Source organism: Coregonus clupeaformis, chromosome 20, assembly GCF_020615455.1.
Source record: "Coregonus clupeaformis isolate EN_2021a chromosome 20, ASM2061545v1, whole genome shotgun sequence".
Classification (NCBI taxonomy): domain Eukaryota; kingdom Metazoa; phylum Chordata; class Actinopteri; order Salmoniformes; family Salmonidae; genus Coregonus; species Coregonus clupeaformis.
This window is the reverse complement of record NC_059211.1, coordinates 5,419,840-5,676,980: the sequence shown is the minus strand read 5'-3', so window position 1 is coordinate 5,676,980 and position 257,141 is coordinate 5,419,840. Positions and strand designations below refer to the sequence as shown.

Sequence of the window (257,141 nt, the reverse complement as noted above, 5' to 3'; positions counted from 1 at the left end):
CTCACTCACTCACTCACTCACTCACTCACTCACTCACTCACTCACTCACTCACTCACTCACTCACTCACTGTGAAGTGCCTTTCAGTACATTTGTTATATATTGCATAGGCCACTGAGGGGGTAGCCTGGTAGCCAAATCGTTATATTCCTAAGCCAACTTTCAATATCATCATGCCATCATCATGTTTGGTTTTGGAGGAGTTGGCTAAAGCACATACCGATCTACGACCAGGCTACTATAAAGGGACTCGTTAGACTTTATTGTAATGTTCTGCGAAATACTTATAAATGGTGTTATAAATACTATAATGTTAATACATGTTGACAAATAATGAACAAATCATTTGTTAATAGCGTAAACACTTAAAAAAATAAAATAAATTAATGCTTGTTTATGAATGTTATTATAAAATGTTAACGTGAAGTGCCGGAGTCTGGTGTAGCGGACCACACATGCCCACATGGCAACAGGGGTTTGCCCTTAGTTCGACCGTCTGTCTGTGCCCCTAAACCCTTTCTGTCCCTCACTCTGTCTATCTCTCAAACTGAACCTTTATCTGTGCTATCACAAAAACAATAAGAACACTTCAAGCTTACATCCGAGAATGGTAAAACAGCGCCACTGGTCGCCCCAGGCGTATTTGTTATTGTTTTGTTTTTTAAATGGAGGAGATGAGTATCCAGCATCATGGTAAAAAACATTGTAATACATACTGTGCTGTTCTATCGCAGATGCAATGATGTACAATGGGGGGAAACAGTGTTCGTTGTTTGAAGTAACGTCTTTGTTGTTGTAATATCGCAAACAGACGTGTCAGTTTCACCGCTAAGGATTCCAGCTTTAAGAATAGTATTTAAGAAAATTTATTTTTAAACCAGGGACATGATTAGACTCAATAATGTGACTGTATTAATTTCCCGCCACCTTAGACCATGGTTACCCCATTGACCCAGCAGTGCTTTAACTTAGTGGAGATGGAGAACAGTGTCTTGTACTGCATCTGTGGCGTGGAGGTGATCACAGGCTTCCAGTTTGTCCGCTGGCTGAGCCGCCGCACAGCTGTGAGGGTGGTGCTGGCCATGGGCCTCATTCTCTGCAAGATCTCCTGCGTGCGGTGCCTCATCTTCCTGGCCAACCCACAGGGTGAGTGAGGATGCATGGTACGTGAAACGTTCTCTCCGCAGGTAGCCATATTGTATATGTTGGTTTGTGTTTTTAGCTAGGCCAAACAATGTAGCATACACTATCAGAAAGAAAGAGTGCTATGTAGCACCATTTGTCCCTGTAGGAGAACCCCCTGAAAATAGGCTCCAGATAGAACCCTTTTCAGGTCAAATAGAACCCTTTTGGTTTCCAAATAGAACCTGGGTTCCAAATAAAAGGTGCTATTTGGAACCAGAAAGAGTATCTGATCTAAAAAGGTTATATCTGGAAACTAGTACCATTTTTTCTGAGAGTGTACTCATACAAGGGTGTCATTTTCTAAGCTACTACCACACACTCACACACACACACACACACACACACACACACACACACACTCACACACAGGTACTCCCCCTGGCAGTTAGCAGAGTTCATCATTGGGGTGTTCCTGCAGGTTTTGGGACCCCTTCATCACTGTGGCCCAGGTGTCTCTCTTCTCCAAAGTCACTACGGAAAAGACTCAAGGTGAGCAATGGTACCCTCTAGAGGATGCCTTGGAGTATAGCTGTCTGTAGTTTAACTGTAGTGCTCTAAACCACTGTTGTGTTCATTAGGCACCAAACTAAAGAAATCAAAGTGAAACAGGTAGGGATCACCTAGACTTGTCCACTAAGAAACATGTATTTGAATTTTCCGTTGCTTAACATTTTCCATTTTGTTCCCTAATGAACGTAACCCTTGTACACTAAATTTCCATCCTGTCTTGTTTCATCCGTAATTTACCTTTTTAGAGTAGATTTCCTGACCCTCAGCAGTTTATCAAAACAGTGGCTGGGTGGGGCTTTGTTATTGTTTGAACTGCATATTGCCCTGTTCATAACGTACTTATTTAGAGTAGATTTTCTGACCATTGATCAGTGTGATGTAAGGGGGTAGAGAACAAACCTGCTGGGACTGTGCTGCCTCTGAGCAGATCATTGACAACACCTTTTACTGAGAGGCTTTGAGAACCATAGGCTTCAGGGTTGTGTTCATTATGCACGAAATGGAAGAAACAGAATGGGACTAACTGGATGCTAATTTTCTTTTCTGGTTCAAAGCATTTTAAAATATTTTGCTATGGTATCTCTGTCCCTGTGGTATTTGTGTCAGTAAATGTCTGCCTGTCCCTCCCTCTCTCTCCAGGGTTCAGTCAGGGGGTGCGTCGCTCTGTGGTGGGTCTGGCCACAATCTTGGGCCCCCTGTGGGCGCGGGGTCTGACAGGGAACCTGTATGTCATGCTCGGGGTAATGATGGCTCTTCTGGCCCTGCTCACTGTGAGTTGACCGTGTGTGTGTGTGTGTGTGTGTGCGTGAGCGTGTGCCTGCGCGTTAGAGAGAGAGACTCTGTGTGTGGAAGACTAGTTTTATTAGTTGTATGTACGGGATACACATGGAAAACACCGTCCAGCAAAATGCTTACTTGCAGGTTCCTTCTCGACAATGCAAAAACAATAAGAAATAATAAAATATATGAATACGAACATAAAGTAAATGGCTCATGTAGAATATAATAAACATTTTAGCATAAGTATAATACAGGAAGGCACAATTTATAGTCAATATTTAGAAGTACCAGGCCGTGATGTAACCGGTGCAGCGGTAGTATTTGGAGAGGACCCGGGGTGGCATACTGAATTTCTTCAGCCGCCTTAGGAAGTAGAGACGCTGTTGCGCCCTCTTGACGAGTGGTGGGGGTGTTGGTCCATGTCAAGTCCTCGATGATGTGGACGCCGAGGAACTTAAAACTGCTGACTCTCTTTACTGCAGTCCCGTTGATGTGGATTGGGGCATGTTCCCTCCTCTGCTTCCTGAAGTAAACAATCAACGTTTATTTTGCTGACGTTGAGGGAGAGGTTGTTCAAGTACCTCCTCCCTATAGGCTGACTCGTCATTGTTGGTTATCAGTTCTACAACCGTGGTCTCATCAGCAAACTTGAGGAGGGAGTTGGTGTCGTGTAAAGCCATGCGGTCGTGGCTGTACAGAGGGCTGAGGACACACCCCTGGGGGGGGCCCTGGTGTTGCCAATCCTCACAGGTTTGTTACTGTTGGTCCAACATCATCAACACATTTCCTAATGAAGCCTGTGACTGACATCCTCAATGTGGATGGATAAGTCCTGGGTGGATGAATCTTTGAACATATTCCAATCAGTATACTCAAAACAGTCCTGCAGTTTGAGTCTGCCTCCCCTGTCCAGCGTCTCACTATTCTCTGTGTTGGTGGCTCTCTCTTGAGTTGCTGCTTGTAGGCAGGGAGTAGGAACAGAGGGACGTGATCTGATTTGCCGAAGTGGGGGCGAGGGATGGCTTTGTACACGTCACGGATGTGTGTATATACATGGTCCAGCACGTTGGTGTTTGCTTGTGACGGTATGTACACAGCTTTGATAATAACACACGTGAATTCCCTTCGGTATATAGTGGGGTCGGCATTTTAGCATCAAATTCCAGGTCTGGTGAACAGGAGCTCAAGATGTTTTCATCTTTGGTACACCAGGAAATGTTGATGAGGAAACATGCCGATCCATACGGAAAATGGAAAAGCCGCCTGGTTGAATAGTAGAGACGAGTATATCGTCTGTAAGCCATGTCTCTGTAAAAAGAAAGACGCAGCATTCCCTGATGTCCCACTGCGATTGAAACCACAAAGTTTATTTTCCTGCGATTGGGCATTAGCCATCAGGATACTTGGAAGAGGAGGCCATGTAGCCCATTTTTTCAGCCTAGCTTGGAGTCCCCCTTTCCTTCTCTTCTTTGTCGCTGCAAAGTAATAATTAATGCAAAAATAGCCATAAAAAAGCAAAGTCAAACATGTTATCAAACATGTTTGGTTGGCTTACCTGGAAACAAAAAATTGTTATTTTGGTCTCAGAACTGAATAATCAGTTTAAGGTTGCTTGAATATTTGTCTAACGTTTGGCCCCGCTCTATCAGATCATGATGTTCTTCTCCTATGACCGCCTGGTGGAGCCCAGTGTGGTGGAACATGCAGAGAGCTCAGAGGATTGTGGGGAAAGATAAATAGGTGTCTGCAGAAATGAGGGATGTGTGTAACAAATCCAATGGCATACCTTGTCCATACACTGCTTACAGGGTAGGGAAACCAATATGTAATTTTGTAATTTGGGTGAATTATCCCTTTAAATGCAGTGAAGGGGGACCACACCAGAAAAGGACCAGTTTAAAAGTTATTTTATGCATATTTATTCATTCATTCATGAGGCAATAAGAGTATAATAAACATTTCAGCTGTTAGGCCATTGTCAATGTGTCAGATATTGTGTCAATTTACATGTTTAGTTCCCCTACACTTATCAAACACATGTCAATCCAAACACCTGATTTACTGTAAAATGTACTATCAAGAAGGAAAAAAAGTTTCCAAATGTTGTGTTCCCGCTTTCTCTCTAAGTTTGAAGTGAGTGGCTCATGCTACCCTGCACCGTCTCCCTCTCTGCCAACAGCGGAACCAGTGGGATCAAGACAAGGGCGAAGACACACACACACACCACAGCCTCTTGTGTGCTTACTCCAACTTTGAAGACACGGACTGTATAAGATGAATGTACCTCTGGTATATTTCCTGTGGAAATATAGTATCAAAATGAAAACTAAAGACTTTGGAAATATGGTGTGCTAGATTCTATCAGATCCGGCGCGTTAGCCGACATCCACATAGTGGTTGTTTTGGCGGTGTCTGAGGTGGAACTGCGTTAGAGCTGTTAAATCCTCAAGCGGCTCCTTGCGTTATCTTATCGCGGATGTAACAAAACCACACCCAACTTTATATCCGACAAATCCCATGCAGCCGCGTTAGAAGTTCATGCAGCCACGTTACAAGTAATGACGAAAAGGCTGAATTGTGATCCGCTACATATTCTTTGAGCAATGGAGATTATTTATTGTTTTATTTGTAATTTTTTGAGCACCTAACCTGTTCAATAACCTCTTTGTAAATTAATTGTATTCCCTTCTTAGAGGAAAGCCTTTATATCTGGCGTCATTGTCTCATTTTGTAAAGGATATGTTAAATGTTATAACCTCCATGATCTTTTTATTTTGTGACATTTCCCCCTGCTCTAGGAACAGTTTTAGTTGTACAGTGGGGAAAAAAAGTATTTAGTCAGCCACCAATTGTGCATGTTCTCCCACTTAAAAAGATGAGAGAGGCCTGTAATTTTCATCATAGGTACACGTCAACTATGACAGACAAATTGAGAAAATAAAATCCAGAAAATCACATTGTAGGATTTTTTATGAATTTATTTGCAAATCATGGTGGAAAATAAGTATTTGGTCACCTACAAACAAGCAAGATTTCTGGCTCTCACAGACCTGTAACTTCTTCTTTAAGAGGCTCCTCTCGTTACCTGTATTAATGGCACCTGTTTGAACTTGTTATCAGTATAAAAGACACCTGTCCACAACCTCAAACAGTCACACTCCAAACTCCACTATGGCCAAGACCAAAGAGCTGTCAAAGGACACCAGAAACAAAATTGTAGACCTGCACCAGGCTGGGAAGACTGAATCTGCAATAGGTAAGCAGCTTGATTTGAAGAAATCAACTGTGGGAGCAACTATTAGGAAATGGAAGACATACAAGACCACTGATAATCTCCCTCGATCTGGTGCTCCACGCAAGATCTCACCCCGTGGGGTCAAAATGATCACAAGAACGGTGAGCAAAAATCCCAGAACCACACGGGGGGACCTAGTGAATGACCTGCAGAAAGCTGGGACCAAAGTAACAAAGCCTACCATCAGTAACACACTACGCCGCCAGGGACTCAAATCCTGCAGTGCCAGACGTGTCCCCCTGCTTAAGCCAGTACATGTCCAGGCCCGTCTGAAGTTTGCTAGAGTGCATTTGGATGATCCAGAAGAGGATTGGGAGAATGTCATATGGTCAGATGAAACCAAAATATAACTTTTTGGTAAAAACTAAACTCGTCGTGTTTGGAGGACAAAGAATGCTGAGTTGCATCCAAAGAACACCATACCTACTGTGAAGCATGGGGGTGGAAACATCATGCTTTGGGGCTGTTTTTCTGCAATGGGACCAGGACGACTGATCCGTGTAAAGGAAAGAATGAATGGGGCCATGTATCGTGAGATTTTGAGTGAAAACCTCCTTCCATCAGCAAGGGCATTGAAGATGAAACGTGGCTGGGTCTTTCAGCATGACAATGATCCCAAACACACCACCCGGGCAACGAAGGAGTGGCTTCGTAAGAAGCATTTCAAGGTCCTGGAGTGGCCTAGCCAGTCTCCAGATCTCAACCCCATAGAAAATCTTTGGAGGGAGTTGAAAGTCCGTGCTGCCCAGCGACAGCCCCAAAACATCACTGCTCTAGAGGAGATCTGCATGGAGGAATGGGCCAAAATACCAGCAACAGTGTGTGAAAACCCTGTGAAGACTTACAGAAAACGTTTGACCTGTGTCATTGCCAACAAAGGGTATATAACAAAGTATTAAGAAACTGTTGTTATTGACCAAATACTTATTTTCCACCATAATTTGCAAATAAATTCATTAAAAATACTACAATGTGATTTTCTGGATTTTTTTTCTCATTTTGTCTGTCATAGTTGATGTGTACCTATGATGAAAATTACAGGCCTCTCTCATCTTTTTAAGTGGGAGAACTTGCACAATTGGTGGCTGACTAAATACGTATTTTCCCCACTGTATATGCTTGTATACTCATGGATACATAGTAGTCATAGTCCCTCATGTTTTCACTACTCTTTTTGTGCAGTTATTAACAGCAATAACAGATATATTTAGAACTTAGATGGAATATTTGTTAGAAAGCTATTTTTATTTTTATTTGTTTAATTAATCAAATCAAATCAAATGTTATTGGCCACATGCGCCGAATACAACAAGTGCAGACATTACAGTGAAATGCTTACTTACAGCCCTTAACCAACAGTGCATTTTTTTTTTATATAAAAAAGTAAAATAAAACAACAACAAAAAAGTGTTGAGAAAAAAAGAGCAGAAGTAAAATAAAATAACAGTAGGGAGACTATATATACAGGGGGTTACCGGTGCAGAGTCAATGTGCGGGGGCACCGGCTAGTTGAGGTAGTTTAAGTAATATGTACATGTGGGTAGAGTTAAAGTGACTATGCATAAATAATTAACAGAGTAGCAGCAGCGTAAAAGGATGGGGGGCCAGTGCAAATAGTCTGGGTAGCCATGATTAGCTGTTCAGGAGTCTTATGTGCTTCGGTGTGTCTGACGTGTGTGAGAGTTCACCCTGGTCTTTGTCTCAGGTAACACACTGCAACACCCACATCCAAATATACCCTCATACACACATCCATTTAATTACCTAGTTGTTCCTTTGGACAAGAATATCCATAATATGCAGCAACCAACTCCAATGGTTTCACATCGTTTTGTTGGGAGCCTTTAAACTCTTTGATACTGTAGAACTCGGCGGAGCCCAGGCGAAGCACGAGGCTAGCTTACCCACTACCTGGACCAACAAAGCTAGCTAGCTAGTGGGTAGCTACCGGTAACTTTTAGCAACTGTGGTTAGCTGTTTCCAATGTTATTTCACGCTTAAGAGTACCTGTAATTGAGCCAGCTAGCTGCCACCTTCAGCTGTTTTTTTTCCAACCTCATTATCATTAACGTTAGGTGGTCGGTAGCTGCTGTACCTAATTTCGGCTACTGATTGCAGTCTGCCAGTTTGGCTTTATACATAGCTTGGGCTTTGTCGAGTAAGGCTTAAACTATGTATTTAGATTGTAGTTAGGTACTATAGGTAGGCATCGTGGGCTGTATATTATTAAGCAGTATAGGTAGGCATCGTGGGCTGTTGCGGGTAGCTGTTGTGTAGTTATTGTAGGTTACTTTTGTATTCGGCGGTGCCGGATGTAGCACCAAGCTAGCTAGCTAACTCACCTCCTGGATTAGCTGGCGAGTAGCTATTAGCAACGATAGCAACTAAAAACAATATCCTTTTAGCCAGCTACATTCGCTCACAGCGACGCCGTTTTTCAAACAAAGTCAACACAGTAGCCATTGCTAGCTAGCCAACACTACCAGCAGGCTGTGGTAGCTAAATACAATATCTTTGTGCTAGCTACCCAACGTTTAATCATTGCTGCGTTATGAAAGGTAAGCTTGGCTTCTTATATGGTGTTGAGTTAAGCTTAAACCATGTATTTAGATTGTAGGTAGGTATTGTAGTTTGGTATTATAGGTAGCTTACTCCGGTAGTTATTGTAGGTTATTATTGTAGGTAATTATTGTAGGTAAGGATTTTATTCGGCGGAGCCCAGGCGAAGCACGAGGCTAGCTTACCCACTAACTGGACCAACAAAGCTAGCTAGCTAGAGGGTAGCTACCGGTAACTTTTAGCAACTGTGGTTAGCTGTTTCCAATGTTATTTCATGCTTGAGAGTACCTGTGATTGAGCCAGCTAGCTGCTACCATTCAGCTGTTTTTCTAACCTCATCCGAGGTGCTCTCTACTGATAACAGTCTGCTGTAGCTTACAACAATTCTAATTTCTAAAGTGGAAGTTGGGAGAGTTTTATTCGGGTGGTTCAGTGAAACAATTATAGTTTCTGAGGTGGAAGTTGGGAGAGTTATATATTTATTTATTTTTTGGTGAGGGAGGCCTGCTCTCTCCTTTCCCTGATGTTCATTTCATCCCGATCTCCTCTGCATTATTGTAGCCATCTGTTGCAGCCTGTCAACTATGCCTCTGCCTATCCCTGTTCTCTCCTCTCCGCACAGGCTACACAAACGCCCCACACCGCGTGGCTGCTGCCTCTCTAACCTGGTGGTCCCTGCACGCACCCCACACCTGGAGTTCCAGGTCTCAGGCAGCCTCTGGAACTGCCGTTCTGCTGCCAACAAAGCTGACTTCATCCCAGCCTATGCTAATCTCCAGTCCCTCGACTTCCTGGCGCTGACGGAAACATGGATTACCACTGAAAACACTGCTACTCCTACTGCTCTCTCCTCATCTGACCATGTGTTCTCGCATACCCCGAGAGCATCTGGTCAGAGGGGTGGTGGCACAGGAATCCTCATCTCTCCCAAGTGGACATTCTCAATTTTTCCCCTAACCCATCTGTCTATCTCCTCATTTGAATTCCATGCTGTCACAGTCACTAGCCCATTTAAGCTTAATATCCTTGTCATCTATCGCCCTCCAGGTTCCCTTGGAGAGTTCATCAATGAGCTTGACGCCTTGATAAGTTCCTTTCCTGAGGATGGCTCACCCCTCACAGTTTTGGGGGATTTCAACCTCCCTATGTCCACATTTGACTCATTTCTCTCTGCCTCCTTCTTTCCACTTCTCTCCTCTTTTGACCTCACCCTCTCACCGTCCCCCCTACTCACAAGGCAGGCAATACGCTTGACCTCATCTTTACTAGATGCTGCTCTTCTACTAATCTCACTGCAACTCCCCTCCATGTCTCCGACCACTACTTTGTTTCCTTTTCTCTCTCGCTCTCCTCCCACACTACTCACTCTGCCCCTACACAGATGGTAATGCGCCGCCGCAACCTTCGCTCTCTCTCCCACTACTCTCTCCTCTTCCATCCTATCATCTCTTCCCTCTGCTCAATCCTTCTCCCTCCAATCTCCTGATTCTGCCTCCTCAACCCTCCTCTCCTCCCTTTCTGCATCCTTTGACTCTCTGTGTCCCCTATCCTCCCGGCCGGCTCGGTCCTCCCCTCCAGCTCCGTGGCTTGATGACTCATTGCGAGCTCACAGAACAGAGCTCCGGGCAGCGGAGCGGAAATGGAAGAAAACTAAACTCCCTGCCGACCTGGCATCTTTTCCTCCCTCCTCTCTACATTTTCTTCATCTGTTTCTGCTGCTAAGGCCACTTTCTACCACTCTAAATTCCAAGCATCTGCCTCTAACCCTAGGAAGCTCTTTGCCACATTTTCCTCCCTCCTGAATCCTCCCCCCCCGCCCCCCTCCTCTCTCTCTGTGGATGACTTCGTCAACCACTTTGAAAAGAAGGTTGACGACATTCGATCCTCGTTTGTTAAGTCTAATGACACTGCTGGTCCTACTCACACTGCCCTACCCTATGCTTTGACTTCTTTCTCCCCTCTCTCTCCAGATAAAATCCTGCGACTTGTGACTGCAGGCCGCCCAACTACCTGCCCGCTTGACCCCATCCCCTCCTCTCTTCTCCAGACCATCTCCGGTGACCTTCTCCCCCTACCTCACCTCGCTGATCAACTCATCCTTGACCGCTGGCCATGTCCCTTCCGTCTTCAAGAGAGCGAGAGTTGCTCCCCTTCTCAAGAAACCAACACTGATCCCACTGATGTCAACAACTACAGACCAGTATCCCTTCTTTCTTTTCTTTCCAAAACTATTGAGCGTGCCGTCTTTAGCCAACTCTCTTGCTATCTCTCTCAGAATGACCTTCTTGATCCAAACCAGTCAGGTTTCAGGACTGGTCATTCAACTGAGACTGCTCTTCTCTGTGTCACGGAGGCTCTCCGCACTGCTAAAGCTAACTCTCTCTCCTCTGCTCTTGTCCTTCTAGACCTGTCTGCTGCCTTTGATACTGTGAACCATCAGATCCTCCTCTCCACCCTCTCCGAGCTGGGCATCTCCGGCGCGGCTCACTCCTGGATTGCGTCCTACCTGACCGGTCGCTCCTACCAAGTGGCGTGGCGAGAAGCTGTCTCCGCACCACATGCTCTCACCACTGGTGTCCCCCAGGGCTCAGTTCTAGGCCCTCTCCTTTTCTCCCTATACACCAAGTCACTTGGCTCTGTCATATCCTCACATGGCCTCTCCTATCATTGCTACGCTGACGATACACAACTAATCTTCTCCTTTCCCCCCTTCTGATAACCAGGTGGCGAATCGCATCTCTGCATGTCTGGCAGACATATCAGTATGGATGACGGATCACCACCTCAAGCTGAACCCTGGCAAGACGGAGCTGCTCTTCCTCCCGGGAAGGACTGCCCGTTCCATGATCTCGCCATCACGGTTGACAACTCCGGTGTGTCCTCCTCCCAGAGTGCGAAGAGCCTAGGCGTGACCCTGGACAACACCCTGTCGTTCTCCGCCAACATCAAGGCGGTGACCCGCTCCTGCAGGTTCATGCTCTACAACATTCGGAGAGTACGACCCTGCCTTACACAGGAAGCGGCACAGGTCCTAATCCAGGCACTTGTCATTTCCCGTCTGGACTACTGCAACTCGCTGTTGGCTGGCCTCCCTGCCTGTGCCATTAAACCCCTACAACTCATCCAGAATGCTGCAGCCCGTCTGGTGTTCAACCTTCCCAAGTTCTCTCACGTCACCCCCCTCCTCCGCTCACTCCACTGGCTTCCAGTTGAAGCTCGCATCCGCTACAAGACCATGGTGCTTGCCTATGGATCAGTGAGGGGAACGGCACCTCTGTACCTTCGGGCTCTGATCAGTCCCTACACCCAAACGAGGGCATTGCGTTCATCCACCTCTGGCCTGCTGGCTCCCTTCCTCTGCGGAAGCATAGTTCCCGCTCAGCCCAGTCAAAACTGTTCGCTGCTCTGGCAACCCAATGGTGGAACAAGCTCCCCTCACGACGCCAGGACAGCGGAGTCACTCACCACCTTCCGGGAGGCATTTGAAACCCCACCTCTTTAAGGAATACCTGGGATAGGATAAAGTAATCCTTCTACCCCCCAAAATTGTAAAGTGGTTATCCCACTGGCTATAGGGTGAACGCACCAATTGGTGAGTCGCTCTGGATAAGAGCGTCTGCTAAATGACGTAAATGTGCCCTTGAGCAAGGCACTTAACCCTAATTGCTCCTGTAAGTCGCTCTGGATAAGAGCGTCTGCTAAATGACTAAAATGTAAATGTAAATGTCTTATGGCTTGGGGGTAGAAGCTGTTGAGAAGGCTTTTGGACCTAGACTCTGCGGTAGCAGAGAGAACAGTCTATGACTAGGGTGGCTGGAGTCTTTGACAATTTTGAGGGCCTTCCTCTGACACCTCCTGGTATAGAGGTCCTGGATGGCAGGAAGCTTGGCCCCAGTGATGTACTGGGCCGTACGCACTACCCTCTGTAGTGCCTTGCGGTCGGAGGCCGAGCATTTGCCATAGGCGGTGATGCAACCAGTCAGGATGCTCTCGATGGTGCAGCTGTATAATTTTTTGAGGATCTGAGGACCACTACAGCCCTGTCGATGAGAATGGGGGCGTGCTCAGTCATCTTTTTTTTTTCATGTAGTCCACAATCATCTCCTTTTGTCTTGGTCACGTTGAGGGAGAGGTTGTTATCCTGGCACCACACGGCCAGGTCTCTGATCTCCTCCCTATAGGCTGTCTCATCGTTGTCGGTGATCAGGCCTACCAATTGTGTCGTCGGCAAACTTAATGATGGTGTTGGAGTCGTGCCTGGCCATGCAGTCATGGGTGAACAGGGAGTACAGGAGGGGACTGAGCACGCACCCCTGAGGGGCCCCCGTGTTGAGGATCAGTGTGGCAGATGTGTTGTTACCTACCCTTACCACCTAGGGGCGGCCCGTCAGGAAGTCCAGGATCCAGTTGCAGAGGGAGGTGTTTAGTCCCATGATCCTTAGCTTAGTGATGAGCTTTGAGGGCACTATGGCGTTGAATGCTGAGCTGTAGTCAATGAATAGCATTCTCACGTAGGTGTTCCTCTTGTCCAGCTGGGAAAGGGCAGTGTGGAGTGCAATAGAGATTGAATCATCTGTGGATCTGTTGGGCCGGTATGCAAATTGGAGTGGGTCTAGGGTTTCTGGGATAATGGTGTTGATTTGAGCCATGACCAGCCTTTCAAAGCACTTCATGGCTACAGACGTCAGTGCTACGGGTCAGTAGTCATTTAGGCAGGTTATCTTAGTGTCCTTGGGCATGGGGACTATGGTGGTCTGCTTGAAACATGTTGGTATTACAGACTCAGTCAGGGACATGTTGAAAATGTCAGTGAAGACACTTGCCAGTTGGTCAACACATGCTCGGAGTACACGTCCTGGTAATCCGTCTGCGGCCTTGTGAATGTTGACCTGCTTAAAAGTCTTACTCACATTGGCTACGGAGAGCATGATCACATAGTCATCCGGAACAGCTGGTGCTCTCATGCAGGCTTCAGTGTTGCTTGCCTCGAAGCGAGCATAGAAGTGGTTTAGCTCGTCTGGAAGTCTTGTGTCACTGGGCAGCTCGCGGCTGTGCTTCCCTTTGTAGTCTGTAATAGTTTTCAAGCCCTGCCACATCCGACGAGTGTCAGAGCCGGTGTAGTACGATTCAATCTTAGTCCTGTATTGACTCTTTGCCTGTTTGATGGTTCGTCGCAGGGCATAGCGGGATTTCTTATAAGCGTCCGGGTTAGAGTCCCGCTCCTTGAAAGCGTCAGCTCTACCCTTTAGCTCAGTGCGGATGTTGCCTGTAATCCATGGCTTCTGGTTGGGGTATGTACGTACGGTCACTGTGGGGACGACATCATCGATGCACTTATTGATGAAGCCAGTGACTGATGTGGTGTACTCCTCAATGCTATCTGAAGAATCCCAGAACATGTTCCAGTCTGTGCTAGCAAAACAGTCCTTTAGCTTAGCATCTGTGTCATCTGACCACTTTTTTATTTACCGAGTCACTGGTGCTTCCTGCTTTAGTTTTTGCTTATAAGCAGGAATCAGGAGGATAGAGTTATGGTCAGATTTGCCAAATGGAGGGCGAGGGAGAGCTTTGTATGCGTCTCTGTGTGTGGAGTAAAGGTGGTCTAGAGTTTTTTCCCCTCTGGTTGCACATTTAACATGCTGGTAGAAATTAGGTAGAACGGATTTAAGTTTCCCTGCATTAAAGTCCCCGGCTACTAGGAGCGCTGCATCTGGATGAGCGTTTTCCTGTTCACTTATGGCCTTATACAACTCATTCAGTGCAATCTTAATGCCAGCATTGGTTTGTGGTGGTAAATAGACAGCTATGAAAAATATAGATGAAAACTCTCTTGGTAAATAGTGTGGTCTACAGCTTATCATAAGATACTCTACCTCAGGCGAGCAAAACCTCGAGACTTCCTTAGTATTTGATTTTGTGCACCAGCTGTTGTTTACAAATATACACAGACCGCCGCCCCTTGTCTTACCAGAGTCAGCCGTTCTGTCCTGCCGATGTAGCGTATAGCCTGCTAGCTGAATGTTGTCATTGTTGTCGTTCAGCCACGACTCCGTGAAACATAAGATATTACAGTTTTAAATGTCCCGTTGGTAGGATAACCGTAATCTTAAATCGTCAATTTTATTCTCAAAAGATTGAACGTTGGCTAATAGGATTGATGGGAGAGGCAGTTTACTCGCTCGCCGTCGGATCCTTACAAGGCACCCGGATCTGCGTCCACGATATCTCCGTCTCTTCCTCACGCGAATGACGGGGATCTGGGCCTTGTTGGGTGTCTGTAGAATATCCTTCGCGAACGCCTCGTTGAAGAAAAAGTCTTCGTCCAATGCGAGGTGAGTAATCGCTGTCCTGATATCCAGAAGCTCTCTTTGGTTATAAGAGACGATGGCAGAAACATTATGTACAAAATAAATTACAAATAACGCGGAAAAACACACATAATAGTACAATTGGTTAGAGGGCTGTAAAACGGCAGCCATCTTCTTCCGGCGCTGTTCCAGCTGGGACCAGAGTCAGCAAGAAAACAATTGGTAACACACTACGCCGTGAAGGACTGAAATCCTGCAGCGCCCGCAAGGTCCCCCTGCTCAAGAAAGCACATATACAGGGCCGTCTGAAGTTTGCCAATGAACATCTGAATGATTCAGAGGAGAACTGGGTGAAAGTGTTATGGTCAGATGAGACTAAAATCGAGCTCTTTGGCATCAATTCAACTCGCTGTGTTTGGAGGAGGAGGAATGCTGCCTATGACCCCAAGAACACCATCCCCACCGTCAAACATGGAGGTGGAAACATTATGCTTTGGGTGTGTTTTTCTGCTAAGAGGACAGGACAACTTTACCGCATCAAAGGGCATTGAAAATGGGTCGTGGATGGGTATTCCAGCATGACAATGACCCAAAACACACGGCCAAGGCAACAAAGGAGTGGCTCAAGAAGAAGCACATTAAGGTCCTGGAGTGGCCTAGCCAGTCACCACACCTTAATCCCATAGAAAATCTGTGGAGGGAGCTGAAGTTTTGAGTTGCCAAACGTCAGCCTCGAAACCTTAATGACTTGGAGAAGATCTGCAAAGAGGAGTGGGACAAAATCCCTCCTGAGATGTGTGCAAACTTGGTGGCCAACTACAAGAAACGTCTGACCTCTGTGATTGCCAACAAGGGTTTTGCCACCAAGCACTAAGTCATGTTTTGCAGAGGGGTGAAATACTTATTTCCCTCATTAAAATGCAAATAATTTTTTTACATTTTTGACATGCGTTTTTCTGGATTTTTTTGTTGTTATTCTGTCTCTCACTGTTCAAACAAACCTACCATTAAAATTATAGACTGATCATGTCTTTGTCAGTGGGCAAACGTACAAAATCAGCAGGGGATCAAATACTTTTTTCCCTCACTGAGCTAAGATAAGGTGGGGATTTGCCTAGCAGTGATTTATAGATGACCTGGAGCCAGTGGGTTTGGCGACGAATATGTAGTGAGGGCCAGCCAACAAGAGCGTACAGGTCACAATGGTGAGTAGTATATGGGGCTTTGGGACTAAACGGATGGCACTGTGATAGACTACATTCCATTTTCTGAGTAGAGTGTTGGAGGCTATTTTGTAAATGACATCGCCGAAGTCAAGGATCGGTAGGATAGTCAGTTTTACGAGGGCATGTTTGGCAGCATGAGTGAAGGAGGCTTTGTTGCGAAATAGGAAGCCGATTCTAGATCTAACTTTTGATTGGAGATGCTTAATGTTAGTCTGGAAGGAGAGTTTACAGTCTAACCAGACACCTAGGTATTTGTAGTTGTCCACATACTCTAGGTCAGACCCGCCGTGAATAGTGATTCTAGTCGGGTGAGCGGGTGCAAGCAGTGTTCGGTTGAAGAGCATGCATTTAGTTTTACTAGTGTTTAAGAGCAGTTGGAGGCTACGGAAGGAGTGTTGTATGGCGTTGAAGCTCGTTTGGAGGTTTGTTAACACAGTGTCCAATGAAGGGCCAGATGTATACAAAATAATGTCGTCTGCATAGAGGTGGATCAGAGCGTCACCAGCAGCAAGAGCGACATCATTGATATACACAGAGAATAGAGTCGGCCCGAGAATCGAACCGTGTGGCACCCCCACAGGCCCTCCGATTTGACACATTGAACTCTATCTGAGAAGTAGTTGGTGAACCAGGCAAGGCAGTCATTTGAGAAACCAAGGCTATTTAGTCTGCCAATAAGAATGCGGTGGTTGACAGAGTCGAAAGCCTTGGCCAGGTCGATGAAGACGGCTGTGCAGTACTGTCTTTTATCGATCGTGGTTATAGTATCGTTTAGGACCTTGAGCGTGGCTGAGGTAAAAACCAGCTTGGAAACCGGATTGCATAGCGGAGAAGGTACGGTGGTATTCGAAATGGTCGGTAATCTGTTTGTTAACTTGGCTTTCAAATACTTTCGAAAGGCAGGGCAGGATGGATATAGGTCTGTAACAGTTTGGATCTAGAGTGTCACCCCCTTTGAAGAGGGGGATGACCGCGGCAGCTTTCCAATCTCTGGGGATCTCAGACGTTACGAAAGAGAGGTTGAACAGGGTAGTAATAGAGGTTGCGACAATTTTGGCGGCTAATTGTAGAAAGAAAGGGTCCAGATTGTCTAGCCCAGCTGATTTATAGGGGTCCAGATTTTTCAGCTCTTTCAGAACATCAGCTGTCTGAATTTCTTTGAAGGAGAAGCGAGGGGGGCATGGGCTAGTTGCAGCGGAGGGTGCAGAGCTGGTGGCTGGGGTAGTGGTAGCCAGGTGGAAAGCATGGCCAGCCGTAGCAAAATGCTTGTTGAAATTCTCAATTATTATAGATTTATCGGTGGTGACAGTGTTTCCTAGCCTCAGTGCAGTGGGCAGTTGGGAGGAGGTGCTCTTATTCTCCATGGACTTTACAGTGTCCCAAATCTTTTTGGAGTTAGTACTACAGGATGCACATTTCTGTTTGAAAAAGCTAGCCTTTGCTTTCCTAATTGATTGTGTATATTGGTTCCTGACTTCCCTGAAAAGGTGCATATTGCGGGGGCTGTTCGATGCTAATGCAGTACGCCACAGGATGTTTTTTGTGCTGGTCAAGGGCAGTCAAGTCTGAGGAGAACCAGGGGCTATATCTGTTCTTAGTTCAGAATTTCTTGAATGGGGCATGCTTATTTAAGATTGAGAGGAAAGCACTTTTAAAGAACAACCAGGCATCCTCTACTGACGGAATGAGGTCATATCCATCCAGGATACCCGGGCCAGGTCAATTAGAAAGGCCTGCTCGCGAAAGTGTTTTAGGGAGCATTTGACAGTGATGAGGGGGTGGTCGTTTGACCGCGGACCCATTACGGACGCAGGCAATAAGGCAGTGATCACTGTGTACAGCAGAGGTGTATTTAGAGGGTAAATTTGTCAGGATGATATCTAAGAGGGTGCCCATGTTTACAGATTTAGGGATGTACCTGGTAGGTTCGTTGATCATTTGTGTGAGATTGAGGGCATCTAGTTTAGATTGTAGGTTGGCCAGGGTGTTAAGCATATCCCAGTTTAGGTCACCAAGCAGTACCAACTCTGAGGATAGATGGGGGGCAATCAGTTCACATATGGTGTCCAGGGCACAGCTCGGGGCTGAGGGGGGTCTGTAGCAAGCAGCAACAGTGAGAGACTTATTTCTGGAAAGGTGGATTTTTTTAAGTAGAATCTCAAACAGTTTGGGCACAGACCTGGATAGTATGATAGAGCTCTGCAGGTTATCTCTACAGTAGATTGCAACCCCACCCTCTTTGGCAGTTCTATCTAGATGGAAAATGTTGTAGTTGGGGATGGACATTTCTGAATTTTTGGTGGCCTTCCTAAGCCAGGATTCAGACACTGCTAAAACATCAGGGTTGGTGGAGTGTTCTAACGCAGTGAATAACTAAAACTTAGAGAGGAGGCTTCTGATGTTAACGTACAAGAAACCAAGGTTTTTACGGTTACATAAGTCAACAAATGATAACGCCTGGGGAGTAGGAGTGATACTGGGGGATACAGGGCCTGGGTTAACATCTACATCACCAGCAGAACAGAGGAGGAGTAGAATAAGGATACGGCTAAAGGCTTTAAAAACTGGTCTTCTAGTGCGTTGGGTACAGAGAATAAAAGTGGCAGATTTCCGGGCGTTGTAGAATAGATTCAAGGCATTATGTACAGACAAGGATATGGAAGGATATACAGTGGAGGTAAACCTAAGCGTTGGGTAACGATGAAAGAGATAGCATCACTGGAGGCACCGATTGAGTTAGTCTCTGTGTGTATGAGGGGTGGGACAACGGAGCTATCTAAGGCAGGTTGAGCTGGACTGGGGGCTCTACAGTGAAATAGTACAATAAGAAATAACCGAAACAGCAATAAGCGAGGCATATTGAAATGGGAGAGAGGCATAAAGCAATCACAGGTGTTATTCGAGAGAGCTAAGACAACAGCTGGTAATGGCGACAAAGTTTGGGCTGAGGCTGAACATAAACAGGATGCGGTACCGTGTAAAGGAACAGTCCAGCAGGCATCAGCTGTATAGCTGAGTTATCATAAGGTCCAGTGAACAGCAATAGGAGAGTTCGGAGGTAGTTTGGGTGCTGCTACAGCACTAGTGAGCAAGAGGCACGGCTTGCATGTGCTAGCGGGCCGGGGCTAGCAGATGGATCTTCGTGGTCGATGTCGTAACGGGAAGCCTGTTGAAACCACATCAGACGAATTCGTCGACAGACCAGTCATGTTGGATCGGCGGGGCTCCGTGTCAACAATAGGAGGTCCTGTCCAGTTGACAGAGAGGTAGATAGCCGGGAGATGGGCTCGAGGCTAGCTCAAGGCTAACTGATGCTTGCTAAGGGGCAATGGTAATTAGCCAACAACAAAAGACATTCGGTTGCCGCTAGCTAGTTGCGATGATCCGGCATTAAGGTCCAGTAATTCCGGCAGAAAATCCGATATGCTCTGGGTCAATCGCACGCTGTGCAGACTGGCCGACAAATTGTCCAGGCTAGAGCTAGAGCTGGCTGGTGGGTAGTGCAGGCCACGGACAATGGTTTAGACCACTAACGGTGGCTAATAGCAAGTAGCTAGCTAGCTGGCTACAACAGCCATTCGGTTGCAGCTAGCTAGTTGCGATGATCCGGTGTTGGAGGTCCAGTGATTCCGGCAGAAAATCCGATATGCTCTGGGTCGATAGCACGCTGTGCAGACTGGCCGACAAATTGACCAGGCTAGAGCTAGAGCTGGCTGGTGGGTAGTGCAGGCCACGGACAATGGTGAAGATGCTAACGGTGGCTAATAGCAAGTAGCTAGCTAGCTGGCTACCACAGCCATTCGGTTGCAGCTAGACTAGTTTCAGCTTAAGGTTCTTGATAAAAGTTATAAAGAAATAATAGAATCATTTCCACGTTGGGTGAGGCGGGTTGCAGGAAAGTATATTTAGTTAAAGAATGAAAAGTAAAAAAGTAAAATTGAGAAATATATACAAAATAGACAAAAAAATAAAACTGGCTATTTACTCGAGGACACGACAGAAAACATAATATTGTATAAAGGAACCTGAGTGAACAAATAACACAACAATTACATAATTATTTAATTTATTTCATAAACAAAGTTACGGAACACCCAATGCCCCTGTGTGAAAAAGTAATTGCCCCCTTACACTCAATAACTGGTTGTGCCACCTTTAGGTGCAATAACTCCAACCAAACGCTTCCTGTAGTTATTGATCAGTCTCTCACGTCGTTGTGGAGGAATTTTGGCCCACTCTTCCATGCAAAACTGCTTTAACTCAACGACATTTGTGCATTTTTAAGCATGAACTGCTCGTTTCAAGTCCTGCCACAACATCTCAATTGGGATTAGGTCTGGACTTTGACTAGGTCATTCCAAAACTTCAGATTTGTTGCTTTTTATCCATTTTCATGCAGACTTGATTGTGTGTTTTGGATCATTGTCTTGCTGCTTGACCCAGCTGTGCTTCAGCTTCAGCTCACAGACAGAAGGTCTGACATTTTCCTGTAGAATTCTCTGATACAGAGCAGAATTCATGGGTCCTTCTATTAAGGCAAGTCATCCAGGTCTTGAGGCAGCAAAGCATCCCCATACCATTACAGTACCACCAACATCTTGAATGTTGGTATACGCTTCTTACCGCCAGGCATAATGGGACCCATGTCGTCCAAAAAGTTATACTTTTGACTCATCTGTCCATAGAACATTCTTCCAAGAATCTTGATGATCATCCAGGTGCTTCCAGGTGCTTTTTGGCAAACTTGAATCAACTTTTTGGATGAGATGGGTCCCACTTCACCACTCAACTTGAATGGTCTGGAGAACCGTTTGTATTAAAGGTGCATGAGCTGAGGCCACATGGAGTGCTTTCAAGTAGTTATATGAATATTTAAATATGAACTATGCAGAAATCGCTCCGCCATTTCCTGGTTGCTAAAATTCTAATAGTTTGCTTAATTTCAGTTTATGTGACAACACAAGCAAGTATAGTGCAGTGAATCATTGTACCATCTAAACCACTGTAAAATATATTTTCTATAACCAAAAACATTGTATTTTCAACTGTTTTGAAGCTGGTGTACAAAACCTTATGTAAAAGACCGAAAAACAAAACTTAAGCAAGGGAAGCATAGAAATAGCACACATACAGTAGGGAGAACAAGTATTTGAAACACTGCCGATTTTGCAGGTTTTCCTACTTACAAAGCATGTAGAGGTCTGTCATTTTTATCATAGGTACACTTCAACTATGAGAGACGGAAAAATCCAGAAAATCACATTGTATGATTTTTAAGTAATTAATTTGCATTTTATTGCATGACATAAGTATTTGATACATCAGAAAAGCAGAACTTCATATTTGGTACAGAGATCATAAGTTTCCTGTAGGTCTTGACCAGGTTTGCACACACTACAGCAGGGATTTTGGCCCACTCCTCCATACAGACCTTCTCCAGATCCTTCAGGTTTCGGGGCTGTCACTGGGCAATACGGACTTTCAGCTCCCTCCAAATATGTTCTATTGGGTTCAGATCTGGAGACTGGCTAGGCCACTCCAGGACCTTGAGATGCTTCTTACGGAGCCACTCCTTAGTTGCCCTGGCTGTGTGTTTCGGGTCGTTGTCAGGCTGGAAGAGCCAGCCACGACCCATCTTCAATGCTCTTACTGAGGCAAGGAGGTTGATGGCCAAGATCTCGCGATACATGGCCCCATCCATCCTCCCCTCAATACGGTGCAGTCGTCCTGTCCCCTTTGCAGAAAAGAATGATGTTTCCACCTCCATGCTTCACGGTTGGGATGGTGTTCTTGGGGTTGCACTCATCCTTCTTCTTCCTCCAAACACGGCGAGTGGAGTTTAGACCAAAAAGCTCTATTTCTGTCTCATCAGACCACATGACCTTCTCCCATTCCTCCTCTGGATCATCCAGATGGTCATTGGCAAACTTCAGACGGGCCTGGACATGCGCTGGCTTGAGCAGGGGGACCTTGCATGCGCTGCAGGATTTTAATCCATGACGGCGTAGTGTTATACTAATGGTTTTCTTTGAGACTGTGGTCCCAGCTCTCTTCAGGTCATTGACCAGGTCCTGCCGTGTAGTTCTGGGCTGATCCCTCACCTTCCTCATGATCATTGATGCCCCACGAGGTGAGATCTTGCATGGAGCCCCAGACCGAGGGTGATTGACCGTCATCTTGAACTTCTTCCATTTTCTAATAATTGCGCCAACAGTTGTTGCCTTCTCACCAAGCTGCTTGCCTATTGTCCTGAAGCCCATCCCAGCCTTGTGCAGGTCTACAATTTTATCCCTGATGTTATTACACAGCTCTCTGGTCTTGGCCATTGTGGAGAGGTTGGAGTCTGTTTGATTGAGTTTGTGGACAGGTGTCTTTTATACAGGTAATGAGTTCAAACAGGTTCAGTTAATACAGGTAATGAGTGGAGAACAGGAGGGCTTCTTAAAGAAAAACTAACAGGTCTGTGAGAGCTGGAATTCTTACTGGTTGGTAGGTGATCAAATACTTATGACATGCAATAAAATGCAAATAATTACTTAAAAATCATACAATGTGTTTTTTCTGGATTTTTCTGGCCTCAGGATCACGTCACGGTATCTCTGTGCATTTAAATTGCCATCGATAAAATACAATTGTGTTCGTTGTCCGTAGCTCATGTCTACTGATACCATAACCCCACAGCCACCATGGGGCACTCTGTTCACAACGTTGACATAAGCAAACCGCTCACCCACACGACGCCATACACGCTGTCTGCCATCTGACTGGTACAGTTGAAACCAGGATACATCAGTGAAGAGCACACTTCTCCAGCGTGCCAGTGGTCATCGAAGGTGAGCATTTTCCCACTGAAGTCGGTTACGACGCCGAACTGCAGTCAGTTCAAGACCCTGGTGAGGACGACGAGCACGCAGATGAGCTTCCCTGAGACGGTTTCTGAGCAAACCGCTTAACCCGGAAACCGCTTAACCCGGAAGCCAGCCGCACCAATGTGTCTAATGTTATTTAATGTTATTAGTTACCCCGGTACTTTAAAAAAACACCCCTTTTCTAAAAACAACATTACATGAAATAACATAAAAAGTGTAAACTGTAGCCATTTATTTCACTTTATAGTTTATTTGCCTAAGCATGACCTTCATCCACATACCAATTTTCTTCCAAACGTTGCTTTTTTGTGTCAGAAATTAGACATTGTTCTTAGGGGGGAGGGGGGGGAGGGGGCTAGTTACCCCATAGTACCCTACAGTCTATACATATATTATCAGTCTGGGTGTAGTTATAGTAGCTACAATCAGTTTGGCCTTTGGGTCGTCAGTCAGCCAGTCAGTCATTCAGTCAACCAGTCAGTCAGCCAGGACGTAAGATACTGTGCAGCGTGTCTGCATGAGAAAGACGGGAGAAATGAATTGCAGAAAGGACTTGTGACCGTGAAACTTGAGACTTCAATGCTAAATCACGTAAATACGGCTAACCTTAGATTCTGTTATGGTGTAATTTGCCTTACCTTAGCACACTGTGGCACTGTTTTCCTGAAATACATTTTTTGATGTGGTTTGTAGGATTGATATTAAGTAATTTCAAATTAAGTCAACACTGTCTGTTATATAGAACTGAACTGAGTAATATAATTACAGTAGTGAATGATAATGACCATATTTGCAATACCCAATCTCAGACAATATCTTTACATTGCCCATACTTGACATGCCATGACCTGAATATGAGACAACTGTGAGCAAGTTCTTGTAGTAATGTTACCGTCATAACATTGACCAGGCCTATGGAGGCCATAATATATCTTGAGGCCTATCTCTTGCCCCCTGACTGTGTGTGTGGAAAGTTATGTTAATTGAATCCTACAGCGAGATACTCAAGTCTTCCCACCATGAGACCAGTGGCCTCGTACTACGACAGTCTGTCTCGATCATTCTCGGAGTAAGACGAGAGGAGAGTGTTATAAGTGAGTTTAGATGTATTTCTACAGAGCCTACTGAGTAGTCACGCACTATCAGTTAGGGTCAGACAAGGGCGAGCCAAGAGAGGAAGCCTCGGATTTCAGAGTATTTATTACAGACCACTCTCTCTACTCAGTTGTGATACTAAAACAGAGACCAAACTTAGCTATTATAGTCTTCCTGACCTATAGAGTAGCAATCTTTAAGGCAGCAATCTCTCTCGGTTGAACAGGAAGTGGATTTTACAGCACCCATGTTTCCTTCAGAAGACTTTAGCACAAACACAGCGGACCTCAACTGACACGCTCACAGGCTGAACTTTTAACCCTGAGTTTTCCCTGTCGGCTGTCGGAGGTAGGGCTACGAGGAACTCGGCTCAGCTCAATGGCTGCCGCTAGTGAAATCTTTGAATCACTGAATGAGAGATTAGAAAGGTGAGGTGCTAAGGTTAAAGCTCTGACTCAAATGAGTAAGCCGAGAGGTTGTAGCTAGCTAATGTACTCTACCCTACGGAAAGCCCCGTGCCCCAGTTGTATCATTGTGTACTCTTGTCTCTGTGTCCCCTCTGGGAGAATGTCATAGAATGTATCCCCTGGGGATTCATAGTCACCATGTAGCCTGGGCCTCAGTGCCTCTCTCTCTCTCTCTCTCTCTCTCATCTCTCCCCTTCCCCTCAGATCAAATGACACATGGCATTTCATAGACAAACACCGTTGAGTACTTACATATACTGTATGTATGTTCAGTAGCTGGACTGGTTCACGGATTTGCTTACTTGAGGTCAAATAAACACACTAAACATTTTCAACATTAGCTTTGACTATTCAGAGCGGTTTCTGTGTTATTTCAACCTTGAATACATCTCCCAATGGTTTTTGGGTGTCACTAAAGATGTAATTCACAGTAAAGCCAAAGGCAAAATTATATTTGTACAAACACTTTTAATGTAAGACATGCACACACGCACACGCACAGACACACATGCACACACACTCACACTTAAATAAATTTACATGTATTAACAGCCAAAGACCTACAATAGTTTTTCACATTTGTTGTTCACTGTCAGGTGCTGATCTGTACTCAATGTAGTTTGAAGCTCTGTCATGCTGGGAGACTGACTGGGTGGAAATTAGGCATCCTACGGAGACCTATTTAAAAGCAATCCTATCTGTAGATCTGCTATGGGGTAAACAAGGGATTCGACCTCATTAAGGGTAACATAGACAGTCCCAAAAGTATGACCTGTTATAGTGTGCAGATGCCATGATGGGGACTGGGAAGCTATGGCCCACATTTTTTAATTGCCGCATGCCTTTTCTTGTGCATCATATGCCTCGCGCAATAGAGCATGCTCAGATTCTCCCTAGCTCTGCCATACTCGAATACTCGGCCCTCCTCCTCGCATCCACACTGCTGCAGGTCATATGTGTATGTCTTGTGGGAAAATAAAGATAAACACTGGCAAATAGGCAAATAGGCTCACCTATTTTCCAGTTCTACAGAGCATGAATAGTCCCGGGAAACTGTGTGGGAAGGATGAGTGTGTGAGAGAAGGATAGGTGTAAAGAGAGCCGCAATGGCGTATTCCATCAAGTCAAATACAATCCATCAATTGGGGGGAAAGCATACTGTAATAATGATTGCTCATATTTGCAGTGGTTAATATGAATGAAAGTAAAGCATTATTTAGGCATTTTGTTTTTATAAAGCTTTGGATGTTAGTTTTGGGTTACACGATAAGCACAATCACATTACAGGTTGTGGTGTTGAGAATTCAGGTAGGTCTAAAGTACAAATGTAAGGGAGGGAAGTTCATTCTAGTGTTCTCAACATGTTCTTGAAGATTAATTAATACTATACCAGGCAGGTTTTGAATTATTATTATTATTTAAAAATATTGTATGCAATCGCCAATACGCATCAGACAGTAGCGAGCCTTCAATAAAATTAACATATTCAGTAAAAGGAAATTGTACTTATTTGAAATTCGGACCACCCCTGACAATCCTGGTCAAAAAACTGTTATAGGCTACGTGTTATACTGTATGTTTGTTAACATTTGTGGTTATGTTTGTTCTTTGAAAATATGAGTGTCTCCCTGTATTTTATAAGAAGTTATTACACCTCCTTTTTGGAAAGATAAAGCATTCATATTTGGCGCTATGTAAACGATTGTTATGTGCTGATGCATAATTTATACTTACACATTTGTAAGTATAAATGTTCATCTAAACCACCGAATTGTGTAGAAAAATAAATGTTGTAGAAAATAAATGTAAAAGGTGAGAGCTCTTTTTAAAAGATAACCTTTGATGTGAAGGTATTTTTGGCCCATGTGTGAATGACAGTTCATTGGTGACTATATAAATAATTAAAATATCGATGTGAATGACAGTCTGACAGTCAGATTTTGCATGTCGCCCATCTTGTAAATAAATAATATATGTGATTGAGAATAAACAATTAATAATTTGAAAATATAAGATATCATAATGACAACATATTATAATTAACATATATTTTGTAAATATATAAATCCAGGCTTATTTTAGTGTGACATTTTGTGTACAAAATGACAAAAACTAATTTGTATAAAAACATAGATAAGCAACTAAGATAAAGCTGAGGACATTTTCATATTACAATGTTATTCACGTGATTTAAAATATAGATGAAACATAGGTATTCCGATCAGGTTTTGTGATTGAAAATGATTTGTTTATCAGACAATGCTCAAACATTAAAACAGGTTAATCAGTAGAGTTACATATGGTACAGAATAAGGATGAGGGTAAAGTTGAAGTTAGAGTAAAATGTATTTTACTTACAATTTTAAAAGATAATGCACTTAAACTAGCAAATAGCCCTATAATTTATCTGTTACATCTCATTGTAAAAAGATACAATATGTAACCAATTTAGCATCAAAATATGGCATTTCTATTGTTATTTTTTAAATGAATATGTTAACAGCACATGATGTGTACATTTGACAATGATTATTATCTGTATTGTGTCGTGATTAAGCAACTTTTGACCAATTATGATTATTGAAACAATAACTTTGATACATTTAGGAAGAAAAAAATACAAAATATAAAACTATCTGACTGTAATCAGTCATTTTTTTCAGATGTTATATGCTAAATTCACATACCACATACCATAAATCCAACAACTCTGCATGATACTTTGAAAAATGAATTGCCAGCGTTGTCTAGTAAATCTGCACCAGCTAGCTTCTTTCATCTGATGCCAAAGGTTACTAGGTCCACGTTGTCTGGACTGGGGGCTTGAGAAACCTAAGTGGCTTTTTTACGTTAATGATTTCTCCCTCAGTTTGTTACTTTACACATTGAACTAAGCTGTGACCGAATGGCTGTCTGATGGCCCTGTTTCCAGGGGTTTCTGAGGAAGAAGGTCCTCCATTTTGTTTGAATGGATTAAAAGCCCAAAACAATAGGGTAAAAGTTCAGTGGGTTATCTCCTCCTCATAGTGTTTTTGTGATATGAAAAATATATGTTGTTCTTGTTTAGACAACATACAGTACTTACAGGAAAGCTGTGTATTTTTTTTCAACATACTGTATGTCTAGACTCATATTGTAGGTAGTGGGTACCAGCGTGCTAGACTTACAGGGAATAAAACATATTCATATTCTCATTATTTATTGTTTTACCAGTCACGTACTCTGGGTAACTTTTCAGCTCAACCACTTACTCAGTTTTACGTCCAGGGCAGCATCATCCCTCAGTGTCACACTAACCTCTGCAAATCACTGCCGGGAGTTGAAAAAGCACTGTCTGGCCTCAGTGGACAGAGAGTTGTTTGTGTGTGTGTGTGTGTTTGTGTGTGCGAGCATGTGCATGTGTTATGTGTGTGCGTATGCAGTGTACTGTATGTGTGTATGTGTGTGTTAGCCGTGCAGACACACTGGTCACTGGACCAAGGCAGCGGTCAAGCTGATCAATATTCCCTGTCTGGTGTAGTGACCTTTTGGGTCCGGCAGCATTTGAGCTTGTCCTCATGCTCTGCTGACCATCTTACCTCTGGAAAGGGCATCCGCTGACATCATCAGCAGTGGACGAACTACCGCAGACTTGTCTTGTCTCCTTCTCCTTTTTCACTATTCAGACACAGTGAATGTAGCAACAGCAGGCAAGCATGACCTGTGGAGATCCGATGTAACAACAGGGCCTTGTAAAAGGATTATCACACTACTGAGCTGAACCAAACCAAGCCAAGCTGTATTGAGCTGGCCTTGGTTACAGATCCACCATATTTGCCGCAACCATGCTAAAAAGGACAGTGTGAAAAGAAAATATAAACATAGTTTCGATTGGCACCATTTTTTAAAAACTAGGCAAGTCAGTTAAGAACAAATTCTAATTTTCAATGATGGCCTATACCGGCCAAACCCAGATGACGCTGGGCCAATTGTGCACCGCCCTATGGGACTCCCAATCACAACCGTTTGTGATACAGCCTGGAATCAAACCAGGGGCTCTGTAGTGACACCTCAAGCACTGAGATGCAGTGCCTTAGACCACTGCGCCACTCGGGAGCCCCAGGTGTATCACAACCTGGAAAGGTTTTAGTGTGTAAAGGGTATAATAGTGAACGCAGTTAACAGTAAAATAACTGTGATGTGGTGTTTTTATCCTGCTTTGCCCCTACACTGCCCTCGGCTAACCCTGCTCTTAAATTATTTGTTATTTTTCTATTTTCTTCTTTTTTAAATTGTAATTGTAATTTATTTATTGTTTACTTCAGTTTATTTAGTAAATACTTTCTTAACACTTATTTTTTCTAAAAACTGCATTATTGGTTAAGGGCTTGTAAGTAAGCATTTCACTGTAAGGTCTACACCTATTGTATTCGGCGCATGTGACAAATAACATTTGATTTTATTTGATTTTGCTAGCATTCAAACGCAGGCCTTTACACTTCCTATTACCATTATCGTCATAGCCACGTCCAGACAGACAGTCTAATCAGGTCCGCAAATCACACTTGGAACACATTCACAAGACCCTAGATATATCGACTTACACGTGCTACCCGATAAACTGGGTCTGTGGCCAAAGTCCTTCCTCATTTCCCCAAATGTGTTGTTATTAGCAATGCATTAGGACAACAAAGATCTTAATGAACCACTCATAGTCAAAACATATCATGAGTGCATCTTTAAACTATATCACCACAGACAAAGACGCTTAACGACCAACACCCTGAAGGGTGGGACTTGGGACACCCTCAAGCTTAAGTAACATTCTGCCCATTATGAGACCCAAAAGAGTTTGGAATATGAAGTGGGACATGTGGGAGGTTAGAGTGGGTGGATTTAACTACAGTTACGGTTGTATTCCACTAGGGGCCAGTGTGTCACCTGTTTTCAGAGGCAAGGTGGGTGTCTGTTTTGAGCTGCTGTTGGAGAATGAGCTGTAGAGAGAGAGAGAGAGAGAAAGAGAGAGAGAGAGAGAGAGAGAGAGAGAGAGAGAGAGAGAGAGAGAGAGAGAGAGAGAGAGAGAGAGAGAGAGAGATGACCCTTTGATGAACCTGACGATTGAAAAACAACTGGCATATTAGTTGGGAGGAGTGTCTCTGTGTGTGTGTATATGAGCACAGCGCACCTGTGTGAAAGATTAAAAAGGTAATCCTTTTTAGAAAAAGCTATACAAATAAATGTCACCAAATAATTGAGTATAACACACTGTTTTGCAATGAAGGTCTACAGTAGCCTCAACAGCACTCTCTAGGGTAGCACCATAGTATAGCCGGAGGACAGCTAGTTTCCGTCCTCCTCTGGGTACATTGACTTTAATACAAAACCTATGAGCCTCGTGGTTCTCACCCCCTTCCGTAGACTTACACAGTAATTATAACAACTTCTGGAGAACGTCCTCCAACCTATCAGAGCTCTTGCAGCATGAGCTGACATGTTGCCCACCCAATCAAAGGATCAGATAATGAGTCCAGTACCGAAAGCATAAGTTACAGTTAGCTAGCACTGCAGTGCATAAAATGTGGTGAGTAGTTGACTCAAAGAGAGAGAAGGACAATAGTTAATTTCTTCAAAAATGAAGGAGAAGCAAGAGAGAGAGAGAGCTAGCTATATTTCGTTGCATTCTTTTTCACTTTCACTTTTACTTACTTAGCTAGTGAATGCAGCTAGCTAGTTTAGCCTACTCAAACACATTTATATTTAAGTCATTTAGCAGATGCTCTTATCCAGAGCGACTTACAAATTGGTGCATTCAACTTAGGATAGCCAGTGGGACAACCACATCTTGATCACAGTACACCTGGCTCAAAGAGAGGCATGCTATGTTAGGTAGTTGGCTATGGCTACGCAACACTGGAACTCTTCCAAGTCAAGGTAAGGTTTTGGTTTTATTAATTTATTGCAACCGGGGCCCGCTGATGTAACTACTAAACTGATTGCTAACTGTACACTGTACTGCATGATTGTATCGGGTTTACTAACGTGTTAGTTCTAGTAGCTATGTTGACTATGACGTTAGCTAATATGGTGAAAACAATGTAGGCTGTGTGTAGCGATTAGCGGTTATGATATGAAGGTTTGGCCTGGCCACAGACAGCTGTTGTGTTGTGCACTAAAGTCCACAAGCAAAGGGAAAAGGTGAGAGGAGGAGAGCGTGTAGATGCGAGAAATAATTATACAATGATCAAAGGGATCATGCTGTTTGTATGTGGCTGCTATAAAAGTGAACTGTGCTTGCATGTGATCTGGGGTGCATTCATTCTGCTGATTCTATTGAAAATTGTTTCTTAAACAGAAGCAAATGGAATGAAAGGGGATAAACATAGCTTAATTTGTCCAATAGAAACTCTCGTTTGCAACTGTTGGACTAATGATTACACCCTAGATCAGCAAGATGCATGGCGGTATTGAATGTGTCAATGTCTGTCACCTTGATTACTCAAAGTTCTCTCAACCTATGTTGTAAACTTTCATTCATAGGAACATTTGAGTATCGTGTAGTAGCCTAAACCTATCGATGCTACATTGAGCTGGGTGAATGGAATATGAACAACAGTCATCAAATATGCTGAAATAGAAATAAGGCCATGCTCATTAAAAAAATAATCATCCTCCCTCATCTTAAACGGCACCGACCGCCACTGATATTCACCCACTTAAAAATAGTTAGTTCAATTTCCAATGTGTTTTCACTATGCTTTTAACCATCTAAAAGCACAACCAAATTCCAATAGAAAAACAATGTCTGATTTTTGGTTTAGTTGTCACCCAAATATCTATCACTGCACTTTCAACCATTTAAAAGCACAGCAAAGTTCAAATGGAAATACAATATCAGATATTTTGTTTATTTATACAACATATTCATGTCATATCACTGTGCTTCATTTAATAGTAGAACCAAATGACCTGTATTGCAGTGTAAATTACATTAAAAGTACATGGTGCAAATGATCAATGGCGTTCGAGATTCTGCACAGATTATTACAGGAATTGTGAAGATCTCCACAGACCTGCGTTGACCTATGCATGCTATATTGAACATGCTTTATATAATTACAGAATACGAAATGTATAGTTACAGTAACCTTCAAATGTGGCCATGGATGTTAATCATTTTAAGGTTGAATGTTACATTCATTTGTAAAATAGCCTTAACTTTAGGCTATTTATTGTATTTCAAAAGTGATATTGAATTGTGTTTGGTTGTCAACGCAAACAAATATCAACATTTGAAGAAGATTTATCTTCTGCTTGGATCGTTAAATCTGTGCCACTGACTGAATTCCAGTTTGCCTTAATTCCAGTTTGTCTACATATTAATAATTGAGATGTGGGATTCACTTCTCCATCTCAACCAAAAATCAAAGTTATAGAATAGGAATATATCAAATTAAACTTTAAATACACTTTAAATAAAGTTTGATTTGATTTAGTCCGATTCCTTAATATATATTTTTGGTTGAGATGGAGAAGTTAATCCAACATATCAATTATTAATTTGTAGACAAACTGGAATTAAGACAAACTGGAATTCAGTCAGTGGCACAGATTGAACTATCCAAGCAGAAGATAAATCTCCTTCAAATGTTGATATTTGTTTGCATTGGCAACCAAACACAATTCAATATCACTATTTCTGATATATATATTCTGATCAACTGGCTTGTTCTTGTGTCAGGAAACTAAATACCACATTAGTCAGATAATATACCTGGCTATTACAACAGATCAAAGATTTTTGACAACATTTGTAGTTGCATTTTGCCATTGTAGGGCAGTATACAAAGATAAATAGCTTATATTCTTCTAAACTAATGTGTTCAAATCCTAAACACTTGGTTTTACAGTGTATATCCCATCCTATTCTGTCAGGGCCCTTAAACCCAGAACCCTCTATGTGTAACCCTGCTCCTGCTCAGACCTGTCAAGATTGTCACGGTTTCGGCCGAGGCTGCCTCTCTCCCTTGTTCGGGCAGGCTTCGGCGTTCGTCGTCTCCGGAATTCTAGCTGCCACCGATTGATGTTTCATGTTCGTTTGCTTTTGTCTGTTTGTTTCTACACCTGTTTCTGTTTTGTAGTAATTAGTGTCCTATAAGTTTCTCGTTGTGTTTGTCTTGTGTTGTGTGTGATTGTTACCGTCAGTCTGTGTATTGCTCGGTTGAGCGTTATTTTCTCCACTGTTTGCTGGAGCGTTCGTTGCACTTGTGTGTGCACTTATTTCATCCTGACGCACCTGTTTGTGCGCATTGTCTTTTCGCCTTCGTGCGTATTTTGCTGTCAGGCTTATTTTGTCCTGTTGCCTGTGTTTAGGCAGGAATACAGCTTTTTGGAATTCAGTCTGCTTCCTGCGTTTGATTCCTACACCACACCTACAACACGACCTGACAGAATCACACACCATACAGTATGGAATCAGCAGGAGCCGAAGCAGCACGTTCAAGACTGGAAACCCAGGTTCGGGGAACAGCAAGAGCAGCTCCTGCAGATGGGGGGCCGCCCTGCAGGAGGTGATGACCACCCCTCCGAGGCTGGGGTCTGCCTTCACCGCCAGCCGCCCTGCCAGCACCATCGGCCAGCCCACCCAGTCCAGCGCCGGAACCTCGCGGAGTCCGACTATCTCTCCCCGAGGTCCTACGACGGGACCGCAGCTGGGTGTCAGGGATTCCTGCTCCAGGTAGAGCTGTACCTGGCCACAGTACATCCGGCACCTTCAGGGCATGAGAGCGTGTCCGCCCTGATCTCCTGCCTGGCCGGTAAAGCGTTGGAGTGGGCCAACGCGGAGTGGAGAAGATCGACGCCACGACTATTACATACACCGAGTTCTCCCGCCGCTTTAGGGCGGTGTTCGACCATCCCCGGAGAAGCGAGCGGGGGAGCGTCTGGTCTTCCTCAGGCAGGGGAGGAGGAGTGCCCAGAATTCGCACTCGAATTCCGTACTCTAGCGGCAGATGCAGGGTGGAATGAGCGGGCCCTCATCGATCTATACCGATGTAGCCTCAGAGAGGACGTCCGTCGGGAGCTGGACCTGTAGGGACACCAGTCTCACTTTCACCAGCTGGTCGACATGTCAATCAGGTTAGATAACCTATGGCTACCCGCGGACGTCCTGAGGGGGTCCGTCCATTCCATCCTCCAGCGCATCCGAGCCGTGTCCTATGGAGCTCGGGGCGCTGGCGCTAGAGATAGGAGGAGTCGGCAGACTAGGGGGTCCATCCACTGCACCAACTGTGGTCGGGGAGGACACACCGCGGCTAGGTGCTGGGGATGGCCTCCTAGGGGAGATGACGACAGGTCCCGCACTGGGGATTCCTTCCAGGTGAGTAGGCGCCCCACTCACCCAGAGCTCTCTGTTGCCCATTTCTGTATGCCTGTATGTTTTCCACAGGTAGCACCTCATGCCCAGCATAAGGCGCTGGTAGATTCAGGCGCAGCTGGGAATTTTATTGATAAAAAGTTTTGTTTAGCGTTAGGGATTCCCCTCATTCCTGTTGATGTTCCTTTTCCCGTTCACGCCCTAGATAGTCGTCCGTTGGGTACGGGCTTGATCAGGGAGGTCACGGCGCCACTTAGGATGTGTGCGCAGGGGGATCATCAGGAGATGATTCAGCTGTTCCTGATTGACTCTCCTGCGTATCCGGTGGTGCTGGGCATGCCCTGGTTGAGTACCCATAACCCAGTGATTTCGTGGCAGGAGAGGGCTCTGATGGAGTGGTCTGCTCAGTGTGTGGGTAGATGTTTGGGCGTTTCCGTAGGGGCTACCTCGGTGGAGAGTCCAAACCAGGTGCCCGCATTGCACATTCCACCTGAGTATGGGGATTTGGCTATCGCGTTTAGTAAGGCGAGGGCGACGCGGTTGAACGAGGTATGTTATAGATTACAGTTACCAGTTGAGTATAAGTGTATTAACCCCTCGTTCCATGTGTCCCTTCTCAGGCCGGTGGTAGCAGGCCCACTCCAAGAACATGAGATCTTGGAGACCCCCCCGCCCCCGTTGGACATCGAGGGGGTACCGGCGTACACCGTGAGATCCATCTTGGATTCTAGACGTCGGAGAGGGGGTCTTCAGTATCTAGTGGAGTGGGAGGGTACGGTCCGGAGGAGCGGTGCTGGGTGCCGAGGAGAGACATCTTGGACCCGTCGCTCCTGGACGGAATTCCATCGGGGTATCCGACGCGCCCTGCGCCCGCGGCCTCCGGGTCGTCCCCAAGGCCGGAGTCGGCGCGCGTCTGGAGCCGCGCGTCAAGGGGGGTACTGTCACGGTTTCGCCGAGGCTGCCTCTCCCTTGTTCGGGCAGGCTTCGGCGTTCGTCGTCTCCGAATTCTAGCTGCCACCGATTGATGTTTCATGTTCGTTTGCTTTTGTCTGTTTGTTTCTACACCTGTTTCTGTTTTGTAGTAATTAGTGTCCTATAAGTTTCTCGTTGTGTTTGTCTTGTGTTGTGTGTGATTGTTACCGTCAGTCTGTGTATTGCTCGGTTGAGCGTTATTTTCTCCACTGTTTGCTGGAGCGTTCGTTGCACTTGTGTGTGCACTTATTTCATCCTGACGCACCTGTTTGTGCGCATTGTCTTTTCGCCTTCGTGCGTATTTTGCTGTCAGGCTTATTTTGTCCTGTTGCCTGTGTTTAGGCAGGAATACAGCTTTTTGGAATTCAGTCTGCTTCCTGCGTTTGATTCCTACACCACACCTACAACACGACCTGACAAAGATGGTGGTCCGTGGCGAACGAGAAAGAGATTCGGCGAGAGCAACGTTTTCCTTGCAGATCCAATTAAAGTATTTAAACCTCCACTTCTTTTCTCCAAACAATCCCCTGGCCAGCTATCCTGCTCCACTTTCTCTCCCTTTTCCCTTCTTTCCACTCCCTCAGTTGTTCACTTCCTAACACAAGCCAGGACTGAGAGGGATATGATTAGGCGCTCGCTAATTGGGTTCAGATTTGCAGGTTTGGACCCAGAACCATGGTGGAGCCCGATCAAGCATGCACACATACACACACACACACACACACACACACACACACACACACACACACTCGGCAGCACCTCCTACTGGATAATTGATCTATTTACAGCTACCTTCTGTCTCTTATCCAGGGTTTTAACCAAGCCCAGCCCTACTTAGCTATGATATTTATCACTGACTATTACCAATGTGCTATCATGAGAATGACTGTTGAGAGATCTCCACTTAAAATCTAAAAGTATTCACTGTTGCTATCGAAGTCATTCCAAAGGGTAAGTTTAACAGAGCAAATGAAATGTGACCATACTTTATCACTCATATATCATCAATGATGCTATTTAGGCCTACATAGCATTTGCAAAGTCATCAACAGCTATTGTTTCAAATTTGAATTGTGTTTGGTTGTCAACGTAACCATATATCAACACATTTGAAGGACAGGCATCTTCTGCTTGGATAGTTTCATATGTGCCACTGACTAAGTCTGGCTTTAACTCCAGTTAGTCTACAAATGAATAATTTATATGTTGGATTCAAGTCTCCATCTCAACCAAAAATCAAAGTAAAAAAATAGGACTAAATCAGATCAAATCTACATTTAAATGCACTTTAAATTAAGTTTGATTTGATTTACTCCTATTCTTGGTGAATCCAAGCAGAAGATGCATCTCCTTCAAATGTTGATATTTGGTTGTGTTGATAACCAAACACAATTAAATATCACTTTTGAAATACAATAAATAGCCTATTAACAAGTTAACAAATTATAGGTAAAGAAGGGGATTAAGCAAGTGGCTCAGATTAAACTATCAAAGCTCCTTGTCAACAAAGCACAATTCAATTTTACTTTTGTAATACAGTAAATAGCCTAAAGTTAAGGCAATCGCACAAACTAATGTAACATTCAACCTTAAAATTAGTAACACATCCATGGCCATATTTTGAGGTTGCTGTAATTTCTTATTTTCTTCTTTTTATGTAATCATATAAAGCGTGCATGTTCAAGATAGCATGCATAGGTCGTCACAGGTCTGTCAAGATTTTTACAATTGCTGTAATAATCTGTGCAGAACCTCAAACGGCATTGATCACTTACTTTTAATGTAATCTCAACTGCAATCCAGGTCATTTGGTTCTGCTATTAGATGAACCACAGTGACAACACATTAATCTGTTGTATAAATAAACAAAATATCTGACATTGTAATTTGGTGACAACTAAACCAAATATCAGACATTGTTTTTCCATTGAAATTTGGTTGCGCTTTTAGATGGTTGAAAGCATAGTGATAACACATTGGAAATTCAACTAACCTTTGACTGTGTTTTTGAGTGGGTGAATAAAGTTATAATCTCATTGATCAACGTCTCAACCAAATATACCCAATTATCCACGCTAACGAGGTGTGCCCAATGGGACACAACTATTACCAGATCTGCAAGTCACAGAACTCAGGCCTTCAGTTTTCCTCCTTACAAAAACGCTGGGCCTTCCTTGACACGCTTTCTGCCCGTCGGGCCCAGGCAAACTCCACCCGGCTGGCTTCATGGTCCTGCCAAATTGTGATCAGGACTGACACCTTTCATGGTGTGTTAGCACTTGACAGCGAGAGACGACGGCTGGGTCACCGGATTTGTTTTGACATGGCACGCCTGGGCATTTTGTACTTATCAAAGCGACGCGATCTGTCAGATGTGGAGACGACAACGTCGTGCGAACATCACGGTGGTGCTAGGGAAGTTCGATTCGGACGATAAGCACCAACCTTCATACTCTTCAATTAAATGGCCCTGATGATTATAGTGCCTTTAAAAACATTCTATACAAATACAATCCAGTGACAGTTTCCTAGCTATACCCCTTGGTCCCTTACCCGTCTCCCCTGTCTCTCCGTACCAAGCTCCCCCTGCCCCCTCCTCACCCACTCGCTCCCATACATCCAGTCCTGGCCAAACACAACAACTGGGCCTGTCAAGTCCAGACAAAACAAAATACAAAATATCCTCTCTCTTTTCTCCTCTGCTGGCATATCGAATCAAATAAAAATGGAGCGAGTGCATGAGGGGGGCTAGTCGTAGCCTTGCAGGGCTCTGTCCTTAGGGTGAAAGGGGACAACCATGGTGGTGGTCGCTGGGGAGGCTAGGAGGAGATGGGTTGATAGCTCAGTCTAGCTTAGAAACACTATCGATACCCCCACATCCCATGTCCTCCATCCCCCATCCCTTTAATCCTGCCTAGAAATGAAAGAGAGGAAGAAAGGGACCGTCCACCACCCAGAGAAGCTATAATAACAAGGAATCCCCCAGCCTCGCACACTACCCTCGCACATATCATAATGTTGGGCTCGAAAAACCGCCCTCAGGCCATTTATTCTATGGGTTAATTGGCTAATGGATAAGATAATGGCTGTCTTGTGATATTACAAGCTACCATACATTCCTGTACACTCATTGTATAGGAAAGGTGAGCATACTGTACATTCAGACTGGTGTACATACCCCAGGCGTTTGCGATTGCAAATGCATTTCCATTGCCATTTTTCCTCAACTGACTGGTCTAGGTCGTTCTTAAAGCTGCGGTTCTTGACAGAGACCCAAGATGTTTGTTAGCTTCCCTTTAATAACACCCTACTATTGTTTATGTGTTTGTATGTGTGGCGTTCACAATTTGCGAACACACCCCAATTGCATTTACTCCTCAGCTGTCTGGCCTAGGCCCTTCTTAAAGCAGTTTGTGCGTGTGTACCTATGTGTGTCCATGCATGTATGTGCATGTACAGTTGAAGTCAGAAGTTTACATACACCTTAGCCAAATACATTTAGACTCAGTTTTTCACAATTTCTGACATTTAATCCTAGTCAGAATGATCAGAAGTTTACATACACTCAATTAGTATTTGGTAGCATTGCCTTTAAATTGTTTAACTTGGGTCAAATGTTTTGGGTAGCCTTCCACAAGCTTCCCACAGTAAGGATTAAGGTAAGGGCTTTGTGATGGCTACTCCAATAACTTGACTTTGTTGTCCTTAAGCCATTTTGCCACAACTTTGGAAGTATGCTTGGGGTCATTGTCCATTTGGAAGACCCATTTGCGACAAAGCTTTAACTTCCTGACTGATGTCTTGAGATGTTGCTTCAATATATCCACATACTATATATCCCCCGTGGCCCGTGTAGCTCAGTTGGTAGAGCATTGCACTTGCAACGCCAGAGTTGTGGGTTCGTTTCCCACGGGGGGCCAGTATGAAAAAATTTATGCACTCACCAACTGTAAGTCGCTCTGGATAAGAGCGTCTGCTAAATGACTATAAATGTAAATGTATTTTCCTTCCTCATGATGCCATCTATTTTGTGAAGTGCACCAGTCCCTCCTGCAGCAAAGCACCCCCACAGCATGATGCTGCCACCCCCGTGCTTCACGGTTGGGATGGTGTTCTTCGGCTTGCAAGCGTCCCCCTTTTTCCTCCAAACATAACGATGGTCATTATGGCCAAACAGTTCTATTTTTGTTTCATCAGACCAGAGGACTTTTCTCCAAAAAGTACAATCTTTACCCCATGTGCAGTTGCAAACCGTAGTCTGGCCTTTTTATGGCAGTTTTGGAGCAGTGGCTTCTTCCTTGCTGAGCGGCCTTTCAGGTTATGTCGATATAGGACTCGTTTCACTGTGGATATAGATACTTTTGTACCTGTTTCCTCCAGCATCTTCATAAGGTCCTTTGCTGTTGTTCTGGGGTTGATTTGCACTTTTTGCACCAAAGTACGTTCATCTCTAGGAGACAGAACGCTTCTCCTTCCTGAGCGGTATGACGGCTGCGTGGTCCCATGGTGTTTATACTTGCATACTATTGTTTGTACAGATGAGTGTGGTACCTTCAGGCGTTTGGAAATTGCTCCCAATGATGAATCAGACTTGTGGAAGTCTACCATTTTTTTTCTGAGGTCTTGACTGATTTCTTTTGATTTTCCCATGATGTCAAGCAAAGAGGCACTGCGTTTGAAGGTAGGCCTTGAAATACATCCACAGGTACACCTCCAATTGACTCAAATGATGTCAATTAGCCTATCAGAAGCTTCTAAAGCCATGACATCATTTTCTGGAATTTTCCAAGCTTTTTAAAGGCACAGTCAACTTAGTGTATGTAAACTTATGACCCACTGGAATTGTGATAGAGTGAATTATAAGTGAAATAATCTGTATGTAAACAATTGTTGGAAAAATTACTTGTGTCATGCACAAAGTAGATGTCCTAACCGACTTGCCAAAACTATAGTTTGTTAACAAGAAATTTGTGGAGTAGTTGAAAAACTAGTTTTAATGGCGCCAACCTAAGTGTATGTAAACTTCCGACTTCAACTGTATGTGTGCGTGGCAGTGGTTTAGTAACTTACACATTGTCTCAATGCCCCAATTCAGTGGGGGGCGACTACCATGAGACAAGTGGAATGTTTTGACATGGAAAAGCCCCACTGAAAGACACAGGCCATGATTAGATTTCCCAGTTCTTAGTAGGGTTGGGGACTGTGGAGTTTTTTCCCCTATTGGCTAGTGTAAGGCTGACATAGATCAGTGAGAGGTGACATCCAGAGGCTGATGGGAAAATAAGGCCCACATCTCTGAGCGGTCACACCCCAGTGATGTCAGAGTGTGGCCTGACACTGAGATCACCTGGCTGGAGACAGAGTGGATTATGGGAGATTAGGGGCTGTGTGTGACTGTGTGACTTGGCAGTGGTGGGCTTCGAGTGGCACTGGGGGTCCTGTTGTTTTCAGGGTAGTGGTCTGATCTGGTGCCAACACACACACATACTGTATTGACACACACACAGACATACTGAATGGACAAACACATAAAAACCACAGATAAAAAAACACATATGCATGCATGCACTCGTGCACGCACACATCTCTCACACACACAATCCCCCACACACCCAAACCCAGTAGCAACTGTAACAATGGTATGGCTTAACATATAGAAACAAGAGCCTCTGGATTGACATTGGAGACAGCAGCTCACACACTGTTGGCATTCACAGGCTCAGGCCAGGACGTGACACATGTGTGATAATGTCTTTAGCGTTTAGTTAACGATCAACCACAGCTGTGTTAGCATGTGCACGTTTTAATGAAGAGTATGGCCTTTACCTCAAATGGCAATCCTTTATTTAGGCTGCTAATAATGTTCGGTCTGCTATTAGCAAGACCTAATGCTAATGTTTTGTCTAATCTAGCTAATGTAAACTGACAAATGCTATAGGAAGCTATGGGATTATGCATGTCTGTATTGGTCACTGTCTGGAAGTTCTCTTTGGGCTCAGTGCATTACACTACAATACATTGCAATGTGTTTGCTTAAGGCCGGGTTTCAATCCCAGACACACCATAGAGCAGCGCTTTGATTTGACTTAATAAGGTCATTCAGATTGTGCCGTGTTTACTGTGAATGTGATGTCTGCGAATGTTGGGAAGAATGCCTTTAAAAGGCGCATTGTTGGCTGTCTAGCGAGCTGCGCTATAATACGCTTTAGATTGAATCCCGGCCTTACACTCTTAAAGGTTCTGAGAAGCTCTTTGCTTCGAAATGTGTAAGCATCTCAATACTGAGTTACATTCATCTAGACCAGGGCTCTCCAACCCTGTTCCTGGAGAGCTGCCATCCAGTAGGCATGCACACACACACACATGCGCACACACACATACTCTCTCACACACCCTGCCAGCTGTCACTCACCATCTTAGTGCACAAGGCCTGGGGGACTACATTAAATCCTGCTGGAGACAGAATGACGAGCACACACACATGCGCGCGTGCACACACTCACTCACACTCACTCACTCTCTCTCTCTCTCTCACTCTCTGTCTCTCTCTCTCTCTGAAACTGAATGACAGCGCTTCTTGCTGCTAACTAGCTCTACAGGAAAAATGAATCAGTTAAGGTATCTGTGAGATTTGATGCTAGAATTACAGTTGCCAATGAACCAAAGCCCGTTTATTTTTTTGGGAGGCATTTATTTCATGGTGTTGGTTATATTTCACTTAGTGGCAGTAGAATAGACTGTCCCAAATGGCACCCTATTCCCTATGTAGTGCATACTCTGGTCAAAAGTAGTGTACTGTATAGGGAATAGGGTGCCATTTGGGACGCTGAGATCCAACTCTGAGATCCACCTTACCGTTTTACAAGTTCCAATAACGGAATAATCCATCCCACTGGGCACTCCATGTAATTTCAACGTGGACATTTGGGTAATATTTGGTTTAGACGTTGATCAATGAGATTTCAACCTTTATTCATCCACTCAAAAAGACAGCCATAAGTTTGTTGAATTCTCAATGTGTTATCACTATGCTTTCAACAATCTAAAAGCACAACCAAATTCCAATTGAAAAACAATGTCTGACTTTTGGTTTACTTGTCTTCTAATGTGTTATCACTGCATTTTCAACCATTTAAAAGCACAAAAAAGTTCAAATGGGAATACAATTTCAGATTTAAGTGATAATGCCCGAGAAGCCAGTGTTTGGAGGATATATTGAAACGGGTGTTGTTAGGCAAACCATGCCAATATATCCTCCAAACACCGGCTTCGAGGGCATTATCACTTTTATATAACAGGTTACCAACATATTCAAATAATGATTGACATATTTTCATAATTTTTTAAATTTTGATTAATTTATTAATACTATTTCATCCTTCCACAAGATATGGTCCTAACACAAATCTAGGGTTGCAAGAGACGCGACCCTGTCGTTCAGTCTTTTTGTTCTGTATCTATGGACGTGACCCAGTCGTTCGCTCTAAATGTTCCATTGCCATGCTGGCTGGCAACGTTCTAATCCCTTGCTTGCAAGCTAGCCAACTACTGCTAATTTACAGTCACGTCAAAATAACAGCAAAGTAGCTGCATTTGCATTTGTTTAAGCTGTTTTCTAGTGACATTTATTTGGATACATCCATAACAATGAGCTAATGAGGCGCGATTTCACCTGGCATAGAAATTGCGCTTACTCGTCAGGACACTGTTGTTGAGAGGAGCTAGCCAACAACACAGCTACAGTAACACAATCACTTCAAACTGAATCTGGAAAGACTGCAAATTAGCTGCGTTTTTTTTAACCTTTTTTCAATTGACATTTTTTTGTATATATCCATAAAAATGATGCCAGCTGATTCATGATTTCGACTGGCTGAGAAACGCTGCCTGTCTGTCTCGTCCCGTCTCCCGACACGTTCATTACTATGGGACAGCAGGAGATCGAATTTGAATATTGAAACAATGTTGCAAATGTCGGAGAGACAGACAGCAAGGTTTATACAAATATCCGCTGTTGAAAACTAAATGTTAATCTAAAAGAAATGTGAGATAATGTCTAGATACTTTTTATAGTGGTGATCAAGTTTATAAATTGCCTGGATTGGCTGATGAGACAGTGGATTGCGCAGTCAGATGGAACAGAGTAAATAGGCATTTTAACGATTTAGGCGGTGGCAACTTGTGGAATAGACACCGGCTGGAATGCGGTTTTAACCAATCAGCAATCAGAATTAGACCCACCCATTGTATAAATGTTGTATATACAACAACTTAATGCGATTTCACTATGAGGCCAATGGTGACTTTAAAACAGTTACAGTGTTTAATGGCTTTGATAGGAGAAAACGGAGGATGGATCAACAACATTGTATTTACTCCACACAATACTAACCTAAATGACCGAGTGAAAAGAAGGAAGCCCATACAGAATATAAATATTCCAAAACATGCATCCTGTTTGCAATAAGGCACTAAAGTAAAACTGCAAAAAATTTTGCAAAGAATATGTCCTGAATACAAAGTGTTAGTTTGGGGAAAATCTAACACAACACATCACTGAGTATGACTCTTCATATTTTCAAGCATGGTGGTGGCTGCATCATGTTATGGGTATGCTTGTAATCGGCAGGGACTAGGGAGTTTTTTAGTATAACAAGAAATGGAATAGAGCTAAGCACAGGCAAAATTCTAGAGGAAAACCTGGTTCAGTCTGCTTTCCACTGGGAGACAAATTCACCTTTCAGCAGGACAATAACCTAAGATGACATTGAATGTTCCTGAGTGGCCTAGTTCATTTTTTGACTTAAATCGGCTTGAAAATCTATGGCAACACTTGAAAATGGCAGTCTAGCAATGATCAACCACCAACTTGACAGAACTTTAATACATTTTTTAAGTATAATCTGAAAATATTGTACAATCCAGGTGTGCAAAGCTCTTAGACTTGCCCAGAAAGACTCACAGCTGTAATTGCTGGCAAAGGTGATTCTAGCATGTGTTGACTCCAGGGTGTGAATACTTATGTAAATTAGATATTTCATTTTCTGTATTATATTTTCAAAAAAATGGTAACTCATTCAAAAAACATGTTATCACTCATTGGCTATTGTGTGTAGATGGGTGAGAAAAATATATATTTAATCCATTTTGAATTCAGGCAGTAACAAACCAAAATGTGGCATAAATCAAGGGGTATGAATACTTTCTGAAGGCATTGTATTGTCTATTTATTGTTGAACCCTGGTTGAATTGAAACAATAGCAGTTGATGACTTCGCAAATGCTATATAGGCCTAAATGGTTACATTTAATTTGCTCAGTTAAAACTACCCTTTGGAACAACTTTGATAGCTACAGTGAATATATTTAGTTATTAAAATATCTTTCACCAAACATTCTCATGAAAGCACGTTGGTAATTGTCAATGACAAATATACTGTATAATAGCTGAGCAGGGCTGGGCTTGGTTAAAACCCTGGATGGGAGACCAAAGGGACAGCTGTAGATACTTTATATGAACTCTCCAGTAGGAGATGCTGCCTAGCCTATAGTTTTTTTTATCTGATAGTGGATATAACATTGAAGATCTGACAAAGGTACAAATTCAACATATTTTATACAAGGTTTGACTGTGTTTAATATTGGTTAAAATAATGACATAATCCTGTGGTTGAAATTTCAACCTTGAAACAACAGTTGAGGACTTTTTGCAAATCCAATGTCTTTTTCATGTAGATTCCACATCACTATATGTTGACAAACGTTGATTCAACCACTTTGTGCCCAGTGGGATCTTGCAGGGATTATTGAACAAATATATTTGAGGAAAATGTGTCCTAAGTGTTATTCAAACTGGGCAGGAAATTACAAATCAAATCAAATCAAATGTTATTTGTCACATGCGCCGAATACAACAGTGAAATGCTTACTTACAAGCCCTTAACCAACAATGCAGTTTTAAGAAAAATAAGTGTTCAATAAAAAATACATAAGTAAAAAAATTTATAATAATAATTAAAAAAAATATAACAAATAACTAAAGAGCAGCAGTAAAATAACTGTAGCGAGGCTGTATAGGGGGGTGCAAATAGTCCAGGTAGCCATTTGATTAGCTGTTCAGGAGTCTTATGGCTTGGGGGTAGAAGCTATTAAGAAGCCTTTTGGACCTAGACTTGGTTCTCCGGTACCGCTTGCTGTGAGGTAGCAGAGAGAAAAGTCTATGACTAGGGTGGCTGGAGTCTTTGACAATTTTTAGGGCCTTCCTCTGACACCGCCTGGTAAAGAGGTTCTGGATGGCAGGAAGCTTGGCCCCAGTGATGTACTAGGCCATACGCACTACCATCTGTAGTGCCTTGTGGTCGGAGGCCGAGCAATTGCATACCAGGCGGTGATGCAACCAGTGATGCTCTCGATGGTGCAGCTGTAGACATTTTTGAGGAACTGAGGACCCATGCCTATTCTTTTCAGTCTCCAGAGGGGGAATAGGCATTGTCGTGCCCTCTTCACGACTATCTTGGTGTGTTTGGACAATGATAGTTTGTTGGTGATGTGGACACCAAGGAACTTGAAGCGCTCAACCTGCTCTACTACAGCCCCATGCTCAGTCCTCCTTTTCCTGTAGTCCACAATCATCTCCTTTGTCTTGATCACGTTGAGGGAGAGGTTGTTATCCTTGCACCACACGGCCAGGCCTCTGACCTCCTCCCTATAGGCTGTCTCATTGTTGTCGGTGATCAGGCCTACGACTGTTGTGTTGTCGGCAAACTTAATGATGGTGTTGGAGTCGTGCTTGGCAATGCAGTCATGGGTGAACAGTAGGGGACTTAGCACGCACCCCTGAGGGGCCCCCGTGTTGAGGATCAGCATGGCAGATGTGTTGTTACCTACCCTTACCACCTGGGGGCGGCCAGTCTGGAGATCCAGTTGCAGAGGGATGTGTTTAGTCCCAGGGTCCTTAGCTTAGTGATGAGCTTTGAGTGCACTATGGTGTTGAACGCTGAGCTGTAGTCAATGAATAGCATTCTCACGTAGGTGTTCCTTTTGTCCAGTCTTGAAAGGGCAGTGTGGAGTGCAATAGAGATTGCATCATCTTTGGATCTGTTGGGGCGGTATGTAAATTGGAGTTGGTCTAGGGTTTCTGGGATAATGGTGTTGATGTGAGCCATGACCAGCCTATCAAAGCACTTCATGGCTACAGACGTGAGTGCAACGGTTTGGTAGTCATTTAGGCAGGTTACCTTAGTGGGCACAGGGACTATGGTGGCCTGCTTGAAACATGTTGGTATTACAGACTCAGTCAGGGACAGGTTGAAAATGTCAGTGAAGACACTTGCCAGTTGGTCAGTGCATGCTTGGAGTACTCGTCCTGGTAATCCGTCTGGCCCTGCGGCCTTGTGAATGTTGACCTGTTTAAAGGTCTTACTCACATTGGCTATGGAGAGCGTGATCACACAGTCATCCGGAACCGCTGATGCTCTCATGCATGCTTCAGTGTTGCTTGCCTCGATGAGAGCATAGAAGTAATTTAGCTTGTCTGGTAGGCTCCTGTCACTGGGCAGCTTGCGGATGTGCTTCCCTTTGAAGTCCGTAATAGTTTGCAAGCCCTCCACATCTGACGAGTGTCGGAGCCGGAGTAGTACGATTCAATCTTAGTCCTGTACTGACGCTTTGCCTGTTTAATGGTTCGTCGGAGGGCATAGCGGGATTTCTTATAAGCGTCCCGGTTAGAGTCCTGCTCCTTGAAAGCTGCAGCTCTACCCTTTAGCTCGGGGCAGATGTTGCCTGTAATCCATGGCTTCTAGTTGGGGCATGTACGTACTGTCACTGTGGGGACGACATCATCAATGCACTCATTGATTAAGCCAGTGACTTATGTGGTGTACTCCTCGGAAGAATCCCGGAACATATTCCAGTCTGTGCTAGCAAAACAGTCCTGTAGCTTAGCATCTGCGTCATCTGACCACTTCTGTATTGAGCGAGTCACTGGTACTTCCTGCTTCAGTTTTTGCTTGTAAGCAGGAATCAGGAGGATAGAATAATGGTCAGATTTGCCAAATGGAGGGTGAGGGAGAGCTTTGTACGCGTCTCTGTGTGTGGAGTAAAGGTGGTCTAGAGTTTTTTTTAGTCTGGTTGCACATATAACATGCTGGTAGTAATGAGGTAAAACTGATTTAAGTTTCCCTGCATTAAAGTCCCCGGCCACTAGGAGCGCCGCCTCTGGATGAGCATTTTCTTCTTTGCTTATGGCCTTATATAGCTCGTTGAGTGCGGTCTTAGTGCCAGCATCGGTTTGTGGTGGTAAATAAACATCTACAAAAAATATAGATGAAAACTCTCTTGGTAAATAGTGTGGTCTACAGCTTATCACGAGATACTCTACCTCAGGCGAGCAATACCTCGAGACTTCCTTAATATTGGATTTCGTGCACCAGCTGTTATTTACAAATATACACAGACCGCCACCCCTTGTCTTATCGTAGGCAGCTGTTTTATCTTGCCAATGCACCGAAAACCCCGCCAGCTGTATGTTATCCATGTCGTCGTTCAGCCATGACTCTGTAAAACATAAGATATTACAGATTTTAATGTCCCGTTGGTAGTATATTCTTGATCGCAGATCATCCATTTTATTATCCAATGATTGTATGTTGGCTAATAGGACTGATGGTAGAGGCAGATTACCCACTCGCCGTAGGATACTTACAAGGCACCCCGACCTACGTCGCCGATATCTCTGTCTCTTTTTCATGCGAATGACGGGGATTTGGGCTTTGTCGGTAAATCCTTCACGTCCGACTTGTTAAAGAAAGAAATCTTTGTCCATTACGAGGTAAGTAATCGCTGTCCTGATATCCAGAAGCTATTTTCGGTCATAAGAGATGGTGGCAGAAACATTATGTACAAAATAAGTTACAAATAATGCGAAAAAAATACACACAATAGCACAATTGGTTAGGAGCCTGTAAAACGGCAGCCATCTCCTCCGGCGCCATCCCAATAAATGCGTGGTTTCGATTGCCTGCAAATAATGGAAAACAAGAATGCGCACTTATAAACTTTTCATTGCCACTGCCTCCGGGCTTAGCAATATAACATTTGAGGATAAAAAATGGACGATTAATTATTTATCAGTGTAATATAATCAACCCCAAATTAGTGGTGTATTTGTGTGCCACTTTGTCGTACAGACAATGTTTTCCCGCTTAATGATATCATGATCTATCTATTTTGGCTGTTTTATTTTTTATGTTTCCATCTCCAATTTCATTACCTGCATGTGGTGAGTGTAATCTGAAAAACTTGGGTCTTTTGCTGAATGAATTAAGTGGCCCTGGTGTCCCAAGATTCCCCCGATCATCCCAAGGCATTGTGTTGTGATAAATAGAGCTTCTCTCATTGGCTGCTGACAAGGTGTTGGCAACTGTTAACAACGGCCTGTGAGTTATGGGAAATTCTGTTGAGGAATCTTCGTCCTTATTGGTTGGTGCGCCATGAAACCGGGAGTGTGGGGTGGGCGGGAGGTGTGTAAGTGTGTTTGTGCGTGTGTCTTTTTATCTGCATGTGTGTATGTGTGAGAGAGAATGAGTGTGTGTATGTCTGTGTGAGCGTGTGTGTGAGCGTGTGTGTGTGTGTGTGTGTGTGTGTGTAACTGGACAACTTCTGACACTGGCCAGAGCCTAAGTCCCAGTGTCTTCAGACTAGAATGGAAGGTATGTTGAGTCACAACAGATGGAGGCGAGATGAGTTTTGGCAAACTGCACTGTCGCAGATTTTGATGTTCTTTTTTGTTGTTCTGAAACGTCTACACTAACCGGCTGACAGTCTGTTGTGAGCTGCTGTGACAGCTGTTCAATTCTTGTGGCGGTGTTACGTGGCATCTAAGATCACGCTCCTCGAGTGAAATGAGGCGAGCTGGCGGAGGTTCAAGAGGAGACAGACAAAAATACTAAAACACCTCTGTGTGTCGTCACTATGCCATTTCTGTGCTGATCCCATAGAAATATAGGTTGATCCCAACAATAAATACAGTTTAGAATGTACTCTCTACTGGTGATCAGACCATAAACTTAAAAAAATAAAATGAACGTTGCACACTCACTCCTTGCAGTGAAATGTTTAATATACCACTGTTTTAGATAGAAAGCCTTACTCCCTACAATAATATAGAGACGGTTTCACTATGCTATGTATCTTGTCAGGGATATCCTTGAAATTCATTGCTCCCTAGCTACTGCACGATAGCTATCTCCCTTCTGTGGTGGTTTGATTGGAAAGGACCAGTGAGGGTCCAACCCAAGCAGACATCTATTTGCCATACATCAGCCTTTATGTCAGACTGCTTAAGTAATTACATAGGCATAAATACAGCGATGAGACATTGGCCGACGGGTCTGATGGCTAGATAATATTCTGGATAAGACTATTGTATTAGTGTGTACTTCTGTGTGCCTCTGTACAAACTCCAGAACTCCATTACATCTCCCTTAGGATGTGGCTGTGCTTTTAAGAGCGACTTGGAAGTGGCGTTCACCTCTGACCCTTGACCTCTGTAAGAGGCTTGTTGATTGGCTGGTGACCCCTGGTGAACTGGGGAGAGTGCCAGAGCTCTCCGTTTCAGATGGATGTGTTGTGGACGGTGTGTATGTGTAAGAGAGCGAGAGCGCACGTGTGTGTGTGGGATGTGAGGATTTTCTGCACTTCCCTGGATCCTCTCCCTAGCACAGATAACGGCGAGAGGTCAGACACGAACGCACATCTCCAGTTAACCATTTTTCCAGAAAACATGATTTATTTTAGGAGACATGTACAGTGGGGAAAAAAAGTATTTAGTCAGCCACCAATTGTGCAAGTTCTCCCACTTAAAAAGATGAGAGAGGCCTGTAATTTTCATCATAGGTACACGTCAACTATGACAGACAAATTGAGAAGAAAAAAATCCAGAAAATCACATTGTAGGATTTTTTATGAATTTATTTGCAAATGATGGTGGAAAATAAGTATTTGGTCACCTACAATCAAGCAAGATTTCTGGCTCTCACAGACCTGTAACTTCTTCTTTAAGAGGTTCCTCTGTCCTCCACTCGTTACCTGTATTAATGGCACCTGTTTGAACTTGTTATCAGTATAAAAGACACCTGTCCACAACCTCAAACAGTCACACTCCAAACTCCACTATGGCCAAGACCAAAGAGCTGTCAAAGGACACCAGAAACAAAATTGTAGACCTGCACCATTATTATTATATTACAATTATTAGGAAACGGAAGACATACAAGACCACTGATAATCTCCCTCGATCTTGGGCTCCACGCAAGATCTCACCCCGTGGGGTCAAAATGATCACAAGAACGGTGAGCAAAAATCCCAGAACCACACAGGGGGACATAGAACCGCCAGGGACTCAAATCCTGCAGTGCCAGACGTGTCCCCCTGCTTAAGCCAGTACATGTCCAGGCCCGTCTGAAGTTTGCTAGAGTGCATTTGGATGATCCAGAAGAGGATTTGGAGAATGTCATATGATCAGATGAAACCAAAATATAACTTTTTGGTAAAAACTCAACTCGTTGTGTTTGGAGGACAAAGAATGCTGAGTTGCATCCAAAGAACACCATACCTACTGTGAAGCATGGGGGTGGAAACATCATGCTTTTGGGCTGTTTTTCTGCAAAGGGACCAGGACGACTGATCCGTGTAAAGGAAAGAATGAATGGGGCCATGTATCGTGAGATTTTGAGTGAAAACCTCCTTCCATCAGCAAGGGCATTGAAGGTGAAACGTGGCTGGGTCTTTCAGTATGACAATGATCCCAAACACACCGCCCGGGCAACGAAGGAGTGGCTTCGTAAGAAGCATTTCAAGGTCCTGGAGTGGCCTAGCCAGTCTCCAGATCTCAACCCCATAGAAAATCTTTGGAGGGAGTTGAAAGTCCGCGTTGCCCAGCGACAGCCCCAAAACATCACTGCTCTAGAGGAGATCTGCATTGAGGAATGGGCCAAAATACCAGCAACAGTGTGTGAAAACCTTGTGAAGACTTACAGAAAACGTTTGACCTGTGTCATTGCCAACAAAGGGTATATAACAAAGTATTGAGAAACTTTTGTTATTGACCAAATACTTATTTTCCACCATAATTTGCAAATAAATTCATTAAAAATCCTACAATGTGATTTTCTGGATTTTTTTTTCTCATTTTGTCTGTCATAGTTGACGTGTACCTATGATTAAAATTACAGGCCTCTCTCATCTTTTTAAGTGGGATAACTTGCACAATTGGTGGCTGACTAAATACTTGTTTTCCCCACTGTATGCACGGAAGGATTAAAAGAGGCCTAGCCGTAGAGGTAAAAGAGCAAAATCATTTGATTTTATGACTACATTTTAAACATAGATAGGACTACTTATGTTTACGTGCTGGTGTAGTAAAAAGATTAAAGGGCACATAACAAATGCAGTCGAAAACTAGGTGTCTGGCCCCGTTGACCATTCATACATTGCTCAGTAGTGAGTGAGATGACCGGGTCGGGCGCCCCTGAGAAAATGGAGGATGTTAGTGGCCATATTTCTGCTGTTGACAGACAGGTGACCTCCCCTGGCCCCTCTGGGAGAGGCAGATGTCGCTGGAGGGCAGGGTCGAGTGAAGAGCCAGGTCTGGCAGTGATTAGTGAAACAGGACTACCCCCCTACCTCCCCTTCTCTCTCTCTCAGTTTCCCTCTCTTCTGTCGTTTCTCCATTCTTTAGCCCACACCCTCTTCCCCCTGCTGCTTTGAACACCTTTCATTTCCCAATGCTCATCAGTTGTCTCTTCTCCATTCCATTCCGATCTGTTCCCTTTGCTCCCTTTCTCCCCATTCTCTCCATTAGTGCTCCCTCTCGCCTCCTCTTTCACTTTGTTTACCATTGGTGATTGCAGTCCTGGAAGATTCCCCTCTCATAGCCACCTATGTGGGAGTGCAAGGACAGCTGGGAGAAAGCAAAGTATTAAGCTTAATCCGACAGAGGCTTTACTTACTGGATTTTTTCTTGTATTGTCTATTTCTTGGACCGCAGATCTCTGGCTGCATGACTTTACAGAAAGCAAAGACACTTCAGAAAATTAACAATGTGAAGAGATGGCACTTCCTGAAACAGACCACTATTTTGTGCGCCGATAAGATTCTTTTTTTTTCTTTAAGGCTGCACTTTGAACATAATCCACACATGCCTGTTTTCAACCCAGCCATTTTTCACAATGCTTCCCTTTGTTATCCTCTCATTGGGTCTTTCAGAAAAGCAGAAAAAAATAACAAAAGCGAGAGGGTCTTAGCGATTTCGAACTAACAAAATAAGTCTGCAAAGTGGCGCACCCCTGGGACAAAAAATACAGAGCTTAGGGATGGGCACAGTGCAATAAAACCAAACAAAAGAGCATCAACAACAACAACAACCAACCCTGATAACCCTTCACTCTACAGTAAATTAATTATCCATAAGACCTGACACACACAAATAAATATTTATGTAGGGTATATAAATGAAAGATTTAACAATGGAAGGAGGAGCTGGCACATCAAAAAAGGGGCTCCCAGTGCGGGAAGCTGTCCTTATTAAATATTCAGGGTCTTTCAACAGTTTAGTGTCTTGCCGAGAGGTTGTCTATTCAATGGAATATCTTAGCAAGTGAAGTTAAGCCTCCTTTATCCACCAGTTGAGAAACGTGGAGGAGTATGTCGTTGGGTTCACATCTTCTCCTTAGGGCGACCTTCTGCTCATCAAAAGCCCTAAAGTATCTATCAGATTGACTTGATATCAATTGATCAATGGATTAGTCATGCTCCATTTATGTCAATTAAATTCATCACATCACTGATTGATATTGACAGAGGCATCTTAAAAGGCATCTTCACTCAGTCTGGGTGCAAGCAAAGTCATAATACCATGATGCCATGACGTCTGTTCCAATGTCTAAAAACAGTATTTTGGAGGATGTCCTCCCCATAGCCTAAGAAATGTAGCATACACTGTATACCCCAATGTGCTGTCATTACTCAAAACATTGAGGAAACCCGTTGCACTTAATATTCCTGAGTACAGTTACTTGAAGTGATTTTGTAGTAATTACTCAAACCGATAGAGTCACTGTGACCCTGTAAGGCAGGGGTGTCAAACTCATTACATGTAGGTCCAAATGTCTACTGGTTTTTGTTTTTTCCTTTCAGTTAAGACTTAGACAACCAGGTGAGGGGAGTTCCTTACTAATTACTGACCTTAATTCATCAATCAAGTATAAGGGAGGAGCGAAAAACCCGCAGACACTCGGCCTGCTGTGGAAGGAGTTTGACAAGGCGTCCAGATTTGAGTTGTATCAGCTTGACATTTATTTGTAACACCCCCACTAAGGCACGCCTCCAATATAATTTATTTTTGAGTGAATTGCAGAGTTACCACCCATGACTGTATTTGTTAGTGACAGAGACATGGTTGTTGAATTTATTCATTTTCAGTCCTGTGGCCTTCACCAAGTGAGTTCCTAGGCAAATGTTATCATTATAATTACATTCTATATGACAAGACATTAGATATGGCTTAAGGCCTTATTTTTTAACAGGTCCTAGCTTTAACAGGTGACATCAAGCCTGCAAGTAGGGTTGCAAAATGAAGCTAACTTTCCAAAAATTCCCAGATTTAAAAAAAGAATCCTGGTTGAAGGATTTCCAGGAATCTTCCAACTGGGATATCTGGAAAACCTACCAGAATTTTGCAACCCTACCTACAAGTAACATTATCTTGGCTTGAAAATGTATGTGTAATTCCTATTTGATTCCAGCCAGAGTTAGAAGAGCCAACAGTTGAAATTTTTATTCACCTGCAACCTTCATTCATAATGACTGTCAGTGTAAGGAACAGTGTGTAGACACTACCTAAGCCATTTACATTTACATTTACGTAATTTAGCAGACGCTCTTATCCAGAGCGATTTACAAATTGGAACATTTAAACTGGAACAACCATTTCAGTAACGGGGGCAAAACATTTGATTAGTTTAGAACATGTATGTTATTTATCTTTGTGTAGCATAACATGAATCAATCACTCATTGTACATGCAAAAACACAGATATTAAAAAAATCTACAAACAAAAATCATCATGCAGTATAGCATGCTGGGAAAAAAGTTCATTTGCTATCATAACTTTTTTTTAAATAGTTTGACTTGTCATTTAGTTTTGAGTCAGTGACTTGACTTGATACATGACAGCCATTTTCATACAGGAGCATGGCCTGTCACGTTTGATTTGTCTGAGCATCAATAACTTGGGCAGAGTTGCATTCCTGTAGTGTTCACTGAGTGTTCACTGGTTCACACATTCTCTTTAAGCTAGTCCTGTCCTGTGAGTTGCAGCTTTTGGCTTTCTAATCCTGTCTGCCACCTGCAAAAGCCAAAAGCACACATGCAAAGATCAGCGTTATTGTTTAGTATGTTGCTTGTCCTATTTGCCGTTCCAGCTTGTAGGCTTGTGCAAGGCTACTTATGTCGCTGAATACCTATAGGGTGATATTTTTGTGGTGCAAAAGAGCACAGATCAGTGCAAAAAATGTACCTCATTTACTGGCAGTGTTGTTTGATTTCAAACTTTTCTTCAACAATGTGCGTTACAAGGAGGTGATTAATAAACTAGAGTTTAGTAAACTGAGCAATGCATAAATAGTCGCCTCCTTGTAATGCACATTGTTGAAGAAAAATCAAATTAAATCAGTGCGAGATTATAATGAGGTTTCCGGTATTTTTTGCACTATTCTTTTGCACTATGAAAATGTCATCCACAGTTTGTTATCTGTGGCCAAACTGACATGAGACCAGAAACTTCTAAGCAAACTCTCCATTTGAGCCATAACGGATTAAGTGAACATTCTTGCTGATGTCCACTTGTGTATCTCAAGTCAATACTTCAGCCTGTGTGAATAAAGCATGAAATTAAGCCAAGAGGGGGAACTAATATCCTAAAACGAATAAATATGTTGACTCGATTGTTGTGCTGTCATATATTTTTTTAAATACTACTTGCAGTTTGGTTTTTCTAGACTTCAATATCCTTGCTGCTTGTGCAGAAAGCTTTTTTGCTGCAGCCTCGCTCTGGCCAGCACCTAATGAATTCCATTAAATCATTCCCTTTTCTCATTAGGTTGCTTTAAAAGTGGCCAAATCCTGGAGCGAGTACACAAGCAGTCATTGTGAGGGAATCCAGGACGGGGGAAAACAAACTACTTGACATCGACTGGGAGTCATTTTTAGGGAAGTAAAACATTCCTTTAGTCACCATCCTCTCAAACTCTACCAAAAGAGAGTAAAAGAACGGGGCGAGAAGTAGACTCAGTATTAGACTCCATTTCTAAAACACTTGAGAGCTCTATCTATTCTTTGACGTGTGTTTGTGTCTCTTTATGAGTGTGTGTGTGTGTGCGCATGCCCGTGCACATTTCTGTCTGTCTATCCCTGTCTGTGTGTATGCTTGCAGTGTTTTTGGCGATGGGTCTGGACTCTGATGGACTGGAAAGGGAGCAGAATTTACACTGAACGGGCCGCAAACAACAGTCTTCACCCTAATGCTTCTAAGGACAACACAATACTAGCCTGTCCCTGCAGAATAAAAATAGAGATAAGGTATGAAAGAGATAAAAATGTGTCAGTCTTAGCTTTTTTCACTGTGATTTGGCTTGGAGTCAACTGGTTTGAGTGTGTAATTTTTTATATTTGACCTTCCGCAAGGCAGTTCTCGCAAGTGATTCTGTGGTGTTCGCAATTTTTCTGTACCGTAGGGGGAGTTAGTGTGGCCAACGCCAAAAACTTTTTGTTCGCACAAATGGACGGAATGCATGAAAATGACCACTGCCATCGTCTCCAAATTGATATCCCATTTATTTATCTTGCGCCTTCTCACTCCCTCTCTTCCTCTCCATTGCTCCTCTCTCTCTGTCTCTCGCCTGTTGGGGTGTGTTTTGTTTTCCCTGGGCAAGAACCTCCTGTCAAGTAATGTATTTTTTTATCAATACATTTTAAATACATTCCAACATATATTAAGGAATTTATTTAAAATGTATATATACAGTAAATGTACAGTATGTAAAATGTATAATCACAATATATGTTAAATCAGGGTTTCCCAAACGCGGTCCTTGGGACTCCAAGGGGTAAACGGTTAGTTTTTTGCCCTAGCACTACACAGCTGATTCAAATAATGAAATAATCATCAAGCTTTGATCATTTTAATCAGCTGTGTTAGGGCAAAAAACTAAACGTGGGGTCCCGAGGACCGAGTTTGGGAAACGCTATGTTAAATATATCAGAAAATGAATAGAATACAATATATTTCCACATGTATTTATCCATATATTTGGTAAATATACAGTATGTATGTGGAAATGGTTCACTCTGCCGTCCGACTCATCCCAAACCATCTCAATTGGGTTGAGGTCGAGGGATTGTGGAGGCCAGGTCATATGATGCAGCACTCCATCACTCTCCTTCTTGGTCAAATAGCCCTTACACAGACTGGATGTGTGTTGGGTCATTGTCCTGTTGAAAAACTAATGATAGTCCCACTAAGCCCAAAGTAGATGGGACGGCGTATCACTGCAGAATGCTGTGGTAGCCATGCTGGTTAAGTGTGCTTTGAATTCTAAATAAATCACAGACAGTGTCACCAGAAAAGCACACCCACACCATAACACCTCCTCCTCCATGCTTTACGATGGGTACTACACATGCGGAGATCATCCGTTCACCAAAAATCTCCAATTTGGACTAATTTCCACCGGTCTAATGTCCATTGCTCGTGTTTCTTGGCTCAAGCAGGTCTCTTCTTCTTATTGGTGTCCTTTAGTAGTGGTTTATTTGCAACAATTTGACCATGAAGGCCTGATTCACACAGTCCCCTCTGAACAGTTGGTGTTGAGATGTGTCTGTTACTTGAACTCTGTGAAGCATTTATTTGAGCTGCAATTTCTGAGACTGGTAACTCTAATGAACGTATCCTCTGCAGCAGAGGTAACTCTGGGTTTCCCATTCCTGTGGCGGTCCTCATGAGAGCCAGTTTCATCATAGCGCTTGATGGTTTTTGCGACTGCACTTGAAGAAACTTTCAAAGTTCTTGAAATGTTCAGGATTGACTGACCTTCATGTCTTAAAGTAATGATGGACTGTTGTTTCTCTTTTCTTATTTGAGCTGTTCTTGCCATAATACGGACTTGGTCTTTTACCAAATAGGGCTGTCTTCTGTATACCCCCCCTACCTTGTCACAACACAACTGATTAGCTCAAACGCATTAAGGAAAGAAATTACACAAATTAACTTTTAAGAAGGCACATCTGTTAATTGAAATGCATTCCAGGTGACTACCTCATGAAGCTGGATGAGAGAATGCCAAGAGTGTGCAAAGCTGTCATCAAGGTAAACGGTGGCTATTTTACGAATCTCAAATATAAAATATATTTTGATTTGTTTAACACTTCTTTGGTTACTACCTGATTCCATATGTGTTATTTCATAGTTTTGATGTCTTCAATATTATTCTACAATGTAAAAATAAAGAAAAACCCTTGAATGAGTAGGTGTGTCCAAACTTTTGACTGGTAGTGTACTACATACATACATACATACAGTTTGGTACAGTAGGAATGACATAACACAATATACAGAAACTGTATTATGGTAAGGTAATAAGGCACTTACTTTGATAGGAACGCACACTTTAATTATTAGTGAGGAAAACAACAATGAAGGCAAAGCAGCACTCCAGCCGGCTCATCTAGCTAATCCTCGCCTTACATTAGCATAGCATGCCTCAAACGTAAATTTTCAGCCACAGTCAGCTTTACAAATGGACAATGTCGCTAAGCTCTCTTGTGTCCATTCTGTGTTTCTGTGGCATTTGATGGGCATACAACCAATGATGTACAGTGCCTTCAGGAAGTATTCATCCCGCTGGACTTATTCCACATTTAGTTGTGTTACAGCCTGAATTCAAAATGTATTAAATAGTTTTATGTTTCACCCTTCTACACAATATACCCCATAATGACAAAGCAAAAACATGTTTTTAGAATTTCTTTACAATGTTTTGAGAATGAAATATTGCCGCTGGCCTGACATTTGGCAACTCGAACCTTCAGCTCCCTCCACAGATTTTCTATGAAATTAAGGTCTGGAGACTGGCTAGGCCACTCCAGGACCTTAATGTGCTTCTTCTTGAGCCAATCTTTTGTTGCCTTGGCCGTGTGTTTTGGGTCATTGTCATGCTGGAATATCCATCCATGACCCATTTTCAATGCCCTGGCTGAGGGAAGGAGGTTCTCACCCAAGATTTGACGGTACATGGCCCCGTCCATCGTCCCTTTGATGCGGTGAAGTTGTCCTGTCCCCTTAGCAGAAAAACACCCCCAAAGCATAATGTTTCCACCTCCATGTTTGATGGTGGGGATGGTGTTCTTGGGGTCATAGGCAGCATTCCTCCTCCTCCAAACACGGCGAGTTGAGTTGATGCCAAAGAGCTCCATTTTGGTCTCATCTGACCACAACACTTTCACCCAGTTCTCCTCTGAATCATTCAGATGTTCATTGGCAAACTTCAGACGGGCATGTACATGTGCTTTCTTGAGCAGGGGGACCTTGCGGGCGCTGCAGGATTTCAGTCCTTCACGGCGTAGTGTGTTACCAATTGTTTTCTTGGTGTCTATGGTCCCAGCTGCCTTGAGATCATTGACAAGATCCTCCCGTGTAGTTCTGGGCTGATTCCTCACCATTCTCATGATCATTGCAACTCCACGAGGTGAGATCTTGCATGGAGCCCCATGCCGAGGGAGATTGACAGTCTTTTGTGTTTCTTCCATTTGCGAATAATCACACCAACTGTTGTCACCTTCTCACCAAGCTGCTTGGCGATGGTCTTGTAGCCCATTCCAGCCTTGTGTAGGTCTACAATCTTGTCCCTGACATCCTTGGAGAGCTCTTTGGTCTTGGCCATGGTGGAGAGTTTGGAATCTGATTGATTGGTTGCTTCTGTGGACAGGTGTCTTTTATACAGGTTACAAGCTGAGATTAGGAGCACTCCCTTTAAGAGTGTGCTCCTAATCTCAGCTCGTTACCTGTATAAAAGACACCTGTGAGCCAGAAATCTTTCTGATTGAGAGGGGGTCAAATACTTATTTCCCTCATTAAAATGCAAATCAATTTATAACATTTTTGACATGCGTTTTTCTGGATTTCTTTGTTGTTATTCTGTCTCTTACTGTTCAAATACACCTACCATTAAAAGTATAGACTGATCATTTCTTTGTCAGTTGGCAAACGTACAAAATCAGCAGGTGATCAAATACTTTTTTAAAAACGTATTTAAGTATTTTTTTTGTTGTAGTGGGGATAATAACGTTAGAACTTTCCAAAAATGTGCTTTAAGGAATGTTTTGGTATTTAATTCTTTTTTAAATGTTTAGCTCATATAACACATACTTTTAAATTATTTTAAGGTGTTTGTAATAGAATAAATGTGGCAAAAACCAATGTATACATTAATAAATGCATTTCTATAGCTTCCTAAATATTTTTTACATTGGGAGGAAGTGCCAAGATGAAGGCGTGGGTGCTTCAAAACAGTGCCCCCTGTGAGTAATCTAGTGTATGTATAAATCATTGCAATCAAGAGGTCTATGATATGCATTGACTATGGTCGGAAAGATGTTAAAGACGCAGTGCAGTCAAAAACGTAATTTTCCTGTGTTTTATATACTGTATATTTCCACACTATGAGGTTGGAATAATACTTTGAAATTGTGAAGATGATTATATAATGGCCTTTTAGTGTAAGAGCTTTTTGAAAAGACCACCATAAATTTCAGCCTGTTTTGGTGGGATGGAGTTTTTATTATTATTTTTTTGCCTGCCTGGTGACATCACCAGGAATTCAATTAGTTAATAGACCAATAAGAAGGAGTTCCAAACCTCTCTGCCAATAACAGATAGTTTTCAGTTTACCCCTCCCCACTCAGACCACTCCTAGACAGTCCTAGCTAAATTCTTGCTTGAGAAATTGCTCTTTGCTAAGAAGCAATTTGTATTTATTTTTGACAATTTTTATTAAAAACAAACACAGTAAGGTACTTCATTGTTACCCAGAAATGATTTGGTATTGAGAAAATAACAGCTGCATCAGACCTTTAAGGATATTCCATGATGGAGTTATCAGAATCACAAAGCTCCATGATTAATGGGACAACAATAGCCCGCCTTGTGTCGCAACAACCCCTCAAACGTTTGCGATAATCCCTCTCCTTCTCTCTAGCTCTCCCTACCATACCCTCCATTTCTCTTTTCTCCGTTATCTCTCTCCCTTACACAATAGGTCCCCTCAGCTCCGGCCTCGTTTGATGTCGACCTGACCAGAGGAGCTCCCTCAGCCCCCTTTTTTCCCCCTTCTTTTTTTTCGCCTCCATCGGCTCACTCGTCGCTTGCTCTCTAAGCTGTCCCCCCTGTGCCCTTTTGGTCAAATGGGGAGCTTATATGGTCCTCTGTCACCACCTCCTACTCAGCTGCCCGACCGACCTGTCCAGTTCTCACAAGCATACTGTACATACACTCACACACATGCAGCCACACACACACACACATGCATGCCTAGAGAGATACACATACATACAGTACACACACACCACTTCGTCTACCACTCTCTGTCCCTGGGAGTAGGCGCGTAACTTGCATCCCTGGGACCAGGTGCGTAACTTGCGGGGGGGACGAGGGGGTCATGATCTCCCCCACAATATTAGAAACAAGTCATTTCAATCCCACCAATAATATACCATGATGAATTTGATGGATTGGAAATGATTTTCCCACTGTAGCTACTGGCTTTCTGTGGGTTTACACAACACAGTACTACTCAATTCCTAATTTTATGATTGGATCCCCCCGCCGCCAAATATGCTTTGTTTGGCCCGGTCCTCAGAGACCGTGGTTTGTGAAGGGAAAAAAGTTGTCCACGGCTTGAAAGGAGAACAGAGCAATAGCTCTTCTCTTTCTGTGCCTCTCTCTCTCCTCTCTTCTTAACAAAACCCTTCATTCTGTAAGATAACTTGTAACAAATTAAGAAGTACAGTGATATTTAACATGGTAAATTCACAAGCAAGAGAAGTATATAGAAAATGATGTTGCCCCATGATGAAAGGGGGTCATGACTGAAAAAGTTTGGGAAGCACTGATCTAGCTAATGATTAGCTCAAATACAGATGGGCATGCTTCAGACTATTTATTTATAGCCACTATGATGCATCAGTTGGTGTACAGGTGATCATGCTTATTGCTAATTATAAACTGGGTGATTCGAGCCCTGAATGCTGATTGGCTGACAGCCGTGGTATATCAGACTGTATACCACGGGTATGACAAAACATTTATTTTTACTGCTCTAATTACATTGGTAACCAGTTTATAATAACTATAAGCAGTGGTGTAAAGTACTTAAGTAAAAATACTCTGAAGTACTACTTAAGTAGTTTTTTGGGCTATTTGTACTTTACTTGACTATTTATATTTGTAACTACTTTTACTTCACTACATTCCTAAAGAAAATAATGTACTTTTTCCTCCACACATTTTCCCTGACACCCAAAAGTACTCGTTACATTTTGAATGCTTAGCAGGATAGGAAAATGGTCAAATTCACGCACTTATCAACAGAACATCCCTGGTCATCCCTACTGCCTCTGATCTGGTGGACTCACTAAACACACATGCTTCGTTTGTAAATTATGTCTGCTGGAGTGTGCCCCTGGCTATCCATACACTTGAAAAAAACAAGACAATGGTGCCATCTGGTTTGCTTAATATAAGGAATTTGAAATGATTTATACTTTTACTTTTACTTTTGATACTCAATAATATTTTAGAAATTACATTTACTTTTGATACTTAACTATATTTTAAACCAAATACTTTTAGACTTACTCAATTAGAATTTTATTGGGTGACTTTTACTTTTACTTGAGTCATTTTCTATGAAGGTATTTTTACTTTTACTCAAGTATGAGAATTGGGTACTTTTTCCACCACTGGTTATAAGGCATCTCGGGTGTTTGTGATATATGGCCAATATACCATGGCTAAGGGCTGTTCTCAGGCACGATGCAACGCGGAGTATACCACACCTCCTCTGGCCTTATTGCTTAAAAAATACACTAGCCTGATAATATGGACCAATATGTTGTTAGGGTCATTTTTGGAGGGGAACATTGTATTTTAATGGCGTCACCATAATTTTATTTTCATACATTTCAGTAGAAAAGTCAGCAGGGCTGCGTTCAGTCCAAAACAAACGCAATGCAACGTTCAATTAAACGGAAATGGTGCCGTTCTGAACAACCAGTTAAAAAACGGCAAGGGGTTGGTTTGTGGGTTCAAAATACACTGCTGCCCTTCAAATACGTCACTCATTGCTTCAAGCTAGAGGTCTTCACGTGTCGAAAAAGTTGGACCCGTTCCAAAATGAATCCATGGCTTTCCCACCCGACCCGATATGCATAAATACATTTTCCAAAAAATTGGTCCAAATGGACCCGAGGACAGTCAGACCCGACCCATGCCGGTTCGGATCCGAGAGACCCGTTCAGATCCGAGAGTAGAAAGAGAGAAAGAAACCTTCGACTGGGCACTGCCAGCATCCTTAAAAAAAGCCTATGACAAATTACTAAAAAAAACTATTTAAATATCCTGACCTAGTGAGAGTATACATGGCGGAGGCTCAATCAAGCTAGTCGTCTTGACTACTTTCTTATGTCATTCTCGCTGGCACCAAAAGTTAAAGTGTTGACAGGGGAAAGAATGCGGCCGGATCATCAAATGTGACCAACCGTCTCGATTCGGTCTCATGTAGCAAAATTTGAAATGGTGTTTTTTACATTGGATAAAAGTAGCGACTCAGAGCTACAAAATGATATATCATACACTACAGTTGAGGAACAATGGGAAAGTAATTCTGCTTTCTCACTTTTGAGAAAATGGCTCTTGAATGTTTTGGTACCAGCATCATTCACTCCCTTTTAAGCTTTATCCCCACCCATCTCTATAAGGATTCACATGTGTATTAAACAACCAAAGATTTCAAGACTAAAGGCTGGTTTATACTAGGGGTGTGTTCGTAAATTTAATCTGGAGTGCCAGAGTGTGCTCTGGGTGTTCATAAACTCAGAGCGTTGTCAGATTGGCCGTTTGTAAAATCCGAGTGTTTCACTCTTGGAGCGTTCAGAGCGCACACTGGATGCTCTGGCCGAAAAGTAAGGTTGATCCAAGCGTTCTGTCCTAACAACAGCAGTCAAGCACCCAAGTTAACTGGCTAACGTTGGCTAGCTTGCCTGCTACTTCCAGAAACAACTGAGAGAACAGCTCCCTCTGACCATTTTACTCGCCCTAGCAGAGCTGGTTAGGCAGTTTTTATGTTATGCAGAGCGTTGGTGACTGCAACTGTGCTGCTGGCAACAATTTAATTACGCTTTTATGCCAACTTTTACTGACACCGGCCATATTCAACGGTTGTTGAGCGTTCGTAAATTGGTCAGTTATTCTGCGCTCTGGCACACTCAGACGAGAGTGCTCTGAAATCGGAGTAGATAGCCAGAGCGGATTTACCAGCTACGTCTATCGACAGTTGTCGCAGTGACATCATAAACATTCTATTGAAATAGTTACTTGCATAGTGGAGTCTTTTGTTTAGACATGTAGCTAGCTAGCTAAACAATAAACCATAATCCCAACTCATAATGTTACTACCCTGCATGAATCTGCAGGTAGCTAACCAACCAGGTTCAATGTTTTCTAGCTAACATTAGGCTATAACAAGCAATGCAAATGGCCCTGAGATACGAATAATATTACTACACAGATCATACGTTAGCTAGCTAGCCAGCTAACATTAACTAGCTAGCTAACAGTACACTTTAACGTGAAATGAAAACAAATTTTACAACAAATATTATGGTTAAACTAAAGTACATTATGTGACTAGTTTCAGGAAACTAGGCGTATGTCACACGTCACTACTTCACAGGAGAGGCATTTCAACGTAAACATAATTATTTTATCAAAATGTGTTTTTTGGCAGAAATGCCTTCTGGAACATGTCAACTTTAATGTGCCTTAATAACAAACTTGTATTCCATCCGTAAATACGATTCTAGTTGGTTTAGTCTTCCAGCTAGCCATGATTGGCTGAAATAATGGATGGGCTGGACATGCTGGGAGATGAATTTGGATTGGTCTGCCATGTAGCATGCTTCTGTCTATAACGTGAGCTGATCAGTATGTGTTGATAGTCCTTTCTACCACACCGTTTTTGAAAGATATAACGTTAGCCATCGAAAACTACAAAAGTGTTCTACTTTTCTCAACAACATTGATGCCCTGAATTTAGCAGGCGCTGTCAACAGATCAGTTGGAAAAGTGATGGGCTACTTTATGCACATGTCACAGTTAGTGTGAACCGGAGTGACTTGACACAACACTGGCCAAACAAGATGTGGCTACAAACAAAACAGAGTTAAATGGTTCCAGTCTGCTGTGAATAATTCCTCCATGTATATGGGTAAAAGTTTAGCTACATTTTCAGATATTCTAAGTCATTTTCATTGCAAGTTAAAGCGTACTGTTAGCTAGCTAGCGAAAGTTAGCTTGCTGGCTCACTGGTTAATGTTACGTGTATGATCTGTGTAGTAATATTATTAAAATCAGAAAACGATTTGCATTGCTAGTTACAGTATAGCCTAATGTTATCTAGCTAACATTGAACCTGGTTGGTTAGCTTTAGCTACCTGCAGATTCATACTACAGCTATGACAATGTTTGTATTGGTAGTAGTATGAGTTGGGATTATGCCGGTTCTATGACAATCCGTTTGTACTGTAGCTATGGGTTGCGAATATGGTTAATTGTTTAGCTAGCTAGCTAGCTACATGTCTAAACAAAAGACTCCACTTTGCCAGATGATTACATGACCCATCAAGTAAGTGTGTCTGGGGGTGATTACGGCCACCTATTGTATTTCATGAACATGTGTACATGTCTAGACAATAGTGACCCATCCACTTACAGTGCCTTGCAAAATTATTCATCCCCCTTGGCATTTTTCCTATTTTTTTTGCATTACAACCTGTAATTTAAATTGATTTTTATTTGGATTTCATGTAATGGACATACACAAAATAGTCCAAATTGGTGAAGTGAAATGAAAAAAATTACTTGTTTCAAAACATTAAAAAAAAATTATAACGGAAAAGTGGTGTGTTGCAACCAATGTATTCACCCCCTTTGCTATGACGCCCCTAAATAAGATATGATGCAACCAATTACCTTCAGAAGTCACATAATTAGTTAAATAAAGTCCACCTGTGTGCAATCTAAGTGTCACATGATCTGTCACGTGATCTCAGTATACATACACCTGTTCTGATAGGTCCCAGAGTCTGCAACACCACTAGCAAGGGGCACCACCAAGCAAGCGGCACCATGAAGACTAAGGAGCTCTCCAAACTGGTCAGGGACAAAGTTGTGGAGAAGTACAGATCAGGGTTGGGTTATAAAAAAATATCTGGACACTTTCTGTTTTTGATATTATCCTGTGCTTGTGAAAAATAAATTTAGATTTGATTTGATATAGTGTGTGTTTACCAGAGACAGTAATATGAAGAACAACCAGATCTTCACCAAAGTCAGATTAGGATATAGGCCAAAGACTAGATAAAGTGTATTTTTACCTGGAGTGTTTCCTTATTGTAGGCTACTGCTTTTACCACTTTTAGTCTTTAGTCACTCTGTTTAGCACATGGCCTCACATGTGAATCCTTAAAGAGATGGGTGGGGCTAAGGCTTAAGAGGGTGTGAAAGATGCTGAATGGCTGTTGACAAAGAGGAGTGGTAGGTGTACCAAAACATTGAAGGGCCATTTTCTCAAAAGTGGGGTTACAAGTTTATCAACAGAATTACTTTCCCATTGTTCCTCAACTGCAGTGTATGATATAACATTTTCTAGCTCTGAGTCTCTACTTTTATCCAATGTAAAAAACAACATTTCAAATGTTGCTACATAAGACCGAATCGAGGCGGTCGGTCACATATACTAATGGATAAAAAAATATATATATTCTAGATCATTTTGTATCTTTTTATATAATCTTTGTAAATTATATCATAAATAGGACTGGTGGAGTTATGTCACACATGCAGCTAACAAAAATATATGGAAATGTTTGCTTTACTCAAAATTACAACCAATTAATTGCAGAATTACCGCAAAAATTGAAGAGGCAAGTGGAAGGTGGAGAAAGTAAGGAACTTGTCTGTCGGCCCTGCATTAAAGACCTAAATTGGTTAAAGAAAATTGTGATAAATAAACAATTATACCAGTTTCATTTCAGGACCAAAAAAATGACAGCTGTGCCATACAGATTGCAAAATAATTGGGAAGAGATTTTCAATGTACTGATTCCATGGCACATGGGTTATGAACTGATACGCAAAATGACGCTGGATTCAAAACTTAAAGTTTTTCCATTTAAATTATATTACAGAATCCTTGCAACCAATAGAATGTTATATATATGGGGGATACAACCATCCCAGCTCTGCAGATTTTGCTGTGAAGAGACAGAATCATTAGATCATTAGTTTTGGTACTGTCCATATGTAGCTTGGTTTTGGTCACAGCTTCAGGAATGGCTGAAGGATTGCAACATTTACCTGGAGCTAACTCTGCAAATAGTACTGCTGGGTGATTTAAAAAGTCATAGTCAATTGATCAATAATATAATAATACTTTTAGAAGAAAATACATATGTTGAAACTATGAAAATAGAAAGGTTCTGAACTTTTGTGAAACATCACAGAACAGTTGAAAAATATATGGCAAATATAAATCAAAACTGGATGGTGTTCAGAGATAGATGGGAGGGGTTGAGTGGAGCTGAAGGATGGGACAAAAAAAAGATAACTAATGTTAAATATACTGTGTTCTTAAAAAGTACAGTGCATTCGGAAATTATTCAGACACCTTTACTTTTTCCACATTTTGTGACGTTGCAGCCTTATTCTAACATTGATTAAATAAAACATTTTCCTCATCAATCTACACACAATACCCCATAATGACAAAGAGAAAACAAGTTTTTTGACATTTTTGCACATTTATTAAAAACAGAAAACAGAAATACCTTAATTACAGAAGTGTTCAGACCCTTTGCTATGAGACTCGAAATTGAGCTCAGGTGCATCCTGTTTCCATTGAACATCCTTGAGATGTTTCTGCAACTTGATTGGCGTCCACCTGTGGTAAATTCAATTGATTGGACATGATTTGGAAAGGCACACACCAGTCTATATAAGGTCCCACAGTTGACAGCGCATTTCAGAGCCAACACCAAGCCATGAGTTCGAAGGAATTGTCCGTAGCACTCTGAGGCAGGATTGAGTCGAGCACAGATCTGGGGAAGAGTACCAAAAAATGTTTGCAGCATTGAAGGTCCCCAAGAACACAGTGGCCTCCATCATTCTTAAATGGAAGAAGTTTGGAACCACCAAAATTCTTCTTAGAGCTGGCCTCCCGGCCAAACTGAGTAATCGGGGGAGAAAGGCCTTGGTCAGGGAGGTGACCAAGAACCCGATGGTCACTCTGACACCGCTCCTGAGTTCCGCTGGGGAGATGGGAGAACCTTCCAGAAGGACAACCATCTCTACAGCACTCCACCAATCAGGCCTTTATGGTAGAGTGGCCAGACTCTGCCACTTGGAGTTTGCCAAAAGGCACCTAAAGGACTCTCAGACCATGAGAAACAAGATTCTCTGGTCTGATGAAACCAATATTGAACTCTTTGGCCTGAATGCCAAGCGTCACGTCTGGAGGAAACCTGGCACCATCCCTACGGTGAAGCATGATGGTGGCAGCATCATGCTGTGGGGATGTTTTTCAGCGGCATGGACTGGGATCAAGTCAGGATTGAGGGAAAGATGAACGGAGCAAAGTGTAGAGAGATCCTTGATAAAAACCTGCTCCAGAGCGCTCACGACCTCAGACTGTGGCGAAGGCTCACCTTCCAACAGGACAACAACCCTAAGCACACAGCCAAGACAACGCAGGAGTGGCTTTGGGACAAGTCTCTGAATGTCTTTGAGTGGCCCAGCCTGAGCCCGAACTTGAACCCGATCGAACATCTCTGGAGAGACCTGAAAATAGCTGTGCAGCGACGCTCCCCATTCATCCTGAAAGAGCTTGAGAGGATCTGCAGAGAAGAATGGGAGAAACTCCCCAAATAGAGGTGTGCCAAGTTTGTAGCATCATACCCAAGAAGACTCGAGGCTGTAATCGCTGCCAAAGGTGCTTCAACAAAGTACTAAAGGGTCTGAATACTTATGTAATTGTGATATTTCAGCTTTTATTTTATTTTATACACAACACTTCTAAAAATGTGTTTTGGCTTTGTCATTATGGGGTATTGTGTGTAGATTGATGAGGGAAAAAAAACTATTTAATCAATTCTAGAATAAGGCTGCAACGTAACAAAATGTGGACAAAGTGAATACTTTCCGAATGCACTGTACACATACACACACACTTTTACACTCATCATATGTTGCTGCTACTCTGTTCTTTGTTTTACTCTTATTATCTATCCTGATGCCTAGTCACTTTACCCTGCCTTCATGTACCTACCTCAAAAACCTTGTACCCCTGAATATTGATCTGGTACTGGTACTCCCTGTATATAGCTCCGTTCTTGTGTATTGTATTCTTCTTGCGTTACTATTTTTCTTTTGATTATTTTTCAACTCTGCATCGTTGGGAAGGGCTTGTAAACAAGCATTTCATGGTAATGTCTACACCCGTTGTTTTCGGCGCATGTGACAAATACAAATTTGATTAGATTTTGAGGTTTGAAATGAATTTATTGTGTTAGATGTTTCACAATGCTTGTATCTAAACCAAAGTAATCTTGTTCTATACATCAGTTGAGGTCTCTATAAGCTTCCTAAGCCTAGCATGAAAGTGCATCCTTGTAGCTGTGTGGGAAAATATAGTCAAAATGTTTGCCTTGGGTTAAGTTGAGGCAATGGCCATGGGGCAAGTTGAGCAAATGTAAGTGTTTTCTTCCCAGGAATAATGCAAGGCATTATCACTGGGATATGAAGTAACAACAGGGCCTGGCCTATGTTAAAAAGTACAACGTTATTGTTAGGTGTTAAGCCTGTGTTAAAAGATGCTTAAAATTATTAAAAGACAAAAAGCGATTGTGATTGTGTTTATAAAAAGGAAATAAAGATAGAAATGATTCTAAAAAGGTAGTGGTAATATATTAATTCAATATAGAAATGTGTAGGCGGCTTAACTTACCCTGTCCCGCAGTTTAACTTATCCCATACCCAGGGTAAGTTGTGCCAAGAGACCACTTTTTTTTGGACAAGCTATATTTTCTTGAATTCTGATTAGTTCCAAGGATACACAACATCCTGAAACATACGTAGATATCTTTGTTAGAAAGAGTACTATATTATTTCCAACAAAGATACTTTCACTTGATGGAGTGATGCTGAATGTACAAAATTGCTCACCTTACCCCACTCTCCCGTACCCATAATGCAAAGAGTATGTGCTGATGAAAAATACTTTTCGATTGTTTTGTCTTAAACAAGTAAAAGCTCCTCGTCTCTCTCTCGCTTGCTCACACACATGCACCCCATCCCCAACCCACATACAGTTATCCAGTGACATTCACTGCCAATAAGGACATGAATTCAGCTGTTGATTTTCTCCTAAATGTTTGATATGTAAAAGTGTAAAAGGTCAGGCCCCTATCCCCCTCTGTTGACAGTACGGTGATGTACTCATTATTGTGTGTGTGTGCAGTAGATGGGGCAGATTGTCTGAATGTAAACCTGTCACTTATAAGTGACTATCAGACTATCACTACGGTCGCCATCCAACCCCACAGACAGACTGTCAGACAGACTGACAGTGTTTAGCACAAAAAGCAGCTGTCAACGTAGCTGTCGGAAAAAAACAGTTTAAGACAACAAAATAAATTAGGGGGGTAAACAACAAAGATGGATGGTGTGTTTTGGAAGATGGGATTAAATGGGTGAAAATCTGGTAGGGATGTGAGTCAAGAATAAATTATTTGTTTTCTTGGTTGGTGTGGGTCTAAGCCTGATTACAGTGCTTCAGAAAGTATTCATACCCCTTGACTTATTCCACATTTTGTTGTGTTACAGCCTGAATTCAAAATTGATTAAATATATGTTTTTTTCTGACCTATCTACACACAATACCCCATAATGACAAAGTGAAAACATGTTTTTATATATTTTTGCAAATGTATTGAAAATGAAATACAGAAATATCTCATTTACATAAGTATTCACACCCCTGAGTGTATTAGGTTCTTGTCCTGCTGAAAGGTGAATTAATCTCCCAGTGTCTGGTGGAAAGTAGACTGAACCAGGTTTTCATCTAGGATTTTGCCTGTGCTTAGCTCCATTCTGTTTCTTTTTAATCCTGAAAACTCCCCAGTCCTTAATGATTACAAGCATACCCATATCATGATGCATCCACCACCATGCTTGAAAATATGGAGAGTGGTACTCAGTAATGTGTTGTATTGGATTTACCCCAAACATAATACTTTGTATTCAGGACAAAAAGTTAATTGCTTTGCCACATTATTTGCAGTATTACGTTAGTGCCTTGTTTTGGAATATTTGTATTCTATACAGGCTTCCTTCTTTTCACTCTGTCAATTAAGTTAGTAGTGTGGAGTATCTACAATGTTGTTGATCCATCCTCAGTTTTCTCCTATCCCAGTCATTAAACTCTGTAACTGTTTTAAAGTCACCATTGGTCTCATTGTTAAATCCCTGAGGGATATTCAATGTCTTCTTTTTTTACCCATCTACCAATAGGTGCCCTTCTTTGTGAGACATTGGAAAACCTCCCTGGTCTTTGTAGTTGAATCTGTGTTTGAAATTCACTGCTCGACTGAGGGATCTTACACATAATTGTATGTGTGGGGTACATATACTGTATGAGGTAGTCATCATTCAACAAGCATGTTAAACACTATTATTGCACACAGAGTCCATGAAACATATAATGTGACTTGTTAAGCAAGGTTTTACTCCTGAACTTATTTAGGCATGCCATAACAAAGGGGTTGAAAACTTATTGACTCAAGACATTTCAGCTTTCCATTTTTAATTAATTTGTAAAAATGTCTAAAAACCAAATTCCACTTTGACATTATTGGGTATTGTGTGTAGGCCAGTGACAAAAAAATCTAAATTTTATCCGTTTTAAATTCAGGCTGTAACACAACAAAATGTGGAAAAAGTCAAGGGGTGTGAATACTTTCTGAAGGCAGTGTATGTACTGTATGTATGTATGATTAGTTTAGAAATTATATATTGAATCAATCATGTTTTAGTATGGTTCATTAAGTACAGTGTATGCCTAATAATTCAGATAATGTTTTTTTAATTTTTTTATTCATTATACATTTAAATCTGCAGTTAAAAAACCCAAATAAGCATGACATAAATGGTTATGACAAACAATCATAACAGAGATCATGTGATAACTAATCTAAGCCTCACTGTGAAGCAAGATTCAGTTAAAATGTGTGATGAAATGTAAATCCCCCAAATGCTATCTCACAATCTGTAATCACCTGCTGTCCCATTCTTTTTTTATTTTTTGAAAATGTGCAGGTGTTTGCCATTCTTTGAAACATCAACGGCCAGTTATTATGGTGTCTACGCCTGCCTAAATGTAACTGATTATTTCCCTTTGGTTACGTACCTAGAGCCCAACCTGTACCATACTAAAGAACCCAAAAATCTGGACTATTACTCACACCAGTTTCATTTCAAAAGGTGGAAATTGTCCACATTTTCTATTCCAGCGAAAAGATGAACCCTTGCCCAATCCTCTAAAAGTAGTTTTCATTTGCTCAGCGAGTTTTACATTTTAATGCCCTCAACTGAGCATTTGGCTAAAAGGCAAGCTTAACCATGAAGTAACCCACCCATGAGACTTGGTGTAACAATAGACCACATTTTTCAACACTTTCTTACAGTGTTTGGCCAGGAAGTGTATGGGCGACTCCCTTCCTCTGTCTTTGTCTGAACATTATCCAGCTTTTGGAGACTAGCTGGCTCCCTATAAGCACAAAGTGGAGAGTCAGGGTCATGCAGCATTTTTGAGAGATACCAGGAATAAATGAGTTGCCTGTTGCTTCCTCCTCTTCAGACCTCGCCATCATGGTGCAACATGATGTCAAATCACACAGAGACATGAACCAGAAGTCTTATGTATGTACACTCCCCTCCGTATGTATTCGGACAGTGAAGATAACATTTTACATTTGGCTCCAGACTCCTCATTTTGGATTTGAGATTAAACGTTTCATATGAGGTGACAGTACAGAATGCCACCTTTTATTTTACGGTATTTTCATACATATTTGTTCTACCACTTCGAAATGAAAGCACTTTATAGCCCCCACCAAGAAGTCATAAGTATTTGGACAAATTCACGTATAGTGTGTCAAAGTAGTCAAAAGTTTAGTATTTGGTCCCATATGTCCTGCATGCAATAACTACATCAAGCATGTGAGTCTACACACTCATATGCATTTGCAGTTTGTTTTGGGTTATGTTTTGCCCAATAGTAACTGAATGATGACTGGAGTAATTTTCATTCTGAGTAGATAAGATGTTTCTGAACACTTCTAAACAAATCCTCATAATGAGTGAGATACCATTCAGAGGCTACAACAAAACATGCTAATCTCTCACCATAACCAATAACAGGGGAGGTTAGCATTCTTTGGTGGGTATGATCTTTATTCATGATTTTGGGGGTATGATCATCATTAGTCATGATTCATTCATGATTATCTGTAATCATGGTAGCATCCACATTCATGTAGAAGTGTTCAGAAACATATTCTATTCTTATTAACAATAAAATGGACTCCAGAATGACCCAGAATGACACAATGCAGTATTCACCATTCAGTTCCCATTGGGATATTCCGAAAAAACAACCAAAACAAACTGCAAATGTATGCAAAAAGTTTGTAGAGTCACAAGCTTGATGTAGTCATTTCATGCTAGTGGTGGAAAAAGTACCCAACTGTCATACTTGAGTAAAAGTAAAGATACGTTAATAGAAAATGACTCAAGTAAAAGTGAAAGTCACCCAGTAAAAAACTACTTGAGTAAAAGTCTAAAAGTATTTGGTTTTAAATATACTTAAGTATCAAAAGTAAAAGTATAAATCATTTCAAATTCCTTATATTAAGGAATTATTTTTATTTACGGATAGTCAGGGGCACACTCCAACTCTCAGACATAATTTACAAACAAAGCATTTGTGTTTAGTGAGTCCGCCAGATCAGAGGCAGTAGATGACCAGGTATGTTTTCTTGATAAGTGCATGAATTGGACCATGTTTCTGTCCTGCTAAGCATTCAAAATATAACGAGTACTTTTTGGTGTCAGGGAAAATGTATAGAGTAAAAAGTACATTATTTTCTTTAGGAATGTAGTGAAGTAAAAGTAAAAGTAGTCAAAAATAAAAATAGTAAAGTACAGATACCAAAACAAACGACTTAAGTAGTACTTGAAAGTATTTTTACTTAAGTACTTTACACCACTGGGAATATGGGACCAAATACTAAACATTGGACTATTTTAATACACTATATGTGAATTTGTCCAAATACTTATGACTTCTAAACAGTAAAACATATCTATGAAAATTACCTCAAATAAAAGGTGACTGTCGCCTCATATGAAACATTTGATCGCAAATCCAACTGTAGTACAGAGACACATTTTTTTTATTTTAGCTTCACTGTCCAAATACATATTGAGGGGAGTGTACATTTGGGTCCGGAATTATTGGATCCCTTGATAAAGATGAGCAAACAAGACTGTTTTAAAATAAAGAATACAAATACTGAGCTAAATTGTATGCCCCCCAAAAATACAAATATGCAGAAAAATAGATTTTGTTTAATGAGTAATAAAAGAAACGAAGAAAGATAGGGATCAAAATGATTGGATCCCTTGTTTTCAATACTTCTGAGCATAACAACACTGAGCCTTTTTCTAAAATATTTTATGAGATTGTAGAACACATTGGGATTTTTCTTAGATCATTCCTCCATTTCCAGATCATTGATATCCTTCATCTGTGCTTATGGACTGCCCTCTTCAATTCAAACCACAGGTTTTCAATGGGGTTCAAGTCCGGAGACATAGATGTCCATTGCAAAATGTTGATTTTTGGCAATTAAACACCTACACCAGTGAAAATCCTTATTTTTTTTGTTGCTAAAAGACGATGCCCAGAGCTTTACCATGATGTTGCACAAATATTTAAGTCAACAAGTCAGCGTCTTAGTTAAAGTATAATATATTTGGGCATGAAGTGGGAAATACAAAGTGGGAACTTAGTGGAAATCCGTGTCAATGACGTGTAAGTTCTTTCTGACTAAGTGTCAATTACAGTGGCTTGAGAAAGTATTCACCCCCCTTGGCATTTTGCATATTTTGTTGCCTTACAACCTGGAATTAAAATAGATTTTTTGGGGGTTTGTATCATTTGATTTACACAACATGCCTACCACTTTGAAGATGCAAAATATGTTTTATTGTGAAACAAAACAGAAATAATACATAAAAACAGACAACTTTAGCATGCATAACTATTCACCCCCCGCCAAAGTCAATACTTTGTAGAGTCACCTTTTGCAGCAATTACAGCTACAAGTCTCTTGGGGTATGTCTCTATAAGCTTGGCACATCTAGCAACTGGGATTTTTGCCCATTCTTCAAGGCAAAACTGCTCCAGCTCCTTCAAGTTGGATGGGTTCATTTACGTTTTTTTTACATTTATGTCATTTAGCAGATGCTCTTATCCAGAGTGACTTACAGTTAGTGAATGCATACATCTTTTTTTCATACTGGCCCCCCGTGGGAATCAAACCCACAACCCTGGCGTTGCAAACACCATGCTCTACCAACTGAGCTACACTGTGTTCCACTGGTGTACAGCAATCTTTAAGTCATACCACAGATTCTAAATTGGATTGAGGTCTGGGCATTGACTAGGCCATTCCAAGAAATTAAAATGCTTCCCCTTAAACCACTTGAGTGTTGCTTTAGCAGGGTCATTGTCCTGCTGGAAGGTGAACCTCCGTCCCAGTCTCAAATCTCTGGAAGACTGAAACAGGTTTCCCTCAAGAATTTCCCTGTATTTAGCGCAATCCATCATTCCTTCAATTCTGACGAGTTTCCCAATACCTGCTGATGAAATACATCCCCACAGCATGATGCTGCCACCACCATGCTTCACTGTGGGCATAGTGTTCTCGGTGTGATGAGAGGTGTTGGGTTTGTGCCAGACATAGCGTTTTTCTTGATGGCCAAAAAGCTCAATTTTAGTCTCATCTGACCAGAGTACCTTCTTCCATATGTTTGGGGAGTCTCCCACATGCCTTTTGGCGAACACCAAACATGTTTGCTTATTTTTTTCTTAAAGCAATTACTTTTTTTCTGGCCACTCTTCCGTAAAGCCCAGCTCTGTGGAGTATACGGCTTAAAGTGGTCCTACGACACTTATCTTTTCACTTCACCAATTTGGACTATTTTGTGTATGTCCATTACATGAAATCCAAATATAAATCAATTTAAATTACAGGTTGTAATGCAACAATATATGAAAAACGCCAAGGGGGATGAATATTTTTGCAAGGTACTGTATAGGGCTGGCTTTAGTAAATTTGGAACCACCTACCTACCAACATGTTAGAGCTAGCACTTGTGGACTCCTTACTTCCTGTTTACAACCGGTTGCTATGGTGAGTAAGAAAATAGATATATTATTCTGATGAGTAGACAAAGTGGATAGGTGAAATGTCAACACAGCTGGGAGACCTTATCGTTTCTGGAGACGTGCAAGAGTGTAGTTAGCTAGCAAGTAGCAGTTGCTTGCTAACTATACAAGTTTGGCTGGCTAGCTAGCTATAGCATAGCTAACTGTGCATGAAGTAAATCCACATGAAGTAAGTTAATATATAGCTCTGTGAGTAAATCACTGCTTTAACATTACTAACGCTACCGCAAACTGCATGGTGACTCTACAGTAATCAACCTAGCTGTCAAATGGAATGTGTTTGCTGGCAGATGTGATACAAAATGCTGCAAATTAATATCAAAACGTGCAAACTACAGTTCAGGTAAAGTTGTAAGGACAAAACATAATTATGTTTTAATTAGATACAGTGAGGGAAAAAAGTATTTGATCCCCTGCTGATTTTAACAATTTCTTTGTGGATTTTGATGTTTGCTTGGGGTTATTGTCTCGCTGGAAGATCCATTTGCGGCCAAGTTTCAGTCTCCTAGCAGAGACAACCAGGTTTTTGGTCAGATGACATGAAAATAGAGCTCTTTGGCCACTCACACCAATGATGCGTTTGGCCTTCTAAAGAACAGTGCATATGCAGACAATACCTCATCCTTACTGTAACATATGGTGTTAGAGTCCCTGTTCACTCATGACTACATGGCCAGGCATGACTCCAACACCATCATTAAGTTTGCCGATGACATTTACATTTAAGTCATTTAGCAGACGCTCTTATCCAGAGCGACTTACAGTTAGTGAATACATATTTTTTTATACAGGCCCCCGTGGGAATCGAACCCACAACCCTGGCGTTGCAAACGCCATGCTCTATCAACTGAGCTACATCCCTGCCGGCCATTCCCTCCCCTACCCTGGACGACGCTGGGCCAATTGTGCGCCGCCCATGAATCTCCCGGTCGCGGCCGGCTGCGACAGAGCCTGGATTAGAACCAGGATCTAGTGGCACAGTTAGCACTGCGATGCAGTGCCTTAGACCACTGCGCCACCATATGGTAGGCCTGATCACCGACAACAACAAGACAGCCTATAGGGAGGAGGTCAGAGACCTAGCCATATGGTGCCAGGACAAAAACCTCTCCCTCAACGTGATCAAGACAAAGGAGATGATTGTGGACTGCAGGAAAAAGAAGAGGACCGAGCATGCCCCCATTCTCATCGACGGGGCTGTAGTGGTGCAGGTTGAGAGCTTCAAGTTCCTTGGTGTCCACATCACCAACAAGCTAACATGGTCCAATTACACCAAGACAGTCGTGAAGAGGGCACGACAAAACCTATTCCCCCTAAGGAGACTGAAAAGATTTGGCATGGTTGCTCAGATCCTCAAAAGGTTCTACAGCTGCACCATCGAGAGCATCCTAACTGGTTGCATCACTGCCTGGTATGGAAACTGCTTGGCGTCCGACCGCAAGGCACTACAGAGGGTAGTGCATACGGCCAAGTACATCACTAGGGCCAAGCTTCCTGCCATCCAGGACCTCTATACCAGGCGGTGTCAGAAGAAGGCCCTAAAAATGTTCTCCAGCCACCCTAGTCATAGACTGTTCTCTCTGCTACCACACGGCAAGCGGTACCGGAGCGCCAAGTCTAGGTCCAAGAGGCTTCTTCCCCCAAGCCATTAGACTTCTGAACATCTGATGAAATATTTATTATCTATGCATAGTCACTTTAATAACTCTACCTACATGTACATATTACCTCAATTACCTCGACTAACCGGTGGCCCCGCACATTGACTCGGTACCGGTACCCCCTGTATGTAGCCTAGCTATTATTATTTAAACTGCTGCTCTTTAGTTATTTGTAACTTTTATTTCGTATTATTTTATATTGTATTTTTTGTGATTTTTTTGGGTATTCTTTCTTAAAACTGCATTGCTGGTTAAGGGCTTGTAAGTAAGCATTTCACTGTAAGGTCTACACCTGTTGTATTCGGCGCATGTGACAAATACAATTTTATTTGATGTTATGGGGCTATTTTACTTCTACTGGTCCTAGGACCCTTGTTAAGGTCAACGGCATCATGAAATTGACCAAGTACCAGGATGTTTTAGCTAAAAACCTGGTTGCCTCTGCTAGGAAGCTGAAACGTGGCCACAAGTGGCTCTTCCAGCAAGACAATAACCCCAAGCACACATCAACATTGATAATTGACTACAAAATCAACATTTCGCTAAGGCCATCGCAATCTCCGGACTTGAACCCCATTGAAAACCTGTGAAGGATTTCAAGGATCTGGAAAGATTCTGTATGGAGGAATGTTCTAAGACGGGGCTCTCCAACCCTGTTCCTGGAGAGCTATCTTCCTGTACATTTTCACTCCAACCCAAGTTGTATCTAACCTGATTCTAATAATTAGCTGGTTCATAAGCTGAATCAGGTTGGATACAACTGGGGTTGGAGTGAAAATCTACAGGAGGGTAGCTCTCCAGGAACAGGGTTGGAGAGCCCTGGTCTAAAATCCCTCCCAACCCTCCCAATGTGTTCTCTAATCTCATGAAACAATTTAGAAAAGGCTCAATGTCGTTATCCTCGCAAGGGGAGGGTGCTGGAGCATTGAAAACAGGGCGACCAATCATTCTGACTAGTATCTCATTTCAATATTTTTGTATTACTTGTTAAACAAAATCTCTTTCTCTGAGCAACTGTATTAGTATAAAATAATATAATAAATAAATGCATACAATATAGCTCACTATTTGTATTATTTATTTTATATAGTCTTCCTTGCTCATCTTTATAAAGGGATCCAATAATTCCGGACCCCACTGTATATGTTTCCTCTTCCTATTGAGTTCAGATTCAAGTTCTCCTCTCCTCCATGAACAGTTATCTTGCTCCTTATCTCTTTTCTTTATTACCTATCCCTTTTTCTGTACCTATCTTCCTCCACCTATCTTGATAAACTTAGAGAAAGTGAGTGTGTCTATATGGCACCATATGTTTGCTTTCAAAATCCATCTCACCTTTTGAAATTATCTGATTGGACTGAATTCAAACTGTATTTGCTCAATTAAGCTATCTGTGATTTGCAGTTAAAGTGCACACACGCAGACAAAGACACCTCGATTTGGGTTGCAGCCGTAGAGGTAGTAGTGTGTGCCACGGTGGAACCGGATACAGCCCATCGGCTCGAATAATTAAACCCATTCATTAACCCAGAACCAAAGCCTGATTGTGTCAACTCCCTTGATCTGAATTTAACACAAATTTAAAAAACATCCAACCGAGATCGAAGGACTCAAGCTAAACCCTCGCGTCCAGAGCCTCACCTTAATGACCACTTAATTACAGACAGACAGACAGACAGAGGTACATTTAGATTCTATCTCGAGTTTCTGTATGTTATTCCTGTATAGGGAGAAGCAGAGAAAAAGAGAGGAAAGGAGATGTGAAGGGTGGATATGCTGTATAGTTGATGCTCCAACACTACTGCGTGGCTGGCCCTGCCAAAGACAAGAAAGCAGCCCCAAAGAACAACACGCTACTCTAAAGCTCTCAAACTGTTGAGCTGAGCGTCAAGCTTTCACTGTCAGGACGACGTGTCTACACAGAATATCTTCATTTTAGATCTGCCATAGGGTTAAAAGAGGCTGTCACAGACAGAGGAAACTGTGAGTCGCCCACTAGAAATGAAACAGGTTTGGCAAAAAGGTTGCTTTTGTCTTATGAGCGGTGGCAATAAAGCGATAATTACGTAAAGAGATCAGATGATTTCCGCCGTTCCTTTGAACTCAGCCATTTGATATCATTTTCTCATGGAAAAAGTACAAGCTCATATGTGTACCATAGAATCAGGGCGGATATCGATTACATTTGAGTAATTGACTTGGCCGGCACCACTGTATCGACTGGGGATACCTCCCAAATGGCACCCTATACCCTATAAAGTGCACTACTTTTAACCAGAACCCTATAGGCCCTGGTCAAATGTAGTGGACTAAAAAGGGAATAGGGATGCACTTGGGCCATTAAGGCAAACCGCAGTCAGAGATCATTGACAGTCATACCATTCGATGTAGCACAAATGTACTCTGGGTTTGTTGTTTCCTGGCCTGCTACACATTACAGAGCAGAGTCTGAAGAGCTATAGAACTTTGATTTCATCCTCTTATACTCTCAACTTATCCATACCAATAGGGGGAGCTGCAACATTTCTAATGAGAGAGAAATGGGATTTACCTACTGTAAGGCTGATCACTGTCTTAAGAAGCATTCCTTACCATAATGACGACTGCTCAGTGTACTAGTAAGTGTATGTACTCAGCCTGGAACAATTAACTCAGGAGTTTCTATCTGTGACGATCTGATCTCATACATCGTTTTTTTAAAGAAAGTGTAAAGATGTATAATCCTTGAGATATTCTGGTCATTGCTTTTCATTAGTGCTTTCATTAAGGCCTCCTGTAGCTCAGTTGGTAGGGCATGGCGCTTGCAACGCCAGGATTGTGGGTTCGATTCCCACGGGGGGCCAGTATGAAAAATGTATGCACTCACTAACTGTAAGTTGCTCTGGATGAGAGCGTCTGCTAAATGAATAAAATGTAAATGTAATTAACCCAAGGTATTAGACTATGATTTCAAAATGTTTCACATCATCAAAGTTCTGATATATAATCATTCGGGGCTAGACTGAAAGTAGACGACAATGTAATAACATTTTATTATATTTAATGAGACGTAATAGATGCATTTATTACGTACATGTTGTTCACGTTCATGGCTATGGATGGTTAAATTCTTAAGTTCCCATATATTACATTATAAATTGAAGGGATGGATGATCAAATAAATTAGTAATGATAAAGATAACATTGCAAAATGATCAGAAAAGTTGGTTTCGTATTATGTGGTTTGATACTAAGCCCATAACCGGCATAAATGTGAATATACAGTTGAAGTCGGAAGTTTACATACACCTCAGCCTCTGGATGTCACCTCTCACTGATCTATGTCAGCCTTACACTAGCCAATAGGGGAAAAAAACTCCACAGTCCCCAACCCTACTAAGAACTGGGAAATCTAATCATGGCCTGTGTCTTTCAGTGGGGCTTTTCCATGTCAAAACATTCCACTTCTCTCATGGTAGTCGCCCCCCACTGAATTGGGGCATTGAGACAATGTGTAAGTTACTAAACCACTGCCACGCACACATACAGTTGAAGTCGGAAGTTTACATAAACTTAGGTTGCCGTCATTAAAACTCGTTTTTCAACCACTCCTCAAATTTCTTGTTAACAAACTATAGTTTTGGCAAGTCGTTTAGGACATCTACTTTGTGCATGACACAAGTAATAATTCCAACAATTGTTTACAGACAAATTATTTCACTTATAATTCACTGTATCACAATTCCAGTGGGTCAGAAGTTTACATACACTAAGTTGACTGTGCCTTTAAACAGCTTGGAAAATTCCAGAAAATGATGTCATGGCTTTAGAAGCTTCTGATAGGCTAATTGACATAATTTGAGTCAATTGGAGGTGTACCTGTGGCTTTATTTCAAGGCCTACCTTCAAACTCAGTGCCTCTTTGCTTGACATCATGGGAAAATCTAAAGAAATCAGCCAAGACCTCAGAAAAAAAGTATAGACCTCCACAAGTCTGGTTCATCCTTGGTAGCAATTTCCAAATGCCTGAAGGTACCACGTTCATCTGTACAAACAATAGTATGCAAGTATAAACACAATGGGACCACGCAGCCGTCATACTGCTCAGGAAGGAGACGCGTTCTGTCTCCTAGAGATGAACATACTTTGGTGCGGAAAGTGCAAATCAATCCCTGGACAACAGCAAAGGACCTTGTGAAGATGCTGGAGGAAACAGGTACAAAAGTATCTATATCCACAGTAAAACGAGTCCTATATCGACATAACCTGATAGGCCGATCAGCAAGGAACAAGCCACTGCTCCAAAACCGCCATAAAATAGCCAGACTATGGTTTGCAACTGCACATGGGGACAAAGATCGTACTTTTTGGAGAAATGTCCTCTGGTCTGATGAAACAAAAATAGAACTGTTTGGCCATAATGACCATCGTTATGTTTGGAGGAAAAAGGGGGTCGCTTGCAAGCCGAAGAACACCATCCCAACCGTGCAGCACAGGGGTGGCAGCATCATGCTGTGGGGGTGCTTTGCTGCAGAAGGGACTGGTACACTTCACAAAATAGATGGTATCATGAGGAAGGACAATTATGTGGATATATTGAAGCAACATCTCAAGACATCAGTCAGGAAGTTTAAGCTTGGTCGCAAATGGGTCTTCCAAAAGGACAATGACCCCAAGCATACTTCCAAAGTTGTGTCAAAATGCCTTAAGGACAACAAAGTCAAGGTATTGGAGTGGCCATCACAAAGCCCTGACCTCAATCCTATAGAAAATTTGAGGGCAGAACTGAAAAAGCGTGTGCGAGCAAGGAGGCCTACAAACCTGACTCAGTTACACCAGCTCTGTCAGGAGTGGGCCAAAATTCACTCAATTTATTGTGTGAAGCTTGTGGAAGGCTACCCGAAACGTTTGACCCAAGTTAAACAATTTAAAGGCAATACTACCAAATTCTAATTGAGTGTATGTAAACTCCTGACCTACTGGGAATGTTAATGAAATAAATAAAAGCTGAAATAAATCATTTTCTCTACTATTATTCTGACATTTCACATTCTTAAAATAAAGTGGTGATCCTAACTGACCTAAAACAGGGATTACTTGGATTAAATGTCAGGAATTGTGAAAAACTGAGTTTAAATGTATTTGGCTAAGGTGTGTGTAAACTTCCGACTTCAACTGTATAGCTAACAATCTTCAATAAAGGCTTGAATGAATCAAGGATCTGAACTCATGCCTATATGCATATTGAAGAAAAGTGCTGAATTTGGATCTCACGGTACTGACCTGTGTTGGGAGCAGAAGCATCATGCAACACATTCTTTTGGGCACTGATGGCCAACTTTTATATACAGTGGGGAAAAAAGTATTTAGTCAGCCACCAATTGTGCAAGTTCTCCCAGAAAATCACATTGTAGGATTTTTATGAATTTATTTGCAAATGATGGTGGAAAATAAGTATTTGGTCAATAACAAAAGTTTCTCAATACTTTGTTATATACCCTTTGTTGGCAATGACACAGGTCAAACGTTTTCTGTAAGTCTTCACAAGGTTTTCACACACTGTTGCTGGTATTTTGGCCCATTCCTCCATGCAGATCTCCTCTAGAGCAGTGATGTTTTGGGGCTGTCGCTGGGCAACACGGACTTTCAACTCTCTCCAAAGATTTTCTATGGGGTTGAGATCTGGAGACTGGCTAGGCCACTCCAGGACCTTGAAATGCTTCTTACAAAGCCACTCCTTCGTTGCCCGGGCGGTGTATTTGGGATCATTGTCATGCTGAAAGACCCAGCCACGTTTCAACAGTAGGTATGGTGTTCTTTGGATGCAACTCAGCATTCTTTGTCCTCCAAACACGACGAGTTGAGTTTTTACCAAAAAGTTATATTTTGGTTTCATCTGACCATATGACATTCTCCCAATCCTCTTCTGGATCATCCAAATGCACTCTAGCAAACTTCAGACGGGCCTGGACATGTACTGGTTTAAGCAGGGGGACACGTCTGGCACTGCAGGATTTGAGTCCCTGGCGGCGTAGTGTGTTACTGATGGTAGGCTTTGTTACTTTGGTCCCAGCTCTCTGCAGGTCATTCACTAGGTCCCCCCGTGTGGTTCTGTGATTTTTGCTCACCGTTATTGTGATCATTTTGAACCCACGGGGTGAGATCTTGCGTGGAGCCCCAGATCGAGGGAGATTATCAGTGGTCTTGTATGTCTTCCATTTCCTAATAATTGCTCCCACAGTTGATTTCTTCAAACCAAGCTGCTTACCTATTGCAGATTCAGTCTTCCCAGCCTGGTGCAGGTCTACAATTTTGTTTCTGGTGTCCTTTGACAGCTCTTTGGTCTTGGCCATAGCGGAGTTTGGAGTGTGACTGTTTGAGGTTGTGGACAGGTGTCTTTTATACTGATAACAAGTTCAAACAGGTGCCATTAATACAGGTAACGAGTGGAGGACAGAGGAGCCTCTTAAAGAAGTTGTTACAGGTCTGTGAGAGCCAGAAATCTTGCTTGTTTGTAGGTGACCAAGTACTTATTTTCCACCATAATTTGCAAATAAATTCATTAAAAATCCTACAATGTGATTTTCTGGAGAAAAAAAATCTCAATTTGTCTGTCATAGTTGACGTGTACCTATGATGAAAATTACAGGCCTCTCCCATCTTTTTAAGTGGGAGAACTTGCACAATTGGTGGCTGACTAAATACTTTTTTTCCACACTGTACTTGATATTATGTGTAATATAAATCTTCTCCATTTTCATTGTGCAAGTGGATAACTAGGGGGCACACAACGGGCATGTTGAAAAACTGTGATGACAATCTCTCTGAAAGTGTTAGTTGCTGTGGATAACACCATGTTTAACAAGATCATGCTAATGGTAATGTTATGATGGAATTTGAATCCTTGTTGAAAGATTGCCCTAACAGGCTCTCCCATGGCACATGATGATAAACAATGCAATCACCTCACCCAGACCGTGGTCACACCTTTGTGACTCAACCAGCTGTCAGTGGCATGTTATGTTGACCGAGTGTGACAGTGTGGTGAGGAGTGACAAAAAAACACATTCTCCGCCACACACACACACACACACACCTCCTGTGACACTTTGAATGCTGCATCTCTCCTCTTCACACTTCCCAGCCATTCCAGAGGCTTTTACCGCCCACTCCGTTTCTCTATCTCACAGCTTTATTCCCCAGGTGCCACATTCTCTCACCCCACCACTAGACCTGTGTCATCAATCCTCTATCCCTCTTGCCCCCCCCCCCCCCTACCTTTGCCGTTCAGTACCAGCAAAAGTCCTATTAACCCCTTGCAATGCTCTATGTTGCCTTTGAATAATTGAAAGTACCTCCTGTCAGAGTAAAAAAGCACATTCATAATGGATGGGATAGGACTTATTTTAAAGGTGGAAGAGCCCATTGAATAATGCAGAATCGTAGTAAAGACACCTGTTGCGCTCAAGTGTCTCGGAGCTGTGCCTCACTCTTTAAGATGCTATAGGCAATTTTTTTCCAATGAGGACAAGCGCCACATAGAGTGCTAATTACAGAAACAAAGTTTGCTCTCATACTTTGACACACGCACACACAGAAACAGGAACACATAGATACTAGACACACACACACACACACACACACACACACACATTCAATGCAACACCTCAGGAAGAGATCATAATCTCATAATGGTGATATTTGGGTAACACTTTATTTGACACCTAGCGTCATAACAAGTTATGACATGGTCATAACCACGATATAACAGCTGACATAACTTGTCATATCCTGTCATAATATGGTCATAACACCATAGCCTACTTCTAAACAATATGTTTATGTTTATAGTATGTTTATGTTTTATAAAGTATTCTGAAAGTGAACATATTTAATTATAATTGTAATTGTGAACACATTACTGATGACAGGGATGAATGCAGGAGCAGATTTCAGGAGCAGGACAAGACACCGTCTTTGTTACTGATGACTGACATAAGCACATTTATACAATGGGTGGGTCTAATCCTGAATGCTTATTGATTAAAAAGCATTCCAGCTGGTGTCTCTTCCACAAGTTACCGCCGGCTAAATCTATGACATTAAAATGCCTATTTACTCTGTTCCATCTGATTGCGCAATTCACTGTCTCATTAGCCCAGCCAGGCAATTTCTAAACTTTATCTCCACTATAAAAAGCATCTAGACATTATCTCACTTTTTTTTTTTGACTAACATTTAGTTTTCAACAGCGGAGATTTGTATAAACCTTGCGGTCTGTCTCTCCGACATTTGCAACATTGTTTCAATATTCTAATTCGATCTCCAGCTGTCGCATAGTAATGAACGTGTCGGGAGTTGACATTTTCTTACTTTACAGCCTTATTCTAAAATTGATTAAATTGTTTTGTTTTTTCCTCATCAATCTACACACAATACCAATGACAAAGCAAAAACATTTTTTTTTTTTTTTTGCAAATGTAGTAAAAAGAAACAACTGAAATATCACATTTACATAAGTATTCAGACCTTTTACTCAGTACTTTGTTGAAGCACCTTTGGCAGCGATTACAGCATTGAGTCTTCTTGGGTATGACGCCACAAGCTTGGCACACCTGTATTTGGGGAGTTTCTCCCATTCTTCTCTGCAGATCTTCTCAAGCTCTGTCAGTTTGGATGGGGAGCGTTGCTGCACAGCTATTTTAAGGTCTCTCCAGAGATGTTCGATCGGGTTCAAGTCCGGGCTCAGGCTGGGCCATTCAAGGACATTCAGAGACTTGTCCCGAAGCCACTCCTGTGTTGTCTTGGCAGTGTGCTTAGGGTCGTTGTCCTGTTGGAAGGTGAACCTTCGCCCCCAGTCTGAGGTCCTGAGCGCTCTGGAGCAGGTTTTCATCAAGTATCTCCCTGACTTTGCTCCGTTCATCTTTGCCTCGATCCTGACTGAAAAACATACAGTGAGGGAAAAAATATTTGATCCCCTGCTGATTTTGTACGTTTGCCCACTGACAAAGAAATGATCGGTCTATCATTTTAATGGTAGGTTTATTTGAACAGTGAGAGACAGAATAACAACAAAGAAATCCAGAAAAATGCATGTCAAAAATGTTATAAATTGATTTGCATTTTAATGAGGGAAATAAGTATTTGACACCCTCTCAATCAGAAAGATTGAGAGGGTCCCAGGTGTCATTTATACAGGTAACGAGCTGAGATTAGGAGCACACCCTTAAAGGGAGTGCTCCTAATCTCAGCTTGTTACCTGTATAAAAGACACCTGTCCACATAAGCAATAAATCAATCAGATTCCAAACTCTCCACCATGGCCAAGACCAAAGAGCTCTCCAATGATGTCAGGGACAAGATTGTAGACCTACACAAGGCTTGAATGGGCTACAAGACCATCGCCAAGCAGCTTGGTGAGTAGGTGACAACATTTGGTGCAATTATTCGCAAATGGAAGAAAGACAAAAGACCTGTCAGTCTCCCTTGGCCTGGGGCTCCATGCAAGATCTCACCTCATGGAGTTGCAATGATCATGAGAATGGTGAGGAATCAGCCCAGAACTACACGGGAGGATCTTGTCAATGATCTCAAGGCAGCTGGGACCATAGTCACCAAGAAAACAATTGGTAACACACTACGCTGTGAAGGACTGAAATCCTGCAGCGCCCGCAAGGTCCCCCTGCTCAAGAAAGCACATTTACAGGGCCGTCTGAAGTTTGCCAATGAACATCTGAATGATTCAGAGGAGAACTGGGTGAAAGTGTTGTGGTCAGATGAGACCAAAATCGAGCTCTTTGGCATCAACTCAACTCGCCGTGTTTGGAGGAGGAGGAATGCTGCCTATGACCCCAAGAACACCATCCCCACCGTCAAACATGGAGGTGGAAGCATTATGCTTTGGGGGTGTTTTTCTGCTAAGGGGACAGGACAACTACAACATATCAAAGGAACGATGGACGATGGCCATGTACCGTCAAATCTTGGGTGAGAACCTCCTTCCCTCAGCCAGGGCATTGAAAATGGGTAGTGGATGGGTATTCCAGCATGACAATGACCCAAAACACACGGCCAAGGCAACAAAGGAGTGGCTCAAGAAGAAGCACATTAAGGTCCTGGAGTGGCCTAGCCAATCTCCAGACCTTAATCCCATAGAAAATCTGTGGAGGGTGCTGAAGGTTCGAGTTGCCAAACGTCAGCCTCGAAACCTTAATGACTTGGAGAAGATCTGCAAAGAGGAGTGGAACAAAATCCCTCCTGAGATGTGTGCAAACCTGGTGGCCAACTACAAGAAACGTCTGACCTCTGTGATTGCAAACAAGGGTTTTGCCACCAAGTACTAAGTCATGTTTTGCAGAGGGGTCAAATACCAAATTTCCCTTATTAAAATGCAAATCAATTCATAACATTTTTGACATGCATTTTTCTGGATTTTTGTGTTGTTATTCTGTCTCTCACTGTTCAAATAAACATACCATTAAAAATTATAGACTGATCATGTCTTTGTCAGTGGGCAAACGTACAAAATCAGCAGGGGATCAAATACTTTTTTCCCTCACTGTAGAGGTAAGATGAAAATCGATTTTGAGACATGTGTTGTAGTAGTTTAGCAAACTCTTTGCAAATTAATTCTAAATTCCTGTTCTTTTTTGAAGATTTCTCACATAAACAAGCATATCTCTGTGAAATGTCAATGGAGCGCTGAGTGTATACCAAGCTTTTTATTTTCAAAAGCCATTTAATTCAGCTCATGTAATGCACATTTTTGCTTTTTGCGACCCATGGAAACAACTTTGTTGACATAGCGGTGCAGGTTTCTCATAACCACTTTTGAGGATTTTAAATTTTGTGGTCATCATCTTCAAAGCTCAGTGCTTATTATCGGATGCATTAGGTTACGAAATCCGACTTTTTGGATATCATTTTAATGATATGTTAGAGAAAGACCCCACTGAACAATTCAGAACATGAATAATCATATTTGTCTTGGTAAAATGTATGTTATTACATAAGGAAGTGAAATTGCATCACCGAAGTGCGTTTTAATCCACTCTGGGCATAGTGGGTGTACACCCTATATTATGGCAATAGCAAACACTTTCACACGTTCTCAAATGCATTACAATCCCGTTTCCTGAATGTTTTCATGACATACCTAAGCTATCTCTCAACTATTCATGTAGCTAGCTAGTTAACAGTTAGCTGCCATCTAGTTAGTGTTTGTTTAGCTAACATTAGCTACCCTATTACTAAAGATGCATCAGCAATTGTGGGTTCGATTACAGGCTCAAAATGGCCAGAAACAAATGACTTTCTTCTGAAACTGGTTAGTCTATTGTTGTTCTGAGAAATGAAGGCTATTCCATGCGAGAAATTGCCAAGAAACTGAAGATCCCATACAGGCGACTCCGGGATGCTGACCTTCTAGGCAGTTGCAAAGAAAAAGCCATATCTCAGACTGCCCGTCTTAATCTTTTATTTTTATTGGCCAGTCTGCAATATGGCTTTTTCTTTGCAACTCTGCCTAGAAGGTCAGCATCCCGGAGTCGCCTCTTCACTGTTGACGTTGAGACTGGTGTTTTGCGGGTACTATTTAATGAAGCTGCCAGTTGAGGGCCTGTGAGGCATCTGTTTCTCAAACTAGACACTAATGTATTTGTCCTCTTGCTCAGTTGTGCACCGGGGCCTCCCACTCCTCTTTCTATTCTGGTTAGAGCCAGTTTGTGCTGTTCTGTGAAGGGAGTAATACACAGCGTTGTACGAGATCTTCAGTTTCTTGGCAATTTCTCGCATGGAATAGCCTTCATTTCTCAGAACAAGAATAGACTGATGAGTTTCAGAAGAAAGTTATTTGTTTCTGGCCATTTTGATCCTGTAATCGAACCCACAATTGCTGATGCTCCAGATACTCAACTATTCTCAAGAAGGCCAGTTGTATTGCTTCTTTAATCAGCACAACAGTTTTCAGCTGTGCTAACATAATTGCAAAAGGGTTTTCTAATGATCAATTACCCTTTTAAAATGATAAACTTGGATTAGCAAACACAACGGGCCATTGGAACACAGGATTGATGGTTGCTGATAATGGGCCTCTGTACGCCTTCCTGTAGATACAGGGAAAAAAAGAGGACTGAGCACGCCCCCATTCTCATCGACGGGGCTGTAGTGGAACACATCACCAACGAACTATCATGGTCCAAACACACCAAGACAGTCGTGAAGAGGGCACGACAAAGCCTATTCCCCCTCAGGAGACTAAAAAGATTTGGCATGGGTCCTCAGATCCTCAAAAAATTCTACAGCTGCACCATCGAGAGCATCCTGACTGGTTGCATCACCGCCTGGTATGGCAACTGCTTGGCCTCTGACCGCAAGGCACTACAGAGGGTAGTGCGTACGGCCCAGTACATCACAGGGGCAAAGCTCCCTGCCATCCAGGACCTCTATACCAGGCGGTGTCAGAGGAAGGCCCTCAAAATTGTCAAAGAATCCAGCCACCCTAGTCATAGACTGTTCTCTCTGCTACCGCACGGCAAGCGGTACCGGAGTGCCAAGTCTAGGTCCAAAAGACTTCTCAACAGCTTCTACCCCCAAGCCATAAGACTCCTGAACAGCTAATCACGGCTACCCGGAATATTTGCACTGCCCCCCCACCCCATCCTTTTTACGCTGCTGCTACTCTGTTAAGTATTTATGCATAGTCACTTTAACTCTACCCACATGTACATATTACCTCAAATACCTCAACTAGCCGGTGCCCCCGCACATTGACTATGCAACGGTACCCCCCTGTATATATAGCCTCCCTACTGTCACTTTATTTTACTGTATATATAGACTCCCTACTGTCACTTTTTTTTACTTCTGCTCTTTTTTTTCTCAACACTTTTTTTGTTGTTGTTTTACTCTTACTTTTTTTGTTTAAAATAAATGCACTGTTGGTTAAGGGCTGTAAGTAAGCATTTCACTGTAATGTCTGCACCTGTTGTATTCGGCGCATGTGACCAATAACATTTGATTTGATTTGATTTGACATTCCATAAAAAATCAGCCATTTCCAGCTACAATAGCCATTTACAACATTAACAATGTCTATACTGTATTTGTGATCAATTTTATGTTATTTTAATGGACAAAAACAAGGACATTTCTAAGTGACCCCAAACTTTTGAAAGGTAGTGTATGTCACAACAGGTCTAAATATACAGTATCTCACAAAAGTGAGTACACCCCTCACATTTTTGTAAATATTTGAGTATATCTTTTCATGTGACAACACTGAAGAAATGACACTTTGCTACAATGTAAAGTAGTGAGTGTACAGCTTGTATAACAGTGTAAATTTGCTGTCCCCTCAAAATAACACAACACACAGCCATTAATGCCTAAACCGCTGGCAACAAAAGTGAGTACACCCCTAAGTGAAAATGTCAAAATTGGGCCCAAAGTGTCAATATTTTGTGTGGCCACCATCATTTTCTAGCACTGCCTTAACCCTCTTGGGCATGGAGTTCACCAGAGCTTCACAGGTTGCCACTGGAGTCCTCTTCCACTCCTCCATGATGACATCACGGCGCTGGTGGATGTTAGAGACCTTGTACTCCTCCACCTTCCATTTGAGGATGCCCCACAGATGTGCAATAGGGTTTAGGTCTGGAGACATGCTTGGCCAGTCCATCACTTTTACCCTCAACTTCTTTAGCAAGGCAGTGGTCGTCTTGGAGGTGTGTTTGGGGTCGTTATCATGTTGGAATACTGCCCTGCGGCCCAGTCTCCGAAGAGAGGGGATCATGCTCTGCTTCAGTATGTCACAGTACATGTTGGCATTCATGCTTCCCTCAATGAACTGTAGCTCCCCAGTGCCGGCAGCACTCATGCAGCCCCAGACCATGACACTCCCACCACCATGCTTGACTGTAGGCAAGACACACTTGTCTTTGTACTCCTCACCTGGTTGCCGCCACACACGCTTGACACCATCTGAACCAAATAAGTTTATCTTGGTCTCATCAGACCACAGGACATGGTTCCAGTAATCCATGTCCTTAATCTGCTTGTCTTCAGCAAACTGTTTGCGGGCTTTCTTGTGCATCATCTTTAGAAGAGGCTTCCTTCTGGGACGACAGCCATGTAGACCAATTTGATGCAGTGTGCGGCGTATGGTCTGAGCACTGACAGGCTGACCCCCCACCCCTTCAACCTCTGCAGCAATGCTGGCAGCACTCATACGTCTATTTCCCAAAGACAACCTCTGGATATGACGCTGAGCACGTGCACTCAACTTCTTTGGTCGACCATGGCGAGGCCTGTTCTGAGTGGAACCTGTCCTGTTAAACCGCTGTATGGTCTTGGCCACCATGCTGCAGCTCAGTTTCAGGGTCTTGGCAATCTTCTTATAGCCCAGGCCATCTTTATGTAGAGCAACAATTCTTTTTTCAGAGGGTTCTTTGCCATGAGGTGCCATGTTGAACTTCCAGTGACCAGTATGAGGGAGTGTGAGAGCGATGACACCAGATTTAACACACCTAATCCCCATTCACACCTGATACCTTGTAATACTAACGAGTCACATGACACCGGGGAGGGAAAATGGCTAATTGGGCCCAATTTTGACATTTTCACTTAGGGGTGTACTCACTTTTGTTGCCAGCGGTTTAGACATTAATGGCTGTGTGTTGAGTTATTTTGAGGGGACAGCAAATTTACACTGTTATACAAGCTGTACACTCACTACTTTACATTGTAGCAAAGTGTCATTTCTTCAGTGTTGTCACATGAAAAGATATACTCAAATATTTACAAAAATGTGAGAGGTGTACTCACTTTTGTGAGATACTGTATGTATAATGACAGACTTTTGACAATGTTATGACAGGTTATGTCAGCTGTTATAACGTGTTGCGATGCTAGGTGTCAAATAAAGTGTTACCGATATTTGTGTTATGACATCTCCTCCCACCTCTAGCGCTGAACATTTTATTCACCACCCATCTCTTATGTGATTTCCAATTCCAGCTAATATTAAAACAATCCACCTTTTAAAATATGAATTGTGATTTGTGACCATATCAGCTCTGATTTAAAATTCTACTACATTCTTTCTGCCGCTTTTTCTTTACTTTCTGTCTTTTTTTGCACACTGCCCTTGGGTTATTTGAAAGGCACTTCCGATCCACTGTATTATTACTTCACAGGAATGGAAGCACAATTCTAATGTTGCAGGTTCAAGCTAAGTCACATTTAAAAAAAGTAATAAACATACATAATGAACTGAATATTCATGCTATAGCATAGAGCTTGCAAGGAAAGCTAGTTTTCCCCTGAGAGAAAAAACAATAAATAAAAAATGTAATAAGTATCTGAAACTAAATGTAAAAGGGAAAAGGCCTGTCACAGTCCAGACGTTTCTATCCCAAAACTTGACACATTTGATAAAAGCCAGTTGGAGGGGATGGGTGAGAAAATGAATGGCTGGAAAAGCTTTGTCAATTGTTTCCCACTGTGCGACAGACTGAAGATCTCTGTCTGTGCCTGGGGTCACAGTCACTGCCGACAGCACACCTGGCGCGGGAGATACCGTCAACTCTTATCTAGAGAACGGAGACGTGTGTGTGTGTGTGTTTCTTGGTGTGTGTGTGTTTGATTGTTGAAAACTTGTGTGTATGTGTCTGGCTGTGTTTGTTGTAGAGTAATGTGGAGGAAGTGAAGAAAAATGAACGTGATGTGACTGATAAAGTGGCTTTGCTCGACACTCTTGATTCAACATCTACTATCTGACCACCTGATGTGGTCCAACATCCTGTACTTTGTCGTTAAGTTACTACACTCAGTGGTCTCTCAGCCCATTGGAACTATGTACATTCACCTCCAAAATTATTGGCACTCTTGATAAAGACGAGCAAAAAAGACTGTATGAAATAAATAATTCAAATACTGAGGTATATTTTATGCTAAAACAATTGGAGAAATTGTATTATTTTATACTAACTGCATCTTCCAGCAAGACAATAACCCCAAGCACCACACATCAAAACCCACAAAGAAATTGTTAATTGACCACAAAATTGGCCATCTCAGTCTCCGGACTTGAACCCTATTGAAAACCTGTGGTTTGAATTGAAGAGGGCAGTCTATAAGCACAGACGAAGGATATCAAGGATCCGTCAAGATTCTGTTTGGAGGAAGATCCCTCCCAATGTGTTCTCCAATCTCATAAAATATTTTAGAAAAATGCTTAGTGTCATGATCCTCGCAAGGGGAGGTTGCTGGAATATTGGTTTTATTAAATTACCCCCTGAATTATTTCATTTCATATAGCCCTGGTGCCCTACTGTATCTGGATTAGATGCTGTATCCTCTGTTTTATCACAATACATTCTTGTAACATCAAATTATCAATATTTCAATAAGAACATATTCAAACAAACCATCTCAAAAACTGCAGAGACATCTAAAAATGTATAATTATAGGCTACATGTTCTTGAATGTAAAGTTTTGTGCATGCAGCAGGAATACATTTCATGTGTGGCTCAGTTGGTTGAGCATGGCGCTTGCAATGCCAGGGTTGTGTGTTCAATTCACACGGGGGACCAGTATGAAAAAATATGCCCTCTACTGTAAGTCGCTTTGGATAAGAGCGTCTACTAAAATGTATACTAGTGTTGCAGTATTGAAACTGGTCTCGGTCTACTTCCGAGTCCGCATTTTGAGTGTCTCGTCTCGGACACAATTGTACTCATTACAGATAACTTCTATGGTCTCGAATTGAGTCAAGTCAGAGATCAGGGGCCAGATATATCATGCATCTCAGAGTAGGAGAGCTGATCTAGGATCAGACTTATATTTTGACATGACGAAAGCAGAGAGGAAATGGGTCTACAACAGACCCTCGTTTGTCTGTTTAATAATATGTTCCTTTGGATATTTAGTCGCAAATTCCCTGAGGTATAAGGACCTCCTGAACTGTCACCTTGCTGCGGTGGAGAGGCTTGTGTACTCCAATGACCCTGAGAGCTAAGATGGAGGGGGTGTATACCCCCGGCAGGTGCAACCATGTTGGACAGGTCGAAGGGTAGGAGGCAGACAAAACAGGCTGGTCCTCCAGGTTGGGGGTTGTGCATGGGGGAGTCCTATATTTTCTCTCTTCCTATGTTTAAGGTAATTTAGACTATATTGCTAATAATAATGAGGATACTTTAACATTTAGGCTTGCATTTCTTTTGCTATATTTTTTTTACATTTTAGTCATTTAGCAGACGGTCTTATCCAGAGTGACTTACAGTTAGTGAGTGCATACTATTTTCACACTAGCCCCCCGTGGGAAACAAACCCACAACCCTGGCGTTGCACACGCCATGCTCTACCAACTGAGCTACAGGGGACTATATTTCGCGTATTTCTTTCTTCATTACCCACCCTAATTTATTAATCTGAAAACTTAAATTTAAAGGTCTCAAGGAGTAAATGGTTATTTATTTTATGTTCTTATTTATTTATTTTTCTTAATACCTTAAGACCGTAAAAATATGCTACTTAAGAAACTTCATAGATAAGGCTGCCACTCACCATTATGCTGCAACCCTGTTATGATAGTGCAGGGCGGGGGGAACCAGGGAGGGGGAGAATGGCTCACAATAATTGTGATGGTGACTGTACATGTTGCTGAATGTCTAAAACAAGAAGCACTTCTCCAGAGTTTTTGTGTGCAGGGTTTATGGTTCTCGTCTGAGCTCAGCAGGGTGGATCCCACCACTGCCATCAACTACCACCAGCTCCAGCTCAGGCATCACAGATGTCACAGGACAGTTTAATGCAAAAGGGTTAATCATTTATAAGAGACGCTCCAGTCGCTCTGAAAGGTCCATGAAAGGTCCCCTCTGTTTACAAAATTGGTAACAGGGAAGTCGAGTGAGAAGGGGGTCAAAACCTAGACATGCAAAATAATGCCAGACTGGTATTTAACTAATGACCAGGTGAAGGTTACTATTCGAGAAGAAAAACGGTCATCCCTTTTCAATAGCAGAGTACTGTACACACTAGTTGTGGACAGATGTGCTGTTCTTGCAGGTTCATTATGTGGGTTAGGTTGAACTGGTTAAATCAAGGTGTACACCGTAATCTTTGTGACCTGCATTGTGGACACCTGGGGCCTCATTTATAACCGCATAACCGATTTCACACAAAATCTCAGCGTGCGTCATTTCTGAAAAGTCTGCACACATACAAAAATATTGAGATTTATAAACTTGCCACACGCCATACATGCGCATGTTTCCAGTTATAAATCAGACCTGTCATTTACATTTAAGTAATTTAGCAGACGCCCTTATCCAGAGTGACTTACAGTTAGTGAGTGCATACATTTTTCATACTGTCATAAAACTGTGCGCGCGTGAATGAGCGTTAAAATTTCTCCTGGAAAACGCCCTCCATTCACCTTTTATGGTGACAATAACAGCCTTTATTTGCTGTATAATGTGGAACTATTTGGAATAAGGTCACGGCAGTTTTTAAAAGAAAGAGCAATGGCCATTTTTATCACATTTCTGTAGAGGTGTAGGCAGAATGTTTTTATATTTTACACGGACCTTTTCAAACTAAACATGCATGCTGTCTATAGCGAGTGCCTGTCCGTGTATTCTGCACGATTGATTGTATATTCAAAACAATTTAAAAGTAGGCTAAATGCTACAGCCCACACTTCTATGCAAAAGACGAATTGTTGTTCAATATTTAGTTTATCAATACATTATTGGGTTTCTATGTCCTGCCTTGGTGTAGGCTTTGAGATTAAATAGCCAATGATGTCACGCACAGTGTAGCCTACCCATACTGTCAAATATTTGACATAAGCTACCGGTCTATTGACTGTGTTTGCAGAATGTTTTAATATTTTGCAGTAATTTTTGCTGTATCTGGCAAAGGACCGTGTCAGTTTCTGAAAGAGAAAACAATGACAAATTGTCATGGACCTGTCAGCAGAACATTTGAATTCAACAATATTTTACATAGACTTTTCCCCAAACCTAAATATTATGGACTGCCCGCGAATTCTGAAACATTGTCTAGGGCAGGGAACTCTGGGTAGTTCCTTACTAATTAGTGACCTTAATGCATCAATCAAGTACAAGGGAGGAGTGAAAACCCGCATACACTTGACTCTCCGTGGAATTAGTTTCTGTGGTCTAAGGTTTGCGGGTAGGTGAGCACATTCTCACGTCAAGTATTTTTATAAATGCCAACTTTTGCATGAAAACTGGCACATACACATTTTGAGGTATATTTTGTACGTACGGTTTATAAATGAGGCCCCAGGGCCTTGCTGTGTTTATATGTACAGTCTGTTGTAATTCTTCACACTTGTTCTTATTCATAATGAATTGCAGAAGACCTGCAATATTAATAGGCCTCAGAGCTCAGGGGGACGCATTTAAAAATCCAGATGAAGAGATGGGTGAAGGTGACAGAATAACCTGTGTATAAAGAACCTGGGTTGGGCACCATGACAGTTCAGGTTAACTTTGACACTCTTCATGAGAGAAAGGCCAGACCCAGTATGGCAAAAGAATCTAAAACGTACAATACTGTTAGAAAGCCACAAGTCATATTAATGAGCCATATCCGATGCTGTACGGTATACATTTTAGGACACATTCAGCCTCACGCCAACAGCACAGCATTATACTGATTCTGGTCCTCTGTAGCTCAATTGGTAGAGCATGGCGCTTGTAATGCCAGGGTAGTGGGTTCGATCTCCGGGACCACCCATATGTAAAAATGTATGCACACATGACTGTAAGTCGCTTTGGATAAAAGCGTCTGCTAAATGGCATATTATTATTATTATATTCTATACCCTGCAGTACCCTAGACTTCCTATAGGTGGGGTCCCCAAAAGTTCAGGTACATGATTGGCAGTTTGGTCATGGATGCTGCTCCTCAATGATGTATGAAGGACTGTTCTGTTCTGTCTGGGACATGGCAGACTCAGAGGAGAAACGGGAACAGTAGTTGCTTTCAGGAAAGTCTAGGAACTTGTGACTTCAAAGGACTGATCGGGAGAACATTCTTGGTTTGTACAGTTCCTCAACAGTACGCAGCACATTTCGGATAAATCATTTTAGATAAGGGATTAAGGAGCACTGAGACAGTTTTGAGCACTGGCAAAAGTGCATTTTAATAAACAAACTGAGGTTGAAGTTGTTAAGAAGCGGGAGTTGCTCTGTATTTGAAGAGAATTGGAAATAGATTGCTGCTAATCTTGTGTGCAGGTCTTGCAAACCACTTCAGACAAAGCAGATACAGGAAATTCAGTCACCACCAGTGCCTAAAGTGAGTGACCTATAATTCTTGCCAACGACTGTGAACCTTAGTTTCCACAGATCCTTAAAGTTATTAGATGTAAACCTAGCAGTGGAAACAGGGAATTGTATGCACATTTCAGGGAACAAGTTGGGTGTTTGACACCTACACTACTTATCTTACAGTTCCGTTTTCTATTGACACAAATGAGGTGACTTGTGACCACCATTCCTGTCTAACCTAGCATTTCAAGTTTGTCTTGTACTTGTTCACAGGAAATGTTGATGGAGACCTTTCCAGTTGATTTTGATCCAATAATCCAATCAAGACAGTTGCTTGAGTAGAGCCAGAGCAACAGTCTTCAAAACACTACTAGGGAGTAGTGAAAGAGGAGTTGGTTACAGCTCGGTATATTTGGCCCATACATTGCTATGCTGTCATGACCCCTGATGGAGTAGAATTCTAGATGTTGCATAGATCGAAAAGGGCAGCACTGCAAAGTTTGAACCTCACATTTGACCGACATGATTGGCCAAATATGATGATTTAGGTCTGGGCTAATAATGGCAATTTCAGCACTCCTGAGGAGTCCCAGAATTCATTAGCAGTGTTGTCAAGCCCTGTTACCAAGAACAAAATCTGCATTCGTCTCCGTTTCTCAAAAAAATTTAAGCTGGCAAACCTCGAGACACTGTGTCATCTCCAATAAATACGACAAAGTATCATGTCCATTTATCAGTGAAATTAACAAAAGGAGGGCATGTTGTTTTGTAAGCATGGTGCATGGTCTTCATCCAGATGTAAAAAAGAAAATATCTCTCCTATCTCTACTTGATTCAGCACTGCTTCCAGAATGGATTATTGGTTTCAGAGATTAGCCCACAAATATAGAGCTGATGTCATGGCCCCTTTCATTCAGAAATACCCTTTTATTGAATTACGAGCACTTCGGCATGGCTATTACACAAACATGACTCATGAGTTTCCTAGCTAAAGAAGGAGATTGAAAAACCCCACCATGTTGACTGTTTTCCCTCCGTTAGGCATACTCATTTCGAGCCTGCTTCAGTTTAATGTGATTGCTTCAACAGATGTATCACCTTTGTTTTCAGTGAATTGTAGGTGTGAAGTGTCTAGGAATTAGTTCCAACATCTGTGTGTGTACTCTCTGAATGTTTATGACACTAAAAGGATTGGGGTATACAATTTGATTAGTACAAACTGTAAAAGGAGTACAACAAAGATAACAGGGGATCTTCTGAATTTTTTTGAATGTTTTAAATTGGGTTGCAGATTGATGACTGTCAGTGCTTGGTTTACTAAATCTGACCCGTTTCAGGAAATGTTTTATGTGTTTTTTTGGCAGAAATGCCATCTGGAACATTTGAACTTTCATGTGCCTTAATAGCAAACTTGTATACCATCTGTAAATACAAATAAAGTTGTTAAATTACGAGCCTCGTCGGTTTAGCCACAGAAATAGACATGAACCTTCCCACTAGCCATGATTGGCTGAGATAATGGGCTGGACATGCCAAGTGGGCTTGACATGCCAAGAGATGAGTTTCAGATTGGTCTGCGGTGTAGCATCTTGTGTCTATAAAATGAGCTGCTCGTTATGCGTAGATACTCCTTTCTACTGCAGTTTTTTTTGAAAGATATAACGTTAGCCATGGAGAACTGCAAATATGTTGCTACTGCACTCAATAACATTGCTGCCCTGAATTTATCAGGCGCTATCGACAAAGGTCACTGGGAAAAAGTTGTGATGGACTACTTTCTGGAGGATGATCGTGCCATGCTGACTTTCACTGACTCTGAAAATGAATCAGACGTTGAGGAAATCCCTGATTTAGGTAAAAACATTTTCATTGAAGAAGACATTGTAGAGTCTTCTGATGACAGTGATGGGGAAGAAACGGCGATCAACAGTGTTGTTGTCATGGAAGAAGTTGACCAAGTTTTGAAGTCAGTGGAATGTCTGGTAGAAGCAAAGTATGATAAGGAGATTAATAGAATTCTGGCATTTGATTGCAAATGCATACGGAGTCGAAAAGAGAACACAGAAGGCTGATGATCTGATCATTCTTATGGCATTGCACACGGTCAGTGTGAACCAGAGTCACCTTACCGATAACTGCACCTGTACACAGCCCATCTGAAATTAGCCCACCCAACTACCTCATCCCCATATTGTTATTTATTTTGCTCATTTGCACCCCAGTATCTCTATTTGCACATCTATCATTCTAGTGTTAATACTAATTGTAATTATTTTGCACTATGTTCTATTTATTGCCTTACCTCCATAACGTGCTACATTTGAACACACTGTATATATATTTTCTGTTGTATTTTAGACTTTATGTTTTGTTTTACCCCATATGTAACTCTGTGTTGTTTTTATCGCACTGCTTTGCTTCATCTTGGCCAGGTCGCAGTTGTAAATGAGAACTTGTTCTCAACTGGCTTACCTGGTTAAATAAAGGTGAAATAAAATAAATAAATACAAATCGGACATGGTCTCTACAAGCTGTCAAGTGTTCCACAGGGATGCTGGCCCATAGTGACTCCAATGTGGTCGGGGGGGGGGTGACATATGGAATTGTTTACCGATGGTCATTCTATGGCTGATTTAGCTATTTCATTTTGAATTTTAGGACCCCTTTAAGTATATAGATAATAAATTATATAAAGATTTTATAAATGATTTGATAAAATATACAGTTGAAATCGGAAGTTTACATACACTTAGGTTGGAGTCATTAAAAGTCGTTTTTCAACCACTCCACACATTTCTTGTTAACAAACTATAGTTTTGGCAAGTTGGTTAGTAATTTTTCCAACATTTGTTTACAAATAGATTATTTCAATTATAATTCAGTGTATCACAATTCCAGTGGGTCAGAAGTTGACTGTGCCTTTAAACAGCTTGGAAAATTCCAGAAAATGATGTCATGGCTTTAGAAGCTTCTGATAGGCTAATTTACATAATGTGAGTCAATTGGAGGTGTACCTGTGGATCTATTTCAAGGCCTACCTTCAAACTCAGTGCCTCTTTGCTTGACATCATGGGAACATCAAAATAAATCAGCCAAGACCTCAGAAAAAAAACTTGTAGACCTCCACAAGTCTGGTTCATGCTTGGGAGCAATTTCCAAATGTCAGAAGGTACCACGTTCATCTGTACAAACAATAGTACGCAAGTATAAACACCATGGGACCACGCAGCTGTCACACCGCTCAGGAAGGAGACGCGTTCTGTCTCCTAGAGATGAATGTACTTTGGTGCGAAAAGTGCAAATCAATCCCAGAACAACAGCAAAGGACCTTGTGAAGATGCTGGAGGAAACAGGTACAGAAGTATCTATATCCACAGTAAAACGAGTCCTATATCGACATAACCTGAAAGGCCGCTCAGCAAGGAAGATGCCACTGCTCCAAATCCGCCATAAAAAAGCCAGACTATGGTTTGCAACTGCACATGGGGACAAAGATCATACTTTTTGGAGAAATGTCCTCTGGTCTGATGAAACAGAAATAGAACTGTTTGGCCATAATGACCATCGTTATGTTTGGAGGAAAAAGGGGGTTTATTGCAAGCCGAAGAACACCATCCCAACCGCGAAGCACAGGGGTGGCAACATCATGCTGTGGGGGTGCTTTGCTGCAGGAGGGACTGGTGCACTTCACAAAATAGATGGCATCATGAGGAAGGAAAATTATGTGGATATATTGAAGCAACATCTGAAGACATCAGTCAGGAAGTTTAAGCTTGGTCGCAAATGAGCCTTCCAAATGGGCAATGACCCCAAGCATACTTCCAAAGTTGTGGCAAAATGGCTTAAGGACAACAAAGTCAAGGTATTGGAGTGGCCATCACAAAGCCCTGACCTCAATCCTATAGAACATGTGTGGGCAGAACTGAAAAAGCGTGTGCGAGTAAGGAGGCCTACAAACCTGACTCAGTTACACCAGCTCTGTCAGGAGGAATGGGCCAAATTTCACCCAACTTATTGTGGGAAGCTTGTGGAAGGCTCCCCGAAACGTTTGACCCAAGTTAAACAATTTAAAGTCAATGCTACCAAATACTAATTGAGTGTATGTAATCTTCTGACCCACTGGAAATGTAATGAAATAAATAAAAGCTGAAATAAATCATTCTCTCTACTATTATTCTGACATTTCACATTCTTAAAATAAAGTGGTGATCCTAACTGACCTAAGACAGGGAATGTTTACTAGGAGTAAATGTAAGGAACTGTGAAAAACTGAGTTGAAATGTATTTGGCTAAGGTGTATGTAAACTTCCGACTTCAACTGTACTGTAACACATGCAACTGCATTAGCATGAAAAGCAAAAACGTATTTTACTTACTGATCTAAAAGTATGTTTTCCTTCCAAAAATCTTTCTTTCATTCCTGGAATCAAAATTCCTCATCCATTCATTCTGTCACTCTCCTACTCAATTTCTGCAATAATCTCATCTACATTTGTATACTTGGACTTCGATTTAGCTTATCCACTCTTAGTAGTCATTTTGTACTTTTTCAGTTTTTCTAAAGGTTTGTAGAAGAAAGCGAACTACTGCGTAACGTAAACATCCCTGCGTCCTGTTGATTTTCAATTGAGAATTAATTGTGTTACGCAGAGCTCTAGCATAACAGCCATTTGTCCTACAAAGGGCAATCACATACTCATGGAAAGCCCAGCTCATTGGCTATCTAGATAGCTACACTACCGGTCAAAAGTTTTAGAACACCTACTCATTAAAAGGTTTTTCTTTATTTCAAAAATATGAAATAACACATATGGATTCAAGTAGTAACCAACAAATTGTTTTATATTTGAGATTCTTCAAATAGCCACCCTTTGCTTTGATGACAGCTTTGCACACTCTTGGTATTCTCTCAACCAGCTTCACCTGGAATGCTTTTCCAACAGTCTTGAAGGAGTTCCCACATATGTTGAGCACTTGTTGGCTGCTTTTCCTTCACTCTGCGGTCCGACTCATCCCAAACCATCTCAATTTGGTTGAGGTCGGGGGATTGTGGAGGCCAGGTCATCTGATGCAGCACTCATCACTCTCCTTCTTGTTCAAATAGCCCTTACACAGCCTGGAGGTGTGTTGGGTCATTGTCATGTAGAAAAACAAATGATAGTCCCGCTAAGCCCAAACCAGATGAGATGGTGTATCACTGCAGAATGCCGTGGTAGCCATGCTGGTTAAGTGTGCCTTGAATTGTAAATAAATCACAGACAGTGTCACCAGTAAAGCACCCTCACACCATAACACCTCCTCCTCCATGCTTTACGGTGGGAAATACACATGCGGAGATCACCCTTTCACCCACACCGTGTCTCACAAAGGCACGGTGGTTGGAACCAAAATTCTCCAATTTGGACTAGCGTTTTCCTTGATTGCCATTTTTTCTGGCCACTCTTCCGTAAAGCCCAGCTCTGAAGGAGTGTATGGCTTAAAGTGGTCCTATGGACAGACAATCCAATCTCCGCTGTGGAGCTTTACAGCTCCTTCAGGGTTATCTTTGGTGTCTTTGTTGCCTCTCTGATTAATGCCCTCCTTGCCTGGTCCGTGAGTTTTGGTGGGCGGTCCTCTCTTGGCAGATTTGTTGTGGTGCCATATTCTTTCAATTTTTTAATAATTGATGATTTAATATTGCTCTGTGGGATGTTCAACATTTCTGATATTTATTTATTTATAACCCAACCCTGATCTGTACTTCTCCACAACTTTGTCCCTGACCTGTTTGGAGAGCTCCTTGGCCTTCATGGTGCCGCTTGCTTGGTGGTGCCCCTTGCTTAGTGGTGTTGCAGACTCTGGGGCCTTTCAGAACAGGTGGATACATACTCAGATCATGTGACACTTAGATTGCACACAGGTGGACTTTATTTAACTAATTATGTGACTTCTGAAGGTAATTGGTTGCACCAGATCTTATTTAGGGGCTTCATAGCAAAGGGGGTGAATACATATGCACACACCACTTTTCCGTTATTGATTTTTTAGAATTTCTTAAAGAAGTTATGTTTTTAATTTCACTTCACCAATTTGGACTATTTTGTGTATGTCCATTACATGAAATCCAAATAAAAATCAATTAAAATTACAGGTTTTAATAAAACAAAATGAGAAAAACGCCAAGGGGGATGAATACTTTTGCAAGGCACTGAACTTCAGTAAGTGAAATTGCATGAAGATGTACCAAATGTCAACAATAAAATAATTCATGTTTAGTTTACACTGGCTACTGTGTTTTATGTTATGCCCAATTCATGTCCTCTTCACGCGGTTATTGGCTTTCACAGATTGCCAGCTCGCTGATAGCGTACAAAATGTAGGACATATTCTGTGCGATATTTGTGCTTATAAATATACAGTGAGGGAAAAAAGTATTTGATCCCCTGCTGATTTTGTACGTTTGCCCACTGACAAAGAAGTGATCAGTCTATAATTTTAATGGTAGGTTTATTTGAACAGTGAGAGACAGAATAACAACAAAAAAATCCAGAAAAACGCATGTCAAAAATGTTATAAATTGATTTGTATTTTAATGAGGGATATAAGTATTTGACCCCCTCTCAATCAGAAAGATTTCTGGCTCCCAGGTGTCTTTCATACAGGTAACGAGCTGAGATTAGGAGCACACTCTTAAAGGGCGTGCTCCTAATCTCAGCTTTAACCTGTATAAAAGACACCTGTCCACAGAAGCAATCAATCAATCAGATTCCAAACTCTCCACCATGGCCAAGACCAAAGAGCTCTCCAAGGATGTCAGGGACAATATTGTAGACCTACACAAGGCTGGAATGGGCTACAAGACCATCGCCAAGCAGCTTGGTGAGAAGGTGACAACAGTTGGTGCGATTATTCGCAAATGGAAGAAACACAAAATAACTGTCAATCTCCCTCGGCCTGGGGCTCAATGCAATGATCATGAGAACGGTGAGGAATCAGCCCAGAATCAGCCCAGAACTACACGGGAGGATCTTGTCAATGATCTCAAGGCAGCTGGGACCATAGTCACCAAGAAAACAATTGGTAACACAGTACGCCGTGAAGGACTGAAATCCTGCAGCGCCCGCAAGGTACCCCTGCTCAAGAAAGCACATATACAGGGCCGTCTGAAGTTTGCCAATGAACATCTGAATGATTCAGAGGAGAACTGGGTGAAAGTGTTGTGGACAGATGAGACCAAAATCGAGCTCTTTTGCATCAACTTAACTCGCCGTGTTTTCGAGGAGGAGGAATGCTGCCTATGACCCCAAGAACACCATCCCCACTGTCAAACATGGAGGTGGAAACATTATGCTTTGGGGGTGTTTTCTGCTAAGGGGACAGGACAACTTCACCACATCAAAGGGACGATGGACGGGGCCATGTATCGTCAAATCTTGGATGAGAACCTCCTTCCCTCAGCCAGGGCATTGAAAATGGGTTGTGGATGGGTATTCCAGTATGACAATGACCCAAAACACACGGCCAAGGCAACAAAGAGTGGCTCAAGAAGAAGCACATTAAGGTCCTGGCGTGGCCTAGCCAGTCTCCAGACCTTAATCCCATAGAAAATCTGTGGAGGGAGCTGAAGGTTCGAGTTGCCAAACGTCAGCCTCGAAACCTTAATGACTTGGAGAAGATCTGCAAAGAGGAGTGGAACAAAATCCCTCCTGAGATGTGTGCAAACCTGGTGGCCAACTACAAGAAACGTCTGACCTCTGTGATTGCAAAACATGACTTAGTACTTGGTGGCAAAACCCTTTTTGGCAGAGGGGTCAAATACTTTAAAATGCAAATCAATTTATAACATTTTTGACATGCGTTTTTCTTGATTTTTTTGTTATTCTGTCTCTCACTGTTAAAATAAACCTAACATTAAAATTATAGACTGATCATGTCTTTGTCAGTGGGCAAACGTACACAATCAGCAGGGGATCAAATACTTTTTTCCCTCACCGTACTGTATATGTACCTAATAAATGTGGAGGAAAGAGAAGATGCTGCGAGGAGGAGGGTTGAGATCCTCCTGGCTGCTTCTCGTCGGGCGTCAATTAATAGGGCAAGCGAGGAGGAGACGGGTGGTGAGGAGGAGAAGAACTGCAAGGCTACGTTAGCAGCACTTCCTCGGGCAATTTCCTTGTATGTGACCAATTTAAGTTGCTAGCTAGTGCGAGATGGCTACCTTACTTAGACAGGTCATACAGGAGCTTTTGCTTACGTTGAGTTACTTTGTAAACAGTGACACCGTCTGTATATCTTTGGTATTACAATAACAAAAACAGCTCTATACAATATTTGTGTCTGGCATATAAATTATACAATAAAGACATATTGATATATATTGATAACTACTCAGCAGAAGTGGTATACATAGTTAATCAATTAATTAAGCAGAAGTGACATGACCATAATTGACATTACAGACACCCAAACTCAGAAATGAATTATATCTCTGGGTCAACACAATACATGAAAACAATGCATAACTATTCACATACAGAAGTTACATACAAGTTAAAGTTAACAAATAGTAATATAATGTATCTAAAACTAAGGAAGGCTAGTCCTGGAGTTATATTGCCACAATGGCACATATTGTAGGTCAGAATGCAATGAATGAAGGTAGAAGGCAAGGTCCACAGTTAAGGGTAAGCTATTTATTGACACAGAACAGGAATTAGCAAAGACACATGGGGGGAATGGATGGAGTGGCTGGAGGTTAAGGATAAGGAGTTTGTAAGGCTTGTAGGATGGTTTGGAGGGGAGGTTAGGAGGGGAGGCGAAGGATGATGCTATGCCACGTACAACAGTCTTTCTTTCGTTGTGATGGGGCAACTCACTGTGGCAGGGCAACTCATGCTGGTGCTGAAAGAGATAATTACCTTCCCACATCAAGGGAAGGAAGTAAGGGGGAGTGGGGTAGGGGAGAGAAGAAAGGGAGAGGGGACAAGGAAGAAGGGGGAGATAAGAAGGAAATACATTAGAATACATAACATAAAAGGTGGATGAATGACAAAGTAGTTTAGCATGTGTATAATAAGTAGAGTTAGCATGTATAATAAGTAATTATGACAATGATGTTCTTCTTATTTACAGGACACAAAGACAAGTCTCACATCCTATGTGAGTATGAACCGCACTGTGCCCATCCTGAAGCTGGGGATAGAGATCTAAGACCAGACTTCAGGATTACCAGGGAAGCAATGCACTTAGTCTTTCAGATACTCCCCAGTGAGAAGCTTCAGATACTCCCCAGTGAGAAGCTTCATGGCTTGGATCACAAGGTGGAGATTCTGGTCTTCATCTGTTGGCTTGCCTGTGGAACATCGTACAGGGTGGTGTCAGAGGTTTTCCCTATGCCACGTGCGACAGTCTTTCAGTGTGTGCATACTGTGGCAGTGTAACTCATGCTGGTGCTGAAACGGGTAATTACCTTCCCACAGCAGGGGGCCCATGAAGAAGTGGGAGAAGGTTTCCGTCAGTTGGCAGACCATGTGCCGTTCAGGAAAGCTGTGGGGGCCATCGATGGATGCCTTGTCAGGATCAAGCCTCCGGGTGAGCCTGAGTGCCAGTCATACGTCAACAGAAAGCTGTTCCCCTCGATACAGCTGCAGGCCATCTGTGACGCCAAGGGAAGGTTCCTGGATCCAGGAACAGCTTGTGCCCACCCCAAGGGTACTTCTAGGTGGGAGACATCCGTTGGATACCCATGTATAGAGGAGGCCATCTGCCTCATAACACCTTATTAGGAACCTGTGCACGGGAGAGTACAGAAGAAGTTCAACAACTGCCATACCGGGGCTCGCAACATCATTGAGTGTACCTTCGGGATGACGAAGACAAGGTGTAGGTGTGTCTTCTATTCTGCCCTGGAGGTATACCCTTGATTTGCGACACAACTGAGAGCGACTGGCAGTTCAGGTCTCTGCTCTAGACGCCGATCCAGAGGATGTCCCCGATGCCCTGCAAAATCATGATTTCCCCGATGCCCTGCAAGATCCAGATGTCTCAGAGGTCCTGCAGCATCCTGATGTTGCAGAGTTTCTGCAGGATCATATTAACTACGCAGCATAAAAAATATATATATATATATATTTAGGGAATAGGGTGCCATTTGGCACGCAGCCTACAGTCTTCTGCTTGTTGATGAATTAGGGTCCCTTTGAAAACGGATATAATTGTCAGTCAGAATCTAAAGCATGGCGTAAAATGGGCCTACACCGTCTGCACATGGAGCCTACTGTTTTGTTTATGTGACGTGTAGTACATTAGTTACATGGTTATGAATGTTGGCAAATCGTATTTGACATAGCTGGCTTTTTGTAGGCCTATGTTTGACATTTCAAACAGTACAGTTCCATGGTAAGAAAGGGGAGAGCTAGGGTACAGATAATACTTGTTTTGATTGTCCTCCCTGTCAATGTGCATGATATCTGTTGTATATTTATCATCATTGTGTCTGTTGCATCACAGGGTTTAGTTCCATGGTAAGAAAGGGGAGAGCTAGGGTACAGATAATACTTGTTTTGATTGTCCTCCCTGTCAATGTGCATGATATCTGTTGTATATTTATCATAATTGTGTCTGTTGCATCACAGGGTTTAGCAATCACTGTTAATTTCCATCCTGGTGGCCCGGTGTTTCTGCAGGATCATATTTACTATGCATCATCAATAAATAAAATATATTACTGCAATGGTGTTGATGCAGGTGTCTTCTTCATCATTCAAACTTTTAGCCAATTGGAGAAAGACTCTCTCTCTCATGCACTAGATAGGCAAGACAACTGAATGAACCACCATATCTGTGAATGTACTTTTCGGAATGTTACTGTGCTATTGCGTCCCTTGCTGGACTGTTTGATTATCCTGTCCAACATCACATCATTGGTACTAAAACAAATTCCTATAAATCTTAATTGCCAAAGTATGAATTTATGTAATTTCTAACTGAACCACAACTTCACATATCTTAGTGCGGTGTACCTATATTACTACAATAAGGATACCAAACAATTAATTAATCTGACAGCTTTTCAATTAAGGCAGAAATAGTGCCAGCAAGGTCTGGTTCCTTACAGCTGCAGCAGCCTCCCTAGCAGCCTTCCTCTACACTGCCAACCTGCTCAGCTCTGCCTCTTCCTCCGCCACCCTTTCTCTCTCGCTCGCTCACTCACTCACTCTCCTCTCTTCTTTCCTCCCTCTCTGCTTCCTTTTCTGCCCGATCCTTTAAGAACTTGAGGATGTCGCTGCTCTTCCTCTGACACTGGCTTGTTGCCTGAGTCTGAGGACGTGAAGAGCACTGCTGAGCCATCCCCGGATGAGGCAACCAGGACAGGAGGGGTCATATAATGCCTCTGCCCCAGAATCTCATCCATAATGCATACCAATGTCCTCCCCCCTCTGTCATTGACCCCATTAGCGCTGCCTTCACCTCCTATCAACACAGCACATGGGGTAGATCTATTAATGAGCAATTACCAATTCTCTGATGTTTGGTTGATAAATGATGTCCATCTACTACACCAAGACAACTACATTTTGGGCCCCATTTGGCCACCAAAAATACAAAACATGTGAACTATTAACCATAAGGACAATACCTTGTCTTGAGGTTCTCCCATTTTTTGGGGCCTGGAGGCTGGTGATCCCCCCCCCCCCCAACTATGACAGACAAAATGAGGAAAAAATATCCAGAAAATAAGTATTTGGTCAATAACAAAAGTTTCTCAATACTTTGTTATATACCCTTTGTTGGCAATGACACAGGTCAAATGTTTACTGTAAGTCTTCACAAGGTTTTCACACACTGTTGCTGGTATTTTGGCCCATTCCTCCATGCAGATCTCCTCTAGAGCAGTGATGTTTTGGGGCTGTCGCTGGGCAACACGGACTTTCAACTCCCTCCAAAGATTTTCTATGGGGTTGAGATCTGGAGACTGGCTAGGCCACTCCAGGACCTTGAAATGCTTCTTACGAAGCCACTCCTTCGTTGCCCTACTTTTTTCCCCCACTGTATATATACTGAGATCATGTGACAGATCATGTGACACTTAGATTGCAAACAAGTGGACCTTATTTAACTAATGATGTGACTTCTGAAGGTAATTGGTTGCACCAGATCTTACTTAGGGGCTTCATAGCAAAGGGGGTGGTCACGACTTCCTCCGAGGCTGCCTCCTCTTCTTGTTCGGGCAGGCTTCGGCGTTCGTCGTCACCGGCCGTCTAGCCACTGCCGCTCCTCATCTCATCATTCCATTTGTTTTTACTTGTTTATTACACACACCTGGTTCATATCCCCTCATCAGTACCTGTATAAGTGGTCCCTCTGCCCCCTTGTCTTTGAGTGTGATTGTTTATTGTGGAGGAGAGAGAAGCTCAGTGGATCTCCTTATATTTAGTGTCGGCGGGAACTTTCCCTGTGTGCCTTGTATTTTCCAGTGCGCCTGTTTTGCGCAATGGACTGTTTTTATGCATTACTGCGTAACTCTGTGGTTCAGAATAAATCCTGTTATTCTGTGATTTACCCTCCTGCGCCTGACTCCTTCAAAATCACAGGGGTGAATACATATGCACACACCACTTTTCCGTTAGTTATTTAAAAAAAAATTTTTTAACAAGTAATTTTTTAAATTTCACTTCACCAATTTGGACTATTTTGTGTATGTCCATTACATGATATCCAAAAAAAAATCCATTTAAATTACAGGTTGTAATGTAACAAAATAGGAAAAACGCCAAGGGGGGTCAATACTTTTGCAAGGCACTGTATCTACCTCTATCATTCCAGTATCACTGCACATTGTAAATATGGTACTGGAACCGACCCTGTATGTAGCTTCTTAGCCTAGTGAATAAGAGCATTGGGCCAGTAACCAAAAGGTTGCTGGTTCAAATCCCAGAGCTGGCATGGTAGAAAAATATGCCGTTCTGCCCTTAAACAGTTAACCAACAACAACTGCTCCCCAGCGCCGATGATGTTGATTAAGGCAGCCCCCCACACCTCTCTAATTCAGTTGGGTTAAATGTGGAAGGCACATTTCGGTTGAATGCATTCCGTTGTGCAACTGATTAGATATCTATTTTCTTGTGTGTCATTGTTCTACCTTATGTTATTTTTAGTACTACATTAATGCATTGTTGGGTTTTTGAGCTTGCAAGAAAAGCATTTCACTATACTTGAAAGAGATTAACATAAAAACTTAAAACTAGTTTTCTACATCAAAGCTTCACTGTAACGTTACTCACGACCCGGCAGACTTGGCTGCATTTCTCTTCCCAGTGAACAGCCTCTCGATCTGCCCTCGCTACCGAATGAGGCTTTTAATGTCCTGTTTGGCCTTGAAACAAACAATGTTGAAGTTAGTAAAGACACTTTTCCCTACCCATCTGTGTAGATACTGTAACCTTAGCTTCGGGATCTTTAGCTGTCAGGAAGAAAGGCCCAGTAAAAGTCGGATCCGCAACCACTCGTTTTATTTACAGTTCCCAAACAAAGACTTCCGGCCAATTCCCCAAGCTTGTTCAAAGAGGATCCTTCATCCCTATCCCTATAGATCGATGGCTGGTGAAGAGTTAATTATCAGACAAATCCATACTCCACTTCATCACATCTTCACCCATTCCTCTCCTTTTTCGCTCCTCCTTTAAATTGGTCATCAGTCATCGAAGACAGTCTTTTTTCTCTCTTCGCCGTTCCAGTCTAATGACATGAAGGCTAATTTTACACTCCAATCGTTCCATTTCATTACTGACTGTCCAAAGTCCTCTGCCTCAATCTATAACCTCCATGTTGAAATGCTAGAGACATTTCTGGAAAAAAGGTTATTCCATGTGCACTTAATAATGTCAAGAAGACTTCACTAATCAAGGACAGTCAACAAAACTAGAAAAGTGTCTGTGTATAATTATATTGGACAACGTACAAAGACACTGGTGGTGAAAATTGGCCTCGGTATCATCATCTCTGTATCCATTAGCTGGATTTATACTACTCCATTTTATATCCAGAGATGTAGTGATACAAAATGTGGGTCAACACTGATTGTCTGTTGAGATGACAGGCGAAGAGTAACATTAAAGTTAATTTAGTGGAATAGGTGTGTAAACACTATGTACCACATGAAAGAGGTGCATAACCGATGGAGGGTTCACCAATTAATAAGGGAGGGTTAAAGGGTTATGTTAAGGTCCAATGTGGAGGGAAGGTCAAGGAGGTATAGTTAGGCACTTTAGAGTTTAGGGTGGTAAGATTAAAATGAGGGCCTGCAGCGAGAGGAGGGAGACGGGATTAAGGTGACAGTTATGGAGAAGATCAATGGAAAGTGGAGGGGAGGGTGACAGCGTTATGGCAAGGACCAATGGAAGGTGGTTGGTGACGAGTGATGATGTAGGTGAGCGGCTGTGGCAGCGGTAATGGTAAGTGAGAGGTAATTAGACATAAAAGACTACTATGCAGCACTCCATCCAATGAACAGAGCCCAGCCACAACACTGCCACATATAGGCGGCAAAGAAGCAGGACCAATATAACACACCGTCTCCATCTCTCATTTCCTCCCTTGCTCCCGCCCTCTTTTTCTTTCTTTGTTTCTTTCTTTCTCTCTTTGTCTGTCTTTCTTTCTGTCTTCCCTACCCCATCCTTCACTTTCTATTTCTTTTGATCCCATCCCTGCCAAGATGGCAACTGAACACGTGTGTCTTGTGCACATCTGTTTGTTAGTTTGCGAGTGTTGTATTACTTGGCCTTTATTGTTATTATTGTTATTTTATTGTAGCTTAGGCATATTTGTGATTAGTGTGCAACCGCATAGGCTTAATATTTTTGATCAGAGTCTTAAAAAACGTTTTATGCTTATTTCTCATGTTGATTTATAGGCTAAAAATGAACATGTTGCTGTTGTTGCTATTGTCTACCCTTGAGAACTCTGCAAGTTTTTTCCCATTTGGCATGGGAGAAACCGCGCTTGTGTTTACATATCTGGATTGTTCTTTCAGTACTTAACCATGTCTCTGGACTGTACGCACCTTTTGAAATATGTTCTGTTAAAGACTCTGGTTCCTCTGGAATATGGTTATAGTACTGCCTGTGAATCCAAATGTTGTAAAATCTAGACTTGCCATTATTTTGCTGCTTTTACCATCAGGAAAGGTGTTATCTAACCCAGGTCCTGATATTTCTACCCCATCTGAATTAAAAAGTCAGAATGGTCTGAAGTTTCTGCACATAAATGTAAAAAGTCTTCCGAAACTTGTTTTTGTGAATATTTTGATAAAAAATGCAGACCCCGGTGTATTTATGCTTTCTGAAACCTGGCTCAAATAATCTATCACTGACAAAGACATTGGCCTATTATTATCACAATGTAAAATCTGAATTTGTGTTTATGGGTCACCTGAACCTAGACTGGTTGACATCCAACTCTGATCAACTCAAGAATCTATGTAATACCTATAATCTTACTCAGATTGTTAACGATTTAACAAGGTTGAATGCAACATTTCCACTAAAATCCTCTTTGAGTGATCTTATTTTAACCAACACGTTGTTTTTGCAAATGATATAAGTGATCACTGTGCTGTTGCCTGTGTAATGGAAGGTAAAAATCCCCAAATACCTCCAGGTATCATCATGAAAAGAAACTGGAAGCAGTTTGTTTCCATTACGTTTTTAACATTGCCTGGAATAGAGTAGAATTAATCGCTGATGTTAAATTAGCCTTTTCTTACTTCCATAAAGCATTCCAGGATGTATGCAAAAAACACACCACTTTCAAGCAATACAGAATTAAGGGCAGACAACCCTTGGTTCTCAGATGAACTAGCTGAAATCGTAAGAAAACAGAATGCTTTGTGGGCTAAAGCAAGAAGGTCTGATTCCGCTGATGATTGGATGGCTTTTAAACGCCATGCGATCAGGTTTCAGGTCTAGCCACAGCGCTGTCACAGCAACTTTGAAGGTTTTGAATGATATTCACTGTGGCCTGGATAAGAAGCTGCATTGTTTCTGTATTCATAGACTTTTCAAAGGCGTTTGACACTGTGTGTCTTGGTGCAGAGATTGAAGTGTATTGGGATTACTGGTCATGCTCTTGAGTGGTTTGTGAACTACCTCTCAAATTGAACCCAGGGTGTTAAGGCAGATGGTTGTAAGTCGGACACCCTAGAGTTGTGCTCGGTGTGCCTCAAGGATAAATTAGGTCCCCTGTTGTTTATTATCTATATCAACAACATATTGAGACAGCTGATGTACATTTTTATGCAGATGACACTGTTCTCTCAAGTGGCAGCAGTTTGACTTTGGCTTCTGAAAAAGCTCAAACAGCTTTTAACGTAATTCAAAAGAATATAGAAGGACATTCTATAGAGCAAGTCAAAACTTACAAATATCTGGGAGTTTGGGTGGATGAGAAGTTGAGCTTCACCACCCATGTAGACAATTTATATTATTTAAATTTTTTATGGCGTAGATCAGGTTTAAGACTGCAGATAAGATTGTAGCTTCCATCAATGTAATTGTCTGCATCATTTCCAATCCCCCATCAATGTTTTTGTAAATATATATATACACAGTACCAGTCAAAAGTTTGGACACACCTACTCATTCAAGGGTTTTTCTTTATTTGAACTATTTTCTACATTGTAGAATAATAGTGAAGACATGAAAACTATGAAATAACACATATGGAATCATGAAGTAACAAAAAAAGTGTTAAATAAATATTTGAGATTCTTCAAAGTAGCCACCCTTTGCCTTGATGACAGCTTTCCACACTCTTGGCATTCTTTTTTATTTATTTTTATTTCACCTTTATTTAACCAGGTAAGCCAGTTGAGAACAGGTTCTCATTTACAACTGCGACCTGGCCAAGATAAAGCAAAGTAGTGCAATAAAAACAACACAGAGTTACATATGGGGTAAAAAAAACATAAAGTCAGAAATACAACAGAAAATATATATACAGTGTGTGCAAATGTAGCAAGTTATGGAGGTAAGGCAATAAATAGGCTATAGTGCAGAATAATTACAATAGTATTAACACTGGAATGCTAGATGTGCAAGAGATTATGTGCAAATAGAGATACTGGGGTGCAAAAGAGCAAAATAAATAACAATATAGGGATGAGGTAGTTGTGTGGGCTAATTTCAGATGGGCTGTGTACAGGTGCAGTGATCGGTAAGGTGCTCTGACAACTGATGCTTAAAGTTATTGAGGGAGATAAGAGTCTCCAGCTTCAGAGATTTTTGCAATTCGTTCCAGTCATTGGCAGCAGAGAACTGGAAGGAATGGCGGCCAAAGGAGGTGTTGGCTTTGGGAATGACCAGTGAGATATACCTGCTGGAGCGCAGACTACGGGTGGGTGCTGCTATGGTGACCAATGAGCTAAGATAAGGCGGGGATTTGCCTAGCAGTGATTTATAGATGGCCTGGAGCCAGTGGGTTTGACGACGAACATGTAGTGAGGACCAGCCAACAAGAGCGTACAGGTCACAGTGGTGGGTAGTGTATGGGGCTTTGGAGACAAAACGGATGGCACTGTGATAGACTACATCCAATTTGCTGAGTAGAGTGTTGGAGGCTATTTTGTAAATGACATCGCCGAAGTCAAGGATCGGTAGGATAGTCAGTTTTACGAGGGCATGTTTGGCAGCATGAGTGAAGGAGGCTTTGTTGTGAAATAGGAAGCCGATTCTAGATTTAACTTTGGAGTTAAATTCTCTCAACCAGCTTCACCTGGAATGCTTTTCCAACAGTCTTGAAGGAGTTCCCACATATGCTGAGCACTTGTTGGTTGCTTTTCCTTCACTCTGCAGTCCAACTCATCCCAAACCATCTCAATTGGGTTGAGGTCGGGGGATTGTGGAGGCCAGGTCATCTGATGTAGCACTCCATCACTCTCCTTCTTGGTAAAATAGCCCTTACAAAGCCTGGAGGTGTGTTGGGTCATTGTCCTGTTGAAAAACAAATGATTGTCCCACTAAGCCCAAACCAGATGGGATGGCTATCGCTGCAGAATGCTGTGGTAGCCATGCTGGTTAAGTGTGCCTTGAATTCTAAATAAATCACAGAAAGTGTCACCAGCAAAGCACCCCTAAATGATCACACCTTTTCCTCCATTCTTCACGTTGGGAACTACAAATGCAGAGATCATATGTTCACCTACACTGCGTCTCACAAAGACACAGCGGTTGGAACCAAAACTCTCATATTTGGACTCCAGAAAAAAAGGACAGATTTCCACCGGTCTAATGTCCATTGCTTGTGTTTCTTTGCTCAAGCAAGTCTCTTCTTCTTATTGGTGTCCTTTAGTAGTGGTTTCTTTGCAGCAATTCGACCATGAAGGCCTGATTCACGCAGTCTCCTCTGAACAGTTGATGTTGAGATGTATCTGTTACTTTAACTCTGTGAAGCACTTATTTGGGCTGCAATTTCTGAGGCTGGTAACTCTAATGAACTTATCCTCTGCAGCAGAGGTAACTCTGGGTCTTTCTTTCCTGTAGCGGTCCTCATGAGAGCCAGTTTCATCATAGCGCTTGATGGTTTTTGCAACTGCACTTGAAGAAACGTTAAAAGTTCTTTACATTTTCCGTATTGACTGACCTTCATGTCTTAAAGTAATGATGGACAGTCGTTTCTCTTTGATTATTTGAGCTGTTCTTGCCATAATATGGACTTGGTCTTTTACCAAATAGGGCTACCTTCTGTATACCTCCCTCTACCTTGTCACAACACAACTGATTGTTATTTCATAGTGTTGATGTCTTCACTATTATTCTACAATTTAAAAAATAGTAAAAATAAAGAAAAACCCTTGATTGAGTAGGTGTGTCCAAACTTTTGACTGGTACTGTATATGCTGTCTATATATATACAGTTGAAGTCGGAAGTTTACATACACTTAGGTTGGAGTCATTAAAACTAGTTTTTCAACCACTCCACAAATTTCTTGTTAACAAACTATAATTTTGGCAAATCGGTTAGGACATCTACTTTGTGCATGATACAAGTAATTTTTCCAACAATTGTTTACAGACAGATTATTTCACTTATAATTCACTGTATCACAATTCCAGTGGGTCAGAAGTTTACATACACTAAGTTGAATGTGCCTTCCAACAGCTTGGAAAATTTCAGAAAATGATGTCATGGCTTTAGAAGCTTCTGATAGGCTAATTGACATCATTTGAGTCAATTGGAGGTGTACCTGTGGATGTATTTCAAGGCCTACCTTCAAATTCAGTGCCTCTTTGCTTGACATCATGGGAAAATCAAAAGAAATCAGCCAAGACCTCAGAAATTTTTTTCTGGTTCATCCTTGGGAGCAATTTCCAAACGCCTGAAGGGACCACGTTCATCTGTACAAAAAATTGTACGCAAGTATAAACATCATGGGATCACCCAGCCGCCATACCGCTCAGTAAGGAGACGTGTTCTGTCTCCTAGAGATGAACATACGTTGGTGCGAAAAGTGCAAATCAATCCCAGAACAACAGCAAAGGACCTTGTGAGGATGCTGGAGGAAACAGGTACAAAAGTATCTATATCCACAGTAAAACATTTAAATTTTTACATCATTTAGCAGACACTCTTATCCAGAGCGACTTACAAATTGGTGCATTCAACTTATGATAGCAAGTGGGACAACCACTTTTTTTCTTCTTTTTTTTATGGGGGGGTGGGGGAGGGGGGGTAGAAGTATTACTTTATACTATTCCAGGTATTCCTTAAAGAGGTAGAGTTTCAAGTGTCTCCGGAAGGTGGTCAGTGACTCCGCCGTCCTGGCGTCGTGGGGGAGCTTGTTCCACCATTGGGGTGCCAGAGCAGCAAATAGCTTTGACTGGGCTGAGCGGGAACTGTGCTTCTGTAGAGGAAGGGGAGCTAGCAGGCCAGAGGTGGATGAATGTAGTGCCCTCGTTTGGGTGTAGGGTCTGATCAGAGCCTGAAGGTAAGGAGGTGCCGTTCCCCTCACAGCTCCGTAGGCAAGCACCATGGTCTTGTAGTAGATGCGAGCCTCAACTGGAAGCCAGTGGAGTGTGCGGAGGAGTGGGGTGACATGAGAGAACTTGGGAAGGTCGAACACCAGATGGGCTGCGGCGTTCTGGATAAGTTGTAGGGGTTTAATGGCACAGGCAGGGAGCCCAGCCAACAGCGAGTTGCAGTAATCCAGACGGGAGATGACAAGTGCCTGGATTAGGACCTGTGCCGCTTTCTGTGTAAGGTAGGGTCGTAGTGTGCGAATTAACCTGCAGGATCGGGTCACCGCTTTGATGTTAGCAGAGAACGACAGGGTGTTGTCCAGGGTCACGCCAAGGCTATTTGCACTCTGGGAGGAGGACACAATGGAGTTGTCAACCGTGATGGCGAGATCATGGAGCAGGCAGTCCTTCCCAGGGAGGAAGAGCAGCTCCGTCTTGCCGAGGTTCAGCTTGAGGTGGTGATCCGACATCCACACTGATATGTCTGCCAGACATGCAGAGATGCGATTCGCCACCTTGTTATCAGAAGGGGGAAAGTAGAAAATTAATTGTGTGTCGTCTGCGTAGCAATGATAGGAGAGACCATGTGAGGATATGACAGAGCCATGTGACTTGGTGTATAGAGAGAATAGGAGAGGGCCTAGAACTGAGCTCTGGGGGACACCAGTGGTGAGAGCACGTGGTGCGGAGACAGATTCTCGCCACGCCACCTGGTAGGAGCGACCTGTCAGGTAGGACGCAATCCAAGAGTGAGCAGCGCCGGAGCTGCCCAACTCGGAGAAGGTGGAGAGGAGGATCTGATGGTTAACAGTATCAAAGGCAGCGGAAAGGTCTAGAAGGATAAGAGCAGAGGAGAGAGAGTTAAGTGCGGAGAGCCTCCGTGACACAGAGAAGAGCAGTCTCAGTTGAATGACCAGTCTTGAAACCTGACTGGTTTGGATCAAGAAGGTCATTCTGAGAGAGATAGCAGGAGAGTTGGCTAGAGACGGCACGTTCAAGAGTTTTGGAGAGAAAAGAAAGAAGGGATACTGGTCTGTAGTTGTTGACATCGGAGGGATGGAGTGTAGGTTTTTTGAGGAGGGATGCAACTCTCGCTCTCTTGAAGACGGAAGGGACATGGCCAGCTGTCAAGGATGAGTTGATGAGCGAGGTGAGGAAAGGGAGAAGGTCTCCGGTAATGGTCTGGAGAAGAGAGGAGGGGATAGGGTCAAGCGGGCAGGATGTTGGGCGGCCGGCCGTCACAAGTCGCAAGATTTCATCTGGAGAGAGAGGGGAGAAAGAAGTCAAAGCATAGGGTAGGGCAGTGTGAGCAGGACCATCAGTGTCATTTGACTTAATAAATGAGGATCGGATGTCGTCAACCTTCTTTTCAAAATGGTTGATGAAGTCATCCACAGAGAGGGAGGAGAGAGGGGGAGGAGGAGGAGGATTCAGCAGGGAGGAGAAGGTGGCAAAGAGCTTCCTATGGTTAGAGGCAGAGGCTTGAAATTTAGAGTGGTAGAAAGTGGCTTTAGCAGCGGAAACAGAGGAAGAGAATGTAGAGTGGAGGGAGTGAAAAGATGACAGGTCCGCAGGGAGTCTAGTTTTCCTCCATTTCCGCTCGGCTGCCCGGAGCCCTCTTCTGTGAGCTCGCAATGAGTCGTCAAGCCACGGCGCAAGAGGGGAGGACCGAGCCGGCCGGGAGGATAGGGGACATAGTGAGTCAAAAGACTCATTGCGACATAATCTGAAAGGCCGCTCAGCAAGGAAGGCCGCTCAGCAAGGAAGAAGCCACTGCTCCAAAACCGCCACAAAAAAGCCAGACTACGGTTTGCAACTGCACATGGGGACAAAGATCGTACTTTTTGGAGAAATGTCCTCTGGTCTGATGAAACAAAAATAGAACTGTTTGGCCATAATTACCATCGTTATGTTTGGAGGAAACCGTGAAGCACGGGGGTGGCAGCATATGCTGTGGGGGTGCTTTGCTGCAGGAGGGACTGGTGCACTTCACAAAATAGATGGCATCATGAGGAAGGACAATTATGTGGATATATTGAAGCAACATCTCAAGACATCAGTCAGGAAGTTATAGCTTGGTGCAGTGACGCTCTCCATCCAACCTGACAGAACTTGAGAGAGGATCTGCAGAGAAGAATGGGAGAAACTCCCCAAATACAGGTGTGACAAGCTTATAGCGTAATACCCAAGAAGACTCAAGGCTGTAATCGCTGCCAAAGGTGCTTTAACAAAATACTGAGTAAATGGTCTGAATACTTATGTAAATGTGACTTGACTATGACTTTTCAAATCACCCAGTAGTGCTATCTGCAGAGTTAGCTACAGGTACATTTTGCAATTCTTCAGCCATTCATGGACCTGTGACCAAAAACAAGCTACATATGGACAGTACCAACTTAAATGATCTAATGACTGTCTCTTCAAATCAAAATCTGCAGAGCTGGGAAGATATATACAGTGCCCTCCACAATTATTGGCACCCCTGTTTAAGATGTGGTCGAGGACTTCCAAAAATTCTCATTTTTTTAAAACAACATAGAACCCAAATGCGAAAAAATAGAAAAATCCAACCTTTTATTTAAGTACATTACTTTGGTGTAAAAAAAGAACATCACACATTTAGAAAAAAAAAAACTTGAAATCATGTGTCCCACAATTATTGGCACCCCTGATGTTAATACTTTGTACAACCCGCTTTTGCCAACAAGACAGCACTTAATCTCCTCCTATAACATTTCACAAGATTGGAGAACACAGAGAGAGGCATCTTTGACCATTCTTCTTTGCACAATCTTTCTAGATCTTCCAGTGTCCTGGGTCCTCTCTTATGCACTCTCCTCTTTAGCTCGCCCCACAGGTTTTCGATTGGGTTGAGGTCTGGGGACTGAGATGGCCATGGGAGGACCTTGATTTTGTGACTGCTGAACCATTTTTGTGTATATTTTGCCACATGTTTTGGATCATTATCCTGCTGAAAGACCCAATGACGACCCATCTTCAGCTTTCTGGCAGAGGCCATCAGGTTTTTATTTAAAATGTCCTGGTAGTTCAAAGCGTTCATAATGCCATGCACCCTAACAAGGTTCTGTAGTGTATTAAAATTATGTCTTTGTTAAATGTTTTTCATGAAGAAATGGAATGTTGGTTATGTTAGTAGCAAGAGGGAATGTTTTGGGTGTAACGCCACATCCAGCAGACCGGAAGTGTCTTGGAGACTGGGGATTGGCCAGAAGAGGTCAGCTTCGTTGTTTATAAATAGGGGGGTTAAACGAAGAAGAAGTCAGAACGGCCATGGCAATCGGGGAGCCGTTCTCCGGACACCGCGGGTCTGTACCTATGCTGTAATCTCGTGGTTTTAATAAAGGCCTTTGAACACGATACAGACTAAGGGGATTCTTTGATCGACAGCAATACCCACCAGCATTCGACACGATACCACAGTTCCCAGGGCCTTTGGAAGAGAAACAGGCCCACAGCATCACAGATCCTCCACCATACTTCACGGTGGGCATGAGGTGCTTTTCGGCATACTCATCTTTTGTTTTACGCCAGACCCACTTAGAGTGTTTGTTGCCAAAAAGCTCAATCTTAGTCTCATCTGACCAAAGCACACGATCCCAGTTGAAGTCCCAGTGCCGCTTAGCAAACTCCAGACGTTTACGTTTGTGAGTGTTAGTGAGAAAAGGCTTTTTCCTTGCATGCCTCCCAAACAGCTTGTTGGCATGTAGAGAGCGCTCTGATGGTTGTTTTGGAGACTTTGTGACCCCAAGATGCCACTCTTTGATGCAATTCTGTGACAGTGAGCTTAGGACTTTTTTTTACTTCTCTTACCATCCTCCTCACTGTGCGTTGTGGCAAGATAAACTTGGGACCTCTTCCAGCCTTGTTTGTCACTGTTCCAGTTGTTTTAAACTTCTTAATGATTCCTCTGACTGTAGATACGGGTAAGTTAAGGCGAGTGGCTATTTTCTTGTAGCCATTGCCTGACTTATGAATGTCGATACAAATCTGCCTTACTTGAATGGTGTGTTCTCTTGTCTTTGCCATGTTGACAACTGGGTAAGAGAATTAGGCCTATGTGTCACGTCATATTTATACCCCAGGGAAACAGGAAGTCATGAATTACTAATTAAAAGTTAATAGATACCCTGACCAACTTTAGCAACTACAGAAAAATTTATTTTTTAAAAAATCAATTAAAATTTTCAGCAGAATTGTTAGGGGTGCCAATAATTGTGGGACACATGATTTCAAGTTTTTTTTTTTCTAAATGTGTGATTTTTTTTTTACCACCAAAGTAATGTACTTAAATAAAAGGTTGGATTTTTCTCTTTTATTGCATTTGGGTTCTATGTTTTTTTTTTTATGAGAATTTTTGGAAGTCCTCGACCACATCTTAAACAGGGGTGCCAATAAAAGTGGAGGGCACTGTATATACAATTATATTGGTTGCAAGAATCTTGTAAATGAATTTAAATAAAATAAATCTAAGTTTTGAATCAGTTCATAAACCATGTGCCATGTAATCGGTACATCGAAAATCTCTTCCCAACTATTTTGTAATCTATATGGCATAGCTGTCATTTTTTTGGTCCTTAAATGAAACTGGTAGACTTTATTTATCACAATTTTCTTTAACCAATTTTGGTCTTTAATGCAGGGCCGACAGACAAGTTCCTTACTTTTTCCCCCTTCCTCTTGCCTCTTCCATTTTTGCGGTAATGCTGCAATTAGTTGGTTGTATTTTTGGGTAGAGCAGACATTTCCATATATTTTTGTTAGCTGCATGTGTGACATAGCTCCACCAGTCCTATTTATGATATCATTTACAAAGATTCTACCTAAAGTTTTTTTTAAATAACTAGTATATTTGAGTTGAACCACAATATTTGTTGTATAATTTTTTCTGTCTTTTCTGTCTGACTAGGATTAATAATATCTGACAATACCTTTTTAATTCTATGCGCTACGCAGTTTGATATAATTTTTGCATCACAACACTGAAGTGTAAGAGCACTCCAATTTTTTAAATGGCTTTTGAAAACACTTGGAGACTGTTTCAGTAATGAAATCAGATCTTCTTGTTGAGTGTCTGATAATCTACCATTTATATAGGAGTGATTAAAATGCTAATAATGGTCCTCTGAGTATATCAAACAAGGTTTGGTATACCTCCAGTGGTATGCCATCCAACCCTGGAGTTTTCCCAGACTTAAAGGCTTTAATTGCATCAATAAGGTCCTCCTCTGTAATTTGGCCGTCATATGAGTTTTTATGTACAGCTGTTAATTTAAAATTATTAATAGAAAGAAAATCCATACAATTTGCTTCAGTTAGTGGAGATGGATGAGACTGAAATGAAAACATATGCTTAAAGTACTTTACTTCCTCTTTCAAAATATAGTTTGGTGAATCATGGGTGACTCCGTCATTTGTAACAAGGTTCAGTAAATTATTTTTGGTAGCATTTCTATGTTGAAGATAAAAAAATAATTTAATGCATTTTTCCCCATATTCCATCAAGTTCACTTTATTTTTGTCATGATTAAACTGGATTTGAACCCAAATGCAGACAACTACACTGAGCCAGAGAAGGTTTAACAGGTTTATTTACAATGTTCAATTTGTCCAGGTTTCCAATAATAGGGGAAAAGCAAGTCCAGGTTACAGGGAGGGTAACAGATCCAGGTCAGAGCAGGTGTGGTACCGTAATGTCCTAGTGTCCGTGGTGAGTCCAAAAGGGAGGTCCGGTAGTGGAAAGCAGGATGGTGGTGGCAGGAGTGAAGCGGAGGCAGGAGTCAGGTTCCAATAATATGGTCGTCTTGACTATGATCTGACGATGAGTGGCAAGTTTGACCGGGTCTTAAAGGCTGAGGTGATTATGGTGAATGAGCTGCAGCTGGAACCCTGACTCCCGCACACCAGACTTCACTCCTGCAATCAAGGACAGACAGAGGGGAGGGGAAGAGCAGAGAGAGAGCTACCTAGCAGCAGTAGGCCTAACAATTTTTTATAATATATTACACTTGATCTTTTTTGAATAAGTTCCTCCTTCTTTTTGTTTTTCCTCTAACTTATCCTGATCCTCTATGGTACAGTTTTTATTGCTATCTATCTTTACTGTTAGTCCTTCCATTTCCTTTGTTAATATGAACTCTTTTGACCTAAATCGTTTGCCCACTGACAAAGACATGATCAGTCTATAATTTTAATGCTAGGTTTATTTGAACAGTGAGAGACAGAATAACAACAAAAAAATCCAGAAAAATGCATGTCAAAAATGTTATAAATTGATTTGCATTTTAATGAGGGAAATAAGTATTTGACCCCTCTGCAAAACATGACTTACAGTGAGGGAAAAACGTATTTTATCCCCTGCTGATTTTGTACGTTTGCCCACTGACAAAGAAATGATCAGTCTATAATTTTAATGGTAGGTTTATTTGAACAGTGAGAGACAGAATGACAACAAAAAAATCCAGAAAAACGCATATAAAAAATGTTATAAATTGATTTGCATTTTAATGAGGGAAATAAGTATTTGACCCCCTCTCAATCAGAAAGATTTCTGGCTCCCAGGTGTATTTTATACAGGTAACGAGCTGAGATTAGGAGCACACTCATAAAGGGAGTGCTCCTAATCTCAGCTAGTTACCTGTATAAAAGACACCTGTCCACAGAAGCAATCAATCAATCAGATTCCAAACTCTCCACCATGGCCAAGACCAAAGAGCTCTCCAAGGATGTCAGGGACAAGATTGTAGACCTACTCAAGGCTGGAATGGGCTACAAGACCATCGCCAACAGCTTGGTGAGAAGGTGACAACAGTTGGTGCGATTATTCGCAAATGGAAGAAACAAAAAATAACTGTCAATCTCCCTCGGCCTGGGGCTCCATGCAAGATCTCACCTCGTGGAGTTGCAATGATCATGAGAACGGTGAGGAATCAGCCCAGAACTACACGGGATGATCTTGTCAATGATCTCAAGGCAGCTGGGGCCATAGTCACCAAGAAAACAATTGGTAACACACTACGTCGTGAAGGACTGAAATCCTGCAGCGCCCGCAAGGTCCCCCTGCTCAAGGAAGCACATATACAGGGCCGTCTGAAGTTTGCCAATGAACATCTGAATGATTCAGAGGAGAACTGGGTGAAAGTGTTGTGGTCAGATGAGACTAAATCGAGCTCTTTGGCATCAACTCAACTCGCCGTTTTTGGAGGAGGAGGAATGCTGCCTATGATCCCAAGAACACCATCTCCACCGTTAAACATGGAGATGGAAACATTATGCTTTGGTGGTGTTTTTCTGCTAAGGGGACAGGACAACTTCACTGCATCAAAGGGACGATGGACGGGGCCATGTACCGTCAAATCTTGAGTGAGAACCTCCTTCCCTCAGCCAGGGCATTGAAAATGTGTCGTGGATGGTTATTCCAGTATGACAATGACCCAAAACACACGGCCAAGGCAACAAAGGAGTGGCTCAAGAAGAAACACATTAAGGTCCTGGAGTGGTCTAGCCAGTCTCCAGGCCTTATTCCCATAGAAAATCTGTGGAGGGAGCTGAAGGTTCGAGTTGCCAAACGTCAGCCTCGAAACCTTAATGACTTGGAGAAGATCAGCAAAGAGGAGTGGAACAAAATCCCTCCTGAGATGTGTGCAAACCTGGTGGCCAACTACAAGAAACATCTAACCTCTGATTGCCAACAAGGGTTTTGCCACCAAGTACTTAGTCATGTTTTGCAGAGGGATCAAATATTTATTTCCCTCATTAAAATGCAAATCAATTTATAACATTTTTGACATGCGTTTTTCTGGATTTCTTTGTTGTTATTCTGTCTCTCACTGTTCAAATAAACCTACCATTAAAATGATAGACCGATCATTTCTTTGTCAGTGGGCAAACGTACAAAATCAGCAGGGGATCTAATACTTTTTTCCCTCACTGTCAGTATTTAAAACCATATTATAATCTCCCACCATAATAATATAGTCTTGTATTGCTTGTAGGGTTGATAAATTATTATATATATTGTCAAAGAAGCATGGATAGTCATTATTTGGACCGTATAGATTAATGAGCCATATCTGTTTATGGTCCAATAACATATTTCAAATGTTCCTTGAGGATCTGTTTGGACAATTCGCAGATTAGGATAAAAATTACTGTTAATTAATATCATCACCCCTTTTGAATTTCTTTGCCCATGGGAGAAATATATTTTTCCACACAACTTCATCTAAAGTTGTTGAATGAGTTTCCTGTAAACAAAATATATTATATTCCTTCCCTTTTAGCCAGGTAAATACTGATAGTCTTTTCTTATTATCTGCTAAGCCATTACAATTATAACTAGCTATACTTATTGCACCATTTAGAATAATGAGTTACAAGTTTAAAATCGATTTATCATAATATATATTTGTAAACTCACCATTAAAAAGTACCATAGTGATTGAGTGTCCATATAGCTGTACCATGATATTTGCATTGCTACTAAGTCCAGTGCCTTGCAAAAGTATTCCCCCTTGGTGTTTTTCCTATTTTGTTGCATTACAACCTGCAATTTAAATGGATTTTTATTTGGATTTCATGTAATGGACATACACAAAATAGTCCAAGTTAAAAAAAAAATATTAAAAAAATAACGGAAAAGTGGTGCGTGCATATGTATTCAGCCCCTTTGCTATGAAGCCCCTAAATAAGATATTGTGCAACCAATTACCTTCAGAAGTCACATAATTAGTTAAATAAAGTCCATCTGTGTGCAATCTAAGTGTCACATGATCTGTCACATGATCTCAGTATATATACACCTGTTCTGAAAGGCCGCAGAGTCTGCAACACCACTAAGCAAGGGGCACCACCAAGCAAGCGGCACCACGAAGACCAAGGGACAAAGTTGTGGAGAAGTACAGATCAGGGTTGGGTTATAAAAAATATCAGAAACTTTGAACATCCCACGGAGCACCATTAAATCCATTATTAAAAAATTGAAAGAATATGGCACCACAACAAACCTGCCAAGAGAGAGCCACCCACCAAAACTCACGGACCAGGCAAGGAGGTCATTAATCAGAGAGGCAACAAAGAGACCAAAGATAACCCTGAAGGAGCTGCAAAGCTCCACAGTGGAGATTGGAGTACCTGTCCATAGGACCACTTTAAGCCGTACACTCCACAGAGCTAGGCTTTACGGAAGAGTGGCCAGAAAAAAAGCCATTGCTTAAAGAAAAAAATAAGCTAACACGTTTGGTGTTCGCCAAAAACCATGTGGGAGACTCCCCAAACATATGGAAGAAGGTACTCTGGTCAGATGAGACTAAAATTGAGCTTTTTGGCCATCAAGGCAAAACGCTATGTCTGGCGCAAACCCAACACCTCTCATCACCCCGAGAACACCATCCCAACAGTTAAGCATGGTGGTGGCAGCATCATGCTGTTGGGATGTTTTTAATCGGCAGGGACTGGGAAACTGGTCAGAATTGAAGGAATGAAGAATGGCGCTAAATACAGGGAATTTCTTGAGGGAAACCTGTTTCAGTCTTCCAGAGATTTGAGACTGGGATGGAGGTTAACCTTCCAGCAGGACAATGACCCTTAGCATGCTGCTAAAGCAACACTCGAGTGGTTTAAGGGGAAACATTTTAATGTCTTGGAATGGCCTAGTCAAAGCCCAGACCTCAATCCAATTGAGAATCTGTGGTATGACTTAAAGATTGCTTTACACCAGCGGAACACATCCAACTTGAAAGAGCTGGAGTAGTTCTGCCATGAAGAATTGGCAAGAATTCCAGTTGCTAGATGTGCCAAGCTTATAGAGACATACCCCAAGAGACTTGCAGCTGTAATTGCTGCAAAAGTTTGCTCTACAAAGTATTGACTTTGAGGGGGGGAATAGTTATGCACGCTCAAGTTTTCAGTATTTTTTTTGGTATTATTTATTGTTTGTTTCACCCCAATAAATATTTTGCATCTTCAAAGTGGTAGGCATGTTGTGTAAATGAAATGATACAACCCCTCCAAAAATCCATTTTAATTCCAGGTTGTAAGGCAACAAAATTGGAAAAATGTCAAGTGGGGTGAATACTTTGGCAAGCCACTGTAAACCTCCAATTGTTCCCCACCATCCACCCGCTAAAACCCCTCACTATACCAAGTTGGGTTGTTATCCAAGTGACCGGCAGACCACCCCTGTCCCCCCGGATCCCAGGGCCGCCGAGAGACCGGGACCCATCATTTGAAAAGAGCACACAGTGCCACCCACAGAACAGAAGCAGATCAACCGCCAAAACCATTTCCATCGCCCTCACCTCGATTTGCATTATATATAGCTATTAAAAAATATATACAGTACCAGTCAAAAGTTTGGACACACCTACTCATTCAAGGGTTTTTCTTTATTTGAACTATTTTCTACATTGTAGAATAATAGTGAAGACATCGAAACTATGAAATAACACATATGGAACCAGGTAGGAATCAAAAAAGTGTCAAAACATATTTTATATTTGAGATTCTTCAAAGTAGCCACCCTTTGCCTTGATAACAGCTTTGCACACACTTGGTATTCTCTCAACCAGCTTCATGAGGTAGTCACCTGCAATGCATTTCAATTAACAGGTGTGCCTTGTTAAAAGTTAACTTGTGGAATTAATGTCACGCCCTGGCTCTGGGGACTATGTTATGTTGAGCCAGGGTGTGTAATTCTATGTTTGATTTTCTATGTTGGGCTGAGTGACTCCCAATCAGAGGCAACGAGTGTCAGCTGGGTGTCTCTGATTGGGAGCCATATTTAACTGTCGGTCTTTCACTTTGTGTTTGTGGTTTCTTGTTCATTTCGGTTTGTGTTAAACTGTAGACGTCACGTTATCGTTTATTGTTTTGATCGTGTGATCAGTAATAAAAGGATATGTTCACCTTCAACGCTGCGCCTTGGTCCTCATCTCTAACCAACAATCGTGACAATTAATGCATTTGAGCCAATCAGTTGTGTTGTGACAAGGTACGAGTGGTTAGCAGCTTTGAGAATTTCCTTGTATATTATGCTCTCCCGTCAGGGGGCTTTAGTTTTGTACGACCAACCCTGCCAGGCAGGCTCAGAATCTTGAGGGGGCAGTGCTGCTTTTGTAGGTCTCTGACCGCCTTCATCTTTCTGATTTGACTGCGTATATGCTACTTACAGTAGGCCCATAAAACAGATAAGGACTTCTCCTTAGTGTAAGGGTCGCTCAGGTGGGTGTCTAGGGTATAGGGTTGGGGAAGGTTCCATCATGATTGGGCAATAAATAAATAAACAATATTTATTATTTATTTTAAAATGTATGTCCCATATCTGCACAAAATTGAAAGTTCTCTCTCACAACCCCTGCTCACAAACACACATGGGCTCTGGGATTTGCAACCGTTTTCCTTTTTCACTCATTTAATGCCACACTTTTCCAAACACAAAAACACGCACCCCACCTTCCATCACAATACATCCGCACATAACCAAATACTTTGCCTTCTATGTCCTCTGTTTGTTGGGTTTTATCTCTACCATGTTGATTGAGTACTTTTGTGTTCCAATTCCTTATATTTGAAGATGTATTATTTAACTAATTATCCTTTCTTCTAATGCTGTCTTATCAATTTATAAAATACTATAAATGGAAAGTCTAATACTAATTATTTTCCAACGTTCCCTATCTAGAATGGTATAGTGTAGTTGTAGTTTATTTCTTTAACATTTGTTGTATTTTATTGCTTTTCTATATAAAAATTTTATTACAATCCCTATCATGGCTAGTTTCGGGTGTTCCATTATTCGACTCCTCTATGGGAACTTTGTAATATTTAGAATAGCCATGGAGTAGTCTGTGTGTCTTGGAAAATTTGGTTACAGTTTATCGACAGCGAGAGCTACACATTTCCCTTTTAATCCATTCTCCTTGAAGATTGGGTATAGAACTTTGCGCCGTTCTGCAATTTCCTTCGGTACTGATCATTCATGCCTATTTCTGTGCCAGCGGGTCTTTCACCCAGGCTTTTATCCATTATTTTATCTTTAAAGAAAGCAAATTTGGCAACGATTGGGCGCTCATATCTCTGTCCTCTTTGTTCGAAACGGTGTACACGTTCGAGTTGGATTTTGTCAACAGCTTCGTGTGGGATCTGAAGCGCTGTAAAAAAATAATTCCTTCACTACACTTTCCATGCAGAGAACCTTGTCAGGAAACCCAAGCTGCGTATTAGGTTTTATTACCAGCACAAAGCTTGTTTTTCCTTTGCCGCCAGAAAAGAGTCAATTCGTTGTACTTTTCTCTCTGTGTTAGACTATGGTGATACTATTTATGTGCAAGCCGCAAGCTCTTCACTGAAGGCTCTTGACTATGTGTATCATGCAGCCCTTCGTTTTGGCACCAATCAGAGATGTCTAACTCACCATTGTGATCTCTACAGTGCAGGCGGGTGGACATCACTAGCAACACGTAGGCTCAAACACTGGTACATTCTTATTTATAAGGTCATTCTAGGAAAACTGCTATTTTATATATCCTCTCTTCTAGCTCAAAATGGAAACACATACAAGCTCAGATCTTAATCTTGTTTAATGCTAACAGTCCCAAAAAATTAGAACCGAGCATGGAAAAAAAGGTACTCAGCCCCCTGGTCTTAGAATTCCCTCCAAGCCAACCTAAAACTCCAGGATGTGGTGTCCCTCGAGGAGTTTAAAGGACAAATAGATGAACAAGTTGTTGAGACATGTAGTTATTTATATTTGTCACCCGATGTCACTAGTTTGCGTTGCCTTATTTAAGGAAACATGTTGTTTTACTTCACACACACCACAGACATGCCTGCACGCACACACACACACATCCACTGTTTGTTTGCTGTCTGTGTTGCCTGTTTTGTCTTATATTGCTGTTTTTTTTTTTTTATCCCAGCCCCCGGCCCCACAGGAGGCATTTTGCCTCTTGCCAGGCAATCATTGTAAATAATAATTTATTCTTAATTGACTTGCCTGATTAAATAAAGGTAAAAAATTGCTCATCCTCATGAGTCCAGAAAGGCTAAATATGGCAGGGGTCTCAGACTTTTATGCAACAGTGCTGAGGGCCTGGCAGCTGCTAAGGCCCACATGAGAGGGGGGTGTGGCAGGTGGGCCTCTCAAATTTGTACCCCATTTCAACTACCTCGGTGCTGCCCTCTGCCCTATGTGCTCCCTTGACAACGAAGTCCACACTTGCGTCAATAGAGCCTCCGCTTCCCTTGGACGCCTCTGTATAATAATGGCGCCGGAGGAGATGGCTGCCGTTTTACAGGCTCCTAACCAACTGTGCTATTTTTTTAGTTTTTTCGCTTTGATTGTAACTTATTTTGTACATAAAGTTGCTGCTACCGTCTCTTATGACCGAAAAGAGCTTCTGAACATCAGAACAGCGACTACTCACCTCGAACTGGACAAATATTTTTTAATCAGTCCGACGCGAAGGATATACTGCTTCCCGGAGACCAGGCCCAAATCCCCGTCATTCGTATGAAGAAAAGACGGAGATACAGGGGGCGAATGTCGGGGTGCCTTGTGAGGATTTGTAAGCGAGTTAGTAAATCGCCACTACCATCGGTTCTATTGGCCAACGTGCAATCACTGGAAAACAAACTGGATGATCTAAGGTCGAGACTGTCCTACTAACGGGACATTCAAAACTGTAATATCTTATGTTTCACAGAGTCGTGGCTGAACGATGACACGGATAATATAGAGCTGGCTGGGTTTTCCGTGCATCGGCAGGACAGAGCAGCTACGTCTGGTAAGACGAGGGGCGGACGTGTGTGACTATTTGTCAATAACAGCTGGTGCGCAATGTCTAATATTAAAGAAGTCTTGAGGTATTGCTTGCCTGAGGTAGAGTACCTCATGATAAGCAGTAGACCACACGATCTACCAAGAGAGTTCTCATTTATATTATTCGTAGCCATCTATTAACCACCACAAACCGATGCTGGCACTAAGACCACACTCAACGAGCTGTATATGGCCATAATCAAACAAGAAAATGCTCATCCAGGTGCGGCGCTCCTAGTGGCCGGGGACTTTAATGCAGGAAAACTTAAATCCGTTTTACCTCATTTCTACCAGTATGTCACATGTGCAACCAGAGGAAAAAAAAACTCCAGACCACCTTTACTCTACACACAGAGACACATACAAAGCTCTCCATCGCCCTCCATTTGGCAAATCTGACCATAATTCTATCCTCCTGATTCCTGCTTACAAGCAAAAACTAAAGCAGGAAGTACCAGTGACTCGCTCAATACAGAAGTGGTCAGATGACGCGGATGCTAAGCTACAGGACTGTTTTGCTGGCACAGATTGGAATATGTTCCGTGATTCATCCAATGGCATTGAGGAGTATACCACCTCAGTCACCGGCTTCATCAATAAGTGCATCGACAACGTCTTCCCCACAGTGACAGTACGTACATATCCCAACCAGAAGCCATGGATTACAGGCAACATCTGCACCGAGCTAAAGGCTAGAGCTACCGCTTTCAAGGAGCGGGACACTAATCCAGACGCTTATAAGAAATCCCACTATGCCCTCAGACAAACCATCAAATAGGCAAAGCGTCAATACAGGACTAAGATTAAATCCTAATGCACTGGCTCTGATGCTCATTGGATGTGGCAGGGCTTGTAAACTATTACGGACTACAAAGGGAAACCCAGCCGTGAGCTGCGCAGTAACGCGAGCCTACCAGACGAGCTAAATGCCTTTTATGGTCGCTTCGAGGCGAGCAACACTGAAGCATGCATGAGAGCACCAGCTGTTCCGGATGACTGTGTGATCACATTCTCCGTAGCCAATGTGAGCTAACCTTTAAACAGGTCAACATTCACAAGGCCGCGAGGCCAGACGGATTACCAGGGCGTGTACTCAGAGCATACGTGGACAAACTGGCAAGTACATTCACTGACATTTTCAACCTCTCCCTGACCGAGTCTGTAATACCTACATGTTTCAAGCAGACCACAATAGTCCCTGTACCCAAGAATGCGAAGGTAATCTGCCTTTATGACTACCGCCCCGTAGCACTCACGTCGGTAGCTATGAAGTGCTTTGAAAGGCTGGTTCACATCAACATCATCATCCCGGAAACCCTCGACCCACTCCAATTCGCACACCGCCCCAACAGATCCACAGATGTGCAAGCTCAATCCCACTCCACACTGCCCTTTCACACCTGGACAATAGGAACAACTATGTGAGAATGCTATTCATTGACTACAGCTCAGCGCTCAACACCATAGTGCCCACAAAGCATGTCACTAAGCTAAGGACCCTGGGACTAAACACCTCCCTCTGCAACTGGATCCTGGACTTCCTGACAGGCCGCCCCCAGGTGATAAGGGTAGGCAACAACACATCTGCCACCCTGATCCCCCCTCAGGGGTGCGTGCTTAGTCCCCTCCTGTACTCCCTGTTCACCCACGACTGTGTGGCCAAGCACGACTCCAACACAATCCTTAAGTTTGCTGACGACACAACAGTGGTAGGCCTGATCACCGACAATGATGAGACAGCCTATAGGGAGGAGGTCAGAGACCTGGCAATGTGGTGCCAGGACAACAACCTCTTCCTCAATGTGAGCAAGACAAAGGAGATGATCGTGGAATATAGGAAAAGGAGGGCCGAACAGGCCCCATTAACATCGATGGGGCTGTAGTTGAGCGGGTCAAGAGTTTCAAGTTCCTTGGTGTCCACATCACCAACAAACTATCATGGTCCAGACACACCAAGTGTGTGCAAACCTGTCATCAAGGCAAAGGGTGGCTATTTGAGGAATCTCAAATATAAAATATATTTTGATTTGTTTAACACTTTTTTGGTTACTACATGATTCCATATGTGTTATTTCATAGTTTCCATGTCTTCACTATTATTCTACAATGTAGAAAATAGTAAAAATAAAACCCTGAATGAGTAGCTGTGTCCAAACTTTTGACTGGTACTGTATATACTAGGCGGTGTCAGAGAAAGGCCCAACATTTCTTCAAAGACTCCAGTCATTCAAGTCATAGACTGTTCTCTCTGCCACCGCACGGCAAGTGGTACCGGAGCACCAAGTCTAGGTCCAAAAGGCTCCTTAACAGCTTCTACCCCAAGCCATAAGACTACTGAACAATTAATAAAATGCCCACCCGGACTATTTACATTGACCCCCGCTCCCCCCTTTGTTTTTATACTGCTGCTACTCGCTCTTTTTTATCTATGCATAGTCACTTTACCCCTACCTACATGTACAAATTACCTTGACTAACCTGTAATCGTGCACATTGACTCGGTAGGGGTAAAGTGACCCTGTATATAGCCTCGTTATTGTTGTGTAATTTTATTGTGTTACTTTTTATTACATTTTTTACTTTAGTTTATTTAGTAAGTATTTTCTTAACTCTATTTCTTGAACTGCATTGTTGGTTAAGGGCTTGTAAGTAAGAATTTCATAGTAAGGTTGTATTCGGCGCATTTGTGACATAACATTTGATTTGATTTGATCTCCACTCTGCTTTACGGCGCTGGACCTGGACCCCATATAGATAGTATATCAACATCCTGGAAGCCTTCCACATAAGATGCCTCCAGCGTATCCTAAGGCTTACCTGAGTACCCCACACTGAGATCCTCGCCAACACCAAGTCATCCTGCATTGAGGCAAGCATGGCTAAATGACACCTCTGCTGGCTCTGCCTCGTGATCCATATGCTTCAAGGACCACAGCAAAGACCTGCTGAAGCGCTGTAACATCAACCCCTCCACCCTGGAATCCCTGGCGCTGGACAGGTCCAACTGACAGTCCACCTGTGCCTGAGGGGTTCAGCACCTGGAAGACACCATCTCACAGAGGAGATGCGCGAGACACACCAAAACGCTGCTGGGATAACACACGTGTCCCAGCTGCAGCAGAATGTGCTGCTCTCGCATCGGCCTCCACAGCCACATGAATTGGCATGAGCGCCAAAAGCGCTAACATACCCGTACTCCCCATCCACAAGAGGAGCATCATCATTGTCTTCGGTGGACAGCCAAGATGGGTATGGCAAGAGCCCATCTTTCAATACCCACAAATCCCAGTAGGGTCCATACACTCAGCCTCCCTGCAGGGACGCTTGATGGGAGTGGGCAGAAAAGCTAACATGTCCGAAATCTGACTTGCCTGCTACTAGCCGTGTCCGAAATCTGACTTGCCTGCTGCTAAAACTATATACTGTGTACTAATAGTACTACGTACTATTTAGAACGTACTGTTTAGTAAAAACGTATGCAGTAAGCAACAAATATCAACACATTAATCCATACTGAGAAAGAGTCATCTAATATGCTTGTTCCCCGCATTTCGTTCATTTTTGTAGAGCTTGTCCCTTATTTTGATTATCAGCTGTTGTCAAACACACGTGAGCGTGAAAAGGCAATTTTCGTCCTCAATAGTGTGCAGCGAATTCTACTTGATGAAAAGCCGAAATTAGTATGACATCCTGGCATTTAAAGCATACCAAATTTTCAAAATTACACATACTATAAAACTTTCAATTTTTACATACTCAAAAAGCTTACTATTTAGAACACAAGTATGGGTATTCGGACACGACCTTGGTTTTTTTAGTACAATGAAGTTGGCTTATTAAAGAAAGTCTTACTAAAACTACATACTGTGTACCAGAGCCAACAGTTTGGCCAGGTTTTAGAACCGACGCCATGTTAGCGCGCATTTTGGTGATAGCGCCTCAGACAATTCCCTATGAAATAACCCGCTGTAAACAAGCAAAACAGAGCAGCACATTTTAGACACTTGTGTTGATTAGCATTCGGGATAATGAGAATCCAAGTCTTTACTGTGTTGTGATGTCAACAAATTGCATATATTGTATGCTTTCACTGGACATCTTCATTGCTTTTAAAATCAGAAATAAACAGCACAACACGAAAGCGTCAATTATCACTTAGCAACGGCTATGGAGGAGAAAGTGGCACTCTCTGAACATTCAGAGAGAAACCGCATTGGCCAAACTATCTAAATATACACTCAACAGCCAGTTTATTAGGTACACCCATCTAGTACCGGGTCAGACCCCCCTTTGCCTCCAGAACAGCCTGAATTCTTCAGGGCATTCTACAAGGAGTCGGAAACGTTCCACAGGGATGTTGGTCCATGCTGATGCAATGGCATCACACAGTTGCTGCAGAACAGCCCGGTCTATCTCATCCCAAAGATGCTCTATTGGGTTGAAGTCTGGGTCTGCACAAGCCACTCAAGTAAACTGAACTCGCTATCATGTTCCAGACAATGTTTTTTCACTCCTCAATTGTCCAGTGTTAATGATCGCGTGCCTACTGGAGCCGCTTCTTCTTGTTTTTAGCTGATAGGAGTGGAACCCGGTGTGGTCGTCTGCTGCAATAGCCCATCCGTGACAAGGATTGACGAGTTTCGCGTTCTGAGATGCCGTTCTGCACACCAATTTTTTAATGCGCCATTATTTGTCTGTTTGTGGTCTGCCTGTTAGCTTTCACGATTCTTGCCATTCTCCTTCGACCTCTGCCATCAATGAGCTGTTTTCACCAACAGGACTGGCGCTGACTGGATGTTTTATGTTTGTCACACCATTCTCTGTAAACCCTAGACACTGTGCATGAAAAGCCCAGGAGGCCGTACATCTCTGAAGTACTGGATCCAGAGCGCCTGGCACCGACGATCACCACACTCAAAGTCGCTCGGTTTGCCCATTCTAAAGTTTAATCGAACAGTAACTGCCTCGATGCATGTCTACCTGCTTTAAACAGCAAGCCACGGCCACGTGACTCACTGTCTATAGGAACGATCAATTTTTGTGAACGGGCTGGTATACCTAATAAACTGGCCAGTGAGTGTATGATTGCTGTGTACTAATCATACTACATACTAATTAGAACGTACTGCTTAGTAAAAATGTATGCAGAAAGCAACAAATATCAACATACTAGACTCACACATTCTTAGAATGTGCCATCTAATGCACGATTGCGTTGATTCCCTCCATTCATTCATTTTGGCATAGCGCGCCGTCTTATCTGATTAGCGTCAAACACCTGGGTATGAAAAGACGATTCTCTTCCTTAATGGCATGCAACCAATTCTACGAGATAAAAAGCCGGAAAGACTATGGCTGTGCCCGAAATCTGTCTTGCCTACTACTTACTAAAACTGCATACTGTATTAATCGTACTACATACTATTTAGAACATACTGTTTAGTAAAAAGGAATACAGTCCGCAACAAATATCAACATACAAGGCTCTCCCATCCTGAGAATGCGACATCTAATGTGCAATTGAATTGATTCCCGCCATTCATTCAATTGGGTACAGCGTGTCCCCATATCTCATTATCAGCTGATTATCAGCTGTTGTCAGTTTGGAAAGACAATTCTATTCCTCAAAAGTGTGCAGAGAATTCTACTAGATTAAAAGCAGTAGAGTAGTCTTTATTATCCCCGGGTGGAAATTATTTTGCAGCATGTGGTAAAAACACATTGAACACATAAGGACTTAACATGGTCCACACACACCCGCACAGGCGTGAAGAGTGCGTGGCAGCGCCTCTTCTCCCTCAAGAGGCTGAAAAGATTTGGCATGGGCCCTCAGATCCTCAAAACGTTATACAGCTGCATCATCGAGAGAATTTTGACTGGCTGCATCACCGCTTGGTATGTCAAATGCACCGCCCTTGACCGCAAAGCGCTACAGAGGGCGTTTCGGACAGGCCAGTGCATCACTGGGTCCGAGCTCCCTGCCATCCAGGACCTCTATATCAGGCGGTGTCAGAGGAAGGCCCAAAACATTTCCAAAGAATCCAGCCACCCAAGCCATAGACTGTTCACTCTGCTACTGTCCGACAAATGGTACCAGAGCATCGGCTCTCGGACAAACAGGCTCCGAGACAGCTTCTACCCCCAAGCCATAAGACTGCTAAATAGCCAATTAATGGTACCCGAACTATCTGCACTGACTCTTGCACTGACCCTATGCACACTCACAAGACTATATATACACACCATATACACACTCACTCACAAACACTACATTGACACTCCCACACAAAACCAACACACATTCACATACACTACATACGCACACACACACATGCATACCGACACAACACAAACACACATACATATTACACACATTTGTTGCTGGTATTCTTTTCTTTATTTTAATTGTATTATTATCACTACATACAGTGGGGGAAAAAAGTATTTAGTCAGCCACCAATTGTGCAAGTTCTCCCACTTAAAAAGATGAGAGAGGCCTGTAATATCATCATAGGTACACGTCAACTATGACAGACAAAATTAGGACAACAAATCCAGAAAATCACATTGTAGGATTTTTAATTAATTTATTTGCAAATTATGGTGGAAAAAAAGTATTTGGTCAATAACAAAAGTTTCTCAATACTTTGTTATATACCCTTTGTTGGCAATGACACAGGTCAAACGTTTTCTGTAAGTCTTCACAAGGTTTTCACACACTGTTGCTGGTATTTTGGCCCATTCCTCCATGCAGATCTCCTCTAGAGCAGTGATGTTTTGGGGCTGTCGCTGGGCAGCACGGACTTTCAACTCCCTCCAAAGATTTTCTATGGGGTGGAGATCTGGAGACTGGCTAGGCCACTCCAGGACCTTGAAATGCTTCTTACGAAGCCACTCCTTCGTTGCCCGGGCGGTGTGTTTGCGATCATTGTCATGCTGAAAGACCCAGCCACGTTTCATCTTCAATGCCCTTGCTGATGGAAGGAGGTTTTCACTCAAAATCTCACGATACATGGCCCAATTCATTCTTTCCTTTACACGGATCAGTCGTCGTGGTCCCTTTGCAGAAAAACAGCCCCAAAGCATGATGTTTCCACCCCCATGCTTCACAGTAGGTATGGTGTTCTTTGGATGCAACTCAGCATTCTTTGTCCTCCAAACACGAGGAGTTGAGTTTTTACCAAAAAGTTCTAGTTTGCTTTCATCTGACCATATGACATTCTCCCAATCCTCTTCTGGATCATCCAAATGCACTCTAGCAAACTTCCGACGGGCCTGGACATGTACTGGCTTAAGCAGGGGGACACGTCTGGCACTGCAGGATTTGAGTCCCTGGCAGCGTAGTGTGTTACTGATGGTAGGCTTTGTTACTTTGGTCCCAGCTCTCTGCATGTCATTCACTAGGTCCCCCCGTGTGGTTCTGGGATTTTTGCTCACCGTTCTTGTGATCATTTTGACCCCACAGGGTGAGATCTTGCGTGGAGCCCCAGATCGAGGGAGATTATCAGTGGTCTTGTATGTCTTCCATTTCCTAATAATTGCTCCCACAGTTGATTTCTTCAAACCAAGCTGCTTACCTATTGCAGATTCAGTCTTCCCAGCCTGGTGCAGGTCTACAATTTTGTTTCTGGTGTCCTTTGACAGCCCTTTGGTCTTGGCCATAGTGGAGTTTGGAGTGTGACTGTTTGAGGTTGTGGACAGGTGTCTTTTATGCTGATAACAAGTTCAAACAGGTGCCATTAATACAGGTAACGAGTGGAGGACAGAGGAGCCTCTTAAAGAAGTTGTTACAGGTCTGTGAGAGCCAGAAATCTTGCTTGTTTGTAGGTGACCAAATACTTATTTTCCACCATAATTTGCAAATAAATTCATTAAAAATCCTACAATGTGATTTTCTGGAGAATTTTTTTTCTCAATTTGTCTTACAGGCCTCTCTCATCTTTTTAAGTGGGAGAACTTGCACAATTGGTGGCTGACTAAATACTTTTTCGTCGCCAAACCCACTGGCTCCAGGTCATCTATAAATCACTGCTAGGCAAATCCCCGCCTTATCTTAGCTCATTTGTCACCATAGCAACACCGCCCCGTAGTATGCGCTCCAGCAGGTATATCTCACTGGTCATCCCCAAAGCCAACACCTCCTTTGGCCGCCATTCCTTCCAGTTCTCTGCTGCCAATGACTGGAACGAACTGCAAAAATCTCTGAAGCTGGAGACTCTTATCTCCCTCACTAACTTTAAGCATCAGTTGTCAGAGCAGCTTACCGATCACTGCACCTGTACACAGCCCATCTGTAATTAGCCCACCCAACTACCTCATCCCCATATTGTTATTTATTTTGCTCATTTGCACCCCAGTACCTCTATTTACACATCATCTTCTGCACATCTATCATTCCAGTGTTAACACTAAATTGTAATTATTTTGCACTATGGCCTATTTATTTATTGCTTTACCTCCATAACTTACTACATTTGCACACACAGTATATATATTTTCTATTGTGTTATTGACTGTACGTTTTGTTTATCCCATATGTAACTCTGTGTTGTTGTTGTTTTTATCGCACTGCTTTGCTTTATCTTGGCCAGGTCGCAGTTTTAAATGAGAACTTGTTCTCAACTGGCTTACCTGGTTAAATAAAGGTGAAATATATATATTTTTAAATCTATCCTGATGCCTAGTCACTTTACCCTGCCTTCATGTACAGTCGTGGTCAAAAGTTTTGAGAATGACACAAGTTTGCTGCTTCAGTGTTTGTAGATATTTTTGTCAGATGTTACTATGGTATACTGAAGTATAATTACAAGCATTCCATAAGTGTCAAAGGCTTTTATTGACAATTACATTAAGTTTATGCAAAGAGTCAATATTTGCAGTGTTGACCCTTCTTTTTCAAGACCTCTGCAATCCGCCCTGGCATGCTGTCAATTCACTTCTGGGCCACATCCTGACTGATGGCAGCCCATTCTTGCATATTTGTGGGATTTTGTTTGTCCACCCGCCTCTTGAGGATTGACCACAAGTTCTCAATGGGATTAAGGTCTGGGGAGTTTCCTGGCCATGGACCCAAAATTTCAATGTTTTGTTCCCCGAGCCACTTAGTTATCACTTTTGCCTTATGGCAAGGTGCTCCATCATGCTGGAAAAGGCATTGTTCATCACCAAACTGTTCTTGGATGGTTGGGAGAAGTTGCTCTCGGAGGATGTGTTGGTACCATTCTTTATTCATGGATGTGTTCTTAGGCAAAATTGTGAGTGAGCCCACTCCCTTGGCTGAGAAGCAACCCCACACATGAATGGTCTCAGGATGCTTTACTGTTGGCATGACACATGACTGATGGTAGCGCTCACCTTGTCTTCTCCGGACAAGGTGTTTTCCGGATGCCCCAAACAATCGGAAAGGGGATTCATCAGAGAAAATGACTTTACCCCAGTCCTCAGCAGTCCAATCCCTGTACCTTTTGCAGAATATCAGTCTGTCCCTGATGTTTTTCCTGGAGAGAAGTGGCTTCCTCGCTGCCCTTCTTGACACCAGGCCATCCTCCAAAAGTATTCGCCTCACTGTGCGTGCAGATGCACTCACACCTGCCTGCTGCCATTCCTGAGCAAGCTATGCACTGGTGGTGCCCCGATCCCGCAGCTGAATCAACTTTAGGAGACGGTCCTGGCGCTTGCTGGACTTTCTTGGGCGCCCTGAAGCCTTCTTCACAACTCTCTCCTTGAAGTTCTTGATGATCCGATAAATGGTTGATTTAGGTGCAATCTTACTAGGAGCAATATCCTTACAATGATTTAAAGCACCACCCTCCTTTTAAAGCTTCCAGTCTGTTATTCTAACTCAATCAGCATGACAGAGTGATCTCCAGCCTTGTCCTCATCAACACTCTCACCTGTGTTAACGAGAGAATCACTGACATGATGTCAGCTGGTCCTTTTGTGGCAGGCCTGAAATGCAGTGGAAATGTTTTTTGGGGATTAAGTTCATTTTCATGGCAAATCTTTCAATCTTTCATCTTTAATGGCTGATCACTCTTCATAACATTCTGGAGTATATGCAAATTGCTATCATAGAAAACTGAGGCAGTTAAGTTAATATTTGTGTTATTGTCAAAACGTTTGACCACGACCGTACATATCTACCTCAAATACCTCATAACTCTGCACATTGATCTGGTACTGGTACTCCTTGTATATAGCTCCATTCTTGTGTATTTAATTTATTCCTCTTGTTACTATTTTATTTGTATTATTAACTCTGCATCGTTGGGAAGTGCTCGTAAGCAAGCATTTCAGAGTAAAGTCTACACCCGTTGTATTCGGCGCATGTGACAAATAACATTTTATTTGATGTACACAAAAACAATATATACAGCAATATGTACACAGCTAACAGTACTACAATTTATTGAGAAAGCTGATAGCAGCTGGCATGAAGGAGAGTTTAGACCTGTTCCCATACTAAAGTTTGTGTGCAAAATAAATAGTGTGCCACAAAATGTTGCCAGAAGATTGCAAATGTTTGCCACCAGTGGTGAATCTGCGGCAAACCTTTGGCAACAACAATATTTATTGCTACTAGTGGGAAACAGTTCGCCAGAGGTTTTTTCTGGCAGACAATTCTCTCAAGATTATATTTGAATCTGTGACAAACCTGTGGCAACAACATTTATTGCTACTAGTGGGAAACAGTTTACCAGAAGCCGTTTCTGGTGAACACATGAGTACCAAGACCAGTAACTGTTGATGACCAATAGGGGGGATTCGAAAAATCTGTTGGAAAATGGAAACCAAGCTATCTAGCTATCTACCAACCAAAGTAGTCCGTAAACTTTAACATTTACATTTTATTAGCTAAATGATGCCTAGTTAGCAAAGTCATGTGTGTACTGAATCATAAACACTGTTTTGAGTGAAAATGAGTGTATCCTCTTCAAGATTGATAAGGTAAGCAAATGCATGTATTATTCTCATAAATGTAGCCCATACATTCATTCTTTGTAACAATTAGATATTTTTGTCCTTTAAACTAGGAGCTAGTGTAGTATCTGAGGAATTATGACTTTGTTAATGTTTGCAAATGGTAGCTTAGAGAATGTTGATTTGGCCCAGGGAGACATCTGGAGAGCAGTTTTAGAGGGGCACCCTAAAGCAGAGGAAGTCTGTTAGGTGACCTCCTGGGAGTGGTCTGTAGGGAAAACACCCATATCAGATTACATAGGATATATACTATGGTTTGGGACAAAGGACGGTGAGAATAGCATATTTGAATTTGGGTCGGCTGTTCTCCGGGTGTCTGCAGACATCCATAAATTGAAGCTGTAATCCTTTGTTATGAATAATCCTTTATAATCGAAGTACAGCGTCAGCGGATTTCCTTGTTCTCACAGCATAATTAGCAACGTTTTCTTGACACAACAAAATGGCGACGAGGATTTGGACGAATTGCGTTTTTCTCAGCGTTCCATTCATGGGCGCCGAGCTGACTTTCGCTCCGGAGTCCGGCAGATAAGGGTGAGTTTTCTCACCACTTTGGGCTCTGGTTAGTTTGTGTGTCTGTGTGCGTTGAATGAATGCACCGTTAAGAACTTGCGTGTGTGCGTTGTTGGTTATATGCTGTGGGATATGAGTCCGTTCTAAATTTGTTTGCGCTGGTAAACAACGCAAAAAGGGGGGAGTGTCTATAGGGATATTTTGCTTGAATAAAATTCAAGAAGAATAGATTGAAAGGAATAAGGCCAAGGTAAATGTGTACAAATTAGAACCATTGCGAATCTATGTTAGCCCTCTCAGGAGGCGATCATTAGGATGGGCCGTAAATCCTAAAAGCACGTTAGGTGTATTTAGGTGAGTCCAGGGGACTTGAGGCTGTGGTATATATATTCTGTTGCAAGTTACCTCTCAACATGTGGTTGACGAATTTTATGATTGATGTGACCGCTCAGTGAATTTCCGCGGAACTCGTGGTAGCAAAAATTTAGAACAAAGGAATTATACGGCGCAATGGAGGTAACATGCTACATGCTACATGCTACATGCTACATGCTACCTTAGGGGTCCATAGGAATGGATTAAGCCTCTTAAACTGTGTTTATGTGAGCAGGATTTGTGTCCTATGGTTTGTGAGCTCTGTTAAGTGTTATTGTTTGTCTATGAGGGGTAAAAGAGAGGAAGTACAGCGGGACTGTCTACTTTCTGTTGTCTAGCTTGGAGAGAGCTGGGAGAGAGCTCCATCCACTCTGAAGTATGAACTACGCATGCGCGTGATTTTATGACTCTAGAGTTACGTAGGGCAAATGTGCCATTGAGCTGCGGGGAGACGCAGACAAAGAGAGAGAAGATTTAGAGACTAATAGTGTATTCTGGTTGTTAAATCGGCTGTTGTTTGACGATGAAACTGTTTTCTTGAGACCTATCGAATTGATAAACTAGAGATATGTTGACGGATTAAAAATAAAAATAAATAAATAAATAAAATAAAATGTTATTGAGCTATTTATACTATTCCTGAGGTGTTTGCTTATTTCTTAGAGCGAATGTGAACGGAGGAGTATTGAATGGTTGAAATAACTCAGTGAGTGCATAAACTACTAAATTCTTGTCTGTTTCTTTGTTCTTTTGTGATATGAGAGACGATAAGAAGGAGGAGAGAGAGAGAGATGAATTGCTGACGTGTACATCACGCGACAGGGTGTGCTGCGACAGAGTCTGCTGCAACGGATCCAGTCAAACTAAGGCCATTACTGTTCTATTTACAAAACTTACCTTCCCATACAGGATATTTTGTGTGCCTAGCATATTTGATGTTATGACAATTTGACAAGGACTTGGCAACAGACTGATCAATTGATGTAATTGCATATTGGAGTTTTTATGAATAAGTTGATTTGATTAGAGTTCTGTTGGAAATCGAGTACTGACATTATTCTGTAAAATTAAGGTCATTGGGTGCTTATTAAGCAATGGGGTTTGTGAGTGCTGTAGTGTTGCTGGATTATAGGTATTTTCTTTTTTGGATTGCTCTGAAGTTGACTACTTTCCTTTCCTTTTCCTGATCGGATGTGGTAAGATTGCCACTAATTAATAAATTGGTAAAATAAATAAAAAATAAATAAAAAAACGATTTTTTTATAGATATATTGATTGATTGATTAATTTTTTTAATTAATTACTTGTTTAATTAAGAAAAATAAAATTATATAGTCTAAAATAATAAAATAATTCACAATAAAGGAATATAAAATAGTTGTTACAATGGGGAAAAAGGACATCAGGACTATGAAAGTAATTACACCTGTTGATATAGTTGAAAATAGTAATCCTTTAGTTAATGGTATTGCAAGGTTATCTGGAAAATGGAATAAACGTTGGCCTGACATTGAACAACCATGGCCAGTGGAAGGGACTCTTAACCCTGATGTCATCAACATGATGAAAGTGATTGAAAAATAGAGAGAGGACAAGCAGAAATGACCATAAAAATGAATCCAAACCCCAAAAGTAAGAAAAAAACGAGATGTCTGGAAACTAAGAGTGGAGTGAGGTTAAGGAGGATGTAACTTGAAGATGATGATGATGATGATGATGATCAGAGTGATTCAGAAGAGATCATGGGTGGATATGACCCTGTGATCAGACGGAGGTTGGCCAGAGCGGAAAGAAGGGGTGATGGATGTTTGAAGAAGAAGAATACAATATATTCCAGTTCTGATGAAAGCGAAGATGAAGACAGCGATGAAGATTTGGAGATTAAAGGTGCTTCATATTCAAGAGGATTTTATCCTACAATGACTAGCACAGAAGAAATAGAAAGAGATATAGACCGATGCGTATTATGCCTGGATAAAGCGAATAATTTAGAAGAAGTAAGAGAACTAGAACAACAACTCAAGAAGATACAGAGGAAAAAACTGCTGAGAAAAGGATCCCAAGAATTGGAGGAGAAAAAGTATACATTGAGGCCAAGGAAAGAGGGCACCAGTAAGAAGATGATGCAAGGTGATCATTCGAGGACAAAGCTTAGAATATAAGCCTTTGAAGAATACCGATAGGTCAACAACAAGAAAGAACAGGACCAAGAAACTCTCAGAAAACTCAATCAAATACAACTGGGGGGAGAATAAGAAGGAGAAGAAAAGCTTTGGTTATGAAGAATCAGTGTGCACCAAATCAACAATCACTGCCACAGCTTCAACTGAACAAGGTCAAATGCAATTGTACCAGCCACCAATAGTGGTACAAGTTGTTTCATATCCATAGATAGTTTCTGGACAGACACAGAATTGGAGAGGAAGAGGACGAGAAGGCTTAGAAAGAGGAAGAGGAGGAAGATTTAAGCCATACTTCCAGCAATCTCCAGAAGTGTGTTATAGTTGTGGACAGGTTGGTCACTTTGCTGTGAGTGCAATGGGCCAGGAGGAAACATCAGAGGGAATTTCAGAGGAAGATACAGGTGCAAGTGAAGATCATCTGGAGGACAGGTGAACCCTTATAGGGGCAAGGAGCAAGGATTCTAGGGGTGCCTAGAAGATCCGAAAGGGGGGTGTCAGCTGGTAGCATCAGGACCGGAAAAAGATCCAACAATTGAGGTGAAAATAAACAACCGACCATTGGAAGTGATGATGGATAGCGGAACAGCTTTTACCTGTGTTCAGCCTGAAGAGGTTACACATCTCACTATGTAAAATCAACTAATTAGGATAGGGATTTGAGGGAGTAAAACAGTTGATTACTCTTATGGAACCAATTGAGCTCTGCTATAAAAATCAAAAAATTACAATACCCATACTGGTATCAGAACATACACCTATTGCATTGTTGGGAAGAGATGCATTGTGTAAGTTGAATTGTACAATAAGATGTACACCAGACGGCTGTCTGGTAGAAGTGCCAAAGGAGAAGGTTTACCAATTGTTGATGATGACAGAGATGGAGTAGTCTTTAGTATTCTGGATTGGAAATCTCAGTGAAGATTCTTTAAAGAAGGCTAAGGTTAGGAGAAGATTATAAAGGAGTAGGGTTTTGGGGAATCATATTTGCTTGAAAAGGTTGACTATATCATAGGAAGGAGGACAATCTGTCTGAAAAATAATGTTTACAGGGGGTGACTGTTATTCTTGGTTACATGCCTACACCAAGAGGTGAATAAGATGTCAAACTAGGCTAAAAGATGCTCAGTCGTTTGCCAAGTCTGTGTGTAAAGAAGTCATAAGCAGGTGGAGACTTCCCGATTACATATCCTAAAATTAGTGGGAAAGGAATTAATTAAATCAGTGAAATGGTTTTTGAAAAAGTTAGGAGAAAAGTCAGATTAAAAAAGTTAGGAAAACTAGGGTTGAAGGAACTCTAGGACAGTCAGCTTAGCATCAATGTTAGTAGTAAGAGAGAGAGAACAGTGGTGAAGGGAAATTTAGAGTTCAGTGGGAAGATAGATATGGCAGGAGTTTAGATCTGTTAGGAGCAGATGCATTGAGAAAGTATGCGTTGCTGAATGATAAGAGAAGATTGAGGGTGATTGCAGTATCTATATTTACAATTCCCAGCAGGAAGATCAAGGTCATTATAAATGTATTTTTTATAATCAACAGGTTGAAAGTGAGGGATTAGAGTTGGGACTGAGAGTTAATGTAGTGACACTAGTGGTGATAGATGGAAATACAAGTAAAGAGTTCAAAGCTTTGGGGAAAATAGATGAAACAATAACAATGACATCAACACTTCAGCCTATTATAACAACAGTGAGAAGCAATTCAACTCTTTCAACATTGACAGTTATTAAAGCTATAAATATATCACATTTGATTACAAGGGAGCCAATTGCTCCAGCACCAATTTTAGAGGAAAAGACTGTCATTAGGGTTAGGATGGGTGGTACAGCTCATCTTCCTTGTAGATGTGAGAGAAGGAATGTGTAGAGGTGAGGTTCCTCCCACATGGAGAGATAATTATGGAGAAGAAGTGTTGTTATGAAGACTAGAAGTAGAAGCTGTTTCACCTAGTCAAAGGAAGTATATTTGGTACAACGATATGAAGTGGAAGAGGGTTATGAGTGATTGCTCACTTATTTTGCGTAATGTTACATGGAAAGATCAGGGAGAATATATGTGTACTTATTTAGTGCAAGCATTAAAGTTTATTCCGGCTAAGAATTATTGGTTAAAAGGCTTTGTAATTCGTAAGGTGACGCTTATGATGGAAGATTTGAAGTCTGTTGAAGCTTCCACAGTCACCAAAGGAGTTCAAGAGAAGTATATTACAGTAGCCACTCCAACAGTAAATACTACACAGAGGATATCTGTAACTTTTCCACTGGAAATAGTTAAGGGTGTTAATAACTCAACTAAAGCAACTATTTTAATAGTAACTTTGAAAGAGATTAATGGTACGACGGCAATAACAGATTTAGGAAATATGACACAGACACCAACAACAACTTTTCTGAAATTAAAGGATGTAGCAAGAGTGACTCAGGACTTATGATACGGATGGAGAGTGCTGTCAATGGTAGTAAGGATAGTGTTGAGATAGGAGAGCAGATGGTAGTAGAGAAGGATGTAGATTCATTTGAAATAGTGCAGAATACTATTACGGAGGTACAGGATGAGTTCTTTGAATTTATTGGAGGACGAGAAGATATATCTGATCAATACAGCTCGTTAGGGAAGAGAGAAACTAAATGGAAGGCATATGTATTTGATTTTTCTGGTTGGAAATTAAAGATGGATGGGCAGGTAGGAATCTTTGGTTCCAGCAGTTAACTCATTCTGTAAGATCAGTGAGGAGTCTTGAGGGTCCATGCCTGTTGAGAATTCCAGCACCAGGCACATGGGGTTCTATTTTAGAGACGGTTGCGAAACCTCTATCAAGTACGTGTCAATCTTATGCTTTATCATGGCTGTTGTATCAGCAACAATCATTAACAGATACAATAATGTAGTTGTCGAAACATTTGTTTAGGCCTAGGTTTAAGTGTTCTTGGTTAGATGAATTACCCTATGTGAATTTGTTAGATAGGAAGGAAAATCAGTTAACAGCGCTTTATGAAGCATTGGAGAGGAAACCAGTGAGGGCTAAAAGCTGTTTTTGTTCTAATAAAACATATGATGGAAAGGGGATGTTTAGGGGAATATCAGATGGTGATGATTATATGATGACTTTGGGCAAGCATGAACATAAGGTTAGTATTGAGAAATATAATGTAACTTTTTATGTTCCAGTTAGTAAGAAGAGCAGGACTTTGATGGTGAAAGATCAGCTATTTTCTGGTAATGTGACTATTGGGGATTTTAGAGATGTTTAGGGGTTTGTGGTGAGAGAATATATTCTTACCCTATGGATGGAAAGGATGTTGTTACATGTTGAAGTTGAAGCTTCCATATGAGGTTTTAAAATTAAAAGAGGGGAAGCTCGGGGAAAGCGATATCTGATTCTGAAAGAGAGAAGTTTCATAGTCTGGGAAGCCTACCATTGGAGGATAAGTCTAAGAGAGAAGTGGGGATTTTTCCATGGTATGGTGTAAAATTTTGGGAAGATAACATAAATAATATTACCTATAATGTGAAGGGGTTTTGCAAATGAAATGATAAGAGGGTTTAACCTTCTGTCAAGACTCAAAGGAGTATTGATAGATAGATATCAATTTTGATTGTCCGATCATTTTTTAAATGTTTTTAAATGTTAGTGTGATTTTAGTATTTTGTTATGAATCAAAGGGGGGAAATGGTATGTGATTCATTTTATATATCATTTTTATATTTTTAGTTGATATTGATGTTTTAATTTGAATGTGTTGTTTTGCAAAAGATACGGTTTGGTCTTTTCTTTTCTTCCAGAAGCATATTGGTGAATATGTAGAGGGGATTCAAATACTCAAACATGGACAATATGAAAGGAGAATATGAAGGGACTGGAGGAAGTGGAACAAGGAAGGTGTGGAAATGTTCCGATTCCATCATTAACGATGCATTGGAAGTCTACACTGCTGAGGAGATGAAGTGTAGTGGACTACATTCCAGTGTCTGCAATGATATATAGACATATTTGCATGTGTAATACATAATTTGTGTCATATTCTTTCTGTATTATTTTTTGTAGAATGATATTTGCTGTTATTGGGTACATGTGGGGATCTCAGATGTTTTTGTTTATTTCGTGGATGCTTAGGGATATGGGGTCTAGGCAGGGATAGAGAGAATCCACAGGAGGGTCCGATGGGTCGACCAGCCTGAATGTGGACATTTTTGATTGTATTTTTTTTGCTGAGGCTTTCATGTGTATTCAAATTGCATCATAGTTTCAAATGCATTGATAAAGATTTATGAATTGATCTGGAGTACTTAGGTGGTTGCCTGGGGCAGAGGGGCCGTGAGAGAATATTAATGTCTTGATTGATTGATGGATATTTGGAAAGAAAGCTGCCAGACAGGTTTTTCGCTCTCACACTCCATACAGATTTGTTCATATTTCATAGAAATGTATTTACACTCCATAGAAAAATGTGTTTTTGGTTTATTGTTAAAAATACTCAATAAGAGATTGTTATTTGTCATAATCCTATTCTGTTTATTTTCGAGACTTGATTTGTCTCGAAGGGGGGAATATGTAGTATCTGAGGAATTATGACTTTGTTAATGTTTGCAAATGGTAGCTTAGATAATGTTGATTTGGCCCAGGGAGACATCTGGAGAGCAGTTTTAGAGGGGCACCCTAAAGCAGAGGAAGTCTGTTAGGTGACCTCCTGGGAGTGGTCTGTAGGGAAAACACCCATATCAGATTACATAGGATATATACTATGGTTTGGGACAAAGGACGGTGAGAAGAGCATATTTGAATTTGGGTCGGCTGTTCTCCGGGTGTCTGCAGACATCCATAAATTGAAGCTGTAATCCTTTGTTATGAATAAACCTTTATAATCGAAGTACAGCGTCAGCGGATTTCCTTGTTCTCACAGCATAATTAGCAACGTTTTCTCGACACAACACTAGCTCATCTTGATCATGGGTTGTTCCTTCTTTCTTTCTAGAAGCTATCAGTTACAAGGCAAAAATACAGATTGATCAATCAAACTGAGGACAGAGAAATATGTGTGCACCAGACAGGTCAAGGCTTATTGCATGCATGGCTTTGAGATGTAAGTTACACAAAAAAAATGCTGGGTTGTTTGGATGACATTTACATTTTAGTCATTTAGCAGACGCTCTTATCCAGTGAGTGCATAAATTTTTTCATACTGGTCCCCCGTGGGAATCGAACTCACAACCCTACCGTGTCAAGCGCCATGCTCTACCAACTGAGCTACACGGGACTACAATGCCACAAGTCACTAGAGCGCGATGAGCCAAGGAAAGCCCCCCAGCCAAAACCCTCCCCTAACCCAGTCAGCACTGGGCCAATTGTTCACCGCCCTGTCAGGCTCCCGGTCACACCAGGCTCGAACCCCAGGCTGTAGTGGCGCCTCAGCACTGCGTTGCAGTGTCTTAGACCGCTGCACCACTCGGGAGGCCAGTTGGGTTGTTTTCTGTAAAAACAGCAAGGTTGGGTTGTTGGTGCTGGGTTTAAAGGTTGGGTTATGAATATTTGACCTAGCCAGTGGGTTAATTCTCCCGCCACCAGCGTGTGAAGTCAAGCCGAACATGAGCAAGTGTCAAGACGTGGCAATTTACAAGTCTTCTAGTGCGACTGAGTGACTGACTGAGTGGAAAACGGCTAACATTATTTAGACAGATTAAGGCTGTTTTGGTTGACTGAAAACTAAAAATGCTAACAACCGTTCGTTAGCTAGCCATTTTCTATGCTAATATCTCTGGCTGTGGTAACGTTGTCACGGAATATAGCTAAATGTACATTTTATGTTGACGTTTCGCTAGCTAGCTACCTAACTTTGTCAGTGTCAAGTGTTTAAGTTAGCTAGCTAGCTACCTTAGCTAAGTCTGGCACTTCTTCTGGACTTTGTCGGTCACTGAGAATAGCTAAGTTAACTGGCTAGCTAAGTTACCATAGCTACTGTATATTTTACTTATTATCCATCTGGGTTAATTTAACCAAGCTATTTGGCAGGCGTATCTCATGCTTGCATGGTGATTGATTGAGGTAGCTAGCGTTACTATACAGGTTTTCAATGGTTTCTTACAGTGGCAGCTTTAGTTGGAGGATGGATGCAAATTCTGTTAGCTAGCTAACATTAGAGTTTACCTTAAATTTGATGTAGCCAAGTTAGTATAGCTAACTAGCTATGTTTCTAACATTTATTTAGATGCAGAGGTCAAGGCCAATGGTCAGCTTTGTAAAGGATAAGCTGAATGAGTGGAACCTGGCCTCTTTGATTCCAAAGTTTGAGGGTAAGTAAAATTGAGGATTTCTTTTTTGAGAGTGAGGGACAGAGCTTTGGGCGAGAAAAAACACTGATTTTCATTGACCATGTGTAAAACAGCATCTACGTCTTATACATTGTCATCGATAAGCAATAATACAACCTTAATGGAAACTTGAAAGAATTAACGTCACCAGAGCCTTTTAGAACCATGCAGCCACTTTGGGATTAGATGCATTACATGCACAGCTGCCATTGATAATCTGGCCTTCATTTTACCATACTTGCTTTATTGGTCATTTGCACTGATATTCTGTCACAGTGACCAACCTGACACACACATCACATGATAGGAGCAGCTCATGGGAACTTAGGGGTAAAGTGCCTTGCTCAAGGGCACAATAGAAGTAGTTAGTATAACCTCAAAGCTACTGCCCAGGTCCGGCTCTAGCCTTTTTGGGTCTCTAAGCGAGATTTGGGTGAAACTATCACTTAAAATCTCCCCCCTAGTGGTTAAGACTAGCGGTTAAGAGCGTCGGGCCAGTAAATGAAAGGTCACTGGTTTGAATCCCAGAGCCAGCAAGTTGGAAAAAGAATCTGTTCTGCCCTTGTGGAGGGCAGTTAACCCCCAACAACAACTGCTCCCTGGGCGCTGAAGACGTGGATGTCGATCAAAGGGGTTGGGTTAAATGCGGAAGACACATTTCGGTTGAATGCATTCAGTTGTGCAACTGACTAGGTACCCCTTTCTCTTCTGCAGCGGAGGAGATAGACTAGGAAACGCTCTTGCTTTTGGATGACTCAACCATAGCCTGAAGTTAAAGAAGAACATAAAAACACATACAGGCAGTGAGTATTCTGTAAACGCCACCTTTTTTTACACAAGAGGAGGTCCTCGGGACACATGTGAATACATAGGACTGTGGACACACCAAGCAACACACCAAGCTTGAGCAGTAGATGTTCAGAGATTTGTTGTGTATTTGAGATCTGATTGTTAAAAGGAATTTATAATTCTTGAATACTTTGTGCTCACGACAGAGTCAAATGTGAGAGGGCAGCCCAGATGACAGAGTGGCTGAAGAACAACATCTGACCGGCAAACCAAGTTGTGGAGTACATGAAGGAGACAGCGATCCAGAGGGCTCAGTGGACCAGACAGAATGGGGTCGAGATAATCCGAGAGTATCCACATCTGCTGGATACTCCAGGCATCGTGGGTATGTTTTAAATCAAAAACATTAGACTTCAATTTGATATTGTTTGCTGTGATTAACTAGCCTGGCTGGCGCGACCCACGTGACTCACAGTGAGAGCTGTGACCACACTGGTCTGGAAAGGAGCCTGTTTGTTAATGCAATATTCGCTCATCAATTGTGCAACGGGATTTGGCTGGTTCTCTCAAATGTATTTTCTTCCTCGGGGGTTGAGACCTCATTGTTTGGCTTTTCAAATCCAACCATTGTAATAGAAGGGGGCAGAGCTCGGGGGCTGAGTGTGGCTGTGCGTGTGGGTGTTTGAGTGAGAAAGACACAGAGGAGAGCCAACCAGTAAAAGCACAGCCCTCTTCATTATCGCCGCATTGTGCAGACAACATCAAAGAGCCATCCCAGACTGAGGTCAAAAAGACTTCGAGAGTTAGGTGGTTATTTTTGTAATAAATAAAATAAAATAAGTATTATTATTTATATATATACATTTATTTTTTTATTAATATTTTTTTAAAATATATTTTTAAAAACTGGTCGCTAGACGTAGGCAAGACCATAAGCAAATAGGTCAACTGGAATAATACTAAAGAGTTAATCAGGGTGATTTTTCCACAAATTGACAGGTATTTTCCTTTCCATGGTAGTAAGATCTTATCTATTTTTGCTAAGTTTCTATTACAATTTATTGAAGTGAGATCATTTATTTCCTTTGGGATATGTATTCAGAGTATATCCACATCACCATCAGACCATTTTATTGGTAAACTATATGGTAATGTAAAAATTGTATTTTTTAGTGATCCAATACGTAATATAGTACATTTGTCATAATTTGGTTGTAATCCAGAGAGGTTAGAACATTTATCTAGATCCTCTATGAGGCTGTGGAGGGATTCTAGTTGTGGATTTAAAAGAAAACATGAATCATCAGCGTACAATGACACCTTTGTTTTTAAGCCCTGTTTTTCTAATCCTCTGATATTATTATTGGATCTGATTTTAATAGCTAACATCTCGATGGCCACAATAAATAGATATGCCGATAGTGGACAACCTTGTTTCACTCCTCTTGACAGTTTAAAACTTTCTGAGAAATAGCCATTATTTACTATTTTACACCTAGGGTTACTATACATGATTTTGACCCATTTTATAAGAGATTCTCCAAAATTGAAATGCTCCAGGCATTTATATATAAACCCCAGTCGAACTTTATCAAATGCCTTTTCGAAGTCTGCTATGAATAGCAGGCCTGGTTTCCCAAATTTTCCATAGTGTTCTATTGTTTCCAATACTTGCCTTATATTATCTCCAATGTATCTTCCATGTAAAAAACCTGTCTGATTAGAATGAATAATATCCGACAATACCTTTTTAATTATATGCGCTATACATTTTGCTAGGATTTTTGCATCACAACACTGAAGTGTAAGGGGCCTCCAATTTTGTAAATGGACTGGATCTTTATATTTTCCACTTGTATCCTGTTTCAGTAATAATGATATCAGACCTTCTTCTTGAGTGTCAGATAATCTACCATTTACATAGGAGTGGTTAAAACATGCTAATAACGGTCCTCTTAGTATATCAAAAAAGGTTTGGTATACCTCGACTGGTATGCCATCCAACCCTAGAGTTTTCCCACTTAAAGTCTTTAATTGCATCCAGAATTTCCTCCTCTGTAATTTCACCTTCACATGAGTCTTTCTGTGTGGCTGTTAATTTGACATTATCAATAGAAAAAAATCTCTACAATTAGCTTCAGTTAGAGGAGATGGAGGCGACTGAAAAGAAAACAAATGCTTAAAGTACTTTGTTTCTTCCTTCAAAATATCATTTGGTGAATTGTGGGTGACTCCGTCAATTGTAACCAGTTTCATTAAGTTATTTTTGGTAGCATTCCTATGTTGAAGATTAAAAAATAATTTTGTGCATTTTTCCCCATATTCCATCCAGTTTGCTTTATTTTTATAATATATTACACTTGATCTTTCTTGAATAAGTTTCTCCATTTCTTTTTGTTTTTCCTCTAATTTATTCTGAGCCTCTATGTTACAGTTTTTATTGCCATCTATCTGTTCTGTTAGACTTTCTATTTCCTTTCTTAGTATAAACTCTTTTGACCTAAATTGCTTTTGTTTTCGAGATGAGTACTGAATTGCATGGCCTCTAAAGGCACATTTAAAGGTGTCCCATACAATAAGGGGATTCGCTGTACCTACAGTGGGGAAAAAAAGTATTTAGTCAGCCACCAATTGTGCAAGTTCTCCCACTTAAAAAGATGAGAGAGGCCTGTAATTTTCATCATAGGTACACGTCAACTATGACAGACAAATTGAGAAAAAAATCCAGAAAATCACATTGTAGGATTTTTTAATGAATTTATTTGCAAATTATGGTGGAAAATAAGTATTTGGTCACCTACAAACAAGCAAGATTTCTGGCTCTCACAGACCTGTAACTTCTTCTTTAAGAGGCTCCTCTGTCCTCCACTCGTTACCTGTATTAACGGCACCTGTTTGAACTTGTTATCAGTATAAAATACACCTGTCCACAACCTCAAACAGTCACACTCCAAACTCCACTATGGACAAGACCAAAGAGCTGTCAAAGGACACCAGAAACAAAATTGTAGACCTGCACCAGGCTGGGAAGACTGAATCTGCAATAGGTAAGCAGCTTGGTTTGAAGAAATCAACTGTGGGAGCAATTATTAGGAAATGGAAGACATACAAGACCACTGATAATCTCCCTCGATCTGGGGCTCCACGCAAGATCTCTCCCCGTGGGGTCAAAATGATCACAAGAACGGTGAGCAAAAATCCCAGAACCACACGGGGGGGACCTAGTGAATGACCTGCAGAGAGCTGGGACCAAAGTAACAAAGCCTACCATCAGTAACACATTACGCCGCCAGGGACTCAAATCCTGCAGTGCCAGACGTGTCCCCCCTGCTTAAGCCAGTACATGTCCAGGCCCGTCTGAAGTTTGCTAGAGTGCATTTGGATGATCCAGAAGAGGATTGGGAGAATGTCATATGGTCAGATGAAACCAAAATATAACTTTTTGGTAAAAACTCAACTCGTCGTGTTTGGAGGACAAAGAATGCTGAGTTGCAGCCAAAGAACACCATACCTACTGTGAAGCATGGGGGTGGAAACATCATGCTTTGGGGCTGTTTTTCTGCAAAGGGACCAGGACAACTGATCCGTGTAAAGGAAAGAATGAATGGGGCCATGTATTGTGAGATTTTGAGTGAAAACCTCCTTCCATCAGCAAGGACATTGAACGTGGCTGGGTCTTTCAGCATGACAATGATCCCAAACACACCGCCCGGGCAACGAAGGAGTGGCTTCATAAGAAGCATTTCAAGGTCCTGGAGTGGCCTAGCCAGTCTCCAGATCTCAACCCCATAGAAAATCTTTGGAGGGAGTTGAAAGTCCGTGTTGCCCAGCGACAGCCCCAAAACATAACTGCTCTAGAGGAGATCTGCATGGAGGAATGGGCCAAAATACCAGCAACAGTGTGTGAAAACCTTGTGAAGACTTACAGAAAACGTTTGACCTGTGTCATTGCCAACAAAGGGTATATAACAAAGTATTGAGAAACTTTTGTTATTGACCAAATACTTATTTTCCACCATAATTTGCAAATAAATTCATTAAAAATCCTACAATGTGATTTTCTGGAAAAAAAATTCTCATTATGTCTGTCATAGTTGACGTGTACCTATGATGAAAATTACAGGCCTCTCTCATCTTTTTAAGTGGGAGAACTTGCACAATTGGTGGCTGACTAAATCCTTTTTTCCCCACTGTATGTTATGTTGGAAAAAGTCCGTTATAAATTCCTTTGTTCTAATTATAAATAAATGATCATCCAATAGGCTTTGATAAAATTTCCAATATCCTCGCCCACGTGGAAATTCAGTAAGAGTAATGTATATGCCTATAATATGATGGTCCGACCGCATTCTGTCCCCTATCAACACATTTTTTTTTACTTTTGGTGCCAACGAGAATGAGATAAGAAAGAAGTCAAGACGACTAGCTTGATTCAGTCTCCACCATGTATATCTCACTAGATCAGTATATTTAAGCCTCCATATATCTACTAGTTCTAATGTATCCATGACATTCACAATTTCCTTAAGAGCATGTGGGTGATTGTTAGTGGTGTGATTTCCTTTACGGTCCATTGAGCTATTTAAAACAGTATTATAATCCCCCACCATAATAATATTGTTTTGAATTGCTTGAAGGCTTGATAATTTATTATATCTATTGTCAAAGAATTGTGGATCATCATTATTTGGTCCGTAAAGGTTAATGAGCCATATCTGTTTATGGTCCAATAACATATTTAAAATAATCCATCTACCTTGCGTATCTATTTTGACAATTTACACATTCGGATCGAAATTACTATTAATTAATATCATCACCCCTTTTGAATTTCTTTGCCCATGGGAGAAGTATATCCCCCCCACCCCCCCATTATTTTTTCCACGCTACTTCATCTCGAATTGTTGAATGAGTTTCCTGTATACAATATATATTATATTCCTTCTCTTTGAGCCATGTAAATATTGTTCTTCTTTTGTTATTATCAGCTAAGCCATTACAATTATAACTGGCTATACTTATTTCACCATACACCATAATGAGATACAAGTTTCAAGTCTATTTATCATTATATATGTTTGTAAATTTACCAATAAAAAATACCGTAATGATTGAGTGTCCATATAGCTGTACCATGATTTTTGCATTGCTACGGAGTAACCCCCCCGCTAAAGCCCCTCCCCATCCCAAGTTGAGCCGTCATCCCAGTGATCAGCATCCCACCCACGTCCCTCCGGATCCCTAAGGCCCCGAGAGGCCAGGACCCATCCATCGAAAACAGCACACAGTGCCACCCACAAAACAGAAGCAGATTAACCACCAAAAGCATTTCCAATGCTTTCACCTCTATATATATATATCTATATAACTATTTAAAAAAAATTTGCATATCCTATTTTCCATCATTATCAATTAATATGCGTAATAATGTCGACAGTTCACACGTATGATTCTAACATATAACCCGGATTGCCATTGTTTTACATTTAATTCATTGACAAGCAATTATTATCCTAGCAAAAAATTCCTGTGGTCCATCCCATAACCCCCTCTCCCCCCCAACATCCCCCCCCCCCCACAACAGATGCCAGACAAGCACACACGCACATACTCACATACTCCAACACACTCAACCCCCCTCCTCCACAATCCACCATAAAATCAGATACTCAACGGCTGTTATATCCCAGAGCCCAACTCGAGAAATAAATTGATTTACGAGTGCACATACAGTTAAAGCTGATTGAGAAAGCATGCAGATTGAGCAGAAATTGATAACAATGTGAGATTTGATTAATCTACTTAATCTATGTCAAGTCCTAGGTGATGGAGATCAGATCCACCCTCTTCACCTGAGACACAAACACTCTGATTCCCTGTTGTAACCATTTTCCCAAGCATCTCCGTGCGGTCAGACCTTTGATTATTTTGTGCCACCTGGGCCACAATGATAAACCCCCTCTCTGATTGTCCGAGTGTGACCCCCTCCCCATTGGTTACTGCAGCCAGTGTTGCCAGCACTGCCACTACCTGGGTGGGGGTACCCCACCGGAATCCCCACCGGCTAGGTAAAAGGTCGTCAAGGTTCTCATTAGCAGCTTTGAGCATTTCCTTGTATATTATGCTCTCCCATCAGGGGGCTCTGGCTTTGTAGGACCAACCCTGCCAGGCAGGCTCAGAATCTTGAGGGGGCGGTGCTGCTCAAGTAGGTCTCTGACCACATTTATTTATCTGTTTAGGCTGCATACTCACAGCAGATCCATAAAAGAGATGGGAACTTCTCTTTGGTGTATGGGTCGCTCAGGTGGGTGTCCAGGTTATAGGGTTAGGGATCTTTCCATCATGATATGACAATGAACAATTAGATTAGATGTATACTATATTTAAAAATGTATATCCCTCATCTACACAAAATTGAAAGCTCTCTCTCATTACCTCTGCTCATAGACCCCCGGTCGGCTCTGGGATATGCAACCATTTCCCGCTCACTCACTTAAAGCCGAACCTTTTCAAACACAAAAATGCACACCACATGGTTGACTGCGGAAGAAATGGGCCGTGGGTGCAAACAATCTCCCTCGGGAACTGATCATTCATGCCTATTTTCGTGCCAGCAAGTCTTTTTCCTAGGCTTTTCACCATAGCTTTATCTTAAAAAAAAAAAAGCAAATTTGGCAACGATTGGGCGCTCATATTTCTGTCCTCTTTTTCCGAAACGGTGTACACGTTCGAGTTGGATTTTATCGACAGCCTCAAGTGGGATTTGTAGCGCTGTATGCAGGAAGTCCTTCATAATATTCTCTGTTATTTCTCCCTCCTTTCCCTGAATACCCGTAAATACTAGATTTTCCCTCATCGATCTAGTTTGGATGTCTAGTAAGGCTTCTCTCAGAAGGTTGTTCTCCTTTTTTAGTTCCCTAACGTCTGTTTCCATTTTAGAGACTGTCACTTTTAATTTTTTGGTTTCTTTCTCCATTACCAAAGCTTTTTCGTCACTAATTTGAAGACTCGCTTTCAACTCTTTTACGTCTTTACTGACCAATTCTAGTATGCCCAATTTGTCATTTATCGACTTCAACAGGTCGCTTTCCACACTTACCATACCTAGTGGTGAAAAGCATATATCATCTGTATCAGTCGATGAGTCGCGTTTCCTTTTGGGGATCGGCTCTCCACGCTTGTCTTCAGTCATGTTTGGGTGTTGCGTGTTGTTGTAATATTTGTCGATATATTTCTCTAGCCTTATGATCTGTTTTGTGTTATTATCCAGATCGAATTATATTAACTGCGAATATATGAAATGCTAATATTTAGTCTAACTTACTGATTTTGAATATTATGTTTTTATCTTGAGGTGTTTTGTACCGCTTTCTATTCAATACACCATCTTGTCTACGCGTGCCCCGCCCCCTCTCTCTATTCTGTGTCTGAGAGTTAGGTGTTAGCCAGACTAATTATTAACTGCAATGGAAGATTGATTGTTTGTCTGCTTTACTACAGATGGCTCAGGACTTCTCCATTTTAAACCCAGACTGCTCCTGGAAACTCACAGAGAACTGGATCGCGGTCTTCAAGGACAAAAAACTTTGCTTCGCCAGCTGAGAGAAGCAGGCCCAAGATCTTCAATGTGCAGGTATAGTTTGAAATGACCCAGCTGGTGGTGCCTCAGATGCTCGTACATTTTTTGCTTGAAACAATCAAGTTATTCACTAAACATTCTTCTCTCCAGATACACAAGGTGACATCTGCCAGTGGTCCTCCCAACACCAGTCTACAAGATTGGTAGCAAGACATTCCGATCCAGCTTTGAAGAGACCAGAAAGTCTTTCATTGACTTGCAGCCTGTAAGTTGAAATAGTGGATAGGCATAGGAATATTGATGGGGAAATTAGATTATGGCATTTGTAAACCTTGAATAAAAGGAACAGCATTCCAAAATATGTTATGCATAACGGCACACTCCAAGACCTTGTTGTGTAAATGAACCTTTGAGTCTCAGCCCCAAATAATGGAAGATGTAGGCATCAAACAGGGGATTGTTTTTTTTATATTGATGTAAATGGCTACATAGTATACAAAATCAATTGTGTGTGATGGCATTGTCAGTGTGCCTCCATGATTTGGACAAGTCCTCATATTCTAAAATCTATTTTTTATCTAACAGGTTGGGACTAACATGGTTGAGTACCTGCGCCAGGAGGAGGTGACCAGACCCTACCCATTTGTGTTGACTCTTGGGGACTGCTCACAGGTGTTTACAGTCATTAGTGGACAGGCATTGGAGCAAGGTACATTGCTTATGGCACTGGATGTGTGCTTCAAGTCCAATTATGTGTTTGATATCAACTTTCCCACACTGTGTGCCCCAGTATGGTAATTCCTACAGACCACAGAGTGTATCAGCTGCCAGGAACAGAATCCCCCACAGTAAGAGTGTTGCGAGCATGTCTTTTTTCCACTGAACAATAGTGGATAAGTATCTACTCTTGTATGTGTGAGAAGTGACAGGAGAAGGCAGTGTTTGTGTTCGTGTGAATTAATAGATCAATGGATGGATGAGCCGTGAGTGTCTTTCTGATTCAGAGGTGTTGGGTTAAATGAGGAAGACACATTTCAGTTGAATGCATTCAGTTGTACAACAAACTAGGTATCCCATTTCCCCTTCATATTCCAATGCTTATACAGTGGGGGAAAAAAGTATTTAGTCAGCCACCAATTGTGCAAGTTCTCCCACTTAAAAAGATGAGAGTGGCCTGTAATTTTCATCATAGGTACACGTCAACTATGACAGACAAATTGAGAAACAAAAATCCAGAAAATCACATTGTAGGATTTTTAATGAATTTATTTGCAAATTATGGTGGAAAAAAAGTATTTGGTCACCTACAAACAAGCAAAATTTCTGCCTCTCACAGACCTGTAACTTCTTCTTTAAGAGGCTCCTCTGTCCTCCACTCGTTACCTGTATTAATGGCACCTGTTTAAACTTGTTATCAGTATAAAAGACACCTGTCCACAACCTCAAACAGTCACACTCCAAACTCCACTATGGCCAAGACCAAAGAGCTGTCAAAGGACACCAGAAACAAAATTGTAGACCTGCACCAGGCTGGGAAGACTGAATCTGCAATAGGTAAGGAGCTTGGTTTGAAGAAATCAACTGTGGGAGCAATTATTAGGAAATGGAAGACATACAAGATCACTGATAATCTCCCTCGATCTGGGGCTCCACGCAAGATCTCACCCCGTGGGGTCAAAATGATCACAAGAACGGTGAGCAAAAATCCCAGAACCACACGGGGGGACCTAGTGAATGACCTGCAGAGAGCTGGGACCAAAGTAACAAAGCCTACCATCAGTAACACACTACGCCGCCAGGGACTCAAATCCTGCAGTGCCAGACGTTTCCCCCCTGCTTAAGCCAGTACATGTCCAGGCCCGTCTGAAGTTTGATAGAGTGCATTTGGATGATCCAGAAGAGGATTGGGAGAATGTCATATGGTCAGATGAAACCAAAATAGAACTTTTTGGTAAAAATTCAACTCGTCGTGTTTGGAGGACAAAGAATGCTGAGTTGCATCCAAAGAACACCATACCTACTGTGAAGCATGGGGGTGGAAACATCATGCTTTGGGGCTGTTTTTCTGCAAAGGGACCAGGACGACTGATCCGTGTTAAGGAAAGAATGAATGGGGCCATGTATTGTGAGATTTTGAGTGAAAACCTCCTTCCATCAGCAAGGGCATTGAAGATGAAACGTGGCTGGGTCTTTCAGCATGACAATGATCCCAAACACACCGCCCGGGCAACGAAGGAGTGGCTTCGTAAGAAGCATTTCAAGGTCCTGGAGTGGCCTAGCCAGTCTCCAGATCTCAACCCCATAGAAAATCTTTGGAGGGAGTTGAAAGTCTGTGTTGCCCAGCGACAGCCCCAAAACATCACTGCTCTAGAGGAGATCTGCATGGAGGAATGGGCCAAAACACCAGCAACAGTGTGTGAAAACCTTGTGAAGACTTACAGAAAACGTTTGACCTGTGTCATTGCCAACAAAGGGTATATAACAAAGTATTGAGAAACGTTTGTTATTGACCAAATACTTATTTTCCACCATAATTTGCAAATAAATTCATAAAAAATCCTACAATGTGATTTTCTGGAATTTTTTTCCTCATTTTGTCTGTTATAGTTGACGTGTACCTATGATGAAAATTACAGGCCTCTCTCATCTTTTTAAGTGGGAGAACTTGCACAATTGGTGGCTGACTAAATACTTTTTTTCCCCACTGTATGCTCTTAAGGCACTATTTATAGCTCTGTTAAATTGACTTTTAGATTGTTTTAATGCATTTTTGCCTACTGTACAGTATATGCTTATTTGCCTTTAGTTTAACTACTGTTGCACATCAATCTTTATCTATTTGTATGATTTATTTATAATTAAATGTTTTCTTTAAGTTGGGCTGAAGTGCGTTCTGGTACGCTTTCATTCTATGACAATGACTCGACCCAAACGTGGACCATTATTGTATGACAAAACAGCATGTGTGTGTGCTGTCAGCTAAGATAGTCTAAGATAGCTGAATTGTGTCAGTGAATGTGAATATCTATTGATTAGCTCTGGCACTGTCTGACAGAAAGATCTGTGTTAATACCACTTAAAACTTAAAACAGACAGTTTCACACGTACGCTTTGTTTTTCTCCGATTGCAATCTGAGTATGCACATTAAGTTCAGCTGAGGCTTTAGTCTGATGTTTGGACTGTTTGGATCATGAAATAATGTAAATCAATTTTAATAATCAATCCTATCTTATGAAATCTTATCATGTGAAATAACACATACTTAAATAGGGCTTTGTTTCAATTTGCTTTATTTTTTTATTTATATATTTTACATTGTGGACAACAGTGGCAGCAGTGTTTAACCTACTTACTACATGATACTCACATTTTCCATATACCCATCATGAGGATGCTACAACCTAGCCTATGAATGAAAGTTTACTGACCTAGGGTGTAATCATTAGTCCAACAGTTGCAAACGAGAGTTTCTATTATACAAATTCAGGTATGTTTATCCCCGTTTGCTTCCATTTAAGAAACTTTTTTCAATAGAATTTGCGGAATGAATACACCCCTGATTACACGGAAAAGCAGTTCACTTTCATAGCAGCCAAATTGTTGTATAATTCTACGCGCTCTCCTCCTCTCACCTTTTCCCTTCACTTGTGGACTTCAGTGCACAACACATCAGCTGTCTGTGACCAGGCGAAAAAACCTTTCCATGCCAAACCTTCATATCATAAACGCTAACCGCTACACACAGCCTACATCATTGTCACCATATTAGCTAATGTCAAGTCAACAACATAGCTACTAGAACTAATGCATTAGTAAACCCGTTACAATCATGCAGTACAGTGTACAGTTAGCAAGCAGTTTAGCAGTTACACCAGCGGGCCACGGTGGTAATAAATTAATAAAATCAAAAGCTTACCTTGACTTGGAAGAGTTCCAGTGTTGGATAGCCATAGCCAGCTAGGTAACATAGCATCCCTCTCTGTTTGAGTCGGGTGTTTGAGTAGGCTAAACTAGCTAGCTAGCTGCATTTGCTAGCTAAGTAAGTGAAAGTGAAAAATATAGCCAGCTCGCTCTCTCTCTCTTGCTTCGCCTTCATCTTTTAAGAAATTAATATGTAAAAAATTGTTCAACTATTGTCTTTCTCTGTCTTTGAGTCAACTACTCACCACATTTTACACACTGCAGTGCTAGCTAGCTGTAGCTTATACTTTCAGTACTAGATTCATTCTCTGATCCTTTGACTGGGTGGACAACATTTCAGTTCATGCTGCAAGAGCTCTGCGGAAGTTGTCATACTTACTGTGTAAGTCTATGGAAGAGGGTGAGAACAACGAAACTCCTAGGTTTTGTATTGAAGTCAATGTACCCAGAGGAGGATGAAAGCTGGTGCTACCATACAGAGTGCTGTTGAGGCTTCATTGTAAAGCAGTGTTTTAATCAATTATTTGGTGACTTGAATATATTTAGTTTAGTTGTATATAAAAATTATCACTTTTTGAATGTTTCATGATTTTAATTTTTCTGAAATTCAATGACGAGCCTCCACTGGTGGACAATGCTCTGACGTGCTGTGATGTATGTTCTGAAATGCAGGCAATACAAATTAATTATTTGACATTCAACATTGTATCTTGATTGTGTGTAGGAAAGGGAGGGGTGGGATGGTAGAGAAGGCAAAAATATAAATGTATAAGTAAAATTGAAATTAGGATTACACTGAAAATGACGCAAGGATTATATACAACATTAGCCAGCTGCTGGGTCAATCCCCCAACCTAATGTGCTGGGTTTATGTCACAACCCAACACACTGCGTTGTTTTAATCCAGCAATATAGTCCTATGTACCCAGCAGCTGGGTCAAACGCTCAACCCAAGGCGCTGGGTTAGAAGCACAACTCAACCCCGCTGGGTTTAATTAACCCAATGCTGTGTTTGGCCAATATTGACTCAGCACTGGGTTGTCAAAATAAACCAAATTGGGTTATTTTTAACCCAGCATGTTTTTGTGTAGCAATAATTCATTTGGGAAAAATAATATGGATTGCCATATTAGGCATAACTCAGTTTCTACCTTTTAAGATACAGTAATTGTTTTCAGTATCCTAAATGTGTTTGTTTTGTGTTTTCTGATTGTTTCAGTGTATGCAATCAACAAGCTTTGGACAAAGGACTTCCACAAACAATTCTGGGAAACTTGTATTGAACATTCTACTGTCTGTTGCAAACTCAGTATAAATATGCAAATTAGATCAGGTTTTTGATTACTGTGAGTTAGCAACATTGAAATGTTGTATCTACATAAAACAAATCACAATTAATTTGAAATGAACTTACTTCTCAGAGAAAAAATTAAACATACTAAATGTAGTAAATATACTAAACAACATGTATGCAATGTCTTAACAGATAAACATAAATCCAATACAACTTGAACTCATCAGCATGCTAATGAAGAAATGAGCAAAGACTAGATATTTCCCAAATACATTTTTTATTTAATATTTTTATGTAGCTACAAAACATTTACAGAGAAATGTGAACACTACAGAATTTACATGAGCCAAATGATAACTGAGCAATAGTTTTCAACCAATGGAAGTTTAAAAGATAATTAACAACATTTAAATAATTAAAACAACAAAAACTAAATCAAACCCAATTCAGAACTATTGCCTTTTTGAGTAAACTTTGGACATGGCGGCCCTGTGGAAGTCCTTTGTCTAAAGCTTATTGAATGCATGCACTGAAACAATCAGAAAACACAAAACTAAAACTAAATTAGGATACTGAAAACATTTTATATTTTAGCATCTTAAAAGGTAGACTCAGCGGCTAATGGGTGGGATTGGCTTTGGAAAAATGGGGTCAACTGTTACAAAGTTGCCTTGATGTTGCTATGCTTCTCACTGAAACTGGAATTCTATATATTTTTTCAGCACGGAAACAATTATTCTGCCTTGTATAAATACTATATAAACAAATGATGTAGCTAGCATAAACTGGGCCTACTAAATCTACCTTTAAATGTGTGGCCAACTGTTCCTAGAGAGCCACAGTATACAATATTTTTCTCCAGCCAGGCCTCAACACAATTGATTCAAACTAATCAATATTGTAATTATTAAATGTAATCTATACTGGGGTTAGAGACAGTTGTGTAGTAGTTATCTCTTCTTCCTGACTCAGGTGTACAAGGTTTGGGTGGAAGAAAAGCAACATAACATTTAGTTATGCTTAATATGGCAATTCATATTAGTTTTCCAAAATAATTATTGTTAACTTACATCTCAAAGCCATGCATGCAAGAAGCCTTGACCTGGTGCACACATATTTCTCTGTCCTCCATTTGATTGAAGGCCTCAATCAAGACATGCTAACCTCTCACCATTACAATAACAGGGGAGGGGGGTGATATTTGTGCGTCTGTAACTTTCTCACTCATAATTATTCATGATTAATCATGATAGCATCCACATTAATGTAAAAGTGTTTATAAACATATTCTATTCTTATTTACAATAAAAGTGACTCCAAAATGACACAATACATTATTTACCATTCATTTCTATTCGGCTAAAAAAACAAAAAATACTGAAACACAACCAAAACAAACAGCAAATGCATGCAACTAATTTGTAGATTCATAACCTTGATGTAGTCGTTGCGTGCTATGAATATGGGACAAAATACTAAATGTTTGACTACTTTAATATACATACAGTGAGGGAAACAATTTTTTTATCCCCTGCTGATTTTGTATGTTTGCCCACTGACAAAGAAATGATCAGTCTATAATTTTAATGGTAGGTTTATTTGAACAGTGAGAGACAGAATAACAACACAAATATCCAGAAAAACGCATGTCAAAAATGTTAGAAATTGATTTGCATTTTAATGAGGGAAATAAGTATTTGACCCCTCTGCAAAACATGATTAGTACTTGGTGGCAAAACCCTTGTTGGCAATCACAGAGGTCAGACATTTCTTGTAGTTGGCCACCAGGTTTGCACACATCTCAGGAGGGATTTTGTCCCACTCCTCTTTGCAGATCTTCTCCAAGTCATTAAGGTTTCGAGGCTGACGTTTGGCAACTCGAACCTTCAGCTCCCTCCACAGATTTTCTATGGGATTAAGGTCTGGAGACTGGCTAGGCCACTCCAGGACCTTAATGTGATTCTTCTTGAGCCACTCCTTTGTTGCCTTGGTCGTGTGTTTTGGGTCATTGTCATGCTGGAATACCCATCTACGACCCATTTTCAATGCCCTGGCTGAGGGAAGGAGGTTCTCACCCAAGATTTGACGGTACAAGGCCACGTCCATCGTCCCTTTGATGTGGTGAAGTTGTCCTGTCCCCTTAACAGAAAAACACCCCCAAAGCATAATGTTTCCACCTCCATGTTTGACGGTGGGGATGGTGTTCTTGGGGTCATAGGCAGCATTCCTCATCCTCCAAACACGGCGAGTTGAGTTGATGCCAAAGAGCTCGATTATGGTCTCATCTGACCACAAAACTTTCACCCAGTTCTCCTCTGAATCATTCAGATGTTCATTGGCAAACTTCAGACGAGCCTGTATATGTGCTTTCTTGAGCAGGGGGACCTTGCGGGCGCTGCAGGATTTCAGTCCTTCATGGCGTAGTGTGTTACCAATTGTTTTCTTGGTGACTATGGTCCCAGCTGCCTTGAGATCATTGACAAGATCATCCCGTGTAGTTATGGGCTGATTCCTCACCGTTCTCATGATCATTGCAACTCCACGAGGTGAGATCTTGCATGGAGTCCCAGGCCGAGGGAGATTGACAGTTCTTTTGTGTTTCTTCCATTTGCGAATAATCACACCAACTGTTGTCACCTTCTCACCAAGCTGCTTGGCGATGGTCTTGTAGCCCACTCCAGCCTTGTGTAGGTCTACAATCTTGTCCCTGACATCCTTGGAGAGCTCTTTGGTCTTGGCCATGGTGGAGAGTTTGGAATCTGATTGATTGATTGCTTCTGTGGACATGTGTCTTTTATTCAGGTAACAAGCTGAGATTAGGAGCACTCCCTTTAAGAGTGTGCTCCTAATCTCAGCTCGTTACCTGTATAAAAGACACCTGGGAGCCAGATATCTTTCTGACTGAGAGGGAGTCAAATACTTATTTCCCTCATTAAAATGCAAATCAATTTATAACATTTTTAACATGCGTTTTTCTGGATTTTTATGTTGTTATTCTGTCTCTCACTGTTCAAATAAACCTACCATTAAACTTATAGACTGATCATTTCTTTGTCAGTGGGCAAACGTACAAAATCAGCAGGGGATCAAATACTTTTTTCCCCTCACTGTATAAGTGAATTTATCCCAATACTGTTGGTCCCCTAAAATGGGGGAACTATGTACAAAGTGCTGGAGTACAGAGCTTTTGGAGCTCAATTATTTTGGTGCTCACTGTAAGTGTTAGGTAAATCATTAGTTAGCTAGCTAGCCATCACATTAATTGTGCAATATTGAGAAAGCCATGCACATTAGCTAGCTAAGCGCTAGGCAGTCAGTTGCGTTGACAGATTGAAACTGGTATAAACAAAATGTATTTCACTCTATCACATAAAACATGGCATTGCTAAGTAGGCATCAATTAGCTAACACCATTTTACACTTACCGAACAACTTTGGTGGATCGCTAATTTCTAATCCCCCTGATTGGTCGTCAACAGTTACTGGTTTTGGAACTCATGTGTTCACCAGAAACAGTTTCTGGTAAACTGTTTGCCACTAGTGGCAATACATATTGTTGCCAGAGGTTTGTCACAGATTCAAATAGAATCTTGAGAGAATTGTTTGCCAGAAAAAAAACTCTGGTGAACTGTTTGCCACTAGTGGCAATAAATATTATTGTTGGCAAAGGTTTGCCGCAGATTCACCAGTAGTGGCAAACATTTGCAAACTTCAGGCAACATTTTGTGGCACGATATTTAGTTTGCAGCAAATTTGCCAAAAACATGTGTAAAGTTTGCTGCAACAAATTAATGTTTGTAAGGGCTGCGCTCTGAGGGACGCAACATATTCATCAAACAAGGGATGCTAGGAGTCCCTCAGAATGGATTGCACCTTACGCATGACTCGTGTCTGATACAGATGAGAAAAGTCAGTTACGTTCATACCAATGGTCCTGCTACTTTGTTTCACAATGTTATCCTGCCTGTTCTTACTCTAAGTTTAGATGACCAAAACAGAAAGAAAATATTGAATTTTAAAATGGATTCAATTAACAAGCTGTAAAAGATTGTCATCAGAATCTTATCCACCCTAAAACTGCAGAGTTTCCTTAGGAAGACCAAGCTATCTTGCACAGATAGCATCCACATTGGCCTCAAAACTCAGTTTGCAGCCAAGGAACATTCTCCACTATCAGAGTCTGCATTGGTGGCAGAGCTCCTCCGGATATCAATAGCCATATCCTATCCAAACATTTGGGGGCACAAAAAGAAAAGAAAAGGGATAGCTTCTTCAGGAGATCAATGATCATAGCAATTAATGAATGACAGATCTCTTTCACGTCAATCATGGGTGTCAATCTGTAGGTAAAAACTGTTCATTTCATCAGCAAATTCAACATCAGATTTGTCTTGGTTGGCCTTATGAGTTAATCTTCCCAGCTTTATGTTGTATCCCAACATAAAGTCGAAATGAGTATAACATCCTGGCATTTAAAGCATACTAAAGGTTTCCTCTACCTCTACACTTTCCCTCTATTTTCCAGTCTTTCACAATACTTATTTGATAATCTCCTCTGTTCTGTTCATTGCTGTGATTCAATTTTTTCTTAGTCTTTGCTTTTCTATTGCTGATATTTTCCCTAGCTTGCAAATGATGATCACCACCACCATCATCAACATCATTGTCTCTCTCACAAGAGGAGTGGGAGGCAAGGGTCCCGATGTAGTAGGACAGCTAGTTGAGGAATGAGGAGTAGAGGAGCTTGGGAGAAGCAAACAGGTATAGATGAGTGACGATAAATGGAGCCTTCAGGGCTTGTAATGACTGTAGCAGTTAGCAATAAGAAAAATTATGCATTTGGAGTCGCAGAGACATTTCTAGCTGGTGTAATATGCAATGCCAGTGATTTTACACTGGAAACGCAAAGACGACTTGAAAAGCTCTAAAGATGTCATTTCAGACCATGCTACCACACTGCAGGACCAATGTCAGTGTTTCTCATGAGTAACTATTGTTATAATGTGTCTCTAGCATTCTTAGTGTTATAAATGTATGTATCTCCTTTGCTTATTTGGTAACGATAAATACTTTCTGGTACCTCAAATAATTCAACACAATTGATAACTACCTGGTACCAAATGGTAGTGAAGCTTGTTTCAATGAATCTCAAAGAAACAAAGTTTGATTAGTGTTGGGTGATTACCACTTTAACAAGTCATTTCTAACCAACTCCCTGGTAAACAGCGGACTGTAAAATAAAGCGTTACCTTTTTACTAGCCTTCTCCATCCTCTCAACTGTAGGTCTATGCCATGTCCCTGGCAGTACAACAAAGGGGACACAATCCATACCAATAATTGGCTCAAACAGATGATGGAGAGAAACAGAGCAGAAAAAAGGAAATCCAAGACAGACGCCCAACACTTCAGGCTCTGACACTGGGACAAGGCAATTTGTATCTCTTATGACTCGTGGCAGTTGTGGAAGAAGAGAAAGCATAGATATGGTGGTACACCAATTTATTACTCCCCCCCTCTCTGTTTTACGTCGTCTGTTTTGTGTATGTCACAAGGTCCCCGTTTCCATTTTAGGTCAGGATGGGATATGTCGAGACATAGGAAGGGAAAAAAGTATCTGAATGTCTTGAACTTTAAACATATTCTGTAACTGATTTACCTACTCTCTAACAAATATACAAATGTATATTACAATTTAAAATATACTTCCTAATATTACAGAAAGACATACTTAAACAATTTACAAAATCACACCCTTGCCTTTCTTGCACCAACACTCGCTTGTCTTTTCCTACTATCATTGACTTATAGCTATAGATACTTCGAGGAAAAATGTGCTGACTGTGATATGTGGTTGTCTCACCTAGCTACCTTAAGATGAATGCAAAAACTGTGCATAGCTCTGGATAAGAGCATCTGCTAAAAAGACAAAGGTAAAATGTAAACCCCAAACTATGTATCTTTAACTTTACAGTATAAATTAATCTTGAACCATTAAAAGTACCATCTGGCATTCACGTGTGATGTGTATGAAGGTAATCACAGTTTCAATGGTAAGCAGGGTGTTTTTCCATGTATATGCAGAAATCAAGTCTTAATTTGTCAGTTACAGCACCACTATACCCAGATATTATCATCCGTGGATATGATATGGGTAGACAGTTGATTGACAACTACATGATTTAATGTGTGTGTGTGTGTGTGTGTGTGTGTGTGTGTGTGTGCGCGTGTGTTGTTTACGGGTTTTAAGCTGTGTGGTCTTCCTTGCCTCAGGAATTTTACCCACATGCTCAGATGTTTTCCCCACAACAAATTAGACTCAGTCTGATGTTAGCTACAGCTGTCCTTTTAGTGGTTATCCTTCATTGAAAACAAGTAGTAGCAGCATTCAGCAATGATTAAAGCTAACGCTACACTCTTAGAAAAAACGGTTCCAAAAGGGTTCTTTAGCTGTCCCCATAGAATAACCCTTTTTGTTTCCAGCTAGAACCCATTTGGGTTCCATGTAGAACCCTTTGTGAAAAGGGTTCTACCTGGAACCAAAAAGGGTTCTCCAAAGGGTTCTCTGATGAGGACAGCCAAACAACCCTTTTAGATTCTAGATAGCAAAATTTTTTCCAAGAGTGTAGGTGGAACTCTATGACAGGCCACCTCTATGGGTGTCAGCTCTCTGAAGCAGGACTAGGATGAGGCGATAAAATAAAAAATACTTAAGACACTTAACCCTCAATGTTGAAATGTCAGTCTTGGACTATCAGATAAGACACACCCGTGTACAGGCATGCAGGCACACACACAAACACAAATTCATGCACACACATACATAAATTCACACAGACACACACACACACAGAGATAGAGACACACACACACAGTCACCCAAATGTGACTTTAGTTGCAGGGCTGTAGTGGAGCGGGTCGAAGGAATTGACATGGTCCACACACACCCATACAGTTGTGAAGAGGGCAGAGACAGTGCCTCTTCCCTCTCAGCAGGCTGAAAGGATTTGGCATGGGCCCTCAGATCCTCTAAAAGTTATACAGCTGCAACATTGAGAGAATGTTGAATGGCTGCATCACCGCTTGGTACGGCAACTGCAAGGCACCCGACCGCAAGGCGCTACAGAGGGTGGTCAGTACGGCCCAGTTCCCTGTCATCCAGGACCCCTATACCAGGCAGTGTAAGACTCCAGCCACCCAAGCCATAGACTGTTCTCTCTGCTATCGCAAGGCAAGCGGTACCAGTGTACCAAGTCTGGAACCAACAGGACCCTGAACAGCTTCTACCCCCAAGTCATAAGACTGCTCAACAAGGCTGTACTCCCTGTTCATCCACGACTGCGTGGCCAAGCACAACTCCAACACAACGGTGGTAGGCCTGATCACCGACAACAATGAGAGCCTATATGGAGGTGGTCAGAGACCTGGCAGTGTGGTGCCAGGATAACAACCTCTCCCTCAACGTGATCAAGACAAAGGAGATGATCGTGGACTACAGGAAAAGGAGGGCCGAACACACCCCCATTCACATTGACAGGGCTGTAGTGGAGCGGGTCGAGAGTTTCAAGTTCCTTGGTGTCCACATCACCAATAAACTATCATGGTCCAAACACACCAAGAAAGTCGTGAAGAGGGCATGACAACGCCTTTTCACCCTCAGGAGACTGAAAAGATTTGTAATGGGTCCCCAGATCCTCAAAAAGTTATACAGCTGCACCATCGAGAGCATTCTGACCGGTTGCATCTATGGCAGCTGCTCGACATCCGACCATAAGACGCTACAGAGGGTAGTGCGTACAGCCCAGTACATCACTGGGGCCAATTGAGATGGTTTGGGATGAGTTGGACCGCAGAGTGAAGGAAAAGCAGCCAACAAGTGCTCAGCATATGTGGGAACTCCTTCAAGACTGTTGGAAAAGCATTTCAGGTGAAGCTGGTTGCGAGAATGCCAAGAGTGTGCAAAGCTGTCATCAAGGCAAAGGGTGGCTATTTGAAGAATCTCAAATATAAAATATATTTTGATTTGTTGAACACTTATTTGGTGACTACATGATTCCATATGTGTTATTTCATAGTTTTGATGTCTTCACTATTATTCTACAATGTAGAAAATAGTAAAAAATAAAGAAAAACCCTTGAACGAGTAGGTGTTCTAAAACTTTTGACCGGTAGTGTATATACTAGGCAGTGTCAGAGGAAGGCCCAAAAAATTGTCAAAGACTCCAATCATCCAGGGCATAGACAGTTCTCTCTGCTACCGCACGGCAAGCGGTACCGGTGCGCCACGTCTAGGTCCAAAAGGCTCCTTAACAGCTTCTACCCCCAAGCCATTAGACTGCTGAACAATTAATCAAATGGCCACCCGGATTATTTACATTGACACCCACACCCCTCCTCCCCTTTGTTTTTACACTGCTGCTACTCACTGTTTGTTATCTATGGTCACTTTACTCCAACCTACATGTACAAATTACCTTGACTAACCTGTACCCTTGCACATTGACTCGGTACTGGTACCCTCTGTATATAGCCTCGTTATTGTTATTTTATTGGGTTACTTTTTATTTAATTTCTTACTTTAGTTTATATAGTAAATATTTTCTTAACTCTATTTCTTGAACTGCATTGTTGGCTAAGGGCCTATAAGTAAGCATTTCACCGTAAGGTCTACACACACCTGTTGTATTTGGCGCATGTGACAAATACATTTTTATTTGGCTACCCGGACTACCTGCATTGACCCTTTTTTTTACTGGTTTCTACCCACACACTCACAATTACACCCCAACACACACACACTACATACACCCACACACACGTAACACGTAACTACACACACACACACACTTTCACTGCTCCACAAGCGCTGCTGCTACAGCTCAGTCTATTATCTATAATGTTGCCTAGTCACTTTAAACCTACCTATGTGCACATAGCTACCTCAATTACCCCGTACCCCTGCACATCAACTCGTACTCCCTGTATTTAGCCATGTTATTCTTACTCATTATTGTTATTCGTTATTCACTGTGTATTTATTCCTTGTGTCACTGTTAGTCTACACCTGTTGTTTACGAAGCATGTGACAAATCCTTGCGCTTTGCTAAGAAGCAATGTTTTTTTCTTTTTGACCATTTTAATTGAAAACAATCACATTGTTACTTAAAGGTCCAATGCAGCAGTTTTTATCTCAATATCAAATAATTTCTGGGTAACAATTAAGTACCTTTACTGTGATTGTTTTCAATTAAAATGGTAAAAAAGAAGAAAAAAAATAGCTTCTTAGCAAAGAGCGATTTCTCAAGCAAGAATTTTGCTCGGATTGTCTGGGAGTGGTTTGAGTGGGGTGGGGAAAACTGAAAACTAGCTGTTATTGGCAGAGAGGTTTGGAACTCTTTCTTGTTAGTCTATTAACTAATTAGCGATGTCACCAGACAGGCCAAAATTCCATCCCACCAAAACAGGCAAAAATTTCAGGTGGTCTTTTCAAACAGCTCTTACACTAAAATGGCATCATCATTTTCAAAATGTCACAGTATTATTCCAACCTCATAGTGTGGAAATATATATAAAACACATGCAAGTCATGTTTTTACTGCACTAAGCTTTTAATTGTTACCCAGAAATTATTTGATATTGAGATAAAAACGGCTGCATTTGACATTTAAGGATCAAAGACATTCATAGCAGAAGCTGATATTAGGTCTTTGGACTTCATAAAAAATCCTGATGAGCAACATATGGCAGTAGACTTACGTGACCTTTATAAAACGAATGGAAGTAATCCTTTTCAGTGTATTTTCCTCGCAAGCTGCTTTTTGACTGAATTCAGGTGGCTTTCACTACTTGCACGCATGTACTTAAGAGTGAACAGTGGTCCCCCATAAATAATGCTATGGTGCTGTGGAAAGCGAATGAAATACACAACTAGCTCCTAAATGCAGAGTAAGCACAGATGGCCCTCAGATCAAGGCCCTTGGATATACTGCAAGAACAGAAGACATCACTGATATCTGGAGATCTTTCTTCATATCGAGTGACTTTCGTGAATAATAGCATCCTTGTCTTAAAACAAATGCTACATTTCTGGATCTATTTGTTATAAAGCCTGTATTACATTGTCATTAGCATGACTTGGAAGAATGACCGTATCTATCATAAAGACTAGAATGATGGATGAAAATAATAATTAATGTTTTAATGAAAAACCAATAGGATGATGTGTGAAACCAGTATACTTCTGTTTACAAGGAGGGTTTTGAATGTGTTTCATTGTAGTTTCCTTAAAACGTATGAGGACCACCATCCTCCCCTTCCTCCCTGCAGGAGCCTCTTCCATTAAGCATACAGAACACATAGCTTTAGGTCCAAATGAGAAGGAATCTTATTGAATCCGTTATTTGTCTACCTTCTCCTGGACCGGAGCACTGAGTTCACTGATCCCTTGACTGTTCTCACCCGTCCCTCTCTCATGGATTTACCCAGGAAACCACACACAGTGCAATACTCCAAGATCAATTGGATGTTTTTGAAAACATTGGCCGTAAACCACAAACTCCAATGACAGCGCATGCCGCAGCAGGGGAGGTGTGAATTTACAGTCCGGTCTCTGAAATACTTGTATTTGACTCTGGGTTGAGACAGAGTGGGACATGGCCTAGTTATTCATATGGATCCGGCTTCAGATTTGATGTCTGGGGAGATCTTTTGAGATGCTCCCCCAAGGATAAAACATTGCTCCACTCTAATAAAAAACGTAAATGAATTGCGATGTTGTCACTGAGGAATAATTGCCCCATAAAACACATTATCCGGACTCCATTAAAATGACAGAGTTGTAATGAACTGTTGTGTTGTCTGGACAGGGGTGAAGAGAGAGCCGGGTAGGTACCACCCAAACACACTGATATCCGGGTTGACAACTTTTTCAACAACAGAAAGATACAAATAAATCTAGTTTTTCCATAATTGTGCAAAAAGCTGAAGGTAAGGTGTGCATTTATTTTAAATGTAAGACACTGATGTTGTAATGAATCTAAACGAATAAACTAAGGCCAGGATTAAATCAGATCCCCGCTAGCCGACACCCGCATAGCTATTGTTTAGGCGGTGCTGGAGGTGTAACTGCGTTAGAGCTGTCAAGTCCACAAGCGGCTCCTTGCATTACATTATCACCAACATTGCCATTGAATGCAACGATACCACACCCAACCTTATAATCCGACAAATCCCATGTAACCACGTCAGAAGTTCATGCAGCCTCCTTACAAGTTAAAAAACTCGAATGTGTTTTGTTTTATTGTCCACACCTTGATTAGGCTGATATAAATCTCCCTATACAAATTAACATAAAAACATGCATTATCATCATAAAAATGTAGTTTCGCCTCCTCACCAATAAACTATGTAACAGGGTAGAACGGTTGAACATTTGTGACTGCACCCTCGTGCCTCTGCCAGTCTTAGGTGTACCTCATTGCTAATTAGGGCGTGACCCAGAGTATAAAAGTTTGGCACTTTGTTTGGAAAGAGTAAAACAATTAAAATATATATATAATAATAATATGTAAAACAGAAAATACATAACTTCTACTTATTTGATATTTTACATTATTCTGTTACTTAAACTCTTTTAATGCATATTTTATTATCTTTTATCTTCCCACTTACTTTTCTTAGCTCACACAAATGCCCTGACCACTTCACTCCACCCCCAAAACAGTGACCAATCCAAGCAAGAGGACATGGATAGACCAGAGCAGACGCTCTGCACTATCCTACCAAGACCAATTTCTACTGTAGCTACTACTACTACTACTGGGAAGAGTTTCAGTCGGTCAACACACACATAATAACACCAGCATATTCACACAAGAGAGAAGCCTTAGCACTGCTCACAGTGTGGGAAGAGCTTCGCCAGTGTGCCAATAAATCTACACCAACTAGTGAAGTTTTGTAAGGAGGCACCAAACTTCAGCCGGCCAATTGTTTATTTATTTTTATTATTTTTGGGAGGAGCTTTAATATTGCAGATACATTGTAACTTCCATCAATATAATTGTCTGCATCACTTCCAATTCCCCTTATGTTTTTTGTCTTTCTCGCAAATATATATATACATACATACATACATACATACATACATACATACATACATACATACATACATACATACATACATACAGTTGAAGTTGTAAGTTTACATACACCTTAGCCAAATACCTTTAAACTCAGTTTTTTACAATTCCTGACATTTAATCCTAGTAAAAATGATCTGTTTTAGGTCAGTTAGAAACACCACTTTATTTTAAGAATGTGAAATGTCAGAATAATAGTAGAGAGAATGATTTATTTCAGCTTTTATTTCTTTCATCACATTCCCAGTTGGTCAGAAGTTTACATACACTCAATTAGTATTTGGTAGCATTGCCTTTAAATTGTTTAACTTGGGTGAAATGTTTCGGGTAGCCTTCAACAAGCTTCCCACAATAAGTTGGGTGAATTTTGGCCCATTCCTCATGACAGAGCTGGTGTAAATGAATCAGGTTTGTAGGCCTCCTTGCTCGCAGACGCTTTTTCAGTTCTGCTCACATATTTTCTATAGGATTGAGGTAAGGGCTTTGTGATGGCCACTCCAATACCTTGACTTTGTTGTCCTTAAGCCATTTTAACACAACTTTGGAAGTATACTTGGGGTCATTGTCCATTTGGAAGACCCATTTGCGACCAAGCTTTAACTTCCTGACTGATGTCTTGAGATGTTGCTTCAATATATCTACATAATTGTCCTTCCTCATGATGCCTCATGAGGTTAATTAAAGGTTAAATAAATAAAATAAATGCCATCTATTTTGTAAAGCACCCCCACAGCATGATGCTGCCACCCCCGTGCTTCACGGTTGGGATGGTGTTCTTCGGCAAGCAAAAAGTACGATCTTTGTCCCCATGTACAGTTGCAAACCGTAGTCTGGCTTTTTTATGGTGGTTTTGGTGCAGTGGCTTCTTCCTTGCTGAGCGGCCTTTCAGATTATGTCGATATAGGACTCGTTTTACTGTGGATATAGATACTTTTGTACCTGTTTCCTCCATCACCCTCACAAGGTCCTCTGCTGTTGTTCTGGGATTGATTTGCACTTTTCCCACCAAAGTACATTAATCTCTAGGAGACAGAACGCGTCTCCTTCCTTAGCAGTATGATGGCTGCGTGGTCCCATGGTGTTTATACTTGCGTACTATTGTTTGTACAGATGAACGTGGTACCTTCAGGCAGTTTGTCAAGCAACGAGGCACTGAGTTTGAAGGTAGGCCTTGAAATACATTCACAGGTACACCTCCAATTGACTCAAATTATGTCAATTAGCCTATCAGAAGCTTCTAAAGCCATGACATCATTATCTGGAATTTTCCAAGCTGTTTAAAGGCACAGTCAACTTAGTGTATGTAAACTTCTGATACACTGGAATTGTGATACAGTGAATTAATCTGTCTGGAAACAATTGTTGAAAAAATTACTTGTGTCATGCACAAAATAGATGACCTAACCAACTTGCCAAAACTATAGTTTGATAACAAGAAATTTGTGGAGTGGTTGAAAAACAAGTTTTATACACCTACAGTAAATACATATACATACATATATATACATATCCTTTAAAAAATATATAATTCCCTTTATTACTTTCCAACCCAACCACCCCTCCCCTAATTGGAGTAAACTAGTGAACAACAATGCTTAGGCCTCTACTTCCAGCTTATACGTACTATATAGATTTTATGGACACAATTTTACAATAATTATATTTTGTTTGTTTTTACTCCTGAACATCCTCTACCCTCAACCTCTCCGATCATTTTCATGATGTCCATCCGGTTTGCTTCTATATTCCATATCTTTATAACTGTGCTCTTTCACAAAAGCTCTCAACCTATAACCTATATACAGTGGGGAGAACAAGTATCTGATACACTGCCGATTTTGCAGGTTTTCCTACTTACAAAGCATGTAGAGGTCTGTAATTTTTATCATGGGTACATTTCAACTGTGAGAGACGGAATCTAAAACAAAAATCGAGAAAATCACATTGTATGATTTTTAAGTAATTAATTTGCATTTTTTTGCAATGACATAAGTATTTGATCACCTACCAACCAGTAAGAATTCCGGATCTCACAGACCTGTTAGTTTTTCTTTAAGAAGCCCTCCTGTTCTCCACTCATTACCTGTATTAACTGCACCTGTTTGAACTCGTTACCTGTATAAAAGACACCTGTCCACACACTCAACAGACTCCAACCTCTCCACAATGGCCAAGACCAGAGAGCTGTGTAAGGACGTCAGGGATAAAATGGTAGACCTGCACAAGTCTGGGATGGGCTACAGGACAATAGGCAAGCAGCTTGGTGAGAAGGCAACAACTGTTGGCGCAATTATTAGAAAATGGAAGAAGTTCAAGATGACGGTCAATCACCCTGGGTCTGGGGCTCCATGCAAGATCTCACCTCGTGGGGCATCAATGATCATGAGGAAGGTGAGGGATCAGCCCAGAACTACAAGGCAGGACCTGGTCAATGACCTGAAGAGAGCTGGGACCACAGTCTCAAAGAAAACCATGGATTAAAATCCTGCAGCGCGTGCAAGGTACCCCTGCTCAAGCCAGCGCATGTCCAGGCCCGTCTGAAGTTTGCCAATGACCATCTGGATGATCCAGAGGAGGAATGGGAGAAGGTCATGTGGTCTGATGAGACAAAAATATAGCTTTTTGGTCTAAACCACTCGCCGTGTTTGGAGAAAGAAGAAGGATGAGTACAACCCCAAGAACACCATCCCAACCATGAAGCATGGAGGTGGAAACATAATTATTTGGGGATGCTTTTCTGCAAAGGGGACAGGACGACTGCACCGTATTGAGGGGAGGATGGATGGGGCCATGTATTGCGAGATCTTGGCCAACAACCTCCTTCCCTCAGTAAGAGCATTGAAGATGGGTCGTGGCTGGGTCTTCCAGCATGACAACGACTCGAAACACACAGCCAGGGCAACTAAGGAGTGGCTCCGTAAGAAGCATCTCAAGGTCCTGGAGTGGCCTAGCCAGTCTCCAGACCTGAACCCAATAGAACATCTTTGGAGGGAGCTGAAAGTCCGTATTGCCCAGCAACAGCCCCGAAACCTGAAGGATCTGGAGAAGGTCTGTATGGAGGAGTGGGCCAAAATCCCTGCTGCAGTGTATGCAAACCTGGTCAAGACCTACAGGAAACGTATGATCTCTGTAATTGCAAACAAAGGTTTCTGTACCAAATATTAAGTTCTGCTTTTCTGATGTATCAAATACTTATGTCATGCAATAAAATGCAAATTTTTGTTTTAGATTCCGTCTCTCACAGTTGAAGTGTACCTATGATAAAAATTACAGACCTCTACATGCTTTGTAAGTAGGAAAACCTGCAAAATCGGCAGTGTATCAAATACTTGTTCTCCCCACTGTATATATAAATATAGCCGGCCGGCCAATGTTACCAGATGGAATAGCCAGCAAAAAATTATTAGGTCCATCTTGAAAGTCCCTGGGGAGGTCAAAGTTATGGGGGAAATCTGTGAGGCACTGGAGCCCTTTTATATGGGAGAATGACAGATTGTAGTGATGTGCCGTTTGAATGATATTTACTGACTCAAGAGTCATGATTTGTTTTTCCTAGTGACGTTTGACCTGCTGGCCGCAATGAATAGAGTAGGATTAATACGTGCTCCGACCACCAACTGTCTATCATATGTTCACGCAGTCCCCTGTAGCTCAGTTGGTAGAGCATGGCGCTTGCAACGCCAGGGTTGTGGGTTCGTTTCCCATGGGGGGCCAGTATGAAAATGTATGCACTCACTAACTGTAAGTCGCTCTGGATAAGAGCGTCTGCTAAATGACTAAAATGTAAATGTAATGTAAAATAGATCATACTGGTGGCATAATTGAGCGCATGGTGCAAGAATGAATGCAATTAATTCATTATTGAATGTTATCGATGGACACAGCTTTGTAGAATCAGTCCTGCCTCTCCTCAACAAGCTCAAACTCAATAACGAATCGTTTGGGGGCCTGCTGTAGTTCGTGAACGACATTGTGCTAATCTCCCTCGCTGCAGTCAAGCATTCCACCAAGAGTCATTCACAATGTAGTCCTGTTGCGGCCGTAACTAGACCTTCTTTCAAAGGTATCAAGAATTAATCTTATTTCAATGCCTAGCAATCACAAATGTACATTGTTTGAAGCACACTTTTATAAGTCTCAGTCACAAATGACAGCTCCAATAAACCCCCTACGGTGAACGAGAGGCTTGTAGTATCATGATTCTTTCGAGTTTTTTGTTAATTGTTTGCCTGTTTGTGCGTGCTCTGGGCATTACTAAATCAAATGAACGAAATGAGTCGAAAGCTTTGTTCTTTTGACTAAACAACTTTAAAAAATCTGTCAGTAAAAAGAGCCGAACTTCCCATCACTAGCAAAGGTTCCATAAAACCACTTTTGCGGTTAAGTTAAAATGTGGGTCTTTCTATAAACTAAGGTACCAGTGAGGATTTCCTACGCTGGACAACTTGTTACAGCTGTTGATAAATCATTGATAATAATCTGCCAATTATTGTCATGTAATTACATTAAGATAGAAGGGCGGATCATAGCTATATTAAATACAATTCACGAGTTGATTTAAAACCTGTTTAACCCTTTATCATGGTTGGTGTCTGATATGAAGAGTGTTTAATCCAATATTATAAAGATTGTAAATTGTATGAGAGAGCGAGGAAAGCCATGTGTTCGTAGTATCACGAGTGAGTACTAGAAGGTCAGTGTGCCAAGATAGATTGGGGGCCACTAGTGCTAAACTAAGGATTGGTGCGTGATGGAATGGACTGGCTAGGGTGAGATATGACACCAAGGAGAGGAATGATATGTAGGAAGTGAGTGGCAGCTAGTAATAGTTAGCAACTGGGAAGGATAAAAGTAGACTGGAAGAGCACTATATAGGGTGAGAGAGAGTCTATGTAAGTCAGTCATAGGATAAGAGGCAAAGCACGTTCGTCTTATTATATGATCCAGTACTGAAATAAATGTAAATCAAACTTCCAGCTGAGTGTCGACTAATCTCTTACATCCTGAACTTCTTCATACCAGAAACTCATCATAACAGTGTCTTGATGGATTTGTCCAAAATCGTGTGACATAAAACATTAAATTTCTGTCCTTGCATTTATGAACCCTGTAAGAATCCTGGATCTAGATGTCAGAGAGTTTTTTGTATAGAGATCTCAGAAATGAAGTGTAACTATTTAACATTTCGTGTATCTTTATGTTATGGGGTGAAAACAGTTTTCATGGACACACAAATCAAAAATAATAAATGTGATTGTAAAATCGAATGCTTCTGACCGAAAGAGTTACTTAAAATCTAAATGATATTGTCATTAACATGGTTCTTCAATAATTATGCATAAGACTTGTTGGATGAGCATTTGGTGTCCAGCTGATTAGTTACGCTGTGATATTTTCATACATCATCATCTGATCAAGGAATGAGTTTTCCGAATGACAGTCAAGTGATGCAACAACAGCCCATGTGCTGGAAAAAAGTGTTTGCGAGGAATGTCCAGAATAATTTGGTCTCTCATTCGTTACGCTGGCGAAGACAGTTGTTCCTGGATCCACATTGGATCTAATATCCCTATCGAATTGATAATCTGTTTTTGTCTGCTTGATTTGAAACAGGGTCTCGTTATATTTAACAGAGAAAGAATCAAGGTAATGTGTTCCTGTTTTCATGTTTTTGTGCCTTGGATTGGACACCTAGAGCTCTATTTTTGGCTGGCATTAAGGCGGCGCTAGTGTCAAAACACATATTAGTTAGCAATTTCCTCATGTAAAAACTGCTGCATTGGAATTTTCCAGCCCTAACGCCAGGTTCGGCAATTTACTGTGCAAAAGTATTCATCCTCCTTGGCGTTTTTCCTGATTAGTTGAATTACAGCCTGTAATTTAAATTGATTTTTATTATTTGGATTACATGTAATGGACATATACAAAATAGACCAAATTGGTGAAGTGAAATGAAAAAAATAACTTGTTTCAAAAAATTCAAAAAAATCAATAACGGAAAAGTGGTGTGTGCATATGTATTCACCCCGTTTGCTATGAAGCCCCTAAATAAGATCTGGTGCAACCAATTACCTTCAGAGGTCACATAATTAGTTAAATAAAGTCCACCTGTGTGCAATCTAAGTGTCATATGACCCGTCACATGATCTCAGTATATATATATACACCTGTTCTGAACGGCCCCAGATTCTGCAACACCACTATGCAAGGGGCACCACCAAACAAGCGGCACCATGAAGACCAAGGAGCTCTCCAAACAGGTCAGGGACATTTTGAACACCCCTCGGAGCACCATTAAATCCATTATAAAAAAATTGAAAGAATATGGCACCACAACAAACCTGCCAAAGAGGGCCGCCCACCAAAACTCCAGGCAAGGAGGGCATTAATTAGAGAGGCAACAAAGAGACCAAAGATAACCCTGAAGGAGCTGCAAAGCTCCACAGCGGAGATTGGAGTATCTGTCTATAGGACCACTTTAAGCCATACACTCCACAGAGCTGGGCTTTACGGAAGAGTGGCCAGAAAAAAGCCATTGCTTAAAGAAAAAAAATAAGCAAACACGTTTGGTGTTCGCCAAAAGGCATGTGGGAGACTCCCCAAACATATAGAAGAAGGTACTCTGGTCAGATGAAACTAAAACGGAGCTTTTTGGCCATCAAGGAAAATGCTATGTCTGGCGCAAACCCAACACCTCTCATCACCCCGAGAACACCATCCCCACAGTGAAGCATGGTGGTGGCAGCAGCATCATGCTGTGGGGATGTTTTCATCGGCAGGGACTGGGAAACTGGTCAGAATTGAAGGAATGATGGATGGCGCTAAATACAGGGAAATTCTTGAGGGAAACCTGTTTCAGTCTTCCAGAGATTTGAGACTGGGACGGAGGTTCACCTTTCAGCAGGACAATGACCCTAAGCATACTGCTAAAGCAACACTCGAGTGATTTAAGGGGAAACATTGAAATGTCTTGGAATGGCCTAGTCAAAGCCCTTATTCCAATTGAGAACCTGTGGTATGACTTAACGATTGCTGTACACCAGTGGAACCCATCCAACTTGAAGGAGCTGGAGCAGTTTTGCCTTGAAGAACGGGGAAAAATCCCAGTGGCTAGATGTGCCAAGTTTATAGAGACATACCCCAAGAGACTTGCGGCTGTAATTGCTGTGATTTAAATGTAAAAGGTGGCTCTACAAAGTTTTGACTTTGGGGGGGTGAATAGTTATGCACGCTCAAATGTTCTGTTTTTCTGTCTTATTTCTTGTTTGTTTCACAAAAAAAACAAAAACATTTTGCATCTTCAAAGTGGTAGGCATGTTGTGTAAATCAAATGATACAAACCGTCCAAAAAGCCATTTTAATTCCAGGTTGTAAGGCAACAAAATAGGAACAATTCCAAGGGGGGTGAATACTTTTGCAAGCCACTGTACCTGATTTATATCAGCTCGCTTGCATTCACATTGGAGGGGTGGAAATATTTGAGGTGTGTCCTTAAAAACATGTCCATAGTGCTAATTTCAGGCAGCGCTGATTTTTTAATTCAAGACCAACCAAAGCTGGTTTTAGCAGTAACGCAGTTGGTTATGGCATGAATTTTTACAACGGAAATAGCAGCCTATACAGCTGTGACGCACATTGCCCATATGCACATGGAACAAGAGTAGCCTAATGTGCTTTTGGTGCCTGTATACAACTAATGTTTTTTTACCATTTTGTTTTACTTGATTAAAAACCAAGCATAGCCTCCCCTCCTCAATGAAGGCTTTTTTTTGTCTGCCCAACGCAATCGAGAAGTAGTCAAGACTGTTGATGAATGGGTTTGGCTCCTGAAACCACTTGGAAATACATCTTAGTCACCAATGCTTTATTAAAATATCAAGTTTTAGAGGAGTAAAACAGTGAGCTGACATTCCCTTTTTATCTATGCATTGTAGGCAGGCCCACATTATTTTAGCCATGCAGGTCCCTGTTTAGACATGCGTAAAAGCCCCTCCATGATGTAGGCTACGTGTCCTTATCCATCATGAAACGAGAGATGAGAAGTTTTCTGTAACCTGTCAAATTAGCTTTTTTTCCGTTTCATTTGTTCAAAACCCAAGCCCTCCCTTAGGTCTACTACTATAATAATGGCTGTTTCAACAGCAATGCATATTTTTTTTATCCTGGTGATTTTATGATATCATTACATTTAACATTTATTTATTGCTTGCTTTCCGTTTAATGTTATTACAACCATACTTATTAGAATTAGTCACCTTCCTGGTTTTATGGTGACAACGTCCGTGGCACGCTTGCAATGCAACTTCTGGATATGTGTGAATGCAATCTGATCAGTAAGATGGTTCCGATTATGTTCATAAAACATAAGCCTATTTGGGAGCAGTATAACGTGAGTGGACATTCTCCCTTTTTATTTATATTGGATCTTTGTCCAGCTACTGTGAAAAGTTTGGATGTGTGTACAACCCTCCATAGTCTGCGTTGTTTTAATAATATATGGCCATGGGAAGCAATTATGCTGCCTGTAAGTGTATGTATCCAGAAGATAGCTCTATTTCGTAAAAGACCAAGTCCATATTATGGCTTGAACAGCTCAAATAAGCAAAGAGAAATTACAATCCATCATTACTTTAGGACATGAAGGTCAGTCAATACGGAACATTTCACGAACTTTCAAAGTTTCTTCAACTGCAGTCGCAAAAAACATCAAACGCTATGATGAAACTGGCTCTCATGACGACCGCTACAGGAATGGAAGACCCAGAGTTACCTCTGCTGCAGAGGATAAGTCATTAGAGTTACCAGCCTCATAAATTGCAGCCCAAATAAATGATTCACAGAGTTCAAGTAACAGACATCTCAACATCAACTGTTCAGAGGAGACTGCGTGAATCAGGCCATCATCGTCCAACCGCCGTGTCTTTGTGAGACACGGTGTGGGTGAACGGATGATCTCTGCATGTGTAGTTCCCACCGTAAAGCATGGTGTGGGGGTGCTTTGCTGGTGACACTGTTTGTGATTTATTTAGAATTCAAGGCACACTTAACCAGCATGGCTACCACAGCATTCTGCAGCGATACGCCATCCCATCTGGTTTGGGCTTAGTGGGACTATAATTTGTTCTTCAACAGGACAATGACCAACACACCTCCAGGCTGTGTATGGGCTATTTGACCAAGACAGAGAGTGATGGAGTGCTGCATCAGATGACCTGGCCTCCACAATCCCCCAACCTCAACCCAATTGAGATGGTTTGGGATGAGTCAGAGTGAAGGAAAAACAGCCAACAAGTGCTCAGCATATGTGGGAACTCCTTCAAGACTGTTGGAAAAGCATTCCAGGAGTGTCACGGTTTCGGCCGAGGCTGCCTCTCTCCCTTGTTCGGGCAGGCTTCGGCATTCGTTGTCTCCGGAATACTAGCTGCCACCGTTGTATGTTTCATGTTCGTTTGCTTTTGTCTGATTGTTGTCACACCTGTTTTCATTTAGTGTCATTAGTGTCCTATTTAGTTCTCGTTGTGTTTGTCAGGTGTTGTGTGTTATTGATTTTGTCAGTCGTGTATTTCGCTCGGTTGAGCTTCTCTCCACTGCGCTGGAGTTATTACGCACCTGTTTTGTGCGCTGTTGTTTCGTTTCGCCTTCGTGCGTATTTCGCCTTCGGGCAAGTATTGTCCGTTTGCCGTGTTTTGGCATTACTAAAGTCTGTTGGATTATCCGTCTGCGTCCTGCGTTTGATTCCACCACTGCACCTACAGCACGCTTTGACAGAATAACACACCACATGGAATCAGCAGGAGCCGCAGCAGCCCAGGCGACTCTGGAGGACAGGGTCCGGGGAACAAGGTGACCAGATCCTGCAGATGGGGACCGCACTGCAGGAGGTGATCACCACCATCCGAGGCTGGGGGACGCCTCCACCGCCACCCTCCGTGCCAGCACCATCGGCCAGTCAGCCTATTCCCGCACCAGAACCCCGAGGAGTCCGACTCTCGCTCCCGAGGGCTTACGATGGGACCGCGACCGGGTTCCAGGGTTTCCTTCTCCAGGTGGAGCTGTACCTGGCCACCGTGCACCCGGCGCTCTCGGGACATGAGAGCGTGTCCGCCCTGATCTCCTGCCTGTCCGGGAAGGCGTTGGAATGGGCCAACGCGGAGTGGAGGAGGATCGACGCGGACACCATAACTTACGACGAGTTCTCCCGCCGCTTCAAGGCGGTGTTTGACTCATCCCCGGAGGGGAAAGCGGCGGGGGAGCGTCTGGTCTTCCTCCGGCAGGGGAGGAGGAGTGCTCAGGAGTTCGCCCTCAAATTCCGTACTCTAGCGGCAGATGCAGGGTGGAATGATCGGGCCCTCGTCGATCACTACAGGTGTAGTCTACGAGAGGACGTCCGTCGGGAGCTGGCCTGTAGGGACACCAGCCTCACGTTCGACCAGTTGGTCGACATGTCCATCAGGCTGGATAACCTGCTAGCTACCCGCGGACGTTCCGAGGGGGGTCCGTCCATTTCACCCTCCAGCGCTTCCGAGCCGTGCCCCATGGAGCTCGGGGGCGCTGGCGCTAGAGAGAGGAGGGGTCGGCTTACTAGGGGGTCCATCCCCTGCACCAACTGTGGTCGGGGAGGACACACCGCGGCTAGGTGCTGGGGATGGCCTCCTAGGGGAGAGGACGACAGGTCCCGCACTGGGGATTCCCTCCAGGTGAGTAGGCGCCCCACTCACCCAGAGCTCTCTGTTGCACATTTTTGTATGCCTGTGCGTTTTCCACAGGTAGCACCTCATTCCCAGCATAAGGCGCTGGTAGATTCAGGCGCGGCTGGGAATTTTATTGATAAGAAGTTTTGTTTAGCTTTTGGGATTCCCCTTCTTCCTGTTGATGTTCCTTTCCCCGTTCATGCCCTAGATAGCCGTCCGTTGGGTGCGGGCTTGATCAGGAGGTCACTGCGCCACTTAGGATGTGTGCGCAGGGGGTCATCAGGAGATGATTCAGCTATTTCTGATTGACTCTCCTGCGTATCCGGTGGTGCTGGGCATGCCCTGGTTGAGTACCCATAACCCATCCATTTCGTGGCAGGAGAGGGCTCTGATGGAGTGGTCTGCCCAGTGTGTGGGTAGATGTTTAGCCGCTTTCCGTAGGGGCTACCTCGGTGGAGAGTCCAAACCAGGTGCCCGCATTGCACGTTCCCCCTGAGTATGGGGATTTGGCTATTGCGTTTAGTAAGTCGAGGGCGACGCAGTTGCCGCCCCATAGGCAGGGAGATTGTGCGATAGACCTCCAGGCAGGAGCTGCGCTCCCACGGAGCCATGTGTATCCTCTGTCTCAAGAGGAGAAGAAAGCTATGGAGACTTACATAGACGAATCTCTGAGACAAGGATACATACGGCCTTCCACTTCCCCTGCGTCCTCGAGTTTCTTTTTTGTGAAGAAAAAGGATGGTGGTTTGCGCCCGTGCATCGATTACCGTGGTCTCAATCAGATTACGGTGAAGTACAGTTATCCACTCCCGCTGATTGCGACCATGACTGAGTCGTTGCATGGGGCGCGTTTCTTCACTAAATTAGATCTCAGGAGCGCGTACAACTTGGTGCGCATCAGGGAGGGCGATGAATGGAAGACAGCCTTTAGTACCACCTCGGGCCATTACGAGTATCTGGTCATGCCATACGGGTTGATGAACGCTCCGTCAGTTTTCCAATCATTCGTGGATGAGATCTTCAGGGACATGCAGGGGCAGGGGGTGGTTGTGTACATAGATGACATTCTCGTGTACTCGCCTACCCGTGTCGAGCATGTGGCCCTGGTGCGTAGAGTGTTGCGGAGGCTGGTGGAGCACGACCTGTATGTGAAGGCAGAGAAGTGTCTGTTTTTCCAGGAGTCGGTCTCCTTTTTGGGGGTATCAGTTGTCTGCGTCAGGGGTGAAGATGGAGGTAGACCGGGTGTCGGCCGTACGTAATTGGCAAACACCAACCACTGTGAAGGAGGTGCAGCAGTTTTTGGGGTTTGCGAATTACTACCGGAGGTTTATCCGGGGTTTTGGACAGGTGGCAGCTCCCATCACGTCTCTTTTGAAGGGGGGTCCGGTGCGTCTGCAGTGGTCGGCCGAGGCGGACAGGGCGTTTGGGAGGCTGAAGGACCTGTTTACCTCGGCCCCGGTGCTGGCGCATCCGGATCCCTCTTTGCCGTTCCAGGTAGAGGTGGACGCGTCAGAGGCCGGTCTAGGAGCCGTGCTTTCACAACGGTCTGGCGCGCCACCTAAACTCCGCCCCTGTGCTTTTTATTCTAAGAAGCTCAGTCCGGCGGAGCGGAACTATGACGTAGGGGACAGGGAGCTGTTAGCCGTGGTACAGGCCCTAAAGGTGTGGAGGCACTGGCTTGAGGGGGCTCAACACCTTTCCTTATTTTGACGGACCACCGTAACCTGGAGTACATCCGGGCAGCGAGGAGGCTGAACCCTCGCCAGGCAAGATGGAATATGTTCTTGACCAGGTTTACTTTTAAGATCACGTACATCCCTGGGTCACAGAACGGCAAGGCAGATGCGCTGTCTCGGCGGTATGACACGGAGGAGAGGTCCGTGGAGCCCACTCCCATACTGCCGGAGTCGTGTCTGGTGGCACCGGTAGTGTGGGAGGTCGATGCTGAACTCGAGCGGGCGTTACGCACCGACCCTAGTCCACCACAGTGCCCGGAGGGTCGGAAGTACGTTCCGCTCGAGGTTCGGGATCGATTGATCTATTGGGCTCACACGTCACCCTCCTCTGGACATCCGGGTATCGGCCGGACAGTGCACTGTCTTAGTGCCAAGTACTGGTGGCCCACATTGGCAAGGGATGTGAGGGTTTATGTTTCCTCCTGCTCGGTGTGCGCCCAGTGTAAGGCGCCTAGACATCTGCCTAGGGGTAAGTTACTACCCCTGCCCGTGCCACAACGACCATGGTCCCACCTCTCGTGGATTTCCTTACTGACCTTCCTCCTTCACAGGGGAATACCACTATACTGGTCGTTGTGGACCGGTTTTCTAAGGCCTGTCGTTTGCTCCCCATGCCGGGCCTTCCTACCGCCCTGCAAACTGCCGAAGCCCTATTCACCCATGTGTTCCGGTACTACGGGGTACCCGAGGATATTGTGTCTGATCGGGGTCCCCAATTTACCTCCAGAGTCTGGAGGGCCTTTATGGAGCGGTTGGGGGTCTCGGTGAGCCTCACCTCGGGTTACCACCCGGAGAGTAATGGGCAGGTGGAACGTGTAAACCAGGATGTGGGCAGGTTTCTTAGAACATACTGCCAGGACCGGCCGGAGGAGTGGGCAAGGTACGTTCCCTGGGCCGAAATGGCCCAGAATTCCCTACGCCATTCCTCCACTAACCTAACTCCTTTCCAATGTGTGTTAGGTTACCAGCAGTTCTGGCACCCTGGCAGCAGAGCCAGATCGAGGCACCTGCGGTGGATGAGTGGGCGAGGCGCTCGGAGGAGACATGGAACGCTGCACACGTCCACCTGCAGCGGGCCCTCCGACGTCATAAGGCGAGCGCCGATCTCCACCGCAGTGAGGGACCGGTGTACGCACCCGGTGATCGAAGTCTGGCTCTCTACCAGGAACCTGCCCCTCCGCCTGCCCTGTCGGAAACTGGGTCGGCGGTTTGTAGGGCCATTTAAAGTCCTGGGAAGGTTGAACGAGGTGTGTTATAAATTACAGCTACCTGTTGAATATAAAAGTATTAACCCCTCGTTCCATGTGTCCCTTCTCAGGCCGGTGGTAGCTGGCCCACTCCAAGAAAGTGAGATCAGGGAGACTCCTCCGCCCCCATTGGACATCGAGGGGGCACCGGCGTACTCCGTGAGGTCCATCTTGGATTCGAGACGTCGGATGGGGGTCTCCAGTATCTAGTGGAGTGGGAGGGGTACGGTCCGGAGGAGCGGTGCTGGGTGCCGAGGAGAGACATTTTGGACCCGTCTCTCCTGACGGAATTCCATCGTGGGCACCCGACGCACCCTGCTCCCGCGTCCTCCGGGTCGTCCCCCGAGGCCGGAGTCGGCGCACGTCTGGAGCCGCGCGTCAAGGGGGGTACTGTCACGGTTTCGGCCGAGGCTGCCTCTCTCCCTTGTTCGGGCAGGCTTCGGCGTTCGTTGTCTCCGGAATACTAGCTGCCACCGTTGTATGTTTCATGTTCGTTTGCTTTTGTCTGATTGTTGTCACACCTGTTTTCATTTAGTGTCATTAGTGTCCTATTTAGTTCTCGTTGTGTTTGTCAGGTGTTGTGTGTTATTGATTTTGTCAGTCGTGTATTTCGCTCGGTTGAGCTTCTCTCCACTGTGCTGGAGTTATTACGCACCTGTTTTGTGCGCTGTTGTTTCGTTTCGCCTTCGTGCGTATTTCGCCTTCGGGCAAGTATTGTCAGTTTGCCGTGTTTTGGCATTACTAAAGTCTGTTGGATTATCCGTCTGCGTCCTGCGTTTGATTCCACCACTGCACCTACAGCACGCTTTGACAAGGAGAAGCTGGTTGAGAGAATGCCAAGAGTGTGCAAAGCTGTCATCAAGGCAAAGGGTTTCAAGAATCTGAAATATAAAATATATTTTGATTTGTTTAACACTTTTTTGGTTACTACATGATTCCATATGTGTTATTTCATAGTTTTGTTGTCTTCACTATTATTGTACAATGTAAAAAAAATAAAAAAATAAAGAAAAACCCTTGAATGAGTAGGTGTGTCCAAACTTTGGACTGGTACTGTATATATTTCCACATTGAAGCAATGCAATTACTTAGAACAAAGTGGAATGCAAACAGGTTCATGTTAACATATTATGCAAAGATGGGATAGGTCATGCCATGACTCACCAACAACTTGTTTATTAACCTCTACGGGATTGGTGTCCCGTATACGGGACAGTTGAGCAAACGTGCGCTAATGTGATTAGCATGACTGTTGTAAGTAACAGCAAACTTTCCAGGACATAGACATGTCTTATATGGGCAGAAATCTTACATTCTTGTTAATCTAACTGCACTGTCCAATTTACAGTAGCTATTACAGTGAACAAATACCATGCTATTGTTTGAGGAGAGTGCACAACAACAAAACGTTTCCTATCCAATTGTATCAAGAATATTCATATCTTTGCTTCATGTTCTGAGCTACAGGCAGTTAGATTTGGGTATGACTTTTTAGGTGAAATTGAAAAAAAGGGTCCGATCCTTAAGAGCTTAATCAAAACCCCAACACTTTCGGGCCAATGCCAGCATCTGCGCCGATAATTGAGCTTGTGAAAATAGCAAAAATATTTCTGACACAACCCCCAAACCGATAGTGCTACTGCCCAGCACTTAAATTGATGATTGCGTTGGGTTTGTTAAAATAGAACCCCGAGTCTACTGTGCTCAATTGTGTAGGATAGACTATTGCACAACACCCAAAGCTATTGCTATTAATTATTCTGGATATAATGACATCAAATTACACAGCCTAATGGGCTTCTTCACGATATCATCTGGTAATGAAATAACATGACAAATATGTTTTGTTTTCCAGGTTACACCTGCAATTTTAAACAATACAAGGGGCTTGAAATAGCCTACTTGAACTTGAATTTGGAATAGCCCTATCTTGAAAATGTCCTCAATTTGGTGCTTGAAAAGTCCCTGTAATTATTGTAGCCAATTTACAAGTTTTCCTGTTCCCTTTTAATTATCCATGATTTCAATTATTATTATTATTTTTTGTGAGAGATGTGGCCACTTTTGTTTGTTTCCCACTGCTTCAATTGATCGGTAAAACCAAATGCGGTTATTATGAGGACAACAACATCTAATGTTAGCTTCAACTTGGCTTTCCATACAAATCCTCCATTAAAAAAGAAACCTGTTTTTCGGTCACTTTCTCGTTATAAATACAGTGATGGTGAGATTTAAATGGATTTATTTTATTTATTCCCACGGGGGACCAGTATGAAAATGTATGCACTCACTAACTGTAAGTCGCTCTGGAGACGAGCGTCTGCTAAATGACTAAAATCTCAAATGTAAATATAAATAATTTAGAATGTAATAATAATTTGAATATCAATGCATTGGCAGGCCAAAATAATCTTAGAGTGGTAATGGACGCTTTTTAACATTTGTTGCATGCTATTTTCTGGGGGGGGGGCTATATGTACAATTATATAAATTATACAAATGTACAGTTGAAGTCGGAAGTTTACATACACTTAGGCTGGAGTCATTAAAACTAGTTTTTCAACCACAACACAACTTTCTTGTTAACAAACTGTAGTTTTGGCAAGTCGGTTAGGACATCTACTTTGTGCATGACACAAGTCATTTTTCCAACAATTGTTTACAGACAGATTATTTCACTTATAATTCACTGTATCACAATTCCAGTGGTCAGAAGTTGACTAAATTGACTGTGCCTTTAAACAGCTTGGAAAATTCCAGAAAATTATGTCATGGCTTTACAAGCTTCATGATAGGCTAATCATGGGAAAATCAAAATATATCAGCCAAGACCTTAGAAAAAAATTTGTAGACCTCCACAAGTCTGGTTCATCCTTAGGAGCAATTTCCAAATGCCTGAAGGTACCACGTTCAACTATACAAACAATAGTACGCAAGTGAAAACACCATGGGACCACGCAGCCGTTATACCACTCAGGAAGGAGACGCGTTCTCTCTCCTAGAGATGAATGTACTTTGGTGTGAAAAGTGAAAATCAATCCCAGAACAACAGCAAAGGACCTTGTGAAGATGCTGAAGGACATAGGTACAAAAGTATCTATATCCACAGTAAAACGAGTCCTATATCGACATAACCTGAAAGGCCGCTCAGCAAGGAAGAAGCCACTGCTCCAAAACCACCATAAGAAAGCCAGACTACGGTTTACAACTGCACATGTGGACAAAGATCGTACTTTTTAGAGAAATGTCCTCTGGTCTGATGAAACAAAAATAGAACTGTTTGGCCATAATGACCACTGTTATCTTTGAAGTAATGAAGGACAGTCGTTTCTCTTAGATTATTTGAGCTGTTCTTGCCATAATATGGACTTGGTCTTTAACCAAATAGGGCTACCTTCTGTATACCCCCCTCTACCTTGTCACAACACAACTAATTGTTATTTCATAGTTTCGATGTCTTCACTATTATTCTACAATTTAAAAAATTGTAAAAATAAAGAAAAACCCTTGAATGAGTAGGTGTGTCCAAACTTTTGACTGGTACTGTATATGCTGTCTATATACACTGCTCAAAAAAATAAAGGGAACACTTAAACAACACAATGTAACTCCAAGTCAATCACACTTCTGTGAAATCAAACTGTCCACTTAGGAAGCAACACTGATTGACAATAAATGTCACATGCTGTTGTGCAAATGGAATAGACAACAGGTGGAAATTATAGGCAATTAGCAAGACACCCCCCAATAAAGGACTGGTTTTGCAGGTGGTGACCACAGACCACTTCTCAGTTCCTATGCTTCCTGGCTGATGTTTTGGTCACTTTTGAATGCTGGCGGTGCTTTCACTCTAGTGGTAGCATGAGACGGAGTCTACAACCCACACAAGTGGCTCAGGTAGTGCAGCTCATCCAGGATGGCACATCAATGCGAGCTGTGGCAAGAAGGTTTGCTGTGTCTGTCAGCGTAGTGTCCAGAGCATGGAGGCACTACCAGGAGACAGGCCAGTACATCAGGAGATGTGGAGGAGGCCGTAGGAGGGCAAAAACCCAGCAGCAGGACTGCTACCTCCGCCTTTGTGCAAGGAGGAGCAAGAGGAGCACTGCCAGAGCCCTGCAAAATGACCTCCAGCAGTCCAAAAATGTGCATGTGTCTGCTCAAATGGTCAGAAACAGACTCCATGAGGGTGGTATGAGGGTCCTACGTCCACAGGTGGGGGTTGTGCTTACAGCCCAACACAGTGCAGGATGTTTGGCATTTGCCAGAGAACACCAAAATTAACAAATTCGCCACTGGCGCCCTGTGCTCTTCACAGATGAAAGCAGGTTCACACTGAGCACGTGACAGACGTGGCAGAGTCTGGAGACACCGTGGAGAACGTTCTGCTGCCTGCAACATCCTCCAGCGTGACCGGTTTGGCGGTGGGTCAGTCATGGTGTGGGGTGGCATTTCTTTGGGGGGCCGCACAGCCCTCCATGTGCTCGCCAGAGGTAGCCTGGCTGCCATTAGGTACCGAGATGAGATCCTCAGACCCCTTGTGAGACCATATGCTGGTGCGGTTGGCCCTGGGTTCCTCCTAATGCAAGACAATGCTAGACCTCATGTGGCTGGAGTGTGTCAGCAGTTCCTGCAAGAGGAAGGCATTGATGCTATGGACTGGCCAGCCCGTTCCCCAGACCTGAATCCAATTGAGCACATCTGGGACATCATGTCTCGCTCCATCCACCAACGCCACGTTGCACCACAGACTCATCAGGAGCATGCCCAGGCGTTGTAGGGAGGTCATACAGGCACGTGGAGGCCACACACGCTACTGAGCCTAATTTTGACTTGTTTTAAGGACATTACATCAAAGTTGGATCAGCCTGTAGTGTGGTTTTCCACTTTAATTTTGAGGGTGACTCCAAATCCAGACCTCCATGGGTTGATAAATTTGATTTCCATTGATAATTTTTGTGTGATTTTGTTGTCAGCACATTCAACTATGTAAAGAAAAAAGTATTTAATAAGATTATTTCATTCATTCAGATCTAGGATGTGTTATTTTAGTGTTCCCTTTATTTTTTGAGCAGTGTATATATATACAGTTGAGGTCGGAAGTTTACATACACTTAGGTTGGAGTCATTAAAACTAGTTTTTCAACCACTCCACACATTTCTTGTTAACAAACTATAGTTTTGGCAAGTTGGTTAGGATATCTACTTTGTGCATGATACAAGTCATTTTTCCAACAATTGTTTACAGACAGATTATTTCACTTATAATTCACTGTATCACAATTCCAGTGGGTCAGACGTTTACATACACTAAGTTGAATGTGCCTTTCAACAGCTTGGAACATTTCAGAAAATGATGTCATGGCTTTAGAAGCTTCTGATAGGCTAATTTACATATTTTGAGTCAATTGGAGGTGTACCTGTGGATGTATTGCAAGGCCTACCTTCAAACTCAGTGCCTCTTTGCTTGATATCATGGGAGAATCAAAAGAAATCAAAATTGTAGACCTCCACAAGTCTGGTTCATCCTTGGGAGCAATTTCCAAATGCCTGAAGGTACCACGTTCATCTGTACAAAAAATTGTACGCAAGTATAAACATCATGGGAACATACTTTGGTGCGAAAAGTGCAAATCAATCCCAGAACCTTGTAAGGATGCTGGAGGAAACAGGTACAAAAGTATCTATATCCACAGTAAAACGAGTCCTATATCGACATAATCTGAAAGGCCGCTCAGCAAGGAAGAAGCCACTGCTCCAAAACCAGTGGCAGTATCATGCTGTGGGAGTGCTTTGCTGCAGGAGGGACTGGTGCACTTCACAAAATAGAAGGCATCATGAGGAAGGAAAATTATGTGGATATATTGAAGCAACGTCTCAAGACCACAGTCAGGAAGTTAAAGCTTGGTCGCAAAGGGGTCTTCCAAATGGACAATGACCCCAAGCATACTTCCATAGTTGTGGCAAAATGGCTTAAGGACAACAAAGTCAAGGTATTGGAATGGCCATCACAAAGCCCTGAACTCAATCCTATAGAACATTTGTGAGCAGAACTGAAAAAGTTTCTGCGAGCAAGGAGGCCTACAAACCTGACTCAGTTACACCAGCTCTGTCATGAGGAATGGGCCAAAATTCACCCAACTTATTGTGGGAAGCTTGTGGAAGGCTACCCAAAACGTTTGACCCAAGTTAAACAATTTAAAGGCAATGCTACCAAATACTAATTGAGTGTATGTGAACTTCTGACCCACTGGGAATGTGATGAAAGAAATAAAAGCTGAAATAAATCTCTCTCTACTATTATTCTGACGTTTCACATTCTTAAAATAAAGTGGTGATCCTCACTGACCTAAAACAGGGAATTTTTACTAGTATTAAATGTCAGGAATTGTGAAAAACTGAGTTTAAATGTATTTGGCTAAAGTGTATGTAAACTTCCGACTTCAACGGTATAACATTGAGTTCCTTGAAATGACCATTTAAGTGCTTGAAAAAGTCCCTGAAAGTCCTTGAATTTGACTTGCCAATTCCTGTATGAACCCTGCTTAAAGGATGTATAGTCCTAGGCCTATGTTGTTGTATACAGTGCATTCGGAGAGTATTCAGACCCTTTCGCTTTTTCCACATTTTGTTATGTTACAGCCTTATTACAAAATTGATTAAATCAATGTTTTTCCTCATCAATTTACACACAATACCCCATAATGACAAAGCAAATATGGGTTTTTAGACATTTTTGCAAATCTATTAAAAATAAAAAACAGAAATACCTTATTTACAGAAGTATTCAGACGCTTTGCAATAGACTCGAAATTGAGCTCAGGTGCATCCTGTTTCCAAAATGTAATTGATCATCCTTGAGATGTTTCTACAACTTGATTGGAGTCCATTCAATTGATTGGACATGATTTGGAAAAGCATACACCTGTCTATTTAAAGTCCCACAGTTGACAGTGCATGTCCGAGCAAAAACCAAAGCCATGAAGTAAAAGGAATTGTCCGTAGAGATCCGAGACAGGATTGTGTCAAGGCACAGATCTGGGGAAGGCCTGAAACTTTGGCCTGAATTCCAAGCGTCACATCTGGAGGAAATCTGGCCCCTTCCCTACGGTGAAGCAAGGTGGTGGCAGCATCATGCTGTGGGGATGTTTTTCAGCGGCATGGACTGAGAGACTAGTCAGGATCGAGGGAAAGATGAATGGAGCAAAGTACAGAGAGTTCCTTGATGAAAACCTGCTCCAGAGCACTCGGTTCACCTTCCAACAGGACAACGACCCTAAACACACAGCCAAGACAATGCAGGAGTGGCTTCAGGACAAGTCTCTGAATATCCTTGAGTGGCCCAGCCAGAGCCCAGACTTGAACCCGATTGAACATCTCTGGAGACCTGAAATAGCTGTGCAGTGACGCTCCCCATTCAACCTGACAGAGCTTGAGAGGATCTGCAGAGAAAAATGGGAGAAAGTTCCCAAATACAGGTGTGCCAAGCTTGTAGTGTCATACCCAAGAAGACTCAAGGCTGTAATCGCTACCAAAGGCGCTTCACCAAAGTACTGAGTAAAGGGTCTGAATACTTATGTAAATGTGATATTTGCAAAAATGTAAAAATTAAATACAAAAAAACTGTTTTTGCTTTGTCATTATGGGGTATTGTGTGTAGATTGATGAGGGGAAAAAACTATTTAATCAATTTTAGAATAAGGCTGTAAAGTAAAACAAATTGGAAAAAGTAAAGGGGTCTGAATACTTTCCGAATGCACTGTATGCTACCTGTTGGCTAGAGCGCACATGCCAAGACCAGAGTGGGCACATTCGCTATATTACGCAAGATTTGTAGTGACACAACCATCAGTAGAGTGGGCACATTCGCTATGTAACGGCAGATGTTTTGTGCCAAAGAATGTGTAGAAACCCATTTTACTTGTATTTTTTATTCAGTACATGTGAATTTAACACAAAATATTAGCATTAAAATGTGTCGCCAATTGGATGGAAACCTAGCAATTAGTACTTATTTTATAATGTTTTATGGGCTTTTGTGGCCTGTTTTTCTACTACTTCATGTTCCCTTGTAATAAACCAAATGTTTTGATTGACTATCTGCAAGTGCTCTTCTCTTTTGTTTATGTTCTCTTTTGTTTAAATAAATAATTTAATAGCACAGTATCTGAATGTAATTGGGAGTATAGCTGGTTTAATGTAGCGCCATATAAGGTCTGTGTGAAAGCCTGAATCTGGCTCCTTTGAAACGCCAGTTTTGGGCCGGGGACCCAGGCATATACTGGGCCAGAAAAACAAATATGTGGCCCACAGCTGCACCAGAATAATTTTGCTATCTGGGGCCTAGTCTTTATGTGGATGTTTTGAACTTCTAACATGGTAGGGATACTAAGGACAAGAGTGGTTTGTGAAAATGTCTACAAGAGCAGCCGCTCACCGATTTGTCAGTTCATACTGCAATTACACCTCCAACACCGCCTAAACAAGAGCTATGCTAACGCTACTTACCGCTGATCTGATTGAATCCTGGCCTAAAATGAACCAAACCACACCAAATAAAATAAAATAACCACCTACTACTCCGGGGAGGGCTCTATAATGAATCCAAATGGGCCATATAGGGGTCTGGACATTCAACAGTGTCAATCCTTATCTGGCACAGGCCAGGCCTGGTGTCTTATTGTAGCTGTGACAGTCTTTGTCTGGGGGCAGAGGTTCTTTGATTTATTACACCGTGCCACAGTCATAATCTCTATATTTCTTCACTCGGGTTTCATCCCAGTTCGACTGTCCTGGCCCCTCACATCCATATCAGGCCCGTCTCCCATCTTCCCATCTTCCCCCCAGTAGCCCAGAGATATTCATCATTATTACAGCCGCGACAGGTCTATTACCTCCACAGACTAAGAAAAGGGAGGAAAATAAACAATATTTTTCAAAGGAGCCAAAAACATGAGGTGAGGTCCACTTGATCATGCCAAAACACGTGAGGTGAGGTCCACATACAGTAGACTTTGTATGGTTGGGTTGATTTAATTGGACCTGTTCTTTAAAGCAGGCCATAAATTAAACTGTGATTTTGCCACAATTTGGGATCCACAACACATTTCTGGGATCGCAGGTAAATCCTAACGTTGTAGAACGCATAATATGAGCGTGAGGGTGAAAGACGAGCGATTATGGGGTCTTGCACTCTCCCGATCCACGTCTTAGGTCCCGATTATTTTTCTAACATGCCAGAAATGTTCATTCGTATCTTGTGTAGTGAGGGGGTGCTTTGATGCGGCTTGCAACTTGTCCTCTGTTGCTCGGCTACAGCCACAGAGCAGGAGGCGGACCACGACACATCTGGAAATCGCAGGACAGGGAGGGGTGAAGACAGGTCGCAATGTGAACACACCAGTTGCAGACTTTAGGATGACAAGAATATGCAGACAATTCGCAAAATGTGAGTGCTCCAACAATGTCAAGATTTTTAGCGTCGTCTAATGTATGCCTAGCTTAAGCGAGACTTGACGTAGCAAGAACCAGCCTTTTGTACTGTGGTGAAGCTGTGAAACAGCTAGCAAGAAACCGCGTCACCAAATCTAATTGCTGTCACCTGTGCTTACTTCCCACTGGGCACACACTGGTTGAATCAACGTTGTTTCCACATAATTTCAGTGACAATACGTTGAACCAACCATGTTTACATGCACACCAATATCCCATTTTTATTCAGGATACTCAAGTACTCTGTTTTTGAGTTGAGACATATAAACATCATATCCTGTTTACAATAACCTGAAAAAGCTTGCATCCTGGTTATGAGAAACCCGGTGTCACGCCCTGGCTCTGGGGACTCTTATATGTTGAGCCAGGGTGTTAGTTTATATGTGTAGTGTCTATGTTTTGTTTTCTATGTGTTCTTTTCTAGATCGTGTGTTTCTGTGTTGGCCGGGGTGGTTCCCAATCGGAGGCAGCTGTGTCTTGTTGTCTCTGATTGGGAACCATACTTAGGCAGCCTGTTGTGCACTTGTCATTTGTGGGATCTTGTTCCGTGTAGGTTTGTGTTTATGACCGAGGACTTCACGTTTCGTTTTGTTATTGTTAATAGTACTCAATAAAAGATGTACGCATTTCACGCTGCGCCTTGGTCCACTCATTACGACGATCGTGACACCCGGATAAGATGCCTGGGATACGCTGATCTTAGATTGGATACTGTGGCATGTTAACATCTTATCCCACTTACTGTTGTTTTTCGCAGTCTGTGCAAGCTCAGTTTCACATATCATGGGTGTTGTGTGATGATGTTTTCATCACACAACACCCATGGCTACCTGTGCAGTTTGATCCACCATAATAATTCCATAATGATTTATTTTGCTTATACTCCGTATTGGAACGACTGGCTTAGGCTACTTTCACCCCTAATTTAGATACATTTCTGGTTATAATTTCCGACATTTGGTTGGCCATTTCTTGTCAACTATAGGCCTACATGCAGCTTCTCTTCTGTCATACCTTGTTGCCCTACAAGACTAAATAAATAAAGCAGTGCTCACCAGAATAATGTCTTAAATTGATAGAATGAATGCATCACTAATCTAGTTAACACCGGTAAAGTTGTCTGTTTCACTTCAGCTAGGCAGTACACTCGCTGAGAAAGGATGTTTAGGGACAGGGCCACCGGTAGAAAAACGCAATAACTCCAAAACAGTGGAAAGATTGTTCCGGTGCGAAATGTCCAAATGTCATGAGTTTGACCGGTTTTAAGGAAATTAAAAGCTGAGAAAACGACGAAACACGTTTCTGATAAGGCTTCAGTTCCTCTTAGGTGCATAATTTATTTGGTTGAAATACTGTCTGCTTGCATTACAGTGTCAAATATAACACATTACAGGTGCATTCACATTTTCTCAAGAGAGAAAGAAATCATATTTCTCCACTCCTGTTCCCGAGACAAAATGTTGTGTGTCGTTTTACTGCAAGAAACTGATAATTCTGCAGGAGTTAATATTATATTAGGCTACATGTGAGAGGTTATAGGCCTACAGTCAGTGTCCAAATTTCAGTTACTATTCCATTTAACCCATTTGAATTTAAATTAGGAATATTCTGTTTATTCATGGATATAGGGATACTCGTGAGTAGGATATCAAAGGTGCTTGTAAACAGCTTTTCCCGAATAAGACCTTAAGCGAGATATGAGCTACTATCCGGAATACTCTGCGCATGTAAACGTGGTCATTGAATTGACATCTGTGCCCAGTGGATTGTGAACTCTGTCCGTTTAAATGCAGAGCCGAGATTAAATACAGGTATTCACGGGGGAGCTGAGGCTTCAAGAGTTGATAGTTGTGAAATTCTGCAACAAGTGTGGAATGTAGGTGGAGTCTTTAATGAAAATTAATTCGGCAGACAACACCATGATTACTTATCTGATGAATAATGAGGCCCAGCCACGTTTGACTGGATCTGCTTCCGCCTTTACAGGTAAATCTGCTGTATGTTGCTAGATACAGTATGCTCTCTGTAACTGTGGAGTTTGTCTAAAAATCATATGAGCCTGAGCCAACTTCACCCTCATGCCTCTTCATCCAGTCCCACTAACATTATGTAATCCCTCGTTCTTTTTCTCAGACACTGCAGGAGGAGAGAATTAAAAAGCTAGCCTGCTGGAAAAAGCAGAAGGCACTTCGGAAAGAGAAAGAGAAGAGGGCGAGGGAAACGAGACCACCTTTTAAAGGAAAAATTCACCGCTAGACACTGTCTCCCTACATAATTCTGGTTGAGAGACAAATCATGAGGTGTTTTAGATATAATGATGCAATATAGAAGTATTTTTATATTTTTGCACTGGGAGAGTTCAGCCAACGACGTCATTGGTTGATTATGCCTGCTGTCTATTGCTGAACGATTTGTGTTTTTTGAGGTCAGTTTGGTTTCGGTTACAATATTTAAAAAATTATCACGGTTTCGATTTTGGTTCCAATAATTATTTTAAACATTAAATGCATTATGAAATAAAAATGATTTTAGAGCTTTTTAATGGAAATTCCTAAGCCAAAAATAGTGGACATTTAAATTGCCAAAACATTGAAAATATTCCAAATTGTGTAAACATCAATAGAAAAATTGGAAATTACTATGAAATAATAAGATATTTCAGCTGTGTATATAATTTATGTGTGACTGAAATAAGATAAGTATCTGTTTTTGAGTGTACTTGAAATATGCAGCATGCAATACGAATTGTCTTGATCGTATGATAGACCCTGGTGGCACCGGAGAAGATGGCTGCCGTTTTACAGCCCTCAAACCAATTGTACTATTATGTGTGTTTTCTCGCATTATTTGTAATTTATTCTGTACATAATGTTTCTACCATCGTCTCTTATAACCAAAAAGAGCTTCTGGATATCAGGACAGCGATTACTCACCTCGTATTGGACAAATATTTTTTTCTTCAATGAGGCGGCCACGAAGGATATCCTACAGACACCCGACAAGGCCCAAATCCCCGTCATTCGCAGGAGAAAGAGACAGAGATATCGTGGACGTAGTTCGGGGTGCCTCGTAAGGATCCGACGGCGAGCGAGTAAACTGCCTCTTCCATCAATCCTATTAGCCAATCTTCAATATAAATTAGATGACCTACGATTACGCTTATCCTACCAACGGGACATTAAAAAATGTAATATCTTATGTTTCACAGAGTCGTGGCTGAACGACGACATGGACAACATACAGCTAGCGGGCTATACGCTACATCAGCAGGATAGAACGTCTGACTCCGGTAAGACAAGGGGTCTGTGTATATTTGTAAACAACAGCTGGTGCACAAAATCAAATACTAAGGAAGTCTCAAGGTTTTGCTCGCCTGAGGTAGAGTACCTTATGATAAGCTGTAGACCACACTATTTACCAAGAGAGTTTTCATCTATATTTTTCATAGCTGTCTATTTACCACCACAAACCAATGCTGGCATTAAGATTGCACTCAATGAGCTGTATAAGGCCATAACTAAACAGGAAAACGCTCATCCAGAGGCAGTGCTCCTAGTGGCCGGGGACTTTAATGCAGGGAAACTTAAATCCGTTCTACCTAATTTCTACCAGCATGTTAAATGTGCAACCAGAGGAAAATATACTCTAGACCACCTTTACTCCACACACAGAGACGCATACAAAGCTCTCCCTCACCCTCCATTTGGCAAATCTGACCATAACTCTATCCTCCTGATTCCTGCTTATAAGCAAAATCTAAAGCAGGAAGCACCAGTGACTCGGTTAATAAAAAATAGGTCACATGACGCAGATGCTAAGCTACAGGACTGTTTTGCTAGCACAGACTGGAACATGTTCCGGGATTCTTCAGATAGCATTGAGGAGTACACCACATCAGTCACTGGCTTCATCAATAAGTGCATTGATGACATCGTCCCCACAGTGACCATACGTACACACCCCAACCAGAAGCCATGGATTACAGGCAACATCCGCACTGAGCTAAAGGGTAGAGCTGCCGCTTTCAAGGAGCGGGACACTAACCCGGACGCTTATAAGAAATCCCGCTATGCCCTCCGACGAACCATCAAACAGGCAAAGAGTCAATACAGGACTAAGATTGAATCGTACTACACCGGCTCTGACGCTCGTCGGATATGGCAGGGCTTGAAAACTATTACAGACTACAAAGGGAAGCACAGCCGCGAGCTGCCCAGTGACACAAGCCTACCAGACGAGCTAAACCACTTCTACCAGCTGTTCTGGATGACTATGTGATCACGCTCTCCATAGCCGATGTGAGTAAGACTTTTAAGCAGGTCAACATTCACAAGGCTGCAGGGCCAGACAGATTACCAGGACGTGTACTCCGAGCATGTGCTGACCAACTGGCAAGTGTCTTCACTGACATTTTCAACGTGTCCCTGACTGAGTCTGTAATACAAACATGTTTCAAGCAGACCACCATAGTCCCCGTGCCCAAGGACACTAAGATAACCTGCCTAAATGACCCAATCCAATTTGCATACCGCCCCAACAGATCCACAGATGATGCAATCTCTATTGCACTCCACACTGCCCTTTCCCACCTGGACAAGAGGAACACCTACGTGAGAATGGTATTCATTGACTACAGCTCAGCGTTCACCACCATAGTGCCCTCAAAGCTCATCACTAAGCTAAGGATCCTGGGACTAAACACCTGCCTCTGCAACTGGATCCTGGACTTCCTGACGGGCCACCCCCAGGTGGTAAGGGTAGGTAACAACACATCTGTCACGCTGATCCTCAACACGGGGGACCCTCAGGGGTGCATGCTCAGTCCCCTCCTGTACTCCCTGTTCAACCATGACTGCATGGCCAGGCACGACTCCAACACCATCATTAAGTTTGCCGACAACACAACAGTGGTAGGCCTGATCACCGACAACGATGAGACAGCCTATAGGGAGGAGGTCAGAGACCTGGCCATGTGGTGCCAGGATAACAACCTCTACCTCAACGTGATCAAGACAAAGGAGATGATTGTGGACTACAGGAAAAAAAATGACTGAGCACGCCCCCATTCTCATCGACGGGGCTGTAGTGGAACAGGTTGAGAGCTTCAAGTTCCTTGGTGTCCACATCACCAACGAACTATCATAGTCCAAACACACCAAGACAGTCGTGAAGAGGGCACGACAAAGCCTATTCCCCCTCAGGAGACTGAAAAGATTTGGCATGGTGATGTGATCAGATCCTCAAAAAATTCTACAGCTGCACCATCGAGAGCATCCTGACTGGTTGCATCACCGCCTGGTATGGCAACTGCTCGGCCTCCGACCGCAAGGCAATACAGAGGGTAGTGCGTACGGCCCAGTACATCACTGGGGCCAAGCTTCCTGCCATCCAGGACCTCTATACCAGGCGGTGTCAGAGGAAGGCCCTCAAAATTGTCAAATATCCAGCCACCCTAGTCATAGACTGTTCTCTCTGCTACCGCACGGCAAGCGGTACCGGAGCGCCAAGTCTAGGTCCAAAAGGCTTCTCAACAGCTTCTACCCCCAAGCAATAAGACTCCTGAACAGCTAATCATGGCTACCCGGACTATTTGCACCCCCACCCCATCTTTTTATGCTGCTGCTACTCTGTTAATTATTTATGCATAGTCACTTTAACTCTACCCACATGTACATATTACCTCAACTACCTCAATTAGCCGCGTTGACTCTGCACCGGTACCCCCCTGTATATAGCCTCCCTACTGTTATTTTATTTTACTTTTTTTGCTATTTTTTTCTCAACACTTTTTTGTTGTTGTTGTTTTATTTTACTTTTTTATTAAGAAATAAATGCATTGTTGGTTAAGGGCTGTAAGTAAGCATTTCACGGTAATGTCTACACCTGTTGTATTCGGCGCATGTGGCAAATAACATTTGATTTGATTTGATTTGAATAGGTAACTCCTCTGACCATTTTGCCAATTTATTGAAAGTTACAGTTTGACTAGCCAGCTACTGTAAATGTCAATTTGTCTGCTCAAGAGGCTAGTGTTTCATTAGACATCTCTGTCAGTGAATAAAAATGTTCAATCAAGTTTAGGCATGATTATGTCTCATTTCAAGTAACTAGCTGCAGGCTTAACCCTTTGACGCCTACGATCACATTTTTGTGATTATTGTTGAGTGGTCCTTGCAGCATGATTGGAACAGTAGCAACAGAATGTATGATGCAACAAACTCGTCGAAACAGCATTGTTGTCTGAAAAGCATCTAAACAATGTTTTGTACTGATTGGAAAAGGTCTTAACAACTTTATTTCTCAATTTCACCTTTTACTGTAAAAGATAAATGGGAACTTCATCATTCAAACATCACACGGAACACATCCACAGCCAAACTCATTACATAAACCAGTCTAAATAACAGGTTGCAATGACAAAAAACAAAACGTAAGTTAGCGACCTAACAGCTAGACTTGTTTACAATGTACCACATCTCTGGTGAGCACAATGGAGAAATGTAATATTGCTTAGAAAAGAGATACGTGTCAGCTAAGCTAACAGCAGCTAAATTCTTTATAATGGCAGCTATGTTTGTTTATGTTTGACCCCCAAAAAATATTAACTTAGTTTGGCCACTTTTCAGCATATTACAAATCTTCAATGTACTTGTTACAGTGTATACAAGAACCGGAGCAGATTACTTTACAAGTAGTTTGCCATTTTTGACAAATCACAAAGCAAATAAAATGTTATCACCTCACATATCATCACCCCAAACACAAGCCTACTGCCTAGCCTAACCGTAACGCGAAAGCTAAACAGGGATGAAACCATTTTAGGGGGGTTTGTAGGGGGTTCATTTGATTTGTGTTTTTGTTTTTTTTAAGTCCATGGGGGGTAGGAATCATGGAAGGTATCATGGGGGGATATGCAGGAAATATTACTATGATGGGGGATTTATCAATAAACGGGGGGCAAACACAGGAGACTTATATTCGCTAAATAAAAATCAAACTCCTGGAAAGGGGGGTCTGAGTTGGCAACCCTGAGGTATCATAGTTACAATCTGATGCAACATTCAAAACAACAGGGAACTCGGAAATCTCAGACTTCAGTACGTTCAAGAAAACTGGGAACTCTGAAAAAAAATGTCCAACGTTATTATATTTGTAAGAAAAACAACAATGAAGGCAATGCGTGCGTCAGCCGGAAAAACTTTGCATGAGGCCTGTTCTGAGTAGAGATGCACAATGTCTTCATACATGATCTGGAGAAACACTGAGGAAGTGCTTGGGCTCTCGTTGAAGAGAGAAGTTTGTCCAGCTCAGTAAAGCCTCAAACATAAATTGTCGGCAACAATGAAATGGGCTACTTCTTATGTGAATTAATGACGAGAAGGAACACACCTTAATTCAAACTGTTGTTAGAAAATCCAACTTGGCGATGGTACTTATTTCCCTCTGTCACGATCGTCATAGGAGGCAGACCAAGGCGCAGCGTGATATGCGTACATCTTTTAATGAGTACTTTAACAATAACAACAAAACGATACGTGAAGTCTAAAGGTTAAACACCACAAACCTATACAGATCAAGATCCCACAATAAACTAGTGCCAACCGGCTGCCTAAGTATGGTTACCAATCAGAGACAACGAGAATCAGCTGCCTCTGATTGGGAACCACCCTGGCCAACATAGAAATCACGAACTAGAACGAAACATAGAAAATACAACATAGACACTACACACCCTGGCTCAACATTAAAGAGTCCCCAGAGCCAAAATGCAAATCAATTTATAACATTTTTTACATGCGTTTTTCTGGATTTTTTTGTTGTTATTCTGTCTCTCACTGTTCAAATAAACCTACCATTAAAATTATAGACTGATCATTTCTTTCTCAGTGGGCAAACGTACAAAATCAGCAGGGGATCAAATACTTGTTTCCCCTCACTGTATATACGGTACCTGTCAAAAGTTTGGACACACCTACTCATTCAAGGGTTTGTCTTTGTTTTTACAATTTTCTACATTGTAGAATAATTGTGAAGACATCAAAACTATGAAATAACACATATGGAATCATGTAGTAACCAAAAAAGTGTCAAACAAATCAAAATATATTTCATATTTGAGATTCTTCAAATAGCCACCCTTCGCCTTGATGACATATCAGTGTGGATGTTGGATCACCACCTCAAGCTGAACCTCAGCAAGACGGAGTTGCTCTTCCTCCCGGGGAAGGACTGCCCGCTCCATGATCTCGCCATCACCGTTGACAACTCCATTGTGTCCTCCTCCCAGAGTGCAAAGAACCTTGGCATGACCCTGGACAACACCCTGTCGTTCTCCGCTAACATCAAAGCGGTGGCCCGATCCTGCAGGTTCATGCCTACAACATTCGCAGAGTACGACCCTACCTTACACAGAAAGCGGCACAGGTCCTAATCCAGGCACTTATCATCTCCCGTCTGGATTACTGCAACTCGCTGTTGGCTGGACTCCCTGCCTGTGCCATTAAACCGCTACAATTTATCAAGAATGCTGCAGCCCGTCTGGTGTTCAACCTTCCCAAGTTCTCTCATGTCACCCAGCTCCTCCGCACACTCCACTGGCTTCCAGTTGAGTCTCGCATCTACTACAAGACCATGGTGCTTGCCTACCGAGCTGTGAGGGGAACGGCACCTCCTTACCTTCAGGCTCTGATCAAACCCTACACCCAAACGAGGGCACTACCTTCATCCATCTCTGGCCTGCTAGCTCCCCTACCTCTACGGAAGCACAGTTCCCGCTCAGCCCAGTCAAAGCTTTTCGCTGCTCTGGCACCCCAATGGTGGAATAAGCTCCCCCACGACGCCAGGACAGCGGAGTCACTGACCACCTTCCGGAGACACTTGAAATCCTACCTCTTTAAGGAATACCTGGAATAGTATAAAGTAATCCTTCTTCCCCACCCCACCAAAAAAAAAAAAAAAAAAAAAGTGGTTGTCCCACTGGCTATCATAAGTTGAATGCACCAATTTGTAAGTCGCTCTGGATAAGAGTGTCTGCTAAATGATGTAAATGTAAATGCAAATGAGAGCTTTGCACACTCTTGGCATTCTCTCAACTAGCTTCACCTGGAATGCTTTTCCAACAGTCTTGAAGGAGTTCCCACATATGCTTAGCACTTGTTGGCTACTTTTCCTTCACTCTGCCGTCCAACTCATCCCAAACCATCTCAATTGATTTGAGGTCGGGGGATTGTGGAGGACAGGTCATAATATGCCATTTAGGTCATCTGATGCAACACTCCATCACTCTCCTTCTTGGTAAAATAGCCCTTAAACAGCCTGGAGGTGTGTTGGGTCATTGTTCTGTTGAAAAACAAATGATAGTCCCACTAAGCCCAAACCACATGGGATGGCGTATCGCTGCATAATGCTGTGGTAGCCATGCTGGTTAAGTGGGCCTTGAATTCTAAATAAATCACAGACAGTGTCACCAGCAAAGCACCATAACACCTCCTCCTCCATGCTTTACGGTGGGAACTACACATGCAGTGATCATCCATTCACCCACACTGCGTCTCACAAAAACACAGCGGTTGGAACCAAAAATCTCCAATTTGCACCCCAGACCAAAGGACACATTCCCACCGGTCTAATGTCCATTGCTCGTGTTTCTTGGCCCAAGCAGGTCTCTTCTTATTATTTGTGTCCTTTAGTAATGGTTTCTTTGCAGCAATTTGACCATGAAGTCCTGATTCACACAGCCCCCTCTGAATAGTTTATGTTGAGATGTGTCTGTGACTTGAACTCTGTGAATATTTATTTGGGCTGCAATTTCTGAGACTGTTAACTCTAATGAACGTAACTCTGGATCTTCCAATCCCGTGGTGGTCCTCATGAGAGCCAGTTTCATCATAGCGCTTGATGGTTTTTGCGACTGCACTTGAAGAAACGTTCAAAGCTTTTGAAATGTTCCGTATTGACTCACCTTCATGTCTTAAACTAATGATAGACTGTCATTACTCTTTGCTTATTTGAACTGTTCTTGCCATAATATGGACTTGGTCTTTTACCAAATAGGGCTATCTTCTGTATACACCCCTACCTTGTCAAAACACAACTGATTGGCTCAAACGCATTAAGAAGGAAAGAAATTCCACAGATTAACGTTTAAGAATGCACACCTGTTAATTGAAATGCATTCCAGGTCACTACCTCGTGAAGCTGGTTGAGAGAATGCCAAGCGTGTGCAAAGCTTTCATCAAGACAAAGGGTGGCTATTTGAAAAATCTCAAATCTCAAATATATTTTGATTTCTTTAACACTTTTTGTTACTACATGATTCCATATGTTATTTCATAGTTTTGATGTCTTCACTAATATTCTACAATGTACAAAATAGTACAAATAAAGAAAAACCCTTGAATGAGTAGGTGTGTCCAAACTTTTGACTTGTAGTGTATATATACATTACCGTTCAAAAGTTTGTGGTCACTTAGACATTTCCATGTTAAAAAAATAAGAAAAAAATAAGTTGTCCATTAAAATAACATCAAATTGATCAGAAGTATAATGTTTACATTGTTAATGTTGTAAATGGCTATTGTTTCTGGAAACGGCTGATTTTTTATGGAATATCTACATAGGCGTACTGAGGCCCATTATCAGCAACCATCGGTCCTGTGTTCCAATGGCACGTTGTGTTTGCTAATCCAAGTTTATCATTTTAAAAGGCTAATTGATCAGTAGAAAACCCTTTTGCAATTATGTTAGCACAGCTGAAAACTGTTGTGCTGATTAAAGAAGCAATACAAATGGCCTTCTTGAGAATTACATTTACATTTTGGTCATTTAGCAGACGCTCTTATCCAGTGCGACTTACAGTTAGTGAGTGCATACATTATTCATTTATTTTTTCATACTGGCCCCCTGTGGGAATCGAACCCACAACCCTGGCGTTGCAAACTCTACCAACTGAGCTACATCCCTGCCCTACCCTGGACAACACTGGGCCAATTGTGCGCTGCCCCATGGGTCTCCCGGATCTCAACCCTATTGAGCTGTTGTGGGAGCAGCTTGACCATATGGTACGCAAGAAGTGCCCATCAAGCGAATCCAACTTGTGGGAGGTGCTTCAGGAAGCATGGGTTGAAATCTCTTCAGATTACCTCAACAAATTGACAACTAGAATGCCAAAGGTCTGCAAGGCTGTAATTGCTGCAAATGGAGGATTCTTTGACGAAAGCAAAGTTTGAAGGACACAATTATTATTTCTATTAAAAATCATTATTTCTAACCTTGTCAATGACTACATTTCCTATGCATTTTGCTATATATCCTATTCTAACTCATTTCATGTATGTTTTCATGGAAAACAATAAACATTTTAAGTGACCCCAAACTTTTGAACGGTAGTGTACATATATTTTTTATTAACCCATCAACCACCACCACCCATCTTCGGAGGACACATCTTTTTAGTTTTTTTTTTTACCGCTTTTCTGCTACATGTACATACTTTTTACATACACATTTTGCATACATGGTACTTTTAGGTACAGCAATCACATAACAATAATACATTACTGAACATAAGCTCTTTAATCCCAACCCTCAGCCACTCTCAGCCCATCCCACCTATCACCATAGACCACCCTCGTTTGGTTTCCATGTGCTGTGATGTTTTACCTTTCTAATTGTATAGTATCCACAGACTGTGAGCAAAAGATGAAAACCTTTCCTATGAGTATTATTATATTATTTGTTGACTGACTATGGCTTTCCAAATTGCCCAACACTGCTATTTGTAAGGTTTATTTTAAGTGAATGTTGTGATTTTTTAACCATTCCTGAACCTGTGACCAGAAATAAGCTACATAGGGGCAATACCAGAATAAATGATCTAGTGATTCTGTCTCTTCGCAGCAAAATCTACAGAGCTGAGATGGTTGCATGCCCCATATATATAGCATTATGTTGGTGGCAAGAATTTTGTAGAATAATTTACATTGAAAAACTCGAAGTGTTGAATCTTGTGTTGTTTTTTTGTATCAGTTCATTAACCATGTGCCATGGAATCGGTACATCGAAAATCTCATTTATTTTGCAACCTGTATGGTGCAGCTGTCAACATTTTTGTCCTCAAATGAAACTGGTATATTTTTCTATGAATGCCAATTATTTTCTGCCAATTTGTATGTTTAATATTTGGCAGACAAACAAGTTCCCTACCTTCTCCCTCTTCCAATTGCCTCCTCAATTTTTGTTGTAATGCTGCAATCAGTTGGTTATAAGTTTGGATTGAGCAGACGTTCCCATATATTTTCGAAAGCTGCACTCCACCGTTTATATTCATAATATCATAATAAATATAATACCATAAAAATAAAACAAATCCATAAAGAATGTTTTTTTTTATTAATCTATTTATTTGAGTTTAACCATAATATTTGTTCTATCTTTTCTGGAGGATAAAACTGAAATTGTAACCAGCTTTGTATGGCTTGTTTAAGAAAGGGTGATATGTTAAACAAAATGTTTTCAATTGGTTGGAAATGAAAAGTTGTAATCTGTATGAAGGCAAAAAGGCAATTTTTGAACAAAGGATGAGCCTTACTTAATAATCTACTGGAAAACCATTTTGGGTTTAAGTATAACTTATTTATGAGTGAAGCTTTTAGTGAGAGGTTTAAAGCTTTAATATTTAATAATTTTAGCTCCCCAAACTCATATTCATTATATAAATAGGCACGTTGAATTTTGTCTGGCTTAGCATCCCAAATAAAATGAAATATTGTTTGCTCATATGATTTAAAAAAAACGAGTTGTCTGGAGTAGGCAGCGCCATTAGTAAGTAAGTAAACTTTTATAGGACCAAAGAGTTAATCAATGTGATCTTTCCATAAATAGACAAGTATTTACCTCTCCATGGTCGCAGAATCTTATCTGTTTTTGCAAACTAGCTAGCATTTCAATGTCCATAATAATTAGATATGGAGACAACAGACTGCCTTGTTTTACTCCTCTTAAAAGCTCAATACTTTCTGAGAAGTAACCATTATTTACTATTTTACACCTGAGGTTGCTGTACATAACTTTAACCCATTGTATAAGAGATTCACCGAAATTAAAGTAATGCAGGCATTTATATATAAATTCTAGTCATACATTATCAAACGCCTTTTCAATATATGATATGAAGACCAGGCCTGGTATCTTTGATGTTTCATAATGTTAAATTGTTTCAAGTACTTGTCATATATTACAGTGGGGCAAAAAAGTATTTAGTCAGCCACCAATTGTGCAAGTTCTCCCACTTAAAAAGATGAGAGAGGCCTGTAATTTTCATCATAGGTACACGTCAACTATGAAAGACAAAATGAGAAAATCACATTATAGGATTTTTTATGAATTTATTTGCAAATTATGGTGGAAAATAAGTATTTGGTCAATAACAAAAGTTTTGTCAATACTTTGTTATATACCCTTTGTTGGCAATGACACAGGTCAAACGTTTTCTGTAAGTCTTCACAAGGTTTTCACACACTGTTGCTGGTATTTTGGCCCATTCCTCCATGCAGATCTCCTCTAGAGCAGTGATGTTTTGGGGCTGTCGCTGGGCAACACGGACTTTCAACTCCCTCCAAAGATTTTCTATGGGGTTGAGATCTGGAGACTGGCTAGACCACTCCAGGACCTTGAAATGCTTCTTACGAAGCCACTCCTTCGTTGCCCGGGCGGTGTGTTTGGGATCATTGTCATGCTGAAAGACCCAGCCACGTTTCATATTCAATGCCCTTGCTGATGGAAGGAGGTTTTCACTCAAAATCTCACGATACATGGCCCCATTCATTCTTTCCTTTACACAGATCAGTCAGTCCTGGTCCCTTTGCAGAAAAACAGCCCCAAAGCATGATGTTTCCACCTCCATGCTTCACAGTAGGTATGGTGTTCTTTGGATGCAACTCAGCATTCTTTGTCCTCCAAACACGACGAGTTGAGTTTTTACCAAAAAGTTATATTTTGGTTTCATCTGACCATATGACATTCTCCCAATCCTCTTCTGGATCATCCAAATGCACTCTAGCAAACTTCAGACGGGCCTGGACATGTACTGGCTTAAGCAGGGGGACACGTCTTGCACTGCAGGATTTGAGTCCCTGGCGGCGTAGTGTGTTACTGATGGTAGGCTTTGTTACTTTGGTCCCAGCTCTCTGCAGGTCATTCACTAGGTCCCCCCGTGTGGTTCTGGGATTTTTGCTCACCGTTCTTGTGATCAATTTGACCCCACGGGGTGAGATCTTGCGTGGAGCCCCAGATCGAGGGAGATTATCAGTGGTCTTGTATGTCTTCCATTTCCTAATAACTGCTCCCACAGTTGATTTCTTCAAACCAAGCTGCTTACCTATTGCAGATTCAGTCTTCCCAGCCTGGTGCAGGTCTACAATTTTGTTTCTGGTGTCCTTTGACAGCTCTTTGGTCTTGGCCATAGTGGAGTTTGGAGTGTGACTGTTTGAGGTTGTGGACAGGTGTCTTTTATACTGATAACAAGTTCAAACAAGTGCCATTAATACAGGTAACGAGTGGAGGACAGAGGAGCCTCTTAAAGAAGAAGTTACAGGTCTGTGAGAGACAGAAATCTTGCTTGTTTGTAGGTGACCAAATACTTATTTTCCACCATAATTTGCAAATAAATTCATTAAAAATCCTACAATGTGATTTTCTGGATTTTTTTTTCTCAATGTGTCTGTCATAGTTGACGTGTACCTATGATGAAAATTACAGGCCTCTCTCATCTTTTTAATGGGAGAACTTGCACAATTGGTTTCTGACTAAATACTTTTTTTCCCCACTGTATCTCCAATATATCATCATGTAAAAAACCTGTCAGAATGAACAATATCTGGTAAAATCTTTTTTATTCTATGTGCTATGCATTTCGCCAGGATTTTCACATCATAACATTGAAGTGTAAGAGGCCTCCAGTTTTTTAAATAGACTGGATCTTTATACTTACCACCTGGGTCCTGTTTCAGTAGTATTGCAATCATACCTTCTTGCTGAGTACCTGAAAGTCTACCATTTTTATAAAAGTAATTCAAACATGCTAATAATGGATCTTTGAATACATCAAAAAAGGTCTGATATACCTCTACTGGTATACAGTGGCTTGCGAAATTATTCACCCCCATTGGCATTTTTCCTATTTTGTTGTCTTACAACCTGGAATTAAAATGGATTGTATAATTTGAGTTACACAACAAGCCTACCACTTTGAAGATGTAAAATAATGTTTTGGGTGAAACAAACAAGAAAAAAAGACAAAAAAACTGAAAACTTGAGCGTGCATAACTATGGTCTGGGCTTTGACTAGGCCATTCCAAGACATTTAAATGTTTTCCCTTAAACCACTCGAGTGTTGCTTTAGCAGTATGCTTAGGGTCATTGTCCTGCTGGAAGGTGAACCTCCGTCCCAGTCTCAAATCTCTGGAAGACTGAAACAGGTTTCCCTCAAGAATGTCCCTGTATTTAGTGCCATCCATCATTCCTTCAATTCTGACCAGTTTCCCAGTCCTTGTCGATGAAAAACAACCCCACAGCATGATGCTGCCACCACCATGCTTCACTGTGGGGGTGGTGTTCTCGGGGTGATGAGAGGTGTTGGGTTTGTTCCAGACAAGACATATAGCGTTTGCCTTGATGGACAGTTTTAGTCTCATCTGACCAGAGTACCTTCTTCCAAATGTTTGGGGAGTCTCCCACATGCCTTTTGGTGAACACCAAACGTGTTTGCTTATTCTTTTTTTTAAGCAATGGCTTTTTTCTGGCCACTATTCCGTAAAGCTCAGCTCTGTGTGGTGTACGGCTTAAAGTGGTTCTATGGACAGATACTCCAACCAACACTGTGGAGCTTTGCAGCTCCTTCAGGGTTATCTTTGGTGTCTTTGTTGCCTCTCTGATTAATGCCCTCCTTGCCTGGTCCGTGAGTTTTGGTTGGCGGCCGTCTCTTGGCAGGTTTTTTTTGTGGTGCCATATTATTTCAATTTTTTTTATAATGGATTTAATGGTGCTCTGTGGGATGTTCAAAGTTTCTGATATTTTTTATAAACCAACCCTGATCTCTACTTCTCCACAACTTTGTCCCTGACCTGTTTGGAGAGCTCCTTGGTCTTCATGGTGCCGCTTGCTTGTTGGTGCCCCTTGCTTAGTGGTGTTGCAGACTCTGGGGCCTTTCAGAACAGGTGTATATTTACTGAGATCATGTGACAGATCATGTGACACTTAGATTGCACACAGGTGGACTTTATTTAACTAATTATGTGCACCAGATTTTTTTTAGGGACTTCATAGCAAAGGGGGTGAATACATATGCACGCATCACTTTTCCGTTACTAATTTTTTTTTAATGTTTTGAAACAAGTACTTTTTTTCATTTCACTTCACCAATTTGGACTATTTTGTGTATGTCCGTTACATGAAATCCAAACAAAAATCAATTTTAATTACAATGCAACAAAATAGGAAAAACGCCAAGGGGGATGAATACTTTTGTAAGGCACTGTACCATCAAGCCCTGGTGTTTTTCCAGACTGAAAATATGTAATTGCCTCAAAAAGTTCCTCCTCTGTAGGTTGGCATTCACTCAGGTCTTTCTGTAAGTTAACATCATTCAGTGGAAATGGAGCAGACTGAAAATAAAATGTTGCTTCCTCTTTAAAAATATCATTTTGGTGAATCAAGGATGACTCCATCATTTGTAACGAGTTGAATACTTTTTCTATGTTGAAGATTCAATTCGCTTTATTTCTGAAATAAATTACACTTGATCGTTCTTGAATAAGTACCTCAAATTATTTTTGTTTTTCCTCTAACCTATTTTGTGCCTCTATAGTACAGTTTCCATTACCATCTACAGTGGGGAAAAAAGTATTTAGTCAGCCACCAATTGTGCAAGTTCTCACACTTAAAAAGATGAGAGAGGCCTGTAATTTTCATCATAGGTACACGTCAACTATGACAGACAAATTGAGAAAATAAAATCCAGAAAATCACATTGTAGGATTTTTTATGAATTTATTTGCAAATTATGGTGGAAAATAAGTATTTGGTCACCTACAAACAAGCAAGATTTCTGGCTCTCACAGACCTGTAACAACTTCTTTAAGAGGCTCCTCTGTCCTCCACTCGTTACCTCTTTGAACTTGTTATCAGTATAAAAGTCACCTGTCCACAACCTCAAACAGTCACACTCCAAACTCCGCTATGGCCAAGACCAAAGAGCTGTCAAAGGACACCAGAAACAAAATTGTAGACCTGCACCAGGCTGGGAAGACTGAATCTGCAATAGGTAAGCAGCTTGGTTTGAAGAAATCAACTGTGGGAGCAATTATTAGGAAATGGAAGACATACAAGACCACTGATAATCTCCTTCGATCTGGGGCTCCACGCAAGATCTCACCCTGTGGGGTCAAAATGATCACAATCCCAGAACCACATGGGGGGACCTAGTGAATGACCTGCAGAGAGCTGGGACCAAAGTAACACACTACGCCGCCAGGGACTCAAATCCTGCAGTGCCAGACGTGTCCCCCTGCTTAAGCCAGTACATGTCCAGGCCCGTCTGAAGTTTGCTAGAGTGCATTTGGATGATCCAGAAGAGGATTGGGAGAATGTCATATGGTCAGAATATAACTTTTTGGTAAAAACTCAACTCATCGTGTTTGGAGGACAAAGAATGCTGAGTTGCATCCAAAGAACACCATACCTACTGTGAAGCAATGGGGTGGAAACATCATGCTTTGGGGCTGTTTTTCTGCAAAGGGACCAGGACGACTGATCCGTGTAAAGGAAAGAATGAATGGGGCCATGTTTCGTGAGATTTTGAGTGAAAACCTCCTTCCATCAGCAAGGGCATTGAAGATGAAACGTGGCTGGGTCTTTCATCATGACAATGATCCCAAACACACCGCCCGGGCAACGAAGGAGTGGCTTCGTAAGAAGCATTTCAAGGTCCTGGAGTGGCCTAGCCAGTCTCCAGATCTCAACCCCATAGAAAATCTTTGGAGGGAGTTCAAAGTCCGTGTTGCCCAGCGACAGCCCCAAAACATCACTGCTCTAGAGGAGATCTGCATGGAGGAATGGGCCAAAATACCAGCAACAGTGTGTGAAAACCTTGTGAAGACTTACAGAAAACGTTTGACCTGTGTCATTGCCAACAAAGGGTATATAACAAAGTATTGAGAAACTTTTGTTATTGACCAAATACTTATTTCCACCATAATTTGCAAATAAATTCATTACAAATCCTACAACGTGATTTTCTGGATTTGTTTTTCTCAATTTGTCTGTCATAGTTGACGTGTACCTATGATGAAAATTACAGGCCTCTCTCATCTTTTAAGTGGGAGAACTTGCACAATTGGTGGCTGACTAAATACTTTTTTTCCCCACTGAACCTGCGCTGTTATTTCCTCTATTTCCTTTATTGGACGCATGGCCTCTCAAATTACATTTAAAAGTGTCCCATTCAATAAGGGGATCTGCTGTACCTATGTTGTGCAGAAAGAAGTCAATTATGAATTATTTTTGATTTTTCATTGTCCAATTGTGTTCCCACCCTCGAAGGCATGCTTTTCAAAATGGGGCGGTACTAGTTTCTACAGGTTACCTGGAGCTACAGTGTGGGAAAAAAGTATTTGATCCCCTGCTGATTTTGTACGTTTGTCCACTGACAAAGAAATGATCCGTCTATAATTTTAATGGTATTTTTATTTGAACAGTGAGAGACAGAATAACAACAACAAAATCCAGAAAAACGCATGTAAAAATTTTTATAAATTGATTTGCATTTTAATTAGGGAAATAAGTATTTGACCCCCTCTCAATCCAAAAGATTTCTGGCTCCCAGGTGTCTTTTATACAGGTAACGAACTGAGATTAGGAGCACACTCTTAAAGGGAGTGCTCCTAATCTCAGCTTCTTACCTGTATAAAATACACCTGTCCACAGAAGCAATCAATCAATCAGATTCCAAACTCTCCAAAATGGCCAAGACCAAAGAGCTCTCCAAGGATGTCAGGGACAAGATTGTAGACCTACACAAGGCTGGAATGGGCTACAAGACCATCACCAAGCAGCTTGGTGAAAGGTGACAACAGTTGGTGCGATTATTCGCAAATGGAAGAAACACAAAAGAACTGTCAATCTCCCTCGGCCTGGGGCTCCATACAAGATCTCACCTCGTGGAGTTGCAATGATCATGAGAATGGTGAGGAATCAGCCCAGAACTACACGGGAGGATCTTGTCAATGATCTCAAGGCAGCTGGGACCATAGTCACCAAGAAAACAATTGGTAACACACTACGCCATGAAGGACTGAAATCCTGCAGCGCCCGAAAGGTCCCCCTGCTCAAGAAAGCACATATACAGGCCCTGCTGAAGTTTGCCAATGAACATCTGAATGATTCAGAGGAGAACTGGGTGAAAGTGTTGTGGTCAGATGAGACCAAAATCGAGCTCTTTGGCATCAACTCAACTCGCCGTGTTTGGAGGAGGAGGAATGTTGCCTATTAGCCCAAGAACACCATCCCCACCGTCAAACAAGGAGGTGGAAACATTATGCTTTGGGGGTGTTTTTCTGCGAAGGGGACAGGACAACTTCACCGCATCAAAGGGATGATGGACAGGGCCATGTACCGTCAAATCTTGGGTGAGAACCTCCTTCCCTCAGCCAGGGCATTGAAAATGGGTTGTGGATGGGTATTCCAGCATGTCAATGACCCAAAACACATGGCCAAGGCAACAAAGGAGTGGCTCAAGAAGAAGCACATTACGGTCCCGGAGTGGCCTAGCCAGTCTCCAGACCTTAATCCCATAGAAAATCTGTGGAGGGAGCTGAAGATTTGTGTTGCCAAACGTCAGCCTCGAAACCTTAATGACTTGGAGAAGATCTGCAAAGAGGAGTGGGACAAAATCCCTCCTGAGATGTGTGCAAACCTGGTGGCCAACTACAAGAAATGTCTGACCTCTGTGATTGCCAACAAGGGTTTTGCCACCAAGTACTAAGGTCATGTTTTGCAGAGAGGTCAAATACTTATTTCCCTCATTAAAATGCAAATCAATTTATAACATTTTTGACATGTGTTTTTCTGGATTTTTTTGTTGTTATTCTGTCTCTCACTGTTCAAATAAACCTACCATTAAAATTATAGACTGATCATGTCTTTGTCAGTGGGCAAACGTACAAAATCAGCAGGGGATCAAATACTTAATTCCCTCACTGTATGTTACCGTGTACTGTCTATCCGAGATAGTTAAATAATTACAATGGCTGCTTCTGATGCTTCCTCTTTCCATGAAGAGCTGGACAACGAAACAGTTTTTGATGTTCTTTACATACTAACGTAGGGACATACTGCCCTATTGTTTTAAGACGGAATACACTGAAGAGGAGTTGAGACAGCGAGAACAAGAATTTGCGAGACCAGCAAGCAGCGATGGGGAGTTACAGTCAGACTCTGACTGGTAGTGCCTATGAGGGTGCTGTCCAGCCCTGCCGACAGAAGAAGAATGTCTGTACTGCAACAAGTTCGATCGCGGACAGTTCTTACTGGAGAGGGTCACTGCAGACCCCATGGATCGTGTGTCTGTGACAGACCATCTAAGTTTCGATGCACATATGGATTGAGGTGTGCTGGAGACGTTCTTCAGAACCTCCAAGATCTTTTGGCGGTGGCAGCCTAGACCAGCTGGACCAGGAGGGCAAACGACAAATGAGTAAGATGTTTTGCTGTTGGCAGCTAGATAGCAATATCAGCTCTCTTTTCACACAAGGCAGTGTTGTTCAGTACAGTAGAATTTCGTGATCGAGTCGGCCATAATGGGGCATGCTAGTACCACTACAAGCCAAGATGCGCTAGCTAGCTTTGTCTGCTATACCTAAAATGTACTGTAGCCTAATGTTATAGCTATCTAGCCTCAGTGCATCTTATTAAAAATCATCAAATAAATATATATTTGTCACATACGCCGAATACAAAAAGTGTAGACCTTGCCATGAAATGCTTACTTACGAGCCCTTAACCAACAATCCATAGTTTTAAAAAAGTAAGTAAGAAACAATACATAAATAAACTAAAGGAAAGATAGTAACAACAAGGGGTACCGGTACCAAGTCAATGTGCAGGGGTATGGGTTAGTCGAGGTAATATGTACATGTAGATAGGGGTAAAATGACTATGCATAGATAATAAACAGAGAGTAGCAGCAGCGTATGTGAAAAATGTGAAGGAATGTGAATATTTGTTTGTGTGTGTAGGGCTGTTGCGGTGAGTCATGACCGCAGTAAAATTCGACGTGACCGTCGAGTCACGGTAATCTCCTTTTATGCACTTTGGACATGCTTTGGTAGTAGCCAACTTGCTAATGACCATTAGGTCACTAATGGCATTTGTACTCAGGGCTCTATTGTCCCTCTAAACACTCTGACATCAATGCAAATGAAATCGAAACTCACAACAAACACATCATCAAAACAGTATCCTGCTTTTAAACTCACCTCACTGTGATGATCCATTTGAAGAAAGAAGTTAAAAAGCAGGTTGAAACTGAGTGTAAAACATGGTCGTTGTGGATGTTGTTTCAAAGCCTAACACAACGAAATGGACAGCGCTTTCTAAGGTGATGATTAATTCAAAACATCCATACACATATTAGAGCTTTTGCATACGCATAGGCTTATGAACCCAAGGCCGAAAAAAATAACCTGAATTAATATTATGACCGTGCCTTTATACAATACATAGCCTACCGCAGTGGTTCTCAACCAGGGTTACTAGGACCTCTGGGGGTACTCGGCCTATCCACAGCAGGTACTTGAGAAGACTCATGAGACCAAAGGCTTACTGGTAAAATGTACAAGGGGGTACTTTAGGGGTACTCCGGGCAGAGCAAAATTTAGTTGGTGGTACAGTAACCGAAAAAGGTTGGGAACCACTGGCAGAAAAACATAAAACAAGATGTAATTGGTCCAGCATATACTCTAAAATTAAACAAATTAGAGTAATTGCTTTGAGTTTAGACTGCATTATTATGCATACTGGATGGACTGATTACCTTATGCTACACTCCAAAATGTCTATTCACAAGTCTGGGAGAGAACGTGTAGCCCTAGGCAATGCTGTTGGGTCATTGATTGTGCAGGGCGGCTTACAGTTAGCCTACCATTTGACTTTGAATAGCCTAGTTGTCACGATCGTCGGGAAGAGAGGACCAATGCGCAGCGTGGAATGTGAACATACTTTATTTATTATTCACCACACGAACAAAACAACAAACGATACGAAACGTGAAGTCCTTGGTTACAACACAAACCATACGGAACAAGATCCCACAAACACTGGAAAAACAGGCTACCTAAATATGGTTCCCAATCAGAGACAACAAGCAACAGCTGATTCACGTTACCTCTGATTGAGAACCACACCGGCCAACATAGAAACAACCGAACTAGACAATCACCCTAGCACACAAAACACATAGAAACCACACACCCTGGCTCAACATAACAGAGTCCCAGAGCCAGAGCGTGACACTAGTAATAGTGATGTTTTTGTATTTTCATAATTAATTGGGTGACACATTACCTTTAGCTTTACAGAATATCTTACAACCATGCGTTTCCATCTCCTCCTCTCTCTCCTTTATTCCTTTCTCGAGCGCGCAGAGGTGCTGTCAACAGTTTAGTGAAATATGTTTAGTTGTGAAAACATGTTTATATCGATGTTCACAAACAGATTTCACTTGGTTTCCAAAATTAAGCACTGGGTAGCTGCATGAACAGGGTTGGAGAGCCCATGGCATACAGAGTTTGGGCGGAATATCACCTGTCGCTCAGTGAGAGAATACTCCTGAAATAGATGCTTGGAGTGAAATAAGTGTTTTTATATTTATTTCTCAGCTGTTCATATGAAGCACATGCTCCACTATAAAACCCAAGTAGCCTGCCCGGCATCACAAAAATGGACCAGTGGGGGAAAGCGTGCGGCCTCCATTTTCTATTCCAGTGCATACAGATTATGTCTTTTTTCCCCTGTCTCTGTTCCTGCCCATTTGATAATGGGCCATACTAAATCTAAACACATTTTACATATTAGTAAAGACAAGATTAAATTGAGAATAGTCTGATGGGTGAAAATATGATCACTTGATGAGAGAACAGCTGTGCAGCCTGAAGCAACGAACAGAGCACACACTTTTTTAGTCCCTTTCTCAAATCATCAATAGCCTAGCTGCATCATGCAGCCCATATACCGTATGTTTTGATTTCTAAGACATTCTAAGGTTTGTATCATTCACAACTAAAGTTGCCAAATAACTCTAAATCTAGCGCATAGGACCTGTTTCAAATTATAACTTTTACGCTCAACATAGCACACTCGCTCTGGAATGGGAAAAATATCCTTTCTATTTTATTCAGCTAAGTTCAATTATATTCTTACTATAAATCATATAATATAAAATAATGGTAGGGGACTTATAAGCATGTCAGCTAAATGAACAAGCCTACAGCCTATGGCATGGAGCAAAGCCAGATAACATACAGTAGGCCGACTCATATTATGTTCTTCCTCATAGCATGTTTCTTTAGATTTATTGCGATGGTGTATAATAACCCTCCCGTTGTCCTGGTATTCTGTACACACGCCGTGCCCTCCGGGTCGAACTGTCCCCCCTCTCACTAAAGGCCCAGTTGGAACATGTGGGACAGTATGGGTGCGAGCAGCCTTTGCAGATGTATTTGTTACACCTGGTGCACACCGTGTGTGTTTTACAGTCCTTCTTTGTGGGGCAGACCTGACACCTCTTCCTCTTACTGGGTTGTGCGGGGTTGGGTGCTTGGGCCGGTGGTGCTGCGTGGTCCGGTGCTGCGGGGGCGTGATCCCGCCGGGGCTGATCACGATACGTAGCCCTCTGAACAGCTTTGACGAGCGCCGCAGAGGCTTCGGTGCGAGGGAGACGGGCCCTTCTTTGTATGAACGGGAGTCACTAGTGCCTTTCCCAGCTGCTCGAGGAACACCCTCCTCTTGTTTCGCTTGCCAGGCATCCAAGTGGGGTTGAGCTCTCGCCATATGACAAAAGCGTTGTAAGAGGACACGTCAAAGGATGTTGTGGAAGATGACCAGGGGCCAGCGCGCGGTCATCCTCCCTGCAGCTGTAGGTTCCAATCACCTTGTCTAGGTTGTCCACACCTCCCTTGTTGCTGTTGTAGTCTAGGACGATGGCCGGCTTCTTGTCCTGGCGACGGCTAACGTGAGCCTCGGTGTGCAGCGTGCTCAGGAGTAAGACGTTCTTGTTTTTCTTTGCCAGGTAGGACACTAGAGCGGTGGTGGACGTGAAGGCGAACTTGGAGGAGAAGAGGAGCCTGTCCTTTGAGGCGAGCAGCGCCTGCGGGAGCTCTGGCTTGTTCTTTCTGACTGTGCCGACCACGGTGACGTTCCTGGTCAGGAGCTGGCGCGCGAGCTCGTATGAGGTGAAGAAATTGTCGCAGGTGACGTTGTGACCCCTGAGTCCCTGCGTCAAATCGAGCACGACCCTCATCCCCTGGTTCTTCTCGGGGCCTCCGCATGTGGCCTTGCCGGTGTAGACCTGCATCTTCCAGGCGTAGCTGGATTTGGAGTCGCAGGCCACCCATGTCTTGATGCCGTATTTGGCCGGCTTGCTTGGGATATACTGGCGGAAAGGACATCGGCCTGGAGGAGAGAGAGAGCGAGAGCGAGAGAGAGAGAGAGAGAGAGCGAGAGAGAGAGAGAGAGAGAGAGAGGAGGAGAGGAAAGACGAAAGACAAGAGATTAGCTTTAGCGTGTTGTGTTGTGTTGTGTTCAGTGTTGTGTTCAGTGTTGTGTTCAGTGTTGTTGTTGTTGTTGTGCTCTTGTACGGTGTTGTTGGCCCCGGCACACCTCTGAAAGGGACCAGTTGCTCGTCCACCGTCACGTCGGCCCCGGGGTTGTAGAGGAGCGGCAGCCTCTCGACCCACTTGTCCCAGACCTCTCTCACGGCCGCAAGTTTGTCACCGCCGCCTGCTGCGCGTCTCTCGGCTCTGGTCTGGCGGTCGTCGAAGCGAAGGAGTCTCGAGTAAGCGTGAAAGACTTTGAGCGGCATGGTTGCGCGGAAAATGGTCCTTCCGCTCTCGGCGTCCCAGAGACTAGAGGCCGCTTCGCCTCGGGACCTGTACACGCCGGCTAGGATGAGCAGCCCTACGTAGGCTCGCAGGTCTGTGGAGTCCATCGCTTTCCAGCGGCCGCCGCCGCCGCGGTCGCGGTCTTCGTGGTCTTCGTGGTCGTCGTCGTCGGCGTAGTGGCGGCGGTGGTCGTCGTCGCCGTCGTCGCCGTCGCCTCGGGCTCCGTATTTTCGAACGCCCTCCAGATTGGTCATCTCCAGGATGATGTCTTCTATCTCGGGTGTGAAAAACAAGCGGAACGTGGAGAGGATGTCGCGGGCTTGGCCTACGGCCTGCCTAGTAGGCCCGGGCCTCATGTCCTCCGGCACCTCAGCAACCGGCCTGTTACTATTTGCCGCTGCCGCGGCCCCTCCGACGCCCCGATTGTTGTCACAGGGCACCGAGCACCATTGGATTTGGCCGTTTCTCGACACGAATGTCTCTCTTTCCACTCGAGGGATATCGTGTTGTGTTCTGGGGCTGATGCTGCGGCGGCGGCGGCTGCTGCGGCTGCGGAAGCGGCGGAGGTCTCCTCGCTCTCCTCGCTCACTTTCACCTTCCCCTTGTTCTTCCCCTTGTTGTTCTTCTTCTTCTTGTTGGTCGTCGTCGTCGTCGTCGTCATCGTCTCGTTCGTCTTCTACGCCTTGACCTTCTTCTACTTGGACATCGTCCTCGTCATCGGCGGCGTCGGCGGCTGCGGCGTCGTAGTCGTCGTCGTCGTCGTCCTCTGTGGTCTCCTCGTCCTCTGGGTTGTATTCCTCCCCGTCTTCTTCTTCGGACGCTTCCTCGTCCGCTTCCTCATCGCAGTCAGAGTCATTGGAAAATATCTGTTCTAGGACCTGTTTGGCCGTGAATCGCACAGCACTCATAATAGCTTCGGCACCCAGACTGGGGAAGTCCCCAAGACCTCTCTCTTCGGCACGTGTCCGGACATGCCACGGAGGCAATATTAGTAGTAGTAGTAGTAGTAGTAGTAGTAGTAGTAGTAGTAGTAGTAGTAGTAGTAGTAGTAGTAGTAGTAGTAGTAGTAGTAGTAGTAGTAGTAGTAGTAGTAGTAGTAGTTCTAGTTGTTGTTCTTGGTGTTCTTGGTGTTGCTGTTTTTTGTTTACGGCTTACCTAGTACCTCTGCCTCAGAGCTTATGCCTCTAACGTGTAGCCTGGGTCCGTTTGACCCCAGCCAGGACAGGACAACGCTAGGGCTTATACAGCCACTAGCTCAAACACATAGGCACTGACACGTAGCCTGGGTCTTTTTGACCCGGTCAGGACAGCGGGAGGAGATATACAGCCACTAGCTCTAACACCTTAGGCTCTGACACATAGCCTGGGTCTTTTTGACCCGGACAGGACAGGACAGGACAACGCTAGGGGTTATACAGCCACTAGCTCAAACACCTAGGCTCGAACACGTAGTCTGGGTCTTTTTGACCCGGTCAGGACAGCGGGAGGAGATATACAGCCACTAGCTCTAACACCTAGGCTCGAACACGTAGCCTGGGTATTTTTGACCCGGTCAGGACAGCGGGAGGAGATATACAGCCACTAGCTCTAACACCTTAGGCACTGACACATAGCCTGGGTCTTTTTGACCCGGTCAGGACAGCGGGAGGGGATATACAGCCACTAGCTCTAACACCTTAGGCACTGACACATAGCCTGGGTCTTTTTGACCCGGTCAGGACAGCGGGAGGGGATATACAGCCACTAGCTCTAACACATAGGCACTGACACGTAGCCTGGGTCGTTTTGACCCGGTCAGGACAGCAGGTGGAGACATACAGTCACTCGCTCTAACACCTAGGCTCTAACACGTAGCCTGGGTCTTTTTGACCCGGTCAGGACAGGACAGGACAGGACAGCGGGAGGAGATATACAGCCACTCGCTCTAACACCTAGGCTCTAACATTAACCCCCCCAAAAAAATGAATATAATATAATTAATTATTTTTGTATGGGAGTGGTCATTGAATCCACAATATAACAGGTTCGTGTCTCACAGACAAACAACATCGATCGAAGCTATGTCGACTTTCCAGAACACAGAAAACGTCAAGGGGGATTCTTGCTGCATCACTGCAGTGTTTGACATACACACGTCGGACTCCAGTCACGTAACTACTACTACCGACAATACCACCACCACCACCACCACCGTCGTCGCCACCGTGATCGGTCTGGGCATCGTCGGAGGGTCGACTCGACTGAATCTGAGCACCATCAACTTCAACGACATCTATTCTGCGTTCAATCGAGTAGTGAACAACATACCCATACTTCTCGGGTACACGGTGAAAAGCCTCTCGGTCATGCCCAACAACAAACTGGAGGTGAGACTATTTGTCGAACCCAAATATAGTCTGTTGAGGTATGAGCTGTGGCTCGTTCGGGTCGTAGGACAGGCTCTCCTCTTGTGGTTTTACCACGGTGCAGTGTCACACATCATGGTGACACACCGGGACCACCATGTGCAGAAGATACACCGTCAAGCTGTGGGATGGTGTCCCTGTGCTGCAACGTTGACCGGGTTTCGACGACAGCGAGTCTTGTACTTGTGCTTTGTACTACGACATGTGGGACATGGACGTTCGTCACAGCCACGTCCGAGACCATTTGTTGACATATTATCGGACATATCGGCAAATGCCATGCGACATCTCATCCGTGTGTAGCGGTGTCCACATGACAGATCTCTCAGATGAGGAACAGACACTTCTGATGAAGAAAGTCGCCTGGATATTTCAAGGCTTTTCTGTTGGCCCCAAACAACACGCCATGATGGGGATCCGTGCGAGCCTAGGCATACCTTGTGATTTCACGAAAACCCAAAATGTTGTACCGCAAGTATACAAGTTGACAGACTGTCAGAATGAAACACGTGCGGAGATGTTCAATTGTCAGCAAGCCGAAGAGCAGATGACATATATTCACTTGTCGAGGAAATGGTTATCTTGGGTTTCCAGCATTGTCCTCGACTAGTGACACACACACACCTACAATATTACAAGGAAATCACCAGATTCTTTTACCAAGTTAAAAATTTCACTGTAATGTCTGTACCTACAATGTGACCAATAAAAAGTTGATTTAATTTCATTTGCAAGGGTCCCGTTCACAGCACAGCACACACTCGCTCTAACACTCTAACACGTAGCCTGGGTCGTTTTCACCCCAGCCAGGACACGAGAGGACAACGCTAGGGGTCATACAGCCACTCGCTCTAACACATAGGCACTGACACGTAGCCTGGGTCTTTTTATTTTTATTTTTTTATTTTTGTTTGACCCGGACAGGACAGCGGGAGGAGATATACAGCCACACGCTCTAACACATAGGCACTGACACGTAGGCTGGGTCGTTTTGACCTCGGACAAGAAAGGACAGGACAGGACAGGACAGGACAGCGGCACGGGATATACAGCCACTCCCTCTAACACATAGGCACTGACACGTAGCCTGGGTCTTTTTGACCCCGGACAAGACAGGACAACGCTAGGGGTTATACAGCCACTCACTCTAACACGTAGCCTGGGTCTTTTTGACCCGGACAGGACAACGGGAGGGTTATCAAAGACCTATCATTTTACAGCGGTACAATGCCGACATCTAGTGGTCATACAACATACAGGGTGAACGAAAACACATGCAAACACAACGCATAACCGCCAGAGGGGCTTCACCGGCTTGTGGACTGTGCTTTTCTAATAACTAATAGCTTTTCTAACACGCTGTCCTTGGACAGTTGAATGGAACCTAGATTAGGCTTCACTGAGCCTTGCAATGATCATGAGCACATTTATCTAGGTGTGCTTGTGTGTGTGCATTCTCATTGTCTCCCCCTAGCGTTCCTATAGTGTCTTTACCTATTCAGGCATAGGCAATAGCGGCTGCAACGATGCTTTTCTAATAACTTCACTCTAACACGCTGTCCTTGGACAGTTGAATGGAACCTAGATTAGGCTTCACTGAGCCTTGCAATGATCATGAGCACATTTATCTAGGTGTGCTTGTGTGTGCATTCTCATCGTCTCCCCCTAGCGTTCCTATAGTGTCCTTACCTATTCAGGCATAGGCAATAGCGGCTGCAACGATGCTTTTCTAATAACTTCACTCTAACACGCTGTCCTTGGACAGTTGAATGGAACCTAGATTAGGCTTCACTGAGCCTTGCAATGATCATGAGCACATTTATCTAGGTGTGCTTGTGTGTGCATTCTCATCGTCTCCCCCTAGCGTTCCTATAGTGTCCTTACCTATTCAGGCATAGGCAATAGCGGCTGCAATGATCTGATACAAGTGTAATGAATATGCTAGTTCGGATATGATAGCAATAACGGAGAGACAGATCTAAAGGATAAATAAACATAACCAATGAAATGAGAGACACAGACGTGTTCAATGACATGTTTAGTTGTTTACGTTTATTCGGTGTCATTGACATACAACATGCTGTACGGGGAACTGGGGTTGGTATTAGTGATCGGCCTCAGCTGGTGCTCCGTCATGGCTGAGGGATTCCACATTGACACGGTCCAGGGTTTCCTTCTCGTGATCTGTCAGGGTCCTGTTCTTCAACAGGAGACAGTTGTACCACGAGGCCATTGCGTTAGTCGATTCGGTGGGTGTCCTGGTGTAGATTACTGGTGGCGATGTAGGAGTGTATAGGAGGCCTGCTTGGGTTCCGATGGTTTATGAGAGCGCAGAGCGAGTTGTTGTCACAGTGATCGACTGGGCAGAGTTTGCTGTGCCCAGATAAGGTTTCCCCAGAGGAGGAGCGCTCAGTGACAATCGCTCTCGAGCCTAACCCGTATATAGTTCCTCATGCGGTCCCGGTGATTTTCGTCTAGACATCTACATATTGACGGCTCTACCTGAAGTAACCTCATTTGGAACCGTTTGGCATTAACTGCAACCCGCGTCCAATATGATGAGCGTGCCTCCCTGGAGTCTTCCGACATGGACACGAACTGTACCTGGGCTATGGGGTTGCTGAACTGTACCCTGCGATGTTGGTCTTGTTGCTTCTTGTTGTTCTTCTCATTCACGGTTGTCTCCACTTCATCCTCGCCCGGTACCTGGGCTATGGGCTTGCTGAAATGTACACTGCGGTGTTGGTCTTGTTGCTTCTTGTTGTTCTTCTCATTCACGGTTGTCTCCACTTCATCCTCGCCCGGTACCTGGGCTATGGGCTTGCTGAAATGTACACTGCGGTGTTGGTCTTGTTGCTTCTTGTTGTTCTTCTCATTCACGGTTGTCTCCACTTCATCCTCGCCCGGTACCTGGGCTATGGGCTTGCTGAAATGTACACTGCGGTGTTGGTCTTGTTGCTTCTTGTTGTTCTTCTCATTCACGGTTGTCTCCACTTCATCCTCGCCCGGTACCTGGGCTATGGGGTTGCTGAACTGTACCCTGCGGTGTTGGTCTTGTTGCTTCTTGTTGTTCTTCTCATTCACGGTTGTCTCCACTTGATCCTCGCCCGGTACCGGGTAACGTCTGCGTCTGCGTCTGCGTCTGCGTCTGCTTCCGCCTCTGCGTCTGCGTCTGCTTCCGCCTCTGCGTCTGCGTCTGCGTCGTGGACGAGTTTCGTGATTTGAGCACTCGTTTAGCACGTCACACAGGGCATTGCATTGGGATGTCATGGAGGATTGGGCTGTCTCAGTAGAGAGGTTGTGATCGTTGTGCCCCAAGTACCGTTTCTTGGTAATCGGTCTGGGTTTAGGTCTGTGTGTATCGATATTGGCCTCGTGAGACATCATGTATGCTGTTCGAAACCTAATGACTCGGTTCTATGATTATTATACTGTAGCGTCTATGGGATCCGTGTGTGTGTGTGTGTGTGTGTGTGTGTGTGTGTGTGTGTGTGTGTGTGTGTGTATATGGGTAATGTAGTGTGGTGTGAGATGTATTAATGTGTGCCATTCGCATGTAAATATATATGTCCGTACACACTGCACGCATAGCCCTATAGTGAAGGTCTTTACACAGTCTACCACTATTCTATCTGCCACGCTTGTCCGGTTGGAATAAAGAAGTGGCGTGAGTCGGTAATATGTACCCAGCTCATGTACGCTTTCATATCATCCCTACCTACACCTGTGAATGTTGTCTATGTTCCTATGCATAGTATTGTTATGTTGAAGTGATGAACCTGTGTCAATAAAGGATACACCAGAGGCTAAGACGATTTGTTCCTTGTCATTTATTCACTGTCATTTACTCACATTTACACCACAAAAAATCACATATATATTTCAGGTTGAAATGCACACGGGAGGGTAGTCCACTAGTGGGACACGTAATGTTCATCGCCAACAACCAAGTAACAAAGGCACAATAGGGACAACATGTGTTAAGCTACACAACTGATTTTACATTGTAAGGAGACCTAGGGTCTATCCATGAGGGACAGTGTCAAGATTGTTTTGCATTCCTTCTGAAGCTCCGGGTCTTGTAGACAGCTTTGTGTTTCGGGCGATGCACATCTTTACACCGGGGACTGGGGCTGTAAACACAACGTACAACACCGTGCACAACGCTCAACATACTCTGGGTTCCATGAAAATATCACTACTATAGCCATACCAAACGGTCTGGGTAAGGTCTAGCGCTACCATCCCCTCGGTTCTCAGCTCAGACTGAGGTGGAGATTACAGAGACGATGGATGGAGGTCCTTACATGAAGCTGGACTGCGAATTGTAAGGGTTGACGTTTCTGCTGCTCATGTAGTCTCGAGCTGAGGAGGGTATGGAACTGGGGTTGGTATTAGTGATCGGCCTCAGCTGGTGCTAGATCCAGGGTCCAGGAAATCTTGTGGTGTTGGTTGTTTCCAGCGATGACTGTTGCCCCTGTCATCTTATTTACTTTGAGTCTTGTGAAGGTTGGACTAGGAGTTGCTGCGGTGCTGCAAATTGCACGTGTCTCACGGGGTAGTCAGACAAGCTTTTCACTGACGGGTCGACGTAGCTCGCAAGCATGGCTAACAGAGAGTCGAGATGGTGGTAGTGTGTCAACTCTAGGTACATGGGTCTTGTGAAGGGACTGTCCTTGGGTCCTATCATTGCATTGACTCCATCACAGCTGAGGGATTTCACATTGACACGGTCCAGGGTTTCCTTCTCGTGATCTGTCAGGGTCCTGTTCTTCAACAGGAGACAGTTGTACCACGAGGCCATTGCGTTAGTCGATTCGGTGGGTGATCCTGGTGTAGATTACTGGTGGCGATGTAGGAGTGTATAGGAAGGCCTGCTTGGGTTATCCGAGGTGGGTTTGATGAGAGCGCAGAGCGAGTTGTTGTCACAGTGATGGACTGGGCAGAGTTTGCTGTGCCCAGATAAGGTTTCCCCAGAGGAGCGCTCAGTGACAATCGCTCTCGAGCCTAACCCGTATATAGTTCCTCATGCGGTCCCGGTGATTTTCGTCTAGACATCTAGATATTGACGGCTCTAACTGACGTATCCTCCTTCGGAGCAGTTTGGTATTGACTGCAACCCGCCACCAATATGATGAGCGTGCCTCCCTGGAGTCTTCCGACATGGACACGAACTGTACCTGGGCTATGGGCTTGCTGGAAATGTACACTGCGGTGTTGGTCTTGTTGCTTCTTGTTGTTCTTCTCATTCACGGTTGTCTCCACTTCATCCTCGCCCGGTACCTGGGCTATGGGCTTGCTGAAATGTACACTGCGGTGTTGGTCTTGTTGCTTCTTGTTGTTCTTCTCATTCACGGTTGTCTCCACTTCATCCTCGCCCGGTACCTGGGCTATGGGCTTGCTGAAATGTACACTGCGGTGTTGGTCTTGTTGCTTCTTGTTGTTCTTCTCATTCACGGTTGTCTCCACTTCATCCTCGCCCGGTACCTGGGCTATGGGCTTGCTGAAATGTACACTGCGGTGTTGGTCTTGTTGCTTCTTGTTGTTCTTCTCATTCACGGTTGTCTCCACTTCATCCTCGCCCTGTACCTGGTAACGTCTGCTTCGGCGTCTGCGTCGTGGAGGACTTTCGTGATTTGAGCACTCATTTTGCACGTCACACAGGGCATTGCATTGGGATGTCATGGAGGATTGGGCTGTCTCGGTAGAGAGGTTGTGATCGTTGTGCCCCAAGCACCGTTTCTTGGTAATCGGTCTGGGTTTAGGTCTGTGTGTATCGATATTGGCCTCGTGAGACATCATGTATGCTGTTCGAAACCTAATGACTCGGTTCTATGATTATTATACTGTAGCGTCTATGGGATCCGTGTGTGTGTGTGTGTGTGTGTGTGTGTGTGTGTGTGTGTGTGTGTGTGTGTGTGTGTGTATATGGGTAATGTAGTGTGGTGTGAGATGTATTAATGTGTGCCATTCGCATGTAAATATATATGTCCGTACACACTGCACGCATAGCCCTATAGTGAAGGTCTTTACACAGTCTACCACTATTCTATCTGCCACGCTTGTCCGGTTGGAATAAAGAAGTGGCGTGAGTCGGTAATATGTACCCAGCTCATGTACGCTTTCATATCATCCCTACCTACACCTGTGAATGTTGTCTATGTTCCTATGCATAGTATTGTTATGTTGAAGTGATGAACCTGTGTCAATAAAGGATACACCAGAGGCTAAGACGATTTGTTCCTTGTCATTTATTCACTGTCATTTACTCACATTTACACCACAAAAAATCACATATATATTTCAGGTTGAAATGCACACGGGAGGGTAGTCCACTAGTGGGACACGTAATGTTCATCGCCAACAACCAAGTAACAAAGGCACAATAGGGACAACATGTGTTAAGCTACACAACTGATTTTACATTGTAAGGAGACCTAGGGTCTATCCATGAGGGACAGTGTCAAGATTGTTTTTCATTCCTTCTGAAGCTCCGGGTCTTGTAGACAGCTTTGTGTTTCGGGCGATGCACATCTTTACACCGGGGACTGGGGCTGTAAACACAACGTACAACACCGTGCACAACGCTCAACATACTCTGGGTTCCATGAAAATATCACTACTATAGCCATACCAAACGGTCTGGGTAAGGTCTAGCGCTACCATCCCCTCGGTTCTCAGCTCAGACAGAGGTGGAGATTACAGAGACGATGGATGGAGGTCCTTACATGAAGCTGGACTGCGAATTGTAAGGGTTGACGTTTCTGCTGCTCATGTAGTCTCGAGCTGAGGAGGGTATGGTCACCACATCCGGGATGTCTCTCTGACAATCAACCGGGATCCTTTCGTGCTTCCCCTTTAGGATGGTAGATGTCAGCACCATGGTCACCACGTACATGAGGTAGATTATGATATTGAACACGGCGATAGCGCACTCCATGTTATGCAACCTCTGCTGGTTGCTGATCAGAGGTCGGTACAGCAACTCCATGCAGCCTGCGATCACAGCCATGAACAGCTCAATGTTCATCATGATCAGGCACGTCAGCACGGTCCTGGTGCTATTGGTAGACTCCGGACCCCCGTAGGAGCCCTCGGAGTCGTCCAGTTTCCTTTTGCTCTTGGCTGCGAAGTAGCTGAGCACTATGCTCACCACCATGGCCAGGCAACCGAGCGTGATGAGGGCTATCCCTGCGTGGATGTAAGCGTGCTGGTATTCGGGTCTGCCTTCTGAAGGAGGCGACTGCGTTGCGGCTGAGTCCAGCCGGCCCGTGGTCCTGGTAACGTGCCTGTTGTCAATGAAGTAGAGAACGTTGTTGGGAATGGTGAGAAATCCCACGATGAGAGAGGTGATGACTGCAATGGCACCTCCCAGCTTGCCCCCTGAAACGGACCTTGCTCAGCATGGGGCCGTTAGGTATCGCTGACATTCTGCTGTTAAACAGATCTTTGCTCTTGGATATCAATGACTCGAAGCCTCCAAGGCTTGGTTTCTTGCGATTCATATCTGTTTTAGGGAATCGCTGGCCTCCTCCCTGGGTTCCTAGGTTACCCGGGTTCTCTTTGTCCTTCCTTATTTACTCACGTTGCAAGATTGGGAGTACCCGAACGGTCCTCTTTTCTGTGGTTTTGTTTATCAATGGGATCCGGTTATAGTATCAGCCTACCAATCCTTGAACATTTAATACAATGAAGCTCCAAGACCCCGTGATCGAGTTCTTAGGCTCAGGAGGTGAACGATGTGCGAAGTCTACAGGCGACCACCGTTGGTACAAGGTTCAGGGTATCACCAAAACCATACACTCCATGGTGTACTGCAGGAAGCGGCCATCCGGTCACAACATGATAAGCATGGATCTGTTCACCAGGGTTGTAAAGGACCTGAACGCCAACCCGGAGAGCTCGCTCCAGTGGGTGCCTGAGTATGTAAGAAACCTGAATGCTCCCGAGTCCAAGGGCACCAAGTTCACGGAAGACCTGCTGCAACTGGTGAGGTCTAAAGCCCTGACCCCAGATGCCTGCAGACGCCTGTGGGACAGGAGCCGTATGTCCACCGGTATAGGCGTTGCGGTAGACGCACAGTGCAAGGGACGTGTTCAACGGAAAGAAGAAGATAAGTGACGCGGGGCCCGTGTCTCGCCTCATTCTCACACAGCTCGAGGCCCTGTGCCTGACTCCCATTTGCGCAGGCCTCAAGGTTGCCGGTTTGCCCACGCCCGATATGTTCGGTGAACCCGGATCCTACACGTACCACAACGGCTGTACGCGAGGCTGCAAGGCCATCCGTGACACATGGGGCTCCTACACCGAGGTGGACCTTGTTGCCCACGACACAGTAAATGACAACATAGCGCTGCTGGAGCTCAAGACCAGGAACAACGACATTATCGACCAGACTACCCTGTGGCGATACAACACTCAGCTGTGGCTGACCTGGGTGATGTTCTCGCTCACGTACCCGAGCATGGCAGAGCGGTCAGCCGCATACCTTGTGATAATCAGACCGGGGACCAACCAGGTTACCATACGGAGTTGTTTAAGGCCCACGATATCTAAAAGTATACGCAGCAAGTTCCCGTGGCTCAACTGTTTCTGCACCCAGGTGCTTAATTGTCTAGCCCCTATGTGTGTGAACATGAGAGTCGAAACTCAGCTGGCCTCCTCGGCAAGTAGACGGGTATCCTGGGTAGACCCTAAAGACCTGTGTTATAGGAACATAATGTTCAACCAGGAAAAAATTAAAAACAGGAAGACTGTAGATGGGCCATTGACCTGGGGTTCGGATGATGTCTCTCGTATTGAAATCGACCAAGGTCACGACAAGGAAGATCACGGCTAAGAGGAATAAAAACGTACACGCGGTGTACATTTTACATGTTCACTTTGTATAGTCCTTTAGCAGGACTCTCCCTACGCCACAACACCACAGCAGCAACCAAGCACCAAGGAAAACACTTACCGAACCAGGACTAACATCTCCACACGTAGAGCGTGTAGCCCAACTAGGGCTCATTTGACCAACCCCGGGCCCCTAGCCTAGAGCATTTGTCAAAGGGTGCATAACCACATCCAACCAAGGTGTGCACTGGGCTTACATGTTGGCCAGGTTAGACTGTCCATGGGCACAGACTATAGACCTACTCCATTTGGCTGTTACTCGATCGGATAACGCTTTGAACCGAAATGGGGTTGAAACACAAGGCTATCCACGCAATGCTCGCAAACCCTCACCTGGCACCGTTCGAATTGATCGACAGACCCTGCAAACGACAGGATTGGACTCTGATAGACCATCTCATGGTAATCCACAAAGTGAAGGAAAGTGACTACATCGAGGGTGATTCTCAGGCGTCCATAGTGAACATGGCCAGAACTCTGGCACTTTGCTACATCTCTGAGACTGCAGCCAGCCTGTGTGTAGTGCTCGTAAAGGGACGGCTCCGGGGCCCAGAAACCATCCGTGAGGGAGCTCAGACTCAACCGAACCCCTGTACCTCACATAGAGTTCTGTAAGCGTAATCTGTGCGCCATAGAATACACCATGATGAAGCTGTTAGCCGACATGGGTATGAAAAACGACTTGTTTCTAGTGACCGGTGCCAAGGGAGACTCCTCCGAGGGCGAGCTCCTAAAGGGAACCTCGGTCGATAACCTGGTGTCTTTCCACCAGAAGTACCTGGAGTACCGGGAGTGCCAGGACGACATGTTATTCGCAAACACGCTCGACCGTTTCAAGATCTGAATCCCGCAGAGTGTCAACTCTCCGCCGTAGATCCCGCAGACGGCTCGATAGACAGACCCGAGGGACTCGAGGGCGTCTTTGTGGCGACCTTCGCGGACCCCGAGACTATACAAGTGTCTGTATTGCGGGACGCGTGTCTACGGTGTACCACCACAGAGGCCGACACGCTGCTCGTGGAGTTGGCAAACATTCTGAAGGGTAGTGTGACCGTGTGCACCGGAGATTCAGATGTGGTGGCCGTGCTGACGGCTTGCGGCCGCGAGGGCATTACCATGAGGCTAGACAACAAGAGCTACCACGAGGATCGAGACATGCACATGTCAACCTTTGGAGAGCTGCTGTTTGCCATTCCCGACCACAGCACCCAAAGAAACATGGCATTTGGGGAGCTGGGTTCGAGCGAGAATAGGTTCCGAGTGCTTTCCGACATCTCAGCCGAGGAAGAATACCTGCTCCCGGCGCCTCGAAAACAACACGACGCTTTGGAGGTCATTCTGGATGATCACGGCAATGTCAACTTTAAAGAGAAACTAGCTAGGTACCTTTACCTAGGCGGGATCAGGGATCTCTCTACTGCACCTTTCTGTATAGGTTCTTTGAGTCAACCGCACGGAACAGATTGCACGGTTTGGCCCTGGCTGTAAACAACGGCCGTCTCTGTGCCGAAACAGCCTGTTATATCTTCGAAACCCTGTGCCCCATATCTGACGAGAGTCCGCTATCGAGATCCGAATCGGATAACCCCCCGTCTACCGGCAAGAAGAGGACGATCTCCTGTGTCGAGGGACACCAAGTCCCCGACCTCTACCTAGACAAAGACGCAGAATATAAGGTGGTCCTGATGAAAGAACAGAAACATGTAATGAATTGCCTCAAGCGGTTGAGTAAAGCGTACATGAACGGGATGATACCGAGGGCAGTTACGGACGTTTCTTGAGGTTGAACCGATCAGGGCCCCACTTTTACATGCGCGTGAAAGGAGATGTACTCCGAGAAGAGACAGACCGAACGGAAAAGCTGGCTTTCATGATTCTATGTGGGACCGATTATAACATCGTTCCTATGGGACTAGGGATGAAGAGATTGCTGACCGGAGTGGTGACCAACTACCAGTCATTTTCGTCTTGGTGCAAAGAGGTGAAGATGCTACTGTGGGGAGCAGGATCTCCTCGGGAGTGTGACTATCACACTATGGGTATGAAGCTGGCTGATATCACAAAGATCCCAACAAAGACCCGGTCTAGGTACTGGACAGAGTTGAATTGCGGATTAATGGCTAAGACCATGAAATATGTCTGGGAATTGTGGAACCTGGAGAGGCCTAGACCCGGACCCAACTATGGGTTCTCTGTACACGACGGCGGTGGCATAGTCCGCTTTGACTGTGACACCTCTAATGAAATGGAACCTTGAGGCCGTGATGATGATGTTTTACATGCTGTTCTATATGGACAGCAGAGGATGTGAGGTGACTGTGGTCTGTCTGTACGAAGTGTGTTATGCTGTATACAATAAACTCTATCATACCTATCTGACTGAAATACATCTAGTCTCTTACTCTAGTCTCTTACTTATAAAGCTTGTCATTTGATAAGGTCTGGAACATCACGGGGCCCTTGTCAATGTGCACCACATGTGCCCTAATGTGGACAGTAATGAGGACAACATACGATAACATACATATGACAATATGTATAGGATATACTATACTCGCTAAAGTATACGTGCACATGCAATAACATCTTCTCTGAATGGTCTGAATGGTGTAGTAGATGCACACATACCCATGCTTGGATATATGAGCGAGGATGGACCCAAGATAGGCTGGCATATCAGACCACTTACCACTGTTAGACTGCCTTTGACAATGGAATAATTGTATGGATGTAACCCTCTGGCCTTGAAATGAACAAGGAGACACAGGTGTTTCACTCTTTCCACTCACAGGTGTTTATTTCGTTTGTAGTACACAGATCTTGGTTGGTTTGGTAAAGGACTCAGCTCTACTAGTCAGGCACTACATAACACAAAGACATCTTCCATAGACATTGTTGGCATATCAAACACATGCATGTTAAACGAAAACACTACCAAGGAGATGAAACTCCTATTGGCCTCAGGGACCGTAGTGAAGGGTGTATTGCCCCTGAACAGTTGTTCCAGTGTATTAATCAATGCCATTTGATCTTTTCGGTGTACACGGAACTCTGATTCTTCTTCAGGAAGCAGTTGACCATGATCAATCAGTACTTCTATTGCGGGCATGATACTAGTGATCCTCTGGATGTAGGAACACATCGCAGGCATAGACAGTAAATCGTAGACTCTATCACCAAGTGCGCGTCGCACCTTGGTTGTGAGGTTATATTCGGGAGGATCCGTCCTGACTGAAACAGACACACAGACACATAGAGTACCTTAAGTTAAGAGCGAGTCATGATCAACATATCCAGGCCTTGACTTCACAGTACAGTTGTTTGCACTCACCGAATTTTCCCCCTGGTCCGCACATAAACAGGTCATCATATAGGTAGCGATCTCTCTCACGTATAACCTCGAGGAATCCAAATGCCCGTTCCTCGGTCTTGAGGCAGTGGTCGATTAACTTGTACATCGTCGTGACCCTATTGGTCTTACTGTCATATGACCTGAGTGTATCCCCACCATCCGGGTATCGCGTGAGGACTTGTTCAACGGTACCTCCGATCACTGTATGCCTCTCTGCTATGTCATCCTTGAACCGCTCCAATGTATTACGATACTCCATTATACAGGCTGATGTTGTTTTGTGACCGTGAATAACTATATGTGGTAAAGGGGTTACTCCTTCATATGTGTGACTGTGAATGTATATGTGGTAATGCGTTAATCCTTCATATATATATACCCCATGTCTGGATGAATGGTCTAGTAGAGGTACCCCTGTTTGGATACAAGAGCCATGATCTTGGATCTACCCAACCTCTGCTGAAATATCAGCACCTTTGCCAATTACATACTTGTATAATGTTTGTGGTTACTCAATGCATCATCGGCTAATAAACATCCACAGGCATTATGTGTAGTGAGGTATTCCATCATTTATTTTGTCTCACACATATAAACACAGCAAGGACATGATGATTACAGATATATGTTGTATATAGTGTATTGTATGTACATCCGACAGTTGTGTTGGTGAGAAGAAGAAGAAGAAGAAGAAGAAGAAGAAAAGTCCCAGGGTGTAGAAGGGCTAGGCCGAACGCTGTCTTCCTAACCACAGGTCTCGGTGTCACACGATCTTTTCAGGTTCTGTAGAGTGAAACACAGAGTGGGAGTGAGACAACCGTAACCTGACCACTGGTCACAGTTGCTGCTTTTATATGTACGAACGTAAGATGTCCTTACCCCTTTCCACAGCTCCGATCACCGACACATCTGTAGCGCAGATGACATGTACGTCCTCCTGCATGTTTGTCACATCATACCTCGTATCGCCAAACGAACAAGTCGTGGGAACGTACACAGGGTGGTACAAAGGTGAATGTGGACTCGAACATGGTTTATAAATACGGGACCGTCTGCTACGGGTCCAGTAGGTGATCAACACCAGCCCAAAAACAATTAACAATGGAGCCCCGATCAAGCTGATTTTGAGCCACCCGTCTTTGTTGTTACTCCACCAAGACTTAGTACTGTAGTAGTCGTAGTAGTCAACCATTGTGTCAACTATTGTGAAGAGCTGAGAGCCCACTACTTTGTGTAGCTTACTTGAATCCAAATTTCATGCCCTAGACATATACTTATATATAAAATCACCGATTGTTAGTAGTTTAGACAACCCCACACCTGCACTGACAGTTGTTTATTTTATGTCCACTTTGACAATGACCACTCGCCACACACTATTAGTATATAAAGAATTATTTCATTTTAATATACACAGGTGGCACATACATCGTGACAGTACATTGGAACCGCATTGCAAGCAAATAGCCTTCAGTGTTGTCCATGTTTTAAACAGTGTGCGGTGTCGTTGCAGCTCCATTAAAATCAGTGTAGTCACCCGGGATCACTGTGTTGTTGATCTGTCCGCAGCTGAGGTTAGTTCCACAACCAGGTCAATTTCCTCGAGATAGGTGAAGATCAGACTCATCACAACCAATGTGCGTTTATGGTGATGGGATACAATAATGTCTGCTAGGTCACAAACGTCTAGCCTCTCACTACGTCCGTAGGGAATACGCTCATACCCCTTGATGATTTCCCATGTCAGCAACAGTTTCACTCGTTTCACAGTAGCATCACTGAGGTTCCACATTGTGTCTTGAAATGATGTCTTTATCTCCGGGTTCCAAAGCATATCATACTTCACAAGTTTCTCAAGGCCGTGAGCCTCGAGATCCGACACTTTGAAGTCAGGGTTGTGCCTTTTGAGTATGTGGACCAGAACATCCCAGGCTACATTATTGTTCAGGTAGGCCTCCATCATATGGATCAGCTTCTCGGGGTGTTTCATATCAGGCCTCAGCTTCCTTTTCATCATGGCAATGCTGTCTGTCAGTTTACCATCTAGGCCAAGACCTTTGTGGTCTTGTATAGCTGCCACTACTTTATCATAGACATCTTTATGTCTCATTAGGTAGTTGGCCATTTTGAACTTCTGAGTCAGTTCCATTCTGTCTGTCTGCTCTGGCCTCTCAGAGAGCTGGACATGCAACTGTGTAAATACTGTATGTGATCCTGTTATATCGTTGTATCGGTCCTCCAACCCTGTGTAATACATCCAGACCTTACCGCATGGTGAGAGACAAAGTGGAAAGTGGACAAAGTCTAGAGGTGTCAGCTTCCTGCTTCCCCTGTTTGTCTCCTGGCCTCTAGAGGTCAGCTGTGTTCCCCTTTTGCCTTAGTTTTTCCTCATGTGTCCTAATTAGCTTATCTATGTCACCTGTGCCTTGTTTCCCCTTGAGTATTTTAGCTGTGTGTTTTCCCCTTGTTTCTCACTTGGTTATTGCGTCCTGACTGTGTGTCTCCTGCTTTGTCTCACCGTGTCTGTCCTAGTAAGTTGTTGAAGTTATCTTTAGTTTGTTTTTCTCCCCTCGTGGAGTTGTTTTGTTTTGCCTCCTGTTTTGGAATATTAAATCTACTTGCCTGGAGTATTGCCTTGGGTGTTTCATTTGGGTCCTACAACATTTCCTCTGTGGCTAAGGGGTAGTACCCCCAGCTCTACACATCTGAGACCGGAGTTCTAACCCGGCTTGTGACAGAATAACCAAGTCAATCATGGACCCAGAAACACTCAGTTCCCAGGACCTGTTGGCGGTGATCATTCGACATGAGGCTTCTTTCCAGCGCCATGAAGCCGTTCTCAGCCGACAAGAGGAGCTGATGGCTAGACATTCTCAACTCCTGGCCGAAATGATGAGTTCCCTTCACCAGCTCTTTGAACGCCTCCTTGGTTCTCCTCCTTCCCCCCGGTCACCTCCCAGTGACGACAGGCCTTCTCGGTTGGCGGAGCCCCGACTACCACCTCCCAAGCCCTTTTCTGGGGATCCAAGCTCTTGTCAGGGTTTCCTCACCCAATGCTCCCTCACCTTCGAGCTCCAACCCTCAAGTTTTCCCACAGACCGTTCCAAGATTGCCTACCTCATTACCCTTCTTTCAGACAAGGCGCTCGCCTGGGCCTCTGCGGTGTGGCAGTCCCAGGAGGCCTGTTGTGACTCCCACGCTGCATTTGTAGAAGAATTCAAGCGGGTGTTCGATCATCCTGTCAGTGGGCGGGAGGCTTCCAAGCGCCTACTGTCTCTCCGTCAGGGCCCCCGAAGCACGGCAGATTTTGCCATTGAGTTCGAACCATAGCAGCAAGGAGCGGATGGAATGATGAAGCGCTGAGGGTCTGCTTTCAGGGAGGGTTATCTGAGCCCCTTCAAGATGAGTTAGCCACCCGTGAACCAGCTGAAGATCTCGAGTCCCTCATAGCCTTGGCCATCCGCCTGGACAATCGTCTAAGAGAGCGGAGAACGGCTCGCCGTCAGGTGTCTCAGTCCCAAGTTCCTCTGAGCAGCTCTGTTTCTCCTGTTTGGACTCCGTCATTCAGAGCTGCCCCGGCTCCTGAACTGCCCCAAGATTCCCCGGAGTGCATGCAGTTATGCCGTTCCAGGCTTTCTTCCAACGAAAGGGAACGTCGCATGAGGGAGCGTCGGTGCCTCTACTGCGGGGTTGCCGGCCACTTCCGCTCCACTTGCCCCGAGCTTTCGGGAAACGCCTGTCCCCACCCAGCTACAGGAGGGTTGTGATGGGGAAAAATTAGAGCTCCTCCTACTAACGCGGTCCCTAGCTATTCCAGCCACTCTGTCCTGGGAGGGCCACCAGCATCGGGTCCAGGCTATGATCGATTCCGGTGCCGCAGGTGATTTTATGGATGTAACCTTGGCTAAGGAACTTAAGATCCCTACCCAACTACTTCCTCAACCCCAGGCAGTTACAGCCTTAGATGGCCGACCTCTGGAACCAGGAAAAGTTACTGAGGCGACTCAGTCCCTGCGACTTACCATCTCTCAACACCAGCAGGAGGAGACCTTCTATCTCATTGACTCTCCCGAGTATCCTATTATCCTGGGTCACCCTTGGCTATGCAGACATAATCCCCAGATCGACTGGCCTACTGGCACCATTCTTAGCTGGGGTCCCACTTGCCAACTCACCTGCATGCTTCAGAGTTCCTCAGCCCCTAGTACCCAGTTTCAAGAGTCTGTTGACGTCTCCCGAGTCCCCAGTGTTTACCATCGGTTCAAAACAGTGTTCAGCAAGGCCCGGGCTACTGCCTTACCGCCTCATCGCACTTATGACTGTGCCATTGATCTACTCCCTGGGTGCTGCCCTCCTAGAGGTCGGATCTTTTCCTTGTCCTCCCCGAGCACGCAGCTATGGACACTTACATTAAGGAGTCCTTGGCAGCCGGCCTCATCTATGCCTCTACTTCCCCGGCTGGGGCGGGCTTTTTTTGTTGAAAAGAAAGACGGGGGTCTGAGGCCTTGTATTGATTACCGGGGACTCAACAAGATCACGGTTCGGAATCGATACCCTCTTCCTCTCATGGCCACTGCTTTTGAGCTGCTTCAAGGGGCTTCCATTTTTACTAAGCTGGATCTCCGCAATGCTTACCATCTCGTAGCGGATCCGGCCAGGAGACGAATGGAAGACGGCGTTCAACACGCCCACGGGACACTATGAATATCGGGTGATGCCGTTCGGGCTCACCAATGCCCCCGCAGTATTCCAAGCCCTGATTAATGATGTTCTCCGGGATATGCTTAATCTGTTCGTCTTCGTGTACCTGGACGATATCCTCATCTTCTCGAGGTCACTGAAGGAGCATGAGGGGCATGTTAGCCGGGTACTCCAGAGGCTCCTTGACAATCACCTCTACGTTAAGCCTGAGAAGTGTGAATTTCATGTTTCTCAGACTCAGTTTCTCGGGTTTATTGTCACTCCCGGGCACCTAGAGATGGATCCCAAGAAGGTCAAGGCGGTCCACGATTGGCCCACACCTGCCACGGTCAAGGAGGTTCAACGGTTCATTGGCTTTTCTAACTTCTATCGGAAGTTCATCAAGAATTTCAGCTCGGTGGTAGCCCCCTTGACGACGCTTACCAAGGGAGGAGGGACCAAGATTCACTGGGGTCCGGAAGCAGCAGGGGCCTTCGAGGATCTCAAGCGCCGCTTCACTTCTGCTCCGATTCTGGTGACCCCTGACCCAGAGAGACCTTTCGTGGTGGAGGTGGACGCCTCAGAGGTGGGGGGTGGGAGCCGTCCTGTCACAGAGGGGGTGCGGATGGGAGATTACACCCTTGTGCCTTCATGTCTCGCCGCCTGTCTGAGGCCGAGCGCAACTACCACGTGGGGGATCTAGAGTTGCTTGCGGTTAAACTGGCCTTGGAAGAGTGGCGCCATTGGCTTGAGGGGGCTCAGCACCCTTTCCAGGTTCTCACAGACCACAAGAACCTGGAATATCTCCAACAGGCTAAGCGGATGAACCCTCGGCAAGCACGATGGTCCCTTTTCTTTAATCGATTCCAGTTCATCCTGACTTACCGACCTGGCACCAAGAACGTCAAGCCGGATGCTCTGTCTCGAGTCTATTCTCCCGAGGTACAAGAGAAGCCCTTGGCATCGATTATTCCGAGGTCTAGGATCGTCGCACCTCTTCAGTGGGAACTAGAAAGAGGGACGAGAAGCTCTTGCCCATGAGCCCGATCCAGGCGGTGGTCCTGCCGGTCGCCTGTACGTTCCTCTCTCGGTTCGGGCCCGCGTCTTGCAGTGGGGTCATGAGTCGCCCTTGACATGCCATCCTGGCAGTGCTCGCACACTGGAGTTCCTCCGACGGCGGTTTTGGTGGCCGTCCATCAAGAAGGACGTGCAGGTCTACGTTGAGGCCTGCCCTGTGTGCAACCAGGGAAAGTCGACACGCCAGCGACCCCAGGGACTGCTCCATCCCTTACCTGTTCCTCGAAGGCCATGGTCACACCTTTCGCTGGACTTTGTTACGGGACTTCCTCTATCCCAGGGCAACACCGTCATCCTTGTGGTGGTAGACCGTTTCTCTAAGGCTGCCCGGTTTATTCCCCTGCCCAAGCTGCCCTCGGCTAAGGAGACTGCTGAGCTCCTCATGAACCATGTCTTCCGGATATTTGGCATTCCCCTGGACGTGGTCTCTGACCGAGGTCCCCAATCTCGTCCCGGTTTTGGGGGCCTTCTGCAGGCTTATTGGGGCCACAGCCAGCCTATCGTCAGGATTCCATCCAGAGTCTAATGGCCAAACGGAACGGATTAATCAGGATCTGGAGACCACCCTGCGGTGTATGGCGGCCAGTAATCCCACGTCTTGGGCCACCTATATCATTTGGGCTGAATATGCCCACAACACCCTCCAGTCCTCAGCCACCGGATTGTCCCCCTTCGAATGCCAGTTCGGTTACAACCCTCCTTTGTTTCCAGAGGAAGAGGCGCAAGTTGGTGTTCCCTCGGCCCAGCGCTTTGTCCAACGCTGTAGGCGGACCTGGAAGAAGGCCAGGTGTACCCTCCTTCGGACCTCCCAGAGATACCAAAGTCAGGCTAATCGCCACCGCCGGACGGCCCCTAGTTTCCGAGCTGGTCAGAGAGTTTGGTTGGCCACTAAGAACTTGCCCCTCCGGGTCGAATCCAAGAAGCTTTCCCAGAGATACATCGGCCCTTTCCGCATTTCTAGAAAGGTTAACCCTGTGTCGTATCGTTTAGTTCTGCCTCGCTCCCTTAGAGTTAACCCCACTTTCCATGTTTCCTCCTTAAACCTGTCTTGTCTTCTCCTTTTGCCCCCCCACACAGACCCCCGCCACCTCCCAGGATCATAGACGGCCAGCCAGCCTACACAGTCCGCCGGATACTGGACTCCCGGAGGGTCCAGAACTCTCTGCAGTATCTGGTGGACTGGGAGGGCTACGGGCCAGAGGAGCGCTCCTGGGTTCCAGCCAGGGACATCCTGGACCCAGGGTTGATCCGAGATTTTCGCACCCTGGGGCCAGGGTGTTCTGGAAGGAACGTCAGGAGTCGTTCCTAGAGGAGGGGGTCCTGTCAGCTTCCTGCTTCCCCTGTTTGTCTCCTGGCCTCTAGAGGTCAGCTGTGTTCCCCTTTTGCCTTAGTTTTTCCTCATGTGTCCTAATTAGCTTATCTATGTCACCTGTGCCTTGTTTCCCCTTGAGTATTTTAGCTGTGTGTTTTCCCCTTGTTTCTCACTTGGTTATTGCGTCCTGACTGTGTGTCTCCTGCTTTGTCTCACCGTGTCTGTCCTAGTAAGTTGTTGAAGTTATCTTTAGTTTGTTTTTCTCCCCTCGTGGAGTTGTTTTGTTTTGCCTCCTGTTTTGGAATATTAAATCTACTTGCCTGGAGTATTGCCTTGGGTGTTTCATTTGGGTCCTACAACATTTCCTCTGTGGCTAAGGGGTAGTACCCCCAGCTCTACACATCTGAGACCGGAGTTCTAACCCGGCTTGTGACAAGAGGTCCCATAGATGCTGTTACTTACCATTTTATACATCTCAACCTAGGTTCATGTAGACTACCCACAGCTGCAAGTCATGGCTGTACACGTATACCTCAAGAGATGGAATCAATGTCACCTGAGTGACAAACTCAAGGATGTCACATTCGATAGGTTCCTAGCCATCCCAAACAAACAGGTGATGGCTGCATACGGAGAAGTTTTCGCTAAGCACCATCGAACCTTTGCGATACTCTACGAAAAGCGCTGATGCAGAAACTGTTGGTAGATCGGACAGACGCTGTTACACCTACGCCATGGAAAAGTACAGGCACAGATCCCAGCGGTCTAGCGTCGACCATGAAGAGACTATCGGTCAAGGATCGACTGAGGCGTCAGGAGAATATTCTTCAACTCTTCACCCCGTGACACAGACATGGGTTCCACTGTCACCAACTGTGAGCGACGTGTCTCCGCAAGGGACCGAATGGGGGTCCCGTGGAGAGCCAACAACTGGAGGCGAGAGAGAGGATTCAGATTGAGACCGGTGCACAGGATGGGTAACAAGCACTCTGAGTGTACTGGTACCAACATGGTCACTGGCAGACACAGTAGCCATAGAGCTCACCCTCATCGACCTCACCCTCATAGAGAACGTTCACGTCGAGGCGGATACCCTGGGCACAGAGCTAACATGTTGAGATTCAGAAACAACTACAATGACTGACCTGATAATGGCTGACTGAGGGCGCAGCTCTCAGGCAGGCATATGCGTATGTGTGATCGGGTCCTTGTATTGTGACAATATGTGAAAATAAAATGATGTCTACACAGAGGTGTGACTGTGAGCAGTTTATTTATTTCAATTAATTCTTTACATGTCAATGCAATACTCGACAGTACACTACATAGGGATAGATATACCAAATCTCCACTCACTACACACGGTCAAAAGTGGTATATATAAAGGTGTGTATTCAACATGTATATTCTAAATTGACATTCACAAAAGAGGACATGAAACCTGCCTATCTAACTGCCTATCACAGAGAAAGACAGTCCATCCCTGGGGGTGTGTGGAGCTATAGCACTTCAGCCCAGTCCTGTAGCCCTCTGAATGTGTCAACAATCTTCTTCCATAATGCTGACCAACATCTCTGACCTCTTTTTTTTACCTAGCGGAACGGCTTTATTGTCTTTATAAAGAAAGACTGAGTGGACTGTCCATACCGGGCAGCCTGACAGGGGGTTCCCATTACCTACAATGGTGGCGGAACTTATGTCTGTCATCCGTCTACCTGTGCCCCCACACTTTAACTCTCCACAAAAGCACTCTGGGTTATTGCTCCATACAGCATACTCAGAAATGTGATAGGAAGTACATTGTCATAGGGCGTGGTGCTGTAGACAAGTCTGATACGGCTTAGTCCTGTTGATGCTACTTTCACAGGCGGGGCACAGTCCTCTCTGCCACCAGGAGCTGTTTAACTTCTTGCTCTGCCCTTTGGAGCCTGACACTCACACACCTCACCAACCCTTTGATCCACCCAATGCTGTACATCAATAGCACCTCTATAGGAGTATGATGATTAGTTAAATACAAACTCCAGAAGAACTACATATCCATCCAAGCCACCACATATCAGACCAATGTTAGTTCCAGCCGTTCAGACCCTGACTGTGATACCCAACCTCGGCTGACCCTATGGCTGGATGAATGGGATGCTAATCCAATATAGTCAATGACAAGGAACCCCCCAGTGTAGACATGGCACAAGAATAACTGAATACGCGCTGACTTGTACTTGGGTTGGAACTTGAAGTATTGGAGTTGTGTGGTTTGAACTTTGTCGCAACCTTGTAACCACCATGCCATGTCTCTATCTTCCCGAGCGCGCAATCTACACTCTCGGGAGAGATCATCTCCAGGACTCACAGCTACAAGCCATTCAGGTGGAACTGAACATGCTGGGTGTTGTGCTGCGGGATGTCTCACCACCTCGTCGGCCTCGTATTCACGATGTGAACAGCGATTTGCACGATACAGTGTCACCTGCGAGGACATTGTACTGCTCAGGAAGCTCTGACAAATCATGCTTTCTGCAGATATCAGGACTATTGTTATAACATTATGATTTATTATTCCTGCAGGGATCCTCCACCTGATACAACACTTCCCATGTTATCATGCTAAACGAGTGGCATCTCCGTTTCCCGTCTACTCCCCCACCTAAGCTTATCACGCATAGAGCGACAGCTTCTTTTCTCTAGGATATCTTCACAGTACCACCCGTCAAGTTCCACCCTGCGGGCGTAATGTACTCAATGTTCCAGTTTACGTGTGCAACCCTGCCACATTATTTGTGTTGGTGGACCCAAAGAAACCATAAGGGCATCGTTGAATGCCGGTCGGTTCAGCTCAGAAATTCTCCAGAGTCCCTACATTAACCTCACACTTTTTTACCTTTTCTTGATCGAATCAAGTACTCGTGGTTCCAGTGGATCAATTGGTGTGTAGTTCTCAAACGTGTTCTGATTATAATCTATACTAAGCACCTAAAGGTCTTGTTGCTTACTCAAAAGAGCAATGCAGCGGACCCTTGGAGATGGTGGCACCATCCCTGCGAAACGAAACGGGCTTGAGTTACACACTGACTGAGGTGATCGGTTTCTATCATGAAACAATCATACTTTTGTTTTCTTGACAAACCTCTCTCAGCCCAGGTTGTGTGTTGATATTGTCTTTGTTATTAAATAAAACCTGTGTGATGTGCCAAGGCTTATACCAATTATTACTATAAATCAGTGTGTGTTATGTTAAATGCGTGTCTGGGGTACCCCACATATATGAGGCCAGTTCCTATTATTCTTCTGTATCTGACCAGGACTGGGGTTTGTGTAACATCCTTGCATGTGTCTTGTCAAGAGGACCAGAAGAGTCCTCCGGTACGGAGTGCGTGTATGTGTGCTCGCGATGATAGCCAACCTCAACGTGCAAGATCCTCCAACCCACGAAGTCACTGGATGTGGGCAGACTGAGGATGGAGGCTGTCAGCTGAGAGAAAGAGATGTTAGGTTAGAGGCCTAAGCCAGAGTAGCCCGGAGACAAGCAGCAGAAGGAAATGTGGCATTGGTAGGTGAGGCTGTATGGTAGGGAATACAAAAGCTGCCACACCTTAAGTTGTCTACCCGCACACCATATATGAACTGCAGATTGTGTACAAAGGAACTGAACACATTCTTCAAAGCCTGTGAGACGAGAGCCTTGAGGATCAAGCTGTCAGAAGCCGCCATACGCAAGGATGCAGAACTACGTGAGCCGCGCAAGACAGAGAGACTCACACCCTCACTTAGACTAGGTAGGAAGAGCCTTGGCCTTATCGGTGTCGCTCCCGGAGGACACCATGTTAAAACCTGGTCAATTTATCACTGTCGGGGTGTTACACAAGCTATTTAAGGAATCAGGGTAGGCGATAAACTGGCAGTGGTTCAGTCTGATGGTGGAGAATATGAACACCCTGCTATATCAACTGAAGGTATCATCAAACACACTTTGGCTTCTTAACCCTCGTGCATAATAATAAATACAAATCTACAGACAGAAATTAGACACCTGAGGATTTTCGTGGCTGCTATTTTAGTCATAGAGCTCACCCCTTTTGCGTTGATGAGAAGTGCTGCTAGGGCTCCAAAATGTTCTAAGCAGTGCGGGCAGGGAGGAGTGACCCACGGCATCTCTATACCACGAGCAAGCACATGTACAGCTCGTAACACTGTTACTACAGAACCAACATTGTCAACCCCATCTGAGGGTGTTATGCGCGTCGTCAACAGAAGGAAGCTCGGAAGTCTAGGTAGCTGGTGTCGTTTTCGTGCCTCTTACTGCAGGCTGGTGCTGATCAGGCGACCGTCAGCAGAGTTCCCTCTGCTCAGAAACGGTTCTTGCGTCTGTACTGGAAGGGATTAATCCTCATCAGCGTGTTGTCAAGCTGGTGGTAGACAGAGTGTCTACTTAAGCCCCTGAAAGCAGTCCTCTCTGCGTTCATGAAACTTAGAGGTCTGGAGGGTCAGGACAAAGCTGGACCGTCTGCTGTTTCATGATAACCCGAGACAACGGTCACCAGCTTCCTCAAGTCTCCTATGAACTCTTAGCCGGTGCTGTTCCATTCACCTTGGTAAAATTCACCTGCTCTGTAAGCGTTACAAGGACAGAGTAGGCAGGTTATATATATGCCTAGAGAGTAGGCACGAGATGAGTCAGCCATGCGGACATAGGCAGGTCACGGCGACACAGAGATGAGGCTAGTAGTGTGCCGGGCAGCCAGCAAAAGAAGACAGTGTCTGGAAGGGAGACAAGGGGACCTGGGAGACGAGGCAATGTTGGCCATGTCTAGATACTCCAGGATCGTTGGGTGCCAGGGACAGTAGTCCAGAAGCTGCACATGTCTCGAGGCGAGCGTATGAAAGTGGCTCTGCTGAGCGGAAGGCGCCGGCTTCTTGGCTCAAATGCGTACCCATATCATGCTGGAGAAGAAATTTGAGAGCATGAACATCAGCGTGGCTGAGGCGCTATGACCAGCAGGGCGAACCCTGATGAATCTGCGACCTTGACCCACGTCTACCACGTTCCACAAGTTGATGAGTTCGGCATTGGAGCGAGAGAAGCTTATTCAAACAATTTCAGCATTCGTGTACTGGAGCGTGATATCTCGAATTTGTCACTACGGGCCCCGGTGCCCCCCAGCGGGGCGATGGGATCAGGCGAGGCATTCGTTTGAGCAGTTGTGAGACCCGGAGTCTTGTGCACGTGTAAGTAAAATGCTGGCGCGCCTTAGGATATCTAGAAACCCCTCGGAACTGGCACCCATGGAGACCCCCTGCGTTTCTGCAGGAGTAAACGTGCTGATTGTGAACCGAGTGCGGTCTGATGAGCATTGGGGCTATTGAGGGGGGATGTTGTGCTGCCTGTCTCTACGGACCCGTGGGGTTCCTCTCCATAATCTTCTCCCGGGCAGCGTGTCTGGTTGCAGCCCGTGGGGTCCCAATCTGCAGCATTTGGCAAGCGGGCTGATTCGAAGGTCTCCCTTCACTCCATCTGGCTCTTTGTCAACAGGGCGACAGTTCCAAGGACCCGGGTTACGCTGAGGCTGTGACGTACCTTCAGTTCAACACGGTCACGGAAGAGTCTAGCGCATTTCCGAACCAAGTGGCTATCCGCGAGGCGTGCCAACCCACTACGAGCCAACGAAGCTGAGGATCTTCCACCAGGACAACAGCAGATTAGATACTGTGCAACGTGCATGACGAGGCTGAGGCCAACTTGTGTGCCGCGTGAGGAAAAAGTTTCTCAGTGTGTCCTGGAACCGGAGGCGCCTACAAAAGACGAGCAGCGTACGAGAAGTGCCTGGAAGCAGACCGCTCAGGCGCTGCCCAGATCTTTTAGTGCCCAAATACCGTCCAGGATCCGCACCCACGGAAAGGGAGTATCTGAAAGTGGATGACTGTGGGTGGGTTGCAAGGTGCGAATGATCTGGCATTGACTTCAACGGTATACAGGTTGCAGAACAAAATACATTTAGGTCTCATTTGCCATGGCGGGCACACAAATGAGGATACGGCAGCAGCGGCAACTCCTTTTAATCCAGACATGGAAGGTGTAAAGGTACTGAGCATTTAAGATTTCAATGTACAGGGCCAGTTCACCTTGAGTTCTACGTGAACGGGGATCGAGGCGGGGACCATGTGCAAGGTGGCTCCTTCCATGTGGACTTACCATGAACTGACAGTACCACACACCGCTGGCCTGTCATCTTATTTTAGCGATGAACAAATCACACTGCCAAGGCTGCACGATGCCCGAGCAAGTGCTCTACCACCGGCAGATATTTCTCCATGTCTGCGATAAAGGCCTTCATTATCGTTGTGCTCCTGCCGGGTGATGAAAAAATCGGCAAACTGTAACTTTGCCGAGAAGGTGGGGTGGCCGCTTTTTGTCTTGAGAGGGCTGGTGGCTTACTCCCTTGCAGAAGGGTGAATAACTATCATGTACTTTCACTCTCCCAACCACGCACCTCTATAAACACTTATCCCTGTGTAGTAGACGGGCTCATTTTGAACTGTCTGCGTCCACACCCTTTGGGACCAGCGAGATGCTCCTGTGTGAGGAGATGAGCTGGGTTGCTGCTGCATGGCACCACGCTAACACTGGAGGAGTTGATATACCTCAAATCATCCAAGTCTCTAACTGAACTTACTAGAAGGAAGTCTGAGATGAAGGGATGGGTTCTGTTGTTCATCCCACACGCAAGGAGTCTACTGTTTCCTCCTGACAAGAGTCTCACACCACCCCAGCATTGCACAATTGAGTCTGAATTCTACATCATTCTAGGTGGTGCCTTGGTTTTACTTGAGCAGCAGGTGCTCTGGGCCTTGATCTTAGCATGCCTGCGATCAGGTTGCTCAGCTCAGCAGTGAGCCCTATCCTCCTGAACTACTCCCGCAGCAAGTAGCTCGTCTCAAGCATCCCAACGATGCCCTGCTCTCGCCGGCCTGTGAGGATCCATCTCAGGCAGACAGGTTCCTATTCTACAGTTACATTCTCACTGACAATTATTTTATTTACATTTGTTTAGTCATTTAGCAGACGCTCTTATCCCAGGCGACTTGCGACGATGTACCCCGCTTCGTCTGCTAGTCTAGCAAAGCCAAAACCTCTGCTCTACCTCTGACTCTATTTGTAGTCCTGCAAATCCACCAGTGCACCAACCGATTCGTGCGTACACACAATCCTCCCCCTACCTGAGTGATCAGCGGCAGTACCACCCAGGTCCATACAGATTGCTGCAAACACGAGTCGGCCAAAATATACTGCCGGTGGCCTGTTCCACTTTATCAAGAACTATAGTGCATTACATGCCCACGCTACACGGACTGAGCTCCCGAGTTCATACGAAACCTAAAGGAGGTGGCGGTCTGCGCCACCAGCAGCACATGTTGCGAATAACGTTCCTAACACCCCCACCTGTGCACGAAGTTGAGCTGGTCTTTTCTGAGACCCCGGAGTCCCTCAAACAGAAAGACCGTTTCACAGTGCAGCTCCCCAGCCGAGGGGATGTGGCGGGCGCATGGGAGGTTGAGGTCGATCGTTATATTGTCAAGTGAACAAAGGGCATCTGGGAGGACTGCTGGCTACTGGAAGAGTGGTTGTGAGTCAGGCGGCCCGTGGAGGGGGTGTCACAGGCTATTAAACGAACGGGTTCGTGTTTCAACTCATGTCCCTACACCCCCCGTATACACATCAATGATGACTCTGGTTGTAGCATGGCTGGTTATCACCAGGTCACTGATGTAATGACAAACAGTGCTGCTGCTGCCGTCAGCCAGGACTTTGTGCCTTTGGGACCATCAACGCTATAGAAATTGGGGGCAGCGGTGTCAAGGTTTCTAAGGCGTGGTCGGGCATGCCATGAACATAGTGGAATGTGCAAGCTTTGCAGGAGGACAGAGTGAGTACGAGCCTGCTGTGGTTATAATTTCAGCACACAATCAAGACCAGTGACAGATTCATGGGCCAGCTGAATATGTGAACAGATGGCTTTAGCCAAGGAGAGGTTCAGTGGAACCAAAGTTAACCACGATATGACAATTTTCCTACTCTGTTTCCCCTGCGTGTGTCCTTGTGTTCCACTCTTATCTTGTATCTCCATTCATGTCTACCCCATTGTCACGTTTGGTTATTTTTAGTTGATTATGTCACATTTATAAGGATTACTTTATGTGTTCCTGTAAGACGACGAACAAAAATGAACAAATAAAGAAACTATACAACAGGTACCTGTCCCCATACATCTTCATTTCTTATTACACGTTTCCCACACCATAACAGTACACACCACAATAGTACTAACCACATGATGATCCACTAACATCAACCACACTTGGTAACATTTTTTCAACTGGCGATCAGGAGTTCCCAATGGAATTCTTGATACACTTCTTGATGTCCTTCCAGTTATCAGCATCACTGTTGAGCTGGCAGGCGCTGGGGTTCACATTGTCGACTTTAGCATCAACATCTCTAGCATGTTAGATTTAATATGTACTGAGGTTTACTAACTTGGTTTGGTGTCACTGTAGCAGCAGCAGCAGCCGTGGCAGCCCGGCTCTCACATCAGGTGGTTATAGTCACCAGCAGCAGCAGCAGCCACTTCCATTTAGGAGCTGTCGAATGGGTTGTCAGAGGTGCGACCTATTGTCTGAGGCTGTGTGTATGACCAACCACATCAACCTCTGTCTTCCCCAAACAAATATATCTCCACCATTTGCCGGCCCACCCTGGCTCGATGCCTCGCATGATTGCTTCAAGTGATCATGGGATATTCCGTGTCCGAGTTCGAAGCGACCAGCCTTCGGTGTGTCCATATCCAAAAGAGTCTTTATTGGCTGTATGATAGTGGCTTGTCTTCCACCAAAATTCATCCACAAGCTGTCCTCCTCAAATACCCATGTCTCACAAGGTTTTCTAAGTCGTCTCACTCTTACTCCAACTAATGCGCTGTATGCAGAGCAGGTCTAGCAGACCACAGGCGATATTCAGTGAGACCAGTATACATGGGATTACAGTAATACACTGTCCCAATGTTTCTCCAGTACTGATTCACGTTCACTTAAAATCACCTTTGGCCTCGTTGTAGATCCGGGTCACCTTACTTGTGTAGTACAGCCTAGGAAATGGGTTCCTCTTGCTTAATAAAAATAAATATATTATATATATGTTCAGCGTAACGTCTTAAGGTGGTCTAGGCGTTCTCAAACCCCAGTACCGCCACGTGTGCGGGCATGCGAAGAATATAGGGTGTGTGCGACCAAAGGGAACTATATACAAGATGGGCTGTGTTGTAGAGGAGAATGTTTGCCATGAACCCCACCAGAACACCAGAGCCTGAGTTGTATTTGTCATGAGGTTGAAATGGTATCTGCTGTCCATGTCCAAAAGCTTGTCTGCTGTAGAGAAACGCAAATCCGTGTTAAAGTCAGTCAGTCTCTCTTCCCTGTACAGTCTGAGCACGTTTCATACACTTGTAGTATAAACCGAGCATTGCAGCTGCCTGGTCTCTCAGGTATAGTGTTCAGTTCCCACCACCCATCTCGTAGGATGTCATGAATTTCACAGCTGCAACCAAGAAAAATCACCTTGTACCCGGCCCAAAGCGCCAGATGGGAGTTCTGTGGCGTCAGTCCTGTGCCGGAGTCGTATGCCAGGTAGA

The 257,141-nt window shown here is 43.1% G+C and overlaps 1 protein-coding gene and 1 pseudogene across 1 annotated transcript; both read right to left on the bottom strand.

Moving 5' to 3' along the window:
• Positions 1-106,743: 106,743 nt before the first annotated feature.
• LOC123481469 lies at positions 106,744-226,782 on the bottom strand (annotated as a pseudogene).
• A 3,766-nt stretch (positions 226,783-230,548) lies between these two features.
• LOC123481468 lies at positions 230,549-233,938 on the bottom strand. The gene is made up of 2 exons (XM_045205746.1): positions 233,344-233,938; positions 230,549-231,072 (listed from the first exon to the last, which is right to left on the bottom strand). Exons 1-2 carry the CDS (start codon positions 233,936-233,938, stop codon positions 230,549-230,551), a joined length of 1,119 nt encoding a protein of 372 aa, XP_045061681.1.
• Between the last annotated feature and the right edge of the window lie 23,203 nt (positions 233,939-257,141).

Excerpts from the sequence above, each read along its gene's own strand:
- LOC123481468 (XM_045205746.1), bottom strand. The coding sequence starts at position 233,938 with ATGTCTCACGAGGCCAATATCGATACACACAGACCTAAACCCAGACCG. Across the intron at positions 231,073-233,343 it reads AGACCAACACCGCAGTGTAC|ATTTCAGCAAGCCCATAGCC; the intron begins ATTTCCAGCAAG and ends ACCGCAGTGTAC.